The 259461-nt window shown below is 46.3% G+C and overlaps 89 protein-coding genes and 2 non-coding genes across 91 annotated transcripts in view; 48 read left to right on the forward strand and 43 right to left on the reverse strand.

Annotated features, from left to right (window-relative positions):
* Positions 1–4658: 4658 nt before the first annotated feature.
* C8R40DRAFT_1131035 (uncharacterized protein) lies at positions 4659–5184 on the reverse strand. Its single transcript, XM_046229196.1, has 2 exons — positions 5121–5184; positions 4659–5074 (listed from the first exon to the last, which is right to left on the reverse strand). The coding sequence occupies exons 1-2, from the start codon at positions 5157–5159 to the stop codon at positions 4724–4726; spliced, it is 390 nt and encodes a 129-aa protein (XP_046080375.1). The 5' UTR covers positions 5160–5184; the 3' UTR covers positions 4659–4723.
* A 520-nt stretch (positions 5185–5704) lies between these two features.
* C8R40DRAFT_1131042 (uncharacterized protein) lies at positions 5705–10333 on the reverse strand. Its single transcript, XM_046229197.1, has 5 exons — positions 9888–10333; positions 8718–9827; positions 7591–8664; positions 6833–7533; positions 5705–6776 (listed from the first exon to the last, which is right to left on the reverse strand). Exons 1-5 carry the CDS (start codon positions 10272–10274, stop codon positions 5873–5875), a joined length of 4176 nt encoding a protein of 1391 aa, XP_046080376.1. The 5' UTR covers positions 10275–10333; the 3' UTR covers positions 5705–5872.
* A 15-nt stretch (positions 10334–10348) lies between these two features.
* C8R40DRAFT_744199 (P-loop containing nucleoside triphosphate hydrolase protein) lies at positions 10349–14199 on the forward strand. The gene is made up of 17 exons (XM_046236078.1): positions 10349–10546; positions 10603–10667; positions 10731–10978; positions 11028–11396; positions 11446–11534; positions 11585–11635; positions 11692–11781; positions 11833–12003; positions 12053–12153; positions 12207–12308; positions 12363–12721; positions 12777–12858; positions 12911–12977; positions 13029–13080; positions 13138–13273; positions 13325–13440; positions 13501–14199. The coding sequence occupies exons 1-17, from the start codon at positions 10456–10458 to the stop codon at positions 14069–14071; spliced, it is 2760 nt and encodes a 919-aa protein (XP_046080377.1). The 5' UTR covers positions 10349–10455; the 3' UTR covers positions 14072–14199.
* A 469-nt stretch (positions 14200–14668) lies between these two features.
* C8R40DRAFT_1059760 (uncharacterized protein) lies at positions 14669–15533 on the reverse strand (the record flags this gene model as incomplete). Its single annotated transcript, XM_046225295.1, has 3 exons — positions 14669–14773; positions 14831–15050; positions 15094–15533. The coding sequence occupies 3 exons, from the start codon at positions 15531–15533 to the stop codon at positions 14669–14671; spliced, it is 765 nt and encodes a 254-aa protein (XP_046080378.1).
* Positions 15534–16787: 1254 nt separating this feature from the next.
* Positions 16788–19627, forward strand: C8R40DRAFT_1176781 (uncharacterized protein; the record flags this gene model as incomplete). The annotated part of the gene is made up of 6 exons (XM_046232568.1): positions 16788–16980; positions 17034–17164; positions 17221–17281; positions 17341–17452; positions 17508–18555; positions 18611–19627. 6 exons carry the CDS (start codon positions 16788–16790, stop codon positions 19625–19627), a joined length of 2562 nt encoding a protein of 853 aa, XP_046080379.1.
* A 160-nt stretch (positions 19628–19787) lies between these two features.
* C8R40DRAFT_1131070 (uncharacterized protein) lies at positions 19788–22132 on the reverse strand. The gene is made up of 6 exons (XM_046229198.1): positions 21776–22132; positions 21373–21717; positions 21179–21315; positions 21064–21123; positions 20367–21008; positions 19788–20311 (listed from the first exon to the last, which is right to left on the reverse strand). The coding sequence occupies exons 1-6, from the start codon at positions 21915–21917 to the stop codon at positions 20255–20257; spliced, it is 1383 nt and encodes a 460-aa protein (XP_046080380.1). The 5' UTR covers positions 21918–22132; the 3' UTR covers positions 19788–20254.
* Positions 22133–22245: 113 nt separating this feature from the next.
* Positions 22246–25119, reverse strand: C8R40DRAFT_1059781 (major facilitator superfamily domain-containing protein; the record flags this gene model as incomplete). The annotated part of the gene is made up of 9 exons (XM_046225300.1): positions 22246–22554; positions 22651–23171; positions 23229–23352; positions 23414–23473; positions 23510–23797; positions 23917–24208; positions 24475–24935; positions 25002–25035; positions 25085–25119. The coding sequence occupies 9 exons, from the start codon at positions 25117–25119 to the stop codon at positions 22246–22248; spliced, it is 2124 nt and encodes a 707-aa protein (XP_046080381.1).
* An 807-nt stretch (positions 25120–25926) lies between these two features.
* Positions 25927–26482, reverse strand: C8R40DRAFT_1131080 (uncharacterized protein). The gene is made up of 2 exons (XM_046229199.1): positions 26419–26482; positions 25927–26372 (listed from the first exon to the last, which is right to left on the reverse strand). The coding sequence occupies exons 1-2, from the start codon at positions 26455–26457 to the stop codon at positions 26022–26024; spliced, it is 390 nt and encodes a 129-aa protein (XP_046080382.1). The 5' UTR covers positions 26458–26482; the 3' UTR covers positions 25927–26021.
* A 991-nt stretch (positions 26483–27473) lies between these two features.
* Positions 27474–28718, forward strand: C8R40DRAFT_1074117 (uncharacterized protein; the record flags this gene model as incomplete). The annotated part of the gene is made up of 1 exon (XM_046226670.1): positions 27474–28718. The coding sequence occupies one exon, from the start codon at positions 27474–27476 to the stop codon at positions 28716–28718; it is 1245 nt and encodes a 414-aa protein (XP_046080383.1).
* Positions 28719–33773: 5055 nt separating this feature from the next.
* C8R40DRAFT_745162 (uncharacterized protein) lies at positions 33774–34409 on the forward strand. Its single transcript, XM_046236080.1, has 3 exons — positions 33774–33892; positions 33951–33986; positions 34043–34409. Exon 3 carries the CDS (start codon positions 34046–34048, stop codon positions 34226–34228), a length of 183 nt encoding a protein of 60 aa, XP_046080384.1. The 5' UTR covers positions 33774–33892; positions 33951–33986; positions 34043–34045; the 3' UTR covers positions 34229–34409.
* A 435-nt stretch (positions 34410–34844) lies between these two features.
* On the reverse strand, positions 34845–37818 carry C8R40DRAFT_1059732 (protein kinase; the record flags this gene model as incomplete). The annotated part of the gene is made up of 4 exons (XM_046225289.1): positions 34845–35539; positions 35599–36241; positions 36322–36701; positions 37113–37818. 4 exons carry the CDS (start codon positions 37816–37818, stop codon positions 34845–34847), a joined length of 2424 nt encoding a protein of 807 aa, XP_046080385.1.
* Positions 37819–39233: 1415 nt separating this feature from the next.
* C8R40DRAFT_1131098 (uncharacterized protein) lies at positions 39234–39824 on the forward strand. Its single transcript, XM_046229200.1, has one exon. It carries the CDS (start codon positions 39300–39302, stop codon positions 39477–39479), a length of 180 nt encoding a protein of 59 aa, XP_046080386.1. The 5' UTR covers positions 39234–39299; the 3' UTR covers positions 39480–39824.
* Positions 39825–40192: 368 nt separating this feature from the next.
* Positions 40193–41254, forward strand: C8R40DRAFT_1059748 (uncharacterized protein; the record flags this gene model as incomplete). The annotated part of the gene is made up of 3 exons (XM_046225293.1): positions 40193–40458; positions 40513–40702; positions 40754–41254. 3 exons carry the CDS (start codon positions 40193–40195, stop codon positions 41252–41254), a joined length of 957 nt encoding a protein of 318 aa, XP_046080387.1.
* A 1109-nt stretch (positions 41255–42363) lies between these two features.
* On the forward strand, positions 42364–45093 carry C8R40DRAFT_1131102 (OPT oligopeptide transporter protein-domain-containing protein). The gene is made up of 12 exons (XM_046229201.1): positions 42364–42496; positions 42557–42703; positions 42765–43010; positions 43065–43098; positions 43157–43411; positions 43465–43573; positions 43629–43669; positions 43725–43849; positions 43916–44131; positions 44186–44326; positions 44375–44583; positions 44641–45093. The coding sequence occupies exons 1-12, from the start codon at positions 42465–42467 to the stop codon at positions 45027–45029; spliced, it is 1944 nt and encodes a 647-aa protein (XP_046080388.1). The 5' UTR covers positions 42364–42464; the 3' UTR covers positions 45030–45093.
* A 132-nt stretch (positions 45094–45225) lies between these two features.
* C8R40DRAFT_1059739 (uncharacterized protein) lies at positions 45226–46324 on the forward strand (the record flags this gene model as incomplete). The annotated part of the gene is made up of 5 exons (XM_046225291.1): positions 45226–45408; positions 45466–45510; positions 45579–45627; positions 45681–45767; positions 45819–46324. The coding sequence occupies 5 exons, from the start codon at positions 45226–45228 to the stop codon at positions 46322–46324; spliced, it is 870 nt and encodes a 289-aa protein (XP_046080389.1).
* A 729-nt stretch (positions 46325–47053) lies between these two features.
* C8R40DRAFT_1059630 (endoglucanase) lies at positions 47054–49082 on the forward strand (the record flags this gene model as incomplete). Its single annotated transcript, XM_046225280.1, has 15 exons — positions 47054–47149; positions 47212–47275; positions 47334–47568; positions 47630–47639; positions 47695–47814; positions 47876–47921; positions 47978–48026; positions 48094–48104; positions 48158–48183; positions 48237–48261; positions 48317–48366; positions 48422–48491; positions 48546–48563; positions 48619–48687; positions 48748–49082. The coding sequence occupies 15 exons, from the start codon at positions 47054–47056 to the stop codon at positions 49080–49082; spliced, it is 1224 nt and encodes a 407-aa protein (XP_046080390.1).
* A 71-nt stretch (positions 49083–49153) lies between these two features.
* C8R40DRAFT_744511 (major facilitator superfamily domain-containing protein) lies at positions 49154–51539 on the reverse strand. Its single transcript, XM_046236079.1, has 11 exons — positions 51215–51539; positions 51129–51162; positions 50949–51075; positions 50762–50879; positions 50569–50700; positions 50419–50512; positions 50024–50365; positions 49911–49970; positions 49796–49859; positions 49427–49743; positions 49154–49374 (listed from the first exon to the last, which is right to left on the reverse strand). Exons 1-11 carry the CDS (start codon positions 51310–51312, stop codon positions 49225–49227), a joined length of 1536 nt encoding a protein of 511 aa, XP_046080391.1. The 5' UTR covers positions 51313–51539; the 3' UTR covers positions 49154–49224.
* Positions 51540–51940: 401 nt separating this feature from the next.
* Positions 51941–53935, forward strand: C8R40DRAFT_1176793 (uncharacterized protein; the record flags this gene model as incomplete). Its single annotated transcript, XM_046232569.1, has 2 exons — positions 51941–52893; positions 52948–53935. The coding sequence occupies 2 exons, from the start codon at positions 51941–51943 to the stop codon at positions 53933–53935; spliced, it is 1941 nt and encodes a 646-aa protein (XP_046080392.1).
* Positions 53936–54025: 90 nt separating this feature from the next.
* C8R40DRAFT_1176794 (thioredoxin-like protein) lies at positions 54026–54645 on the reverse strand (the record flags this gene model as incomplete). Its single annotated transcript, XM_046232570.1, has 5 exons — positions 54026–54087; positions 54138–54155; positions 54227–54312; positions 54380–54495; positions 54565–54645. The coding sequence occupies 5 exons, from the start codon at positions 54643–54645 to the stop codon at positions 54026–54028; spliced, it is 363 nt and encodes a 120-aa protein (XP_046080393.1).
* A 4220-nt stretch (positions 54646–58865) lies between these two features.
* On the forward strand, positions 58866–62619 carry C8R40DRAFT_1259524 (uncharacterized protein; the record flags this gene model as incomplete). Its single annotated transcript, XM_046233805.1, has 15 exons — positions 58866–59190; positions 59262–59385; positions 59446–59754; positions 59816–59844; positions 59900–59998; positions 60049–60117; positions 60229–60386; positions 60439–60608; positions 60671–61109; positions 61168–61300; positions 61351–61439; positions 61502–61708; positions 61761–61880; positions 61935–62078; positions 62136–62619. The coding sequence occupies 15 exons, from the start codon at positions 58866–58868 to the stop codon at positions 62496–62498; spliced, it is 2778 nt and encodes a 925-aa protein (XP_046080394.1). The 3' UTR covers positions 62499–62619.
* A 555-nt stretch (positions 62620–63174) lies between these two features.
* Positions 63175–69732, forward strand: C8R40DRAFT_1074128 (uncharacterized protein; the record flags this gene model as incomplete). Its single annotated transcript, XM_046226671.1, has 10 exons — positions 63175–63417; positions 63474–63533; positions 63593–65980; positions 66035–67149; positions 67202–67638; positions 67708–67750; positions 67805–69207; positions 69419–69438; positions 69546–69554; positions 69601–69732. The coding sequence occupies 10 exons, from the start codon at positions 63175–63177 to the stop codon at positions 69730–69732; spliced, it is 5850 nt and encodes a 1949-aa protein (XP_046080395.1).
* On the forward strand, positions 69717–71109 carry C8R40DRAFT_745464 (uncharacterized protein). The gene is made up of 9 exons (XM_046236081.1): positions 69717–69984; positions 70050–70139; positions 70203–70361; positions 70419–70514; positions 70571–70596; positions 70657–70749; positions 70810–70827; positions 70883–70959; positions 71012–71109. Exons 2-9 carry the CDS (start codon positions 70064–70066, stop codon positions 71028–71030), a joined length of 564 nt encoding a protein of 187 aa, XP_046080396.1. The 5' UTR covers positions 69717–69984; positions 70050–70063; the 3' UTR covers positions 71031–71109.
* Positions 71110–71187: 78 nt separating this feature from the next.
* C8R40DRAFT_1059767 (glycosyl hydrolases family 31-domain-containing protein) lies at positions 71188–75157 on the reverse strand (the record flags this gene model as incomplete). The annotated part of the gene is made up of 21 exons (XM_046225297.1): positions 71188–71702; positions 71755–71920; positions 71970–72145; positions 72199–72287; positions 72338–72357; positions 72410–72612; positions 72664–72821; positions 72872–72958; positions 73024–73160; positions 73220–73283; positions 73339–73367; positions 73417–73469; positions 73534–73552; positions 73606–73706; positions 73753–73826; positions 73873–74070; positions 74126–74209; positions 74262–74410; positions 74459–74753; positions 74810–74945; positions 74995–75157. The coding sequence occupies 21 exons, from the start codon at positions 75155–75157 to the stop codon at positions 71188–71190; spliced, it is 2916 nt and encodes a 971-aa protein (XP_046080397.1).
* A 1173-nt stretch (positions 75158–76330) lies between these two features.
* C8R40DRAFT_745482 (uncharacterized protein) lies at positions 76331–77566 on the reverse strand. The gene is made up of 8 exons (XM_046236082.1): positions 77397–77566; positions 77187–77333; positions 77039–77134; positions 76943–76968; positions 76793–76885; positions 76724–76741; positions 76593–76669; positions 76331–76534 (listed from the first exon to the last, which is right to left on the reverse strand). Exons 1-8 carry the CDS (start codon positions 77464–77466, stop codon positions 76519–76521), a joined length of 543 nt encoding a protein of 180 aa, XP_046080398.1. The 5' UTR covers positions 77467–77566; the 3' UTR covers positions 76331–76518.
* A 3715-nt stretch (positions 77567–81281) lies between these two features.
* C8R40DRAFT_1176798 (uncharacterized protein) lies at positions 81282–82776 on the forward strand (the record flags this gene model as incomplete). The annotated part of the gene is made up of 3 exons (XM_046232571.1): positions 81282–81833; positions 81884–82458; positions 82518–82776. The coding sequence occupies 3 exons, from the start codon at positions 81282–81284 to the stop codon at positions 82774–82776; spliced, it is 1386 nt and encodes a 461-aa protein (XP_046080399.1).
* A 1300-nt stretch (positions 82777–84076) lies between these two features.
* Positions 84077–86579, forward strand: C8R40DRAFT_1059754 (alcohol oxidase; the record flags this gene model as incomplete). The annotated part of the gene is made up of 12 exons (XM_046225294.1): positions 84077–84402; positions 84461–84611; positions 84667–84891; positions 84954–85058; positions 85109–85249; positions 85303–85413; positions 85478–85727; positions 85790–85829; positions 85890–85950; positions 86000–86121; positions 86196–86365; positions 86428–86579. 12 exons carry the CDS (start codon positions 84077–84079, stop codon positions 86577–86579), a joined length of 1854 nt encoding a protein of 617 aa, XP_046080400.1.
* Positions 86580–87020: 441 nt separating this feature from the next.
* Positions 87021–88855, reverse strand: C8R40DRAFT_1155482 (uncharacterized protein; the record flags this gene model as incomplete). Its single annotated transcript, XM_046229600.1, has 6 exons — positions 87021–87431; positions 87495–87875; positions 87926–88088; positions 88138–88222; positions 88276–88498; positions 88559–88855. 6 exons carry the CDS (start codon positions 88850–88852, stop codon positions 87324–87326), a joined length of 1254 nt encoding a protein of 417 aa, XP_046080401.1. The 3' UTR covers positions 87021–87323.
* Positions 88856–89395: 540 nt separating this feature from the next.
* Positions 89396–90778, reverse strand: C8R40DRAFT_1131130 (uncharacterized protein). The gene is made up of 5 exons (XM_046229202.1): positions 90252–90778; positions 90086–90185; positions 89936–90028; positions 89610–89870; positions 89396–89574 (listed from the first exon to the last, which is right to left on the reverse strand). Exons 1-5 carry the CDS (start codon positions 90491–90493, stop codon positions 89506–89508), a joined length of 765 nt encoding a protein of 254 aa, XP_046080402.1. The 5' UTR covers positions 90494–90778; the 3' UTR covers positions 89396–89505.
* A 1306-nt stretch (positions 90779–92084) lies between these two features.
* C8R40DRAFT_1131131 (uncharacterized protein) lies at positions 92085–93399 on the forward strand. Its single transcript, XM_046229203.1, has 3 exons — positions 92085–92205; positions 92257–92521; positions 92578–93399. The coding sequence occupies exons 2-3, from the start codon at positions 92353–92355 to the stop codon at positions 93318–93320; spliced, it is 912 nt and encodes a 303-aa protein (XP_046080403.1). The 5' UTR covers positions 92085–92205; positions 92257–92352; the 3' UTR covers positions 93321–93399.
* Positions 93400–93461: 62 nt separating this feature from the next.
* On the forward strand, positions 93462–94288 carry C8R40DRAFT_1059673 (cytidine deaminase-like protein; the record flags this gene model as incomplete). The annotated part of the gene is made up of 2 exons (XM_046225282.1): positions 93462–93692; positions 93797–94288. The coding sequence occupies 2 exons, from the start codon at positions 93462–93464 to the stop codon at positions 94286–94288; spliced, it is 723 nt and encodes a 240-aa protein (XP_046080404.1).
* Positions 94289–94503: 215 nt separating this feature from the next.
* C8R40DRAFT_1155492 (von Willebrand factor type A domain-containing protein) lies at positions 94504–97951 on the forward strand. Its single transcript, XM_046229601.1, has 3 exons — positions 94504–94864; positions 94921–95650; positions 95707–97951. The coding sequence occupies exons 1-3, from the start codon at positions 94510–94512 to the stop codon at positions 97775–97777; spliced, it is 3156 nt and encodes a 1051-aa protein (XP_046080405.1). The 5' UTR covers positions 94504–94509; the 3' UTR covers positions 97778–97951.
* A 93-nt stretch (positions 97952–98044) lies between these two features.
* On the reverse strand, positions 98045–100384 carry C8R40DRAFT_1176805 (cytochrome P450; the record flags this gene model as incomplete). The annotated part of the gene is made up of 12 exons (XM_046232572.1): positions 98045–98235; positions 98290–98400; positions 98461–98583; positions 98635–98698; positions 98766–98884; positions 98940–98976; positions 99050–99254; positions 99316–99533; positions 99599–99857; positions 99925–100075; positions 100130–100253; positions 100304–100384. The coding sequence occupies 12 exons, from the start codon at positions 100382–100384 to the stop codon at positions 98045–98047; spliced, it is 1683 nt and encodes a 560-aa protein (XP_046080406.1).
* Positions 100385–102161: 1777 nt separating this feature from the next.
* C8R40DRAFT_1059701 (uncharacterized protein) lies at positions 102162–104894 on the reverse strand (the record flags this gene model as incomplete). The annotated part of the gene is made up of 9 exons (XM_046225285.1): positions 102162–102492; positions 102829–103033; positions 103104–103270; positions 103353–103420; positions 103480–103754; positions 103837–103994; positions 104087–104274; positions 104368–104556; positions 104727–104894. The coding sequence occupies 9 exons, from the start codon at positions 104892–104894 to the stop codon at positions 102162–102164; spliced, it is 1749 nt and encodes a 582-aa protein (XP_046080407.1).
* A 1753-nt stretch (positions 104895–106647) lies between these two features.
* On the forward strand, positions 106648–107417 carry C8R40DRAFT_1241121 (uncharacterized protein; the record flags this gene model as incomplete). Its single annotated transcript, XM_046233536.1, has 2 exons — positions 106648–107249; positions 107313–107417. The coding sequence occupies exons 1-2, from the start codon at positions 106671–106673 to the stop codon at positions 107415–107417; spliced, it is 684 nt and encodes a 227-aa protein (XP_046080408.1). The 5' UTR covers positions 106648–106670.
* A 645-nt stretch (positions 107418–108062) lies between these two features.
* Positions 108063–108783, reverse strand: C8R40DRAFT_1176808 (uncharacterized protein; the record flags this gene model as incomplete). The annotated part of the gene is made up of 2 exons (XM_046232573.1): positions 108063–108161; positions 108220–108783. The coding sequence occupies 2 exons, from the start codon at positions 108781–108783 to the stop codon at positions 108063–108065; spliced, it is 663 nt and encodes a 220-aa protein (XP_046080409.1).
* A 656-nt stretch (positions 108784–109439) lies between these two features.
* C8R40DRAFT_1241123 (uncharacterized protein) lies at positions 109440–111222 on the forward strand. Its single transcript, XM_046233537.1, has 7 exons — positions 109440–109632; positions 109692–109806; positions 109855–110043; positions 110091–110368; positions 110424–110496; positions 110547–110726; positions 110778–111222. The coding sequence occupies exons 1-7, from the start codon at positions 109473–109475 to the stop codon at positions 111133–111135; spliced, it is 1353 nt and encodes a 450-aa protein (XP_046080410.1). The 5' UTR covers positions 109440–109472; the 3' UTR covers positions 111136–111222.
* Positions 111223–111895: 673 nt separating this feature from the next.
* Positions 111896–113917, forward strand: C8R40DRAFT_745647 (kinase-like domain-containing protein). Its single transcript, XM_046236083.1, has 9 exons — positions 111896–112061; positions 112115–112261; positions 112316–112499; positions 112549–112627; positions 112679–112965; positions 113023–113194; positions 113248–113538; positions 113591–113642; positions 113697–113917. Exons 1-9 carry the CDS (start codon positions 112045–112047, stop codon positions 113833–113835), a joined length of 1368 nt encoding a protein of 455 aa, XP_046080411.1. The 5' UTR covers positions 111896–112044; the 3' UTR covers positions 113836–113917.
* Positions 113918–114061: 144 nt separating this feature from the next.
* C8R40DRAFT_1176811 (uncharacterized protein) lies at positions 114062–114841 on the reverse strand (the record flags this gene model as incomplete). The annotated part of the gene is made up of 2 exons (XM_046232574.1): positions 114062–114532; positions 114740–114841. The coding sequence occupies 2 exons, from the start codon at positions 114839–114841 to the stop codon at positions 114062–114064; spliced, it is 573 nt and encodes a 190-aa protein (XP_046080412.1).
* A 257-nt stretch (positions 114842–115098) lies between these two features.
* Positions 115099–118140, forward strand: C8R40DRAFT_1131144 (cytochrome P450). The gene is made up of 16 exons (XM_046229204.1): positions 115099–115257; positions 115305–115613; positions 115670–115789; positions 115841–115898; positions 115968–116111; positions 116180–116441; positions 116496–116599; positions 116664–116863; positions 116918–116926; positions 116982–117063; positions 117123–117150; positions 117205–117300; positions 117415–117443; positions 117516–117538; positions 117598–117724; positions 117789–118140. Exons 2-16 carry the CDS (start codon positions 115406–115408, stop codon positions 117880–117882), a joined length of 1584 nt encoding a protein of 527 aa, XP_046080413.1. The 5' UTR covers positions 115099–115257; positions 115305–115405; the 3' UTR covers positions 117883–118140.
* C8R40DRAFT_1131154 (Aldo/keto reductase) lies at positions 118141–121010 on the reverse strand. The gene is made up of 14 exons (XM_046229205.1): positions 120682–121010; positions 120440–120544; positions 120209–120316; positions 120036–120095; positions 119875–119921; positions 119735–119773; positions 119576–119662; positions 119209–119366; positions 119053–119144; positions 118800–118988; positions 118701–118731; positions 118373–118643; positions 118238–118306; positions 118141–118188 (listed from the first exon to the last, which is right to left on the reverse strand). The coding sequence occupies exons 1-12, from the start codon at positions 120715–120717 to the stop codon at positions 118570–118572; spliced, it is 1026 nt and encodes a 341-aa protein (XP_046080414.1). The 5' UTR covers positions 120718–121010; the 3' UTR covers positions 118141–118188; positions 118238–118306; positions 118373–118569.
* A 620-nt stretch (positions 121011–121630) lies between these two features.
* On the forward strand, positions 121631–122559 carry C8R40DRAFT_745704 (uncharacterized protein). Its single transcript, XM_046236084.1, has 2 exons — positions 121631–122354; positions 122440–122559. Exon 1 carries the CDS (start codon positions 121910–121912, stop codon positions 122348–122350), a length of 441 nt encoding a protein of 146 aa, XP_046080415.1. The 5' UTR covers positions 121631–121909; the 3' UTR covers positions 122351–122354; positions 122440–122559.
* Positions 122560–149273: 26714 nt separating this feature from the next.
* Positions 149274–150518, forward strand: C8R40DRAFT_1059708 (pheromone receptor; the record flags this gene model as incomplete). The annotated part of the gene is made up of 5 exons (XM_046225287.1): positions 149274–149490; positions 149543–149655; positions 149710–149776; positions 149834–149971; positions 150031–150518. 5 exons carry the CDS (start codon positions 149274–149276, stop codon positions 150516–150518), a joined length of 1023 nt encoding a protein of 340 aa, XP_046080416.1.
* An 868-nt stretch (positions 150519–151386) lies between these two features.
* On the forward strand, positions 151387–151852 carry C8R40DRAFT_745730 (uncharacterized protein). The gene has a single exon (XM_046236085.1). The coding sequence runs from the start codon at positions 151510–151512 to the stop codon at positions 151807–151809; it is 300 nt and encodes a 99-aa protein (XP_046080417.1). The 5' UTR covers positions 151387–151509; the 3' UTR covers positions 151810–151852.
* A 3567-nt stretch (positions 151853–155419) lies between these two features.
* On the reverse strand, positions 155420–156445 carry C8R40DRAFT_745852 (uncharacterized protein). Its single transcript, XM_046236086.1, has 7 exons — positions 156322–156445; positions 156206–156271; positions 156089–156135; positions 155954–156029; positions 155819–155889; positions 155670–155771; positions 155420–155615 (listed from the first exon to the last, which is right to left on the reverse strand). Exons 2-7 carry the CDS (start codon positions 156206–156208, stop codon positions 155543–155545), a joined length of 372 nt encoding a protein of 123 aa, XP_046080418.1. The 5' UTR covers positions 156209–156271; positions 156322–156445; the 3' UTR covers positions 155420–155542.
* A 1310-nt stretch (positions 156446–157755) lies between these two features.
* C8R40DRAFT_1131181 (uncharacterized protein) lies at positions 157756–159289 on the forward strand. Its single transcript, XM_046229206.1, has 2 exons — positions 157756–158942; positions 159013–159289. The coding sequence occupies exon 1, from the start codon at positions 158167–158169 to the stop codon at positions 158929–158931; it is 765 nt and encodes a 254-aa protein (XP_046080419.1). The 5' UTR covers positions 157756–158166; the 3' UTR covers positions 158932–158942; positions 159013–159289.
* Positions 159290–160430: 1141 nt separating this feature from the next.
* C8R40DRAFT_1176824 (uncharacterized protein) lies at positions 160431–160898 on the reverse strand (the record flags this gene model as incomplete). The annotated part of the gene is made up of 1 exon (XM_046232575.1): positions 160431–160898. One exon carries the CDS (start codon positions 160896–160898, stop codon positions 160431–160433), a length of 468 nt encoding a protein of 155 aa, XP_046080420.1.
* Positions 160899–161143: 245 nt separating this feature from the next.
* On the reverse strand, positions 161144–161991 carry C8R40DRAFT_745946 (uncharacterized protein). Its single transcript, XM_046236088.1, has 2 exons — positions 161319–161991; positions 161144–161184 (listed from the first exon to the last, which is right to left on the reverse strand). The coding sequence occupies exon 1, from the start codon at positions 161890–161892 to the stop codon at positions 161524–161526; it is 369 nt and encodes a 122-aa protein (XP_046080421.1). The 5' UTR covers positions 161893–161991; the 3' UTR covers positions 161144–161184; positions 161319–161523.
* A 371-nt stretch (positions 161992–162362) lies between these two features.
* C8R40DRAFT_745944 (calcium-dependent phosphotriesterase) lies at positions 162363–164446 on the reverse strand. The gene is made up of 7 exons (XM_046236087.1): positions 164003–164446; positions 163464–163939; positions 163156–163384; positions 163030–163083; positions 162832–162965; positions 162606–162687; positions 162363–162505 (listed from the first exon to the last, which is right to left on the reverse strand). Exons 1-7 carry the CDS (start codon positions 164172–164174, stop codon positions 162462–162464), a joined length of 1191 nt encoding a protein of 396 aa, XP_046080422.1. The 5' UTR covers positions 164175–164446; the 3' UTR covers positions 162363–162461.
* Positions 164447–164639: 193 nt separating this feature from the next.
* C8R40DRAFT_1059638 (MFS general substrate transporter) lies at positions 164640–167147 on the forward strand (the record flags this gene model as incomplete). Its single annotated transcript, XM_046225281.1, has 13 exons — positions 164640–164911; positions 164978–165000; positions 165062–165123; positions 165201–165231; positions 165308–165339; positions 165400–165547; positions 165624–165700; positions 165765–165823; positions 165911–165967; positions 166026–166533; positions 166602–166719; positions 166811–166899; positions 166953–167147. The coding sequence occupies 13 exons, from the start codon at positions 164640–164642 to the stop codon at positions 167145–167147; spliced, it is 1671 nt and encodes a 556-aa protein (XP_046080423.1).
* Positions 167148–167268: 121 nt separating this feature from the next.
* Positions 167269–168036, reverse strand: C8R40DRAFT_1176828 (uncharacterized protein; the record flags this gene model as incomplete). Its single annotated transcript, XM_046232576.1, has 2 exons — positions 167269–167810; positions 167886–168036. The coding sequence occupies 2 exons, from the start codon at positions 168034–168036 to the stop codon at positions 167269–167271; spliced, it is 693 nt and encodes a 230-aa protein (XP_046080424.1).
* A 389-nt stretch (positions 168037–168425) lies between these two features.
* On the reverse strand, positions 168426–169467 carry C8R40DRAFT_745964 (uncharacterized protein). Its single transcript, XM_046236089.1, has 2 exons — positions 168722–169467; positions 168426–168652 (listed from the first exon to the last, which is right to left on the reverse strand). Exon 1 carries the CDS (start codon positions 169345–169347, stop codon positions 168748–168750), a length of 600 nt encoding a protein of 199 aa, XP_046080425.1. The 5' UTR covers positions 169348–169467; the 3' UTR covers positions 168426–168652; positions 168722–168747.
* Positions 169468–170522: 1055 nt separating this feature from the next.
* C8R40DRAFT_1176829 (uncharacterized protein) lies at positions 170523–171014 on the forward strand (the record flags this gene model as incomplete). Its single annotated transcript, XM_046232577.1, has 1 exon — positions 170523–171014. One exon carries the CDS (start codon positions 170523–170525, stop codon positions 171012–171014), a length of 492 nt encoding a protein of 163 aa, XP_046080426.1.
* Positions 171015–173813: 2799 nt separating this feature from the next.
* On the reverse strand, positions 173814–174329 carry C8R40DRAFT_1020960 (uncharacterized protein; the record flags this gene model as incomplete). Its single annotated transcript, XM_046223005.1, has 1 exon — positions 173814–174329. A coding segment is annotated over one exon (516 nt), but the record flags the coding sequence as incomplete, so codon positions are not given.
* Positions 174330–174680: 351 nt separating this feature from the next.
* C8R40DRAFT_1059791 (uncharacterized protein) lies at positions 174681–175193 on the reverse strand (the record flags this gene model as incomplete). The annotated part of the gene is made up of 1 exon (XM_046225302.1): positions 174681–175193. A coding segment is annotated over one exon (513 nt), but the record flags the coding sequence as incomplete, so codon positions are not given.
* A 169-nt stretch (positions 175194–175362) lies between these two features.
* Positions 175363–176172, reverse strand: C8R40DRAFT_1059629 (uncharacterized protein; the record flags this gene model as incomplete). The annotated part of the gene is made up of 1 exon (XM_046225279.1): positions 175363–176172. A coding segment is annotated over one exon (810 nt), but the record flags the coding sequence as incomplete, so codon positions are not given.
* Positions 176173–178614: 2442 nt separating this feature from the next.
* On the forward strand, positions 178615–180264 carry C8R40DRAFT_1059737 (Indoleamine 2,3-dioxygenase; the record flags this gene model as incomplete). Its single annotated transcript, XM_046225290.1, has 4 exons — positions 178615–178971; positions 179041–179837; positions 179943–180033; positions 180151–180264. The coding sequence occupies 4 exons, from the start codon at positions 178615–178617 to the stop codon at positions 180262–180264; spliced, it is 1359 nt and encodes a 452-aa protein (XP_046080430.1).
* A 219-nt stretch (positions 180265–180483) lies between these two features.
* On the forward strand, positions 180484–180588 carry C8R40DRAFT_t267. The gene has a single exon. It is a non-coding gene; the product is annotated as a tRNA-Gly (tRNA).
* A 542-nt stretch (positions 180589–181130) lies between these two features.
* On the reverse strand, positions 181131–181663 carry C8R40DRAFT_746424 (uncharacterized protein). Its single transcript, XM_046236090.1, has 2 exons — positions 181531–181663; positions 181131–181483 (listed from the first exon to the last, which is right to left on the reverse strand). The coding sequence occupies exons 1-2, from the start codon at positions 181538–181540 to the stop codon at positions 181224–181226; spliced, it is 270 nt and encodes an 89-aa protein (XP_046080431.1). The 5' UTR covers positions 181541–181663; the 3' UTR covers positions 181131–181223.
* On the reverse strand, positions 181604–181929 carry C8R40DRAFT_1059628 (uncharacterized protein; the record flags this gene model as incomplete). Its single annotated transcript, XM_046225278.1, has 3 exons — positions 181604–181692; positions 181754–181787; positions 181846–181929. 3 exons carry the CDS (start codon positions 181927–181929, stop codon positions 181604–181606), a joined length of 207 nt encoding a protein of 68 aa, XP_046080432.1.
* Positions 181930–183506: 1577 nt separating this feature from the next.
* C8R40DRAFT_746456 (major facilitator superfamily domain-containing protein) lies at positions 183507–186636 on the reverse strand. Its single transcript, XM_046236091.1, has 12 exons — positions 186283–186636; positions 186039–186201; positions 185781–185912; positions 185645–185720; positions 185435–185577; positions 184757–185313; positions 184603–184671; positions 184356–184501; positions 184030–184260; positions 183890–183966; positions 183649–183808; positions 183507–183595 (listed from the first exon to the last, which is right to left on the reverse strand). Exons 1-11 carry the CDS (start codon positions 186386–186388, stop codon positions 183664–183666), a joined length of 1845 nt encoding a protein of 614 aa, XP_046080433.1. The 5' UTR covers positions 186389–186636; the 3' UTR covers positions 183507–183595; positions 183649–183663.
* Positions 186637–187655: 1019 nt separating this feature from the next.
* On the reverse strand, positions 187656–188705 carry C8R40DRAFT_1176834 (uncharacterized protein; the record flags this gene model as incomplete). Its single annotated transcript, XM_046232578.1, has 3 exons — positions 187656–188377; positions 188425–188557; positions 188619–188705. 3 exons carry the CDS (start codon positions 188703–188705, stop codon positions 187656–187658), a joined length of 942 nt encoding a protein of 313 aa, XP_046080434.1.
* A 2086-nt stretch (positions 188706–190791) lies between these two features.
* Positions 190792–191794, forward strand: C8R40DRAFT_1217163 (uncharacterized protein; the record flags this gene model as incomplete). The annotated part of the gene is made up of 2 exons (XM_046233234.1): positions 190792–191239; positions 191377–191794. 2 exons carry the CDS (start codon positions 190792–190794, stop codon positions 191766–191768), a joined length of 840 nt encoding a protein of 279 aa, XP_046080435.1. The 3' UTR covers positions 191769–191794.
* Positions 191795–195290: 3496 nt separating this feature from the next.
* C8R40DRAFT_1059626 (pheromone receptor) lies at positions 195291–196540 on the forward strand (the record flags this gene model as incomplete). The annotated part of the gene is made up of 5 exons (XM_046225276.1): positions 195291–195507; positions 195560–195672; positions 195725–195791; positions 195845–195982; positions 196044–196540. 5 exons carry the CDS (start codon positions 195291–195293, stop codon positions 196538–196540), a joined length of 1032 nt encoding a protein of 343 aa, XP_046080436.1.
* A 2670-nt stretch (positions 196541–199210) lies between these two features.
* On the forward strand, positions 199211–200379 carry C8R40DRAFT_1059768 (pheromone receptor; the record flags this gene model as incomplete). The annotated part of the gene is made up of 5 exons (XM_046225298.1): positions 199211–199421; positions 199478–199590; positions 199642–199708; positions 199759–199893; positions 199952–200379. The coding sequence occupies 5 exons, from the start codon at positions 199211–199213 to the stop codon at positions 200377–200379; spliced, it is 954 nt and encodes a 317-aa protein (XP_046080437.1).
* Positions 200380–200882: 503 nt separating this feature from the next.
* C8R40DRAFT_746739 (pheromone precursor) lies at positions 200883–201354 on the forward strand. Its single transcript, XM_046236092.1, has 2 exons — positions 200883–201271; positions 201326–201354. The coding sequence occupies exon 1, from the start codon at positions 201071–201073 to the stop codon at positions 201260–201262; it is 192 nt and encodes a 63-aa protein (XP_046080438.1). The 5' UTR covers positions 200883–201070; the 3' UTR covers positions 201263–201271; positions 201326–201354.
* A 1031-nt stretch (positions 201355–202385) lies between these two features.
* On the forward strand, positions 202386–202541 carry C8R40DRAFT_1059769 (pheromone precursor; the record flags this gene model as incomplete). Its single annotated transcript, XM_046225299.1, has 1 exon — positions 202386–202541. The coding sequence occupies one exon, from the start codon at positions 202386–202388 to the stop codon at positions 202539–202541; it is 156 nt and encodes a 51-aa protein (XP_046080439.1).
* A 1811-nt stretch (positions 202542–204352) lies between these two features.
* C8R40DRAFT_1176839 (uncharacterized protein) lies at positions 204353–206329 on the reverse strand (the record flags this gene model as incomplete). Its single annotated transcript, XM_046232579.1, has 3 exons — positions 204353–206112; positions 206169–206199; positions 206249–206329. The coding sequence occupies 3 exons, from the start codon at positions 206327–206329 to the stop codon at positions 204353–204355; spliced, it is 1872 nt and encodes a 623-aa protein (XP_046080440.1).
* A 960-nt stretch (positions 206330–207289) lies between these two features.
* Positions 207290–208198, forward strand: C8R40DRAFT_1176840 (uncharacterized protein; the record flags this gene model as incomplete). The annotated part of the gene is made up of 1 exon (XM_046232580.1): positions 207290–208198. The coding sequence occupies one exon, from the start codon at positions 207290–207292 to the stop codon at positions 208196–208198; it is 909 nt and encodes a 302-aa protein (XP_046080441.1).
* Positions 208199–208323: 125 nt separating this feature from the next.
* C8R40DRAFT_1217167 (endo-beta-glucanase) lies at positions 208324–210005 on the reverse strand (the record flags this gene model as incomplete). Its single annotated transcript, XM_046233235.1, has 10 exons — positions 208324–208571; positions 208630–208713; positions 208765–208843; positions 208908–209022; positions 209093–209237; positions 209291–209338; positions 209425–209465; positions 209524–209556; positions 209611–209778; positions 209842–210005. The coding sequence occupies 10 exons, from the start codon at positions 210003–210005 to the stop codon at positions 208498–208500; spliced, it is 951 nt and encodes a 316-aa protein (XP_046080442.1). The 3' UTR covers positions 208324–208497.
* A 1013-nt stretch (positions 210006–211018) lies between these two features.
* Positions 211019–212539, forward strand: C8R40DRAFT_1163627 (uncharacterized protein; the record flags this gene model as incomplete). The annotated part of the gene is made up of 2 exons (XM_046230386.1): positions 211019–211472; positions 211527–212539. 2 exons carry the CDS (start codon positions 211019–211021, stop codon positions 212537–212539), a joined length of 1467 nt encoding a protein of 488 aa, XP_046080443.1.
* A 1375-nt stretch (positions 212540–213914) lies between these two features.
* C8R40DRAFT_1059627 (GPCR fungal pheromone mating factor) lies at positions 213915–214620 on the forward strand (the record flags this gene model as incomplete). Its single annotated transcript, XM_046225277.1, has 2 exons — positions 213915–214113; positions 214181–214620. 2 exons carry the CDS (start codon positions 213915–213917, stop codon positions 214618–214620), a joined length of 639 nt encoding a protein of 212 aa, XP_046080444.1.
* Positions 214621–214669: 49 nt separating this feature from the next.
* On the forward strand, positions 214670–215894 carry C8R40DRAFT_1074164 (uncharacterized protein; the record flags this gene model as incomplete). The annotated part of the gene is made up of 2 exons (XM_046226672.1): positions 214670–215049; positions 215099–215894. 2 exons carry the CDS (start codon positions 214670–214672, stop codon positions 215892–215894), a joined length of 1176 nt encoding a protein of 391 aa, XP_046080445.1.
* A 1208-nt stretch (positions 215895–217102) lies between these two features.
* Positions 217103–218322, forward strand: C8R40DRAFT_1059784 (pheromone receptor; the record flags this gene model as incomplete). Its single annotated transcript, XM_046225301.1, has 5 exons — positions 217103–217208; positions 217263–217385; positions 217446–217625; positions 217679–217816; positions 217871–218322. 5 exons carry the CDS (start codon positions 217103–217105, stop codon positions 218320–218322), a joined length of 999 nt encoding a protein of 332 aa, XP_046080446.1.
* A 701-nt stretch (positions 218323–219023) lies between these two features.
* C8R40DRAFT_1241145 (major facilitator superfamily domain-containing protein) lies at positions 219024–221058 on the reverse strand (the record flags this gene model as incomplete). The annotated part of the gene is made up of 8 exons (XM_046233538.1): positions 220782–221058; positions 220656–220725; positions 220328–220593; positions 220229–220277; positions 219787–220158; positions 219664–219726; positions 219392–219613; positions 219024–219325 (listed from the first exon to the last, which is right to left on the reverse strand). Exons 1-8 carry the CDS (start codon positions 220989–220991, stop codon positions 219024–219026), a joined length of 1554 nt encoding a protein of 517 aa, XP_046080447.1. The 5' UTR covers positions 220992–221058.
* Positions 221059–221280: 222 nt separating this feature from the next.
* Positions 221281–223388, reverse strand: C8R40DRAFT_1163630 (MFS general substrate transporter; the record flags this gene model as incomplete). The annotated part of the gene is made up of 10 exons (XM_046230387.1): positions 221281–221412; positions 221462–221569; positions 221623–221714; positions 221775–221877; positions 221929–222501; positions 222554–222633; positions 222686–222834; positions 222883–223019; positions 223079–223094; positions 223150–223388. 10 exons carry the CDS (start codon positions 223386–223388, stop codon positions 221281–221283), a joined length of 1629 nt encoding a protein of 542 aa, XP_046080448.1.
* A 423-nt stretch (positions 223389–223811) lies between these two features.
* Positions 223812–226075, reverse strand: C8R40DRAFT_1176848 (uncharacterized protein; the record flags this gene model as incomplete). Its single annotated transcript, XM_046232581.1, has 9 exons — positions 223812–224117; positions 224175–224268; positions 224318–224840; positions 224902–224964; positions 225020–225050; positions 225106–225423; positions 225489–225632; positions 225683–225697; positions 225761–226075. The coding sequence occupies 9 exons, from the start codon at positions 226073–226075 to the stop codon at positions 223812–223814; spliced, it is 1809 nt and encodes a 602-aa protein (XP_046080449.1).
* A 183-nt stretch (positions 226076–226258) lies between these two features.
* On the reverse strand, positions 226259–227404 carry C8R40DRAFT_1274945 (Prefoldin subunit 3). Its single transcript, XM_046234108.1, has 5 exons — positions 227286–227404; positions 227157–227233; positions 226977–227088; positions 226754–226915; positions 226259–226687 (listed from the first exon to the last, which is right to left on the reverse strand). The coding sequence occupies exons 1-5, from the start codon at positions 227349–227351 to the stop codon at positions 226448–226450; spliced, it is 657 nt and encodes a 218-aa protein (XP_046080450.1). The 5' UTR covers positions 227352–227404; the 3' UTR covers positions 226259–226447.
* A 53-nt stretch (positions 227405–227457) lies between these two features.
* C8R40DRAFT_1163632 (RNA-binding domain-containing protein) lies at positions 227458–230513 on the forward strand (the record flags this gene model as incomplete). Its single annotated transcript, XM_046230388.1, has 6 exons — positions 227458–227703; positions 227766–228116; positions 228185–228334; positions 228893–229165; positions 229218–230155; positions 230213–230513. 6 exons carry the CDS (start codon positions 227458–227460, stop codon positions 230511–230513), a joined length of 2259 nt encoding a protein of 752 aa, XP_046080451.1.
* Positions 230514–230706: 193 nt separating this feature from the next.
* Positions 230707–232071, reverse strand: C8R40DRAFT_1059621 (P-loop containing nucleoside triphosphate hydrolase protein; the record flags this gene model as incomplete). Its single annotated transcript, XM_046225275.1, has 5 exons — positions 230707–231107; positions 231219–231530; positions 231580–231711; positions 231767–231920; positions 232000–232071. The coding sequence occupies 5 exons, from the start codon at positions 232069–232071 to the stop codon at positions 230707–230709; spliced, it is 1071 nt and encodes a 356-aa protein (XP_046080452.1).
* Positions 232072–232111: 40 nt separating this feature from the next.
* On the forward strand, positions 232112–238486 carry C8R40DRAFT_1131296 (SNF2 family N-terminal domain-containing protein). The gene is made up of 23 exons (XM_046229207.1): positions 232112–233589; positions 233651–234162; positions 234212–234304; positions 234355–234453; positions 234506–234596; positions 234646–234789; positions 234840–234914; positions 234966–235016; positions 235071–235587; positions 235648–235784; positions 235840–236099; positions 236150–236318; positions 236377–236485; positions 236537–236852; positions 236908–236982; positions 237039–237169; positions 237228–237380; positions 237433–237459; positions 237516–237612; positions 237669–237757; positions 237810–237854; positions 237915–237935; positions 237997–238486. The coding sequence occupies exons 1-23, from the start codon at positions 232198–232200 to the stop codon at positions 238170–238172; spliced, it is 4779 nt and encodes a 1592-aa protein (XP_046080453.1). The 5' UTR covers positions 232112–232197; the 3' UTR covers positions 238173–238486.
* Positions 238487–238686: 200 nt separating this feature from the next.
* C8R40DRAFT_1059747 (D-lactaldehyde dehydrogenase) lies at positions 238687–240010 on the forward strand (the record flags this gene model as incomplete). Its single annotated transcript, XM_046225292.1, has 6 exons — positions 238687–238890; positions 238939–239026; positions 239075–239317; positions 239375–239445; positions 239498–239747; positions 239802–240010. The coding sequence occupies 6 exons, from the start codon at positions 238687–238689 to the stop codon at positions 240008–240010; spliced, it is 1065 nt and encodes a 354-aa protein (XP_046080454.1).
* Positions 240011–240670: 660 nt separating this feature from the next.
* On the forward strand, positions 240671–241840 carry C8R40DRAFT_747712 (uncharacterized protein). Its single transcript, XM_046236093.1, has 3 exons — positions 240671–240751; positions 240828–241016; positions 241088–241840. Exons 2-3 carry the CDS (start codon positions 240913–240915, stop codon positions 241548–241550), a joined length of 567 nt encoding a protein of 188 aa, XP_046080455.1. The 5' UTR covers positions 240671–240751; positions 240828–240912; the 3' UTR covers positions 241551–241840.
* C8R40DRAFT_747733 (uncharacterized protein) lies at positions 241216–243139 on the forward strand. Its single transcript, XM_046236094.1, has 5 exons — positions 241216–241810; positions 242208–242331; positions 242397–242648; positions 242706–242946; positions 243005–243139. Exons 1-5 carry the CDS (start codon positions 241551–241553, stop codon positions 243088–243090), a joined length of 963 nt encoding a protein of 320 aa, XP_046080456.1. The 5' UTR covers positions 241216–241550; the 3' UTR covers positions 243091–243139.
* Positions 243140–243188: 49 nt separating this feature from the next.
* Positions 243189–244976, reverse strand: C8R40DRAFT_1059692 (Alpha/Beta hydrolase protein; the record flags this gene model as incomplete). The annotated part of the gene is made up of 4 exons (XM_046225283.1): positions 243189–243568; positions 243626–244046; positions 244107–244709; positions 244767–244976. The coding sequence occupies 4 exons, from the start codon at positions 244974–244976 to the stop codon at positions 243189–243191; spliced, it is 1614 nt and encodes a 537-aa protein (XP_046080457.1).
* Positions 244977–245186: 210 nt separating this feature from the next.
* C8R40DRAFT_1059714 (glycoside hydrolase family 5 protein) lies at positions 245187–247050 on the reverse strand (the record flags this gene model as incomplete). The annotated part of the gene is made up of 8 exons (XM_046225288.1): positions 245187–245621; positions 245674–246114; positions 246180–246321; positions 246373–246490; positions 246552–246648; positions 246718–246800; positions 246869–246888; positions 246959–247050. The coding sequence occupies 8 exons, from the start codon at positions 247048–247050 to the stop codon at positions 245187–245189; spliced, it is 1428 nt and encodes a 475-aa protein (XP_046080458.1).
* Positions 247051–247550: 500 nt separating this feature from the next.
* Positions 247551–251027, reverse strand: C8R40DRAFT_1176855 (uncharacterized protein; the record flags this gene model as incomplete). The annotated part of the gene is made up of 3 exons (XM_046232582.1): positions 247551–250485; positions 250535–250617; positions 250671–251027. The coding sequence occupies 3 exons, from the start codon at positions 251025–251027 to the stop codon at positions 247551–247553; spliced, it is 3375 nt and encodes a 1124-aa protein (XP_046080459.1).
* An 881-nt stretch (positions 251028–251908) lies between these two features.
* C8R40DRAFT_1059765 (uncharacterized protein) lies at positions 251909–253526 on the forward strand (the record flags this gene model as incomplete). Its single annotated transcript, XM_046225296.1, has 7 exons — positions 251909–252036; positions 252095–252258; positions 252313–252548; positions 252620–252778; positions 252834–252959; positions 253083–253255; positions 253346–253526. The coding sequence occupies 7 exons, from the start codon at positions 251909–251911 to the stop codon at positions 253524–253526; spliced, it is 1167 nt and encodes a 388-aa protein (XP_046080460.1).
* Positions 253527–253684: 158 nt separating this feature from the next.
* On the reverse strand, positions 253685–253773 carry C8R40DRAFT_t268. The gene has a single exon. It is a non-coding gene; the product is annotated as a tRNA-Pro (tRNA).
* A 233-nt stretch (positions 253774–254006) lies between these two features.
* Positions 254007–255081, forward strand: C8R40DRAFT_1074174 (uncharacterized protein; the record flags this gene model as incomplete). The annotated part of the gene is made up of 8 exons (XM_046226673.1): positions 254007–254032; positions 254096–254210; positions 254319–254352; positions 254439–254527; positions 254588–254618; positions 254675–254751; positions 254808–254928; positions 254984–255081. The coding sequence occupies 8 exons, from the start codon at positions 254007–254009 to the stop codon at positions 255079–255081; spliced, it is 591 nt and encodes a 196-aa protein (XP_046080461.1).
* Positions 255082–255858: 777 nt separating this feature from the next.
* C8R40DRAFT_748178 (glycoside hydrolase) lies at positions 255859–257740 on the forward strand. The gene is made up of 8 exons (XM_046236096.1): positions 255859–256232; positions 256294–256397; positions 256462–256617; positions 256680–256891; positions 256955–257028; positions 257079–257209; positions 257281–257496; positions 257554–257740. The coding sequence occupies exons 1-7, from the start codon at positions 256101–256103 to the stop codon at positions 257396–257398; spliced, it is 927 nt and encodes a 308-aa protein (XP_046080462.1). The 5' UTR covers positions 255859–256100; the 3' UTR covers positions 257399–257496; positions 257554–257740.
* C8R40DRAFT_1176858 (uncharacterized protein) overlaps positions 257708–259461 on the reverse strand; it is a gene marked incomplete at both ends in the record, with an annotated part of 1993 nt that continues 239 nt past the window's right edge. The window contains 5 exons of the mRNA XM_046232583.1: positions 257708–257909; positions 257981–258212; positions 258260–258428; positions 258468–259154; positions 259213–259461. The exon at positions 259213–259461 is cut by the window's right edge and continues 128 nt beyond it. Coding sequence (XP_046080463.1) covers positions 257708–257909; positions 257981–258212; positions 258260–258428; positions 258468–259154; positions 259213–259461 — 1539 coding nt within the window. The remainder of the gene's footprint in view (positions 257910–257980; positions 258213–258259; positions 258429–258467; positions 259155–259212) is intronic.

Raw genomic sequence — 259461 nt, forward strand, 5'->3', positions numbered from 1 at the left:
TTCCTATCTGTCTTGGAACATCTGCAGCAAACGGTAAATTAATGTGTCCCCTACTAAACGAATTAGGGTTATTAATTGGTGGGCTCGAAGAAGCAATGGAAAGTGTTTGATAGTAGTTATCAAATGAACTCCCAATCATATACTTCTCGGCCGCATTCATTACTTCGTCAATCTTGAAAGGGTCTTCCTTTCGTCTATCTGACATAGAAGTAACTGATACATCTTTCACAACTGTTTCTAGCACGCCTCTCCTTACTTCGGGAGTCATAGGTGCCAAGAACAATCTTACTGCATCACTGTTTGTGATCATTTTCGGTTCATCCATCAGCTTTTTCATTTCAGCATCGAAGAGGAGTCTGAAGATTCTCATCTTCTCCTGTTCACCTGCATCAATTGGATTAAATTGATGGACCAATTGTTCAAGCAATAATCTAGATCCTCTTTCGTCTCCTACAGATTGCGGAAACATATTCTTTAGATCCTTTTTAAATTGATCCCAATTCGGTTTCTTCACCGAATCAAAGACTCTTAATGCTTGTCTCGTTTTATAAGACGTCCATTCTAAAGCTAATCTTACTTTAGCCTCGTCAGATGTAATCCCTCCATGTTCAAATATGCTTTCAGTAGCTTCGAACCATGGTATCATTTGACTTGGATCAGTTATATCAAATAATGGTGCTGTCTTATACTTTCTTGGAAGTTTCGCACTGGCTTTATCAATCTCAGCCTTAGCTTCAGCTGACAACGCAGGCATTCCATAATTATTGGTAGTCATTTTGACTGGTTGAATCGTGTTACTGGTTTGAGAGATAGTCTGATGTAACGTATCTATCAATCTAGTTGATTCAATCGACGTAGAAGATGTTGAAATTGACTCTGGAGCAATCAATTCAATTATATCTTCTTCAATATCAATCGGATTAATTTCTTTTCTCTTTCTTTTCGGATCGAGATTAGATTTCTTCAAATTCCTCGGCAAAGATGTAAGTCTTCCTCGAGATATAGATGATCCTGTTCCTCTAGAAACAGAACTTCCACGCGATTCTTCTGTCGGTATTTGAGAAGAGGATGGACGACTGGATTCGTTCGTAGGATTTAATAGGGATGTTCGAGCTGATGTGCCGAACGTAGATCTCCCAAATACAACTCCTGCTTTACGATATTCTTCCGGTGTCAATACTCCTGCTTTCTCCGAATTCTTCGAAGTACGCGGTTTTCCTGATGAACTAATGTTGACAGTTCACAGAAATGGTATCACAAAGATCAACACACTTCTACCAAATAATCGAATATAATCCAAACAAACGTTCGATTTAATTTATCAAGCTAATTGTAGCTTCAAAACCACCCCTCGCGGTGGGCTCCAGATAACGAGCTTGCCTCGTTTTTGTGTGAAAGAGAAAGGAAGGAATCTAATGGGCACTCCAACCAACCAATCTAATACACAATATGCGAGTTCACTGCTATCAAATTTATTTAATAGCAAGGGGTAGCGTTGGCAAAGGTTCCGCAAAGCTTTGAGAGCTAAGTACGAAGCTTCGATCAATCAATTTGAATCGTTCTAAGGATTCGATGTATTCCTTTGATCAAGGTAGATTCAGCACGATTTGTGCTTTGGTTTGTATTGATTTGGGTATATCAAGAATTGGGGGTTTGAATCAAAGTAAATTAAAACCGAAACACACAGACCCCTACGAGGGCTAGAACTATGTGCTGGCACAACCACACAGCGTGATTTGCCCTTAAGACCAACGACTGATCCTAAGTTCGAAGAATACCCAACAACTGGATATACTTCTCGCAGTCACAAGGAGCAGAACACAACGTTCCTATACTCACAAGTGCCGGGCCCGAATGGCTGCTAGCGAAGAGGTTTCAGTCTGGCGGGAGTGTGTCTTTCCTTTTTACGGATTAGCACTGCAACGTCGTCCCAAAATCACTCTTCTATTCCAGATACATCGGATCGCTATTTATACATACAGAATATAGAGGCGCATAGTACAATCAATTTAATACAATAAACGTTCGGAACCGCAAGGAAACTTCTACACTCAGTCAGATACCATTTAATTTGAATCTACATGTCCTTATTTGGTCCATATTGGTTCCAAGATTCTAGTATACCTCCAAACATAGGTAGGTACTTCAATATTCATTTAATTTAATTGTTTTTAGAGAATGACTCGAATGGTGTTCAACTGTCATTGCGGTTCAACACTTACTTCGATCGTTTGTCATCTCGTCCGGAGGCAAATCAGCTCTCCTCGATTCTAATCCTATCAATCTGATTCATCTGGATTAAACTAATTGCTTCTCTCTTTCAACAGACACCCATTGTGCCTATACTCTATCAAGGGAGTTACGCATAGTATTCATTTAATTGCATTCTTCAATGTTTTCTACGTCAGGTCTCTTTGACATCCATTTGATATGTCTTCGGAGCCTCGCAGTACTTCGATCGTTCTTCTAGTCATTTTCCTTAACCATGCAACTTGATTGGTCTATTAGACTAAATCGCAGTCTTTTAGATTAATGCCTGATCTTGTTCTAGAAGGAGTATTTGATAATTCCTGAGTTCTAGAAAGTCATTTCGAGTCAATCCTCGGTTCATGGTCACTTGAGTAAGTTCTTCCAAACTCCTGCCAGTGTAAGGTCCAATAAGAATACCCTTGGTATGTCATACGTGAATGGTCATCCTTCGGATGTAGTCCGAGTCTGGTATAATCCTGCTTGACAAACAGGTAGACTGCTATCCGTAGGTAGTATCGGGGATGGGTAAACTGACCAACTTGTGGTAGTATGGGTATATGGTCCCTTCAACTTATTAGACTGATTCAGTATCGACTTTGACTGTCAATCTGGGTCTCAATTACAGTCCTCTTGATACAAATCTATACGTGAAAATGTCACAATTCACAGCATAGACGTCTAGCCAAAATTTAGGCGTGTCAGCGTCTAGGGAGGGAGGGGAGGTTTCCATGAGGCAAGAGGGAGGTTCGGGGTGTTACTGGGGATACGAAGGGAGGAGTACTGCGTTGTGGCTTGGAGCCAGCGCATGACACCGAGCGGCGAAATGGAGGCCCGAGGCATGGGCTTGACAAATGCATCCCATAACCGTTCATCCTCTGAAGCCCTCCAAATTGGTAGATACACTGAGCGAATTTGGTTAATACCGACACAACATGAGCGAACATTAAATAAACGGCAACATAGCTCTAACAATCTCATGCGTTCAGACTCGCAGTTGATATCCAGGGGTACTCGAAGGCGCCCGAAAGATCCTTGAATTGTTCGCATACCCCATTCAGCAGTTTGACGGAATGAGAGGAGCTGACGGTTCTTGCTCATTACAAGTGCCTGTGCTTGAGGATCAGCTGGTATCCGCTCGCCACCTTTCATGGGTGCAACAATTTTTCCTTTGATTGAAATTGGGCCTCGAGGAAAGGTGGTATCAGAAACGACGTAGAAATTGTCGGGAATGCGAGTTCGAAGCCGCTCGAATATTGGCTTGGCTACATGTGCATCATGCCAGCTTCCGGGCGCATTCAAGACCGCATCGATGATGATTCCTATTGGAAAGTAAATAACGAGACTCATAGACTCAATTTAACAAGCGACGTACCTTTTGGTGAAAACATTAGAACATTATTGATTCGATGGTCCGTTTTCCAGCCATTATACGTCGCATTCTCAAGTTCGGGATCATCAGATACTTCAGCAACTAAGGAGAGACCATCTATAGATCCAAAGGCACCCTCGAGAAGGGAATGACGAGCTGTTATCATAGAAGAGAGTTCCTCAAACTCATGAATAGAGCTTGGAAGCACAATTTGGGCCTCTCTCATCTTCCGAAGTGTTGAAAGGAGAATGTGGAGTGAGAATGAAAGATAACGTGAGAGGACAGATGGAACGATGGCAAAGATCTGCTGAAGCTGGATTTCATGGATAGCTGAGCCTAGATAGTGTAGAGCAAGTCCTAATACTCCAGCAGCATCCAGGGAACGCCGCTCGACACGTGGAACACTGGACAAGGAGACATCATTCCGAGGAATTGGTGTACTGTTCCAAACATCCGCAAAATGACCTGGACCTTCTAACATAAAGCGGAAAGTTGCTACATCGAAGCCCATGGTGGTTATGAAGGCACGGTTTTCTTGCCCTTTCCACAAGCGGATCCATGGTGACTCTATTCGGGGATTTGGTAATAGCTGAGGACGAGTGAGGTAGAGGCGAGATGGATTGCGGCGTCGAACACGTTCTGCCTCGTGGTCAAATACACCTGAAACAAGTGTTGCCAGAAGGAGAAGCCTCAGCTTGTCTTCGTCTTCTTCGTCATTTTCCTGTTGTTGCTGAAGTACCAGAGGAAGCAACTCGTTTCGCATGAAGGCAGAAGGAAAAGGTGACATGTCAGCGCGGCAGCTCCTTATCAAAATCATCAGGTGTCTGATGGCCTACGGGATGGATAAGGCGAATAATTTGACAAATAACTTAATTTCAAATCTCTCTCATAATTTCAGAAAACTGTTATATACTGGATTAATTGCAGCGGGAAGTCATCCATTGTCGACCTATCATTTCAAAACTGAGGAAAATGGTCCGATGCTGTCAAAAAGCCACGTTATTCTTGTCAAAACCACGTTTTTCCTGTCAGAACCACGTTTCTCATGTCAACATCACGTTTACCGTTATCCATTATCGATCCACTAAGTACATTGGCAGTTGTCTAGGTTCTCTTCACACTATCATCACTAGGCTCCACTGTCATGGACCACACCTTGCTGGGTACATTGTTTGTCTTTGGTGGCAATGAAGACAGACTCGTTGTGTTTATTTGTGTGACCGTAGAGCACGACGGTGTTGATACACAAGCAAGAGAATATGGGTATGCACTAGGCAAATTATCAACACAAGGAGGTCCCGACTGGGGTGTAGCAGGTGGTGGACCTTCGGTCAATGTAGCTTGGGTCATATCACTGACTGAAGCAGGATTTATGGAAAGGTAAGGTAGGAATGAACAGCAGATACAACGAACCAGAGGTGGTCTCTGAAACCACACGAGATGATAACACAGGATCTATGGAAGTCTGAGAAAGGAAACAGGATAATGTTCGACGACTAACCAAAGGATCCCTGAGACGGAAGAGGAGGCAATGGAACATTGAGTACTGATACTGCACTGCAGTCTGTACTGGACATCCTGGAAGTTCAGTGAATGCAACAATAAGCGAGACTAGACTCGAACCAGTCTGCTGCTGAGAAGCAATATGCGGAATCACTTTCTTGGCAGAGACTGACACCTTTGAGCGCCAGTTTCCAAAGTGTCAACATCCGAAGCTACTGGCTCGAGTCTAAAGCAAGACCTGCATTATATGTTGATAACATTGCATCAGCCCCTGGGTCAGTGGGCGGTAACTCAGCATTGAGAATGTAACAAATAAGGATGCAGTGGCCCTCAATTGTTCCCACTTCCATTAAAGAACAATGTATCAAGAATTTCTTGGATCTAATGTCCACTGAAAAGTTGAAAACTTTCACCTGCACATCTTGTTCCGTGGATGAATTTATTTTGCAGTCGCACGAGCTCAATGTTGAGTCTGTTGATATGACATCAACTACATACTAGTGTACCCCTCTCCCTCTGGGGCCCTACTTACACCTTGCTTGGCTTTGTGTTTAGGGTTACTGTATCACAGTCATAACAATCATTTCCTAACATTAATCCTAAGTACGGGTAGCGGGCTATGCCGCTGGCCGGCGCTACTCGGTTATGTATATACAGAAAAAAAACATATGTCTCAAGTACTAGCAGATCTAAAAGTCTGGCGTAATTCGATTGTACCGCGCAATATTGATCCTATCTGTATCTAACGAACTATGGCTTCCAGAGCGGTTTACTGCAGCTCTTCTCACTACCAGGCAAGCCTTTCTTCCAATTCCCGATGTTCCTGACACTTGCCGTATGCTGAGCGTTATCATCAAATGATTCGAATGTCTTGATAAGATCTTTGACACTGCCCCCGCTGCTTCTCCTAGGCCTTACAATTGGTTCCTGACGTTCTTTAGGCAATCCAACCTGGTTCAGCTGCACCATCCTCTGTGGAACCTTCCTGGGTATCTTCGATGTTTCCTTCTTGTCCGGCACAGGTTGGTGATGCAAGTTCACCAATTCTTTCGGAGGTTTGGACTTCGGAGCTGGCGGACGTGCAGGAGTGACAATCGGACCTCGATGTTTGTCTATAATCTCAGCAGGAGGAAGGGGAAGGCCGGGTTTGGAGTCGTGTGCTTTGCGAGTGGAAGTAGCCGGAGTTTTCAAAAAACCGGGAATGTAAGAGAACAAACGTCCAAGACCAGCTTTGGGTAGGGAAGAAGTCTTGACAGTCGGAAACGACAGATAATTGAGAGTACCCATTTCTGAATTTGTCAAAGAAGGTTCTTCACTTGCCAATTCTCGGCTGATAGCGACTGCTTCATGTAAGAGATGTGAATATCGAGGAGCTAACAATGTTGATGGGACTTTGTGCCGTCGAGGCTCCTCCACTACGTCATCAGGTATACTACTGAAAGGTGCGGTAGATCCACCAGGCGGAGGCAACAATACAGGGTTCCTCAGAGGAAAAGGTCGTCGATTTAGGGGTGTGAAGTCGGGAACTTCCATAGAAGACGATGGCTCGCGACTCTTGGATATTGTACGGGGAGTGTAAGGAGTTGTAGGTGGTGCGACGTGTCCTGCACGCTGTTTCTTCTGAATTGCTTTAGCTCTAGCACGAAGACTATCTCTATCCGAGGTCATACAAATTAGTGGCTGAGAAAAATATTGTGAACCAAATCTTACCTTGACCAACCACGAGCATTAGTGATATCGTCCCCGCCCATTTCGACTATGAATCTTTGAACCACAACGTCAACGTCGACGAAGTCAACTTCTGCCAATGGAACATCTTCATGTCCGTCATTCAGGGGAGATGAGATCGAGTTGGATGACGATCGGGATGCAAGATCTATTCTCTCATCTGTAAAACAGGCATCAAGGATTCTCCATTCTTCCTTTGTCCATTCTTTGTAAGCCAACTGTTGATCATTCTGGTGATCATCTTCTACATCCCTGATTTCATGCACGAGTGTACTCTGCGGTCGGATTGCGAGCCCATATTTCGCAGGCAAAGGAGTACGGTACGATGCACGTTCACCAAGCCCCATTCCGACGAGTGCATTATCTTCGGGCATCAGAGAACCAGACTTGGAGATGCGGGGCGAAACGGCTCTAAACTGCTCCTCTTGGACTTCCTTCTCGGCTTCCTTTAGTAGTCCCCCTAGAGTTGTCACCGGACTGCCAGGTATATAGACCATGTCACCCACAACGGTACCCAGCGAGCGTCTCGGCGTCGAGCGAAGTTTGCCCTTAGAGATTCCCGCACCGGACAGCGTCTTACGACGACTGTCCCGTTTCAACTTCTCGACAGTGTAATGCGAGATTTCTCGAGTGTGTTGTTGCTGTTGCCTCAGAACAATCTTGGTGAAGCAATCGTAGTCGTGCTGGGGACTTTTGATGAGGATCATTGAAAGTATAGATCAGCAGAAGAAATATGTCACCTGTTTTAAGATAGCAGCAGCTCTAGCAGCAGCTTTGGGATCAGAGCTAGTGATTTGAACCAAGCCAGGATCTTGGGACATAGGATCAGACTCATCTCCACTGCTCATTTCGGCGGCATCTTCTGCAGCGTCCATTTTCAACTCCTCCTCTTCCTCTTCAAATACCTTATCAACGGTGATAGGCCTCTCATTTACTTGATGAGATGAATGAGCTGCCTCGGCGTCCTGCTCATCGTCGTCGAAAATCTGTGCCAGACCCGATAATGGTTTCACGGGACTCGAACGTGTACCAAATAGTTCCTTGGCTCGTTCCAATGCGGAAAGGCGCGTATTACCACGCCTCTTGTCAGAAAGGAAAGCTAGATCTCTAAGCGGAGCAGGCGAAGAGCACGCCTGAGACTCTGCCGAGTGAACACGACGAGGAGTATGTGCTGTTGCCGTGACGCCAGACGGTTCTGCGATATGGTCACCGACTATCATATCAAAAGAAGCACTACTAAGGTTCAGATCCTCGACTTCCGATTCTTCCTGTTCAAAATCCGGATCTTTTTGCTCAAATTGTTGCTCTGGTCCTAAACTCAATCGCCTGACTTCTTCTTCATCCGCGCTATCCTCGCCTTCGTCATCTGCAGAAATACTGAGTGCTCGAACTTCTTGTTCCTCTTGCTCCTCTGCATCCTCAATATTTTTATGTTCATGATAGGAACGAGTTTCTGCTTCTTGAGCACTTGGAGGCTCTGACAATGGGGGATGCAAGGTGATTGTGTGGTCTTCGTCAGCGAGTGGTACACTTCTGTCCGCCTCCTCTACGTCAGCAGTAGCAGAAGCATTCACACGAGATTTAGGATGAGACGGTGACGGACTGGTGCTTCCAACGCGCGGAAGGCTGGAGCTTGAAGAGGGTCGTCTGTATGGATATGGACTCTTCGGTCTGCCCCATTCATCCATCCGAGTTCTTGTTGTGCTACTCGGTGGATCTGCTTTGGTGGGAACTTGGGTCATGCGCCAATGTCCAGTAAATTCACCAATGCCTTCATCGATTACGCCGGTTTCGCGCATAGGAGTATGTGGACCCTGCATTAAGAGAAAAAATTGGCACGAACGTCATAAGATAGTTCGAGGCTCACCTCCTCATCGCTATCACTCCAAGCTCCAGCCGAAGCCACAGCAAAGCCTTCTAGGCCAAATCCAAAGTAAGGGATACCCTCCATCTCCGCATATTCATGTGGTTGCATGTCGAGCTCCATGCTGTCAGTTGACCGGTCGTCCTCCTGTACCACTCCGGTATTCGGCCAATGGTAAGTAGCTTGTGAGGGCGAAGAAGAAGAATCGTCCTGCGCAGGAGGGGAAGAAGGAGGCAGACTCTCTTTTTCAAGTGCAAAGGATGGTTGCTTTCGTATATTCTGAGCAAAGTCCGCGGAAACAGACGCATCGCGCATGGTTCGACTTCGTGAAGGTGTACAACTTCCCTCGGGTGGCCCACTCAATAAAAGCGGGTCATCAGTAGGACTCGGAGGCGGCATGGGCGCGTTTAAATAGTCAATATCAGGCGGTTCACTTTTGATTTGGAGATCCAATTTCAACCCTTTGGATTTTCCTGCTTTGCGTTTCGACTTAGTTGTCGATGTCACAGGGCTGTGAACAACTTCCCTAGGAGGCGTGAACATAACGGGTGGGGGTTCATACGGAGGTATGGTAGCAGGGGTTACACTGCGGCGCCCCATCCGCACGGTTTTTTTCGTATACGGCCACCGCGATTGATTATTTTCAACGTTGGTCGATTCTTCGTCAGAATCTGTTCTGAAGGTAGGAATGTAGTCGGCATTCGGATTAAAGGTACGAGGGGACCGCATCAGCTTAGATTGTCTCCGTTTGCGACTAGGTGTAGCCTGGACGCTGTGACCCGTTAAAGAGGAAGGTAGAGGCAAGAGTTCCTGCTCTGTCAAAGTAGACGTTGCAATCCCCGAACCTCGGGTTGGCGAAGGGGTGGTTTGTATGGATGTGTCGGACTGATTCGAGACTGTTCGTACATGGGCGCGATTAAACTTCCTTGACTGTTTGCGAGGCTTGGGATTAGGCGTAGCCTGAGCGTCAGTGGCAAGATCGCCGTTATGGATGGTAGTGTAAGACGAGCCGACAAAGGAGTGTGTAGCAGCCATTGACCGTTTCCGTTTAGAATGAGATGGTGCAATAGAAGATGTTGGAATTGATTTCGTAGAATCATTTAGATGAGACGTCTGGAAAGCAGTAGTGTCTGGCGTTCAAGTTGTGACCCGTAGGAATTATTGTACACTTACAGATGGTTTATGAAAGCTAGATCTCTGACTGATATTGATTTGCTGAAGTTCCTCTTCCGGGGGTGGACTAATTAAAAGTCTCGCAGGGTCCTCGTCCTTTTCGCGCGGCTCATAATCAGAATGGCGGTCTGAGTTTCGTTCGGAATTTGGTTCGCCCGAGAGAACATTTATTTGACTGGAGGGGGGAGAAAGTAATCCTAAGGGTTTAGCATGGCCAGACAACCTGTTCAAATTGCCCATAGGTTTCCGAGATGAGCTGGAGGGTGTGGAGTTCTGATTCCTGTTCTTCTTGGTACCAGTAGTGTTGAATGTCTTCGATAGATCAATGTGAGGTACCGAGTTGCGCTCAAGGGGACTTGCTGGAAGCGCATTCTCAGTGATGGCCATAGGGTCAGGATGTTGAAGGAATAGTCGACGTCGTTTCTAGATTCTTATTTCTGTCGAACAATAGTCCAACCTGTTGCACGTGTTTGGTGGCTAACCCGGCCCGGGTATACGTGATCGCGTCACGGCGCGGTGATTCAACGCGTGTCTATTCTTCCTCATCTCCCTCGAACTTCCTGAGCTCATGAATGCTGAATCGACTGGATTATCTCCATTATTATCCGAGAGCTCTGCGACCTCTTACCTGAACTCTCTCAATGCTGCCCAACTCAAAGGTGGAACAGTTGTCTGTCGAAAAGAGACCTCCAATTATTGACGCGAAAGTATTCAGCTGTGCAACACTCCCCTCGAACCCCTCTACAAATACTTGCTGGTCCTGGTAGCGGAAAAACTAAGGCCAGTGATATCTGTTCTGCCCTTCTTCGCTTCATTTCCCTATCCATCTTATACATTCTACAGGTCTTAACCTCTCGCATTGCCCATCTAATTCTCCATCATCACCTCCCCGCGTCGTCGATATGTGCAGTCACGTTCACGAACAAGGCCGCAAATGAAATGAGGGTGCGCCTTACGAAGGTAATCGGGAAGGAAAAGACATCGGAAGTGCGAATGGGAACTTTCCACGCACTTTGTGCACTGTTCTTGAGAAAATATGCAAGGAGTATCCGTTTGGATGGAAACTTCACCATCTGCGATGCGGAGGAAAGGTGTGTTACTTGCATATGAAAACGAACGAACTTTATCAAAGCTTCCTAGCAAGAAGATTGTTGCACCGTTGTTGAAGATATACAAAGACGACCTAGCCGCCAAGGATATCAGCCTTAAAGAAGGAACAGTCCTTGCTCTCATCTCCAAAGCCAAAGCCAGAGGCCTTTCCTCGAGAGACTTTCTCCGGGAAGTTCAGGCCAGAAACCATGGGCCAAAAGATTCGAACGGGCTGTTGACCTCGTCAACCACCGTGAATGACATCGATTTTGTGGTAGCCGAAATATATGACGCCTATGAAAAGACGCTGCGGAAGAACAATAGCTTGGACTTTGACGATCTACTTCTCTTTGGAGTGAAACTCTTTACCACAAACTTGGACTCAGTCAAATGGTGTCAGCATGTGTTAGTAGACGAATTGTGAGCCGAAGGTTCCCTTCCTTATGCAACTTCATTCATTGGTTTTCAGCCAGGATACGAACCTCACACAATATGATCTTATGAAAGCTATTGCCTATGCGCGTTGCGTTACCGTTGTTGGTGATCCTGATCAATCCAGTTCGTATTTGCTTCGCGTATATGCCTGTTCGATGCTCATCCGATTTTAGTTTATGGCTGGCGATCGGCTGAGGTTGGAAATCTGGCGAGAATGCGAAAAGGTGCCTGCTTTTTCCCTTCAGTTGCAATAGCATCCTTTGAAAATATTTGTGCGAAGATTTCTCCTCCACAGAGCAGATATTTTTAGAAGAAAACTATCGTTCAACTGCTTCTATTCTTAGAGCCAGTTTGGCGATTGTAGCCGAAGGTAACCTCATTCACTCTTCCAATATTCTACACTGTGACTAATTCTTCGCAGATAAAACTCGTATCCAGAAATCGCTACATACGTCGCATCCTGTGGGACTAATTCCTGTCCTAAGGTCCTCCTCCTCCGAACAAATGGAAGCTGCATTTTTTGCAGGAGAAATCAAACAGATTGTGGCGCATATGGGAGGCGTTTTGAACTGGGGAGATTTCGTTATTTTACGTATGTGTAATCCAAAAGGATTTGACGGAACCAACCTGACCACTTGCAGTGCGATTCAATGCTCTTTCCCGTACTATTGAAAGCGCTCTACAAAAAGAAGGAATCCCGAGTCGTATTCTGGGTGGGCATAAATTCTTTGAACGTGTCGAAGTCAGTGTTGTATGATTGCGATTAGTCACGACATTGACTCCGTAGAATTACAGATCAAGGATCTGCTTGCATACCTTCAACTTGTAGATAACCCCCAATTCGTCCCTGCTTTCGTGCGCGCCATTAACACTCCCGCTCGAGGGATGGGTGAAAAGGTAAGCAGTTTTTATACCCTCAGTTCCTTTTCTCTGACTAAACATTCGACTCAGAGTGTGGCCGAGCTTCTAGCACGAGCCGATGCGTCAAACCTAACACTTGTGGACCTCGCAGAGAAAATACACAGTGGTACAACGTCTGACATCAAGCCTGCTGTCAAGCGCAAAATAGGCCCCTTCGTTTCTTCTATCCGCATTCTCAAACAAATGGCATCCGAGAACGCTCGTCCATCGGACCTGATTCGTCGTCTCGTCGAGCTGATCAGCTATGAAGATCATTTAAGAAAAACACAGCCCGACTGGGAGAGCAGGTGGGAAAACGTACAGGAGCTCATCACGTTCGCCAGCGACGTTCAGTCTGACTGGCAAGACGGCCCTACTGTTGCAGCTTCGGAAGACGCCCAAACATCACGGTTGCACTTTTCTTGTCTAAGCTATTCCATACAACACTGACTTACAACCAATCAGAGATACTCCCCTTCGTCTTTTCCTGCAGGCTTCGATGCTATCCTCGGAAGGAGATCAACAAAGCAAAGAGGGTGAAAATGAGGTGAATCCACAGACTATCCATTTATTCATTGCGATGCTCAACGAACTCCTAGAAAGTGACGATTTCTACATGTCATGCTGCTAAAGGTCTTGAATGGCCTGTCGTTATGGTACCTGCAGGTGATGAGTTCCATGTTTACTTACTTTTGGTTGCTGACTCGTTAACCCAAGTGGAACAGGGAACTTTCCCTTTTTATCGAACTGACGATGTCGAAGAAGAAAGGTAAGTTCTGGCCTTTTCTCTCTTGTCCGACGTCTGACGCTCAAGTCCCTTACGTAGACGACTACTTTACGTAGCTTGTACTCGTGCTCAGTCTCTGTTGTATTTATCATATGCCACGCAACGGAAAGTCTCCGGGGAGACCAAGACTAGAGACCTATCACCATTTGTGTCGTCTGTGATCAGACGGATTCCGGTCATTGGCATTTTTTTTCACCGTTTCTCTTGCTCATTCTATTGTTTTCAGTCATTATTCGCGGAAAGCTCGTCAATGCTATCTGACCTGGATCGGAAAGTCATCTGTCAAGTTCTGAATCGACCGCAACCGAACTCAGCACAAGTCACACAACACATTGCAGAGTAGTATGTCCCTTCTGTCAGCGGCAGCGTGTTTGACGTCCATCTTAACCGATTCTCTTCCAGTAACAAGTCAGCTAGAAGTCGTTTTCCAGAATACCCAACTCACAACAATAATGCCACTGTCTTGAATGTGCAGTCATATATCGCACCATCAACTGACTACAATGATACAGATACGCCGCCCTTCGTGAACTTTACTTCTGCAGGATCCTCGAATTTACACCCGACACCAGTGCCCTCGCACATGACCTATCGAGGCTCATCATTATCTTCCTCGATCGCAGCTTCCCAAAAGCCTATTTACAACGCATCTTCCGCGTTTCCACCATCATCTGCAAGATCCGTGCTTCCAAATTTGCTCCCACATCGTACATCCCTACTCCGCGGAATACAATATACTCTGAAACCTGCGATAACTCCTGAGGCCTTAGAGGAAGCTGCACCTGTGATTCCTATAGTTCCTGTGGCCCCGGCCTCGTTGGAAGCACAAACTGTAGTGCGGCCTCTCAGGTCTTCTTCTAATACCACTACTCCCCCTAATGGACCCGAGCCTACGACCGGCTTTAAACGGAGGTTAGGAATGGGTCGACTTACCACAGGTTATGCCAATAAAAAGTTCAAGCCACCAACATAATCCTTAGTCTCGCAAACTCGCAAACCTCCTACCTAGTTTTACTTGCACTGCATTTGTTTGAACTTTCGCCGCTTGCGCAGGCAAGCTATTGTATCCATAGTTTGTAAAGATGGACTTGCTTGCACCTGGCTTGTACTCTACTTGTCTAGCTTCTATGCTCATGTGTTTGTGCTTCGATACATTCTCTTACTAGGCTTTCGAATTTCATTTCAAAGCTCATGGTACCTCTGTGGTACTTACTATATCATTCTCGTTTCTACTTCCGTTTTCCCAGCCTGGTTAGTTTTGAAGTTCTGGACGAAGATAAGTGCTACCATATAGATTATAGATTTCTCCGGACCTGTTCGTAGGTATGGACGCTGCTCCTAAATGAATCCTATTTGGAACAAAAGTGTTCATAACGGTTTCCGGAGAAATGAAAAAGAGGGTAAAAGGGAGAAGCACTGAGTACCGAATCTTGGAGTTCGAAGTCTTGATCATTATTGTATCGAACGTGTACTGACACAAATTATAACATTGAATAGTAAGGACGGTGATCATATGAGTATGTACAATCTGAAATTACCAGTAAAGCTCGAAAAAGTAGAGAGGGATGTATCATGAGATGACTGAACTTGGAATGTTCTCAACTCTGAAAGATCTGCTGTTCGGGTAACGTAGTACCAAAAATCTACCATTCATCACTCCACTGATTTCTTCAAACTGGAAATGACAGTAAATCAATTGTGTCACCGTTACTTGAACGAACGTCAAACGCACCCTGGTGCCCTCTGGGAGAGGATGAACTCTTTGAAAGTCACGCTCGAGTCTTTCTCGAATGACACGACCGTTCTCTTCATACTCTGATATCTCCACGGATTTCCATGAGATGACCAGACGATTGCGCGAATAGCTGACGTGGACGTCTTGTTTCTGCACGCCTCGCATCTCAATGAAGGCAGCGATGATTCTGCCATCAGGCGACTCGCGGAATGAAGTTCTAGAAAGAAATCAGACGTTAGTTCACCAGGTTCCATCCCGACTGGTGCACGCACATCGATTTCTGTCTTCTGAGCGTCTCCGATCTCTGAGTACCCACCGGTACGTCGAGGTCTGGAGCCTCTATATGAGAGAACTCCTCTTCAACCGGTTGCTCCTGAAGAGACCGCACTTTCGGTGTTTCCTTCGCCATCTTCAGCTCCTTCTTCTGTCTCAACGTCTCCCAAAGGTCATCTAAACCTTCGTCCACAGGCGGTACATATGATTCTTCTAGCAAGGCTTCGTCGACATCCTGCGAATTAGAGGATGAAGAATAGTTTGCCGCTGGTAACCGTTCTATCTCGGCAGCCTGATCAAACACACTGGAAGGGGGTATCGTAATGCGAGTTGGGGTATTTGGGGAAGAACCTTTGTCTAATGGAGATTTTACATCTGGAATTCGAGAAGGATTTCGAAGGTAGCCGGGGTAGGTAGGGTTAGGCATGAAGGAGCGTATTGGAGAAAGAAAGAATAAGGGTCGCCGGTAAAAGTAGGAGAATTGAAAGGCGAAGATCAGTTAAGATGGATCAAGATAGGAAAGAGCTGGCCAGCGACTACGCGATTGCGTTAGCGAGCGGCCTTGCGCTGTCGGTGAGGATCTCGGAAAAGATACAAGGAGCTCAGCGATCGAATTGCAGGAAATGAGAAAGAAGAGGACTTAGAGCAAGTGCTCTGTAATAAAGTAAAAGCGCGTTGAAGGCGGGGAGAAGTCCACGCTGAAGTCGAGAGATCGATTGGCCATTTGGACGTGATATATTCGCCTTGCTGTCAGCACGAGGCATGTCGATGGCTTGAAGATCATCGATGGATAAAACTTTGCTTCCCGTACTCGTTTAATTCCCACGCAGACCATCATTTTTTTTTGCTTCCCTCTTCTGAACCACAACATTCAAGCCGGTCAATATCACTTTTGGGTTTCATTCGAGTGAGTCTTTTTCTAATTTTCCTAATCCATATGATGGGCTTCACAGCCATGTCAAGCGCATGTTAGACTACCTATCACACGTTGAGGAAAAAAATCCATTGACTACTGATACATTTCGTCTTCATACTATCCTATGTCGTCTCGTGCTGACTGGCTATCATACTTCACAGATTTTCAATTAAAACAATCCAAAGCCATGACTCTCAATGCTCCTTGTTCCTCTGAAACGTATGCGTGTACAGATACTGGCCTCAATGTGACAATGTTTTTCCCTATCCTTCCCCGTGAGGATAACTTGAACCAAAACTTCAGGTGACATGGAGTTTAGATGATTCCGCAATACGATGGGTGTGGACATTCCATACATACGCAGGACTGCACTTGGCTCATTCGTAATATGTACACCCCGCGCGTTCATTTGATCACTCCTTGAGTCTTTCCTCGGTTTGCCTCAGTATCCAAGTTTGGGACCGATGATTTTCCTGGACATTATGTGTATATCCCTGATGCTCGCTAGGTAGAGCTGAGAGCTGGAGCAAATCACAAGTGCACGGTATTTCTCTAGCGTTCGTGGGTCCATCTAAATGAAGATTGGGATGTAGCCGTTGTGCGTCTGGGGATGATAAGATAATTTGTTGTCCTCAGGACAGTTAGCAAGGGAATTGAAATTGAAGACGTTTCCTGTTTAGGGTTGCTTTATCTAGCTTTGACCAATTCTCACGGCACCTCTTCTTAACGATTCTCAGGCACTCCCTGGGCACTCCAGCCATTCCAATGGCTACCCCTGCCGTACAGCCTCCACTTGCTGAACGAATTGACATTCACAAATCGTGCAAATCCTTCGAAACATTACTCAGTGTCTTCAATGATTACTGTGAAGCTGCGAGCGCTGTAGTGACTTTACAAAAGAAGATGGCCAAGGCATTGAGGGAAACAGCGGGTATGAAAGTAACAGGAGAGATCGCAGGTGTGTCGTTGACTGATTCGTTACAAGCTCTCAATTAATGTTATTCTGTTTAGCCAATGCTCTGAATACTTCTGCTACCATCTTTGAAGCTCTCTCTGAAGTCGATAGTAAGTTTGCAAAATTAGCCGACAAGGAATATGACGGGGTGAGCGGTGATGTGAAGAAATGGTTCCGGAAGTTGGCGGTGCGTCCGTATATGTATTGCCCCAGATCGACTTAGCACTGATCCAGACTTCTTAGAAAGAAGAGAAGGCCCATGATGAACGCATAGCAATCGCGAATGCAAAGATCAAACAAGCTGGTACGGTAAACTTCTCAATAAGTCACGACGCTCTGCAGTACAATCTACACTCATAACAGGTCTCATGTATGAAAAGAAATCAAAGAAGAGTGCTCGAGATGCTAGCGAAGAACACGCTCGCTATATCAACCTAATATCTGCTATGGGGCCTGAAATTTCTCAGGAGAAATAGTAAGCCTCCTGTATATATCTGCACTATATCATACAACAATGACACTATCCCCAGCAATCACTGCTTACAAGTAACTGAGAGGCATACAGCTACGACCTTTAACGTTGCTGCAAGTGTGTCTAGACTAGCCGACGCTGAATGGCTACGGTCTTGCGAAAGCGTTCGACGTTTCGCACCTTCTGTCGGCAAATTGATTGAATGGCGTACATACTGCGAAGGCGGTTGGACCGGCCCTATTCCAACAGACTTGAGGGATGTCGACGTTCTTCGACCTCCCTCGCCAGCTGATCAGACGCCAAGGGGATCCGACTACGAAGACGACATCGAGCACCGTGCCATTTCAACACCAACTAGGAAAGCAGAAATAATGACCCCGAACGATATGGCAGCCATAGCTCAAGTCGCCAAGTTCCCTCCACCAAGTCTCACATCAAACGACCCCCAAACCCAAACCCAACCTCAACCCCAACCCCTCCCATCTCCAGCACTGACCCAGGCCGGATCACAGTATCAGAGCAAGCAGGACCAGACTAATCAGCAATCCGCACCCCCGTCTTCGTTCGAACCTCCGCGAAAGTTCACAGACAGTGACAACACTGGTTCTGTTCGATCATTATCCCAATTCCCAGCGCCTCCTACACATTTCCCACTACCTCCCCCTTTGACCCAGCGCCGATCAACCGGGTCTTCTTCTCCCGTCACCAGTTTCCCTTCACTCAATGCGAACCGGTTCGAACGCCAGTCTCCTGGGTCTGAAGATGTGCTGGATAACACTACGACTGATTCTTCAAGTAATCCGTTGAAATTGGTGTCTTTTGAGAGGCCGGCTTTGAATGAGACTATCGTCCAGTCAAAACAAGCACAGTCCCCACAACAGTCCCAGCTCGATGAAGCTACTTCGGAACGTAAAGTCTCGACAAATTATACAGCCCGTGATCAACCTTCCGCTTCACCAACCCAGTCTTCTTCTACGCATTCCTACTCCTCGAAATCAGGTCCAGATTCAAAGGAGGAACGAACTGGTTCCGCAGGTCAGGAAGTTGCAAAAGCAGGTAGCAACGGGAGTATTGTTGCCACGATGAGAAATCGGTACTCCTATACGGTCAGTAAAGTTCTGATTACTTTGCGACTGGCATTAACCTATCAGTTTTGATCAGCCTGGAAATACATCACCGCCTCCAAAGGATATTCCTCGCTTACCGTTAAGCGTGAATGACCTCGCCACCCGTTATCAATCTCCTGCTAGTCCTTCCTCACCCCGGCCTCGACCTTTATCCCCCAACGGAACGCGGACGTCACATTCTCTCGATACATTGCGACAAGGCGAAGTACTCAGAGACCAGTCGTCTCCCTCATCGCCAACTAACCGCCCTAGCGAATCAGAATCTCTCGAAGATGAACGCCGGCGCCACCAGCAGCGATTAAATCAGCTTGCAGAGCTCGAGATCCAGGACAAAGAAAGGGAACTACGGCTTAGGGAACAAGAGATTAAGTTGCGCAGTCAAGAGCTTGAGAGAGAGAAAGCGATGTTGATTTCCAGAAACGAGGTTGTTTTTACAAGAGAACCTTCTGATTTGGAATCAATAGCCCGTAACCCGCAACCTCCTTTGCGCCTTCGAGATCGTCAACTATCCTTTCAGCAGCCCCACACAAATGCTGCTTCTAGTTCCTTCCCTAGCCGTCCTTTGTCGCAGTATTCCTCTGCCAGCACTACCAACCTCGTCCCTCCCCGGCCTTCTTCATACGGTGCCAGCGACGCTGGAAGTGCGTATACACGTCGGGATAGTAGTCAAAACAGCTCTACAAGCACGTCAAACCATGCTCCGTATTGCGGCTGCGAAAACTGTTCAGCATCGAAATATAAAACGTCTTCACCTCTAGCTTCGCCTGTTCGCCCTGAGAAGGAAAAGCCCAAAGGGTGGATGCGACGATTGAGTATGCCGATAGTCGGTGGAAATGCGTTTTTGGATTCGAAGAAAAACAAAGACAGTGGGTACGGGACGGGGAAGGGGGTGCGCTCTTTGGATTCCAAGAAGAACGCTAGTACTACTGGATTGATAACTAGCATCACGGAGGAGGGGAGATTTGGTGCTGTTTCTGGGAGAAGGAGCTACGATTCTGGCGGCATCAGCAATCGTAGCACGACGAATCTAGGTTTGAACACAAGACAATAAACATTATACCCTTTTCTATTCCACGAACCGTTGGTATTGGTGTACTTATGCTTGCTTTTTTATGATAATTTACTAGAGTAATTTATATACTCATTGTTTGTAATAAGTATCTTTTGGTAGAATTTTATCACGTCCTTTATGAACTATATATGTAGAACCTCAGTTTTTTTCTCTGACTTCCAAGGCAAACCACATACATAATCATGCGGTAAGTATGTGATACAGGAGCGATTACGGATATAAATGAAGTATGGGGAGATACATCAGGCAGTAACGTATGGAATTTATGAGCACGAGGAGAGCCATGAAGGTGAGCTTGAATCTAGAAGAATATCCAAACTTCGAAGTACGCGTCGCGTACACAGCCACGGTGTGTGCATTCGCGACACAATCAAAGGACCATATTTAACAAGGATACAGACTTCTGGTCTCCATGCTTGTACGAACTGCAAACGTCTTGGGTCATGGACGGCGCAGTCACAACTAAATCGTTGCAGTATATTACTATATATGCGTAAAACGACCGAAACAACTTCCCAACATCGTGCTTGGGAATTGCTTTATTCGTGGGACCTGTGCAGGACCTGGGTCCGTTAGTCGTTTATGGGATGATGGCGTTGAAATGTTCTAGACAGGCGTATGCTGTTGTACAGGTGCAGTACTGCGCCCAACCCCATGCGAGTCCTATAATGAGAAATCGTTTGATTCATCGCAGCACGAGGGAGCCCAAAAAACATACGATTCTTTGTTTCTTCATCGGAGGAGGGATTGGTCGAGGTCTCACGCCATTGTTCCCAGCTCGTGCTCCGATGATCGCCTTGGGAATGGTATTTGGTGTTGCCCCGATGTTGGCAGAATTGCCGTTGAAATTGACTTGAGCTACCCCGTTGCCATTAGCAGGTGCGGGCATAGATTCGTCACGTTCTCTCTTCTTCCCTCGAGGGGGAACAACAGCATTCAACGCATTTGAAGGAGGTTGTGGGGCACTGAACGAGCCTGGTGGAGATACAAAACTTGCACTTAATGGTGGAGCACTGAGTGGATGAGGACCAGTAGGAGTCGCCGTCCGAAGCGGAGTAGTCACTCGGATGCCGGGTCCGGGTATTTGCACTGGTTGTAAACCAGGTTTCGCACTACCAGGCCTGATCGTGGGAGGAGCAGCGGCCGTAGGATGAGGACGAGGTGTACCCGAGCCTGCAGGTCTTGGAGTTGAGGATAAATTGGACGGTCGGGGAGTAGAAGCGAGATTAGGGAATGCAGATGCTGTAGCCGATGTAGGTACTGGAGCAGGGATGGGAGTTGAAGCAACCGGTGAAGATTGGTGTGTTGAGGCTTGTGATTGAGCTTGCATCTGAGCCTTAGCAAGCCGTTTAAGCTCTTTCTATATCACCATGCGTTATAGGATATCGATTCTAGAAGGGAGATAGAGACCCTACCCGTTTCTTTCGATCTTCCCGGGCTTGAGCCGATTCGAGAACCAGTGTACTAGGATTCCACTGCAAAGGAAATATGGAGCCACTCAGATAAACGCAGTCTGAGGTCAAGACTTACACCTTTCAGTCCTTCTAAACTGACGGTGAATGCATCCCTCTGGGTACGAGAGTCAAATTCTGATATTCGTACGCGCTGTTTTGGGGGAGCTAGCATAAGGTTTGTCAAGTAGTCGTCTTTCTTCAAAGAATGTTTTCCTGGATAACCGGATAAGGATCGAGAAAAAAAAGAAAAAATAAATTTCATGAGCGCACCAGGGACACCCTTGATCAGATGCTTATAGCTATTCTTTTTCTTCTTTTCCCCCTTGCCGCCTGGTCCGTCGTCATCATCACCATCCTGACCATCTGCAGCTGGAGTTTGGGCAATTGGCGCAGGCGCTACCTCTTTCCCTTTCCCTTTGTCTGAGGCTCCCATCAACCCATTTTGCCCTGCGGTTGGTGGGGAGGCTGATACTGCTTCATTTCTATCATTTGGAATCGGGGCATCCTCAGACGATGCGTTGAAAAATCGCACGTATTTGTCGTAAGCGTCGTGAAGATGAAACTTGCCCAGTAGATCCTGCGTGCTTTGTATATACGCCGGTAATTGCTGGGGACCTTTGGTTACATGATCTGAGTTAGTTCATGGTTGTAATATTGATATGAAGAAGAGGACCTGGTGTCGGGAGAAAGAGTTGTGAAGGTTGGTCGGCATGAGAGTGTGGCGTGTTAGAAGGGTTAGCGGAAGACGTAGGGTGAGATGGGGAACTGCGTGGATTTGAAGGGCCTGCGACAGCGTTTGGGCTGGTACTTTCCATGAGATAGGACTCGCCGTTGTCGCCGTTCAGGGCAAAAGATATTATTGACTAACCGTGACAGGATGTCCTTTGTTCTTGTTTGAAGCCAATGCGGTCCGGAAATTCCGAAAATGATCTGGTTCTGCAGTTCAACCACAGTTGATCAACGTTTAGTTCTTCACAGCACTTGATCAAAAGAGTATATGTTACATGCATACGGTATAGTAAGATACGATACAATGAAATAAGTATGGGAATAATACAAGTTATTATCCTTAATATTCTAACCAATTCGCCCCCCCCCCTCACGAAATCACACTAGAACTCATAAGTAGTATGAGGAAATCGGTCAAGCTTCCACCACCGGAACTGTAGCGTCAGAGCTACCGCTGCTCGAGCCCGAATCCGAGCCTGAACTTGATTCCAAACTCGTACCCCCAAATAAGTCTTTGCTAGCCCTCGACCTGCCCCTCTCACGCTCAACTCTTTTCTTCCCTTTCATCTTTTGAGCCCTATGAATCAGAAGCTCTCGTTCCACGGGACTCCGTATCATGAAGGCACAAACCAACGCGGCAGTCAATATTGCACAACCGCAAACGAAAATAGCTTTCGGGAAGAAAGCTACGGTGTTTCCGTAAAGCAAACCGAAGAATAGAGGCTGTATATCGTACGAAACGATAGGAGAAGATCGCATTCGGAGGAATGGTAAAGTTTGGTCAAACAGTGTGGCAAGTGAAAAGAAAATCCGACTCACCCCAAGGATCATCTGTCCAACGGCCTGTAACATTGACAGCGCTCCGAAGAGTTTTCCAATTCCAGTATCTGCTTGAGGTTTGATTCCTCCTCCTCCTCCAAACTCTTCTTCTTCTTGCTGTTGTTCCTCTATTGTCCGATCTGGATCTGCCTGTCCTTCCAGTAGCTGTCTTGCCTGAACAATACACAATGCCAGACTTTGGCATGCCGGGATGAAGCCTGAGCCGATACTGCTTAGACCACTGGCGACCACGAAGAAGACCGTGCTTCGCGTGTTTGGGTCGTGAATCCAATTAGGACTACCAAGGCTACCAGGACCGATATCAGCAGTAGTATGCATTTGATGCGCGATACGAGGTGTTGGAATGACAGTGACCAGGAATTGTGAAAAGATATCAATGAGGATTGAGCATCGAGTTAAGAGAAGGTCAAAGTTTATCTCTACTGCAAGACGACTCTTAGTCGGCTTTGCTTGTTTCCCTTGACCGGGAGGAGGTTTCGGCTTAAAAGTTGAGATAATGCCTTGATTTATTTAGTTAAGAAGCCGAAAATACCTTGAACGAGAAAGGAAAAGCTTACTGGGTAACAAGAACAACAACCCAAGTGCTCTTAAACCACCGAGATACGAAATGTAGTAGCTAAGCTGGTCGGCGGCCCAGTTATACGTGTGAACGACATAGAGATACTTTATCTGGTAAACACCCTTTGAAGAAAACACGGTATCAGCTTTTTATCTGAATATTAAGTTATCGATGAACCCATACCGTGGAAAGCATATACAAAAACATTGCCATAGCAAGGAAAGTTAAACTCCAATCTTTCCTCTTCCGGATTCCAGTATTCGTAGTTTCCGTGATAACAACGGGAAGGAAGAGTGCCAAGGGACTGAATACACGCCCCAGAGTACTGCTCTTTCGCGGTGCCGCTCTAGGTTCATCGGGTCCATGAGTGGGACTTGCATTTGCACTCATAGAGTCGTTATCAGATCGTGATCTGCCTTTGGCGTCCGGACCGTCACCATCATGCGCCAACTTTGCCTTGTCCTGCTGTTCCTTTGACAAAGATTCGGGGAACAAAAAGGTCGTCAGGAGGAAATTCATAAACGATAAACATATCGCTAGCCAGAAAACTTCTGTCACGCTTTTGCCCTGGATTACACGAAACCGGAGAAAAAGTAAGTCAGTAAAAATAGCGATGAGAATGCGAGATTGCAAAATATACGAGTAACCGTATGCTCTAGTAAACTAGTGAGCGCTTAGTAACTCACTTGCTTATTGATAGTTCCAATCCTGTCAATCCCTGGAATACCATTCCTAATGATCCACCCACCAATCACCGGCCCAATACTAAACCCAAGGAAGAAAACCCCATTGAACCTCGAAAAAATAGTCGCACGAGAGCCTGGACTAGTACAGTCCGAGACATACGCCGATGTGGCTGACTGGAGTGTAGACCAGCCTCCGAGTAAGCCTTCGATTATCGGTGCGATGACGAGTAATTTATGACCGTGAGCGGCTAGAGGTGAACCGGGGGTCGCGACTAGAATGAATGTAAGGTCCCTAAAGGAGCAAAGAAACAATGCGTTAGCACACGGCAGACTCGATTTATAAGAAACGATAGTCAAAAGCGTCAACAGCATCATACCGCCTTGGTAATAGTCATGATGCTCGCTGTGATGGCATGCGGCATCAATCGCACGGGCTCAATGAAGAGCCTAGCACGCTCCGTATGAGTGTATGTACAGGCAGTGCCTCCAATGATTCCCAGAACGGACATGGGAACGGAAATGATAAATGAACGATCATGAACGCAAACCCGGACGTACGTTAGAAACAACCCCAAAGTTGCCATAGCCAAAACCCTAGTCCTCCCATGACGTTCGCTGAAGTGGCCCCACCAGCCAGTACTGAACGCCGATAATAGACCCATCGTAGTAGTCAATATTGTTTGAATACGTGCAGCTTCTTTCTGGACTTGAGGATCTCTGATACATTGTGGGGATGGTAATTTCCGAGGGTCGTCGTCGGGATCGGGTTCGTCGTCGTCTGGAGGGTCAACAGGCGAGGTATGTTCTGTGGATGTTGGAATTGTAGGAATTGAAAGGTGTTCGGGTAGATGAGGTCCCAGAGGGTCGAGTGTGTAATATAAGGAAAGAGTGTGTGAGTCAAGAAGGTTCAGGCTAGCATTATCTAGCGTATGGTTGTATGTACGCTGAGTGTGGTGGTGTGTAGATGCACAAGCCAGCTGAGTGAAGACTTCGACGCGAGGTGCCATAGTCATACCACGCTATAATAGTACAAGTCGTCGTCAATCGTGAATTGAAGTGAAGGAAAGATGATGTGAGAAACTCACAACGAGAGACGCGGTAATCGCGAACGGAACCAGCCTGTTTGTCGCGTGAGCTAGTCAAAAAACGCCCTAAGAAAGAAGCGCACCATAGAGGTCTTGCTCTATAGAAAGGCTTTCTCATCCGAGCCTCATTTCGAGGCTGACTGGTACTCGTTCCTAGTAACGGAACCCGCTCACTAGCTGCACTAGTGGCTTGTTGGCCCGCCGCCATTGTAGATAAAGTTAATGGAATGTTCAAGAGATATTGACCTTCTCAGGTGATAGTACGAAAGACAGAAAAACAGGAGGGAGAGGATAGCCAGTTACGGAAAGAAGGAGAGAAGATAAGGTCAAATATATATGAGAGGTTACAGACCGTGAACACATGTTGAGATGATTATGAACAAATTATTGACGCCCCCAAAGTTATCCTTTCGGCGTTTGCCTTCCCCGCGAATCCGGAACCCGGATCCGCGTCTTGCCACTAGTACCAACAGTTATTAGCACAATGTTTACTCGTGTAAAGCGACTGTTGAACCGCCTTTCATTGACTTTCTGACTCTCTGAATGAAACTCATAGATAACATGAACCCAATATACGCTACTATCAGAAAGAACCTCAAAGGAAACGCATGTTCAAAACGTTCAACATCAAGCAGCACCGTGGACCCTGCCTTCTTCAACTCAATTCCCTTCTTAAACTCAGACCATTCGGAACGCACAAACCGTTTACCTAGGTTATCCATTCAATCTACTTCTTCCCTCTTGCCCGCGATCTTAGCCACCATAGAAGTGCTTGGCTTATATGGGCAGACGGACCTCCGCCAGCAGAGTCTGGAAAAAAGTCTAAATATGTATAGCGGAAAGCCTAGTTTATACAGGTTTCTACAATATGTAGGTCCAATTTTTTTTTAAGTTAAAATTTCTAACGTGGTTATGCACTGTTGGATATTTGTAAACCATCATGGTCATACTCAAATTTCTCATGTCAACATCACGTTTACCGTTATCCATTATCGATCCACTAAGTACATTGGCGGTTGTCTAGGTTCTCTTCACACTATCATCACTAGGCTCCACTGTCATGGACCACACCTTGCTGGGTACATTGTTTGTCTTTGGTGGCAATGAAGACAGACTCGTTGTGTTTATTTGTGTGACCGTAGAGCACGAGGGTGTTGATACACAAGCAAGAGAATATGGGTATGCACTAGGCAAATTATCAACACAAGAAGGTCCCGACTGGGGTGTAGCAGGTGGTGGACCTTCGGTCAATGTAGCTTGGGTCATATCACTGACTGAAGCAGGATCTATGGAAAGGTAAGGTAGGAATGAACAGCAGATACAACGAACCAGAGGTGGTCTCTGAAACCACACGAGATGATAACACAGGATCTATGGAAGTCTGAGAAAGGAAACAGGATAATGTTCGACGACTAACCAAAGGATCCCTGAGACGGAAGAGGAGGCAATGGAACATTGAGTACTGATACTGCGCTGCGGTCTGTACTGGACATCCTGGAAGTTCAGTGAATGCAACAATAAGCGAGACTAGACTCGAACCAGTCTGCTGCTGAGAAGCAATATGCGGAATCACTTTCTTGGCAGAGACTGACACCTTTGAGCACCAGTTTCCAAAGTGTCAACATCCGAAGCTACTGGCTCGAGTCTAAAGCAAGACCTGCATTATATGTTGATAACATTGCATCAGCCCCTGGGTCAGTGGGCGGTAACTCAGCATTGAGAATGTAACAAATAAGGATGCAGTGGCCCTCAATTGTTCCCACTTCCATTAAAGAACAATGTATCAAGAATTTCTTGGATCTAATGTCCACTGAAAAGTTGAAAACTTTCACCTGCACATCTTCAAGTTCCGTGGATGAATTTATTTTGCAGTCGCACGAGCTCAATGTTGAGTCTGTTGATATGACATCAACTACATACTAGTGTACCCCTCTCCCTCTGGGGCCCTACTTACACCTTGCTTGGCTTTGTGTTTAGGGTTACTGTATCACAGTCATAACAATCATTTCCTAACATTAATCCTAAGTACGGGTAGCGGGCTATGCCGCTGGCCGGCGCTAGGACGTCTTTTCCACAGAACCACCATCATCTATTGAGCGCTTAACTCTCGAAATCGCCCGCCCTCTCTAAAACACACATAATAACATCCTAAAACGTCGCTAAACGACGCCAGCAATCGCTCCCAGCCACTGCGTTCCCAGCAGGCGAAGAACTAAGGACCCTCGACGCCGTGTCTAACAAGAAACAAGAACAAGCCGAAAACCCCGAAGGGCAACCACTCGCCTATCTCTCACACGGCGTTCCTTGCCCAGCCCATTCATCCTTGCGCTTGCGAACGGTCCATACAGCGGAGAGCTGGACCTTCCCTCTTAAACATTACATTCCCCAATCTTCGCCTTTCCCATCCTCCCGAACGTAAACCCCTATTTGTTCTACCCCCTTCTTCCTTCCCCAACCCCATATAATTCCATCATGTCCAACAATGACAGCCAGGACTACCCTGTGGACTACGAAGACGATTACTTTAGCGAAATGGAGTTAGAAAATGCGGAAGATCAATCCTCTCAGCAATTGGACCAGGAGCAGGACCATCAAACTGCGGAATGGAGGGACCTCGCTAACATCGCTATTGCCGACTCCCTTTCGCCAACGCCTGCACCCATCTCTTCCGCCACTTTCTCCCTCGATACACGCTTTCGCGACCTAGGCCGGGAGCTCCGTGCTCGGATGATCACTGCCTCTTCATCGAAGGAACGTACTCACCGTCAATCCGCCAATCAGTCGGCAGAAGCCTTTGCTGCTGCTGGCGGGATTGTCGCCACCCCTTCTCCCACTCGCCTACAACCACCAAGCCGTCGTGGCCACAAACTGGGAGGCACCTCGAAGCCTCGCAAACCAAAGAACTCTGATTCAACTCTACATCCAATCGCCTACCCTCAGTCTTCGCTGCTCGACCAGGGCTCCAATAAGGAGACAAAAGCGCAGCAGATGCACCGACTCGAATGCAACGTTGTCCGCTTAGAGGCGCTCATTAATCGTCGGACGGAGGAGATCCAGACCTCGACTGCCTCCGCCATTACCTCGCTTCGAGAACAAATTACACATGACATTCAAGTGGAGATGTCTCGAAGTGAGGAACACTCTGCTTTGAACCTTGCTCCCCACCTCCAGGAGCTCAAGAGTCTTATCCATCAGGAGCTCAAAGTGCTGGAAGGACAACTCAAGACTCTCATATCTTCGTCAATACCCCTGGAAGCTATGAATGAGCTTTTACTCACAATGGAGACCCTCCTCAATCATTCACCTTCCTCCTCTGTATCTACAACTACATCTCCCCTTGTCCAGCCCTCTTCCCCTCCTGCCTCGTTAATCAATCGCATAACAGACTCTCCATTGCCAAGATCCGCAATCAAGCGCCAAGAGCCTCTGGCAGATGATGGTGAGCACAGACAAAAACGTCTTTGCAGCGATCCTCGCTTTGCCCACTCTGCTACGGTGATTCTTCCCCCAAATGCCCCAGCCCTCCCAGCGATGGTGAACCCTCACATTTTCGACATGTACCGCCAATGGTCATTAGCGCTGAGTTCCGCCCGAGGCGTTACACTACCAAATGTGGGCTTCATCGAACGCCTCGGTCCTCGCAACGTTCGACTCTGTTTCTCACCTTTCGGCCTCGAGGCTTTCCTGTCCACCACCACATGGAGGTGCCAACTTTAGCACACATCATGGTCTTCCGGGACAGCGCGGAGTAACGCTTACAACTGAAGGCGGTTGCAGACAGTGACCAGTCTCTGTCATACACCCCTTCATTGCCGACACCTCGTGTCCCCGGCCGCTACATTGCCTTACAGTCTTCACAATCCTCTCTCCACTCCTCTGTACACATAGATAGCTCTGTCTCCCTAGACACTCTTACACTTGAGGGTCCCTCAAGGGTCTCTACTCTTAGCTCTGTAATTAATAATAATCGACGTATCCCTCTCTCTTCTTCCTCTACTCACAACATCCCACCCCCTCACTCTCTCCCTCCCCCTCTCTCTAATCCCACATTGATCAATAATGGCAGTAAAATTCATATCTTGTCCTGGAATATCAACGGCCGCTACTTGTTAAATTACCTCTGCTCAGATTTTGTGAAGATCATCACAAGCTATGACATTATAATGCTCCAAGAAACTCGCATTCAAGCGGGTACTACAATATGCCCTCCAACTGGCTTTACAGTCTACACCCGAAATCGTCGACGAATTGCAGATGATATTGAAAACCCTTGGGGGGTGTGGCTACCATTGTTCGCGACAGCCTTCGGAGCTCTGTCAGACTAGACCTGAGTAGTCCGGATATATTAGCAGTCCAGGTAAACGGTATTGTACTTTTCAACTCTTACATCATCCCCGAATCTTCCCGCACCGATTGGACCCAATGGGCTGACCTACATCCTTGGGATGCCCTTGCCCAAAGCATTCGTCTCGCTACCTCCCTGGATCTCCCTTTCATTATAAGTGGCGACATCAATGCCCGAACGGGGTCCTCTTCTCCCTATCCAGAGCACGCACCTCGCCAATCTGCTGACTCAGTCATCTCCACCCGTGGCCGCCGCCTTCTTGAACTATGCGCAGATCTTCACCTGACAATCATGAATGGCTGTTCCACCATCCCCGGCAACCACAGCAGCTGGACCTCCTTCCAACACCGATGAAGCACTGATGGGACACCAGCTACTCACCCCTCCGTAATTGACTATGTCTTGGCCTCACCGCTCTCCTCATACTTTATCTCTAAGTTAGCAGTAAGCCCGGAAACAGAATGGTCTGACCATGCTTACCTATCATGGGATCTATTTGTACTGGGCACTGAAATTACACGTTGCCCTCCTGTACGACGCCCAAGGCCTCATATTGCTATCCCATTACTCTCCGATATTGATCACCTTCAACATGAACTGCTGCACTCTCGGAACAAGTCGCACCACGAACGCTTACTCAAGGTCTATGGCCATGCCAGCTGCCATCCCCAGTCTACACCTCTAAAAATTTTCACCGATGGTTCTTGCCTCAAGAATAACACTGCCGCTGCATGTGCCGGTCTCGGAATCTATGTGGGACCTAACCACCACTTAAACCTTTCTGCGCGTATATTAGGTCCTCAGCGAAACAACCGCGCTGAACTCTATGCCATCCTCGCCACCATTCAGCGCACCTCATTAAGTCGTACACTTGAGATCTACACTGACTCTACCTACGCTATCCAGTCCATTGTATATAACGCACCTGACAATGCTCAATGCTGCTGGAATTGTCCTAACGGGGACCTTCTTCAAGTAATCGCTCAGTGGATCTTGGCTAGGGCCTCCACAATTGCATTTACTCATGTCCATGCCCACATCGGCATCACTCAGAATGAGCAGGCAGACCAACTCGCAAAAGCTGGTGCCAATCTCCCTCTACCTCAACAACACTCCAACCTCGACTTTCTTTCCTTACCTACCCCACCTCCATTTATCCCTCAATCACATACGTGCATTGCCAAAGTCTCTACCACGTTACCGGACCCTCGTTCATCTGTGTCCACTATGGCTCGCTGTATCCCTGCTACCTCTTCTACAGTTGACCACCGTGGTCGCTCTCACCGACGGAAGATGGAGGATGCAAACTTATCACGCCTGCGGCTCGCTGCTGACACTGGTGGTGCTGCCTTCTGGAAGTTTTACAAATCCCTACGCAACCCTGACAAGCCCCTACCTAAGGTTACACTGGAGCAACTGACGAGCTGTTTCATTCCTCGCATGAACCCTCCCGATCCTCATACTACCTCCTTCGATCCCCGATCCCCCCAACACGAAAGCTCCCGAGCTGAGGCTATCCTGAACCCTTCACCTCCTTCACCAATTCCCTCATTTAACTCTTCAATATCTGAAGACGACATCGGCACCATCAAGAGCTACCTTAAACGCACCACCCATTCAAACTCGGCTGGTGTTGATCTTGTCACATATTCAACTATCGTGGACATTGATAATGACCGCTTGGCCTCCTTCTTTGACCGCGCATTCACGCACAATGAATGTCCTACATCGTGGCTCACATCTCTGATTGTGGCAGTACCTAAGCCAGGAAAGGACGCAACTGACCCAAACAACTACCGAGCGATCGCCTTGGAAAGCTGTATCCTCAAATTTGCCTCACTCCTACTACATCTCAAGCTGAGCCAGGCGCTGGAAGAGGCTAACGTTCTACCTGCCTCACAGAACGGATTTAGGGCAGGATACCGGACAAACAACAACGCATTCATCCTCCGCACCCTCATCGAAAAGGCTAAATCTCAGGATGACACCCTTTACGTGGCTTTTGTAGACATCTCGAATGCTTTTCCATCAACAAACCAGAGCAGCTTATGGAACAAGCTGGCTGACTACAACTTGACAGGCAAATACTTCGACTGGTTACGCTCCCTTTACAACCAGATGACCTATGTCATCGCCCACAATGGTGACATCTCTGATCGTTTCCGAGCTATGTGTGGGGTTTTGATGGGCGACCCCTCCTCTCCAACTCTCTGGAACATCTTCTTGTCCACCTTCAATCTCATCCACGACCCCAATGACCTCGACCTACTCGGCATTGTCATATCTCATCTCGAACACGCTGATGACATTGCCCTGATCTCACGCTCTTCACATGGCTTGCAGTCCCATCTCAAGGCCTTCGAAACTTACTGCCATACAAACAACCTCTCCATCAGTGCTGGGAAATCCTGGGTTATGGTCTTCGGCCGCCTACCCTCACCCCTGCCCACCTTATACCTTGCAGGCGAAGTACTATCCTACCGAGACTCTGTACGCTATGTCGGACTCCACCTCCAATCCACACACCGACATCTATTTGCTGCGCATTATACGGTGAAGCGTGACTCTGCAATCACTGCTGCTGGCGGCATCGCTGGCTGCGACCTCATCATTGGACACCGTCGTCTTGACCCGCTGATTGCAAAGCAACTCTACTCGGCACTCATTGACTGTCACCTCATCAATGGCTGTGAAATCGCGATTGACACCGACAAACACTTACTGTCCATGCTCGAACAGGTGCAGCTTCTCTTCCTCCGGCGGATGCTAGGTCTCTCTCGTCGCTCTATGGTCGCTCCTCTCTTCACTGAGACTGGCATCATGCCCATCCGCATTCGTCGAGTTATTCTTGCTCTCCGATACCTCATTTACCTTCTGAAACTCCCACCTGACCATTACGCCTATCTCGCGCTCCAGGAAAACAACAATCTTCGAACTCAGGGCAGGAAATGTTGGCTCTCGGACCTCGATTGGGCCATCACCCACCTTCCATCCTCAACACTCTCCCTTCCCCCACTGGCTCAGCTCTCGGAGCAATCCGTTCTCCAACTAATCAAATCTATCTCTCACGAGTCGGACGCCCACCTCCAGTCAGAAGTTGACAACAGCCATCGCTTAGCATTGCTACACAACCGCCGGGAACCACAGAAAGAAGGACCAGCCAAGTACATCGCTCGAACGCTGCGCCACTACCTCATACTAATCCAAAATCATGACCATCGGCGGACTCTCACCAGATTAATATGTGGTGACATGGTCCCTCTCACATTCCGCGCTTCTCCGGCGAGAACGGACCCCATATCTGAGGCAGAACAACACACAAAGGGATGTCGGTCATGCCAATCACCATTTCATCCAGAATCTCCCCAGCATATCCTCCTTCAATGTGTAGCTGACGATACCACCACTGACCTACGAACCGCCTTCCTCCTCGACATATCACCATTCATCCCTCTTCCCCGAAGCCGACAATTTTCTAATGCCGAGGCTCTTCATTACCTCAAACTCTTCATCTTCAACACCACGTTCATCACTCGCACAGCACGTTTCATCCACGCTACTGTCGTGCATTGGAATTCACTACACCAACTTCACATGGCCTGTGAAGAGGAGTGCGAGGAAGACGAAGGTTAGACAATCATCGTTCATCATCTACCCTTTCCTCTCTTTCTTGTCAAGGCAATGGCATTCTTCCTCTCTCTTCTTCCTTGTGTTCCACTTCACTCTCGACACGATTTTCCTCCAATCCCTTCAACTTCTCCTTTCGTACTCTCTTGCGTCCCTTTCGTACTCTCTTGCGTCCCTTTCGTGCTCTCTTGCGTCGTCGTATCTTCATCGCTCGTACCATTTCGTATCTCTTCTTGTCGCTCGTACTCTTCCGTTTACTCTTACTCATCTATTTCTCTTGCACTCTCACATCTCTTGCACTCTCAATCTCTCGCACTCGCTCTTTCTCGTACATTATTCTTACTCGTATGCGGTACATCAGCAGTAGTCTACCCTTCCCTCTGCGGACTGAGCTCGCTATTGTTCATGTACTGTAACCGGCTGTTCCGATGCGGGACCCCGTCTCTAGGGACGGAGCCGAGTATCAATCTATCTATCTATCTCAAAAGTGTTCAGCGCTCGTTAACGCTTACATGACATCTGCTATTCAATCCGTCACTTGCATCCGGTCAAGCCAGGAATCTCAGTGTGTTAGTACTTTGCAGTTATCGTCACATATCCTTGATCAATCCTGCTCCAGAAACTTTATGGAAACATTCTGATTCATTCCTACAACCTCTTATCCTGTTTTCGCGTTCAATTTCGATGATGTTCAGCAGTGGAACCTTCACCTTCTGCTTTCGAGGAGTTGTCACTCATCCACGAACGAGAATTGTCCTGGGAGGTATACATATTGATAATATATGTAACCTTTGGCCTGCCGTGAAGCAGCAGGGAACAACTTGCCAACCTCTGCCAACGGATCCGGGAGATTGAGTCAAGAAACACTCTAGCGAACAACTTAGTATTGGTATCGACTTCGCATGACTCGGTAGTAGAAGTCAGTCTTTGAACTGTAGCAATCAGTATATAAGGATTGACCTGTGTAGCATCTAAAGGATAAGTCTCAGGTGTATTTTTTTTGATTCATTCAAGTTGAGTGATCTCCCTGATCCTTACATCCTAACTCCCTCCATAAGGAGCCAAATAGACCATGCTAGAAATGCGTTACATCGCAGCCTATCTCCTCCTTCAGTTGGGTGGAAACTCCTCCCCTTCCGCCTCCGAAATCAAGCAGCTCCTCTCCGTGGTTGGCATCGAGGCAGAGCACGACCCCTTTCCGGGGTTCAAGGGAAAGATCTTCAAGAACTCATTGCTGAGGTCTCCACTAAGTTGAGTTGGGTTGCTTCTGGAGCAGGAGGTGCTGGCGCTGCTTTTGCAGCAAGTAATGCAATTAATGGTACGCAGGAGGAAGGAGAGGTAGAGGTGTTTGATGAAGAGATGCCAATTTGTCTCTTCGATTAGTACTAAATTGGGGTTGTACTATTGGTCGCGATAATGATATGTTGCTCCTCTATGATTCTTTTATCCACCGGAAACATGCTGAATTTGACGAGATGACAAGATATTCGCCGAGGAAAGGGAAGGGGAGGCACTTGAGCGATGGTGATGGGACTTGATGGGACATTGAGGGTCATGTAACCGTATACGACCGTGCGTAATGTATTATGTCGTTGTCCTTAGATTGTGCATACTAGTCTATACTAGTAGGGTGGTTTCCAAAAGAAAGGAGATGGTAATGCTTGGTGTACCAGGATTTACAGACGTAGTATCCCCTTTGCTATATATAATTGGTTTTGTTTGATTAGTTACAGCGATCATTGTACATTGACAAAGTAGTATCGAAGTGATGAATCGTTGAAGGAAGATGTAGTAAGTATATGGATACATGTTTCTGAAGTTCCAAAATTAGATATGCTACACAGGGTTATACAAGACGTGATATAAATGAGTTACTGGCGTAGATTCCCACTTAACCAACGAGTTTCGAGAGGTTGAGCTTGGAAGGAAGACATAATCCTTCTGAATGTGAGGTATGTAACGCGTCCATTGAGGGTACTCCAATCAAACTCTTCGAGTTCAGGATCCTGCAAGGAGTCCCTCAAAGCAAGCAGGGTGGCCGGGTCATAATTTGCGATTTCAGACTCAACTTCGAGGGACGGTCGCGCTTTATATCCGGCGGAGACGAAACGGTAGATAAGATGCAGCCATGTCCTGAAGTGAGTGAAATAAGGTTGAACGGGTAGCCCTCCAGGAAGAAATTCGGAAAGGAAAGTGGATTTGTCGTTGAAGACGTCCTGGTCCGTTCCACGAAACCAAGAGGCATAAGGTCGTGGTTCAGGAACAGGCACATTTGGTCTCTCGTAGCGGCAGGCGAGACAGAGTATGATATAAAACAATGACTCTAAATCATGGCGGTAGAGATGGCCGCCATTCCAAGTTGGGCATAACAGATCGCGAGACATGAAAGGCCGGGTACCAGTACGCTGGTTCGACGTTGGGCCCTTGTCCATATCGGCGACACGGGATGAAAGGTCGAAATCATTCAACACTCCATAAATCTTGTCATCCTTGCGTCTGAACATGATGTTGCCGGAGCTGAGGTCGCGATGCAGAATTCCAACACATTCATAAAGCCATTGATGAACTAGAAGCAGAAGGATATCATTATAGAGTGAACAAGCAGAGAGGTGGATAACAGCGCACTTTGAAGAACATCGTAAAACACTTGCGCGAACTCCCTCGGGTCCTCTAACTCCGAAAGTGGCTGTAGTTTCTCCAAAATTGTGACACGCATTACTCGTTCCTCGTACTTGTCTTTCAGATGCGTCTTCAAGCGACCTTGAACCGTTTCCTTTTCATGGTAGGGTAACGTGATGGAGTCGATAACTTTCGGAAGATGGTTGAGCGCCCAGTGCTCGCTAGACGATTCTGCCTTAGATCGAGCATCATATATAAGTCCTTCTTCTGAGGGTCGAGATTTACTTGGAAAGCTGATCTTCATGATCTTCCTTTCCCCATTCCATTTGCAACCAGAGTCCTGACAGATACATGTCACCTCGACGACGACCGAGCATCGACCAATGATGCCCTCGGCACGATAGAGAACTTGTTCTATGACGACTATATGCACAACGCCGTCAGATCCTTTGAAAGAATAGTGGGCACCAACCAGGCCTTGCGGATCGTTTGCAAACTGTTGTGAAAACTGTTCTGGGTCCCGAAGGTGATCGTATTTATCCAAATGTAGATTTGGGATAAATCCAAGCTTCTCTGAAGACAGCTTATTCAGCTGGCAGACCATAGCCATGAAGAGTTTCTTCCACTCGTCGTCTAAAATGTTGAAGGCCTGGGATGTGGATGTAAAAGGTTAAGTTGTGATTGTGAGAAAATAATCAAAAAGGCCGGGTCGGGCCGCGACAAACTTACCTCGCTTTCAACAACCTTAGAACGATCATAATAATGAAAACGGAACCCGTCATCGTCCGCTAGGATTCCAATAGCGTGGTTCCGAATAAACCCATTCGAAAGCATCTCCTTCGCATAGCTCGCGCATTGTATTCTTGTACGGTGCTGCCCTTGCGTCGGAGTCAACAATCTTTCTTCTTTCAGCTCTTCTTCCGCTCTCAGTGCATACTCCTGCGATGAGCCCACTTCCAACAACTTTTCTTTGCCCCCGCTCTGGTGAATGGTTACCCGAGGCCTATTTTCGTCTCCAAAACTGGTAGTTGCTGAAGCGGGAGGCGTAGAAGCAGATCCCGAATGTCTGATGGACGGCAAGGGCCCCGATTGAACGCGGTACGAAGAACCTGGAGGCGCGCTTCAGCGATGGCCTTTTTATCGGGAATATTGTCTCACCTGTGCTCCTCGCTAATCTTTGGGATCTTCTCAATGTTAGTGACTCCGACTGGGCGGTTGAATGAGATTTGACCCTCTTGGTTACTCGGAATACTGTGGATTTATTTCAGCGACAAACCTTTACATAGTAAGCAATGGCCCACGTACTATCTGTTCCGAGTTCTTCAACTGGTCTCGGCCGTTTAATGGATCTGGAATTTGAGGGATTCAGCTGTGAAGAGCCTGGTGCTGTTTTCGAAGCCTGAGTTGATTCATGCTTCGATGTTTTGGATATAAATGATCCGGATGAAACATCCTTGGGCGTTCCAGTCTCTGAATGTATGTCAATATTTATGGGAAGGAACACACTTCTGCATGCGTACCTTCTTTGGTTATGTTCAGGCCTATGAAACGTCCTTTCTCGTGCTTGACTTCCACGAAGAATAGTAGCAGTCCCCAAAAAACGCCGGCGATTTTGTTTTTCCCGAGGTATTTGGACAGTTTTGCGTTCTTGGTGAGTTCTAATAGCTGAATGTAAATTGCACCTAGGTCTGGCTTCCTCTCCAATAGTGATCCCAGAAGCGGACGAGGATCCTGCACATAGAAAATCTTCTCATCAATGTCCTTTTTCATATGCCGTCCTTTTCCGTCTCTCAAACTATTCAATAGATTCGCAAGGGGCTGGTACAGTTCCTTCTCGCGCACTGCAGCAGCCTTTCCCTTCTTCTTCCCCTTTCCTTCGCCCTCCGTCGCCCCTATTGCAGCTGTCAGGTATGCCTCAAAAGTCTCCCTCACGACTTCGCTTTCCGGCAGCAGGCTAAAATCTTCCTTGATTCTCCAATCTGGAGGAAGATCGAGGATCAAGGTTGCAAAGTCGTCGAGAGATAATACGGCTCTATCGCTGATATCATCTTGGAGAAACTTGTTGAGAACAGAGGCGCGCTGGGGAACCTTGTCTTTGGCATGAGCGGTATAGTTGTGACTCCCAGGAGTGTTCTTGACAACTGGTGGACCACCGGCCTGTTTCTGTTTAGGAGTGTGAGTAAGGGGAGCTTGGGCTAAGAGGTTATTCTGTGGTGAAGCTTCCATGATTCAGTGGGAAATGTTTATGGTGGTGTAGGAGTGAGTTTGACAGTGGAAAATGCTTGGACTACTGTCGAGACGCACTTAAGTGGCTGCGATGTAACGATCACATGATATCAAAGTAGTGGCAAAGCTCTTCATCTATTGTTCTTCGATTCCATGTTTGGTAAGTCTGTCATTGTCCGCATTCTTCCTTGTATGTACTCCGGGGGCATCAGATCACCTCAACTTTCTTCCTCAATGGGAAAGTGTAGGTCAATCTACCTACATCCTTCCTTTTGACCAACCTGCGTTCACCATGCTATCCATGTCTGGACGCATTATACATTCTGTCTCTACAACGACGTGTTGTTTCATATAGGATTCCAATGTCTATCGAAGGAATACTTGTCTCAAGGTAATCCAGACTTGCTCCCTGAGTGCCCGTTCACTTCTTTCTATTGATGGTCATATTATTATTGCTGGGAAAGGATGGAGCAAATTCTTGGTCGCGTATCAAGATAGATACCAACGTTGTATGCAGAGCAGCTTGCGGACCTGAGCCTAATCGCGTCGATTTGAGTGCCAATGACATTACTCAAGCGCTCACCACGAAGTCATAATCAATCGATAACGCTGAAGCGTTGACTGTAACCTCCCCGTTGATTCATTTGCTCTAACCTTCACAAGGCCTTTTCATGTCTCAGAAAATACGGTCAGCGGACGGTATTCTACAAGTTATTCCTCTACCAGGACACCCTGCGATGTATTGCTTTTCCTCTCTGATCTTTTCCATTTCTCCGAATTTCTATCTTGCATAATCTGACGATGTTCGTTTACCCAAAGAAGACGAAACAAATATTTTGATTACGTCTGCCTTGCCTTATTGTAATAATGTACCACATTTAGGTACGCGTTGAAATGCGTATCATTCAAAGTCATTAGTCCCGAACTGACTACATATGCATGATTATGTAGGGAATATAATCAGGAGCTCTCTGAGTGCAGATGTATTTAATCGGTGAGTCTTTTTTCTGTTATTTTTCATTCTGCACCTCCCTTCCCTCTCTGCAGATTTCCGCTCAACCCCAACTTTGCAGGTGTGATCGTAAGTTTGATCTTTGACCCTCAAATTTCGCAGAATATAGCTTGAGATACATATACAGGAACCTGCAATATCCACTTTCGGAGTTAGAGGACCGGAAGGAGTTTGCGCAAGTGTTTTACGATGTTCTTCAAAAGTCTTCAAAGTGCACTGTCATTCATCTCTCTGTTTGTTCACTTTATGATGTTATCCTTCTGCTTCTAGTTCATCAATGGCTCTATGAATGTGTTGGAATTCTGCATCGCGACCTCAGCTCCGGCAACATCATGTTCAGACGCAAGGATGACAAGATATATGGAGTTTTGAATGATTCCAACCTTTCATCCCATGTCGCCGATATGGACAAGGGCCCAACGTCGAACCAGCGTACTGGTACCCGGCCTTTCATGTCTCGCGATCTGTTATGCCCAACCTGGACGAGCCCCATGACTTAGAGTCATTGTTTTATATCATGCTCTGCCTTGCCTGTCGCTACAAGAAACCCGGACTTCCCACTGCGGAAGCACGAGCGTACTCGAAATGGTTCAGCGGGACTGATGAAGAAGTCTTTGTAAGAACTCCTTCCTTACCACATCCCCCCTGAGCATCTTCCCATTCAACCTTAGCGTACTTCACTCACTTCCGAACGTGGTTGCATCTAAACTGCTTGCTTCAATGAGTTCTGCACCTCAAAAATTTGATTGGAATACTTTATCCTCGACAGACATGTTACATATCACACGTTCAGGACAATCATGTCTACTTTCGAGGACGAACCCCTTGAGACTCGCTGGTCAGATAGGAAAGAGTGACGTTGAACATCTTTCATTCTATCATTTCTCTTAGCTCTATGCTTTCTCTCATGATTTGCTTTGTATGACCCCATTTAGCATACCTATAATCGGAATTTTGGAAATACTGTATTCATAATATTATGATCACTGCTTCATCTGTTGGCAAAATTAATTTCCATGCTTGAACAAATCAGGAGAGTCATCGCTACTCTAGTCTACTCTAGTCCTCGTACAGTAACTCGCTGACTCCACCCCTCTCCACCCCCCTTTCACTTTTGTTTGTACAAGTGAAGGATAAAGCGTCAGATGCGTGCCCAAGTTTGAAGTCTGCCAAACACTGTATATCTGTAGTTATCGAAGTTCGGAACAGAATGGGCGGTACATACTGACACACGTGCTCAAAATCGACTCGGAGTCGCTGGAAAAGGAAATAATAAACACCTTTAAGGTATATACAACCTCAGACAGGGTGTTCACGTAGGCTTATTCGTCTTTACTTTCTCTTTCTTTCTATACAACAACCATGGACACTTCGTCAACTCCATTCACCACTTCTACGAAGTCTCCACAAATCGTATCAGACCTCTGGTTCTCGGACGGCAATCTAATACTCGAAACCGAGAATTCTTTATTCAAAGTATACAGCGGCCTGTTAGTTCGCAAGAGTAGCGTCTTTCGTGATATGTTCACTTTCCCGCAACCAAACGATCATAAAGATGTTCCAACTGTACGACTATATGACTCGACGGAGGAGTTGACCTGGTTTCTGAAAGCCATATTGGATCCAGAGTATGTGCTGCCTGTATTTAGTTGAATACATACACTTACTCGTTCTTTGCGCAGATTCTTTGAGCCACCTCCATCAACAACTGACCTCAGCATCGTTGGTGCGATACTAAGGTTAAGCAGCAAATACGACGTACAATTCCTGCGTAGACGTGCACTGCTTCATGTTCAAACCACATATCCGAGTACGTTACGAGCATGGAAGCGTCGTGATACTCATCGAAGTATCCCTCCTATTGACAATTCGGTAAGAGTCTACATGACTTCATCGCATTGGGTTACTTATCGAACGCCCCAGCCATTTGCCATCCTTCCACTGGTACGAGAGTTTGAATTAGATTGGGCTCTTCCCGCTGTTCTGTACTGCCTCTGCTCCTATAATGTTTCTCAAATCATCGACGGAGTTACTTTCAGAACACGACATCTCACTCTCAACGAAGATGATAGACGGAAAGTTCTCGTGGGCAGGGCAGAACTTGTGCACCTCCAAACCAATCTGTCATTTCGATGCCTCCGTTCAACTCCCCATACAGATTGCTCTTCACCAGCGGATTGTGTGGAGCAGCTCAGGAAGTGGCTTAACCATGCTTCGTCGTGGAATATAGCCGATCCGCTAGACTATCTTGATGAGAATTGGGATGCATTGGAGGGTGATCTGTGTCTGGCTTGTTTCACACAATCAAAGTTAGATACCGAAGCAACGCAGCGCGAGATCTGGGCAAAGCTGCCGCTGATTTTTGAATTACCATCATGGTCAGAGTTGAAAGATTTAGAGGAGAAGGCTATGGATGGAATGTGAAATGGCTCTTTCTGTGTCTACTCAGCCATTCCACGAGATTCGCGTTCTGCAGCATTTACTTTTCACATGTATATGGAAAGACACTTCCCTCCGTAGGATCTATGTAGCATATTTTGTAACACAAACATTTACCAACGAATAATTTACGCCGATGGAATTGTTCATGTAGCAAGCAACGTCAACACTGCAAGTTCCTGAATATGGGAACATTTGGATAGGCCTTTGTACAAAGCCAAATTATTGTGAACAACGATACTGAAATGTTCTAAATCATGAGGATCTGCAGCGTTTCACTAATCATCATCGAAGGACATCCAAGTTCACTCCGCAGTCGGTTTCAACTCTGTTCAGCAAACTATCAGGGGAAGCATAATCCACAAGCTGATACCTGTGCAACGAAAATACCCTACGAGCATACCTACAGAATCTCGAGTGTGAAGTACAGCACCTGCCGTACCAGCCGCTTCAAGCAGCTCCTCTTGAACACAGTACTCCTTCACAAAGTAAGGAACTTCTTCTTGTTCACACTCGCGATCACCAGCCGGGACAGCAGAATCGGGAAGGCCGAAGAAGCCTTTGAGTGGATCGATTTTTCCCGACGTCGAATACCCCATGGCCATACATGAAGTTGTCCTAACACGCTGAGCAGGACAAAGATCTTAAACTGAAGTAAAACGTTGGTAGCGCTTGTATGGACCGTTCGCAGCGAAAGAATCTTCTGTAATTTTGATGAGTGAGACATCACAGAAATCGTTATATGAAGGCGGGTAAGGAGCTGCGGGCCCCATCTGAAAATTTGAGATGGAATGATAACCAACTAGGGCGTTGACCACTTACTTTCTCAACATTATCGAGATCAACCTTGTTGAATGTTCGGTGTCGAAGTTGGAAAACAGCTTTGTCGATTCTTCCAGGGACAATGTAGACGAGGCGGCCATTATGTGACTGACTGAAGTGTGAGTAGAGATGAATTAGAAAGGTTTGTAGGGAGGTGTTCGCTTGTTTATATCACTGCGACATCTGAGAAATTGCGAAGTCCGAGAACCAGAGAGTGCCCCTTTGGCTCTGGTGATTTGAATATCTTAAGAACAGGTAAAAGAGCTTGAGATTTGGCGCTTATTCAGCACGCGTTTAGTCGGCTTCTCACTTCCGATTCCGCCAAGTACCCACTTAAAGACTCGTGGCCGGTCTACGAGGCTCTCTCATCGCCATGATACCCTCAAGCCTCAGGCATTGGATACAGTGAGCACATACTTTGAAATCTTGAACGCGATAACGGCACTGAATTGCAAATGATTTCAGAGAGCACAAGATTAAATGGCTACCCTCTTCTCGAGATTCAGCTCTTGTCGAATTTTCATTCCCCGCAATAATCATTGGCTTGTTGATCGGATGTCTTCTATGCTTTACCAATCTATACTTTGGTCTACAAACTGGGTTCATTAGCATGTGTGTACATGCCATACTTGATTCCCTTATTCAAACGATGCTTAAACTTTGCATTTGATAGGATGTCTCTTCAATCTGCTTTGATAGGATTTCTCGTCAGCAAAATGCTACCTATTCCGCTAACTCCTCAAGAAATCATATTGGTCCAGACGACTGCGACAGCTACAGGAACAATGCCTCTAGCAGCTGGATTCGTCGGAATCATCCCGGCCCTGGGTTTAATCGACGAAGAGCGAGATGGGTCACCTCCGATTCATTTGACGTGGGTTGCAGGAATTGGATGGTCGTGTGCAGTTGCGTTCTTTGGGTGAGTACTCTGTGTATGTGTGGCGTACACGCCATGACTGAACTTTCACTCTAGTGTCTTTCTGTCACCTCCCATTCGCAAGCAAGTAGTATGTGCCAATTGTCTATAGCAGATGATTCACTGTTACAATGGCATCTTACATGTAGATTATTGAAGAAGAGCTTGCGTTTCCCTCCGGAACAGCTACAGCGCAATTAATATCCGTTCTTCACAAACTTCCACCTCCCGACACCAGTTTGCGGCGACGAAACGGGTATCAATCAGTTGAGGATCAAGAATTCGATGAAGAGACAGACGTTCGACCCGTCCGAGAGACTACGCCGCTTAGGCACCCAGAAAATACCCCTACCGCGGGTTGGCATGAGCTCTTGTGGAGCTTTGTCATCTCTAGTCTACTGACGGTATGTGATCAGCAGAGTTTCCCTTGGAATACCGTACCTCTAATCGTCTCCAGCTAGCTGCGTACTTCTTCCCCGTCATCTTTGCTATTCCTCTTTTTGGAAACTATCTTGCTCGAGAGTGGGCGTGGTCATTCACCCCTAGTCTTTCGTATGTAGGCCAAGGTACAGTGCGCAATCGTATTCTATCGATTTACACTGACGACGCGTTGAGCAATAGGAATTATCATGGGATTTCCGACTACGCTTAGCATGAACATGGTCAGTAACCTCTTCATAATTCTTATTGTAGCCCGTTCCTACTTCTTTTGCGCAGGGGATGCTTGTTGGATGGGGAATTCTTTCTCCAATAGCCAAGTTTTCCGGATGGGCTCCTGGTCCTGTCGGTGATATGACTTCAGGATCAAGAGGCTGGATCCTTTGGGTTTCATTGGCCATCATGTGCGCTGACAGTCTTGTCTCATTGCTACCTGTGGCATGGGAGTTTATCGTGGACGCGTTCCGCAGAATGAAGTATGGGTCTTCATCGCAAATAGAGGGAAAGAATGACGGCGAAATAGAAAGCGCAGATCGTCTTGTACCTGGTCGATGGGTAATTGTCGGCTGGTGCGCAAGTGTGTTGGTTGGTATAGTCTTGGTTTGGATTGTCTTCGGGCATGAAGGAATCAAGCCAGCTGCAACGTTCGCTGGGTATGTCATAGGAGGTCTTCTCAGCGTTCTCGCGTAAGCTGTTCATCATTGTCAATGCCATATCCGTTGGTCTCATATCAGAAATAGTGTTCGCGCGTTGGGAGAAACAGATATTAACCCCGTATCAGGATTAGGAAAGATCTCACAGTTGTTTTTCGCCTGGATCCAGCCTGGCAATATTGTAGCAAACATTATCGCAGGAGGTGTAGCAGAAGCTGGCGCGCAACAGTAAGATACTTCCTAGGTTCTATTAAATTGTCATAACAGTGCTTCCAGGGCTGGAGATCTAATGCAAGACCTGAAAACTGGCCATTTGTGCGGGGCATCCCCTCGAGCTCAGTTTTACGGACAACTTATTGGGTCCGTTGTATCAATATTTGTCACAACCACTGCCTATTCCCTTTACACCCGAGTATACCCCATCCCCGGACCATCTTTTCCTGCCCCTACGGCATATGTATGGCTAAGTTTTGCGAGGCTTTTGCGTGAGTTGTATACCATTGAGGACTCCTCATTATTATCAAACTGACGGGATTCACCAGGTGATGGTCAGTTGCCAGAAAAGAGTGATGTTTTCATGGTTGGCTTCGCTATCATCTTTGCGCTTATTGCTGCAGTCAAGTTTTACGCCGCCAACAAACAGGTATGGTGGGCAAAGTGGGTACCTTCAGGCGTGGCTTTTGCAATCGGCTTCTTGAATACGCCTTCCTTCTCTATCGCTCGTCTTATTGGGGGTATTCTTGAATACATCTTCCGTACAAGATATGCCAGGAGCGGAGGGGACATTCGGCTTATAGTAATCGCCAGCGGGTTTGTACTTGGTGAGGGGGTGACAAGTGTTATATCACTGATACTGAAGACATGCGGCGTTGGTGTCGCGAGTTGTTGGGGATGTGGACAGAGCGGGGTTTGTGGGGGTTGCTCAGTATAGATTTACTTTACTTGATAGCTATGGATGGAACACTATGTACATTGTAATGAACACATTATTTGCAAACGTGTTCCGCAGACTTGCTACGTGTCTGCGCGCTTACCTTTTTGATGCCCTCCATGATATCCCTCACTGAATGTCATATCCCTCAAATTAGCCTCAAATATCTCTTGCTCTCATCGTTCATCTAATAAACATGTCTCGCGTCGCACTAGCAGGCATCAAGGCTCTGACCTTTTACAAAGACGATCTCACGAATGCACGACGAACTAGTCCCATTCCCCAGCTGATGTGCGTCGGAAACCCTTGTAAAGCGTACCAACCAGAGGTCGTGCGTTGTAAGAACATTGGCGGAGCAGGATTGGATGTCGACTGGAAGGTACGCCGTATCATCGGATGGTAGAAAGTAATTCCAATGAAATGGGATCCGGTGTAGTGCGAGGCTGATTTGCCTGAGGCGTTGCGTTTTGGGAAAGTCATGGTATGTTTCGCATTGAAGTCTAATCATACAGTAGTCATACAATGAATTTCTCTGATCACTTGCTTTAGGTTTCCTGTGAAGGCTGGTCAGGACCCGGAGATCCTTATGTTCTCAAAGGTAACTAACACAGGGTGGCTACCACTATGCAATCCTCATCTGATTACGTTCAGATTCTTGTTCTCTGGAATACAGACTTGTCGAAATCCCAAGGGACTTGAGGAATCATTCAGATCCACATCATAGTTCAAGCAAGAAAGGTAAGGCTCACAATGCCTGGTGATATATTCGAACTAAAGACAGACAAGCAGTAGACATCGCAAATATTATATTCACCATGGCTTGGGTTTCCGTTCTCTTATTCATCTGCTACAGTTTTCTCAGGTCTTGCCTCAGCACACGCAACGCGCCGTCTTCCAGTACCTCGCGTAGTGGAAACCAATCAGGAGCACCACCCAGACCAGGTGGTGGTGGAGGCAATGGCAGATTTCCAGGTTATTACGACGACAATACAGGGAGAGACTCTCCCCCTCCATACTCCAAAACTCAAAATGAACCATGGAGGCCAGGGTTTTGGACTGGTGCTGTAGCTGGTGGATTGGCTGACCGATTCCTCTTCCGCAATAACGAGGCTGGTGGTGGACAGCGAAGGCAATGGGATTGGGAGCAAAGTAGACGACCGACTTCGTTTTTCGGTGGGGGTGGTACTCGTCGTACTTGGTCTTCTTCAACAAACTCTGAAGATCGAGGAGAAGGGTCTTCTAATTTGGGCAATGTGAGACGAAGTACCGGATTCGGAGGCTCCAATGTTCGGTGATTCGGAATATGTAGTACGTCTATATTCAATCCTTTGACTACAGACATCTCATCTGCTTTCTTGTCTGCTAGTACCAAATTAGGTCCCCGATCTTATGGGTTGCTATATCTTGTATACATATCCCCAGACTCAGATTGTACGTGAAAATTTGAAGCCTTTGTTACATTTTTGGTTGTGGTGTTGCAGAATTGTCCGAAAAGAGCAAACTCATCTGTATACATAGTACACAAGCGTTTTCATGCCTCTCTCGTGAACTCGGTATGGGATGATTTTCGGAAACAATGCCCTAATCGAAATTTCAAATATCAGAGAGAGCTGGTTTATTTGGTTTGCGGGAAATAAAAAAATAGATTTCCCGACCGTTACAGTTATAGCCACCGATACATCTCCGCGCCGCGAAGACGTCCTAGTCTGGTCCCAGCTATTCTCTATATTTTCAATGATACATATCAAGTACATTTCCCCGTGAAGAGGCCGTTCCGACATCATAGAGACCGTCTTTATCGTTGTACGGTCCATTCGATTCATACTCCCTCAGCTGGGTCAGCCAAGGTCTCGTATCGGATATACCTCGACCTTTCAGGTCCAATGCATACGATAAATACCGCATGTGATGGTCGGTATGGGTTTCTTTTCGGCAAAACAGCGGATAATGGATGTATATTGTTGTCAAGCCCATGTTTATAAGGGCATACATCCTCACCTCCTAGAATTCAGCATTTGCCAACCATGAGATTCTTGTCTGCGAAGTTCGTCTCTTTGGCTGTCTCTGTGGTTCTATCCGTCTCCGTTCGAGGCCAGTCACCCATCTGGGGACAGTGTGGAGTAGACAATCTTTTTCTCATTTGATTGCAATTTCGAGCTAATTTTGGATTGTGATACCCCAGGGCATTGGCTGGACTGGATCGACCACCTGCGCTTCTGGTTCTAGTTGTGTGGTATCAAACGCATGTAAGTTGTGATCTTCCTCCTATACCTATAATCATGACCGAGTCGTTTTGTCTACAAGACTATTCACAATGTCTTCCTGGAGCCGTCACCACCACAGCACCCGCCAGCTCAACCACCGGAAGCACAACGCCCACGTCTACGTCTTCAGGATCTGCCCCTTCCTCTGCAGCAGGAACATGCTCCGGTCCCACGACGAAGTTCACCTACTTCGGCGTAAACGAATCTGGTGCAGAATTCGGAAACACGGTTATTCCAGGTGTACTTGGTACCGACTACACCTGGCCAGCACCTAGGTAAAATCGTCATGACATTTCCCGGTCACCCAACTCACTCACTCATCGCAATTCTGTACAGTTCAATTGATGTAATTCCCCCTATTCCTGTCTATTTCTTGCAGTCCTTGCTAACAGCTCGGACAGTATTTCGTTGGACAAGGATTCAATTTCTTCCGGCTTCCTTTCTTGCTGGAGAGGCTTACCCCTCCTGCTACGGGTATAACGGGTCCTTTCGATCCCAACTACTTCGGCAACCTTTCAGCTGTAAGTCGTTTTAGTTTCCTGTTCTTGTGAATTCTCTGATTGATCACGGTCTGACTTTCAGACCGTCACCGAGATAACAAGCCAGGGAGCTTTCGTTGCCATTGAACGTAAATACTTCTGCTGGCATACACCGCGTCAGGCCAGATCGCTTACTTTGTCATAGCTCACAACTACTTAATATACAACGGAGCTACCCTCAGCAGTACATCCGAGTAAGTTATACCATTGCATACATGTATTGTTCCGATATACTGACAACATATATCGTACACCAATTAGTTTCCAGACATGTATGTGCTCAATCAAGCTTATGTGGGCTTGAACTGATTCTAAACCCTGATAGTCTGGACAAACCTTGCTGGCAAATTTGTAAGTCTCTACATACATCATCCGAATGGAAACTTGGTCTTAATCCACCACAGAAAGATAATGACCATGTCATCTTCGGTGAGTTATCGCGACATTTGAAGCTCATTGAAAATAGCGCTTAAACATACGGAAGATCTCATGAACGAACCCTACCAACCCACTGCACAAGTTGTCTACGAAATGGTGATCCCATTACTACTTCTATCTGTATCTGCCCTCATATATTGGTACGACTCAGATGCAAGCGGGTGTCAACGGAGTAAGAGCAAGTGGTGCGACCTCGCAGCTCATTTTGGTTGAAGGAACCTGTGAGCGCAGGATTATTCAATCCTTGATTCTAAACTCATTTTCTCCTCAATCAGCATGGACAGGAGCCTGGAGTGAGTTTTCAATGTTAGTCTGTCATTATTAAGCACTAACATGATATATTTTCAGCTTGGATTACAAGCGGTAATGCTGCTGCATTCGAGGCACTCACAGACCCCAATGACAACGTAGCCATTGGTTCGTATTTTGATTTATGACATTGAAAAATGACCGATTGATTTCGTTCCTTATCACTAGAGATGCACCAGTACCTTGATTCTGACGGTTCCGGAACAAGCGGCACCTGTGTTTCCAACTCAATTGGTGCATCCCGTCTGGCTGACGCAACTTCGTGGCTGCAATCTACAGGCATTAAGGGATTCCTAGGTGAGATCGGGGCTGGATCAAATACCGACTGCATTCAGGCCGTCTTCGGAGCACTTTGCTCTATGCAGGAGGCTGGCGGTGTCTGGATAGGGCTTTCCTGGTGGGCGGCTGGACCTTGGTGGGCAGATTACTTTACATCTATTGAGCCCCCCGCTGGTGCGGCTGTTCCAAGTATCCTTCCTCAAGCATTACTGCCTTTCCTGTAACCTGTCGGTGAATTTTTGGGTCCTTTTTTCGATTACAATCAGGCAGTTATATATTTCACTGTTCCACAACATACAAAATACAATGTACATGTCGAATTCTGGTCAATGTACAGTGTCTGTGGCACATTGCGAAGCATATGATCTACACACGGGTGGCCAACGTAACACGATTCCTGATACGAATGAAAGCCAGCAAGACAACTGCAGTACCAAGTAGAGACGCAGCAAGGACAAAAATCGCTTTGGGAAACGTAGCCACAGTCGTTCCATAAGTGACAGCGTATAGGGTGGGCTGCAGACCTTGTTAAGCACCAGGTAAAATCATCTACATTGGAAATACTCACTGAGATGACGTGGGCGATAGCAGAAAGGACTGCTAACGCTCCAAATAAGGACCCCACCTCGGAACTACGCCCGCTAGCGTGCAAGCATACAGCACCGAGCGAATGCAGAGTAGGGTTTCCACCAGAAGTGAAGGATGATAGGGTAGAGAAAGCAACAAAGGCGGGCTGTGAGGATGATGGCACGATCGCGACAAGTGCGTCTGCAGATGCATCGACGAATAGTGAAGCTTGAGCTAAAAGTTTATCGAAGCGTAACTCAGACCAAATAGAGAGCGGATCAGTTGGTCGGTGTTTAGGTTTGAGATAGTTTACAATGACTATTCCCTTTCGTTTAGAGTTTGTTGACGATGAGATGAAGTGTGAGCTCACGAGGGAGGACGACCAAGAGGTTGATTGCCCGAGTAGTCCATAACAGCGACATGTAGTAACCCAACTGCAGGTAATTTAGACGTTCGATCATGATAAACATAAACTAGGTGCGTGCCTCATTTGAAGTCCACGAATAGATATGTTTCGCATACAAGTACTTGATTGAGAATACTCCCTGACAATGACACCTCGTGAGCGAGAATTAGAGTTCGAGAGACGCCAACTCACAATGGAAATCAAGTACAAAAACAATGCACCTCCAGCAAATGACAAGTTCCAATCTCTCTTCCTGGACCCTTCATAATTGGTGATGATTCTAGGAAAGAAGATAGAGATAGGAGAAAGAAGCCCGGCGAGCAGCTCTGCAAGACCCGACTTTATGGATGCCTTTAGGGGTTTCCTTCTCCAACCGATAGTGGCCTCCAAGGGTTCGTACTTCTTTTCGATCGATTCAGGCAGGACCAAAGCAACGAAGCAAAGTAAAAGCGCATTCATTGTGGAGCTAACGTAGAAGAGAGTATAGGGATTTAGAGGTTCGGGACCTGTGGATGAAGTAATCAAGCCACCGAGCTGTTGCCTTCGATATTAATGACGCGATGGCGCTAGGAGCATAATATACGCACCCAAGGCCCGATGGCAAGTCCTACGAAGACCATTCCTTGGAGAGTAGAAAATATCTTCGCTCGAGAGCCAGGCGCTGTGCAATCCGACGTATACCTAAGCAACACATATCGATCGAGATCATAGTCGGCGTTTGGGAAACGTGCACTCACGCATGAACAACACCGTTGAAGGCTGAAAGCCCGCCGACAAATCCATCCAATACAGGTCCGACCATAATAAACTGTTCGGCGTAGCTATAAAAAGGTGTGTTCTCGCGAGTAACCAAGAGGTAGACTAGCTCCCTGTCAATATGCCAAATAAAGTGATGAGGGCGATGCGAATAGGATATAAATGATGGCTGACATAGAGAAGGCGCCAGAAAGTGTGAAGAAGAGAAGGGGCTTGCGGCCATGAAAGTCTCCCCAGCGGCTCCATGGTCCCGTTGCTAATGCGCTCAGCACACTCATGACGGTAGTAATGGCTTGATATTAGTTAAAAAATTCGTTTCATAAATATAAAAAGCCGCAGCACAGTCAAGCATAAGTCATACAGGCCTGGATTCTTGCAGCTCTTCCTTGTACATCTGAGGAAGATTTACAGGCGTCCAATTCGATACCCAACGCCCTGCAAGCGATATCGTTGTATACTTGGATCCGAGGGGCCATAGAGACTCCCCGCTGAGAGAGTAGATGAGTTCAGGAAGCGTTTGGCGTAGTCATAGAAGACCTACAGCCATTGAGGCGACTATCACAACTGGGACTAGCCTGGATGAGGATATTCAGAGGATATCCTGGCACGAACCAGCAATAAACGTACCAGTAGGGACTAGGTCTAGAACTTGAAGACCCGCCAACGCTCTGAATATTTCCTGTGAGCAAGGGTTCCTCCTCTGACTGACTATGTGAGCGAGACATGAAGAAATAGCTGTGAAAGTGGGAGCAGTTGAAGGTGTAGATAAAGGAGGGCCCGGCCAGTCAACTCGACGCTTCTTAACGAAACGATACCCAGATAAGTCACCTCGGCAACGCTGCGATTGGTCATTAAGATCATTTCTCATACTTATTTTTTTTTGGAGCACTTCATCTGTGCATATATAGATGGTGGCGGAAAGAACTAAGAGCTGATCAAAATCGTAATCGTCTCAACGATTTGAATCGCTTAAACTTATCAGATAGTAAGGAAATGCCTTCGACATTATCAGATAGCAGAGGACGTGACCCTCTTTTGCCCGAGCCTTCGCCGAAGTTCCGATAGCACTTAAGGCTAGATATAACGTATAGGTCCATGCTCTACTTTCGAAGTATTTAGGAATCCCTGCGCTATTTTTGATGAGTAAAAAGAGGTCCTAAAATCCTGTGAAATGCTGGTTTGATTCCAAACGACCTTGTTTTCGTACCATCATCTCCGTTACTCCATACTTCATACTTTGAACGACATGGATTGCAACAGATTTGAACGCACCGTAATTACAATCAGGACCTCATTCCATACTCATTTGTCTGATTCAAGGTTACTCTACCATCACAGACCAAACGAAGACGGATGCGCCATGATGCGATAGACCCCTGCCTTGGATTCTATCCCTCCGTTTTAGCGCATGTGGCTGCTAATGCTGCAGCCGCAGCTGTTTCTCAAACTACTCCAGGCGTGTATACAAATACATCGAACGATTTAACTCCATCGCAAAACAGAAAACGAAAGACTGAAGAAGAATTGCCCCGGATCGACGCGACTCCGACCGGTCAAACAAAGCCGGAGCCTGCTACTATCATACATAAGAAGAGACCAAATCCGGAGTCTAATAAGAGGAGAGATGTGAAGAGGCCTAGGAAATATGCAAAACAACGGCAAAAACAGCCTAAAAACGACGTTGATACGGGCTCTGAGCAAGAAACCTCAGAGTCACTGTCACCGTCTCCGATCAAGGGGACATTCAAACATAATCCCATGCGCATCCATTCACCTGCCGACAAGACTGACGTTCATTCTCGAGTCAAACGAAAGCGACGACGGCCTCTTGCAGATTGCTTGCTTCAAGCTGCTGTGTTGTCCGGTGTAAACCCTGTGGACAGCCTTATCGAACCTGATCCAAGCGCACCTCCACCTACTCGAAAGCCTCTTCAGTTCGAAATACCTGATTTTCTTCGTCATACTCCCGAGTCTCAACTCAAACGTCGCCCGTCATGGACTCTCGTCGATCCTCATCGGACAACCTCTATTCGTACTGCTTCGTTCGCTTCCGTTCGAGAGAAGCAGACGTTGGCTCCTTCAAGCTTAAACCCGACACTCAAGCCGTTAACAGGATGGTCTACTAGTACCTTCTCGCGTCCATCAAAGGAGAAGAAAAACGAGGCTGCTTTCAAGCACGCGAAAATCAGGGCCTCTAGTTCCAAAGTAAATACAGAAGTGCGGTATGGCTCACGACGGCCGTTGACGTTGGTTCCCATTGAGCAATCAGAACTGCTCGAGAACAAAATTACTCCTCGTGTCTCTAGGTCAGTACTCTATCCGCTTATACCTTCACAATAGTTGATATGAATTGATTGCAGCCTTCCTAAGGAATCTTTGAAGTTGACCTCTCATGTAATTGGTACCAGTATCGCTACGAAGACATCACCGCCTCCGCTGACTTTGATCAATGTGCTAACCAAGGATACGCCAGTCATCAAATCCACCAATCAAGCGAGTTCGCCATCGCATCTGCCTCAAGTCTCTCATCTTGACCTGGCCAGTGAAATTGATAACATTGGATTTAACACTGACCCAGATCGTGAACTCAAACCCTCTGCTGCTGTCGCTCCTCTTGCATATGTTTCCATACCCCCTTCACCAAAGCTGATTGAAGAGCTTCAAGTTTCACCCCTTCTTCAAAATTTACCTGCGCTCATTCTGAATCCTACTACTTCCGTTCCCCTTCTTGCATCTCTGGCTTCCGCTTTCAATACTCTCGGAGAAGTTCAACATTCTAGTTCCAATAGTTTTTCCAGTCCAATCTCGTCAACAAGTACCAAATCTCACTCTGTCAACACTCCGTCTCGTCCTGACACTATCAGTGTCGACTCGTCAAAAAAGCCCGCCAAACCGCTCTCATCGTTCTTCGACGAATTTCTCGAAACTGTTCGTGTAGCGACCTCGGCAAGTCAACGTCACCAGAAAGTCAATGTCCAACCATCAATTCGTCGAGAACGACTTGTTAGCTCTCGCAAGACGGAACAAGGGATAAATCTTTCTGATGCGCCGCAACCTCACGTCTCTGCTGGAATACAAGTCCAGAGTCATCCTCGAGATGAAGCTGGTGACTACATATTCGATGAATGGGCTTTGCGCACCACGTCAAAGGTAGAAAGTGAACATGCCGAACTCAAGAATGATAGTCAAGAAATGCACAACGGTCCATCAATGACCACTCGAGATCTTTTGGCCGTATTGCAGCCTTCCCAATTCCAGATAATACTGCCTCCACTTAGCCCAACCCCTGCATCACAGACGAACCCTATACGGAGCAGCATGTCAGGTTTGCGTGCTTTCTACATGTGATGTTTAATGATAAAGGTGTTCTGCACGTAGTAGTACTTATTGAATTCTAGTATTCATGATGGACTCTAATGTTATGGTGGTATACATTGGTCATGTTTGAAGCATGGTCGAAAGTTTTCCATTATGGTACGCAGCTTGCGTGGTGTCGTTACCTGATAGATGTGAGGATGCATGCCAGGCTGAGCATGGAAAACCAACATACCTCCGATGTGCTGAGAGTCTGTATATCGTTGACGAAGCCATTACACTTAGCATAATAACTCATCTTGTGCAAAAGACAGAGTTACTTACTGACAAAAACATTAGGAACTGTGCGCTGTCCCGTTTTCTGAGCAAGATAAGCCTGGATTGCTGGTCCTTCTTCTAATAGATCGAGTCTGTTTGGCAAGAGACAAGAACGAGCTTCAACCAGGATTTAAAGCGAGGATGTAAAGGGCTACGTACTCTAATATTTTGACTGGTACGTCGGGAAACTTGTCAGAAAACAGTCTCTTTGTCGCGGTACAAAAAGGACAGGTGGTTTTCGAAAAGACGGTGATCTGGTTGTGCGAAATTGCAGACTAAGCAGGTGATAAGATACAATTTAGTGTTAGGTACTGGCATATTGTTGAGATCTTCGTGAGACACACCTCGACGAGCTTCATGCTTGGGGATGAGGTCGCAGATACCGTGAACATACGGTAGGCAGGGGAAAATATGCGGGAAAACATGGACCAGATGTAAGATGGTGCTTTGGAAGCAGAAGTAATTAGACGCGCATGATGTGCTAAAAATCACGGGATGATGTACTCTCTCCTTAACGCACCTAATATCTAACACAGCTATCACAATCTACTACTGACTTAGACTAAGCCTTCTGGTCTACAATGTCTATGAAAGCTTACTTGGCCAACATATACATGTCCGGGTCCAAAGCAGACGCATCCCTGTTGGCAATCCCCTCAAGAAGAAAAGAAAGGCAAAAGACAAAGAAAGGACCCCGGAAGCTCCTACCAGACCCCATCCGAATTAGCGTACTTTAGGACCCAATTTTGCCATTTTCCTTGGCCGAAATTAGTGTACTTTAGGCCTCAGAAGGTTCAATCCCTGTCCGAGATAGTGTACTTTGGGTATCTATTGGTTGACTTGGTGGCCCAATGGATGTAGGTGGAGCTCTGGCACCGGAGTTTGGGCAAAGAAGCTCAGAAGAGCTCCGGATGCAGCGATAATAGTCAAAAAAACGTACAGAAAGATGATTCCAGGCTTGGGGAAGAAAATTCGGTATTTTCAGAGCAATTTTTATGATTTCACGTGACATTCCTTATCCGAATTAGCGTACTTGAGGCCTGCTTGAGGCCAAAATCGTAGCGTACTTGAGGCCGCCTGGGCGGGTGGGGTTTGGCAGGAGCTTCCAGGGTCCTACGAAGAATTCGCAGTACAAAGAGCTCTTGTAAAGGACAATCATACAGGCTAGGGTCACGAGCCCAACAACAAGGATGAGCATATGGCTGATGATCTCTGATGAACAAACCCATCCGCCGTATATGGAGAGCAGGTGTGGGACTAGTGGCCTATCAGAATAATATAGAAATGTTCAGCCGAAGCATTGGGCTGGGCTTTCATGCAGAAGCATATGATGGGGTGATTGTTGCACTCAGCTATGCCGCGGGCCTTGCAGCAAATATGTCCTCCCAAGATGACTCTATCACTCACTGGCAATTCTTCACAGATAGCGCTTCAAGCATCAACTCAATATTCGACACCTCTCCCAAGCCAGGCCAAGTGTATTGCTCTAACTTCTACCAAAAAGTAGTGGAGTTTCTGGACTCTGACCCACTACATTCAGTTGAAGTGGCATGGGTGCCGAGCCACATAGGTATAATTGGCAATGAACATGCTGACTTCCTAGCCAAAATGGGAACAGAACAGAAAAATGAGGCAATGTGGGGGAGGTCACGATCAAATGCTCTGCGGTTAAATAAGGTGCGGGCAGAGAGAGAATGGAAGAAGAAATGGGAATCACGGTCAACCTATGGGCGTTTCGCAATTGCCAACCAGCTCCCACCCTCCCTAAAACCAACAAAGCGGCTGAAGGAAACACCAAGGGAAGTGTTCGGATGACTAACACAATGTCGGACAGGCCATGCCTTCCTAGGCGAGTACTATGCTCAGTTTGTACCTGGTGAGAACATTAACTGCCCTTGTGGCGAAGATCTGCAGACCTGCGAACACATATTACGTGCCTGCCCTTGATATGACAACTTTCAGCATATACTCAGGAAAGCATTGGATGATATCTGCTTGAAAGAGATACTTGGAACGGAGGAAGGAATTGAGGCCCTCACAGAGTTCCTGGAAGAAAGTGGGGCATTCACTAAAACAGGAAAACAGCGCCCAATCGCTGAAGCACCAATGTACACACCACTGGGCATCAGGGAGGAACTTGAAGTCATGTTCCATGGCCCAACCGGGGAAGAAATGACTCCGGAAGCTGATTGGAGGGAGGAGGTCATAGACTCTGACAACTCCGATACCGAGATATAACAAACACAACCTATACCATACCACCACCTACTAGCCGAAACACAAAACCCGAGACCGTTGGTGTGGCAAGCTCACAACTTGCTAGCGTGGGTTTTGGCTTTCCTGTTGCAGGAGATGTAACAGGTTAGCTGCCCAAGTCCAGCAAGAGCCAGATAGGCCACAGAGCAGATATGCCTGCAATGTGGACTTGTGTAAGACCTGGGCCAAAATAGGTCTTAGGGTAGGTTTTGGTATGTGGAGGTTTATGTTGTAGCGTGCTAGGAGCAGGCTGGAGCTCGAAGGGAGCTACGAGAACCGCGACCGAGGACGGGAATGACCTAGTAGTAGTTGGAACGACGAGATGGTGACCCTTGAGGGGTTCCTAGGAGGTCCAGGGGGGTCCCTAATGCGTAGGGAGGTTCAGGACGAGTGCGGGGCCGTAAGATATTGCGTAGTAGGAGTTGTACTCGCTAGAACGTCAATATAGAGTCGAGTAGGTAGTTTATGCAACGGGGTCTCGAGGGTGTAAGCTCCCGAGAAGGGATATGCCAGGGAGGGTAGGTCCCTGGGGACTAGGTTTGAGGATGGTCGTCCTCGAGTGTGGGAGGTGGTAACGGAGAAGCAATACATAGTTCGACGTGAGGGGTAGCTTCGACGTTACCTAGATCGAGGTCCCGAAGCTTACGAAGTAGCTAGGGAGCTCTGGGAGGTTTGGGGAAGGGTAGCTCACCAAGCGGGTAGGCGTGGGGAGCTTTAGTAATGTTCGAGGGAGCTCGGGGACTCACTCAGAAGGCTTAGACTTGAAGTGAAAGCGTATATTCGATCGTATAGACGATCAGAGAGACAATAGACAGAAGTAGAGAGAAACAGAGGTAGAGAAACAGAGAGTAAAGAGAAATCCGTATGGTTAGCAGGTACAAAGGGACAGGGACTGGACCTATGCAAAAGGGTGTGTGTTCAAAATATACCAAGCTGGGGCTTGGGGACGTTACGGAGCTACTTAAATAGGTATGGGAAGTGAACAAGGGAACATCAGGGACCATGAGGCATGTAATCGAGATTAGTACCTTAATGGGGTAGGTGTAGGAGGGCTTCTTACGCGTGTCGGGGGAGGTTTTAGGGGTTACTTGTGTCGAGGGATCTGAAGATGGTAACTGGTATGTTTTGGGGAGGTACGGAGGTGGTTCTGTGCGGGTTGTGAGAGCGTATGGCTGATACTGGGGCTGTCCTGGTAGTCACCAGGCATGAAGACGGGAGAAAGGGAGCTGTGGTTAACGGTCGAGGCATGACAATATGATTGGGGTTAGATTTGGTTCAAAGTGCGTATCACTGGAAGTATCAGTATCTGATGTATTCGTGCGTTCTCAGTCTCTCTCAGTCTATGCTTTGTTTAAGTGCAGGTTTCTTCTTGTCTTCTCTTGCCATCGGTGCTCAATCGAGTTCAATGCTTGTCACGGTTCTCCATCCGGTGTTCAATGCAGCGAGCATTGTTCTAGAAGGAACTTTCATTGACTCAGTGCCAACTTGAATGCTTCCGAGCTCTACGCTACCAGGTAGAGTCTACACTCCTAAACTACCTTCCGTTACCTCGAAATACCATTTACAACATACGTCTTAGTGCCTCTTGGTTTTGGATGTTCCCCCGCCGTTCCCTTTCACTTTCCAATAATTCAGTATTGAGATATTTGATTTATTTTCTGCTGTGAGCGAGTGCATTTTCTGGCAGAGGTCTATTTTCATCGGGATCTGTCTGCACGGTATCAAGACTCGTTATTATTCCTCATCCCATTAGGGTGTCGATATTACTGTATAATAAAGAATGATGGAGTCACGATTATAGTAAATCAGGTTTATACTGAGTTTAACATCGTGGGCCATGCTTTCCGCGTCATCGTTCCTCCCATTGGGTATTGAGACCAACGAAAAGCTTTCACCTCAGTGACGGTTTCGGAGGGTTGATATCTAATCTGGGGTATGCCGAATATTTTATACTCCGCCGGCATGCAATCAAATTGATTTGTGCTTCGCTCGTTCCTCTCTCTGACCTTGTTCTTCTCAATTATTCATTGCATTCCTGTTCAAACGTAGGTAATTTGTCCTTCATAAAGTAATTCTTTTAGCTGAAATTACCATCACAGCCTTTATTTTATCTTTTGATTTCTTCTCATCTTCCCTGTCAACTTGCCAACAAACATGGCGTCTGCCTCTGCAGAGTCTTCGTCCCCGAATAATCAGACTAGACACACTGTCCTGCTCAAAGGCGGCGTAGAAATTAAAGTGAATGGTAATTACATTTTTACTGCTTCAAATTTATGTCTTCGATTTTCTCCCCTCATCCGCCTGTTCTCATTCTTTAATTATAGACCACGTCTATGTTTCGCCCAGCTGGTCGACCCGCGAAGGGACACCATATTCCATAGGTCGTATAATGGAATTCCTCAAGCCCGAAGGAACCTCTTCTTCTGCAGACTTTGACTCTCTACCATACTCCCGCGTTCGCCTAGCATGGTATTACCGCCCCCGCGACGTTTCCGACCGCCCCGGTGGTGACTCCCGCTTGTTACTTGCAGCGATCTACTCCGAAATATGTGATATCAATCAAGTTAGGGCGAAATGTTTTGTAGTTCATCGAGACAAGATTAGTGATTTAGCGGGGTGGAAGAAGCGGCCGGATAGGTTCTATTTTATGAGGCTATTTGATCCATATCTCAAAAAGGAATTCGAGATTATCCAGGCGTCGGACGTGAAAAACGGTGAGTATTGTAGATCCTTGGAGTGTAAATCTTCTGTGAAGATCAACCTGACTCATTGAATCCCGAATCAGTACCGGAAGACGTTAGGAACACGCTGGTTGAGCGATACGAATATGTTGCTGCAGAGAAAGAAGTTGTCCCGGATCTCACTGACGCGCTCCGTCTGTGTGATACATGTACAGTCTGGTGTGCAAGGTACGTGCTAGTATCTTTAATTCAAGCATATCACATAAATCTCACTCATCAAGCGTTTAGCTTGGAATCTGTTCAATGCGACCGGTGCAAGAAATATTTCCATATGCACTGCGTTCAACCTCCTCTACAAGCAAAGCCTTCTCGCGGCTATGGATGGACCTGCGCACCATGCTCCCGCCGACATGAGGAGGAAGTTGATTCACGCGCCGCCGTACGCCATGCGACGCCAGTCCCCATCAAACCCCCGCTCAAGTCCAATGCTCCTGCCCCTCGTGGTCGTGGTCGTCCTCGAAAAGACCGTACTCAGGCAGAGAAGGAAGAGAATTTTCCTGTGAAACACTTTAGGTTATGGCCGTTTAGATATTTCGGGTGAGTGTCCATTTTTCCCCCCTCCAAATAGCAGATATTGAACAATTTAATGGTTTTATAGGCAATATACCCTTGTTGAAGACACTCTTGGTACGTTCTATTCACTTGGCCCAGACCTCGTGTCAATTGAACATCTTGGCTCCAGATCCAGAAGACCTGATTTTTCCTCGAGCCGCTACACGGGTTGGCCCGAAATACCAGCTTACTGCTTTTCCTGACAATGGCGGCCCACATCTTGGTCCTGGTGCGCTTGGTCATCTCCTAAACTTTCATAACAATCACACCATTTCATAGACGAAGAACGTGGGACCGACAAGACTGTTGAGGTTCTGGGAGCAGTAAATGACTTCACTCCTTCTGAAAGTAAGATTCCTCCCCTAAGTTTATCTGTTACCTGGCTGATCAATATTGTGCAGTGAGCGAGAGTATGTTTACTTCTATTCTTCAGCGAAAAACTTATTCAAGTGTGTACAGTGGAAGCGTGTCTTCGAAGCATAACCAACGACGGGAAGACTCGCAGCTCTGTCGACTTCCTTACTGAAGTTGTACGCCAATTCTCTGACGCCACACTGAATGGCAAATCGCTTTCCTCTGTAACACCGAAGACGCTGAACATGCCAAGGATCGAAAAAGTAAGAAGTTTATCGGACAAGGAATGGATCAAAACTGAAAATTAGCTATTAGTGGAAAGTCCAGCCTACGAGGCGCTATACTGATAAAGATTGGTCTCGGGAAGAGATTGTAGCATTTGAGGATGCTATCGCGGTACACGGAGCTGAATTACGCGCAGTGAGAGATGAAGTAGTAGTCAGGTCGATATATGAGGTGGTGAGATTCTACGGACATTGGAAAAAGTACGTTCCCGTGACTCTTCGATAAACGAAACCTCGCCCTCACATATATATATATACGACAGTACCAAACTCGGTGAAGAGAACGAGAGGATTCGTACATATGGCTCTATGCCAACACCTATTCCTTCAACGCAATTAAGCCTTGGTGGTTTACATCGTTCCCAAACCATTGGCCTCTCTGACGACGAATCTTCCATCATTGTCCCTCCTTCCAAAGTACCATCCTGTGGTGCATGTCGGACTCGAGATAGTAAGATATGGTGGAAGGCACCGAAAGGACTCCAATCGAATGTCTTGTGTGACAGTTGCGGCGTTAATTATAGGAAATATGCCGACCTGAATATGAGGCCGACGAGGGATGAGTCTACCCCGGCTCCAGTAGTGCCATCAGGCCTAGGGCAGGGAAGCTCTACAAGGGGAAGACCGAGTGGAAGTAGCAGTAGCTCGGCGGAGAAGAGGGAGGGGACGCCAGTTGTGGGTCCTGCATCGAAAAGATCGAAGGTATGCTTTGTGTATACTAGTGTCGACCAGCAATTGTTCTTATTCGCATTACTCGTAGACCGCATCATCTATACCATCGACCCCCCCACCTCCATCCAATGTTCCTCAACTCCGCTGTTGCGCATGCTCGAAGAATGGGCCCGTTGGGAAAGTAATAAAGTGCAAAAAGTGCGGTTTTTCAGTTCATGCCGGTAAGAGTGCCTTCCCTTCGAGTCGCGCACCGTCACAACCATAATTATAGCATCTGTCGGGATTACTCTGAGCGCCGACAAGCTAGATGACTGGCGATGTGATCTATGCGAGAACGAGGAAGAACAAGAAGCTTCTATTGTAAGCGTACATACTGTAACCATTTACGGGCGACTCTGAACTGATTGTTGTTGAATCATCAGTACCATGACTGCTTACTATGCCCTCGCCCGCGTGGTCCTGTACAATCCCGTCCCGGATCATATCTTCAAGCTTGTAAAGTGACAGAGAGTCATGGTTGGGCGCATGTTCTATGTTCTGTGTTCATTCCGGAAATCAACTTTACGAATACATCGACGATGAGATCTGTAGAAGGAATTACTGGTATTCCCAATCGTAGATGGATGGCAGTGAGTCGTTACATCTTTTTATTTTAACCTCTGAACGCTAATCTTGTTGTAGCAATGTGGTATATGTCAGCAAAGGGGTGGTGCTGTAGTCAAATGTAGCGACTGTTCGAAGGAATACCATGTGTCCTGTGCGTGGAACCAGGGTCATACGTTTGGCTTCGAGATCCAGCCCGTAAGGCATTGAACTATTGCTTACTCTAGGAATTTTTGTTAAGTTCAATTTCAGGTCAAAGGAACCCGGAGAGAAACGCACGTCACAACGATGTTCAGGGGAGAACCTGGTTGTATGAATGCTATTATCTCTTGCAAGGAGCACGACCACAGTCGGCGGCAGATATACGAGATTTGTGAAACTGATGACGGAGGAGAGGTGAGTTATCGTTGCACATATTCTGATTTTTTTAAAATGCTAACCTCTTTTCTCCAGAGTGCTCTCCAAGTATATTGTCGAGCATACAAACAAGTACCCCAAGTATCCCAAACACATGCACTCCTCCGGAAAGCTCGACGGCTTGACCAACTTATCACTGTCCGGCCCGAATCCTCCGGCCCGGTGGCTGATTTCCCATCTGAAGACCTCCAGTGTGTGAAATGCTCGACGCACTTTACGCCAAAGTTTTACCAGACGGAGAGCGGATGGTTGTGTCATGCCTGTAATTTCAAACCACTTCCCATCGCGACAGCGAACCATGACATGAGTGGTGGCATTGTCAATACTCTCAAACTGCGGTCGCCAACTTTGCAGCCGGAGTCGCTCTCTGTGTCAGGGTCTGAGGTATTGGTGAATTGAAGTAAACTGAGGCTTGGGTAAGTGTTGCTGGAGGATAATCTCATCTTAATATCTTTATTATTTGCTATCGTGCTTTGAACGTGTTGTACTTTAATAGTCATTTATCATTGTAGGGTTTTGGAGGTAAAAGCATGTAATCACGGACTCATACAACAAGCAATCATTTGTAATATAAGGTGAAGAACTACCAGGTATACTAAACAAATTAAATTTCAAGAGAGGTTTCTCTAGAGTCTGATTGTTGGTTGATATTGTACCCTTTCTTTTCGTTTTTCACTCGAAGTTTGGTTGGGTACTGTACTGTGCTAGTAGCATTTCGCCTCCACATGATAGTGAGATAGGAAGATTGGTCTGACGGACAACATCAGGCTTGCGGTTTATTTTGCACACTTACCTGACCTTAAGCATTTCAATGTGCAATCGCCCGCTAGGTTACGATATTCATGATCAGTCGAAGAGAAGGCAGGATTCAATACAATGAATGATCAGACGGAGGTGGATTTTAAGCGCCCACGAGTCATTGGGTTGTGAGAATATTGATACGCGCTACGCCAAACAAGCTCATCAAGCTCGACGCCCTTTCCCAATTCTAGCCCCGTCAACCTCGCTCCTTTCGTTTTATAACTAGTCTAGTACGCTAACGGACTACTAGATCTGGCGCCTCCCATTCGTGGCCATGAACTTTACTAGCTACAGTAGCCTCAGTAACTGGGATGGCGACGAGAGCTTATTTCAACCAAAATCGACATTGACATCCAAAACGTCTTCCACGAGAGATTCACCTCAATCTGTGCCCCAGAATGAATCTACCTCTGAATGCACGCCTTTAGAGGTCGCCGCTTTGAAGCAGCTTCTAATTCATCAGGATGTATCGTCGTCTGAGCCGTTTTCAGCGTTAGAAAAATGTGCAAATATTCCGGTATGACTTCCATATATCATTGTGAGTGTCTGAGTAGATAATCTCATTTGTTTTAGAATCTCGATGCGATTGATAAAGAGGCCGAAAGTGTAGACACCGATACCGAGACGGCTGTAGTGAGTTCTACCACTGTCATGACCTTTATGATCCGTTGAATCATTCATCCTACATCTAGGCTACGAATATGTCTGAAACCATCAACAGTAGTCTCTTTACTCCTCCTCGTCGGGAGTCCATCTCTCCCCTTTCGCCGTCATCTTCATTGGATGGTGCTTCTCTTTTCTCCCCTAGGGAGTCTCCTAAATCATCAACTAGCACGCTCTCGCCCCTGCGACAGCAGACAGAGAACTCTCATCAACAAGAACCAGGCGAAAAATTTGATCCCGAATCCTACCATGGTCATGGTACCGGCACACTCATCTTTCTCTCCCATATCCAAGCCCCTCTTCTTCCTAGAGACACTACTCATGCCCATTATTTGAAACCCCATCCGAAAGTCCTGGAAAAAATTACTAAGTTCAGCTCTCCATCTGTCCTATTCCAGGATTCCCCGTCGCCTCCACCATTCGGGTTGCATCACAAGAAAGCACCTCCTAGACCAAACGTTTATGCTCCCTCTACTTCTGCGCTTCCATTATCATCATCATTAAAACAGCATACCCCAATGAAGTACACAAATCTTCAGGATGCTTTGAACGCTTCCACGATACATAACGCAGAGGATGACTACATTGGGGCATTCATAGACAAAACTCGACCTGTCGTTCGTCGTAAACAGAAACAAAGTCCATTTGACGGTGTTCACCTGCCTCGCAAAAAGGCCAGGTTGAACCCATCTATCGTCGCGGCGCCATCGTCTGGCAACAGTTCTGTCTCCGTAGTGGTCAGTCAAAACTTGACGACGACGAAGAGTTCCTATATCCCAGGTGATATTATGCTGACTGACAAGACGCGCGGGGACGGTGATGGTTACGTGCGGCTCTTCGTAGGCAAGCACATGGATTTCATTTCTGGGGCGAGTTGGTTGAAGAATGCGCACGAGTCCACCATACCCAATTCCTCCTCCAAACAGAAAAGGCGTGACCATCGGATGTTGCTGGTCAAGAATTCTAATACGCGTCATATTGGAGTGAAGAACCATCGACAAGGCGAAGTCCAAAATCTTGGGACGAAGCGTGGCTTACCCCCTGGATTGAATAGCTGTAGTACCGGATTAATGAATTGGAAGGGGAAGGATAGGATGTTGTCCTCTTCGAAAAGAAATTCAGGGTCGGTAGAGCGTATGTTTGCCTCCATTTTTGCTCCCGAGACGGCGGCAGGGTATTGGATTGTTCAAAACTCGGACGAAGAGTTTCCTGGAGATGAGACAGACGATGAAGATGATCTTCCGTACCTGGACCTGTCAGAAGTTCACAAAGTGCGAGCGTCGTCGTCATATTCTTCGGTCAATACTGCTGGGACTGCTGGAACGGCCTCTAGGACTACCGGGAAGATGACCATGCCTCTTCCAAACCCAAATCCGAAACCAAAAACTCAACCACATGGAACTCCCCAGAGCGCGCCCTCGTCAGTTCCTGGAGGACCTTCGAAGTCCTCTTCTCTCAAAGGTATTAAGTTTCGGAAAAAACCTTCCAGCCCCACGACTCAAAATCCTGTAGCTCAATATCCTGACCCTGGAAACTCGTACGAATCCTTTTCCATGTCGTCTGCGTCTTACTCGTCAGTTTCGGCGTCAACTTCTTTCTCCTTACCAATCTCGACCCCGTCATGGTCCGCCTCATTGTTGTCGGCTCAGCCTTTGCGAAAAAGCTATTCTCAAACAGAACCTCATAAATATACTGATTATCAGCCGCTTTCACCCCCAGTAAAGGCTCAGCAGTTCCCAATTCAACGTGATGCAATATCGCTGAACCTCCCTGGTCCATCGGAGAAGGCGCTCGGGAAACGAAAGGCTTTCGATGATGGAGTTAAACCTCACATTAAACGGGGTCGTCCTGGGAAACATCGTCCTCCCACTGTACTCGCTAATTCCAGTATGAGTCAGTATCATGGACATGTTTCGCATACTCCTCACGACCCGTGCCATGCTCAAAATTTGTATGAAGCTCAGGACAGTCACCTTATCCCAGATAGTGTTGGGCAACATGAATTGTTTTCGCGTACGTCGGCTGTTTCAGCCTCAGGTCCTAGTGAGATATTAGGAGGTCCTCGGATCACTGATAACCTCGTCAAGATCCCAAGTTCACAAGGGAATCAAAACGGACATATTTACCAGTTCTACTCTCCTCACGCTCACGTTCGGACTTCTACACGAACTAATGCGTACATACCTGGATTGACTTCCCTTCCACCTATTGCGATTGTCGGTAATCCTTTTTCTGGAGATGGCGCAGAATCGGGAGTAGAAGCAGAGGCCACCATCGGACAAACAGGTCACGACGAACCAGATACCCATTGTGATGACCTGAAATGGGCTGCCGAGAAATTTTTGGTGTTATTGCAGAACGATCCTCAGCAAGCGAAAGACGTCATTGAAATGTTGCAGCTGCAGCGTCCTGGTCAGGTATGTCATCGTTTCCTTTGACTTTTTGACTCCAGTCTTCTTACTGCTACATAGACCATTGCTACGGGTAATACTTTACCTCAACCTCAGTCGAACGGATCTTTGGATGGTTTCCTGAACATGCCAGGGCATGACGTAGGGATTGGTCAAGAAATAACCAAGCGCAATTTCAGTGTCCATGGCGATCATAGAGGAGTTGACGTTGGAGAGTGGTTAATTCCTAGCTTCGGTATGGGAAGGATCCTAGAGGCCGGTGATCAAGCGAATACTGAAATTGAGCCTGGCCTCTATTCTGGGCTTAGTCGTAGTTCCAGAGCAGGGATCGAAGTTTCTACTCCCGACCACCCTGTAAAACATACGTCCATGTCCCCAGACGCAAGTAGCAACGCCACCATCAATCCCTCTATCTTGTTCTCTGTCGAGGACGAGCATGTTACCTCTGATGGTTTAGATATACTCAATTCTTCCGAGAGAGTTTATTACTCTGGTGATCCACTTCCTCCTCGAGGTAAACAGAGAATGATTAGCGTTCAGCCAAAGGCTCGAAAGCAGCGTAATACGGACTCTCAGTCCTCTGCGACTTCACCCGTACCACAACCCCCTCCGCCTCTTCTCCAGAGTAACGCGTTAAGTCTTGTGTTGGATTATGGTTCCAACTCGGATTCTGAAGAAAAAGATAATCTACATGAAGACAGCTTGGACTTCGATGTTCATCTTCACACCATTGTATCCGCTCTTTCCGCCACACCAGCTACCCTGGCATCTCCGTCTACAGTCTCATCGTCCCTAACAGAATCGCAGGCAACGATAAATAATGGAGTCGATGTTATATCTATCGAGAGTGGGTCTGGATTGCAGAAGGGCGGCGAACGCAGTCCGACGTCGAGATTAACAATACCTTCTCCAAACAAACAACCTTCTCCCAAATTACGCCTGTCTGATCCGGCCGCACTCGAGGTACCGAGATCGGCTGATCTTTCTCAAAAAGCAACAGGGAGAGAAAAAGAGAAGAAGAAGAAGAAGCAAGCTCCCGCAAACAGACGTAATTGGCCACTGGGTTCATCTGAGTATTTCTGCCACCAGTGTCGCTCTAGATCCTTCAAGTTGCACATGGCTTGTGCATTCGATAACTGTAACCTCAAATACTGTATAAAATGCATCACTGTTCGGTGTGTATTGTCGTCTTTGGCTTTCTTTTCTGGTTCTTATTTTCTTATGTAGATATGCCGACCTTCTCGCTTTTGACGCCAAGCGAAAAGACTTTTCGTGTTTTCGATGTACAAACAATTGCCGTTGCGATTTGTGCTGTCGCAAGCGCGGTGAGATCTACATTCCTCCTAAGAGGAATGTCCAACTTGCTTCAGACAATGAACCTCCTGAACTAATGACCCTCACTCAAAGAAGGCAGAGAAGGAAGAATGCGAACCGGAAGGAGATGGATCTGGAATTGGAGACAAAGGAGATTGAAGACAGAACCCTTTCTGAGTCGGCTGGTCCCTCCGGAGAGAATACGATCGCGGAGAAAAGGGAAAAGAGAGACAAAGTTAAAGGGAAAGCAAAGATGGAACCAGAGATAATCGCATCTACGGAAAAGGACACGGCCTATGAGAAGGAAACCGGGGAGAAGGCTGCGTTAACAAAAAGCAATTGGCCAGAAGGTCCGCTGGAATATTATTGCCACCAATGTCGACACAAGTCGTTTAGGTTATACATGGAATGTGCGTCAGAGGGCTGCAACGCCAAATATTGCATAAGATGTGTCACCTCCCGGTGCGTAAATTTTCCTGCTTCTTTTTTGTTACTCTTATGACACGTATTCCCTAGTTATGCCAGCACTATCTCATTTGACTCAACTCGCGATGACTTTTTCTGTTTCCGTTGCAAGGACACCTGCCTCTGCGATATATGTTGTCGTAAACGTGGTGAAACTTACATCTCTTTCAGAAGGCCTCCCGCAAGGCCAACCACGTTCAAGCCTGCACATCTCCGTCCTCGCCAATCAGAAGAAAGACCTTACCCAAAACTAGCGCCAATAACTGTTGACACCCAGGTTTTGCATCCTGTGGTGTATTGGGGTGCAGTTTACAACTGGACAGGCGAGGTAATTGCTTCGGCGTATGTGGCTTCTGTTGAAAACGATGGGATTATCTTTGCTCGGCCGCTCCAAAAACGCAGAGTTTTCATCGGCGATGTTCAGCCCGATTGGGAACTGGGAAGCAACTTTAAAATTCGCTACTTAGGAGAGTCCAGGGAAAACGTAGCTCAGGAGCCTGTCATCACAAACGATGATACATCAATAGGACCAAGTCCAACAACGAGAAAAAGGAAGATCCTCTACGTTGGGAAGCCTCCCCTTCCTTCGACAGTCATCTCCGCTTCGCCTTCAGGGCCCATGGTTTCTAGTATGGGCAATAGCGCTGCTTGTCCAGTGGATGTCGACGAATTTGAATCTCAGGCTGAATCTATGTCAATTGATATTATTGCCGACCAGTCTGTTATTGCCCATAGTCTCGGTGCATCCTCCAGCGAGACTAGAGATTCCGAGCGAAAGGAAGTCCTTGCTTCTGGTAACTTGCGAACATTTATGGGTGTACGACCTTCTTCCCATTCTTCCGAGCGCGACGCCTACAAGCCTCGTTCCACTCATAATCCGGAGGGACGATTCAGGAGTCCAGAAACTAAAGGAATAAAGATCGATGTTAAGGGCGACATGGACGTTCAGCTCTCTTCCGCCGTAGTTGAGGGCGAGATCGGTAAGCCTCTTTCGGCTTCTGTTTTCGAAGCACCTCTCGACAATCCCGCAGACGTTCAAGGAATGTATGATGTCTGCGGCGACTCCGAAACAGATATGGTCATTCAGATCTCGCCCACTACAGATGAAGGCGAGGTTGCAATAGGCACGGACTTGGAATCAGGAGCTGTGACCATGAATTGTTGTGAGACGGAAGCGGAAAGTCTGGATTCACAAATGGATTACGACACCACTGAAAACTTCCATGTGCCTTCTGATAATATTTCTCCAACATCCGCCACCGAATTCGATATCGCGGTTCTCGTGGAAGATGATATGTTCCCCACAAATCATCTCTCAGAACTGTCAGTTGTACAAGATCATGCATCTCACTCCGATTCTCTCTCCGATGCACGATTAAATGACGAAGCCATTTCGGAAGACCAGGAATACCCCTTGGACATAGGTAGTCCGTTGACTGATCTGGATGACGACGGTGAGTTGGATTTACTCTGTTTCCTAGTTGAGCTAATGAATTGACGAGTAGATTGAATGGATATCGAGTGTCAGGGACTCAAAGAGAGTAAAGCTTGCCGTATGTTATACCTGGTATCTATTCTACGTTACTCTACCTCCAATTTTGCAGAAGGAGCCGTCATGCAATGATTGTTTATTCTGACATCATCAACTTGTACCATTATCGTCAGTCTCAGCAATTAATCATAATGTACTATCATTGTAGAAATGAATATCTGCTCGCACAAACTCTAAGCAAGCAAGAACGACTGGGTGATTTTTTGGTAGTTTTAAATTAGCCAGTACTTGTTTTTCTAGAGCTCTTGTGTAAGTAACGCCCACTCCTCTCACCTATTACTTAAGTACTTTGTAGCTGGTTCGTTACGCAGCAAGTCCTCTGAAACCCGAGTCGTCAAGCCAAGCTTCAAATTCTGCAGGGCTACTGGTTCTCAAGAAACAAACATCTGTCAGGTTCAGGAAAAAGATGAACAAGCTTGAAGTTTGAAATTAAATTGAATGTTGAATGAACAAGGTTCACGTGCCTGACCCTCTCTTCAAAGTAAAGTTCTGCATCCGGTCCAGTGAATTCTTGAAGCCGTTTAATGGAAGGGAGGCGGATCCAGAGGTCCTATGACCATCAGCTACATATTATACCCAACAAAATCAGATGGAGCGGGCAGCTTTCCCCGCACTGTATTGCCTTCATAGTTCCAGCTTGACGACGGAGCATCTTCAGATCGCGAGGAAATCAGTCATGGTTAGTTTTCGCAACTGTATATAAACTCAGGCCCAAGACCTTATTCTATCATCTTTCTTCCTTAGTCCCTCGAAAAATCATGAAGGTCTCCAATATTGTTCTTGGTGCGACTTCGCTCTTCCTCGTGAAAGCGACACCTACTATCATCACGAAGCGTGGTCAGTATCACACCTTGGATGTTCCTTTCGTTTTCAGTTCCTGAATTGAATACTCTTCAGAGCAAATAGTATGCCCCGGTCAAGTCACGGTCTCCGAGACCTTCATTGGTGCAAACAGCAATGTCAAACTTGCCCAGGTTTACTGCCCAGAGAACACAGTACCGACTCTGACTCCTCGTCAGGATAATGGTACGGCCATTGATGTCTGTGGAAACACCTGTAGGTCTTCTGGATTTTGACTATCTTAATGCATGTGTCCTGAATGTGGAACTCCAGGCGGCACCAACTGCTTCACTCCCAGTGGTGGGGGCCCTGACCCCAATGACTGCACCGTCATCGCAGATGCGATGAGGTTCTATAGCCAGAACGTTAGTGAGTAATGTTTTCTCAAGAATCTGAGAGGATAGCTTTACCTCTTCATGTCAAAGACGATACCTTCTTGATCGGTACCGGAGTGAGTTGATTACCTTCGCTCGTGATGTTCATTGTCTAATTTTTTGACTATTCATCCTAGACAAATAACACTGTGGTTTTAACCTACTCGACTTGCGAGACTTTCTATGTCAATCAGGACCCCGTCGAACAGAGCTACTGCTATAGTGACTGGGTGAGTTATGTAAATTACGAAGTTTTTTCGGTTTCCCTGCTGATGAAGTTATTTTCTTAGGCCTCTATCGTCGATTATGTATGTGTACATTCATGTTCAGAGCTAGTGGTCAGGCTACATAACAGATCAATAGATTGCTCCCAACTGCCAGTCTACTCAGAACGCTCACGGAGGGAACTGTATAGCTGATGATCAGCAATGGTTCATCCAGTAAGTGGCATGCCTGCACCCCGCATTTTTATTGTCTCTGATACCTGTTCAGGGTTCAAACCAACATCTGAACACCTTGCCTTCTCGCGTTACTGCTTATAACAATTCTACACTCATTTTCCACTTCCCATCTTTTTCTTCAAATCTGAAATGTGCCTATTATAACCTAGACCAACTTTGAGTCTTCATTCATTCGATTCATTGCATGTACAGGAATAATGCGCATTTCTACCACGATACAGTTTGAGCACCGTTCAAGTCCAGGGCTAAATTGTAAATAACTAGCTTCTGAAGTTCGGGTATGAACTGCCAGTTTTCAGCAGTTATCCCGCTCACAGAGACGTCAGTGGGATCCGCTGTGACTCCCAAAATCGTTATTTGCTGCAATTTTTGTTCGACAGCAAAATTCCCATTACTTGAGATGGCAAGGTGGCCAGCAGTCGCCGAGAACGTCAGATTTCGGCTTTCAGTGGGTGGATTGGTGACCCCATCATCGATATAGGCTGTTCCAAAGGCATGTTCGTTGGATTCAAGGGAAACCAAGAGAGAGAACGGTCCTCCTCTAGTTTCGGTGGTCGTGTAGCCAGGATTCGCGTGCAAAAGAAGAGCGGAGCCGCCACGAATATGAACATTGATGTGTCCGAGGGGGGCAGAGAGCGTTGCAGTGCCATTAGATGATACATCAACCACCTTATGCGTATAGTAGTCTCGCCAAGTGACTTGGCCACGACCCGGGAAAATACCTGGCGGCAAATAGTAAGAATCACGCCGAAGGCGAGGCGAGCAACAAGTCACCTTCCACAGTGGAGACGTTGGGAGTCAATACTGGCGTTACCAATATGTCTGCACCAACCAAGAACTGCTTGTCCACGGAGAAGAGTTCGGCTTCTGTAGGGAACTCGTACCAGAGTGCTCGAACTGGCGGAGTCCCACGCAAGGAAGCATTCGCAAAGAGGGAAGTCTATTAAATGATTAGCCATCGGATCTACTCGCACAAAGCACCTACTTACCCAATACGGGAGCAAGGTATACCGAGTGGCAATAGCAGTTCGAGAAGCATTCGCTACGCTATCCCAACGGTAAGGCTCTTGACTGAGCGCTCCCCGCTCGTTGTGATTCCGATAGAAGGGTACAAATGCGGATAGTTGCATCCACCGGTTACACAATTCCTCATCGGTGTTGCCATCTACGTGATTTATCGGACCAGTTTCATGCTAGACATGACTTTGAAACGCTTACTGAATCCGCAGGTGTCCGCACCGACAAAAGGTATTTGGAATATCTGGAACTGGAGGATGCCTTGAATATTGTAATAAAGATACTCCCATCTATTAAAAGAAGTAAAAACTTTGTTGGTTACACTGCCCGATCGACCTACTTGGAGAAATTATCACCGAGCTATATAAACTTGTCAGAGAAATCGAAGAATGAAATATAGCACCGGGCTCACCCAATGTCCGGCCCATTTACCTGATGATGGGAACGTGGAACGCGCAATGATCACAGGTCGTTTCCCAGGTTGAAGTTGTTGAAGGGCAAGGTGTGTCGCCTTTTCTTCCATCATACCCCACATATTATGTACATCCAGCTCCGCAAAACCCCCGGCATGGGTAGCGTTTGTGGCAAGGGTGTTGATAGAAAGATCGCCAATGCCTGAGGATAACGTATCAATATATCGTAGCAAATGGCTGGAAAGTAAAGCACCGTTGTGGATCGCATACGGAGGTGCGTTAAGGCTGACTCCCTGTTCCCCGCCCGCTCCTTCTCCCCTTTTCAACAGGGCTTGAATGTTACTATCGGTACACGTCAAAGCTCCATTCACAGTAAAATTTCCACTGGGGCCAGACACAGAAGAATCATAACTACGGATGATGTTGTAGGCAATATTGCACGTTGACGATAGTGCACGCACCATTCTGGATAATCAGTGACGAGAGCTCCTGGCGATCCAGGGAGTGGGAAAGGTACAGAAGTATCACTTAGATCGGCACCCGTGCCGCTGTAATAAGGAAAGGAAATTTGGTAAGGGATTCAAAGAGCTGGAATCAAAGACAAACTGCGTACCAGGATCCCTGACAAAAGGAGCTGATTTCGTTCATGTCGAGCCAGATGCCTGAATATTCAACACCCTCGTCGCTCCAGTTCTTCAGTGATTCCGTCCACCATTGTTGCGTGTCATCTGCGAACCAGTCCGGAAAAACCTGCAGTCGACGTGGTGAGAATCGCGAGTTCTTTGAAAACAACCGAACAAAGTGCTCACAGTGTATCCTGGCCAAACCTTACCGATGTATTCAGAGCCGTCTGGATTCTTGACAAAAGTATCACTACAAAGGTATAACGCTGAAGACATACGTAGCTGTGACGACTATATAAACGTACAGTTCGTGGCCCCTGATATACGGATCATACTATTCAAAGGTGATTTTCAAAGAGAAGATCAGGTACGAAGGGACGTACGACATCTGTGGCATTGGTGGGATGGGGAACCGCAGCGTCCAGTATAGGGATGTCTGACAACAAGCAGCCGAAGGTCAATCGGGAAACACATTGGAGACATCACTACGGATAGCTTACAATGTTGGTTATTGGAGGCCTGAGAAAGGTGAGCTAGATATCTTCACCTCAGATCGTACTCTAGAAGCTCACCAACTCCTGGATGAAAGCCCGCATCGCATCCCCAGGAAAACTGACAGGATCAGAAGTAAAGTCGCGGAAAGCATGATACAGGTCGATATCGTTCCACATTACTGCAATGCTTTCAATAGGCGGTCGATAGAGAAGACAGTTGCTCACCTTCTAAAGGGATATTGGCAGCTCGCATGGCTTGGACTTGATCCATTGTTTCATTGATCGATATATAACCCCATCTGAAAGGCATCAAGATGATTTTCATAAATTTTGACCTAAGCTGACCTGCATAGATGGAAACCGAACGCCCATGAAGGTATCCAACTCGGCAGTCCCACAAGAGCACCGTATTGCTCAATGACCGCATGAGGAGTGGGACCAGAAAAGAAATAAAAGTCGAACACGCCGCCTATCATTCGATACTGAACGAGGGACTGCGAGGCGCCGGGAGGAGTCAGGAGCAAAATATCGGCTCCAGACGAACTACAGGATGAGAGCGATAAGCGTATGAATTCATGAAAGTGAAGGGAAGAAAGACCTAAATAAGAAGACGCCGTGACTCTGTGCCTCGTTCGTGGTTTCATTGAACCTATGCTCGACGTAAACGGGATGGTTTCCATACCTGAGGTGAATCACATTCAGAAATTGTGACTGAATAATGTAATGAACCTCACATGTTCTGATCAATGGGGTCGGCAATATCGCGAGCCCATAGGGTTTGGATGGACCCTCCGTTGGAAGCAACATTGCGTCTAAAGCCTGAGCTTGCAATGACTTCACCCAATCCATAGATATTTGCGTCCAGTGGTAACGAGGAAGTTAGCTATGGAAATTTTTAATTATTGGTGCTGTAGCATGACACTGTGCTCACTTGAAGATACTGGTCTTCGAACACAAGAGAAAATCCATCTAAAGCGGTAGAATTGTCATCGGGAATGACGGGCGCCAAGGGAGGTTTCGGGAGTGATGAAAACCGTGTATCGAATAAGGGAGTGGCATCGGGATTAGAACGTCGCGTGATCCAGAACGAAAAAGGGGAAGGTTCGTAGTTAAATACTAAATCGGACGAGTGAGTGAACGAGGTGGTAGGCGGTGGGGGACGAGCGATGACAGATTCTGGGATAGTGAACTGTTTGTTTCCGCTGTCTGCAATGCGTACCCGAAGTCTGGAAAGGTGTTCAATCAGATAGACGAACCGTAGATCGTGATAATAAGAACGTACCGAGAGTCAGTTTCGTACGTGACCTGAATTGTGAGATCTTCGAAATCCGTTCCGAAGGCGTTGCAAGGAGCTCCTGCTAGGGAAAGTTGTGCAACAAGTCCAAATCTGCTTTCTTGGAGGAAGTTTAATAAGTAGCCTGAGTATTGGTCGGTAAGCTTAGTACATAGAAATTCTAGATAACGCACCCGGACAGCTGGACACATTCTTTGAAAAATGTGTGGCATCGCTTTCCGCTATAGGATCAGCCTCAGAGACTAACACGTCTTGAGAATGAAAAGGACGAATACCAAGGACTCTAGAGAAGAGCCTTGCTACCACAAAACACAGTCCAAGACTAAACCAAACCATAGTGGAGTGGAGAAAAACTTCAAATATGACCGGGGACCATGGAACACATTATATAGGGAAACCAAGGCGGCAAGTTTATCGAGGTCAGGAGGTCAGCTGTGGTCAGGGCGTGTAGAATGAAGTAATCGTGTCAAGGAAAAGCCGTGGTGTATAGAGTTATAACTCTGTAGGTAAAGGAACAACGAGTTCGAAAGCAGAGAGGGCTGGATCTGAATGTATTCTTCAAGCGAGTTGGTCGCCCAGAAAATCGTTTAATCGCTGATCTAATTTCCCCACGTGTCAGAGTCGACTTTTATAGAATGGCCAAAGCAAAGAAATACCAAACTTCTCAGTCTGTTCTCAGTTATGCCAGGATCAAGAATAATCGATACAATTGCTCCAGCGTGCCCAGAAGACACACAAAGGCAGATTCAACAGAGAAACTTCAAAGAACTTCAATCATAAAACTGGAAACGTTGAACCCGGTTACAGTGAGTCGGATCAGCGTTATGAACGTCCAAATATTCAGAAGGAGACAAGGAAGAGCAAGGAAGGAATAACTGTGGTTTAGGGTAAGGAGCTTCTTTTTTCTTGCAGGGTGAGGATATTGGAGTGGATAATAGACAACTTCGATAGCTTTCGATAGGCAGTGGAAAATCTGGGAATGCAACCAACATCACTCTCCCAACAGTGTCATTGATGAAGATAGTCTTTCGCTAAGTCGTCCTTCGACAGCATTAATACACATTGAACTTCCATTGAGTTCACAGAGTACCTACACGGAAGGTCTGGATCGATAACATACACAGAGATACACAGAGACAAAGAATACGTACCTGTAGATCGATACAAACAGGAAGACTCGGGACCTATTTTTAGCTGTAGTATGATCATTTAGATAGATTACCACACTCTTGAAAGCCAAGGATAGCGTGACGGTCCTTTGAAATCTTCGTAAATATCAAAGAGGCCGTAGAGAAGTCTTCTGGCAGTCAAATCTCGACAAATCGGGTGAAGGTCGTATTGGAACCCCAAAGTGAATGATTGAAAGATAAGAGACTGTGGGCCTAGGACCTCCTAAGTAGGACGCGGACTGGAGCCCGTAGGCGTAAATTCTTCACGTGGCTATCTGACTTTTACGGAAGGTCAAAGCGAGCAATATTCAACAGGCTAACGAGAGATACAACTACAACTGAGCCATGTCTTGCTTGCATAAGCTGTTCAATACATTAGTCCTCGTCTTAAAAACAACCACAGTGATTAAGCTATTCCCACAAATCTGATTACGGAAGCTTAGGGAACTGGACAGAAAAAAGGTCCTCAAAGGATAAGAAATACAGGGAGTTTGGTTTTGAGAACGGCGAAGGTGGCTGATGGTTCATTCAGGAATGTTGAACCCTGTAGTGCACGATAGGTTAGCGTTCCAAACCATGAAAGCAGGTGAGTGAATACGTACTGGATGAAGAATTGTTGATCAGTCGCAACACAATTACCGCCGTGCGCGTTTTGCGTCGATTGGCAATTGGGAGCAACCTGTGCAAACGAAGATCAGCGAAATCTTCAGCCAGGTTCACATGAAATACTGACCCAGTCAATGACTGCCGCCTATATGATGATTAGTCGATATCAATAACATTCAGGAGAAAAACGACGTACCCAGTCAGTACGACAGTAAATTTGGGTGGTAGGATCCTGGTTGACGTAGAAGGATTCGCAGGTAGCGTAGGTGAGCGCGATGGTGTTGTTGATCTAAATAGAGGATTTCTGTCATAGAGTGAACCCTCGGCAGTTAAACAATGGACATACCCCAGTACCAATCTCAAACAAAGCGCCTATGCAGATGCAAACGTGTGAGTGAGTAACTGGATAAAAATTATATAGTGCCTGTATGATTATACATACCTACGTTCTCACTGTCAAACCGTAAAGCATCTGCAATTACATGACAGTCATCCGGGACAGGTCCTCCACCGCTAGGCACGAAGCAATTGGTAATACCTGCACTAGAATATCAGTGCTTTTAAATGATCAATTACTGCGATATCCGTACAAGTATTTCCACAAACATTCGTTTGACGCGGAGCAAGAGCCCTCTTTGAGGGCGTCGGTGGACACGTAATGTGCTGAAGCTTCACATTCTTCTCTTCACCAACGTATGTTTCCGAAAGAATTTCTTCGCCGGCACATATACTGGTATCTAAGAAACGTTCCATTTCCGGGTCCGAAGCATTGAATGGTACTACAATCGAAAAGACATTACCTCGCCTGGTGGGAGAAGCAGCAACAGAAAGTGCAAAGGCGAACGCGATGAGTGTGATTGAGAGTTTCATCTTTTGCTACAAGAGCGATGATGCATGAGCTTGTAATGCAGTTTTTATAGGCAGCAGAAGGCAGAAGATCCGAAGAGGCATCATCATTTGACTAGCCTAGTTCACGTCTCTGGCTTTTTTCGAAATTCGTGAAGCTGCCTAAGTTCGTCAGACTCTACTCGGCGATCAGTTGAGGCTCCTCGATGACTTTGTCACCATGACATGTGCGGAAGAAGTGATATAGTCCTGGACATTTACGAATACCGACGGTTCCTAGCCGACCTGCACTTGACGTGGACCAGACAGTCTCATATTCTACAGAGTACGGAAAGAGTTCGCCTACGCGGGAGGTCAGAATAGATGCAATATAGAGACAGCGGAGACATACCCCGTCGATGAAGCCAAGTACGGAACTTTAGAAAGCACCTCCCTCAACTAGGTATGTAGACGAAACGATCCGATATCTGCTGTATTGATACCAGTCGAGGTCGGCCGTAGCTCCAGGGGAGGCTGAACAGTAACCTCGTGGACGGTGCCCGATAGAATACGAAGAACGAGAATCTCAATAGGCGCTGGTGTCTAGTTCGAACTCTGGTCGGACCGTCCTCCAATTAGTCTTTCTCTTTCATTGTTCAATCACTTGCAACGATTTTTTTCTTGAACCTTTTTTGGCCATCGATTCGAAATATTATCAGCAGAACCACGACTGCGTCGTGGTTCTGTCTTCGACCGATTACTAGAGAAATTGCCTGGAACATCCCGTTTACACCGTTATGATTCAAACGTTACAGAAAACGGGAACCAACATCAACTCAATACCCGGATTATTCGAGGAGCGTGGCTCGCTGCGTATATAGGGGCAAGGAGCAATTCTGACTTTAAGCTCAGGTCGTTTCTTCTAACCGATTCTAGAAATTCATTGTTCCTGATGCTAGTTCTTGCACATGCCGCAGATTTCCTTTAGAAGATCATCTAGAGCGTTTTTGGACGTTACTTAACATGAAGACGCGGAGACTCTAAAGACTCTGCCCTGAGAGCCATAGTGAAGCTTTACCTCGATGCAGAAGAGCAATGACTACACGACGCATCTCATCGCGTGCATAGGCCTTGCAGAATTATCTTCTGTGATTGGATTACATGGTTTCTAAGAGTGTAAGGTAAATAAGGTGTGTGCATCCATTTCAAAACAATTGCAATACTTTATAGAATCGAGCATTCTTAGCTTTTGATTTTGAAGCCGCATTTCCAGTCAAGGAGCGATTTTCACGCTATTTTCAAAAACAGAGTGCTAACATTTGCATACAAGTAGTCGATCCTTTCGTCCAGGTTTGTACCCCAAAAAACGAGGCGGCGAGCTTCAGTGAATGAAGGATAAAAACGGTGTCTTTCCAATGAATAGGGCACATTCTACAAGACCGTTCTTATCGTCAAATCTTCAAATGAAATTCGTCAATTGCAGTCATTCTTACAGGTAACATAAATCAGTTTCACTCTTCACTGCGATTCTTCTTTTGTACTGCATTCCACTGTGGCGGCGAATGCGGTGCGATGCTAAAGTCCGCTGGCCCACCAGGCCCACTTGCAGGACTGGCGTCAATCTTTTTTTCGTTCCTTATCGGCGCAACAGGTAACTCCAGCGCTTCCAGCTTAATATGCATGTTGAATGATCCTTCCCAAACGATTGGTACTGTGTTAATAGCACTCACTGAAGACAAACAAGTATAATCCTCAGTTCAATCAAACTGTGAGTCTAACGTATAAGCTGAAAGGCTCTGAAAGGCTGGTTGTACTGAGAAATGTGTGGGCCGTTCATTACAGCCAATTATCTGGCCCGCTGTTTGAAACTTTCAGGTAGTGCAATGCCTGGTACCACTCACGAAGTAGGTCTCCGGATTTGATTAGGCTCACATCGTACGACTGTCCCAATACGGCTCGTATCTTACTTATTCTAGGCATTCAAGATGCATAGCTTAACTTTTACAGTCTGGCCCAATGTAACTACATACTGAAGTCATTTTCATGGTTGATGAAGGAGGCATACGGTGTTTATGTACGTTTGTCTGCGCAAATGAATACAGGTACCATGTAGGTTATTTTCGTCCCAACGATCGTATTCCCGAGCAGTTGCATCGCGAACCTTCGTCTCATTTCATGATATACTAATAGCCGTACCGGTGTCTCAACCATGGGCTACTGTGGGAGATATCCATTTTTGGATCTGTTTAGTCGAGTCCGGTTGTCATTACAGACGTTCGAAGCAAGATGGAGGTTTCTTCCGAAATTCTATACGCACGACTGTCCTAGTTATCCCGAGAGCCACCAAAATGTACTTTTCACAGGTACTTTTCGATCTTCTTCAGACCGTCCTACCACTTCCACCTCTTTCTCACATTCTGGGTGGAAATTCTTCTTGTAAGTTAGGAAGTCGATTTCCATCTGTCTTCAACTTTCAGCAAACCGGTGATTTTCCTGTTTCCGGTGTTCAAACTCTAACCTACATATTGGGTGGGGAGCTCCCGCGAACGAGCAGATAAATGTTGATCTTTTTTGAACTTAGGTTAAGCTCATCTTCACGATGCCCAGTCCTCAGAAGGCTCTATTTGAATAAAGTTACCGCAGATACATATTCCGGTGAGTGAAAAAAAATTCAAATCTATATACGTTATCCTTTGTGTATAAAACTTATAAGGGCTGTTTCAGGAAGTCGATTCAAGCTCCGAAACCATGCTTCTTGATACCGGGGGTTGAGGCGAGCACTGGTAACTGCTCTGTGGAAATGATACACAAGCGTCAAAAATTCGTATGTAGTAGCCCCAAAACGGGGAAAAGTCGGTATACAGGAGACGAAGGACAGAAAGAAAAGGCGTGATCCAATTTCTATGGGACAAAGATGCAGTGTGAATGCGATCAGACAGGTGCATGAAGCAGGTCCAACTTACAGGCACTCGATGCAGGGACAGTGTAGTACGTCAACTTCTGGTCAAAGTTAATTCAACACGGTGTGCTCCATAACTCGGGTTGCAGATGTTGCAGGTGGCAGGGATAAAGGCCATTTTGAAAACTTGCGGTCCAAGAAATAATGAGAGTAGGTGATCAACAACACTCATACAATATATACATGTAAGAGAAATTTCAGTTTCCATCACGAGAAAACTTGCTCATGCAGCGGCGATGTGTCCCTATTTTTATCTCCTGAACAGGCAAAGAATCATTAAGTATTGAGAAGTAACAGAGTCATCAGGTGCCACTGTTCGCGTATGATTTGAGTTATCCCCTCATGTTTATATGCCAAAGTAATTCTAACAAGACAGGAAAGGTCTGACAACACTGCTTGTTACTGTTGGTTTGGAGCTGCAACGTACTTCCTCACTGTTATCTCGTACAGTTGGCGTTACACTAAATATATCGCGAGACGCGTTTCGGCGCGATAAACCGGTACGATTGGTGCACGAGGGAAAAATGAAAAACTGAGATGGGGGAGCTCGCTGTCCCCGCGGATCTCAAGATTTGGATACTGGCGTCTTTGTTCGATCAAGTTATAGGTAGGGCGACCCGAACTCTCAAGATTCTTCTTTTCTGTATATCATCTTGGCTTTAGTTGTTCAATTTCTGCATTGCAACAAACTTCGACGTATGAAGGCCAGAGAATTTGAATAACCATGCTGAAGTGGCTTGCTTTACATACTGTGGCTTAACCGGATAACTTTACAAAGGTAAATAAAAACTTCTCTTTCTACTTCGTCCTACGTATCGACTCAGAGGATCGGCATTCAGCTTCATTTATATTGTGCAACTTTTTCCATACTCATCCTTCTCTCTTTCATTGTCCCGCCAGAATGTCTTTTGTAAAAACCCCGAAGCGCTTATACGACGACTTCACGGACATGCAGCATCTTCGGCAATATAGTCACAATGCTCCAGACGTTCGTTTCGTCAATCACAATCAAAGCTCGTATACTGGCTACGGGCAAAACTATGACGAACAAAATCCCCTGCATCTTCCGCATGCAAGCACCAACCCCCAGACACACAACTTATATTCCACTGAGTTTCATCGTGAAGCTTTACCATCGTCGATATTGCACCACCCTAATGTAAACGAGCCATGGGTCTCATACCCTCAAAACTATCATGTTGATTCTACAGGAAATTATCGCTTCCCCGACTATCCATATCCTTCTCATCACCTTGTTCCGCCTGTAGATCCAGCAGCGTCACGATCTAATTTCCGAAATGCTGGGCCTGTGGATTTGGATTTGTACTCTGGCATGCAACGTACCCTTGCTGGATCATTGGATCCCTCCACCGGGGTATTTTATCGCATGCCTGAGCACCCACGTCTTCGAACAGCTCAAGCATGCGAAAAGTGCCGTACTAGGAAGGCAAAGGTACTTTTTGATAACATCCCTGATTCCCGAATACTAAAATGTTCTTGTAGTGTAGCGGCGAGCATCCGTCGTGTAAGCGATGCTCGAATCGAGGTCTTGTATGCGAGTATGCCAAGGAAGGACGCGTTCGTGGTCCTAACAAACCCAAGCCAAAACTTCCTGTTGTACAAGAAATGACTTCTCCCCTCGTCCTTCAAAACCCGTCTCCCCTTACGTCGGAAATTCCGATTCCAATCTCCACCCCTGTTGGAGTATGTCCAACTCGCAGATATGTCTCACCATCTATTCTACCTCCTTCCATGTCGGCATCCTTGTCGTCACCATCATCACCTTGTTCTATTGGCTGCAACGCGCTCTATTCACCTATCTCTTCTTCCACAAGTTCACCCGATCCTACGGTCGGGTCGCATTATCACGCCGATCCAAAGTCATTTAGTGGTAGCCGAGGCGATACACGTAGACTCTCCAATTTACGGTTATATAGGGGTAGATATGGTTCAGACTCTGCTGCCTCTGATCTGCCCTCCGCGTGCTTTCAGTCGATGGCGCACCCTGTCGGATATCGACCTTACTCTCGGGTGCCTGAATCGTTGGTACAGTCGCATATAAATACAGAAAAAACGATGTAGGCTTCCTCGATCCGTTCTATAGTTAGTGCTGGGTTGCTGACAGTTCATATTATAGATCAACGTCTGAATCCTTTGCACTCGATCACGCCGGGGATTCCGCGCGGGAAATTGCGACCATTGGGGACGTTTCGTTAGCAGGATACTCGCAGGCGGACGTTGCATGTGTGCCATACTATACACATGTATCCGAAGACTCAGTCTTTGCAGAAACCGGAGTCCAACGATCCCGATCCTACAATTTCATGTCCCACACGGACTTCCGCCCAGAGGAGGGTTTGCGGCTGGAATGTATCAATCTAAACACACGCCAGTAAATTTCCTCCATCTGTTCTGTATTGTATCCAAGTTTGTGCAACAAATTTCGTCGCCTTATTGATATATTCACAATTTACTACACATGATATACCCCTACGGGCTGTTTCCATATCCTCTATCACTTTGCTCCTTCTAAGTTACCTGTTGGCGTCGGATATAGAGAAAACACGCCAGTATGATCATCGACGGTGCTCCTACAAGGGTATCAAATATTCAATTTGTCCTCCTAGCCTTTCCTGGCACGGATGACCTGTTGAAGGATTTTCTGCTATTTACGCCTATGATCGCGCTCCTCGTTGTGAGTCTTGCTTGATTCGAACATGGACGACTTTAGTATATCCCATTATAATAGGGAGGGACCTCCTTGAGGGTCCCCCAGAAATCATTTTACGTCTAGACTTCATCATTGTGAGGAGCAGGAAGCAGCAACAATTTCGAAAAATGTGAAAACTTGAAGCGAGCATTTGTGGCATTCGAATAGAAACAGAAAGGGGCCAATCAATGGTTCGGAGAATAACAATGATGACGACAAGAATATCCTGTTTGCTTGGAATGTGTACGTTCAAACTCATTCAATGGTTGCCGAATCACAAGGTCGGGTCAGTGTACAAAAGCATTTCTCTCCATGACTTTCACGTACTATGAAGTTTGGCTGATCAGGATATCATATCAAGACAATCTTGACAGACCCCGCTGGCTCCATATGCACAAAGAGATGACTGTGTGGTTACTAGACTGATTCTTCCTGGAACTTCCTGGAAGATTTGACGACGTCAATTCTATGTAATTGCCCAATAAGAGATGCGGCGGTGTGCCGTGAAATACAGTGTGATTGCTTGCGAGGTTCAAGTTGGACCTACCGCGGCCGTACAGTTTTGAGTACTGAACGGAGGTGTATGAGGTTGTCCGTGTCGGGAAAGGTCGGGAACACTTCGGGAACGAATTCGAACGATCATGGCGATGATGTCGGGATAGCTCTCGACAGTCACACACTACACTACGTACGAGTCCTCGAGACATCACCTGAATATATATGCTATTTGTTTCTACCAACTGGGATGGATAATACGCGTGGTAGCGCGTGGTACAGCAACAAATGTAGTACTTACCGCATTAGTCAAACAATGCCGGATAGCACGTGGTTTTATTTCAGTCTTTTATTATTCGACCTTTTGGCACGGGCTGTGAGGGGTTCACAGCAATTAATATTTGTACGAGTCGTACATATCGTATATATGTATGAGGGTATAAAATTTTCCAGGAATTTCGGGGGGTATGTTTCTATCCCGTTATTCTACCATGTCATTCGGCAAGATTCTGACTGTCTTTGCCTTCGCCGCTTCAAAGTTTCAAACGGTTCAGTCTTTGAGCGCATATGGCGTCAACACGGACCCGATTTTGGCCAATGGACAATCCTTTGATTACATCGTCGTGGGTGGAGGCTTAGCAGGAACCACGGTAGCTGCCAGGCTTGCGGAGAACTCTGAAGTCACGGTATTACTCGTTGAAGCAGGCTCTGACAATCGAACGGATGAAATTGTATATGATATTTACGCGTACAGCCAAGCATTTGGGACAGACTTAGACTGGGCATGGCCAACAGACCAAGGCAAGACTATGAGAGGGTATGTTGTGGTATTTTTTTGCATGTAATCTCCTGGCCTCTGCTGATCTAAGTTTCAGTGGAAAAACACTCGGGGGGAGCACTTCCATCAACGGTGCACACTACACTCGGGGTATGCAGGCTCAATATGATGCTTGGACAACACTTCTGGAAACATCCGACGTTGACGCTGGTTGGAACTGGGAAGGAATTTTTGGGTACATGCAAAAGGTACGTTGGTCTAGTTTGAGGTTACAGTTTTTTCCTTATATGATATTCCTTTCAGTCTGAGGCATTTTCCTCGCCTAACAGTCAGCAAGCTGCAAAGGGCGCCGAAAGCGTTGCGGATTATCATGGACTTTCCGGACCTGTGCAAGTCACTTATCCCGATGCTATGTATGGTGGTCCCGAGCAACCTGATTTCATTAATTCCATCGTCAATCTTACAGGCATCGAACATTGCCCCGACGTGAATGGTGGTGCAAGCAATTGCGTCTCGATGACACCCCTGGTAGGTTTCTTCTGCCTCCACCCTTCGCAAAACACTGATTTCTCTTCTTTTTCATTTTCAAGACCATCGACTGGCATGATAGTGATCACCGTTCATCTTCGTGTCAAGCATATCTTACTCCCGTGGAGAGTCAGCGCACAAACTGGTTAACGTTGACTGAGCATCTTGTGCGTATCTTAGTGTCTCAATAGGTGCCAATCTCACTGGTTATTACCAGGTAACTCGAATTATTTGGTCGAACACAGAAAACGTACCTCTCACCGCCTCGGGCATCGAATTTGCACCATCTAGTGGTGGAAGTACGCGGTATGCTGCTACAGCTCTCAAGGAAATAATCGTCGCAGCCGGTGCAATCCAGGTAACTCTAATTTGTATCTGATCTCTTCTTCGCTCAAAGAATTCCGGCCCTAGTCACCCGCCTTACTCCAATTATCCGGAATTGGGGATTCGAGTTTACTTAACTCGCTGGACATTGGTACCAATTTGGATATGAAAGGTGTCGGCCGAAACCTCCAAGAACAGGTGAGATTTCGTGTATGTTAGGCTACCTAGTACCCACTTTTGATTAATCATCAAATGTTCGCAGACAATGAATTCCCTCGGCGCTGGCGGCAATTTTGACTACGGTGGTGAAGGGCCCTCGGATTGCATTGCCTATCCCAATATCTACCAAGTCTTTGGATGGAATGAAACCGCGCTGCAGGTAGCCGTGGATCAGTTGAACGATAGCAGTGTTAGGAGCAGTTGGGCGGCGAGTCAATCTGCATCGGCGGATAGTCAAGCGGCGCTAGAAAAAATTTATGAGGTGCAAGCTGGGTTGATCCTGAATGGGAATGGTTCGTAAACTTGTCCGACTGGTTACGATTGACGGCTAACAGCGAGTTTGAAATCTTTTCAGCACCCATTGTGGAACTTTTCTATGATACAGGTTTTCCCGAGTGTGTATTTTATTGAGACATACTTCAACTTGAAATCAAAGCAACTGATGGGCTTCTTAGTGACATTGGTATCGACTTGTGGCAGTTGCTTCCTTTCAGTCGAGGGAACGTCAGCATTACCGTCAATGTCCTTCTTCCTCGTCCAAGAATTAATCGCACAGACCATCTAGACTACCGATCCGTTCACCAGACCAGCAGTGAACGTAAATTACTTTGGGGTTGGCTGGGACCTGGATGTACAAATTGCTAGTGCGAGGTTAGCACGTAGAATCATTGCTAGTCCGCCACTAAGGTCAGTTTATCTAATCGCGCTCGTTCTCTATCGTCTCACCCTTCTCAATGATCTCCCTCGATCCTTTCTCACAGCTCCCTTTCCACCGGCGAAACCGTTCCCGGAACTCGAGTTGTTCCTAACACCAATGGCAATTTTGGTTCAGACCAAGATTGGAAATCATGGATTTTGGATCCTAGTGCTGGCTTCGCGGCAGTAAATCATGCGATAGGCACTGCGCCAATGATGAGGCAGGAACTGGGTGGTAAGTGATTTGTGTCTCTCAGATTTGTGAGATTTGTGAGATTCATGAATTAGCATCAAAAGGTGTCGTTGACGCACAGTTAAAAATTTATAACACGACCAATGTTCGTGTCGTTGATGCATCAATTTTGCCGATGCAAATAAGTGCGCATCTGAGTGCAACTTTGTACGGTGTTGCCGAGAAGGCTGCGGATATCATCAAAGCATCGAATTGAGGAGAGAGGCTAGGAAGGTTACAGTATATGCTAGTATTTGGGCTGGGTAGTCGAGGAAAACTCAGGTTCTTTGCTTAGTCGGATCTACGACTTGATAGGTAGCTGATATAAATAGCAAGGTAGAATGTAATCTCTCCAATTGCGTCAATACTTGCGTGTTCTCACTAGATAAACCTGACGAACATACAATGTCATGAAAAGCTAGCTATAGGCTCGACAACTGTAATCTGAGGGGCTGAAGACAGGATAAGATGCCCTCGCTAGTTCCGAGGAACGAGAAGGATTTTTTAGATTTCCGAGTGCTCACGTAGGCGATAACATTAACAGCCTAGCATATTCTATGCAAGCTGAAGAAAGCTTGGTAGATATATACCCATTTACCCATTTACGTATACATATGAACCTGGTACTTATGTATATCGAACTCTATCAATGTATTAAGACGATTCATAGCCAGGATAAATATTGAGTAAACTTGGTAGACAATTATGTTTCGTATTAGTATCAGCATAAACTGTAGAGCTGTACCATGGTATGTGAAACAATGAAAAATAAGTACTTCGAGATAGACGGCAAGCGTTGCTGCCAAATTTTGATCCGACAGGTTATCAGAATAAGCAAGTCTCGATATTTGTGAGATAAATGGATGGGGAAGAAACCGAACGAAAACTCTGCGAAAAGTAGGAGCTAAGTTAAGCGATGAAGAGCACTAGGAGAAAGAGAGACGGGGCAATCAATGATAGGCTAATGCTCGACCCAGGTATCAGTGACGAGCAAAATGGGTACTATCATTCGGAGAGAGTTGAATGCTCCCATGGTGGGCTTCGGGACGACTGAAAACACCAAAAAGTCCTGGCAACGAAAATGATTATTAGCACCTTGCATGTCGATCATATACGGGATTAGTACACGTACCGACATCGCGATTTTACCCGCATCGAAGTGTCCTACACGAATATCATCGCGGCATCGTATTTCACCCTCCCAATCAAGAGCCATCTCATGCGCCGAGTGGCTAAGACGTGGGTCAAGCTCAACGGAAGGAGGCAGTGCAGTGAGTGTGCCGCTCCCGATGATGGAGCTCTTCCATACCGCCTGACCTTTCACTTCTACCCGCACCTGTCGACAAAGTGAAACGCTCATTGTCAAGGTCGACTGACTACGTGGAGAAGGGGGCTCGGGCTCATACTGCACGCAGGAGTAGAATTTTTTGAGGGATGATATCGGTCCACTAAGTTGGATATGATATGGAATGGTATCTCGGAGCCCAAAACTTCGCACAGCAGGGAGGAATATCTATTATTACGCATGAGAAATTGTCCTCCTAGGGTTGGATTCGGACTCACGCTAACGTTTATAGGCTCGAGTTTGGTACTCGGTCTCGCTTGGAGCACAGACGTGGTTTGGAACCACTCCTCAGGCGACACCTTAATCGACGAGAAGAATTCCGACGCTACAGTAGGTTGAGGAGGCCGCTTTCGTGGTCGGTATATAAACGGCGTGGAAACCCTGAACAATAGTATAAGCAACGTCCAGGAACACATCCGTATAGACGTACGTTTGCTTGTGGTCCCAGAACGACCCATGCGTTTTTACAATCGCACGGATGGTGTATGTGCATTTAGCATACAGGCCGGGAATGCCTACAGATATACTGTCATTTAACGCGTAATAACGAGAATATGCCTCGACGTACCTGTGAAGTTTACCTCATATGAAGGTGGTAAAGGATATTCGTGATTTCCGTCTTTGAAAGTTGGAGGCAAGATTGTCGAGAAAGGAATCAATCTGGGGCAGGTAGAAGAGATGCTTGAATTAGGAGTTTGGCAAGACCACAGTTCGTATTGCTCGTCGACAGTTTTAACGGTTTTTGACGCTGCATTGGCACCCGATATGTTAAGCTTGATCCTTCCCTCAACCTGTTATGTTTCAGGCCCGTCAATACACAACAAAAAATCAATAACCCATTTTGAACCTACTTTGAGAACAACTGCCACAATATCTTCTATTTTTAATGAAGAGTCGAGTATAATACTTCCGGCGAGAAGCCCGTGACGACCATACGACGGAACATCTACGTCTTCGTCCTGTTCTGAGAGAACGACAGTAACATCGCCGTGGTGCTTTGTGAACGTCCCTGTCGCATGCGACGATGAATGAAAACGACAAGTTTGAGCAAGTGTCTCCTCCCCGTCGCGACTATGTGGCGAGTAAGAGGGAGGAGAACGCGATGGAGAATATGAAGGTAATTGTTGGTCGAGAGGTTCCGACATTAGTCAAAAAATTAACGATTGTGTAAACTTAGACCTACTTGTGTTTTATATCCCGCCATTGGAAAAATGAGAACCGCTTTGATCCTCAAAATGAAGTCACCGAAAACCCTAGAAATTTTTTTGCCTGCCGAAAAAGCGCACGGAACTCATCCGGCGCTTAAAAATATCTTCATTAATTTGCTTGAACTTTCCGTCCCCACGTTCGTTCTGGCCAAACAAGCCAGCCCTGCGACAATCAAAAATGAAGATTCTAGGTCCTTCCATTGCGTTGTGTTGTAGAAAGTCAGTGAAAACGCGTAAACGCGTCCAGAATCACCTACTCAGTTGTACTCTGACAATTTCAAACATACAAAGGCGATGATGACCTTTGACTCAATCGCTGTGTTCGGAGTCTCCCACGAAAATCTGAAACCGGCGATGTGCTTTGCAACAAGCTCCGGGACTTGAATTTCAACATACCTGAAGCGAACAAATCCAACGTGCATCCCGCAACCATGCGCAATTCGTTGCAAGTTGACGGGACAGGCACGCCATAACAGAAGAAATAACCCCAAATCACTTTTTCATTGACGCATAAAAGTACAATCACTAGGATCTTACGACGTGAGAGAAAACACTTTTTTCAGTTCCGAACCACACTCGTTTCTTCGAGTTTAAGCCCAAACCCAACTTAAAACACCACGTTTGACGACGTGAAGGGCTTCCTCGCCACGAGACTCAATCTCAGCAAGGAGAGCTCGGGGGCCCGTGTGCCTACTTTGTTGACTTTAGCCTGGGCAGCAGCAGCCTTGTGGTGATGATGCTTTGTAGTAGTGGTAGTTGCTGCTGTGGTACCGTTCGCTGCGGTTGTTGCATCGGTGGTACCGTTAGTGGCCGTTGTAGTGCCATTAGTGGCTGTGGTCCCGGCGGTGGTCGTACCGTTGGTAGCAGCCGCGGTCGTGTTAGCAGCAGCAGCCCCAGTGGCAGCACCCTGGGCTACCACTACGCAGTTTCCGAAACCCGCCGTGGTGGTAAATTGCTGTGTAAAATGTGTAAAATGTGAACAAAGATTTTCGAAAGAAAACAAACCGAGAAGGTACTCACGACTAAGCAAAGGTTTCCAGCAGTTCCACCGGAGCAGGTGGTTCCTGCAGGAAGAGCAGCAACAATTTGGTCCGAGCCGACTGTTGTAGGGGCCTGAAGTGTGTGTGAATTAACAACAAGGCATGAGTGAATCAAGAAAAGAAAACATACAGCATCTCCGTTCTGAGAAACAGTCACAGCAGTGCTAAATGTTTTTCCTTGAGCAGTAGGATCAACCTTAGCAGTGACGGACCGCGATCCGTCAGCACCACTGGAAAAAAAAGGTGATATTGTCAGCTCAATATGATCAGGGTACACTGGTGAGGAGCTAACATACGCATTGAAGTCAGTAGCGGTGGCAGTAAAAGTCCCGTCCGCTGCAGCTTGAACAGGAGTAGATGTGTCAAGGGTTGAAGCCACATTCACAGTACCACATGGGCTAGCAGTCGAAGGTCTCTGAACGTCCGCGCGAACAGGGGTTCCATCGACGCCAAGAGCAGGGGCAATGGCGGCATGCGCATTGACCTGGACGGAAATAGCCAAAAGCACGGAGAGAGAGGCGAAAACTTTGGAGAACATGACTGGCAGTTCTAGGGTGGTTTCGAGAAGAAATGGGAGAAAAAGAGTGCTTTGGATAAGACTAGTGAAGGAAAGAGCGTGCTACAAAAACTGCTTCTTTCGCGGAAAGAAAGGAGACCAGTCCAAGGAAGGATTACAGTTGACAATGAAAAAGTGAATGGGGGGAAAGGAGGAGAAAAACCTGAGAGGGAAGCTGAAAACCTGGCACGCGTCAGAAGCTCTTTTTATACCTTTCATCATTCATGGTCGGCAGAATAGGCCTGCTGTTTCTTTGTTCTGTCAATTGATCATGTCCGAAACCATGGTATCAGATGTGATGAATCCTGACGTGCTGATTGGCTTGCGGGTAACGAATCATATATGCTCCACCAAGGGACGAGAAATATCATTTCACAGGCCTTTGAAGGATCCCAAGCTGGTTGGTCCGAGAGACGACTGCGGGATCGAGCATCGATGCCTAGAAATTACCAGAATAAATGTAAGCTCGAATCGAATACATGTCTTCAACGAGCTGATAGGAGCTGACTGGGAGCTGATTCGTCGTTCCAACCATGAGAAATGTTCCATGTGTACTTGTCCTGTAACCTGTCCCGTGGACGAGGTAACGATCTTGTATCAATAATAATGTTGAGCCAATGACAACACGAGGGATTTTGAAGATGATTGTACCTGAAAACCTCCATCATGAATCGTGATGGTTTTCTGTTTTCTGTGTAGAGAAGGAAAGGGTTGCTGGTTGTTACTGGCTATTGCTGGTCGCGACGGGTCGTGCGTTTTGAGGCGCTACAGCTAGACTCTGGTTTATTTCTCAATTTCTTCAAACAGCGTACTTCACCGTTTACATTCGGAAAAAACAATCATCGAGATGGCACAACATATTCTCAAGCTACAAGCCTAATGTGTATATATATGTTGGGGGAAATGTCGACTATTTTGAACAAAGGACTCGGAAGGTCGGACAATTTTTTTCGGAAAAACATCACAGTCGGTGAAGACCTTGTCGGAAATAATAAGACTGGAGGTGTCGATCTATGTTGACGCGGAGAGATTCTAGAAGTTCTAGTTGTTTTTGAAGTAATCAAGAAAGTGTACCAGATCTACCTTCATGTAGATGTTTCAACAGGACGCGAATGCTCTTAGATAGCTTTGTTTTCTTGTCTTCGTTGATTAGAATGTAATCGGACCCGTTTCCAAATGCAGTGACGAGGATCTGTCAGAAGATCCTGATTCACGAAAGGATCTTCTACCACTTCGCTGGATGAGTACTGTGGCCCACGTACCAGTTCCAAGGACATGGTTTGAATTACTGATGAGTATTGAAAAGGCCCAAAAACTGGAATCATGAATGTCGAAATCTGAATACAACTCCGGATCCGTATAATTTCGAACATCGACAATGACAGAATGCGCCAACAGCAAGCAGGTATCAAGCTTCCAGCAACTCACGGAATCGCGGCGAGATCAGTTAAAGGAGCGCCTAAATAGTTCTCACATATGATGCATATCACGCCCTTTTCCAGTTATGGGAAATCAGCGGGGAATCGCGCATCAATAAATTGACCGATGGGTTACCGTTTGAAAGCCCCAGGCACGGTTACTCATTATCTGGTACTGGGGCTTGCGAGTCTTTCCCCCCAGTTCATCACGGACTATCTGCTGGTCAGATTTCCACTGCAAGCTGCAGTGCACACGCTGATATAGAGCTCGAAAAGGCTCGTAACTTTTTATCATACGGAATATCCTGATGATTATTTATTCGACAGAGCCACGATATTTACTCATTCTGTGTCGTCGTTCAAGGATCCCTTCAATCCGCCACACGCCAAAAATTCTCTCTCGGACTCTTGTCTTCGAAAATCATGCGCGAGAAAAGCATGCGTCGTCACTTTTCGCATGGGCTGTTCGTTGTAGGCATCTTCCTACTCCTGACTCTTCCCCAGGTGACGGCATCGCCTTTGACCATCCGCGCTGCTGGACCTTCGGCAGCAAACAATATTGATCCTACTGCCAGTTCCGAAATACCTCCACGTAAGCGTTTCTCTTCCGAGTCGATGAACAAGTATCTGACCATCATCTGTCCCCAGTCCCGGACGAAATCTGGCCAGTCGAATTCTTCCAGAGCAAAGACAACAGCTTAGCAATTGTCATCGATCGTTTCTATGGTTTCAAAGCACAGCACGAAGATGGAAAAGTGATAGAATTCCGATACCCAGAGACGAACGGCGTCCCACTCATGGATTTTGGGTATTCAATGCATCCTTGGACCGGACACGACTTTGATAACTGGTATCAAGCGCATGGGATGATTATAATGTTTGATTCGCCACACAATGGATTTGATTTTCCGACAAAGATACTGTCACGTTTGGTCTTCGACGATGATGGCAGAGTCGATGGCATCCCTTGTTTGATCAAGTTCCGACAAGGTGCCCGAAAGAAATTGAATGGATGGATAAAGGGAGCGACAAAGGGAAAAGGAAAGGAGACGGAGGTAAAGGGGGAGGAAGAGGTAAAGAGGGACAAGGAACGAGAGGCGAATCGGAGGAAGAAAGAACAAGAAGGGAGGTCGAGGATAATACAGGCGAACATAACTCGGAAAGAGAGGCTGTTGGAAAATTCTGTGAGGGATGCAAGGGACGCGGTTCAGCAGGCAGAAGGAGATATTCGGAATAACCGGGACCCATTGACTACCATACAGAGGAAGAGGAGGTTGAAGCAGTTGAAGAAAGAGTTGAAGCAAAAAGAGTTCGCGCTGCAGTCTTTGAAGGATTCAGAAACGAAAACTTTGGAAAATTGTCGCAAGGTGCTAAGCTGCGCTGTGATGTAGTTTTTTGTGACTTTGATATTCAATTAGAACTAGAGTTCAAAACGTTCAAACGTTGAGCCTTTCATTGACATTAGCTTAGCTTAGCTTGTGCTGGGTGAAGATGAATCGTGGGAAAATATTCTACTTCCCTTTTTAGTCGCTATGTCCTCAATTGACCAAGTCGGAATACAAATTGCCCTCACTCAAGCGCGAAAAAGCTTCAACGAAGGCGGAATTCCAATCGGATGCTCACTGCTCAGCGTTAATGGTGCGATTCTGGGTGCAGGCCACAATCAAAGGATACAGAAATCATCTCCGACTCTTCATGGGGAGATCGCTGCACTCGAAGATGCTGGAAGGTTGAAGGCGGGGGTGTACAGAGACGCCACGATTGTAAGCTGCTTGCTTTATGTTCAAGATTATTGAAGGTGATTATGATTATGGACAGTATACAACGCTCAGGTCAGTTAAGACGAAGGCATCATTTACGCGACGAGACTAAGAAATCATCTAGTCCTTGCAGCATGTGCACCGGTGCGATTTTGCTGTACAAGATCCCGCGTGTGGTCATTGGAGAAAACAAGACATTTTCAATGGGAGGAGAGGATCTGCTGAGAAGCCACGGCGTAGAAGTTGTGGTCCTCGATAATGAGGAATGTAAGGAACTAATGGCAAAATTCATTAGTGAAAAACCAGAGGTATGTCGCAAGTTGGATCAATACAAATCAGCATCTGACTTTTTTATTTTCAGGAATGGAATGAAGATATCGGAGAAGAATAAATGCTACTACTTTTTTTTTTCTGTGCATCCTCGCAAACCCGGGTACACATTATACCTCCAGGGTCAGCACTCCGACTTCGAAATTGACGCGTTGAACCAGCGCTTTCGACAGGCCTGTTTTAGTCGTTTTCTCGCTTCATCCACGCTCAAGCATGTATACCCTATAGCCCGCCTATACATCCTACCAGCTTATCGATTATCTCTCTAATCGCATCTACCTAGTTTCCCCTGTCGTCGATGGAACCATCGCAAAAATTTTAGAATTCTGTACAGCATTCCCTTCCCCTCCAAGTCATACTACAGCAATTACCCACAGAGTCATATGCCATGTATTGAAAATAGCAACATGTGTTATCTTTTCTTTCGGTTCCGCGCTGCCAACAAGGTATATAAAGGTTTTTTTCGCTTCATTTCAAACCAAACAAAATCATGGCCAGAACCAAGATTCGTTCCCCCACTCTGGGCGATTGTCGCCTATATGACGCCGCTACCGGACAAGATCTCATTCTAGATGGCTCCTCGGCGCAGGTACTCATCGCGGACATTCATGCCTCGGTAAATCTATCGCAGCGTTTCACGAATACATCGTACACGACTATCTCGAGTGCGGTGTATACCTTCGGCCTGATGGCTGGTGCCGCTGTCTGCGGGTTTGAGATGATTAAGCAAGATGGGACGCGGGTGGAGGGTGTTGTGAAGGAGAATGAGGCTGCGAAGAAGGAATACGAGCAGGCTATCCAGGCCGGAAAGACTGCTAGCCTGGGTCAACAAGAAACAGAAGACGGTGAGTATCTCGTTTTTCAACGCTGATAAAAAATTGCTGACGAGTTTCCCAAACAGTGTTCTCTATCACGGTCGGCAATGTTCTTCCTTCAGAGACTGTAGAGATCAACTTACACTACATTCAACCACTTACGGATGACGAGAAGAAAGATCAAGTCAAATTCATCTTTCCTCGTACATATGCACAACGATATGGCCAGGCACCGACAGACAATAGTGCCCGCGGAACGACGGTGCACCAACCGTTCAACATGAAAGTCATCGTACAGCAATCCGGCGTTATAAAGAGCATCTCCTGTCCCTCCGCACATCCAATCCAGCTTGAGCTCGGACTTCCTGACGGCCTTGTATCTCCGGAGAAAGACGAATCGGAAGATAAATCACCTTCTTTCGCCTTAGTCACCCTTACAGATACCTCAGGCTTCCTCACGCAGGATGTCGTCCTGGTGATAAACGCCGGCGGTCTTGACTCTCCTCGATGTTTCATCGAACAGCATCCTAGTCCGAATCATGAGACGACTGCGATGGCTTTAACCTTCGTCCCAAGGTTCACGCTCCCTGATATAAAAAGTGGGGTGGAGTACGTGTTTGTTGTTGATCGTAGCGGGAGTATGAAAGGAGAGAGGATTAGATTGGTGCAGGAGGCCCTTGTCATTTTACTCCGTGGCCTTCCGACGTCTGGGACCACGTTCAACATCGTCTCATTCGGTGCGAAGGCAACAAAGCTGTGGGACGTTAGCAGACAGTATTCTCAAACCAGCTTGGAAGAAGCGACAAATCATGTTGAGTAAGTCTCTTCTATGCTTGAACTTAATTGTCTCTATATAATATGACATTCTATAGCTCGATGCAAGCTGATTATGGCGGTACCGAAATTGCTTCAGCTTTATCCCTCGTCTATTCTTCCCTACCCAAACCTCTCGCCCGTCCTGTTGCAGTCATCCTACTCACAGACGGCAGCGCCTGGGATGTTCCCACCTGTGTCTCACACACTCAGAACGCGATCTCTACCCTTCCAATTTCTAAACCCGACTCCAACGATCCGGTGTCCTTTATCCGTGTTTTCACCGTTGGCATCGGCGACGGAGCTTCTTCAGATACATGTGATAGTATCGCTCGTGCGGGGAATGGATTCGCCGTGTATGTTAAACAGGGAGAACCTGTCGCTGGGAAGTGTGCCAGAGTGGTCAGGGCGGCGAGAACACCGATGGTGGTGGATGTTATGGTAGACTGGACTGGAGATCAGGGCGCGGATCATGGAGAACAGGATGGAATCGAGGGTGTTAGTAACGACGATTTTGAGATTGTGGACAATCCGGGGAAGGGTATCCAGGCCACGACTGAGAGTCTTGTGCCTGTGTCTGCAGTCAGCCTGTTCAACAATGATGATGATGGTGATGACAAAGTGATGAGTGAAGCCACTGGTCCTCCTCCAGCACCGGACCCTCAACTTCCACCTCCTCCTAAAATTCAACAATCTCCTCTAATCCTGAGGAATATTTTTCCTGGTACGAGGACTCAGGTGTACGCCATTGTCCGCACTCCTCAGAACGAGAGCGGGACAAAAGGTGAGGAGCTTCCAGTGACTGTCAAAATCAAAGGCGTTGTGAGTACGACCCGAGCTCCTGTTGAGCTCGTCGTGCCTGTATCGCGAATCTTGCGTTCTCCGTTCAAACCAAGAACTCAACCCCAATCCGGAGATGATACTGGCTTGAACAGCGGTCTCGGCAATGTCAACTCGCAGCCTTTCCTTCACGTCATCGCTGCTAAAGCTCTCATAATCGACCGTCAGGACGGTAAGCATGCGTTCCCTGATTCCATTGCTGGCCAGTTCCAGAACGATCAAGAGTTAAAGGAGGCTTACTTGAATAAAGAGATTGTTCGTCTTGGGACAACATATAGTCTTGCCAGCAAACTTACGAGTTTCGTTGCCGTGGACCACCGATCTCATGAGGGTAGTAGTGGTAATCCCACTGCTGAGTCAGTATTCTCCTCGACAAGTAATGTCATTCCGATTTCTGGTTTCTTGGCTTCACAGAGACGGATGGCTGTTCAAAGTCAACGGGCGGGAAGTGGTAAGGCTGCGAGGAAACAATTGGCTCCCAGAGCTGCGAGGAAGGCCGCTGCTTCCATCTCGTCATCCTCTTTCGCTGTTGAGCTTCTGGAACCAAGACCGTTGTATTCCGGGAAACCACCACCACCCCCTGCGTGGGGTCCACCTCAATCATGGAATGCAGAGTCCAGTGTCGACGTGTCAGAATTTCAACGTATCAGTGACTCGGATGGTAACGATCGGCCGGTTAAGAGGATGAACTTGAACGGGGCATCATCACCATCATCGTTTTCAGATCCAACGGCGACTGCTTCAGGCCCTTCTTCATCATCGACTTATACGCCATCTATGCAGACACGACAGCAAGCACGGGGGCGGGTAGTGGAACGGGAAAGGGAACGAACGGGACAACTACGGACTGCTGGTTTTGCCCGTACTGCTCCTGCCACTACCCCTCTCACCACTCCTACTACTGCCTTTGTTGCTTCTCTTTCTCCTGTTTCTACCTCTCCCGCATCAAAATCATCAACAGACATAACTACTAGTGATCGTCTCACCGCCATCGCTCGTTTACAGAAATTCAACGGTCAGCTCTCCTTGACCTCACCACTCCTGGTTCTTCTAGAGATCAACGAGTCCGTGCAGGAAGTTGAGAGGAAATTGGCTGCTGTGGATGTGAGTGGAAATGTTGGTGCGACAGTTTTAACGTGGGCCTGGATGGAGAAAATGCGTATCGGAGGCGTTGGTGTCGGGGAGGAGATACTGGGCCTGATAGAGAAGGCGAGAGAATGGGTCGAAAGTGAGCTTGCGGGACTGTTGACTTTTGAAGATGTGAAGCAGAAGGTCCTCAGCAAGTTCTGAGTGTGATTAGCATAGCCTTGCTCTCACAAGAACTCCGAATTGTTCAACATGCTAGGTTCGATGACCCATGTACCATAGTCTCGTATATGTGGCTCGGCTGTATTTACAACAGTAGAATCACAGTATTCATTATTAGCTTTTGACGAGCTCGTTTCTCCTTGTGCAATATATTCCTCAGTTTATTCAAGGGTACCTAGATATTCATAACACATTCCGCAGGAGGAGGAAAAGCAATAGAAGATATGATTTCTCGGGCGCTCCTAGCTCTCAGAAACGTCTGATCAACCTTAGTGGAACGCTCCTCAATCCAAATGCCGTGCCAACTTGTCCCGCATCATCCAGTACGCGTTCCTTGTACATCTCCCGATTCTCGTCAGGCCTAGTAAGAATATCAATCTTCCAACTGGTCAATATAATCGAGAGTATATGAAGTGCTTCCACTTGAGCGAATTTGCGACCTAAATTAAGAATGACGGATGATTACTACATGGTGGAATGTCCAATCCACATACCGATACAGGCTCTAGGACCTACTCCAAACATCCCCACTTCATGTTCGGCTATTCCATTCCAGCGCTCTGGTTTAAAATCATTTGGTTGAGGAAAAGTATGTGGGTTGCGGACTGGAACATTTATCTAAAAGGTCAGTGGATCAACTATAGGAAAGCGGGAAACCAACTTACATATGCTGATAAGATCAAACATGATCCAACTTCCTTTATGCAATATCACCTTCTGTGGGCCAGGCATTTGAACATCCACCGTCATATCTTGTGTGAGTTCCCGAGGTAAGAAATTCGCGCTGGCTACAAGTCATAAACATTCAAGGGAGATAAACGACGAGAAACGGGACTCACGATAAAGTCTTAATGCTTCCCACAGACAAAACTTTGTGAAAGTCATTTTATTGACGTCGATATTCTTTTTGCGATTATTTGTTAGTCATAATTAACTAAGTAGGATTTGGAAGGAGGAATTTCAAACTCACTTTCGATTCGAAAGTCGGTGCAGCCTGTACAACAGTGATCTCGTTGAAGGCCTTCTCCTGAATGTCCTGGTGAATGGCTAGAAGCGCAAAGACCGAGACGAGTGCACTGGCAGTTGTTTCTGATATAGATATTGTAGGTGGCACATGATATTAAGAGTACCTCTCAAAACTCACCATGACCTGCAAACATAAGGGTGTACATGTTGCCAATCTATAGAGGTATATATGCAACGCAATCAGACTGTGGGGGAAGGTTACAATGACGGAAAAGGAAAATCACGCACAACTTCATTCTCGGACAAGCTATACTTTTCAGACTTGGAGAGAGTCCACGATGTAACCAATCGTGTAAGAAGGTTATCTTTGTTACATTCCCGGGGGTCTTGAGTATCTCCATCTTTAAAAACATGATTCACAAGGTCCTTGTCGTTTATAGCGGTCCTGATGTATAATGAGAGATCATTCCATGATTCACCCATTCTTTGCAGTCTAACAATATAGGATAGAATGTCGGTCAGTAAGGAGATCCAGGCACGACGAGAAAACTTACCCTTCGATAGGCACAGCATAGACCCAGTTTGGGAGAATGATCCGGGGTATGAGGGTTTGAGATACAATTCGCAAAGCTTCTGGAAGAGTGAAACCTTTCTGACGATAATGTTGAGCTTGAAGGTGATTCAGGTGTGTTTCTAGTTTCTCCGAACTTGAAATAGCATTCCAGGAAGCGTCAATCCCGAAACCACATTTTGAGATGATACAAAGTGTGAACTACATAAACGAATGATGACGGAATCGAAATTGAGCCTTGAGCTTGAAGGGACAACGCTACTTACCTTCAACATGAAATTATGAGATTCCAGAAAGTCTATTTGCTTGCAATCCCGCCAATCCTCTGATTCCATCATCGACTGGTAAATTTTGGCGACTTCGTTCCCGATACTTTCATAACTGTAAAAGGTCACACTGGATGAGAAATTATCAGACAAAGATTGGTTTTGGACTCGCAGTTTATTACTGAAAGCAGGATGTACCACTCGACGGTGCCGGCGCCATGATTCACCATTAACGGACGCTAGACTTGGACCAAACAGCCTATGATTATCATAAATTCAACGAACCGAATCAGAATCTCTCCGAAGTTTATGAAAAATTCGAAGACCTTTCCAGTGTCATGTCATACGGCTTTTCGATTTGAAGTCTGATATCCGCACTGAGAATTTGCTTCATGACATCGAATGAGCAGGTGTAATAGCTGACAGATCCCAGGAGAGGGACGATTGAGATTATATCATGTGTCTTATTGAGATACGCTGCTTGTTACAGTTAGTGAAGAAAATACTTTCGTTTAAAGAGCCTTGGCTTACACGAGTTCCTCGCGCTCCAATACCACGTTGATCCAGGATTCAGTAAATTGTGATTAGGCAGCAGCATGCCAAATGGGCTGAGAGGCGATAGGAGAGGCCGTAGGCCAGGCATAAAATGTACAAACTAATGAGTCGTGTGAGGACAATTCTTGACTAAGACCTCTGCACATTTACCTGTAAACTTCTCCAATACTGGTAGGCTATCAAGCTGGTTATCAAAGCGCATACCAGAGGAAAGAGAGAGAAGTAATCCATTGAATTCCAGAGATGGAAACGCGGGAGAAAAGGCCGGTGCAAAATTTGGAGATATGGTAGTCTGTGGTTCGAGACGGAAAAGATACGGGAGGAGGTAGGTGTATCGGATGTGTTTTTGTGTGTGGACGGGTGCAGATTGTTCTATATAATGGTGCCCGAGCTTGCCGATTAAAGTTAATCAGCATCTGAAGATGGACCCACTCAAGATCATACGCCCAATCTCGTACCAGGCAAGATGTAAAACACAGGTGCTTCCTAAGGTAATGTCTACCATTCAATTAGAAAGATTTCCTCCTGTAGTGGTCGTAAACCGTTATATACGTGCGGAGATATTTGATGTTGTGTTTGGTTCAAAAGGTAAGCAGGAAAAAATCATAAGAATAGATTACGTGCGCACACTATCAGCGATGAAGACGGGGTTGGCATTATGGTTGAAATGCAAGGGTCCGAGGGAGGAAAGAAACCAATGAAAGGATTTGTCGACGAGCTGCACATTCAAAATTTGCACGTTCACAGCTCTGAGTTTTGCTTTTTTGACTGGCTTTCCCTCAGTCCAATTGTTGTCACATTATCCTGCATTGATATCCCGTGAGCCGAGTACGATTATTGCTTAATGCGACGTGAAGAGCATTTATCTCGAGGTTCCCAGAAGGTTCCTCAGGCGCACGGACCAGTTTTCGGGCGCTCCGAGTCCCATTCCGATTCACTCAGTCCCGAACTTCTTCTTTATGTTGCTTGAAATGAAGAATGGTGAGGCTACGGATACTCAGGAATATCCGAACTAAGAATAAATCGAAGACGCCCACCTGCCACCGCTGCTTACGACGCTTTTACTCTGAACGTCCTTCTCAACAATCCCGCTAGTAGTCTTCCTTCTTCACGCCCTAGGAAAAACTTCGACCTCCCGCAGCTCTTCGGAAAATCCGTTTTCGTTACATTATTCAAGCTGAAGCATATTGTACCTCATGCTTTTTCACAGCAGTACCAAGGGATCTTCCACTGAACTATACCTACGCCACAGCCTTGGGTTCCTTGTCTTTCGTGCACTCTATTTCCCCGTTCCCGCTGATCCATTGGAGCTCCTCCTCATAGGTCAAGAAAGTAGTATATCAGATAAGAACTCTTCCTTGGGGCGTCATCTATGAGGGGTGAAAGCTCATCTTATACTCTAGCCTGGGGTGGGCTCACGAAGCGAAGGATGTTATACCTCCATGTCCAAAACCCCATCCACGGGCTTCGCACATCCTATCCCAACTCTCTCGCTATTTTCTGTCTTCTTGGTGGCTTAGGGTGATGCCGTCAATCTCGCATTGCGAAACCGGGATCCAGGCTTTCAGTCTTGACGCATCAGGGCTGATTGAAGAAGAGAACGAGACTGTCAGCATAAGCTCGAGCTCTTCATTGCGTTCCTATGTACATTACACAATCCTACGCCAAAAACGAGTCAGAAAAGACAGTCCGATATATCCTCATCTGTACGGTATAATCAAAACAAACCCTCACACATTCTCTGCCTCTTCTTCCACCCTACAGTCAGTTTTCCGATAATTGTGACGGTGGTCAAGCTGGCTTTATTGTAACCCTAGGAAGAGTCAAATTCATCAAAACGAAGGTGCGTTGAAGGAACAGCAGAAAACGCACGTAGCACCACCAATTTGAATAGTCCCTGTTATCGGTTGAGGAGAAACTGCAGAGCTAGCTAGACATGCCAAACTGGAGGATGCGGTCGAGTTGGCGGCGACTGGAGCTGCTGCTGCTGCACGGTTGCTCAACCGAGTCAACTGGTGAGGAAGAGATGAGAAGGATGAGGAGGGAGACCGCCGTCTTCGCGTGCCAGAACCTGTAGCGTTTCCATTCCCAAAGCATTTCTAGATAGACAACAACACAAACTCATAAATTTACTTTGAAATATGATAAACATTAACTCAGTATTTACCTTGAACAACACAAATTCCTTACTGAACAACGGGACCTGCGTACTAGCGTCGAAGAGATCGAAGAATTTGGCGTCTGCGCCTGCGTTTACAGCTAGTCCGGTGTCGATCTCGACGCATCCGCCGAATTGCAGACCGGTTGAAGATGTGGTAGTGGTAGTACTTGAGCTCGAGCTATTCCCGGTACTAGCAGATGTGGAATTGCCAGCGGAAGAAGTCGAGTTACTAACGCTACTGCTCGTCGTCTTCGAAGCGGACGCGGAAGCAGAAGAAGCAGCTAGCTTCGCAGATGATATAGCCTGAGGAATGGATGTTGGTTTCGTTGTGGTTGGAGCAGCCGATGCGCTTCTTCTGAAAAAGTTGTAATAGTAGATATTTGCGTTGCTAGAGTCAATAGAAGATGAGGCGGAGGAGTTCGAGCCAGAGGACACGGAGTAGTAAGCAGAGACGGCACTGTTAGTAGAGCTCGCAGTACTTGTAGAATTTGATGTGGATGTAGTGGAATTCGACGAAGACTCTCCATTATCGACGCTGACACTTGCACTATCCACAGCATCCAAAGAGAGCTGCATGGTAGCACTAGCGTCGAGATCTAAAAACACCGTTGCCGAAGCAATGTTATCTAGAGCTTGTATGCCAAGGTTGAGACTTGGGATCAAGTGTGCGGTAAGGGATCCGGTAGATTTGACGGAAGGGGTTACGGAGAGAGTTAGAGCTGGTGGGAAAGGGAAAGCACAATGAAAAATGGATGAGGTGGCCAATAGTAAATAAACGCGACAACGTACGAGTATCGCCAACACCGAAATTTCCTCCACTCTGATTATTCTTATCTGGGAACACTAGCTGGGCATTTGAGATATTATACACAATTCCAACTTTCAAGTCTGCTGCTATGTCGAGTTTTGCGGTAGCTTCGGCTTGAACGTCGAAGCTAGGTCCGATGGTGAGGATACTAGAGGGAGCGAGGGAGTGCCAGTGGATAACATAAAATTGTGAGCGGGGGTAGAGAATACGAATATCAGGGCTAAACGTACCCAGGAAAATCTAACCCCGGAATCCCAAGGGGCGGCACAACTTGAATCTTGCCAGTGTCAAATGTAGTCTACACATTGAAGCATCAGTCAGTTGTTTACCGTTGGGCCTTAAAATAACAAAATTCACCGAAACTCCCGCACTCAAATCCACGGTTCCATCAATAACCGCATCCATCCCAACCGTTACCGCAAAATCATTCAAGTCTGGAGGCACAATTGTCCCTTGCGCAGCCACACCCAGGCTTATTTGCGCCTGAGCTTTGCCGTCTACACCCAAGTCCACGTTGATATCGACATTCCCGCATTTGATGTCTTTATTGAGGAGAGTTGCCGATTTATCGACGCTAACAGGGGGAAGAGAGATGGTTTTTGTGGTGTTGAATGAAGAGAGGGACTTGATGGCTGGATATTGAGGAGAGCGACAAGAAATATGATAAGCAGAGGATAAGATAACTTTTATGTAATATCGTTCATGAACACTTACAATCAATAGCATTTCCAACGAAATCCGATAAATCTCGAGCACTGACATTATAGCTCAATCCACTCCTTCTTTTTGCGGTAGCAGTGGACACTAAGGTCCCATTAACATCTGCACCAGCAAAGTTGGCTCCTTGGACAGCGATATTAATGTTTCCGTATCTATTCAATAACGACAGGACACCACAAAAGTCAAGTCAGCGATTTGGAGATTGAATATTGATCACATATACAGTAAGTAATAGTCGACCCACCTAGACGGATCAACCGCACTGAAATTCGTATCCAGCGATAAACCTTGGACTTGAGGTAAGGAACTATTACCACTGCCAGTCCCATTTTCCCCATCTCTTCTGACGAACCGTGCAGAAATGCCCGCAGGAATCGACTGATCACCAGATACATAAGACTGAGCAACTCGCGCAAACGGACTCATTCCACACTACGAAAACGAATTCACATTCGAGTCGATATTTTGAGGATTTCATGAGATCACGAAAAGGAAAGCAAGGTAAGAGAGGGAAAGAGAACATACATCTTCCGGTAACCTAACCAACTTTCCCTCCGCCCCACCAGCTTGAAATAAATGATCGCATCCAGTTCCCTCCGTATCACTGCTCATACACACTAGACGGATATCCTGAGCCATCGCGGTAGCTGAGCAATTGAGAATTTCCCATCCTGCAGCGGTGGTTATATCGGAGATCGCGTTGGATGAGCCCCACTAGGGATAAGGTGAGTGGGTGAATGAGAGGCAAGGTTGTTTGAAGGAGGTTAGTGACAAGAGTTCGGTCGAGCCGGGAGGAAAAAAAGCAAGAGTGAGAAGGAAGATACGGGAATTCAGAGATCCACTCTAGGTAAACATGTTACATGATACTTTGAAATTCTACTCACAATCTGCATAGTCCCCGACCCGTTCTGACCAGGCAAAGCGGTGAGAGAATATTGACAGGTCCCATCGAAACAGGGTGTGTTCCAGTCATTCACCGCGGACACGGAAGTGATGATGGTTGAACCAGCAAGGAGTATGGATAACGTGGATCCTGAGAAGAGGAAAGCCATGGGATTGGGTGTCCAGTCAGAGACCAAAAAATAAAGAGATTGTTGATGTCGAGGATAAGGAACGAAGAGGTGTGTTTGAAAATTCAGTAAGATCAAGCCAGCCGGGGCGAAAGAAAACGAACAAATGAATGGAAAGAACGGAAGAATGGAGGTAGGGAAACGAAAGAAAAGAAAACGAGACGAGACGAAACGAACAAAAGAAAAAAAAACGAAAATCAGTCAATCGTCTGAAGGATGAAGAAGGTGGGGGTTATTCAACAACTTGACCTACTATATATACTCGCGACATGCTCGTATGCTCGTTGTCAGTTGCCCGGCGTCTATGAGTCTATGCCAAGAGGGCGAACAAGAACTTCGTCTGATTAACTTACGATGATGATCTCTGGATGACAATGAATTCGATTTCCAGTAACAACTCGGTGAGGCTTCAGAAAGAATGTGATTTTGCGGGTGTGCATCATCGCAGGAGCTTGCAAACCTTCCCTGTTCGTACTTTGTGGTCGACACGCATGGCACCCGTAGCAATCCATCAATGATCTACAACGGTTTCCACCAGTACATACATCCAAAAATTCACCCGTGAATTCGGAACGGTATAGGAAAAGATTGTAAGGAAAAATCAAATGCAGTCTGCACTGCAGAGGAATATAATTTTCATGATATGATCATCCCGCGCTATGTATGTAGTCGTCCCGCGTCGTTCCAAAAGTTCAACTAGGGATGTACTTGCATATATTGAGGACAGAAACTATCAAAATCGATTCCGAACGCTGAAATGCCCCAACATGAGATATTGAAAGAGGCAAGGTGCTGCAGGGGGTTACCAGTGACCAGCATCTCCAAATTTGAAAGGAATGCTAGCCTGAATTGGCACCTATTGGCACTGATAGACACCAGGACGCAGAACTCTAAACTGTCTGGCAACGTGGAGAGGAAGCGCCCAAACTTGCGCAATTGCTGGGAATCCGTGCTACATAGGACGTAGATCAGTCCTTTTCTTTACCCACTCGCCCGGTCCACGTCCAGGAGCAAGTTTTCAGGTGTTCGGTAATCGGTGGTTCTAACTTCTGGGCGTGTTTCTTCAGCGGGGTTTTTGTCCACCGGTTCCGATCCTGCCCTACGGTGCCACATTTCACTCTACCCCTTTCGGGGTCCATCCCCAGAACTATCGGGCTTCATTTGCCATTTCGGTACTGATCACGCATCATACGTTGTTGCAGTCTTGGAATTCCTCTGCAAACATCGCCCGGATGCAGAGAAACGACGATGGCTACTAAATCGACACCGAGATAAGTCTCTTCGTTATAAGCCCTTTCAGAAGCAGAATATGACCTGCCCTATTTCGATACTAATCATGCATCGCCATCAGCCTCTGATAGCCTCTGATTGGGAACTGTGATCCCCGCTTTTTACCATTGACGTCGTCCTATCTCGTCCTATTCCTAATCCTTGTACTATGTACCTCTGCCTCGTTGACCTGGCGGTAGTCTACCTTCTCCTTGCGGGTTGAGCTCGCTGCCGCCAGTACCTCGAGACCGGCTGTTCCGCGTTTGGGACCACATCCTTGGATGGCGCCGTGTATCTATCTATCTATCTATTCCGACGGGTTTCGTCAGAACGATAGCTTTGATAAAAATCGTAAACCTACGAAGTATATGAACCCAACGCTTGCATTTTCTCTTCAGACTTCCTTCCTCTCATCTTCTCTTCGTCTCCGGCTGGACCGGCGATAATTGTTTAATTTCCACTACCTGTGAAACCCAGATATCCCTCCTTATGCGTTTCTTAACCACGCTACTTCCCTTGTTCACTCTCGCCGTGCACGTCGCTGCGACTAGTCATGACTCAATTCCGCTTCACGATCTTCCTCCTCCAACTTACCCTGAAGCTGTACATCCAGTGCATCAGGGCCATGATGAGCCTCCCCCTTATACCGAGGCTCCTGGAAGCAATAATCCCATGCCTCCTGCTTATCTGCCTCCTATCTCGACATCCTTTCACAGTCACGGCCCCCAACCTCCAGTGCGGATGCCTCCCGGCTGTGAAGACGCCTTGAGACGACAGGCCTTCGCAAGAGCGATACAATTGACTCCGGAGCACCAATCAAATTTGGAGGTGGTGGTCGACTATGCGAAAAATTTATCTGATCATGGAATGGCATATTTGTTATGTGCTGCTGTGATAGTGACCGGCGCAGTAGTAGTCGCAGCTGTAGTCTTAGCCCACTATCCAGGGTCAGGCTGTCATTCTAAAACCTGTACCTCTTCGCATCGGAGGAATCTTGATAAAACCTTGCAACCTCAGAAGTGCGAGCGTTGGGATATAAAAGCTTGTAAGAGCGATACATCTCTAACGGTGAGTTTGTGTGTGATCAATTACTGTAACGTCCACTTCAATGAAATTTTAATTCGAAATCAGGCTAAACATCCTTCTCAATCTGTCGTGTCCAAGGTGGCTTCACGAGGACCTGGAAAGAGGGATGCTGGGAGGATGTCCTATCGCCGTCGTCTCGAGCTGGTGTGATCAGAAGGATGTGGAATGGAATGGAATCAGGGTGACTCGCGGAGGATGAGGCGGTGGCAGTGGTAGCGAACTTGAATGGCAGTGCAGAAGGGAGCATTGAACGTTGAACGTCGATGCATGCACCTTACCTTCTCTCTCATAGTGCTGAGCTATGTATTTGTGATGGAGGGATGTTAACGATGAATGAAGGACGCCGGAATAATTGTCTGGCCTACATACACCCGTCTGCATCCCAAGATCTTTTTGTTCGTCGCTTGTCAATACGTTCCCCTCCCTCTTCGTTGTCCTCAAATGTGGGTTGTCAGCCTGAGTGTCTAGAAATTGAAGATACCGCTCGTACGAGAAGATACCAATTGTAAATTTTCTCCCCATAATGGAGACAGTCATGAGCACAGTATTCTAGGCCAAAGTTGTAGTCATTTTCACAAGAAAAGTGTAGTTACTTATGATGGAACATAGAGTATAGAGGATCGAGGGATTGAGCTAAGAGGTTTGTGAGAAACACCCGAAAAACGCCTCTGTCACCGCAAATTCACATTTCACCACAAACTCGACACTACAAGCAAAGATTAAGTGCACCAACCCTCGTCTTCTTCGCCGCAATTACTAGCACCTCCCTCTCCATCAGCCATCCTCCCCGTCTGATCACTCCAACTCAAGACGGCGGCGATATGACATTCTCGCAGCATCCCTCTTTCCGTGTCCTCCAGGAGCCTTGGAAGCAACGGGTGAAAGATGCGTGTCCTAAGTTGAGAATTCAATGTTGAGCGAGTATCGACAATGCTTCGAAGCATTAACTTACCGTTCGGGATGGATTGCTACAAGCATTTATCTCTATCGGCAAACGCTCGCACTGTTCAATTTTATGACCATCCCCAAGTTCATTCCGACGCCGACGCCGACAGTGTATAGCCTCATCCGCCCAGTGACACCCTGTTCCCGCATAGATTAGCAGAACAACGAGGCCGGCAGCAACTACGGCGATCTTGCACTCAGGCTTATTGAGAAACTTGTCCAACCTGTCCTTTGCCTCTGCAGCTCGTCCGACAAACACCTCCAGATTCGTTGCATGAGGCACCCGTTGAGTCACCTCCTCCAGGCAACGATGAGACACTGACTGTTGTGCATTATTGCCATAATGTATAGTAGGGATTGTAGGATCTGCTCCGAGTGCCTCCCTGTAGGTTGGAGGAGGGCCAGAGGGGATGATAGGATTTGCTCGGAGGGCCTCCCTGTAGGTTGGAGGAGAGAGATGTACATTTGCAGGGTGAGAAACACTGCCTAGCGGTATGCCTTGTTCAAGATCAGCCGCAGCGACTCGCAAGGCGAGGGTGATTAAAGGAAGGAGTGTGGTAAGGAAAAGCATAGGTGCGGCAGGAAATTTTGATTTCGTGCTCGTTCTGAAAGTAGCAAAAATGAAGAGCGTCACCGGTCCAGCCGGAGACGAGGTACAAGTGAGGTCAGAAGAAGACGTTGACAATAGGAGACTTCTTCCGTCTGTTCTTATACACTTCTTTTTCCGGTTTTCTTTCAGGAATCCAGGTAAGCGAAGGATAGGTGACCTATCAGCAGATCAAAGATATCAATGAAACCCGTCGGTATAGATGAGTTGTGAGCGCTGCCCACCCCTACCACTCTTCCTTACTTTACCGTTACTATAATGTATATTCTCGCAGCATGCCTCTTTCCATGTCCTCCTGCAGCCTTGGAAGTGACGGTGTAGAATGTGTGTGCTAGGTTGAGTTGAAAAACGAATGTTGAGCGAATAACGACATTTGGATCGGAACAATGAAGACTCCTGAATATACAGGACGTTGCGAGTTGGATGTACATAACACTGAGTCTTTACACATTTTGAGATATCTGATTGAGTTTTAGCGGAAAGGCGACTAAAGTACGGTTCCCCAGCAGGCTCAGGCCGGAAATCCTCTCCTAACTCTGTTGTTCCGACGGGCACTGTGACAATGGTGACTATAGAGTAGAGCGCTTAGATTATCATAGTGGCTATGTTTCTTAAGGAGTCATCGTATCGATCTTGTGCTTTGACGTTGACCGATGTCTGATTCTGAGGCTGAGATTGCCTCAATGCTCGACCCCACCGATGTTCGAGATCCAGATGAGAACAGTCAGGACATGCCCGCTGCAGGCTCTTCAACTCAAATCCCTAGGAATGGCAATAACAATTGGCGAGGTACGAATCAGTACAAGCATCGCCGTTAGTTTTTAATAATTCGTTTTGAATGATGGCCGAGTCTTATAACTGCACTGTTGTAGCACCAATAGGAGATGAAACTGTGCACCAAGCATTGCTTGACTATCATCGTAGAAATATCACGGATAAGAGAACCATATCGGAATTGCTAAAATCTGACTACGGTATTACACTCAGGTAAGTTTCAATTACAATTCATTGGCTATCCTAAATAATTCACCGTAGTGCATCTTCTGTAACACGCCATAAATCTCATTGGAGAATCAAAGCCAGTCGAGTCACAACTGCAACCATGCCTGAGATTGACAAAAGGCAGGCAGTATTTGATGAGATGGCCAAGGATCCAAATGGCCAGCGCGGGCCTCGTATAATCAAGGAGCGGATAGCGTTAGACCAGGGAATACACTTAACCAGGTGCGAGCTAATGGTACTTTTCATAAAATCTCTAAATCAAATTCCAGACTGTATGTGGAAAATACTATGCGCGCTCAGGATCCCGAGGGTTTTCAGTCGCGTGAACCAGCATCCAAAAAAATTTCCCGCAGCGTTCTCATCTGTATCGGCCCTCATCAAGAATGGAGTGGTGATGGTCATGATAAACTTGCTGGAATCGGCTTTCCTATATGGGGTGTTCGAGATGTATGGAGCGGGAAGTGGCTAGGTTTATGGGTGGTCCCAAATAACCGCCTAAAAGATTCCATTGCATATCTATTTCTAAAACTTGTGCATGAGTATGGAGGTTAGTATACATATATCCGCTTGATTGCCTCACCAACTATCTTTTTGTTTGATAGGTATACCGGTACAGATGACAACTGATTGTGGATCGGAACTAGTATCAGTTTACGGATTTGCAAATGCATTGAGGTATGTCTCTTTTTCTGGCAATTGCGTTTGAGATTATTCACCGAATGCAGAGAGGCATTTGTGAGCGACCTTCCAATCGAGGAGCTTGCTGCACACCGATTTCTCCAGAGCATTCACAATATTACGATTGAGCGAGGATGGTTGCGGTTGAGGCTGGAGTGGGGAGAAAATGTCAAAATATTCTGGGACGCTGGTAGCACAGTGTACAATTCTGAAGACTCAAAGCATTAGTATGTTTCAGAGCTCCGATCGGGATTACCTTACCAACTTATTTTTTTTAGTGACCTGGCACGTTGGCTGTGGTCAACACTCATACAGACCGAATTGGACCACCTACGAGATGCGTTCAACAACCATCGTGTTCGCAAAGATCGCGGCAAAGCTTTACCAAGCGGTTTAGCACCAAATGTCTCATTTTCATTGTATGAAAAATATGGTGGTGAAAATGGACTCCTACCAGTTGATTGTACCATAGTCAAACAGCTCATGGAGAACATTGGGGGTGAGGATCTCATAAGATTTGTGAGTCGGGATTATGCTGCCAAAGCACAAGCAGTGTTCGTGGACCAGCTAGGTAATCCGAAGCTTACCATGACAAATGTTTGGGATATTTTCCAGGAAATGCTTCCATGTATATGATATTGTACCAATTATTTTATTGTTAGTTAATGTATATAAAAGAGCGATAAATAAAAGTAGAGACAACACACAAATGAACCCTCGAAACACTGAAGCTAAGTCGGGAAAATATAGATAAGTACCAAACAAGGAACTCCGAGGCACACAAACAAATAAATATACTCTAAATGTCTAATATCTGAGGGAATACTGCTGAATCTGAGACAATGAGTCCAGGCACCAGTTCCGTGTGCAGATGCACATGGAGCTCGACAATGCTCAAGTCTGACGGACTGAACAAGAAACAAACCTGCCCTGAATGCTCGATGTATAAAAAGATCGTGGTTTGATCATATGAGAGCCACACACTAGCCCATGGTTATTTGCACTGGCTGTGGAATAGAGTTCAAGGGACTTCTGAGTGGTATTACTTGTGGTAAATGTAAAAAGCTTGCCGCCCCTAGTCTGTCTCATGTTGAGACCAAGAGTCTTCAGGTACGTCCCATGGTGCTTGTCTTCTCTCATCAACTAATTTAATTCCCAGAATGAGCCCCAATGTCAACATTGTGGTGCTCATTATCGATTTCTCCGAGGAAAATTCTGCGGCCCTTGTGAAAAAAATCTGAGCAAAGTCGAAAGCAGTGCAACTGACAGCAATTCAGCTTCAGGTATTTTTTATATACCCTGTTACACACAAGGGAATAATGCAACTTTATGATCTAGACACTGCGACTACAAGGATTCTTGAGCGTGCAGAGTCCTGGTCCCGATCTGCCTCTGAGCACCGGCTCAACCAGCCTTCTTCGAAACAAAATGATAATCTCACTCGAGCTCAGGGAATAAAAAACAAAAAAGCTGACCTCAAACGATTATCAAAAGCACAGAAAGTCCAGGTGGAAGTTTCACTCCATCTTCTCTCATACTTGCAAGATGTTAAACAAATCAAGGTGTGACTTTACATGATAATGGTATTTGATGATCAACCTGCAATTTAATAGAGTGAAATACCGGCCATTACAGAGTCGTTCCCAGCAAATGATCTTGTTCTGGATGTTCTCACTCAGCTGACAGGCCAACTGAATCATGCTTTTGTGACTGGCCCATATGCAGCTAAATTGCCAGAAGGATCTGAGGCTAATTTTTCTTCGTCAGTTTCATTCATATAATCATTTATTTTTGAGCACTAATTTGGTATTTTTAGAGAGGGCATTGCTTTCCACTCTACTTGTGGAAAATCCAAGTATATACTCTCAGCTCATGAGTTGAAACCCAGTACTTCTCTGGAGAGCTTTTTGAGTTATCTTGACTTGCATGGCAAAATTGCAAAGTCAAATGTTGAGGATCGCCGGATCACCCTCCAGCTGGTTGTGCCAGTCAAATATGTGGTATGTGATCCTCTACCCAATGTCTATGTACATCACTTATTTTTGCAAGGGCAATACACCATCATTGCTGGGTTCAGCTTCAATGCCCTCCAATAGACGTAAAAGAAAAACTGTAGTTGGGCATGCTGGTGAGTGTGTAATACTATCTCTCATTCAATGCTAATCAACTCTACATTCAGTCTCTCGTGCATTGCCGAATCCTCCGCCGTCTCAGCCTCAACCCCGCAGCCGTTACCAAAGTCGATGGTCGAAGAATGCCAGTGCTACGCCTCTTCAAGTAATTGAATATGAAACTCACAGCTTCAAAAAAACCATTTGCCGTCTCTCGCAAGATGGTAACACAACACTGGAACAACTCTCGGAACTCGAAACAATTGAAATTGCGAAGAATTGGCTTTCCTACTCAAAGCAAGGTTTTCCGGGTGGTGGTTATCTTGGGAAAGGATATTATAAGTATGCAATCAGGGTGATTTTCAATTGAGCCTACATTTCGATATTTTTCCGGCTCATAGGCATATGTTAGGCAAAATACGAAGGCAATGATGTTGCACTTCTTCAGTATATCCCCCAGGGTTCAACATCAGAAACTAATCATCAAAATCTTCTTGCTGAACTGGATGTCTTAACTCAAGCATCTGGATTTGCAGCATCATTCAAGGAGCGCACACAAATGACTTTAAGCACGACTCTCCCCAGTGAGTGTCAATAACAGTGAATTGTGAAATATCTAACTATGTTTGAGCTATAGACATCTCATATAACTCGGATGGAGCTTTCATTGGGATGACTACTTCTTTCATCCCAGCAGGTCCTTTACCAGTCAACAGCTCCGATGTGAGTGATGAGCGGAGCCTATTGTATAATACCTTCCTTGTTGTTCCTCTGCTTCCCACTGGGGGTTTTTGTAAAGAGCGAAGATTTTCTGGTAATTCCGAAATCGGCCAGAATGATGAGGATTATGCGGGAATGATGATCGATGCTTTCGCGCACCATGTTGTGGAAGATGCAAACGGTGAGTATATGTTAGCTGACATACAAGGTATGTGCTGTCTTTATGCTCCTGTGGCTGGATTTATTCAAATAGGTTGTAGGAATTGTTCAGTTTGACAAGTCAATCATTTTATTTGATCCTCAAGCACATACGTATGTCATAAGTTTGCTATTGCTCTATGTAGTCAACTGATTTCATACATCCAGAAAAGCCGGAATGTCGGGTAGCTGGGATCGAGGAAGTGAAGAGATTGACAAGTTCTGCAAGGAACATAAATGCAATGTTATTTGCAAGCAACTGGAGCTTCGAGATCTCTTACAACCGTTCCCACATCGGCCTTGGTGATATCACAATATAGTATCATGGGCTCTGGGTGTTTAACTCCTGCACTCGGTGTTCTATCGTATCTTCTCTCTTATCTCAAATACCATCAGTCACTTGGTCACAAATAACATAACTATTTGTTGCCCCGTCGGAACAACAGAGTCAGGAGAGGATTTCCGGCCTGAGCCTGCTGGGGAACCGTACTAAAGGCGACGAAAAGTCCGCTAAGAGTGAAAAGGAGATGATGCTAAGATGTGGGGAACATCAAGATGGGAGTGAGCGTATGGCTCAAGTGATTGCTCAAGGATGATTCTGTTGGCGGTTTGTCAACATTGCTTGGAGGAGAATCGGGTTTTTCCGAATCAGCGAGAGCGGTGGCACCTCTAGCTCGTAAGAACTGACCAGAGATATGAGCATCAGAGATGAACCGACGTAACCGGCGGAGGAACCAGTCAGAACCAGTTGCGAGTCGGTAGAGTGGGTGAATTGGGAAAAGGGTATCTTGGCTAGTGGTGGAAAAACTGGATGACTTGGGGGAATAAAGTTCTGTTTCCTTCAGAGGTGGGATCGGCCTTGTGCGAAGGAAGCCAGAAAGAGAATGAATCTTCCGCCCATTCAACCCATTCAACAGATGACCTCCTTGAGTACTTGCTAGGGTTCCGAAGACAAGGGTTCGAATGCATTGTGAGCTTGGCGAGGCGAAGCAGGCCGCAGAAGCCTACTACATAGAAGCATGATTGTGAAGAGGATGTCATGGCGTGTTGGTGAGGGAGGCAAGAGTCGGATGGCATGTTCGATGTGACAATGGTGATTTTCGTTTGACAGCACAGCCGTATAGCCGAGTGTACGTTTGACGAGTGGATGTTGCCGAATTTGTCGTACGTTGGGGACAAAAGTTCTATGTAGCTCAGAACAGATGCCTGACAGTGAGAAGTTGAACCATGAAATCTCCAAGCTCGAATTTGTGTGTATCTTCAACAACCCATGGAACGATGAACAACATAACATTTACAACAATTGCACTCATCGTGGTATTTCTCATCATTGTCTTTACTCCTTTGGCTTGGATTACACGCAGTTACACGCTGAATTGTGAGATTGTAATGTTTGCATTAGCTTCCGAGGTTTATTGTATGTACAACAGTCTGAATGGTTGTCTTCCATTTCACCTGTTTTTATAGACCAGAGTGCCCACTTTTTCTATACACCACTGGTTCTCATGTGCGGAGGCCCCTGCGAGGCTGCCTATCCGCTTGGGCATTACGCTTCAAGTTCATTCGATTGAAATGTAATGAAAACGTCAGACGGTGATTCCAGCACCCTTAAATTCTTAGCTTAGAAGTCAGAAACATACAACGTCTTCCTTTCCTTCTTCATCCCCTCAGATCACTCCACCCAGACAATTTTTAAGCATTAGAGCCACTGAGACTTGAGTGTGCAAAGGTGCGTGAAGATTGAATATCTGCTTTCAGTCTGTCACAGTACGTCAGGTCCACTAATTCACTATTTCGACGTCTACAAGAAGAACCAAACAATATACGCACCCATAACATTCATAGCAAGGGACCATTTAGCTCAGACTAAATCCGCGATGTACATTGCAGAAAGATTTCTCTTTCATGACTCGAAATGGACATTGCTCGCCATCTTTGTAGCTTTTATGTACCTAGCTCACCGAGCTTCCGCCCTTCGTAAAGGTCGCTTACCTCCGGGACCGCGTGGACTGCCTCTTTTTGGAAATCTTTTCCAACTAAACATCGATGCTTGGCTCACTTTTGCAGAATGGAAAGAGCAATATGGTGAGTGGGCTCGTGAATCACCTCTTTGGTTTGTTTGACGTCCATGCGGTTTCCAGGTCCTCTCGTTCAAATAAATGTTGCTGGACAAAGAATTGTGATCATGAACACTCATAAAGTCGCCTCTGATTTGCTGGACCGCAGAGGTCCAATCTATAGCGACCGACCAAGATTCATTGGTAAGTGGTGAGTTTGTTCGACAAATCCATCTGACGAGGAAAATTTTGTAGTTGCTTCCGAAATTCTAACGGGAGGACTACTGATGCCCTTTGCCCAATACAACGACGTGTAAGTACTTGCATATTTTTTATGTGAGTCAATTTCGAGAAAGCGATTGAATGGCTATATTTTTTTCAGTTGGCGTAGAATGCGCCGTGCAGGTCATGAAGGTTTAAATAAAACAGTTTCGAGAGATTTTTTTGGTCCACAATACAGAGAAGCTGTATTACTTGCCGATGGAATGCTCAAACACCCAGAACTCTGGAATGAGGAAATTCGGCGGTCAGTGTATTGATTCCTTCTGGATTTCCTAGCTTGTGGGAATATCCCATTGACTATATTTACTTCAGCGCGACAGCGTCAATGATTTGGGATGTAATTTATGACAAGCCCCCCATTACAGACGTGGAAGATCCTGAGATCACTCGGATCAACGACTTCACCACTCGTCTCGTTCGTGCTGCTTTCCCAGGGGCTCATTATGTAGAATTCTTCACGTGGATGAAGTATCTTCCGAGGTCTGTAGCCAGGTGGAAGCGGGATGCAGAAGAGTGGTTCCGCAAGGACTCACAATTCTTCGAAGGTCTTTTCCTTGAGGCTCAACACCACGTGGTGTGTGCATTTGTTCAATACCACCATATTGCAATCATGATCTATTATCCACAGGAAAATGGGGAGGCACGACCGAGCTTTGCTACTAATCTCATTCGTGACAAAGAACGATACGGCATACCTGACAGAGAGTCGGCTTGGCTTGCAGCTACATTATAGTAAGTCTTGATCTCCATTTTAGAATAAACGTATTCAAGTGGTCTAATAACTGTACACACGTAGTGCTGCTGGAGCTGAAACAACTGCGGGAGTGCTCTCTTGGTTCATGCTTGCCATGATATTGTATCCAGATGTCCAGACGAAGGTTCAGGAAGAGCTGGATGCTGTTGTCGGTCGGGATCGCTTGCCCACATTTGCCGACCAAGAAAGCCTTCCATATCTCCAAGCCACTGTTCGAGAAGCACTCAGATGGCACCCTGTGGGTAAGTATATGCGCAATTTCTCGCAAATGAAGTCAATTGATCTTATCCCAATAGATCCTGTTGGTGAGAGCCTTCTGACAACTTTACAAGAAGTGCTCAGACAGATTTTTCTGTCAAGGTGTACCACATCAGTCTAACCAAGATGATTGGTATGAGGGCTACTTTATCCCCAAAGGTACTATCTGCATTGCTAATGTCTGGTAAGAGCTTGTTAAAATAACCCTGAAAATCTCACATAATAAATCCACTTCGCATATAGGTCACTGAACAGAGACATTGGGGCTTATGTATGATTGACTTAGAATTCTCAGTATTCCCTATCGCTAATTTTTTCCCTTGAGATCCAGGGACCAGATGCTGCAGACTTCAATCCGAGACGCTTCCTCGATAAAAATGGTCAATTGAAACCTGCATTGGCTGATACAAAAGAAGGTGAGTTTTGCTTCGAGCTCTATACTGGTGATGATTTAAGTTTAATTTACAGAGGGTGTGTAATACATCTATTTTTTCAAGTTACGAGCAGACTTGAAATTCGCTCTTTGCCTTATCAAGGACATGTCAGTTATGGATTTGGAAGGCGGTAATGGAAGAATTTCACCGGATTTGACTTCATCAGATCCAACTGATTGATATTTTTGCTCTCTGTACACAGGCTCTGCATAGGTCGACACGTCGGTAAGTTTCTTGATTACAATGGAAGCAAGAGAAAGAAACTAGCTTACAGTCTTCAAAAGCCAACAACTCTTTGTTCATTGACATCGCTTGTCTCCTCTGGGCGGTTAGCATTGGTCCAGTTCATGACTCTCAAGGGAAGGCTATCATGCCCGTCGAATCAAAAAGCATCAATGATGGATTAGTTGTGTGGGTTAATCTGCCACTTGAATCTGTATGCATATTCTGATCAGCTCATCTGTATTATGCATAGTCGCCCGATTCCGTTTCGCTGTTCAATCACTCCTCGATTCCCAGAAGTCAATACCATTCTTGCTCAAAGCAAGGATGTAGTTGGGAATAATTAATCAGGAACACCAGCAGTTGAACTCGAAGATCCACCGAATAGTTCAAAAGTTAAACCGAACTCAATATTACCGATTTACCATTCACGTCCTTCATATTCCCAGTCCTTCCCAGTCCTGTTATGTATTGCAGACTAGTGATACCATGTTGAATAGTTCTCCTTGAACAAGCTTTAAGAAAGTCGCGAGAAATACTTACTCTGTACTTACTCTCAGGCTACTTACTTGACTGAATGCAATATATTTGGTTTATTTCAAACTGCAGTTGTGTTCACTGTGCTCTTTGCGCCTAGTTTCACATATTCTATTCTTCTAATTTATCGTTCCTTGCAACAACTATGTCATTAATAGTGCACACCTTTCTGAAGGGCCTGGATCACAGTTGCGGCTCCCTGAGTTCCCTAGGAGCGAGGCGGGAGGTTCAAGTCTGAAATTACACGACATGAACATCAGTCAACATTTCTCAAAGTCACCAATTGGTTTTAGTACTTACAGTCAAATGCATAGCAAGGCCTGGCTGGCTTGGAGATTTCTCAACGTCACCCAAAACCGTGTCGGTTCCAGACCAAGTGACAAGTCAGCGAGGATGTAGATCGGTGCAGTTTGATAATCATGAGTTTCGAACACTGTACATATGATTCACATTCAAATTCGATACTGATTACATTGACTCTTCGTCCCACTGTGAAATTAGTGGTGATATTTCGACGCGTATGGCTTGACTGATTCCCATGCTTTATCAAGAGCTGTAACGACTTCTTCGGCTATTAAGAAAGATCAGAGGAAGTATGATAAACGGTTGAATTTGGTTTACTACTCACGAAGTGGCCCTTTTTCCAAATCGATCAGATTCTACAAGTCAAACGAGGAACCACGAGCTGTTGGGCCTTCGGGGATATAACTTTCGACCATTTACTCACCTGTCTGATATGTTCCAAACTCGACGCTCCAATAAGAATTGTATCCCCGTATTCGCGCTTCATCAAACTATGGTGAGATACCCATCGTAACGCAATTTCAGCCATCGTTAACTTGTGCTGATCGGCAACAGCTTGGATGGACGCGACGGCTTTGAAGTAGGGTTCTTTCCAGTATCGGTTGCGGTAGTTCTACGGGTAGGTCAGTATGATGGTGTCGTTGGGTTATGATATGGAAGAGTGTGTTGGGATTCACCTTTCCTTGGGCCTTGTTAGGGTCAAATCGAGACCCAGGCTCGACCTGATCATCCACCGATGTGTATCGTCCTGTGAAGAAACCCCCACCAACTACATATACATACCTCATCATAAGTGAATATTCGGAAGATCCAACAAGTACGTCAAAACTCACGAGGATTGAACTCGTAAAAACTAATCCCAAACTTCCTCAAACATGGGAACAACTCCGGTTCGGCCGCACGATGGACCGCGTTGTATATTCCTTGGTACGCGGAGGGAAGGATATACCCGTTTGCTTTGCAGATTCCGACGATTTCAGCTACCTCCCAGCTGTGAAGGCAGATGTGCGAGACGGGGTTCATCGCCAGATTCGTGTTCAAGGTTGCAGGGTGCGATGGAGATTCGATGATTGAGGCAAGGGCATGACGTAACAACCAGGGGAAGAAGAGCGGAGTAGGCAGGAGAGGGGTAGGGAGAAGGGAGAAGAACACAGATAATTTAACAGGCGAGGTTAAAAGAACGTGGGAAGAACGACTCACGCCATATAGTTACTGATAGCGAATTTCTTGAAATACCCCTCTTTGTAAAGATCATTGACGGCCTTCATCGTGACTTCGTAGGGTGTTCTGTTAATTACAGAGAAGTAAGGTGAACAATTGAGTAAGAACATAGAATATTTGACTTGGGATGTCACTCACAATCGATCGGGCGAATGGAGATACCACATTTCTAATTGTCTGTGGACGAATGAGTGACGGGAAGGAAAGAAGGACACGAAGAAAATGAACAAAAAGATAAGCAGGAAGATAGAAGTAGGAAGATAGAAAAAGAAACGTACTCGGTATTGAGAGCCTTCAACGACCTCAGAAGGTGTTTCTTTAGATCCTACGTACACGAATGAGATTTTCCGTTCGCTGTTATCATTCCAGTCAAGGAGGAAGAAGATCGGAGGATGTGGGATTGCTGAAAACAGAGGAATTTGCACAGACGACAACGTACCTCGTAAGTATGATATATCTCTTCCACGGGAGTCTGATTCGGTGTCGCATTTGGATCCGGCTTTGAAATGGGATTACGTCGTACGACGAGATAGTGAATGTGTGTGTGTTGGAGAGGGAGAGCGAAAATTTAGCGAATTCGGTCTCGGAATATGTATGATATGAGAAACTCACATGCCTCGCAACAAGTTTCGTCTCCAACTTCAACCCCTTGGCTTTCCAATCGATTTGTCCTAGGATCTCTTCGCTCGTCCCGGCACAATAAACGCGAGCCGTGTCGATCTACGAGAATGAGAAGGAAATATAGCGAGCAAGATGAGTGGCAATAGGAGGAATAGGGAGCGCTTCAATACGAGGATAGTTCTAGGATCATAAATGAGGGCAAACGAAAAAGATGGTGCCCACCTCGGTGTGCCCACGCTTCAAGAATTCATCCAAGATCGCCTCCACATCTTTTACATCGTGGACCCTAGCGCCATTCGTGCCTTCTTTGCCAAAGGTCATCGCGCCCTGTGAAAATAGCCTTGATCAGAATAACTCGGGAACGTGTGGGTCAGAATGAGCGGAAAGGGAGAAATGAGGCCCGTTCGAAATCTCCATGTTGCGGTACTATTGGCCCAATTAAGATAACGAGTCGGAGAGCGCACCATTACGATGTTCAATTGGCTTTTCTGAGTCGCCATCGTTGCAGACGTCTTTGAAGGAGTAATGGCTGGGAGAATGAGGGGAAAGGATCTTTGAGTATTTATATCTTGTTAATGCGAAGATATACTTGGCGACCAATTAAAACGTAACCGGAAGGTCAACAGCTGACTAGGACTCATGAGAGAGTAAGTAAGAAGTGTCGTTCTAACTCTGAAAATAAGCAGATTCGGCTTGTTTCTCATATATGCGGTAGTATTGAGACCTGAGGTTGGAATTCGCACTGACTCTCAAGTTTGGAGAGCATTTCGAGTTTCGTAGAATCGGGCCGCTTGATTCAGAGTAGCGTCACGCTCGGGCCACTTGACTCATGATTATCCTTTTTGTCCGTCAACTTCCCTGCTTCGTCTCTATGCTCAGCGTAATGCAATAATGATAGTTGAAAAGCACCCCTTCAAATCTCCGAATCTACCGAGGTTACGACTACTGTCCTGCCCTGGTCCTGCCCAGTCTCCAGGAACAATATTCGCACATTGTGTCTTTTTTGCGAGCGCAACACCTCGCAACACACACAAAAGAACTCATGATGATATTCTCGGAAGATATTGGCAGAGGGTGATCAGGCCTGATCAGGCCCGTTTCAAGTTTTAGAGGAGGCTGTACGCGCGTCTTACTACCAGGGTTAACTTCGGTTTCATCTCTCTTGTCGGCTGATTTTTCTCACATTTTCTCGCAGCTTCCTGCAGTATCTCGATTTTTTTCTTGTCTATTAGACATCCTACAATAGTGCTACAAGGTCTTCACTCAGATATATGTCCAAGTCATGTTGAAGAATCTTCAAAATGCGGAGATTTAACCTGTAGCACCTTATTCCGAGCTAAGGAACAACAAGCACCTTGACCACCCTACCCTATGTACCTGGGCTTCCTCTCCAGTAACCATCAGATGAAGTTTTTTTGTAGGGTCGAAAATCTGTCTCAATTTTGCGCTAATTTTGCCTCCGCCGTTAAGTTCCATCCGACTATGCGTGTCATCAATGAGTGCGTTGTCCTGCAAATTTGTATCCAAGAATCCGGGTTGAGTAGGGGTCGAGGAGAGCATAAATACTGGTCGCCTTCGTTCGACTTATTCCTCCATCGAGCCCGGTCTTCGACATACCCCTCATTCCCTTCCAACTTGTCAACCTTTCTACCCTGAGCTGGCCTCAGTTCACGTAACCACAACATCAAAAAAATGCGAGCTAGCACTGTCCTATTCCCTTCCATCTCCCTCGCTGTCTTCCTCGCTATCACTAGTCTCATCCTTCCCGCAGCAGCCATTCTCATTCCATTCAAAAAGAGTCCTAAATTACCCGACATACCATCGTTGTCATCAGGAATATTCCAGATCTTGGCTTACAAGGATGAACAGTGTAGTACTCGTAAATCCCCACTCATAACTGTGCAACACCATTTCTCTGAAGCACAGGTGTACGAGGTGGAATACCCTACTCCAAAGGCAAAATGTGCTTTGGTCCAGGCGTTACCTGCGAATTGTGTTCTGATCCTGTACGGGAAGGAAGACAATAATGAGAGGTTTATTCCTGACAGAATTTTCCCTGGGCCCATTGGACCAGGAAAAATATTGAATGAGCACCCTTTTGATTCTATGGGTATATCTTGCAAAACATCCTAAGCAAGTGAGTTCTGGTTTTATCATTCATTTGATTAATTTTCTCCCAAATTGTTATGCTGATGTACTCTGACAATCTCGTCTTACTCTAGGAATTGTTTGTTTGCCCTCGGAACACCCCCTGCGGCATTTGTGCAGAACTTGGAATGCGGGAATGCGTTGGGAAGTCAGAGGATGATTATAGGGGAGGTCAAATGTTAGTTTCATTTCGAAGCTTATGAGGTCTAGTAAAAGTTCGACTGCCAAAATTGAATGTTGAATGGCTCTTTTTTACGTAGTTAGTTTAGCAATGGGGATGTATCTTTTCAACAGTGTTTCGTATTAAGTTGGACATGTTAATGTAGGTTAAACTCAGGTGACAGTAAGACAACTGTATTAGGGTCCCCTTGCTTGGCTAGGTTTCTCGGACTGGGATAATTGAAGCAGTTTTCGTTCCATATCGCAAATATGCCACAACACTGGTACCTTTTGGTCTGTTTAAGCTGTGCTGTTGTACGTTCTCTGTTAAGATCATGTACACCGTGTAACCGTGCCAAAGCTACAAGGTGTCTAAGTGCGGAAGACGAATGGGACAGTAGTGAAGTTATTAACAACACCGCCGTTACGCCGTTAGTCCCCGGAGAGCGAGAGTAGAGAGAGAGGAGCTAAGTAGCAGCCAGGTCGGAGCGGCGGTATCGCCGATGACGAGGAGCGGACCAGAGAACGTTCAAGTCCTAAGGTCGAGGGGAACGTACTTCAAGGCGTTGAGCCTGAAGACTTAGAGAAGAGTTAAGTTGAGAAGGGAGATCTAAGTTGATAATTAAACTGAGGAACTACAGTAGCGTACAGGCAGTATTTATATCTACAGAACGGCGCATCGGTGCGGAGCGCCAGACTAACTACTAGGAGCTATACGAGTAGTACCTGCAGGGTAGAGTAAAAGACAATAAGGAGGAACTAGAACGAAAGGGTATGTGTAGCGAGAAAGAACAATAAGAGAGAGATTACAATAAAAGGTAGATCTTCGGAGTACCGAGCGGCGGAATGGAGGCCCGAGGCATGGACTTGACATTCTCTCACTTTGCTATATGTTTCTTGTTTTATACCCAACACTGTCTGTAATACAGTCAATCTATACACATTCCAATTTCTCCGTCATTTTCTTCCACCACTCTGCAGTCTGTGTGTTGAGTTTCTCTAACCTGTCATCTTCCGCTATAAGCTCTATATCATGGCCTTTTGTCAAACACCCCACATCAAAGTCTTGAAGAAGACATATTGTCGATCTGCCTGAACTCCAAGATAATGCCACCTACAGATTGAACAAACTGAGTGTTCCTGTTGGTGGCTTCCCTATATCCACTAGTCCTTGAGCCTGGTAATCTGTGAATGCATATGCTGCTGTCATTGGGAATTGCTTATGATGAACTGTGCATTTGATGTGTTTTTTCCTTCCCGCCTGAACCTGTATGTTGACTGTTTGACTGTGTGGCTCCATAGGTATAACCTGCTCTTCTAGTCCATCAAGCTTCTGCGCTCTTGTGCAATCCATCTTTACCAACATATACAAGGGCATGTACTCCAGCTCCACCACTGAACAGTTCTCCTCAAATTCTGGCTCTCTAGGATCAAACACTATTTCCACTATCTTTCCTCTCGCACCATTGGAAAAATCCAGATCAGTTTCAATATTTTGTGTCACCAATACCTTTTCTCCTATGGCTAATTTGACATGATCCGGTAAGCTCTTCTTCCTACAACTTGAGGATGTGTTAAGATCATGTACACTGGGAAGCTGTGCAAGAGGCTACAAGGTGTTTAAGAGTGGAGGGTCGAATGGGACAGTAGCAAAGTTATTAACCACACCACCATTATGCTGCTAGTCCCTGTCATAAAGTACGCAGCCCCTATCATTTTCCTTTTCTCACCGTCTCGATGCCTTTACTTGTACAATACATCATCCCATCACTGTCAATCCCCCATCGATTACTGATTCACCTGACCCATCTTCTCTTTCTACCGGCTTCCGCCACCTTCCTTGTCCCTGAACTGTGCAGTATTACATCATTGTTTCTCGCAGACCGGATTATGTATATATAGCCAATCCTCCACAGCCTGGTCCCTTATCTTGACCTCTCTGTCATTATCTGGGACCAGGTATGTGCATACTTATTACTACCTATGACTACGATACTCAATATATCTCTGTCATTATCTGGGACCAGTTTGCCTCTGCTCCGCTTAGTCACTCCGCCTCACTGACCTGCTTAGTCACTCCGCTTTCCTGCTCCACTAGTCACTCCGCCTCTGCTGCTTCGTGACATTAGGTCAAGATCCATTACTGCACTGACAGCCTACCAATAAGGTTGTCCTTGCAGGATCCATAGACACCACGTCTTCCCCAGTTCCGCCCGATTCTGAAACACCTGCTGCCAGTATAGACTGCTCCGCGCTCCCACATGCACTTGGCCCCAGAAACCAAGCTCACGCCCACAACAACGATGATAGTTGGCGCGATTGCCAGTCTCAACCTTGCCCCAACGCCCTTCCCAACTCAATCCGAGAGCCACTCACTGTGAGCAATATAACCTTCCTGCCAATTCCCCAACCCCGATTGCCTACTCCCATTATGTCGACTCCTGTCCCGCCTGCCCCGAATACCTCTGTTGAGGATCTCATGGCTCAGCTCATCAGACAAGTAGCTAACCTTGCTACTGCTATGGAGGAACGCTCATCCTCCAAGTCAAGCATGAACAAACCCAAGGTTTTCAAGGGTAAAGATGGCACTGAAGCTCGTTGCTTCATGGCTCAGTTCCAAAATTGGGTGTCAGAACAACCTGATCTTGCCAAAAGCCAAGTGAAACTTATCAAGTCTGTCTTGGGCTTCTTCACAGAAAGTGCCGGAGATTGGGCAACTCCCCATCTGCTACATTTCAGTGCAGAAAATCCCCCTTTCGGAGGAAATTGGGATATGTTCTTGAAGGAATTTAGCCAATGGTTTGAACCAATGGACCCAGGTATGGAAGCCCGTAGCGAGATCAAGAATCTCAGGCAAAGTAAAGAGCAGACAGTTGCAGAATTCGCTCAGAAGTTCAAGGATATCGGAGATCGGACTGAAATGTCTGATATTGACTTGCGGGAACGTTTCTTCACTGCATTACTCCCAAAGATCCGACAACATCTCATCACCGTAAACATTGCCCAAGGAATTTCTCCGACTCTGAAGGAGGCAATCAAACGGGCCATATCGGTGGATGTCTACCTGCACGATCCCACCATGACTGGCCGAAACTCTGGATACCCTCCCACACATACCGCTCACACTACCCCTGCTGACCCCCACGCTATGGACATTGATGCAACCCACACTAGTAATGGGAATACTAGGGAGGCATTCCTAGCTCGCATGCGAGGACGATGCTTCGGCTGTGGTGCCTAAGGTCATGTCAAGCAAAACTGCCCACACCAAGAAACTACCTGCTGTTACTGTGGACGCCAAGGACATCTGGAAGCAGTCTGCCAAGCCAAGTTCATGGGACTTGGACGAGACCGAGGCCGATGCCAGCAACCTCGCCGCCAACAGATATCCGCTATGGTGTAAGACCTGGGTTAAAATGGGTCTTAGGGTAGGTTTGGTATATGAAGTTTTATGTTGTAGCGTGCTAGGAGCAGGCTGGAGCTCGAAGGGAGCTACGAGAACCGCGACCGAGGACGAGAACGACCTAGTAGTGTCTGGAACGACGAGATGATGACCCTTGAGGGGGTCCCTAGGAGGTCCAGGGAGGTCCCTAAGGCGTAGGGAGGTTAAGGAAGAGTGCGGGACCGTACAGTATTGCGTAGTAGGAGTTGTACTCGCTAGAACGTCAATATAGGATCGAGTAGGTCGTATATGCAACTGGGTCTCGAGAGTGTAAGCTCCCGAGAAGGGATATGTCAGGAAGGGTAGGTCCCTGGGGGCTGAGCTTGAGGATGGACGTCCTCGAGTGTGGGAGGTGGTAACGGAGAAGCAATACGTAGTCCGACGTGAGGGGTAGCTTCGACGTTACCTAGATCGAGGTCCCGAAGCTTACGAAGTAGCTAGGGAGCTCTGGGAAGTTTGGGGAAGGGTAGCTCACCAAGGCGGGTAGGCGTTGGGGAGCTTTAGTAATGTTCGAGGGAGCTCGGGGACTCACTCGGAAGGCTTAGACTTGAAGTGAAAGCGTATATTCGATCGTATAGATGATCAGAGAGACAATAGACAGAGGTAGAGAGAAACAGAAGTAGAGAAACAGAGAGTAAAGAGAAATCCGTATGGTTAGCAGGTACAAAGGGACAGGGACTGGACCTATGCAAAAGGGTGTGTGTTCAAAATATACCAAGCTGGGGCTTCGGGACATTGCGGCGTTACTTAAATAGGTACGGGAAGTGAACAAGAGAACATCTGGAGGCATGAGGTAGCTAATCGGAGGGAGGGAGGTAATCGAGATTAATACTTAAAGGGGTTATTGGCTAGAGGGCTTTCGTACGCGTGTCGGGGGAGGTTTAGGAGCTGTCTTGGATAGGTACAGGCGTGGATCTGGGGAGGTACGGGCGTGGCGTATCGGTACTGAGGGGTGAGAGTGTTTGGCTGATACTGGGGCTGTCCTGGTCGTCACCATTAAGAGGGCTGTGGATAATGGTCGAGGCATGACACAACGTTACCAGATGAATTTAGAATTGAAAGACATATTCATGGTGATCCGTTGTTGGAACTACCTGAATTGTCGAAACATCCTAAACCGTTTGTTCCTACGGGAAGATATACAGAAGAAAGGAAAGAGATAATAGACAAGAATCATCCTGAAGGATTTTTGTGGGAACAAGAGAGAGATCTTATGCACGAAATGATGTGTAAACAGGAAGCAGGCTTTGCTTGGCAACCAAGTGAAGCTGGACCTTTAAAAATGAATTCTTTCCACCTGTGAAAGTACCTGTAATTCCACATGAACCGTGGGTTGAAAGGAATATACCAATTCCGCCAGGTATCTTCAAGGATGTGTGCAAAATAATTAAAAGTAAAAATTGACTCAGGATATACGAACCATTGAATGCTAGTTATCGTTCGAAATGTTCTGTGTCATTAAGAAAGATAGCAAGAGTCTACGATTAGTACATAGTTTGGAACCTTTGAATAAGGTTACCATCCAACACTCAGGCGTACCTCCTGCAACTGCAGATCTAGCAAGATCCTTCAGTGGAAGATCTTGTGGAGGAACCTTAGATTTATACGTTGGATATGATGAACGAGAATTAGATCAATTGTCTAGAAACATGACGACGTTTCAAATGCCGTATGGACCACATAGGTTAGTAAAACTACCTATGGGGTGGACGAATTCAGTGCCTATATTTCACGATGATGTGACATATATTCTACGAGATGAAATACCACACGTAACAATTCCTTACATTGATGATGTGCCTGTAAAAGGACCATCAACTCGATATGAATTACCAGAAGGAGGTTACGAAACAATTCCAGAGAATCCTGGAATTAGACAATTTGTTTGGGAACATTTCCAAAACATGAATAGAGTAATACAATGAATGAAATATGCAGGAGGAACCTTCAGTGGAACCAAAGCATTCCTTTGTTGTGAGGAAACAATTGTCATAGGACATAGATGTACCTATGAAGGCAGTATGCCAGAAGAACATATTGCTCAAGTAGTCCTAGAATGGCCTTCATGTTGTGATAAGACCGAGGTTCGAGCATTCTTAGGAACTGCAAGTCAATTGAGAATGTTCATTGCAAACTTTGCTAAGAAAGCAGCTCCTTTGACTAAGTCGACGAGTAATGTTCCATTTGAATGGAATGAAAATGTGACAAAGCAATGGACGAATTAAAGGATGGAATCCAAGACTGTCCAGCTTTGAGACCAATTAATTTTGATTAGGGATGTTTACTTAGCGGTGGATACCTCTTACAAGGCTGTGGGATGGTATATCTATCAAATTGATCCATCTGAGAAGAAGTTCTTCAATTACTTTGGATCAATGACTTTGAACGAACGTGAAGCACGGTTCTCGCAATCTAAGAGAGAATTGTATGGCTTGAAATTGGCATTGGAAGCTAGTTATTATCATGTCTATGGATGTAGACGTTTAACAGTTGAAACCGATGCGAGTTATATTAAAGGCATGCTAGATAATCCTAGTTGTGGTCCTAATGCAACCATAAACCGTTGGATTGAGCCTGTACGCAACTATCACTTTACATTAATCCATGTAAAAGGTGCAACCCATGGTCCTGATGGATTATCACGAATCACACCTGGTGGATGGCAAACAAAGCATCCAGAAGTAAATCCAGAAGATTACGTTGATGAGGATGGTGGGGAACCAATTAATTTTATTATGGGAGATGGGGAAACGGAAGAGCCGTATCAATTTGATGACTTCAAAGATCAAATTGACCCTAGAAGTGGTTACTTATACGAAGCAGCTCAAGAAGCTGATAATATTGAATTAGATGTACAAGAAGCTCTGGATGAAGAGCGCGGCTACGAGATTCGTAGGAACCACATGTTAGAATCCAAAAACGCGACATGTGAAGTCTTCAGTAGGAATTTATTCCCTACTTTTGATAAGAATTTGTACAAAACAATCCGTACCCAGAAGCACATAGATCTTCTGAGGGTAATAGATTGGACGACTTAATCCCTATGATTGGGAAGTACTTGTCAAACCCATCAGATGAATTCCTGGGTGAAATGTCGAAAGAAGAACGGATTAAATTTATTAGATTGATTAAGAAATTTCAAATGGACGACCAGGGAAGGTTGTACCATAGGAATACTGATCAACCTGACCAACCACAATTAGTGGTGGAAAAAGAGAAGTGTATGCACATGTTGAATAGTGCACATGATTGTTGGGACACAAAGGAGTCTTTGCAACGAATGATTTCTTGCAGAAACAATTCTGGTGGCCTGACATATATAAAGACGTGGAATGGTATGTGAGATCATGTCAGGAGTGTCAAAATAGACAAATGAAGCTGTTGAAAGCACTGTTAAGATCATGTACACCGTGTAACCGTGCCAAAGCCACAAGGTGCCTAAGTGCGGAAGACGAATGGGACAGTAGTGAAGTTATTAACAACACCGCCGTTACGCCGTTAGTCCCCGGAGATCGAGAGTAGAGAAAGGAGGAACTGAGGAGCAGCCAAGCCGGATCGGCGGTATCGCCGATGACAAGGAGCGGACCAGAGAACGTTCAAGTCCTAAGGTCGAGTGGAACATACTTCAAGGCGTTGAGCCTGAAGACTTAGAGAAGAGTTAAGTTGGGAAGGGAGATCTAAGTTGATAATTAAACTGAGGACTACAGTAGGCGTACAGGCAGTATTTATATGTATGGATCGGCGCAGCGGTGCGGAGCGCCAGACTAACTACTAGGAGCTATACGAGTAGTACCTGCAGGGTAGAGTAAAAGACAATAAGGAGAGACTAGAACGAAAGGGTATGTGTAGCGAGAAAGAACAATAAGAGTAAGATTACAATAAGAGTGGATCTTCGGAGTACCGAGCGGCGGAATGGAGGCCTGAGGCATGGTCTTGACAGTATCCCCCTCTTAGGCTTGAGCCCTCGAAAGCCATCATACCGGGAGTTGGTTAGTCACCAAAGAAAATTTTTAAAGGCTGTCAGCATCGGGAATTTGGCCTATCAGTCAGCAGGGAAATTTTCAAAAGCCGTTGGTACCCGGGAATTGGCGTTAGTCATCAGTGAAAATTTCGGTCACCGTAAACCAAACACAATTCGAAGGAAAATTTTCGTTGGTCCGTGCGCCGTTTTTTCCCTATAAAAGGCCCAGGGTTTTGCCGCTAAGGCCCTAACTTTTCCAAAAACTCTAAGTCCACCAGTATGTCGACCAGCCAAACTGTCACCGCTACCAGCACTAAGTCCTCCACCGCCGGACCTTCGAGGTCACGACCCGCTCCCCTCCGCCGATCGACCTTACCGCCCACAACGAGCCTGGTGAAGACGACGACGACAACTTGGAGGAAGATGACGACGAGGCCATCGGCGGGTGGAAGAAAAGGTCCACCAGATGAAGGCACGGAAAGCGGCGGCGGTAGCCAAGAAGAAGGCTGAGGAAGAGGCGGCTAGGAAAGCTGTCGATGAGGCACAGAGGCAGAAGGAGGCGGCAGCGCGGGAGTTAGAGGAGCGTCGGAGGGTAATGGCGGCGGTGGCCACCACTCGAAGTCAGCGGGTTCCTCCCCAGGTGAGACTTCGGCCTCCATCCGGCGTCCCGTGGTGCAGATTAAGCAGAGGAAGGACAAGGCGAAGGCCAAGACCAGGCCCAGGTGAGTACTGAAAACCCTGGTTACCACTTATCTGCTAACCTTTCCGTTTATAGCCTGTTGGTGAGGACCCGATGACAGCGGCGACGGGGATGACGACGACGACGATGAGGATGACAGGGCTCCCTGCGAACGATGCAGGAGCAAAAAGATCTCTTGCCAGATGCAGGCTGGCAAGAGGAGTTCTGTCATTTGCAAACCCTGCCATGACGCAAAGGTGCGGTGCTCGTATTCCGGGCGGCCCTCGACGGTGAAGCGAGAGGGAGGAGGGAATCTGTCCAACGAGCGCCTGGCGGTTCTGGAGAGCCAGGTGGCTCAATTGCTCGCCGATAACCGACAACTTCGAGATGGCCAGGTGAAGGTGAACACCTACCATCGCACATGAACCGGAAGTTGGACTGGTTGGTCACGGAGGCTTCAAGAAGGAGGAGGACACCACCAGAACTGCCGGAGGCCGGGCCTTCGGTTTTGCCAAAAAACGAAGAAGACTAGCAGATAGCGACGAGGAAGAGGAACAGGGAAGGGTAGAGGAGGATGGAGAAGGAGACGAGGAGGTAGAGGAAGAGGAAGGGGGAGAACCGGCGCCGAGGAAGGTCCGGTCGGAGAAAGGAAAGGAGAGGGCGGAGTAGTTTACCTACGGACATCGGACCTCGGCCCTTCGGCCTTTCCTGAACACTTCTTGTAGTCCTCTGCCTCTGTACATAATTTTTTGTCTTCTTGCTTTTTGTATATAAAAAATGTTAACTCGATTTTGAAATCGGAAGACGAATGGGCTGCGAAGCGGCGGTAGAATTAATTAGTTTCGAAGTATATGTAGTTTTAAGTGAAATGAAATATAAGTAAAACAGTAAACTGAAGAAGAATGTAAGCAATTAAGAGAATAGATAAACAATTAAGAGAAGGGGATAACACTCAATTTGCTATCATCGTGTTTATCCTCTAAACGCACAAAGTAAACTTCAGCGGAGCGCGGCGGAAAAGGGGAAAAGGAATAAATGTTTTTGTGTGATCAAGGTCCAGGCTTGTGAGGGTATCGGGCATGGAACGCCGGTACAAGTTCGTCAGCATGTAATTCATCAGCAGCAACCCAGGAGAACTCATCGTCGGTACCTTCATAACCGGCCCACCGAATATAATAACGTAGAGGACAACGTTTATACCTTCTGTCCAACTTGGAGTCCAGAATTTCGGCAATGTTGTACTCCTCTTCACCATCAACTTCAATTGGAGGTGGAGGAGATTGAGTACGATTCGGGAATGGATTCGGCGTAACCGGCTCCAGCTGTGAGACGTGGAAAACCGGGTGAATGCGGCGAAGATAGTCCGGGAGCTTGAGCTCGTAAGACAGAGTACCAGGTCGACTGATGACCTTGAAAGGACCAAGATATTTTTCAGAGAATTTTTCAGTAGGACGAGTAGAGTGAATATGCTTAGCAAGAACAAATACTTCGGAGCCGATCGGGAACTCCGGATGTGAGATTCTTTTCCTGTCAGCTTGTTCCTTGTAACGAGACTGAGCTAAAAGGATTTCTGTAAGACCTGGGTCAAAATAGGTCTTAGGGTAGGTTTTGGTATGTGGAGGTTTATGTTGTAGCGTGCTAGGAGCAGGCTGGAGCTCGAAGGGAGCTACGAGAACCGCGACCGAGGACAGGAATGACCTAGTAGTGGTTGGAACGACGGGATGGTGACCCTTGAGGGGTTCCTAGGAGGTCCAGAGAGGTCCCTAAGGCGTAGGGAGGTTAAGGAAGAGTGCGGGACCGTACGATATTGCGTAGTAGGAGTTGTACTCGCTAGAACGTCAATATAGGATCGAGTAGGTCGTATGTGTAAATGGGTCTCAAGGGTGTAAGCTCCCGAGAAGGGATGTGCCAGGGAGGGCAGGTCCCTGGGGCTAGGCTTGAGGATGGACATCCTCAGTGTGGGAGGTGGTAACGGAGAAGCAGTACGTAGTTCGACGTGAGGGGTAGCTTCGACGTTACCTAGATCGAGGTCCTGAAGCCTATAGAATAGCTAGGGAGCTCGAGGAGGTTTGGGGAGGTTAGCTCACCAAGGCGGTAGGCGTTGGGGAGCTTTAGTATTGTTCGAGGGAGCTCGGGAACTCACTCGGATTGCTTAGACGTGAAGTAAAAGCGTGTATTGGATCGTATAGACGATCACAGAGACGATAGACAAGAGTTGAGAGAAACAGAGGTAATGAAACAGAGAGTAAAGAGAAATCCGTATGGTTAGCAGGTACAAAGGGACAGGGACTGGACCTATGCAAAGGGTGTGTGTTCAAAATATACCAAGCTGGGGCTTCAGGACATTGCGGCGTTACTTAAATAGGTACGGGAAGTGAACAAGGGAACATCTGGAGGCATGAGGTAGCTAATTGGAGGGAGGGAGGTAATCGAGATTAATACTTAAAGGGGTTATCGGCTAGAGGGTTTTCGTACGCGTGTCGGGGTGAAGGACGTTTGGGTAGCTGCGTCAGAAATACTTGGGGAGGTGTCTGGTGGTACTTGGGGAGGTGCAGAGGACATACGGGGCAACGTGTGGTGGGTACTGGGACTGGTCTGGTTGTAGCCAGGGCATGACAATTTCCTCTCGAAGGAAAGCGTGGAGTTCATTGAGGTTAACGACGAAGTCTCTAGCTAGGTCAGACTTCATGTCGACCTCAGGCCGAACGGTGATATTGGGATGGTATCACTCGGCGATCAGAAGTAAAGGCAACCAGTCATCTTGTTGGTAGGAGCAGTAGATCCTGATGTACTGTTCAAGAGTTTGGTTGACACGCTCGGTTTGCCCATCGGCTTCCGGATGATATCCAGAGGTATAATGAAGTTCCATGGAGAGCGCTTTACCGAGAGCCCGGAAGAACGCCAAAACAAATTCGGAACCACGATCGGAAGTAACATGATTAGGAACACCATGCTTAGAGAAGACGGAATAACAAAAAGCTCAGCTAGCTGTTCGGAAGTAATGGTGTCGTGAGTTGGAATAAATATAGCTTGCTTGGAAGATCGATCCACGACGACGAGGATAGCTGTGTAGCCATTCGACATTGGCAGTTGCTCAATGAAGTCCATAGAGATGGAGTCCCATGGTCGGACCGGAACCGGCAAAGGTTTCAACAAGCCGTAAGGCCAATGACGGCGGGGCTTATTGCGACCACAGATAGTGCAGGAGGTAACGTAGTCACGAACAAAGTCTCTGACCTTGGGCCAGGTGTATTGACGACGTACCGCTTCTAGAGTGCGGTTCTGGCCGAAATGGCCAGAAAGTGGATGATCATGGAAATAGCGGAGGACTTGAAGGCGAAGATCGCCATGATTAGGAACATAAATACGGTCGTCAAGGCGTAGTAGCTTGTCACTACCTAAGCTCCAACGTTCATTGGAAGGATCTTTTGCAAGTTCCAAACCAGCAACGGAGCTCGGATCGGCGGGAAGAGCGAGAATGATAGCCTGGTGTAGGGCTTCGATATCCATGATAATCGAGGCTCGTAAAGCCGGACCTTCCAGGAAGGTAGCTCGAAGAGACGCAGTGAGTTGTTCGTTAGTAAAGATAGGACAAAAGTTATGAGGGTTCACTTGGGCGTAGCCGATATCCCCCTCTTCAGGGTAGACGTCCCAGCGTCTAGTTATCGAATCGGGTTTCTCGCCGAGTTTCCCCGGTCGGAAGCGAATGACCATATTAAATTGATGTAAAAATTCAGACCATCGTACCTGTCGGTGTGTAAGAACCTTGGTAGTAGAGAAATACTCAAGATTCTTGTGATCGGTGACGACGTCCACCGGATCACCCGAACCTTCCAGATAATGACGCCAAGCTTTAAAGGCCTCGAAGATGGCCAGTAGCTCTTTGTCGTGGGTATCATAGTTGAGTTCTGCCGCATGAAGTGTTCTGGAAAGAAAGGCTAGAGGATGAATTTCACCGTCAGCATATTGGATGGAAAGAATAGCCACAATGGCGTAATCAGAAGCGTCGGTCTCCACGATAAGTGGGCGATTCGGCTCCCAATGGGCCAGTATCGGCGCAGAAGTAAAAGCAGTCTTGAGATTTTCGAAGGCCTCTTGACAGCTGCTGTCCCAGATCCAGGAAGCGCCTTTTCGGGTAAGCCGAGTCATCGGCACAACGATATCACTATAATTGTAAATAAAACGACGATAGAAATTTGCAAAACCCAGGAAGGACTGAATGTCCTTAACCTTCCTCGGAACCGGCGACTCTAGAACCGTCTGAACTTTCTCCTTGGACATAGTCAATCCGTCGGGAGAAAGAATATAACCCAAATACTCAACAGTATCCATATTGAATTCGCACTTCTCGGGGTTGGCGTAAAGCCGATGTTTCCGTAACCGCCAAAGAACCTCCTTGACGTGTTCTCGGTGTTCTTCTGGCGTATCAGAGTAGATTAGAATATTGTCAAGATAGACGATGACACACACATCGAGCATGTCAGAGAAGATGTCATTAACAAACCGCTGGAAAGCCGCAGGGGCGTTCATAAGGCCGAACGGCATAACCTTCCATTCGTAAGAGCCGTAACGGGTCCGAAAGGTGGTTTTCCATTCATCACCTTCAGCGATTCTGACCAGATGATAAGCGTGAGCGAGATCCAGTTTGGTGTATATTTTAGCTCTTTTCGGAGCGTCGAGAAGATCTGAAATGAGTGGGAGTGGGTAACAATCCTTTTTGGTAATACGATTGAGTCCACGGAAATCGACGCAAAGGCGAAGTTTGCCGTCTTTCTTCGGGACAAAAAGGACCGGAGCGCCGTGAGGGGAGGATGATGGGGTGATGGCACCAGTGGCCAGCTGTTTGTCAATAAAGTCTTTAAGGGCGACTAGCTCCTTTTCAGACAAAGGATAAATACGGCCGAGAGGCGGCGAAGCGCCTTCTTCCAAGTCAATCTTCAAGTCATAAGGTCTGTGTTCAGGGAGTGAATCTGCAGCAATCTCGTCGAAAACGTCTGCAAACTCGGCGTACTCTTCTGGAATAGAGTGATGAAGTGGAGGGACAGTAGGAGCAGTGGAGGAGCGGTCGGCGGCGCGGGCCGCGACCTCTGAGTGGATAGCACGAAGGAGAATGGGTTCCATACCAGCGTCCTTGCAAGCCCTGTTAAAGACTGCAGCACTGACAAGTGCAATGTCTACCTCGGGAGTTTCCAGTTGGGCAGCGAATTGAGAGACCGTAGGGTAAGAATAGATGGGTTCAAAGGGGAATTTAGACGAGAGGGGCTTGGCCCGTAACGTCCGGGAGCGGGAGCGAGAGCGAGAGCAAGGTGAGTCTGAAGGAGGGGTCTCCAGAATTGTCGGTGAAACCGACAGCAAAGGTTCCGGTAGCAGAACAGCAACCTTTGCAACAACGGGGTTGATAGCAGAAGGCACAGACGTCTGTGGAGAAACAAGATGTGAAGTGTTACGGAACGTAATGTTTCGAGATGCCCAGTCAATCAACGGATTGTAGCGGGATAAGAAACTGTAACCTAATACTGCTTTGCAAGATGAATCTAAATGTGTAACATAAAATGGTAATAGGAGCAGCTCGCCAGAAGGAAACCAAACAGCGATATTCGCCATATCGGTAATGGGTTTAGAAGATAGTGAACCATCAAAGAGACGAAGATTAACAGGAGGAATTTTGGTCGTAGGAATAGAATTTTGAGAAACATAACGAGTATCGATGAAAGAGTCAGTAGAACCAGAATCAACAAGAGTAGGAAATTTAAGAAGAGCAGAAATAGGTTCAGTCGGCGCGGCCGAATCGGATAAAGGAAATTCAGTAGTTAATGATATTACAAGAGATCGTTCAATGGAAGAAACAGCGGACGCGTTGAGATATAACTCCCCTGGTGAGGTACAAACTTGATCAACGCAGCTCCCGTTTCGTACCGGGGAACAAGAGCTGCGGACTAGTTTTCCGATTCCTCTTCAACAACCTCAATGGTTGCTTCGGGGGTTTCTTCAACCTCGGCAGCACGGCCCTTCGACTCTCGGGCCTTTCGCTTATTGCAGTCAGCAATCTGATGCTTACCACCGCAGAAGAGACAAAGGTTGTTCTTCATCCTTCTTTCCTTCTCGGAGGGAAGAACTTTCCCATCTGCACCAAGATGGTTGAACGCGGGGCGCTGACCGCCGGATTGGCCGGAATTCGAAGAGTTCTGGGGCTTACCATTGTTGTTAGGCTTACCACCAGAGAAGGGTTTAGGCTTCGGCGTGAACGGCGCCGAAGAGCCAGATGGCTGAGAGTTGTTTTGCTGGTTAGTAGAACCAGTCTTAAAGTCCGAGGAACCCTTCCTCGGGTTCCGAGCAATGAAAGGCTTACCAGCCTCCCGCTTTCTAGTTTCCTCGCGTTTCCAATAGCGATTGTCAATACGAAGAACCTCTTGATGGTAATCGGCGAGCGTCGCCGGCTCGGGCAAACGCGCCATTTCGTCCTTGATGCGTTCAGCTAAACCTCGTCCATAAGCCCATTTCAGGGCAGCAGAATCCCTGTTGGTACTAGCAGCTAGGGTGTTGAACCGGATGTTGTATTTCCGGATGTTCTCAGTTTCCTTCATCTTCAGATTACCGAGAGAATCTTCGGCCTCGCCTTGGGCGTCATAAATGCCGAAGTTGTCCTGAAGCTCCTTTACAAGGGCCTTGAAGGAGGACGTCCAGGCCGGCAGCGAGTCGAGATCCGGGTCTAGGATATCGGGGACAAACCATTCTTTGGCTGACCCACTAAGATAGGAAAGGGTGTAGTTCACCTTCCATTGGTCGGTGAAGTACTTGGGACGGTCATTAAAGACCAGGGCGAGATTAACGAAGAACGTCTTGAGTTTTCGGGGGTCCGAACCGTCGAATACCTCTGGCTCGTCACCAGTATACAGAGTACTGTATTCGAATTGTTGTTCTTCTTCCATAGCCTCAGGAAGAGTCGACGTAGTAGGAACTGTGGCTGGACCGAAACCGTGATTACGGCGACGTGGTTGACCGATGGCAGAGATAGATTCGGAGAATGGGGCGAAGGATTGGGCTGTAGTGAAGAAAGTGTTTTCTTCGGAGTTAGCTCTGGATTGAGCTCGAGTTTTCGGAGGCATAAAAAATGATAGGTCAGTATGACGTTAACGGATTGAGTTTAATTATACTGTTAAGATCATGTACACTGTGTAACCGTGCCAAAGCCACAAGGTGCCTAAGTGCGGAAGACGAATGGGACAGTAGTGAAGTTATTAACAACACCGCCGTTACGCCGTTAGTCCCTGGAGATCGAGAGTAGAGAAAGGAGGAACTGAGGAGCAGCCAAGTCGGATCAGCGGTATCGCCGATGACAAGGAGCGGACCAGAGAACGTTCAAGTCCTAAGGTCGAGTGGAACATACTTCAAGGCGTTGAGCCTGAAGACTTAGAGAAGAGTTAAGTTGGGAAGGGAGATCTAAGTTGATAATTAAACTGAGGAACTACAGTAGGCGTACAGGCCGTATTTATATCTACAGATCGGCGCAGCGGTGCGGAGCGCCAGACTAACTACTAGGAGCTATACGAGTAGTACCTGCAGGGTAGAGTAAAAGACAATAAGGAGAGACTAGAACGAAAGGGTATGTGTAGCGAGAAAGAACAATAAGAAGAGATTACAATAACGAGTGGATCTTTGGAATACCAAGCGGCGGAATGGAGGCCCGAGGCATGGACTTGACATATTCATTCATTCCATGCCCACTGTCTTTACGCCATCACAGCTGTATAGTAGATGCATCATCTTACCATCACCATTCATTTTATGATGTCCGTTTGTAACAGTATATCATCTAGAGTTTCAATCTAATTGTTGATCCTCTTCCTCACTGAGTTCTTCATCAGAGTTGGTATCTGAGAGTCTCAGATGCGGTATGGCATCGAATATGTAATCATTTTCTGGTGTCATCCAATATTCATCTTCGTCTTCTACCATTAAATCTAATTGTTCAGCAGTTAAGTCAATAAGCTCGTGAATATTGTTTGGCAATTCAATTGGTTCATTTCGTGTAAAATGCGGCAATACTCTGAAGGCTCCAACCTTCTCTTTGAGTACTGTGCCATCCATTTCAGCAATAATATAAGAGCCACCCTTAGTTCATCTAATTACGACCATAGGTCCTCTATATCTTGGATGCATCTTTCTATCCAAACTCTTTTCAATTCCAGAATTCCTAACCTGGACCAATTGACCTGGTTTGAAATTCCAATCTTTAATTGTATGTCTATATTTTCGTTCAAATCTTCGTAGCTCTGCAACTTTGTTTGCATCTACTCTACATCGTACTTTCTTAATGAATGAGTTATGTTTCGACAGAGCTTGAGTACAATATCCAATTAATTCATCTCTAGTTAAGATTCTATTAGGTGGATTCACCAACCAAGTTGATTCCACAATATCAAAGGGAAGCAACGGTTCAGCACCTGTTACCAGGAAATATGGAGAACAACCTAGACCACGTCTCGGTGTTACTCTATCTGCCCATAGTATCATTTTCAAAAAATAGAACCACTTAGATACATCTCCACCAGTTGCTTTGATTAAAGCCTGGCATATGTCCAAATGCGCTCTTTCAATCTTTCCATTAGCTTGAGAGTTGTAGGCGGAAATTCTTATTCCTTTAATTCCATACTTCTCTTCTAACCAGGCTAGCATGTTTTTCATTTGACCTGCATTATCGGTCACCACTTCTTCAGGACATCCCCAATGACAAATTATATCGTTAAAGAACCATTCTCCTAAAGTTCTAGCATTCTCATGTTTTACTGCTCGGGCCTCAGACCACGAAGACAGTGAATCCCTTCCATGGATGATGTATTTACATCCATTAGATGTAATCGACATTATCATTGTATCGACATGTACCTTCTGAAACAATGAAGGTGTATGCATCAAAGTAGGAGGTGCTTGTCAAGACCATGCCTCGGGCCTCCATTCCGCCGCTCGGTACTCCGAAGATCCACTCTTATTGTAATCTTACTCTTATTGTTCTTTCTCGCTACACATACCCTTTCGTTCTAGTCTCTCCTTATTGTCTTTTACTCTACCCTGCAGGTACTACTCGTATAGCTCCTAGTAGTTAGTCTGGCGCTCCGCACCGCTGCGCCGTTCCGTAGATATAAATACTGCCTGTACGCTACTGTAGTTCCTCAATTTAATTATCGACTTAGATTCCCTCCTTAACTCTGTGCTCCTCTAAGTCTTCAGGCTCATCGCCTTGAAGTACTCACTACTATAACCTTAGGACTTAGACGTCCTCTGGTTCGCTCCTCGTCACCGGCGCTACCACCGCTCCGACTTGGCTGCTACTTAGCTCCTCCCTCTATACTCTCAATCTCCGGGGACTAACGGCGTAACGGCGGTGTTGTTAATAACTTCACTACTGTCCCACTCGCCTTCCGCACTTCGACACCTTGTGGCTTTGGCACGGTTACATGGTGTACCTGATCTTATCAGAATAAGAATAGATGAAACCATGTAAAGACAGTGAATCAACAAGAAGAACTGTTTTTATAAATATTTATGGGTTTTAAACGAATGCATCTAAATGATGGTGTATCAGTTTAAATGGAAATCAATTAGATGGATTGCAGACCTAGGCAGAGACATGTCCTTTGTCTTCCATCATAGGAGTAACACCACGAGTGAATGGAGTGGTAGCTCGTTCGACGGTCTTAAGGACTGGAACAGCAATCTCTGTAGGAGTGACAATGGTGTCCTCGGAACCAGTGGTGGGAAATCTCTGAGCAGTAGCGAAACTTGCCTCAGAAGCAGAAGAGTCTGAGCCAGAATCTTGGCGACTTTTCAAGATGCTGCAAGCTTCGTCCGCAATTACCTTGGCAATACGTGCACGAGTTGCATAAGTCTTGACCAAGTTTGCGTTAAATTCGAATTCAGCTGCCTGAAAGTTGAGTGTAGCAGCAATGAATTTCGTACTTTGCGACTCAAGAGGAGCTGGCGGAGTATTGAGATTGGAAGATACGACTTGAGCAAGAGCATGATTGATATGCTTGCTATGGGTCACTAAAACACAAAATAAGAATCCATTTAAAATGGATTTGAATTAAATTGAATCACCTTTATCTTCAGCAAGACACGACATACAGTTAGAAGAAACATGACTGTCAGCGTGGCAATGAACCTTGCTGAGACGAGGAGAAGCATCGTTCACAGCAGACTTTTCATCCTTATTGGATCCTTTGTTGGAACCACTAGTTGGATAGGGAGTGCTGCAACGATTCTACAACATAGAATGAGCCGTGGTTACAGAACATGATACCATTTTAACTCAGCTTGATAAAAGAGAGAGTAGGCTTCTGTTTGAAACTGTGTTCAGTTCCAGACACCAACTCGTCCTCGGAGCCTGAGTTCATCTGAATGAAATTGATAAATCAAATTAATTGAGATTAGATCTGAAGATTTACCTCGACATCAGAGTTGAAACGAACAGATCTAAGTTCACGTTTGACATCACGAGAGGAAGCAAATCTTGTAGCTTTCTTCTTGGACTTCCTGGTAAAACAAGAATTATCGGAACGAGTAGACGCCTCGTGATCCGAATGAACAGAACGAGCACGATCGAGGAGACGATTCCTAACGAAAGTGTTCTGAAAAGACTATTAAGGAGAATGGTCACGAATAAAATTGATACATACACGAGCATCATTGGCAAAAGCCATGAACTTAAGATGTTGCTCGAAGTGAGAATCACTGACGATGTCAGGAAATAGTTTGTGCCCGAGACACAAAGTATCGATAATGCTCTGACAAGCAGTCAAGTTAGAAATCTGTCTAACATGACTACGAAGTGTAACAGGCTTTTCCTGATAATAAACGCTTTAAATTAATGCATATCAATTAAATTGAATGAAGAATACATACCAAGAGATCATGAAGATACTCGGTAGACCGATGTAGGACTGAAATTGTTGCCTTGTCGGGATTGTTTGTCTTCTTGCCTTTGTACGAAGCAAGTAGCTGCTGCAAAGCGCCCAAATGGGGCTCTGCAACTCGAGCAATGTCGAGATCCTTCTTGTGATGGACAGGCATGCTAGGATGAACAATGATAGATGTGGTTGGAACTTTGTATGGAATGAGAGCTCGACTGAGTTTGACTAATGCCAGTCGACTTGGAACGAATGGCATGTTGAAAGCCAATTGGCCTGAGCCTTTATACCAAATTAGTGAAGTCAAGCTCCTGACCAAATTAGGACAACTGAGGACAGTTGGATTCTTTAGTTTGGGGGAGGAGTATATCAATTTGATTGAAAATTTACAAATTTTCAATTAGACTAATAGTTTTGCAATTAGATTGAATGGTATTGCAAACGCAGCGACCCAGAATTGATCAAAGTGATCATACAAAAGGTCAAAATATGCGGAATGAGTAAAGAAACTGCGCTCAGAACCTGAAAGTGGAGTTGAGAATACCTCCCGACGTCGTTATGATCAATGGCGAACAGAGATCAACTTGAGCACTCAGGACAATGAAGACAGTAAAGTCTTGCGGACCTGATCTCGCGTGAAAATTCATGCCAGGATCCGGAATGGAGTCTTACTTTGAACCCCTATTCATAGGTGGAGCTCAGTGCTGGCTCGATAACTTACAATCACTCGTTCAAATTAAAACATGAATTGAGTTGAACAGTGTATTGAGAGAACAGAAAATATATCTACTCATTCAAGTTAATAAGAATGAGCAAGAGTAGCTCTTCAATGAATTTAAATGGGATAAACAAAGTCTTTGTCCTAGGACTTAAGTTCGCTCATTCAAATTAATATAAACATGAGCATAAGAGCTCGTAAATTGGTATATACAGGACAGCTATAAGCTATCCACAACGAATAATAGGTAATCTACCTATAAGAAAGATACAAAAAGATATTAGACTAATAAATCTAATAAAACAAAATGGTCTCGATTGACCTGTGGTCCTGAAAAGGTCCATAATGAGATTTTTGGGCTTAAGAACCTAGATGATACGACTGCGAGTGGTCAGCTATGATGAAATATTCGGGTTAAAAACCCGTCTGTCCATGTATGACAAAATATAAAATGAAATAAAAGAAAACGATGCCCCGACGCCCAAGGAACCAGCTATGATTCAAGAGTCTGCGCTTGCTCTGCCCCCTTTTCAGGAGACAGAGCTGGCTCGGCCAAACTCTCAATCATAAGGAGATCCAATTCCAATGGAATGGATCCCCCTACTTGGCTACTGGTGCCCTCGTCCGCAGACCCCTCTCGACTTCCTTGAGGCCTTCCAAAGCCTCGGTAGCAGAATCCGGAGGTGGGGAGGACTCGACCAGGTGTACGTGTTCGTTGATGTGCGCCGTTGACTCTCCAGAACGGATGCTGCGTAGCAGTTTGATCCATTCACCAGGAGTCCGATTATCGAAGTCTAGCCCACTCAAATTGAATGGACTAGGCCAACGGAACAGAGTGGCCATAAGGGTCCACTCGTTCAAAGTGATTGCCCGACGATTGGGCTCGGCGGCCTTGAGTGCCTCCAACACAACGACGGGGTCCTCTCCTGCATTCTGCAAGTCCAAAATGGACCGCAGAAAGAGCTCCTGCGCCGTGTTGAACAAGGACCCGATCTGCTTCATTTGGTCGTTAAGGTCCATGGCTCGTCGTAATGAGTTTGCTAGATCTAAAACAATCAAATAAATTGGAATTAAATTGAATAAAGGGAACTTACTATGCATACTGCTAGTTGAGGCCTTATGAAGCGCATTGAGCGCATCCATAGCCAGTTCCACATCCAAGGAACCCAAGCACTTCAGACTCCGTGAGGAGCAGGCTTGACACTTATATCCTGGAAGAGGAGCCAAATTGGCTTCCAAATCCCCTCGAGCGAGCGCCGAAACGCAAGCCTGACTGGGGAGGGAAGGCTACATAAATTGAAACATGTTAGCAATTAAATTAATTAAAATGTCAGAATAAAACCTACATCGCAAATCACCCGGTTCACCTGCATTAGATCCTGCATAGTAAAACGAGCATTTTGGGTCTCCAAGATGGAGCCCAGCTCAAGAAACTCAGGATTAATGGCAAGAAGGGGATTCTTGCAATTCAAGGCAGCGCTATTCTATTAAATTAATAGAATTAGTATTAACTAAATTAAATTGAATCACTGTGACTTACCCTGGCATGTGCAAACTTTGGAAAGGGTGTGAAGGCACCAGTTGACTGCTCTGGAAGCCGTAGGCGTCCTTGAGCATCCGCCAAAAGTACCGGTTGGAAGGTACTCTCTGGGGAATGCTCGGGAGCGGACTTTGTGGCAACCTTTGTAACTCGTTTGGGGACGGTCACCCGTTTAACTGAACAACGAGGCAGTGAAGCTACAATCAAATTGAATTAATAAAACAAGACGAAAAATGAAGAATAAAGTTTTACCAGAAATGGAAGATGTCATTTTGAGGCGTTTTGGAGGAGGAGCAAATTCCTCATCCTCATCCTCATCTTCAGATTCCACTTCATTAGAAGCCGAATCCTTGTCAGTGACAATAATTTGCCATGCCTTTCCTTTTGAGGCAATCAAAGTGTTTTTCCTCGAACGAGGAGGAAGTCAAACCCTTTTATAAACCATAGCAGGCGTAGGGGGGTCGGAGGCTTTGAAACCTTCAACTACCTTGACAGTAGTTGAAGGTCTAGGCTCCTTCCTGCCCACGGAAGTCTTGGTAGACGAAGAGGCTCAGGGAGCTGAATCTACAGAAGGAAACCCACTCAAGAGCTCGTTATCCGAGTCTCTTGAACGAGTGGAACATGGCAAGGAAACTGAATCAAAAACAAAAGAATGGATAAATAAAACAAAAATCTATGAATTAAATTTATAACTCACGAAACGAGGAAGCATCGGCCTTGAGGTTCTCTAACTCCCGATTCCTTCTGATTAATCGAGGGGGAGCTACAAGCGCCTTGGTAACAGAGGTCGAAGACGTGATCTCCAAAGGAGGTGCAAGAGGATTAAGCTTCGATGCGCCCGCCAAAGACCCTTTACCGCGTAACGAGGCAAAGGCATCTAGATCTTTAGAAGGAACTGAGCGCATCATTGCGCTTCCCTCACGAAAGCATAGACAAAACGGAATCGGAATGGCAGGGAATTGTTCGAATTTGTGAACACCCTGTAAATTAAATTAAATGTGAATAAAAGAGAATTCAATAGAAAGGAACACTTACTTCAGTTGAAGAACAATGTTCAGGGGAAATGCCCCATTGCTGCGTCAAATCGTCGCAAAGAAAAGCGGGTAGGCTGAGTGAAAGGGATTCTGCCGACAATAGAACTTGCTCCGCAAATAAAGGGCAATTGGCCCAACCGATCCAGAAGTCCCGAATATAAACCTAGTGAAAACCATTAATATAAACGATGTAGGAAGGGTTTTCAGTTACGCACCAAAAATGGTGCAGCCTCCTCAAAAACATCATAAACTTCCAGTGACTCCGTAGAAGGAGAATCATCCGTCAAGACTTGTAATGTTCTAACTGCCATTTGGGCAGAACAAAACAGGTCCAAGCCTGATGCTACTGACAAAGGGCGCAAAGTCTCGGAAGGAAAGCAGTATGGAAGTAAAGGGCGAGGGTATGAGAATGCCGGAAAGGAACCACATCCATCATAATTCGGGGAATGTTGAGAATCAAGTAAAGGAGGAGAATAATCTCCCGCCTGAAGGCGTTGGAAAACTGCGCTTTCGAAAAATAAAGGAAGTGTCGATTTAGATTGAATACCTGCAAGTATCACCTGGGCCTCCATTAGAGAGCATGGGAGAAGAGTAGTTGAGGCGACAGCACGAGTTTGACTCGAGGTTGAAGCCATTTTGAATTGACAACATGAAAGAAAGAAATGATGAGGGGAGAAAAATGGACTTCAACGAAAAATTTGTTGAACCCTGTGCCCTGAACCAAATAAACGTACACACTGAATCAGCGTGTACGTCAGAGCAGCTCTCCATGAAATGGAAGCTCGTTCTGTGACTAGATGATAAGAAGATTGTGAATTAAAATTTCGAAATGTGATAGGAATACCGAAAAAGTATTCAATTCAAATTGAGCGCTAAACTGCTACGATTCGTAGAAGGCGTGGGAATAAATTGATAAGATGAGCGCTAGAAACCCATTTGAGGGCATCCAAATTGATTGGAAAGCACGGAGAAGTAGAGATCCAAACCCAGTGATTTACATTAAAAGGAGATATAGTCTGGTTGAATCAATCTAATAACAGATTGGGTATCCTTTTCCTGTACAAAACTACGAATGACCGAGGACGGTCAAATTCTTTAGTTTGGGGGGGATGACACGCCTAAATTTTGGCTAGACGTCTATGCTGTGAATTGTGACATTTTCACGTATAGATTTGTATCGAGAGGATTGTAATTGAGACCCAGATTGACAGTCAAAGTCAATACTGAATCAGTCTAATAAGTTGAAGGGACCATATACCCATACTACCACAAGTTGGTTAGTTTACCCATCCCCGATACTACCTTCGGATAGCAGTCTACCTATTTGTCAAGCAGGATTATACCAGACTCGGACTACATCCGAAGGATGACCATTCATGTATGACATACCAAGGGTATTCTTATTGGACCTTACACTGGCAGGAGTTTGGAAGAACTTACTCAAGTGACCATGAGCCGAGGATTGACTCAAAATGACTTTCTAGAACTCAGGAATTATCAAATACTCCTTCTAGAATGAGATCATGCATTAATCTAAAAAACTGCGATTTAGTCTAATAGACCAATCAGGTTGTATGGTTGAGGAAAATGACTAGAAGAACGATCGAAGTACTGCGAGGCTCCGAAGACATATCAAATGAATGTCAAAGAGTCCTGACGTAGAAAATATTGAAGAATGCAATTAAATGAATACTATGCGTAACTCCCTTGATAGAGTATAGGCACAATGGGTGTCTATTCAAAGAGAGAAGCAATTAGTTTAATCCAGATGAATCAGATTAATAGGATTAGAATTGAGGAGAGCTGATTTGCCTCTGGATGAGGTGACAAACGATCGAAGTAAGTGTTGAACAGCAATGACAGTTGAACACCATTCGAGTCATTCTCCAAAACAATTAAATTAAATGAATATCGAAGTGCCTACCTATGTTTGGAGGTATACTAGAATCTTGGAACCATTATGGACCAAATAAGAACATGTAAATTCAAATTAAATGGTATCTGACCAATTGTAGAGGTTTCCTCGCAGTTCCAAACATTTATTTTATTGAATTAATTGTACTGTGCAACTCTATATCCTGTATGTATAAATAGCGATCCAATGTATCTGGAATACAAGTGATTTTGGGACGACGTTGCAGTGCTAATCCGTAAAATGGAAAGACACACTCCCACCAGCAGCCATTCGGGCCCGGCACTTGTGAGTATAGGAATGTCGTGTTCTGCTCCTTGTGACTGTGAGAAGTATATCCAGTTGTTGGGTATTCTTCGAACTTAGGATCAGTTGTTGGTTTTAAGGGCAAATCATGCTGTGTGGTTGTGCCAGCACATAGTTCTAGCCCTGTTGAGCAGGCAAGGAGTGCATAGTGGGAACACTCTCCAGCACCATACCTGGTAGTAGAGCTTAGTGTCTCAGTGAGGCAATAAAAGTAAGAGAGAAGCGAGTTGGATTCCAGTACAGGATATGGCCTGTTTATATACATAAATGTATGACAGTATTACATAAGGAAGTACAGAGGAATCCGCATATAGTAAATGACTAAATATGACTACATATGACATATCATAACACATGATCATATTAGTGGCATGTGAACAGCATAGCCGCGTTCAACAAGCCCTCTGTGGGGGTCTGTGTGTTTTGGTTTTAATTTACTTTGATTCAAACCCCCATACCCATATCAATACAATCAAAGCACAAATCGTGCTGAATCTACCTTGATCAAAGGAATATACCAAATCCTTAGAACGATTCAAATTGATTGATCAAAGCTTCTTACCTAACTCTCAAAGCTTTGCGGAACCTTTGCCAATGCTACCCCTTGCTATTAAATAAATTTGATAGCAGAGAACTTGCATATTGTGTATTAGATTGGTTGGTTGGAGTGCCCATTTGATTCCTTCCTTTCTCTTTCACACAAAAACGAGGCAAGCTCGTTACTGACTTGGCTATTGCAGGGATCCTATCACAGTTGGATCCAGAAACAGGGGAGATATACCCCATCGCCTTCCATGCACAATCCATGATCTCCACAGAACTGAACTACGACATCTACGATATGGAGCTCTTAGCCATTGTGGATTGCTTCAAACAATGGAGGGCATATTGCGAAGGATCCTGACACCAGATCCAAGTATACTCAGACCACAACAATCTCCAGTATTTCTCCACTACGAAGCAACTAACAGCATGACAAGCCCGGTGGGCAGAGCTTCTTTCAGGATACGATTTCATCATCAATGGGCAGACTCGGATTGTATGATTCTTTAATCCTTGAAAGGATCAAGCACTCAAAAAAAACAGGTAGCGTGAAGAACCGTGGTCGGGCGAGCAGAAAGATGACACTACTGTGGCCAGAGGGGATGGAGAATAATCTAACTATTGATATTGGCACAGGAGCACGGTTGTAAGCACTTCCTCAACCAAAGATAGACCGACCACTATGTCGCATAAAGCAGGAGTGAAGAGAATGATGGATTGAGCATAGTACTGGGAGCATACAACGAAGAGGACATAGAAGCTACATAACTGGTACAAATTGGATGCATGTGAGAGGAAAGAGGAATAAGAGAAACAAGTGACGAAATCGAATAATGATAGAATGCAGCGTTAAATCCATAACTGTCAAAGTATTGGAGTAGCATGCATTAAGGGTTAAATAATCCATCTAAGTCACCAAAGCGTAAGTGACAATGAGTATGACGGGGGAAAAGCTGCACTTGCCGTCGTGATCGTCGGGGTAAGTGTTGGATACACCAGCGAACGCGGTTATGCGATTACGCAGAAGCCAGTATCGGCGGTCGCCTCGGTGTCATGTTCGAGATTGACTGGGAGAACATCGTCGACGTGGGGCTGATTGCATCCTGCTTCCTCCGGAAAAGCAGTGTCAAAGAGGGAGAGATCGAGGAGGTCGAATGAGGTCATGGCAAGATGTGTTTTAACTTTTGAGCGGGTTTCGAGCAAGGATCGGTTGAATTCTCCTCAGATGTGTGCCAGAGGTGGAAATTGGTACGAAAGATTATGTTGAAGAAACCGACATAGATAGGCTTTATACCCAGGACCTTTATTGTTCCGACATTGACAGGATGTACATACATTGTCCAGTAGCGAAGGACATTGTTCGTCTGAATAAGGTAATTGGCAACGAGGCCAACTTCCGAACCTTTCCTTTCCGAAGGCTCGTCTTTGAAGCAAAACTTTTCCTCTTCTCAATCTGAGATATGCCAAAGCGAAGCCGATATCTATTACACTGCTGAGGAGGGCGAACTGAAGGCAGGCTGAAGGCCAAGAAAGATGAAGAGAACTTGAGTGCGGCCACAACAACGGCAGACTAAATAAAGTTCTCACGGTCGACAAAGGGCCTCATTGTCCTTGAACAATGGTGCCACCCATTTTGAGCGAACAAAGGGAGGTCTCTAGAAAAGGTGTGGCCATGGCCTGTCATGCATCCCCATCTCCCCTTGGACTATGCTCGCTTCGGATCCCACTTTTCCTCTTTTCCCAATCTTCGCTTTTCTTGGTTTCGTGCTCAGCGTCCTACCGTTATCGTGGCATCTTCAAGCATGGAACTCCGGGACCTGCGCCTTCATGATATGGACTGGGCTCGCTTGCCTCGTCACTGGAATCAACTCCCTCATATGGGCTGATAATGCTCTCAATGTTGCTCCTGTCTGGTGCGATATCTGTGAGTATCCTATACCTCCAAATCACCACTGTATTGATGCGTTCGTTCATAGCTTGCCAGATAATTCTTGGTGCTAGCCTTGGTATACCAGCTTCAACGCTATGTATCAGTCGACGGCTGTACCGTATCACTTCGACCCACACAGTTTCAATCACTCGTGACGACGTACGCTTATCATCTATCCATAATTTCTCCAGATTTACCAAAGGGTTTATACAGAAATTACGCGCCATCTACAGTGACCTAGCTATTGCTCTCGGGGTCCCCGTATTGTTTCTAATCCTACGTCCGTGCCATCTTGTCGAATTCGTTGAACCAGACTGATCATTGCTCGATTTCACAGACATCATAGTTCAACCGCACAGATTCGACATTTTCGAGGAGTATGGCTGTTCTAGCGTCACTTTCGATACGCTGGCGGCGTATTTCCTTTACTATTTGTGGCCTGTGGCCATTGGACTCGCTTCCTTGGTCTATTCGAGTTCGTAATGATTCCCTTGTTCATCTTGTGTATTAATTTCAACCTTTGATTGACTCCAGGTTTGATATTGCGTACTTTCTACATGCGGCGTATTCAATTCAACCAAATTCTTTCCTCCAACGGAATGATCAACCCGAGCAGATATTTTCGACTCATGCTTCTCGCCTTAATCGACATCATGTGTACTGTGCCTATTGGGACATTTACAATCTATGTTAGTTTGAAGGGTGTAACGTTGAATCCATGGATTTCCTGGGACGATACGCACTTCGACTTTGGTCGTGTCGTCTTAATTCCAGCTGTTATCTGGCGCAGTGATTTCAGGACATATACTTCCCTTCAAATCACACGTTGGGTTCCTATCATATGTGCATTCCTCTTCTTTGCGTTGTTTGGCTTCGCTCAGGAGGCCACGAAAAGTTATAAGCGTGCATTCTGGTTCATCACCGGAAAATTGGGCTTCCATGGTGGCAAGGGAAAGGGCGGTGCGCTTTCTGGGTACGTCGACCACCCATCTTTTTTCGATCTGATGTTTATTTTGTTCTGATTTAGGCTCAAAAACTTGAAGCTTCAAACAAAGCTTAATAGTCCCGATACTCTTCCTGTTTATGTGGTCTCGTCGGCTCCTCCAATCCCTTCAGCGCGACGAGAGATCAGGAAAAGTATCTTAGAAGCCGACTCCCGCTCAACTATCTGTTTTCCGGATGACAGTGATGTCGAACTCGGACCCTACCGCAAATCCCTTTCTCGTATGGACTTGGATAACGTCCCGTCTTCTATCTGCTCATTAGACACCACTTGTGCGCCGGTTACCCCAACATCTGCTCCGCCGTCATACGCTGATTCCGCGCCTGTTCACGCTTCCGCTTCTGCTTCGAGTAAAGCGGTCAGCAATTTGGATCTCATGTCCCCCGAATCACCCCTGTCGTCGTCGGCTTTGAATTATCCAGAAACCAATATCCGACGTTCTTCTATCTCTCCGTCTGTGGATCCTTGCTGGCAACGGAATGGTGACACTGATGGGTACGAGGAAGACGACATATACATATCTGACGCTTTTGTCGACTCCCGGCCGACATCTCCTGTTCATTCGCTGCCCCCGCGTGTACCTACCCCGATGCCATTGCTTCCCTCAGAATTCCCCACTCCTCCGCCTCTTGTGTATAGGCCGTTCTCTCCTCCGAGTGTTTATCCTGTAATGCAGCCTACGGTTAGTACCAATGATGGAATATTCATCACGGTGCAAACACAGTTCTCGCGAGAGGCTTCAACTCCGCCAGCCCCTTCATGATCACGCTACTCACCATCGATGTTAGAATCGCAACGAGTGTCATCCTTCGCTCGTCCAAAACAAATTTCAAGAACGGTTCTCACTACGAAACCCCACATCTACACCGCCGCTCATTTCCTGCATTATTGAATGTCGATATATGTCACTGCGCAAGCCAATCTTGCCTCAACTCATGAACTTTCACAACTCTTTCTCTTCTGATCCGATCGTTTCTTTGTATTTCTAATCACTCATTTGATGCGCTTGCATGTCTTCGCATCCTCCCCCATACATATTTACCGTGACTCTGTTATACCTATACAGTACTCCCGCAGTTCTCTCTTGCTTCTGCTGTATTTTCGGCATCGATCCTGGTGATATCGTGCTACGCTACATTACCCTTTTGTATCTATACGCTGCTGCATTGTACATATGTATAATGTCACCAATCGAACAACGCATTGGTCCGAGAATAAGTCGTCCCAACACGCCAGCTTCTAGCCCTAGTATGAATCATGTTACAATCAGCAGCAAGTCGATCGCTCACACAGGGTGCAAATTATCATAAGTTTTTGTGGCTTATGAGAAACTTACGGTGAATTAACATGAAATGGCTAAAGCATAAGATTGTCTACTTATCTTGTTGTTTATGATGAACTTATGCAAATCAATTTCCTTTTATGGAAATTTTATTCCATAAGTTCTACGTAATACTTTCTATAAGTCACAAATCTTATCTTATCGGAAATTTACATCAATTTTCCAAAAGTCTTCAGTAAGTGGCAGCAACTTATGGAGATTTGCACCGGACCACGCTCACAGGCGCAGGAGGTTGGAAATCGAAAGAGTCGTGAGTCGTTAGTCATAGAAAAATGCATCTTGTGCACCGAAGGAAGCTTGACTATCCTTTTGAAATCAGTTTGTTTCTGAACATGGCAAGACTATCGAGAAGCTTAAGATGAGAAAGGATGGGAGATCGGATATACATACTCTAAACTATTTTCCGACGATCGAGTCAAACAGCAGACAGAGAAGTGACAATGAATTTGGAAGTAGTGGTACACACGACAAAAGTACGATTCTACTATAAATCGCTGCAAATGATACATGTGCGATGTACATTACCCCAGCAGTTCACCTACCTCGTTAACTTTTAAAAATACGCCTAAGTAAAATACAACAAAGATTATGATAACAAATCAAGCGGAAACAAGGACAAGGAAGGAGGCTGAATTGAACGGCGTGGTCCAAAATTTGAACGCCGAATGTGGTGTGAATGAACGTGAACCGTTTGCAGTAATCATATTCTGCGTACGGAGTGTTAATGCGAGACTCGAATCAGTACCTGCTGTTTAGGGCCACTTTCAAAGTTTCACAGTCGGAACTGCTCGTGCAAGTCTACACAATGCGAGCTGGCCCTGTTCAACAGAGGCACATGGAAAGAACTGGTCGGGCTACATTAGTACGACGACATCACGAAATCTTTCTGGTAGGACTTACTTGCTTAGCAGGAATTAGGCGATTACACAGTATCCGGTGTCTGCGACACCTTCTCCATCGTGTTCTGAGTCCAACGGTAGAGTGGAGAGTTCTAATATCGAGTCGGAAGAGCTGGTGTTTGTGGTCATTTCGAAGGAATTATCGAAAGCCAAGATCGAGTTTATCGGGGCGTATGAATCCATTCAGGTCAGAGAGGATCAGGAGAGGATACAGTGATATTGGGAGGAACGATTATTGAGTACGTCGGGTGATTGGGCGCGAATCACAAGCGCCTTTAAGTTTTTGTAAGGAACGGGTGCTTCTGAATTATGGGGCCTGCTAGTTCGTACGATCGATCTCTTATACGTTTACGTGGAATAGCGAAGTGCGGCGAGCTATAGGAGGCGAAACTAGAGGACAAAGCAAGGCCTCAAATATGGTAATTTTCAGGGCTCAATGATTATCTTCATTGTTCGACTTCTTTTGTTCTCGCCTTTTCCTGTCCATGTGTTACACAGCCACTGGCCACTGTCCATTGTCCTGAGCTTTTCGACCGTGTGCATCTGAAAGTTATCGGGAAAGTTAAGCTGTAATAGAATGCGAGACCCTGAACCTGTCTTGAACGCAAAATTTTGACGGTGGATTTCGCGGTGGGGAAATGTCTTCTGGTGAATGAACTTCGTCCAGCGGTTACTGTAAACTTTTAGTACGCCAGAGCTTGATGCTGTTGATTTCTTGGTCTGCCTGTATTGATTCTTGAGACGGTCGGCCTTCGAAGCTTCAAAGCTTCATGATTCCGGACGATGACATGGAAGGATATTTTCGTAACATTCGGCCCGAAGTGGACTATGCAAAAGCAGACAAAAAACACAGTGCCGACATTCAAATATTCATTGTCCTCTCTTTTTTGGCACTATGGCCGGTATGCGTATAAAACGTCTTTTCAAAGCTTCAAGCTTCAACTTAAAGCCCACTAGCAGACAAACTCACAAGCACAAGCTAAACGTTTCGCTCGCGCTGCTCTTCTAGTTGTTCCGCTCCGCCTTCGAATTCGTACTTGAAAATTTGAAAGCTCGTTCTACACTACCTTTGAACCCACACCTTGAACATTCACCACATCATCCGAAACTCTCATGGACTCATTTATCTCCTTCGACGCAGCGCTCGCTTCAAATGCTTCCACTTCGCCACTGGAACCAAGCAGCGTTCACCGCATTCCTCTCTCGCCAGATTCTGGCTCAGACTCATCTGCAAATGTTCTGCCATTTGACGCTGAGCATGACGGTGAAAGCACCGTATACACTGGATTCTGCGTTGTTGCCTGATCCTTTACGCTATCACGCCTTTTGCGAACATAACTTAGGTGAGCTGAATGATCGTTTATTCCTCGTTATTTCCTCGTCTGAATGACACTATTTAGCTAGTTCGCCTTCGGCAACCTTTCCTTTCCCTCCGCGCACCCCCTCACCCTATACTCCGTCGTTATTGCGGTCCCGCTCCCCCCAGCTTCTTCCTGCTCTCCGCCCTGTGCACCGCTTGAGCTTTTCGCTCTCTTGGTCCCTGCATTATCACTTATTGCCTACTTATTTTTCCTCTCAACCTGTCTTTGTCGATCAGAGATGAGCCTATCCTCTTCACGATTTCAATCCCCACTTTCAGGAATGCCATCCAAGACAACGGAGTCGGCTTCTTACACTCGCTCCTTGATTCTTCATATTCCCGTTCTGCCCCCTCATCAATTCCTGCACTCCTATTTTGCATTCACGTTGTCGCTTTATCTTACTCACTCTCGTTCATTTCCTATCTCCCCTTTTTTTCTCAGGTCTACAATAGTCTATCAGTTGTTGTATTCCGTATCTCCCTGCATTTAGCCTATGTATGTACTAGCCGTAGCATACTGTGAATACTTATTTTCTTTGGCTTGATTTATTGTGGTACGCTTCGTTGCTTGTACTATGCTTTCGATCTTTCGGAATTCTCATTTCTTTTCTACATCCTTGAAATGCATGCAATTGTTCAAATTTTAAGCGGCTACAGTTTCCTCAATGCTGGTTCTCTCGCCTAAAATACGCTTCGATTTGGCACTCCGAACAAAAAAAAATCCAAATTTTGACGGTCTCGGCCAACAAAAGGTCATAAGGCAAATACGATTGTTCATTTTAGCCAAAACTTGAATCGGCTCAAACAAAAACAGATCCAAGTATTCCTCTCGCTTACCTGGCAATTCTGAGGGGATGCATATTACTGGGATGACCAGGGCAAGGCTGCGTAGAGCTTATATACACATACCGTCCAGATTCCCCACACCTAAGGAAACGCGATTGCGATTCCCATATGTTGAGGCAAAAGATACATTGTTTACAAGTTTACATGATGATGTTCATCGTCCTAGAAAGACTAAGGCTACGTGTAACCCCCGGTGGACCAGACTGTGAATCAGTATGGCCATAAATATGTAAGTGAACGCAACTCCTTTAGAAGTACGAACGTTACAAGTCGAACATACTCAGCAATGAGCCCTCCATCCCTCCGTCACAAAGAACTCAGTATCGGGCTTTTTCCAATTCATTCTTCCACTTCGAGGGAACAGGCTTAAAGGACAAATCATCCAAGATATTTTAGGTTTTCGGACACACCTCCAATAGCAGAGTTTGAGTGAACTGGACACCGAGTACTTGAGGGATGCAGACTGTCCAAGTCAATACTTGGTGAGAAGGAAATTTTGAGAGCACGTAGAGGTGATGTATCTTCTTTCGATAGGTAAGGAAAGAAGAGCTGTCCATATAAAATGTCGGGAGGTTGCAGGGAGGTTGCGCGGGGGATCAGATTTCCAGTGAATGTGACCAACCAGCCCTTGTCCATGACTGATGTAGAAGGCCCGTCTGACGACCCAACCTGCGGTAAGAAAGAGACTAAATTGAATATCATAAAATTCGTAGGCATTCGCACCGGGACGTTCGTCTCAGCCCCCAAAAATGACCGGGTTGACGATAGATCCCAGCAAGTAATGCTGATACCGAATAATGGACCGCAATATCAATGGGTTGCTCGCTGTTACACGTCAGGTACTTGCAGGGCAGGTCGAAAACGAAGCTTGCGGTATATTCAGTTGTTTGATGAAACAAGCAGGCTCTGTGAAACAGTCGGCGCGTAAGAAGGATAGTGATCCCTTAAGAGATTGCGTTGTATTCATAACAAAACAATAGTACAGAGAATGAAGGACATTGTCTTACATTCATAGCATAACAGTGCGACAAGATAATCCAGAAGAATGAAGAGAAAACAAAGATGCCCGACGATACAATGTATCTGTAGGAGAGACATGCATCAGTATCATGACAACGGATGAAAGTGGTGAACGAATTAACCTTAAAGACGATATTCCCATGGATACAACTCTTGAAACCAACACAATCTATAGTCCTCTCCCGTGAGCCTCAGACGCTCTCTGATCTGTTGAATCTGTTCCTTTGTGGGTAACGAACCATTCTCAGGACGAGTATTATCAGCGAATCCTAAAGCATAACAAGAACCATCTTCAAACGTCGGATCTACAAGACATCCAAAAGTGTTTGGCCAAATCTTCCGAGATTCGTCGCACATGTTTTCGAGCGAAATCTCAATTGCGTTGCGTTGTTTCCTCAACTTGGCAAGATCGACGTTCTCAATGATATCTGGGTCAGTCTCGGCTAGTCGGGGAAGCATTGCTCTCCTAGGAAGTATGATTGCATAGGCAAGAGGACCGTAATCCTTTTCTGTGGGTATTTTCCGAGAGGGACGAGAGGGTTTGACAACGCCTGACGCGAGTCCTGGAGCAAATGTGACTTTAGGTTCCATAACGAACTATAGTGATGTGATTAGTGCAGAATCGCTGTTTATCTAGCGCACTCTTACTTCTGAACTTTACGAGGATAGGCAGATGGGGGTTTAGAGGCAAGTCAAGGGCCCAATCTCTAGAGCAGGTTTATATCGAAAACAATTCACACGACTGTAATGCAATTGTGGTGCACCCTTCACAAAACAACGAGAGAATTGATGAATCACGTTGACAAGGCCCCCAGAATCTCCTGCAGAACCCCACCCGGCCTGACGCCCTAATTGACGCTATGATTTTGCCATGATTGACGCTATTTCGGACCAGGATCGTCACGTGAAATCGAAAAATTTTCCAAAAATTTCTTCAAAATTCAAATGTTGGTGTTCTTTTTCCATTTTTTTCCGGTGCTTAAAATTTTTTTGGTTTGGTGCTGGTGCGCCGACTCCTGCCGACTCAAATGACGCTATAAACGGACAAGGACTAAGGATTTTGACTGAAAATGACGCTATTTTAGGACCAGGAAATCGTCAAAATCGGGCCCAAAATGACGCTATTTCGGGTGAGGTTCTGCAGGAGATTCTGGGGGCCTCGTTGACACCGCCAATTCTGTGATCTTCTGTGATTATTTGACTGACATGTTGTCTGGCCTTGTGCTCTTACACACTGTATATGTGAACTGTGGCGCACTCAGGATCAGACTGGCTTTGTTCTCTTTTGTTCTACCTACACGAGATTGTTGTGAACCTTGTTCAAACCTTCAGTGTTCTTTGCTATGAACAGTACTAGTTCTTAGATTCTGAACAATTTGCCACAAGTTCGGAGTTGTTTCATATCAAACTACGAACAGTATTTTCTTCAATTTCCCCTAACTTCGTGTCGGATACAAAAGCGTCGTACAATTCTATTTGCTCCCCAGTCCCATTCCATTCGACTACATCGAAATTATAGACAATGGCGCCTAAACCCATTCTCGACTTCATTTCATCTCCTCCACCACCCCCTACAGTTGCGCTGGAGCCCTATGTCACCAGCCACGACATCCTACAGTACAAATCGCATGCGTGGTCCTTCCTGTCAAATCCCCGTGCCCTTGAAAACCATTACTTGATCGTGTATGAAGATACGTTGCGGGACCTTCTCAGCCCTATCCAGGGAGGTCCCTACCATATTGTCGCTGGTCAGCAGCATCTCTGGGTAGGGAATGTTAGGCCGGTGCAGAAAAAAGGTCTGCCGCGGAAGACCAAGAAATCTAAATCGACCGGGGACTCTGCTCATGCTCCTATTGTGCATGACCAAGGTTCTGCAACTTCCATCACTGTGTCAGAGGAATCTCATGTCCACATAAGTGGCGATTCTGGCACGGAGACCGATGTGACAGTCGACGTAGTTGAGGACGACGACCACGATGTTACCGATCTAGGACCACTGATTCTCGGTATTGAGGATGAGGGCGAAACTGTCCCCAGCGCAGGCATTCCTCCCAACGTGGAGGTGAAATCTCCACAGGAAGAAGACGATAAAGCAGAGACTGGATCTCTAACTGATTCAGTTGCTACAGTGGATGCAATTCGTAGACAGTATTCCAGCGGAGTCCCCGACAACACAGTGATCGCTCTAAAATTATCTAAGATGGAACTTCCCCCGAGTCTTTTACCCACTACCGCTCCATTTGACGACTATACTCTAGATGAGAGGCGAGCTCATTGCAACCATGTTCAGTTCGGGGGATGGACGGTGGAAGGTTACGTTCCTGAGTCTTATACTGAGCTGAAACGTGCTCCTAGGCGTCACCTAGCGAAAAGAAAGTTAGACGACCTGCAGGCGTATCTGGCTTTTTTTTCAGATATGGAAATCCACATGACAATTGCTATGAACCAAATGATCAACTATACCATCATCCATTTTAAAAAGTACCCAAACAGCAGCCAATTTCTTGCTTTCATAGGCGCCGGTCCCTTTTGGCGATATGCACCTATATCTCGGGAGGACTGCCCTTGGCCTGAACCCGGTAAACAGCCTCACAACCACCGCGCCCTGCGACACGAATTCTATGACCTATTCAGTGACATATACTTTGAGATAGGGACTGTCCGTTCTGATAACGAACTAACCAAGATCAGACAGATATACTTTATGAAGGCGACAGGGACATTAGGTTATCGACCGAAGGCTGAGGCGGAAGTAAAGGATGCTGGTTCGAGTAGTAAATCGGGGAGTAGTCAATCAAGGGGTAGCCAATCAGAGGGTACTCGAACAGGAGGTAGGCGAGCAGGAGGTGGTCAGGTCGAGAATAATAAAGCAGAGGACAGTAAAGGGTTGGATGGTCAAGCGGGGACGATTCAATTGAAGGGCAGTTCGACACGCATGAGTACGCGTTCAAAAGGACAGAAATAAACGATACAGTACTGTAAAGATGCAACACATATGATGGTTAGCTAGACACGAGCAGTCACGGTGCTGGTCAGAGAGACCTACTGAGGCCTTGAAGGGCAGTGTTACCATGCATCATGTAGTGAACTTGGCGTTCCTGTTGTCCTTTTCGACCGTCATTCACTGTTAGAAGATTAGAAGACGCGGAACAGAAATTGAAAGCTTTTCACCCTTAAGGCCTCATTAACATTGCTTTTATTCAAGTCCCCCAAACCTTCCTCCTCTCCCCCGTATCCCAGCTCTCCTCGCCCTCTGCACCGGCACAATTCTCATGACCACATACACAATAGCAAAAATCCCTCCCGAAAAGACGGATGTACACCTGGGACCATCAAGTGCATTAGCGATGAGGTTGATTCTAACAAGAGGAGTACACCGAGTGTGCCTCGGAAAATTTTATTGTGTCTCGATAGAATGGAGTTAGCGAAAGAGTTTGACAACAGAGTAACGAAATGGAAAATGACGTGTAACTTGAACTCACGCAAGCAGACACGGAAGAACTCTGTCTAGGCATCAACAAACGTCGCATCTGCGTTCATCACGATGAATCCCACTAGAGAAAAAGCAAATTCAAGATAGTCGACGTACCCGACATCGCTCGTTCGATCTCCTCAGCTCCCTCTGACAAAACCACCTCTTATCAATCAATTGCAATGTCAGCGGAACACTAGTGACAGAGTTGGAAATGTTTGCGAGGAAAGGGGAAATCGAGCTGCAGCAAAGCCGTATGAGTATACGAAAGCAATAAAGTGGCTTATCCTGATCTTACAAACGTTCACAGAGGGTTGATTGGACTAGAAATCGTGTGCGAGCTTCTTTCTTGTTGTACTGGACTAGTTGAAGCAGGGCTACCCCAGTTACACCAGTATTCCATTCTTCAGAGGAAGGATCGCGCATATGCGAGTGGCCCGAAGTCTCAACGTTGGGGATTCAAGGTGGTCTTCCGTCTGAAATGAGATGGTTTGAGCACGTCCGGGGCAAGTCCTTGTAGCGGAAGTGACTTCGACGCTCAATATCAGCTGCTGTAAGATAGAGAAAATATCGAGCATCAGAAATTTCATAGGCATTCGCACCGGAACGTTCGTTTGCAAAGCCGCAGAAAGTTTACAAGTTGACAATACATTGTGCATCCCCGCTAGTAATACCAGAGCGATCCTGATACCGAATAACCCGCCCGCAGTTACACGACAGAAACTTCAACTTGCGGGTCGAAAACGAAGCTTGCGGTCTGGAATGTGTATACAGCCGTTCAATAAAAACAAACAGGCTCGTTAAAACAGTCGGCGCGCAGGAATGCGCAAGAAGGATAGTGATCCTCTAAGGACATTGTGTTGCATTTATAGCATAACAGTGCGACAAGACGAAGAATGAAGAGAAAGCAAAAATGACGATGCAATGTATCTGTAGGAGAGACATGCATCAGTACAATGACAACGGATGATAGTGGTAGGTGAACGCTGACCTTAAAGACGATATTCCCATGGATATAACTCTTCGAACCAACACAATCTATAGTCCTCTCCCGTGAGCCTCAGACGCTCTCTGATCTGCTGAATCTGAACCTTTGTGGGTAACGAATCATTCTCAGGACGAGTATTATCAGCGAATCCTAAAGCGTAACATGAACCATCTTCAAACGTGGGATCCACAATGCATCCAAAAGTGTCGGGCCATATCTTCCGAGCTTCGTCGCACATGTTTTCGAGTGAAGCCTCGATTGCGTTGCTTTGTGCCCACACCTTGGCTAAATCGACGTTCTCAATGATGTCTGGGTCCGATTCGGCTAGTCGGGGAAGCATTACTCTCCTGGGAAGTATGATTGCATAGGCAAGAGGACCGTAGTCCTTTTCTGTGGGTATTTTCCGAGAGGGACGAGAAGGTTTGACAACGTCTGAGGCGAGTCCTGGAGCAAACGTGACTCTGGGTTCCATAAGGTTCCATAACGATGCAACTATATGATGACTTTTGGAAATTCAGGGATGGGGTTTAGAGGCAAGTTTTCTCGCTTTTATGTATAGGCGCCGGTATCGCTTTCCGAAAGGACTGTCCTTGGCATGTACCTGTAAACAGCCTCACGAACCTGCGGCGCAAATCCCACGAACTGCTTAGTCATATGTAATTCGAAATCGGGAATGTCTACTCTGGCAACCAACCAACCAAAATCGGAGAAATCGGGTGCGGGTCTGTCTGGGCTGTAGGCCCGAATTTGTCCATACTCTAGATTAATATTCGTACCGACGAAAAAGATCATGAAAAATGGGATGAGACGAAGGCGAGCGTGTAGGAAGAAAGGAATAAAGAAAGAAGGAGAGGGTGTGAGGTTTTAAAATAGCTTCTTGGAAGCTACGTACCTTCTTGATCGGGAAATCCTCACTGTACCTTCCCGATTTCCTTTGTTCCTCTTCTCTCTCCAGACCCTTCCCTCTTCCTTTTTCTCCTCCTTCTTGATCTTTCCAAACTCCCAATCCAACACCTTCCCACTCTTCAAGCTCCCTAGAAACTCCCTCCCCCTATCGCCAGAAAACACAACCCGACTTCCGTTTCACCCGATTGCGGTTACGCCGAAGCGAACAGGGATGAGATTATGGCGTAGTATACTGTGTTGACAGTTCCGTTGAAGAAAAGGATAAGGGTGACGTCGGGTTTTCGGAGGAGGATTTGGGAGGAATTCTTGAAAGGTTTTGATTTGAGAGACAGTTGTGACCACCCTCTGGTGCGACCTCGGCTGACAATTCGGTTGAGTAGTTGGTGGAGAATGGATGAGTTTATGGGAAGACTTTCGTTTCCGACCAGTTTCCGACTACGGATCTGAGTTTCCGGGAGAAATACTGACCTCCATCCCAGTGTTCCAACTAATGCGCTTCCGACGACCGGTCCGATGACTATATCAAGCTGGGTTTTGGATAAAAAGCAATACATAATCATCGTGGAACAGTTCGAGTGTCCATATCAGGGTTTTCAAAGAACGGACTGCTGAACAGAGTAATCCCACCAAAGGCCCACTTTGATACACCCCTACCGGGGCCTACTAGTCAAAAAACCCCTTTGCATTTTTGTCGTATTTCAGATAACGCCCCCGTTTGAATCAGAAATCGTTATTTTGGATACATCAGTTAAACACAAATGATATATGCGAGCAAAGATACTGCACAACCCACCTCACGCAATCGTGCTAGAGACAGACCCGTTGACTGCATACCCGAGCAAGAGAGTAAGAGAAGAAGCCGATACGCCGGTGTTAGGATCAGGGTACGTAGCCCGACGCAGATGAGGGATAGAATAAGGAGATATGTTTAAAGGAAAGGTTTGACCCTACCAGAGCAAGGGGTAGCCCTCCACGGTCGTGATTCGTTTGGAATAACAATCGGCTCTGCGATTTTATATACACCCTTTACATCGATCATCGATTCCCATATGATGTGTCGTACAATTCTTGAATTCTGGGAAAAAAATGCAAAACATACATACGCATATGCCAATATGTTAATTATAATCTAATACTGTACACGACACACAACAAGTTGATGAGCAGCCACACCTAACATAAACAATGCAATATTGCTCTCATCAGAGTCTGGGTTGAAGAAGAAGGAAAAGAAGGGGCAGTCGAGGGTCTGGAGATTGAAGGTAAAACTCACCATGCATGAAAAGCATCCCTCGTTCAGAGTCATGTACGACCGAAGTAGATCCTGAGACAATCGTTCCGTCGTTTTCGAATATCTGAGGGTGGAGGTAAGAGGTAGTCAGTTCTATTGAACAGTATGTGTGTATGGGTGTGTCCGAGAGACATCTTATGGCCATGTAGTAGCTCTACTGCCAACGAGGAACGAGACCACCACCAAGCGCAATGAAAAAAAAACCAACCTTCTCGACCGCGTATTTCTCACCGTAAAAGGAGCCTGGACCAGTATTTACGGAGATCTTGAATGCCGCAACGGGTGAGAGGTGCAGTGGGTTTTTGGTTAGGTGTTCAACCATATCTTGGGCTTTGGGGAATGCTGATGAGACATGGCCCGAAATACGATTAGCATGCGGGGGGTTACTCGGCGAGGACCGACGAACCTGCAACCCATAAATGACCGTTATTATCCAAGGAAAGATTATCCAGAGCCTGTCCTACGTAAAATGGGTTTTTCAATAACCCTGACTCTCGAAGGGTGTCTGTGAGGCACCTACTATTGTACGTACCTATGTGTATAACGTCCATTAATATCAAAGAATCATCCACCGCCTGTCTTTCAAAAACAGATATCTTTCCGCCCATATTGCTCGCGACGTATACACTGGCATTCAGTGCCGGGGCTTTGACGATTCCGTTGTTGGTGTATAATCCAGATGCCACGATTTTACAACCGTGGTCTAGATGACAGTACCCGACAGAGGTTGTTGAGGAAAAGACGTTGCGGAGTGTTCGGACCTTTCAAGGACAGAGGGTTAGACGGTTTTTTTGAGATGAGGGATGAGTTCGTATTGGGATAAGATGACGACTAGCGTACATGTGAAACCTTGAAACCATGATCATTGGTGAAATAAAACCCTTTCCCATCAGCGTCCCCGGCGACATCATTTGGTGTTGATATAACGTTTGGATCTCTGACTGTCTTGATATGGACCAATTGGTCCCCGGATACTGTGGTCTTGAATACCTCGATAACAGAATCCGCTCCTACAGTTTCCGGATCTTGCTCACGTGGAGGTGCACGGTGGTTGACCAGATACACGAAAAGCTCGTTTGGGTTAGTGTTAGAAGGAACGACGTCCATGCCGTGTACGGATATTGGCTGGTCGCTATGATAGTTTTGGAGTTCAAGCCGAGTGATCTTTGAGGTGGTTGGATCGAATGTAGCGATGTAGTCCTCGACGGATCTGTTTTGAGCGTTGAGTTGACCCATTGCGGGGGTCCACGCGAGTCGACTTTCTGGGGTTGAACAGGCGAGGTAAAGGATTCCAGTGGGTTGGTGGAGGACGATTTCTATCAATCGGACTCAGTGCTCAGCATCCAACCAGCGATGTTAACAGATATGAGTACACATACTCTCACAAGCCTGAAACTCTGGTAAACCTCTACAAGCAGCAGGGTCCAACCCGAAATTCTCTACAGTGCGGAATACACCCAAAACTTGCAATAAGGGGCTGAGGTAAATTTGGTATAGGGCTGCGAGGAAGGCAACGAGGAGACCCAGGATAGTAAACAAGAGGCGTGCCATGTATGGGGAAAGGGGGTGAGGGGAACTTGATCAAGTGTGATGTGAATTGCGATGAATGGAAACAGTTGAAGAAAGGAGAAGTCTTGTGATCGATGAGCCTTGTTAAGTTGAGAGAATTTTGATCTAATATAACTTTACACGTTCGACGATGATCGGAGGACGGGAAAAAAGACCCAATTCACCTTCGTCGCCGCCAAAGATAACGTTATCATTGTCAGATAAGATTATCCACCCATCTTATCTCTAATCCTGAATCAACGGTAAACTTCCGAAGTCCTTTTCCATACTTAAACCACGACCTGCACAGATTCCTTTCGATGCATCACCCTTCCTTCCTTCCCTTCTTCAAATTCATTATTTGGACACAAAACTCACCCATTTATACTATCTGTTTAGCACGACGAAGGAACTTATACGAGACCGCCGGCCCAAGTATACTTTCGATACATTGAATCAAATTGAACGATGTCAATAAGCCGCAACGACTTGTCAGCGTCGGGTTCATCTTCGTCTTCGTCTTCACCTACTGCTACTGGCGCTCCTCTTCTTCGAAAGCAAGAACCTTCGTCGGAGTCGAAGAATTTAGGCCAGCAGTCACTTCACGCCGACAAAATAGCTCAAGAGCCATTGACAGATGAGAAGACTAATGATCAGAGAGTTAAAGAACCCTATAGCATCTACACGAGAAACGAAAAGTGGTTCTTGGTTTTGTTAATTGCGATCTCTGGGCTGTTTAGGTGGGTTGAAATTCGATCTCTCAATTAGTAATGGTTGGTTTATTCTCGGTGCCAATCAACGCGTAGTCCGCTCACTGCGAATGTTTATTGTACGTCGGATTCCAATTATTTAATTTGTAGTGGTTGATATCACTTGTTACACTCCTCTAGTCCCCGCTATACCTGCCATCGCAGGAGCATTCCACAAGTCCACGGAGCTCATCAATCTCACAGTTGAGTATTTCGAGTAACAATTATCCTATAAGACACTATCCGACACTTTGATTAACATTTTTTCTCCTGCGCGTAGATCACGATGTATATGATCTTTCAAGGAATTTGTTCGTATAAACATTTCTTGTCATTTTTCAAACCAAATCCTCAGTTGTTGCGATTATTGTTTTCTTTCACTCGCAGCTCCAATGCTATTCGGGACTTTGGCTGATAATGTATGTATCACCATATGTCATCTCCTTTCGGGGCTTCTTCAAACTGAGTCTATCATGTAGGTCGGAAGACGAATTATTTACGCATCATGTCTCCTTATCCTATCGCTCACCTGCGTCGGACTAGCTCTGATCCCAACATCGGCGTATTGGCTTCTTCTCTTGCTCAGGTGCTTGCAGTCTACGGGTTCGGCTAGCACGATTGCGCTAGGTGAGTTATCGTAGACTATCTCTAAATGGTGTCAAATGCACACACACACACCCTCATTTGTTCATGGAAATCCCAGGCGCAGGTGTAATCGGGGATATCGCGGAAGCACATGAGAGAGGTGGTTTTTTTGGAGTGTATCAGAGTGGGCCTTTGGTAAGTGTTCCTTGGTTTGATACTTCTATCTCTTGACCGTTCGTTATAACGCTCTCAAAACTAGCTCGCTCCAGCCATTGGACCAGTCATTGGAGGTGCGTTAGCTGGTACGCTGGGATGGAGGTCAGTATATTTCAGCTTTGGTATTCAATACTTTGGTTGCATAAATTCCTCGAATGAAAACTCGAAATTCAATTTCCAAATCCTCAGGTCAATCTTCTGGTTCCTATGTATCTCTTCCGGAGTCGCCTTTCTGGTTGTAATTATGTGGGTTTTTATTGAGACACATTGGTATTTTTGACTAACCATGTCAAATGACACATAGATTTCTCCCGGAAACTCTTAGATCCATAGTCGGAAACGGGAGTCTTCCCACAAAGTCATCCATCCTCCACCAACCACTCATCCGAATTGTCGGTCGAGGTCGCGCAGGAGGGTCATCCAAACCCAAATCAAACCAACCTCAACCTTCTCGCAAAAGAAAACCATTCAAGAACCCCTTCGGAATTCTCCTCCACAACCCCGACATCACCCTTATTCTTTTCTTCAACGGGACGGTCAACGCAGTCTACTACGCCGTTACTGCAACCATCTCAACCCTCTTCGCTTCGGCGTATCCGCAATTAGGCGAGACAGAAGTCGGGTTGTGTTTTCTGGCGATCGGGGGAGGAATGTTTCTGGGGAGTTTGACAAGTGGGAAGGTGTTGGATTGGGAGTTTGGGAGGATACAGAAGGAAGTGAAGGAAAGGGGAAGAGAGAAGGGTACAGAGAGAGGAGAAGGAGAAGAACAAAAGAAAACAGGAAGGTACGATGAGGATTTCCCGATCGAGAAGGTACGTAGCCTACAAGAACTCTGTTCTTGCCCCTCACATCCTCCCTTTTTGTTCCTTTCTTCCTACAGGCTCGACTCCGTCTCATTCCGTTCTTCATGATCTTTTTCGTCGGTGCGAATCTAGGATACGGATGGTCCATACAGCGACAGGTACATATCAGTGTTCCGTTGATATTGCAGTTTATTGGTGAGTCTTTTCGCTGATGGCGGAGCTGTGAAAATCGGACGAGCGAGGTTGAGTATGTTGACTGTGCTAATCTTGTTCATTTTCTATATAGTGGGATTCATAGCTATCATCGTGATGAACGCAGATGCGACGTTCGTTATTGACTTGATGCCTGAACAGAGTTCTTCCGTTTCTGCTTGCGTGAGTTCAAGTCTCAAGTGTTGTCAAACACTCTCGCTAACTCATCGAGACAGAATAATCTTTTCCGCGGCACATCCGGTGCACTCCTCGTCTCAGTCATCGACCTCATCGCAAACGCACTCGACGGTCCTGGGTGGACGTTCATTCTTCTGGGAGGGGTATGTGCGGTTATGACGCCGATGGTGTATGTGGTGATGCAGATTGGGCCGGGGTGGCGAATCAGGAGGGCAATAAGAGCTGGGAAGTAGGAGGGTAGGAATGTTGTGGGACTTGTAAAAACGAAGATTCTTGTACATACATACGACTCTACTCATCGACAATTTCTACAGCAACTGGACAAAGAGTAAGATTAACAGCCTATCATAAGAATCATACGGGTCGATTTTGAGCCTGTGCCTGTTTTTCGTCCCATTGCTCCACGTAACTTTGCTTGTATTTTGCTACCTCTTTAGCAATCTCCGTATGTTCCACCTTCTCCTCCTCCTCTAGCATTTTCTCAAGTACACTCACCAGATGCTCCGGTATTGATGGCACTGGAAGGCCGTGCTCGGACAAGTATTTAAGCAACTCTTTGCGTACAGCATCAATAAAACCAAATCTCCCCTGGAACAGAAAGTCAGGCTTCTTCAAGTGTCCAATGAAAGATGCCATTTGATCTTTGGTCCCAAAATCGACAAAAAAGGTTGGTTTTGTGCGACGATCAAGCCCCGCGGAAGTCCTGCTGATAACCCAAGGCCAATTCGATGCGTGGGGATCAGACTGCCAGTCAAGGTGACCAACGAACCCTGGAATGAGATAACCAAAAAAGATTTCCCAAGCTTCTTTCGGGTTACCTGGTTTCGTTGGTTGAACTGTAACTTCGCCAATGCGGCGGCGAATTATGACAGGTATGGATTTGTACATATTTTCATCTACAAGATGTGTGTAATGTAAAAGGATTTTAGTATGGTACCCCCCGAGAAATCAAACTTTGAACTTGGACTTACCCCGTGCTTCAAGCGGCCTATCGGAGCCGCTGGCGATGGTCGTAGTAGTACTTTGGAGAGCCAAGGGACTGGCAAGCACTGGGGCAACGAAGAGCGTGGACAGAAAGATCGAAAGTAAACACCATGAACGGAACGGAATGAAGAATATCATGCTGTGTGTTTTTGGATTAGAAAGAGTATATGTGACGAGGATGGTCGACGACTGGGGGGGCAAGAAGAGACTTTGGAATTAGTCAATGATACCTTGTGCAGGCAGATTGTAGTACATACCGTGGATGTGAAGATTTCGCAAACGGTAGATCAAGGAAACGGAAATAACAGAAAAGCGTCTGTAATATGTAAATTGAGACAGGTGTAGGGTGGGGGATAAATCGAGCGAAAGATGGGGTTGTCAACGCGGCGCGGTAACAAACAATAATTTTGCATTTTACCTATGTATGAATTCGCCTGCGAACCCACTCTTAGTACTGCCTGTGTTTTGAGTTGAACACAAAAATATTGTCAGATGATGGTAGAACCAAACAGAAGAGGGAGGTGGCTGACGAACCGAACCAGGGCTATGACGGACAAAGAGTAATAAAGAGAAATTTCTTCTACGAACGTCTCACTATTATATCTCTTCCACGGGGCCCTTTCAGGACTCAGGCGCGAAAATTTTTCATGAGCTTATCGGATAAAAGGTACGCGAGGCTACGCGTCGTCCTACGATTTTCCCAAATCGGAATGCAAAACTTGAAGATGCTCATGAAGGTTCTTGAAACAAGCCCCTAGAATGACCTCATATGTGAATTTCCAGAAGTACATATGGGGATACATCCACATGAAATGGGACCGACCGGTGTAACCTTTGCTTTCCTCCGACTTACATGAAACAGCATGAAACACGATCAATGCGTGGTAGCATTAGAACGTACGGTGATCGATTCTGCTTGACTCCGTAGGTGATACCAGGTGATACCGGACAGGCAGGAGAATAAGGGACACTGACGGCGGACGCAGCGCCTGAAGATGGATAGGATAGGAGGATGGTAACAGTCGATATCATTGATCCGGAGCCTCTTTTTTCCTCGAACCACCAACTTCCGAAGCTACGGGGAATACTGCTGGCCAGTTCACCCTCAAAGTACCACACATCTATAACTTGAAGAAAACACGTACAATAGTGCTTAGTATATATACTACCCCAGATGATGATCTTGAGTCGTCTTTCCCTTTTCCTTGGACTCCTCGCCGGCCTTGTCTCTGTGACACATGCAGTGCCTGTGGATGTGAGTTGAGCCGTCGTTAAAAACTTTTTATGAGAACCTGATCTCTGTGGCGTCCAGCATACAACTAACACCAGTGGCAGCCACAGCCACACACCAGCAGAGAGTCCCCACCCCCCAGCATCACCCGGACGATCACAAATGACCACGACGACCAGCTCCACCGCAGAAAAGGCTAAAGTCACCGTCTTTTTCATGTACGACTCCGAGTACGGTGGAACCGGCACCGCCCGCTAGCCGTTCTACTAGCAAGGAGGTCAAAGCAATACTAAAAGAATGGAGAAAACACAAACACCTCACGAACGAGGAGATGTCACGTATACTACTCGGTACGAATTATGCTCCGCTTTGGAACCATCATCATTTTTATTTTTGGGGTCCCAGAGCGGGTGAGGAATGTGTTGAGGTGGATGTGTGTTCTGTACAATTCGTAGGGGATGAGGCTCCGCATCCGATTACGCCGCCAGTCACGGTTGTGCCTCTGCATTCGAGGATTGTGCATCATGAGGATAATCCGGAGTCAATTATGGCGGTGGTGTGAAGGAATGAACGAAGGGAGGAGTTGCTTGAGGTGCCGTATAGGATACGCCATGATGTTGAGGATGGGGTATATAGAGAGATAGATATTCCTTGATTGTCGAGTGTTATAATTATTTATCGAAAGTGGAAGATTAGTGCATCAAGGTAACAATGGTCCAGTCTGGTCCAGTGGAAGGTAACCTCTCTATACGCTGACCCCATCGAAGTCCCAGATCGGTAAGTACATCCATCATCTTCCTGGTTTTGCAGTATTAAATCTAGATCTCTATAAAACATATCTCAAAGCTATCAACCATTTAAGGAGGTTTCGAAATAAAGCTCTTTGCATCCTTTTCGTCGGGCATTCACCTGGAGAACGCGGTTTATATATGTTTCTGGTAAAGTTTCTTCCGTTTAATAAATTGCAATTGGTAAGAAGAGCGATACTCACAAGAGTTTTCTGCATGTCTCGCTCATGCGATGTTCATGCTATCTTAGAACCTCTGGTCATCCAAATCGTGCGCTCGATTTCCGTGAATGTGAGAAAAGAGCGAAGAAAGGACTGCGTGAGGGCTTAAGGGGTGGAACGACTGCTCCAGTTTCCGTTTGCTTTCATTCTCAACTACATAAGTCGGCTATCATATCAGTGAACTTATGCATATGTGGATATTGGATTTTTTTCTTTGAAGCAAGCATGGGGGAGTCGATGGGAAGTCGGGACGATAACGTGACGTGGGAATTGTTTTTGATCTCCAATATAAACCTGACCCTACCTCTAAACCCCATCCTTGAATTTTCAAAAGTAAGAGAGAACTCGATAAACCACCTTCAAAGGTCCATACGTTGCATCGTTATGCAACCCAAAGTCACATTCGCTCCAGGACTCTCATCAGACGTTATCAAACCTTCTCGTCCCTCTCGGAAAACAACAGCAGTAGTAGTACCCACAGAAAAGGACTACGGCCCTCTCGCATACGCAATCATACTCCCCAGGAGACTAATGCTTCCCCGCCTAGCCGAAGCCGACCCAGATATCATCGGCAACCCGGACATCATCGATACTGCAAAATTAAGAGCACAACGCGACGCAATCGAGATTTCACTGGAAAACATGTGTGATGAAGCGCGGAAGATATGGCCGAATACTTTTGGGTGTCTCGTGGATCCTTCGTTCGAAGACGGTTCGTGCTATGCTTTGGGGTTCGCTGATAATACTCGTCCTGAGAATGGTTCGTTACCCACAAAGGAGCAGATGCAGCAGATCAGAGAGCGTCTGAGGCTCACGGGAGAGGACTATAGACTGTGTTGGTTTCAAGAGTTGTATCCATGGGAATATCGTCTTTAAGGTCAGCGTTCAAACGTTCACCTACCACTATCATCCGTTGTCGTTATACTGATGCATGCTTCGCCTACAGATACATTGCATCGTCATTTTTGCTTCAGAGAGGAGTATAGATTGTGTTGGTTTGTAGAGTTGTATCCATGGGAATATCGTATTTAGGTGAGCGTTCATCGACATCCCACCACTTTTCTTCCGTTGTTGGTATACTGATGCGTTGTTTCTCTTACAGATACATATATTAGGTCGTTGTTTATCTTTGCTTTCGTACTCCTGGACTATCTCATCACGCTGTTATGCTTTGAATAAAACAACAATCGAATATCCGTTTTTCGACCCGCAACTTCCTGTCATATAACAGCGACGAGAAACCCAATGGACCAAGACCCGCTGGTATCTGTTACTCCATACACGATCTTATATTCCCATCTGGAACACTGCTGCTTGTGCTCATACGACTGAACCCCAGAAACCTATTCTTGTTTTGAAGAAGGTCACTGTAAAATGTAGGTTTACAATGGTCATTCGATTGGAACTCGTGTACTAGCGTTTTGCTGGGCTTGTTTTGGGTGCTAACCATTTGTTAGGATAGGATAGGATAGTAATAGTACAAATTGCTTCAGATAGATAGATAGTCAGTGTTTTGCTCTCACTTTTCACTTTGAATTACTGCTTGTTCAATTACTACCTACTGTATCTATCTATCCAAGGTTTTATAGGTTTCTAGAGTATAGATAAGTAGGATTGTTTGACAGGCTTGACAGGCTTTGCTGTTATTTTGAATTACTACTTGTTCAATTACTACTCTATCTATTTATTGAATTATCTATCCACTCTCTTAGAGGTCAAGTATCTGTACGTAGAGCGATAAGAATAAAGTCCTCAGTATGGAACCAATGAAGTAGTAACAGCTGATGAATATACCTGTACGTAGAGCGATAAGAATAAAGTCCTCAGTATGGAACCAACAAAGTAGTAACAGCTGAGGGTGGTGAACGTGTGAAAAAGACTATAAGTAAACGGAGTCACGTGAACCCGGAATGAATCGGTAACTAAAAGGGAATCTATCTCCCAACACACTCATCCCGTAAGAACACCAAAACTACATACTATCCAATCGCTCCGGTTCGACCCGCGGACAGGTGTTTAGCCAGTGAAACCGACCCAAAAAAGGCCGTTTTTGTATTAGGTTGAGATATCGTACGAGGGTGCAAGGGGGAAGCAGTGTCGTACGAGGGTGCAAGAAGGGAAATAGCAAGAGAATACCAAAAAATGAGGCTATAGGGCTATAGGTGATTCATGAGATGTTGGTTTTTTGGTTACGTGCGACGAGTGGCTAGCATAGCATTCAGGACAAAAGGATTCTTTCGGATATAGATTTGAAAAGTTTCGGATGCCCACCGTCCGGCCGCTTGAATGGCTTGTGGGGGAGCACCGTCTTCAGCCATGGCGGTGGCACCTCCTGCACGCATTGACTGGCCAGCCCAGCGGGTATCAGGTTCAAGGACGCGAAGATGACGCATGAACCAGGAACGAGTTGGCACAGAACCTGCTGAGCAGACCCACAAATGCGGGTGGAAAGGGAAGCGTTTGTCACGGAGTCGAAGGTATCGTTGAAGGATGTGGATGGGGTGGAGGTTCCATTTCGGGAGGATGACAATCCGATTGCCCTCAAATAATCAGTCGGCTTTGTGGTAAGGGAGCCAAAAGGAGAAACCAGTATCGCCCACTAGTTCCAGTGAAGTGCGCAGTGTGACCTTCCTGAAGTTGCGGAGCGCCGGGTTGTCTGGGAGTGTGAGTTCACCTAGTCGCAGCAGCCCGCATGTCCCGGTGATGAGCATGATGGTGAAAAGGCAATGGTCATAGGGCGAGAGGTCAGAGAGGGAGTGTTCGGCATCCAGCAAATGTTTACGAGTGAGTGGTTGTTTCCTTTGGATGGGTTTACTGCGAAGTTTTTTCATGCCTGCCAAGGTTTTCTTCACCAGGGGTGAGTTTCGGTTCTGGCGAGCGTCCGGGAAGTAAACTTCCAGTCTGTCACATATGCCCGATAGGTATGAGCCGACTGAGTGCGGTTCGATGTGATGTGACATGTATACAACAAAGAAGGATAGGGTGTCAGGGGTGGGGTCAAGTGGGAATGAGTGCATAGTGCAGAAGGCAATATAGGAGTTGAGGTGAGAATTGTAGGTGTTTTGCGAAGAGACATCAGTCGCGAGTCCGAGTGCGATGTTACGGCCTCGCACTAGTTCTTCTATGGACCAGGGCCTCCGAGTAGGTTGCCTGGCCAATGAAGGTTCTAAGTTCATTTTTTCACCTCCCCCAGCGCCAAACGAGGGGTTTCCAATTGTAATATTGTGATGTTTGGTTGGAGCTCACGGACTCTGTCGAAATCAAAACGTGATAAGGATGTTTGGTTGGAGCTCACGGACTCTGTCGAAATCAAAACGTGATAAGGAGTTCTGGCTGCCCGATATATGGACAACGCGCAAGTCCACATGTGAATCAATTAAGAGGTCGACAATGGCAATGAGTATAGGGTTGTATTTTGGTTGCGCGCGAAGAGAGTTGAACATGTCGACTGTATTCGAACTATCTGACCTGAAGGTGAAACGGAAAGGTCGTCCCAGTGCCTCAGTAATCAGGTGAAGAAATGAGCCATTGAAGAGCAGAGAGAACTGTCAGTGCTTCCCAGTAGAATATAAGGTGAGCAAAGGGGGATGAGGCATCCGTCTTCCCTGCGAATCCTAAATCCCGGCAGGGAACCCAAAAACCCATGCCTTGAAGGCATGCATCTCCATATACTATGATGTCGAACTCTTCCAGAGGGTCCCAATCGATATTTGCAAAGAGATACACACCAGACGAGGTCTCGGCGTGTTCTGCGAACCATGTGAGGTCATCACGTACGGCCTTATTCACAAAAATCTGAGCGGATTGGTTGGATTTTCCCTTCATCTTATCATATACATTTGATAGTGCAGGACGCAATAGCGGGAAGACATTCAGTGACCAATTGATCCACCCGGTCAATTGTTGCCACTCCTGCAGGGTCCTTTGGCATGACATGGCAAACTTTCTGACTTGAACCACTAGTTTGTCTTTTCTATCGGCTGGTAAGGTGACAGTCAACTCATTGGGGTCTACCATGAAGCCGATAATAGTCAAAGTTTCGCCCCACACTTGTTTCGATTGTTTGTGTGGGATCCCAAGAAAGTCCCAGAGTCGTAGTAGACGAGCTTGCTCTCTAGGGAGTGTCAGGCCATATGGTTCGTATATTTCCATGTCCCCTTCCAGAGCTATGCTGAAACAGTCGTCCATGAAGCAGCAGAGTAACAAGATTAGTAGGATGTGTATTGCTATCCAAACTACAAGGCCCATGAGGGAATTCCAGGCTCGAGGTGAACCACTGTTCCCGAAGCAGGCACACCAGTCGACAAATCTTTTCCTCCCGCTCTCACATAGATTTCCTTCCCTGACCTCCTCTCTTGTGGGCATCCCAGTCGTGACAACCTGTTTTATCTGCCAAAGTGGGTGCATAGGCAGTAGTCGGAATGCGCTCGAGACATCAGATTTCCATAGAACGAATTTCTTCCCTGGGTTATTTCTTACAAACGCAAGTAGGAGAGGTAGGAAGACAAGAAGTGAGTCCAAGTGATTGCCTTTCGTCTGGCTCTTGTCAACCATGTTGTTCTGGCAGAATTCTCCAGCAGATTGGTGTGCGACGAGGTGTAAATCCTCTGAGTGTGGTTTCGGAACAGCAATGACAGGCGTTGAGTACATTCCGGGGAGCAGGTCAGGTCCGAATGGCTGTGAGTGTCGCCCCAACTCCGCTTCGAGCTCACTTTGGGAGTTAACAAAATTTCGTTCCTTTTCAGATGGTAGAGGCGCCCATGAGTTGTCCCAAGTTATTGGGAACTCGTCTCGAGGCCAAAAGCCCTCCTTCAAACTAAGGACTACCGATTTCACAAATGCTTGGTTGGGGTGAGTGTTGAGCAGTGCTTCCAGACGGTCTGCATTGATAGGTGTTTGCACTCGAAACAGATGCGGATTCTGCTGAATGGTATTCCATGCAGGGCCTTCAAATTCTCTTGGCGCAGGTCTTGGAAGTGGGTCGTCGGACTCTGTATAGCTTGCAGTGCGACTGTGTGGTGCCAATGCATTGTCCCTGAATCCAAGACCTCGCATGAAGCGGGAGAGATGTGAACTATTCCCCTCGCTTGCACTCTCCTCCCCCACCTTGCTTTTCTCTTCAACCTCGTTATGCTCATCATGTACACCTGACACAAACTCAACTGCTGCTTTCCAGAAGTGGGCGAGGGATGATAGGCTAGTCAAGGACTCAGCCGGTTCCCAGTCACTTCCTGGCTGCCTTCCTGCAGTTGTGTGCTCCATGACCGGACTCATTGCACGTAGCACAGAGGTGCTTCCATTCACAGCCATCGCAGTCCCCCCGATTGAACTTCCTGCATATCTCTCTTGATCTGTTGCGAGGACGTGAGCCAGCTTGGTCTGCTCTGGGTGTGGAGAAGCTTGGGGCTGAGAAATGTGTTCCAGTAGGGAGGAGGTACATGATGCGGAATCTGGCAACTTCGGCATGATCAAATTTGTCGAAGAGGATGTCGCGACGGGACCCAATGAGCTGTCGTACGGCTTTGTCATAGTTGATGATGTTGCGGTGGAAGCTGGCAAGATTGTCGTCAAAGAGGCGACCAATGTGTTCTTCATAAGCGGTGAGTTCGGTACGACGGTCGGCAAATGCGAAGGAAATTGCATCTGTGGTGGCCCTCCAGGCTCGACGCCATGTGTTCTGGTCAGTAATGGCTTTGGTAGGTGCTGGTTTTGCGAATGTGGAGGACTCGAGAGCTTCTGCAAACTTGTTGGAGGCCAGTCGAGGTGCTTCCGGGTTGTGGTAGGCTGCGACCAATGCATGTACTTCTGAGAGTTCGATGTACTCATCGCGGAGGACAGACTTCCAGAGCTTCTTCGGGAAGATGGGGTTAATTCCGCTTTGCTCAATGCTCTCGATGGCATCATCGAGGTCGAGCTTGAAGTTCTCAGTTTCCTTGATGATCCTTCTGTGTCTAGGTGAGAGTATGGACTGCTTGATAAACGCATTAGCAGTCCAATTGAAGAGGCCTCTGTCCTGCTTGGCACGTTTTGCAGGTTTCCCTCGGGGGGTCCCGTCATCACTCTCATTCTCTTCATCGGACGAGTCCCTGTAGTTCCTTCTCGTTGAGTTGGCTCGAGTCTCTCTTCGAGTGTCTTCCTCTTCGAACCTCTCCCTGTCACCGTGGCCTCCTCGCCTAGGTTGAGTCTCGTTATCAGCGATGTCCTCAGGCCTTTCTTGCCTGGTATCCTCGCCTCTAGACTGCCTGGATGTTGGGGGAGGTATGATACCTCTTGCAAGTGACTGTTGGCCTGGTAGGTCCCCTCCTTGAGGTCCTCCTGGGGCTGCACCGTGAGGCGGTCCAGCAAGGAGTTGTAAGACCTGGGTCAAAATAGGTTTTAGGGTAGGCTTTGGTATATGGAGGTTTATGTTGTAGCGTGTTAGGAGCAGGCTAGAGCTCGAAGGGAGCTACGAGAACCGCGACCGAGGACAGGAATGACCTAGTAGTGGCTGGAACGACGGGATGGTGACCCTTGAGAGGTTCCTAGGAGGTCCAGGGAGGTCCCTAAGGCGTAGGGAGGTTAAGGAAGGGTGCGGGACCGTACGATATTGCGTAGTAGGAGTTGTACTCGCTAGAACGTCAATATAGGATTGAGTAGGTCGTATGTATAGGTGGGTCTCGAGGTTGTAAGCTCCCGAGAAGGGACGTGCCAGGGAGGGTAGGTCCCTGGGGGCTAGGCTTGAGGATGGACGTCCTCGAGTGTGGGAGGTGGTAACGGAGAAGCAGTACGTAGTTCGACGTTACCTAGATCGAGGTCCTGAAGCCTATAGAATAGCTAGGGAGCTCGAGGAGGTTTGGGGAGGTTAGCTCGCCAAGGCGGTAGGCGTTGGGGAGCTTTAGTATTGTTTGAGGGAGCTTGGGAACTCACTCGGATTGCTTAGACGTGAAGTAAAAGCGTGTATTGGATCGTATAGACGATCACAGAGACGATAGACAAGAGTTGAGAGAAACAGAGGTAATGAAACAGAGAGTAAAGAGAAATCCGTATGGTTAGCAGGTACAAAGGGACAGGGACTGGACCTATGCAAAAGGGTGTGTGTTCAAAATATACCAAGCTGGGGCTTCAGGACATTGCGGCGTTACTTAAATAGGTACGGGAAGTGAACAAGGGAACATCTGGAGGCATGAGGTAGCTAATCGGAGGGAGGGAGGTAATCGAGATTAATACTTAAAGGGGTTATCGGCTAGAGGGTTTTCGTATGCGTGTCGGGGTGAAGGACGTTTGGGTAGCTGCGTCAGAAATACTTGGGGAGGTGTCTGGTGGTACTTGGGGAGGTGCAGAGGACATACGGGAGGTGGGTAGGATATATGGTAACGTGTGGTGGGTACTGGGACTGGTCTGGTTGTAGCCAGGGCATGACAGGAGTTCATTGATGCCGGGTAGCTGTACTCGGGACCTGTTTGGTTGTGCGCTCCCTGCCTGTTGATTTTGCCCCCGACGGCCTTCACGCTCGGCGTGTGTGAGGCGCTGGGCATGGTTGTCGACAATCTCAAACCAGGGTCGGAGACTGTCGCCGAGACTGTACCCTGCATGGAGTTGGAAGGTGTCAAACACTGTCTCGAGGTACGTTCGCATGATGTTGCGGCTGGCGTCTGCTGTAATACGTCCATCGATGACCCTGTCGGCAATGGTTTGCAAAGCCCGAGCAGCAAGTTCGGCTGCTCGTTCGGTACTCGATCCCATTGGGGGAAGTGCAGGGGAAAAAGATGTTCCCTCTCCCTGTTGCTGTTGGACATCGGACATGTAGTTTGATTTTTTTTTTTTTTTTTTCTTTTTTTTTTGATTCGATAGATGGCACTTTGTGCGACGCGACGAAAAACAATGTACTACGGCTAGTACAATCGGTTAGTACAATCGGTGAGGGAAGAAAAGAGAGAGGCGAGAAAAAGAAGCGCAATGTAAGTACTTATATTCGGTAGAGCACGACAGCGAATACTACATAGGTGTCAAAAATCTGAGTAATGAATTCTCCTACCGGTTGGGATGTAGCACTGCTAAGTGGCCATCTCACTTGTAGACCTCAGGAGGGCGGGCCCATGCAAGCCTGTAGGTAGAGATGGCCTTAGCGAGGTGCGAACGATGAGCACTGAGAGCTAAACTCACCTGCTATTAGCCTTGCGTGAACTTCCGTTTAAGCTCGAGTAATCATCGATATTTCCCGATCCGTTCGTGGTATCAACATTCCCACACAAGTTACAAATCAACAATAGAACATTACAAACCAAAAAACCTCGGATCGGAATCGGAACGGGATCGCAGTATGATAAGAGATCTAAAAAAGAGGAAAAAAAGATAAGGGGTTGGAAGAGTACCACTACGAGGTACGATGGATTGGACTTTTACACCAACGCCAACGCCAACGATGGACGCGATGGATACGATGAATACGACGGACGAGATGGACTCGTTCACTGATAACACACCAACGACATCTTCAATGAATAGCACCAACACCCTCTTCCCCCTCCCCTCCACACACTTCCTCTCCCAACCACGACCTTCTGGAATCGCGTCTCCGAGTAGCAGTAATAGCAGTAATAGTAATCGTGTGGTGGTGGACACCACCACCCTCGCTGCACACGACTTTGATGTGGATCCACGGACGGGGTTTATGCCCCCGCATCCGCCGATAGCGAGATTGGGGGGAGTGGGAGGGGAGAATGGGAAGTATGGGATGTACGAAGCCTGGGAAGGGATATTAGACGAAGCCTGTGCCGGGGCGTTTCGATTAGGGAGAGATATCGGTACGGAGACGGGGGGTAGGGAGGAGAGGTGGAGGGGTCGAGTACGGGAGGTAGGTTATGTCATTCCCTTTACGTCTCAAGTGTAAGGTGTACTAAGGTGTAATGTGGTGACGTCGTAGCTCCCGATCCTGTCTATAACCCCTCTCTTGGACTCTGAACCCCATCTCCGCCGTGCCCATCACGTGTTAGCGTGGATACTGCATTTCTACATCCACACCCACGAGAGTGGTACTGAGGAAGTGCGGATCCCTCCCCCAATCACATTACCCCTCCTCCGCGTCTCGCGGGAGATGCACCTCCCACCTCTACTCACCTACTCCGACGATGTCCTATACAACTGGGGGTTAAACCCCCAAAACTCCTCCCTCCGTGTCCTGACGTCGTTCACCTCCACCGCCTCTGAATCGCATTTCTACCTCACCTCTGCCAGGATTGAGTTGATCGGCGTTAGAGCCTTGGGGTTGATGCAGGATTCCCTGGATGAGTTGTTCGTCGGGGACGATATCGCGCGGACTCGGATTACGGGGTTCTTAGGGGAGTTGGCGGGGGTGGTTGGGGAGATGGAGGAGGAGTTGGGGAGGATGTATGGGGGGTGCGATGTGGCGGTGTTCTACGATGAAATTCGACCGTGGTTTCAAGGTGAGAGTGAAGAGAAAAGATGGGTGTTTGAAGGGATCGAGATGGATCCGGAGTTGGACTCGTTGGAATACCCAAAGGAATTGGGCGGTCCGTCTGCGGGGCAGAGTTCTTTGATCCATGCGTTGGATATTTTCTTGGGTGTTGAGCATCAACACCATACCTCCGATACCGACCCTGATTCGACGTTTTTATCGAGGATGCAGCTATACATGCCCCGCCACCATCGTAACTTTCTTTCTCATCTCAGGGAACAGAGTCGGAGGAGGTCTTTGAGGGCGTGGGTCCTCGAGTCCGTGGCGGAGGCGGTGGCGGAGGCGGAGGCGAATACACCCCTTCTCAACGCAAATACACCCCTCCTCAACGCGAATACACCCCTTCTTAGTGCATACAACTCCGCTGTAACCGCACTCAAGAAATTCCGTGATGCGCATATTGTTCTTGTTGCGAGGTATATTATCGGCCCTGCTGCGCGGGTGAAAACGAGGGGCGATAGCCAGAGCAGCGATGGCAGGACAAAACGCGAGGGCGAGATGAAGGGCGAGGGCGAGACGGAGGAAAAGGAGGAGGGCGAGGGCGAGGGCGAGGATGAGGCAAAGGGGAATGGGGAGAAGGACAGGGAGGCACTAAAAGGAACCGGCGGAACACACCTCGCGCGGTTCTTGAAGAGTGTCAGGGATAATACTCGGGATGCTGTTATCCAGTAATTTTCGAGTCGGTGGTAAAGATTTAATTTAGCACGCGTGTGCTAGCTACTTATGAGGGTGCTATGTAGATAATGTTTAATGTTTAATGTTTAATGTTCAATGTTTTATGTTTATGGTTATACATATCCTTCACATACCTCTCTTCCTACTCTTCCTCTCTTCCTACTCTTCCTCTCTTTCTACTCTTCCTCCTATTTCTACTCTTACTCAATCAACCACGCATTAATGGGGTAGTGGTAACCTGGGTCGTTGCCATCTAGGAATTGTCGATAGGATTTCACACACATCCTCGACCCGCCGGGGGTTCGATTCCCTCTTAATGCATGCCATTGTTGTTCTGTAAAGTTTTTTTGTGTTTTTGTTTTTCTTTGTTTTTCTTGGTTGGTTTGGTTGCTTGGTTTTTTTTGGTTTTTGTTTTGGTTTGTGAGGGTTTGTTTTTTTGGTTTCTTGGGTTTTTTGGTTGAGTTTCTTGGTTTTTTCATTCTTTCTTCCTTCCTTCCTCCTTTTCTTTCTTCCTTTCTTCCCTCCCCTTCCTTCCTTCCTTCCTTGCTTTCCTTGCTTCCTTCCTTCCCCTTCATCAGGAAAACTGTCCCCTTGAAATAGACAACAATTAGGTATTACATGCGAGAAAGTTCAATGAAAATGCTGAATGTACTAAAATATTATATAGTTGCAATATGTGTGAAAGTTTGAAAATTTGGCGGCCCAGTTTGAGATTTCAAAATCTTTCAAGAACATTTCAAATCTTTTCAAATATTCTTCAAGTATTTTGAGCAACTTGTCAGTTGGTTTCACTCATAATTCTAGTCCTTTTGCATGAGTGGCTGATATTTTGAGCATGATTCAATGTAACTTTCCTCATATTTCACAAAAACAAACATAATAGAGCATCGAAATAGAGCAGGAAGGATGTATTGATTGGCAGAGGAATATATACTCTATCTATATTTATCTATATATCATAGTGAAATTAACTGAGAATGGATTGGATACGTCGCTGAAGCGTAGGACTTCTCAAGTTGTTCGGCATTGGGTTTATTCCATCGAACGAGCAACAGGAGAAGAGTAGCGTGACAAAGGTGGTGCATCATAATCGGTGTAATGTTGCTGGTCAAACTGAGGACAGAACCTCCTTCGAAGATGTTGATCGCGTGGTAGTAGTTGGCATATATAAGTGCAGCACCAATGAATCCACCTAGTAGCTGGGAGAATATATATCCTGTATCAAATTAGCCAACCATTACACGGTGACGTGATGGACAATACCTGGTACCATTCTCCAAGGAAATTTGCGAAATGTGGCAAGGGCGATGGTGACCTTTGATAAGGATTGTGACCGTTAGAATGTGAATTTGATGTCTCGCCTTATCGCTGGATTAATACGACGCCCAGACCTGCTTACACTGACCCACACACCGAGACTAATGCCTACCATGGAACACTGGTCAATAACAAGGTGATGAACTTGAATGAGATTGGGCACTCTTACCAACGGCGAAACCAAATCCGACCGAGGTATAACTCTGCATGCGTCATGCGGATTCATTGAAGCAGAATGATTAAGAAATTGAGACAAAGTACACCTTTTGGGGCTGCAGACACATTTTGATTGTTCGAAAGCGAGACTTGGCAATTCGCCCCAATCCCGAAAACCACTAGTAGCATTGTATGAACTTTTAAGTAAAACAAAATGTGCCATGTGAGAACTGAACGTACCGAACAACCTCTGCATGAATTGGAGGTCATCAAACAGAGGTATTTTTCTTCACCCTCTCCTTCAATCTTTATACAATCCTATGTTGATGTATTTTCTGACACGTCACTGTCGTCGTTGTCCTCTTGTTCCGATTCCGGCCCTGACGTCTTTTCAACACATCTGTGCTTCTTTGGTGGAGGATGTTCTTTTGATGTAAGTCAATGGTCACTGTCATTGGAGGTAGAATGAAAATCGAGCGATGACATCGAGAGGCGACGAGGAACCATTATTTTTGTTAAGTTCCGCGTTTTGAATATACTGCTGCTTACATAACCCAAACTCCGTATGCTCTCCGCGGGCAGCAACAGTCATTGCATTTTACCATTACTTGTACTTCTACAAAAATTGTAATTCTAAAAGGCTTGGCCAGCCCTGTCACTTCATATTTAACTGGTAGTTACCATAGTATATTGTTTAGGAGGCCAGAAATATGATTCCGGGCAACCTACATCAGTACTGATTACATGATTGCAGAGGAATTGTTCGACCATTTATGGCCAGTAGCCAAGTCGAAGCCACAATTCAGGAAAAAGAAGTTGTCCGCTACTTCATCCTCCATAGCGATAGCTAACTATGAATTTTAGTACCAATTATGATTATTATTCCTACATAGTTTGGAGATTCATCAAACCAATTCTAACTAAATCAAATTGCATGATATTTTGTAAATATCGGAATTTTTGAAAATGTAGTACTAGTTTACAAAAAATTTCATAATTTTCTTGAAATTGTCTCATATTTCAAGGGGACGGTTTTCCTGATGGCCTTCCTCATTCCTTCCCCTTCCTTCCTTACACCTGTACTGCCTTCCTCCACATATATATATATATATATCACACATCATCTCCAACCCTCTTATAAAAAATATTAGTTATTCCAACTCCTTGCAGAATGGCTTAGTTCACCTATTGCAGAATGGCTTATTTCACCTATTGCAGAATTCCTTAGTTCACCTATTGCAACAAAATCTTTGTTGACGAACAAAAACAAGAGTGTCCGAGATGAACCTTCACAAATGTAGTGAACTTGAAGGGGTACTCATATGGTGATCCGGGATCTTTCATTCTTCAAGGGGTCTATGTGTGGGGTCTGCCAATGTGTGGGGTCTGCCGAATCTGTGGAATCTACGGAATGTACTACTAAAACACTCTTGTTAAAATCCTGAATCCACCAAACCAACCAACCAATCAACCTCACTAATCACCCCCACTCACTGTTCACAATGTTCAACAACTGATAACTGAGCAAAACCATATTTTTTTTTCCTTCTTTTGCAGCAAAATGAAAACTTTATTCATCAAAACAAGTTATTTACGACGGTACTATCCGCTAAATTAAGGTAGTTCGTTATTTCCATAAAATATCCCATCGTACCATGAATCGTGATGAGTCAGTGATGAACACCCCGGCGCTGTTTCTCTTCTACCCCACTGCACACCCTCCCCCGGGGTCCCGACCCCCGCCCTCCCCCTCCCCCTCCTTCCTCCTACAGCCTAGTAATACACTATATACCCTATATACTTTATATACTTTATATACTCTACCCTATATATACCGCCCCGAGAGCTCTTTCTTCTACCGCGCAAAGCGATAAGCGATATGTAGTAGTACTGTGTACACACTCATACTCATGTAATAGTTCATCAACTTGAACTCTTCTCAGAGTCGTTTCTATTCTTCATATCACCACCATCTTCAAGATCCGGAGAAGAAAGGATTTGATTTCGACGGCGCCGCTCGGTAGGAGATAAATCGAATAACAAGCTTACTTGTTCGATGGTGCGGCCTCTGTATAGGTAGGTAGACCAAGAAAAGAATTTAATTGATTTAATGACATCGGTTGGGAGAGGCCAAAGAAAAAGGACTTGCCTTGTCTCGATGAACAAAAACCATATCGCGACCAAAAGCGCTGAAAGGACCGCAACGAATACAAGAAAATATCTCCACTGGAATAAATAAATCAATGCCTCAGTAACCCACTGCCCAAAATTACATTACCAAACACGTACCCCAAGATGCTGGAACGCAACCGGATGCAGCCACAGATTGAACGCCAACACCGACGTTTCGAGGAACGTGAAATACGAGAGCGCGCGGGCTCGGATAGAGTACGGGAGGATTTCCGCGGGGTAATTATGTGTTAACGGGGACCAACCCATTCCGTTGAAGACGCGGAGGATGAAGAGGACGACGATGAATGCGTAGGCGGCGGGCATGGAGGCACTTTGCGCGAAAACAGCCTAAAAGGGGATGAAACAGACCCATTGGGTAGGTTAGTGGGTGATATATAATTCGGTGGAGAAAGAATAAGGCTATCGTGGCCCCGGTACTGAACTGCGAGAGCGGTCATGACCGCGAAACATACAAGCAAACCAGCGGTTGAGATAATCCATAGAGGTCTTCGGCCGACGGAATTAACGCATAGAGCACCGGCAATAGCAGAGATGAAATCGCAAGTTGTCAAACAAGCATTGATGATGGCTGGTGGGGGGAAGGGACAGAATTTAAGGTTTTTTTGAGTAAATCGAATTTTAGAGTATAAAAAAAAGTTGGGCAAAGTTTCGATGAAGGATAAGACATACCTATTTTGTCTGGATTTACAAATCCAACGAGGTTGAGGATCGGGGTGATGTAGCTTGCTATGGCAGAGGCTGGGAATTCAATCAAATCACAATGATTGTTTTAGACCTCAGACTCGGATCCGTTTGAACAGGAAGGGGGACAAATACCACTCACTTCCCTTCAATTGCGATCCAGCACCGATAATCGTCACAACCAGCATCCGTCTTCTCAACCCCTCAGTCCTCCATAAATCTTTCCACCCCTCCCACATGCCCTTTCCAACAGCTTCTTCCCTCTCTTTCACCAAACAATCTTGGATCTCGCCCAATTCACCTAGAACCAACTCGTCTTGCATGTCCCCATTAGCATGAGCTTGAGCTAACACCGAATGGGCTTCGTGTATGTACCCATGTGCTACAAGCCACCGAGGGGATTCCGGGACGGCGAATGCTGAACGTGGGCGTACACGGGTTTGGGTTCCTTTGCTGTTGTGTAGTAAAGATAAGAGAGGACCGGGAAGAAGGGACGCAGAGGTGAAGCATAGGAGGATCGTAGGTCCGAGTGCTTGTAAGAGTATAGGCAGGCGCCAAGCCCATTGATCTCCTGAATAGGCGGAGGTATTATTCTCGCTAGCCGATATAGACTGATCCCAATGAAGAGTCCCGAAAGTGAGCCACGAGACGACGATGACACCGCCGAAATACATCGAGCTGTTGATTGTGGCGCATATCCTAATCAAAACGATCCCATGTGAGTGGAAGAGTTGTTTTGAGTTAAGCCTCGGTGATGAAGCGGAGAAAAAGATCGACCAATTGAAAGGGTAAAAACTACATAGAGTGCAAATGTGCTTACCCACGAAGTCGGGGATGCGCGAGTTCATTGACGAGACAGACACACGCCACGGACATAAAGGGTAGTGCAAGACCGACAATGACGCGACTTGCTATGAGCATTGCCGTAGTTCTCGAAAGTGTTCCGAGGATAGTTCCTGATATCTGAGCAAAAAGTAGGGTGATGATGATGAATATCCCAATCTCGTCGGGAATTTCTGAGGACCCTTACCACTATCAAACTCCCAATCGAAATCGTTCGTTTTCGGCCTAGGAAATCATTCGACCACGGAATTGCTGGAGCGAGTCTGGAAAATTGATGATGAGTTGAGTTGAGTTGAAGAAGATTGTCTATTTGACCAACTGACATCACTGTCGGTAAGGACTGGCTGGCATATATTATACCCAGTCTTCCGCCGGAGGGATTATGGAAATATTCATTGAACTGCGGCAGGGGTTGAAGGCAATTGAGCAAGGCCGTACTATATCCCCAGGTGAAGCTTTAACAATATGAAAAAAAAAGTCAATTGAAATGTCAGGTTCAGAAGCAACGATAAGTGGGAATTGAGGATTCAGCACGAGATATCTAGGATTGGAACAAACAACCAAGACTGAGATGGACTTACAACCCGAAGTAGAGCACGGCAATCCAAAATACGTTACGACGTAGACCAGGATCTCGCCACCACTGCGGATGGGTATTGTTCTTCCATGTGGTCGGGTTTCCTAGCCTTGCATTCGGAGAGATAGCTTGTAGTTGGTGGGGCGGGACTTTCTCCGACTCGGAACCTGGGGGCCGGACGTATACGAGAGAGAGAGATTCAATCTTCAAATTTCAAAGCCAGTTTCGCAGGCAGTAGGAAGACTGACCTGAATCGTCGTGCTTGAAGTCGAGGGCGGATGAACTTGATGTCTTCAATAATCCAGGATCGAGCTCATTATTCCGAATAGTGTTTTCTGATTTCGTGCAGTCCATATTCGTAACAATGGAATGTAGGGATGGGAGGGCAAAGGATTAACAATGGGGGAGGGGAGGAGGGGATGTCAATATTTCCCATCTCGATTTGACTCACATTATATAGTGTTCGAGAATAAGCACCTGGCAGCCATCTGAAGTGGCGATAGCTAAAATGACGGAAGTTTGCGATCGTTGATGTGTTGAGAACAATTCCAGGACCAGACAACAGGCTTCCAGCTTCAAGGTCCGTGGTACCGCTTACTTCAATAGTGTAGTCGCCGGTCAATGCCATATCTGGGATTATGTACAACCCAAGTACAACGCTGCTTCGATTCAGTCAGCAGTGACAGTGTTGTGCCGGAGTGAAATTCATACGAATTCATACTCAGACTGCTAACGCAATGAGTCCTTGAATTCTCTTGAAGCACGATGAATGGTCAAATCCATCGTACATTCCCTATAAGCACCCGCACTAACGAGCGCGACCCAAGCATTTCCAGTGGTATGAACGGTAAGCTTGAGTCTTGAAATATACAATCTACGTAGATAGTTTAATCAGCGTTGAAAATTCTTTAACAAAAAAACCGAAACATACTGTACTAATGTCACACTAAAAGAAAAGAATGAAGACATCAAGATCATGCTTCGAGGGGAGCCCGGGACCTGAGAAACCGCCAATTCCGTTTGACACGACACATATGCACATTCTCCATACAGGCAGCGGCGCTTCGGAATCAAAGCTTCATGAATCTGCTAAATCCGGAAAAGAGCTATTAACTGTTACGGTTAGCGATGATTTGGATTATATGAATCTTTATATGAGTAACATCAGGATTCATAACCATATACAATCCTTATTCGGGTTTGTGGGCGCCGCGTAGTGTACCATAACGAGGCAAGTTTGAAATGATATGAATGTCCTCTTTCACGAGCATGCGTCACACCTTGTAAAACATGCTTTAAAGGAAGATGAAAACCCATGCGATGAACGGCAATTTTAAATGAGAAGAACTTGGGAAGGTATGTGAGGTATTCGACGTCTGGATTCGCCAACAGTGAATCATCTGAAGACAGCAGATCGAAGGAAAGAGATAGAACCAGGAAGTCGAGAACAAGCAGTCTTCACGATCAAGGAAGTCATTTTGATGAGTAATCAGGACCGAGGTCCACGCGCGTCTACCGCAAAGAGACATCGAATCCAGATAGAATTCCTATAGCACAGACACAAGTACAGCAAGCGATAGAATAATGGTTACCTCTATTATCGTTATCACCAAGATTGTTCTTAATCGACCTTTCTCTCCCATTTTCTACTCGAACCCTCGGCATGATCGACCCTTTGCATGGGCTTCGAACGTCTCTGACGCCCATTGGACAGGAAATAATCCTGTGAAAGGGTTTCGTCTAAAAGTTCTACTTCAGCCGGGGCTACTTTTTTCTTTTCTACAGCGACCTTCTTCTTGGTTGCTGGCGGAATATTGCCCCAGTACGACATCATTTGAATCCCAAGAATGACATTAAGGAACAAAGCCAAGCCAAAGCCAGCTTGAACGACGGGATCGCCAACTTCTGTGGACGTCGTGTAAACTCGAACGGCACATCCGATAATCTGTGAAAGGACGGCAAATGCGGAAAGCTGGCCCGTCGATTTGGCTTTATAGTTGGCGGTGATTTGGGGAATCTTGGAAAACAACGAGAGCGGGAGCGTGGCAAGCTGCAAGTAACCCAAATTTTCGAGAGACATGGAGTATAATGCGGAAATACTGGCGACGAAGAATCCGGTCAAGATACCAAGATTTCCAGTTCGCCGGGAGGGATTAGGTGCATCGCCGTGTAAAATGATCAACAGCGAAACAATCGTATTTTGAACACCGAGGAAAAGGTTCTCTCCGTAGGTGGAAAACGGAAATGAGCTTCGGTAGGAGTAGAAAAGGGTTATGAGGTAAGATAGCGTCTCAAGAACGTAGGATGAGATGGAAAGGCCAGCAGAGTCTTGGGTCCGGAGGACTGCCAAACATTAGGTCCTTCGAGAAAGCGTGTATGAAGAGACTCACTAAGGGCAATCTGTGGGACTTTCACTATTGACCCCCCAATAACAATACCGATGCCTAGTCCTTTGCTTAGAGCAAGCTTGAGGCATTCGATATCAGAAAAGTCAAGCTGTTCAATGAGCTTGACATAACATTTCTGGGGGCATTACTCGGTAAGTACAAAGCCTCATAAATACCGTGTCATTATACTAACTCACCTCGTCAATGAGAGAGACGCCTAATTCCCGTATGGGAGCAGGAAAATTTCGGGTAATCAGTGTGAGCTTTTCGGTGAATGCGTCCATATCCAGTGCGATAATAAGTCGTCAGAAAGCGACGGATAGTGCAACAAGTGCTATCTGGCGTGTAGTAGATGAAAGCACGAAGGAAAGCAGGAAAACGCGTCTTGAACGACCTGCACTGCTTACCTGGGGCCGAGCCGAACTTATCTAATCTCTGGCAAGAAGCCCTAAAATAAGGTCAGCCATTAGAATTCTGAATATTAGCTTTCAACACGTCTGAACAGATTCATCTCCTTGACTAAACTTTTTACTCGGGCCCCGGGGACAAGGGTTGCAAGAAGTTTCTGTCAAGAATGCCCACACAAAGTACCCCAGCAATGCTCTGAAAACGCGTACAGAGACGCTTGAATCTCGCTTCACGTTCGACCATGTTGAAGTCAGCGAAGCCGAGCAGCCAAACTTCAAAAACATTTAATGCCTCAAACACGATGTGCAGGCGAAGACAGCATCAAAACTCAAGCTTGAAAGGAACACCTCTGACACGCTGGTCGCGTATTATGGAAATTGCTTGTATACGGTATGTATAAGTATGTGAAGCATGTGCGTCTGCTCAGTCGTTTTCATTCTCAGAGAGTTATCGTTAACATCTACCTCCTAAATGTTACACCAGATACTTGCCGATACACGGAGATCCTCTATTCCGCGTGCCCTCAAATTCATGGAAGTTCGCGTACGAAATCACTGTAACTGTAAAAATCACAAACATCGATCTCCTCGCCTTCACGCTTTCGATGGATCACCATAATGCATGCTTGAGCCCCGTGTTCTCTGCGCCACTCCAAGATCACTGAAGTTTCAAGCTCAGTCGGCAACAAACAGTGAAACGACAGTCCTAGGACGGAAAAGCTATGCCTGGTATCCGCGGGGAGTGCATGTATGTGACTGTCTACCCACAGTCCCCTCCGACTCCTTCCATCGTGCTTGCTTCCCTTTTTCCTGACTTCCCATCTTTCACTCTTCTGCTTCTTACCAAATCAATGGTGCTGCACTTTGGCATGCACCTCTTGAAGTCTCTTCACGGAAAAGTGGAAGAGACTCAATCCTACTCTCCTTTACTCGCCGCTTCTCTTTAGGCAACTTGATCAGGAAGCTGTAACATGGGTGTCAATGATGGAGACAAGCTCACAAGATACTTACTAATTCTCTACTCTTATCCACTGGCATCCCACAGATTTGATTCATACTACCTTCATAAACAATGTGGATACACCTACTAAAACTAGACTTCCTCGTATCAGCAGATCCCAATTTAGAGCAATTTACATTGGTCGTTATCTCCTGCAATTCCCTTACCGTTGGGATTTTTTTTTCATGAAGGCGTTGATTCTCTCCACCATCTTATAGTCAGGTGTGTAACTATTGTCGTTGGTGAAGACGAAGACGAAGTGGAGATAGAATGTACATACGTATCAAAGGCCGATACAATAACTTGATATGACTTGAAACTTCGAACACACGGGCGCTTGACCGGTAGTTCAGGTCTATGAAACTCGAAAAAACAAAAAAAATTGTCGGAGACAAGGAGCAAGGAGCCATGAAAGTTTTGGCTTAACAGGTCCGACGCGCCGGCGTTAGAAGATTACGAAACCGAGTTCTTCTCTTTTTAATGTATGCCTGCAGGAGTCCGGCTTTCGCCCCACGTCAAGGTAAAGATCTGGTATTTCAGGATTTAGTGATACTGAAAACAGTACAGAGGTTACTTCTTCAGGCCCGGAATGGTTCTGTCGAGGCGTTGCAGAGTCTGGCGCCAGAGGTACAGGAGGATGTCGACCTTCTGATCGAGTTAATGCCCATGATTCTGTTAAACATCCCGAATAAAACCCATCCATTGCTCTCCTCCACTCCGGATCCAGACCAAGCGCCAGACAAAACTACTAGGCTTGGTTACACTGCTCTCCACGTCTTGTTACGTGGACTGAACGGATATCGATTCGCAGATGGAGACGCTAGCGAGCTCAAATTCATGCAATGATGGCCGGACATATTCGCATGGTGCTCTTTTCTGGCGGTTAATTACCTAGAACGACCTAGTACCTACTTCCTAGATCAAGGTGACGATTTCAAGGAAGAACTACAATTGACTATCACGATGCTCTTTTGGCTCCTCACCCTTCCTGCTTCCGGCGTCGTTTCAATTGTTACCACAACTCCAGGATACATATCCCTTATTGCACGTCTCTACCTTCTCGCTGCGCGCATGAGTCTTACCACAGAAGAATCACTCCTTTTCGCTGGACGCGCCTTGCAAAATCTTCTCCAACTCCCCCAATCTGCTTGGGCACCCGAATTCACTAACGAGTTGGATAAAACCCATCCAAGTGTCGTGAATGACATTCTTTATCGCGTCATTAAGGATACAGAAAGACGTCCCATGAATTGTCCAGCTTTGAAAGGCGGATTCATAATCCTCTCAAATATATGTCGTGCTCCAGTGCTTAACAGAATGTTGATACGGGAGGATGCCGTATATTGGATCTGTCGAGCGATTCATAACTTATCGTTAGAGATATGCCGTGGTCACTCTGAAGATAATAATCGTAATGTCCATGTTTGAAGTTCCCGAGCCCGGAGACACCTGAAGGAAAACTGGGGCGAAAATTACATGTATAAACACGGAAAGGAAAGTGGTTATTTTCAAAACAAAAGGATACTTATATTCTCACCGCCAAATTAGTAAGTATACAATCGAGCAGCACTTGGTTCAAGGATCCAGGGAAAAAATTGTTAGGGGGACTGCGATACGATACAAATCTATTTGCCAGTGATAAATACAACAATAAAAAGTGGGAGAACCACGAGAAGATAATGCTAGGGAACGACGTTCGAAAGAAAAAGGAGGGTGAGATGATGGAGGAAAACCTCGCGATCACTGATACAGACGGCTTCGAATTACAATGCGGTAAAGATGCGGGAGAGGAGATGCGAGCCGGAGGAATACATGCTCGAATCAATAGAGCACAGGGGCAGACGGAGAAAATTTCACGAAGTATTCGAAGGATTTTCCTGAGCAAATCAAGATATCGAAAGTTAGCGGCGTCAAATCAATTCCGAACAGGAACACCGTGATTCTCACATAGAATGATGACCGAATGCAGACGTCGAATGACAGCGATGGGGATTAAGCAATAATGCAGTATCCGAAATCTGCCACTGCACCGCTATCACTGGGGTGTTCCAAATCGAACGGCAGATCAGCAGTCGAGGAAATTTCCGACGTGGGGAAAGAGGGAGTAGGGTTTTTAGTGCTTTGCAAGGGGTCGGAGGAAGCCAGAGCACAGATGGCATTGATCGAGGAAGAAGTGAATGAGTCCATTATCTCGAAATGAGGATAGAGGCGTGATAGATGTTCAAGCACGAAGGCAGCGCAAAATAGCAGCAGATGTCGCGACAAAGGCAATAGAATAAGAGGCTATCTGTCTCTCTCGAGGGGCTTAAAATTGGTGGGTGTTTAGAATGAATTTAGGAACCTCTCTTATATGCGTACTAGCCACAATGTCGAAAATAGAACAATGAACAAGTCAACCGCGAGCGTTACGGCTTGGTCGGCATTCCTTCCATTGTTTACATTTACCTCTTTTGTCTCTCCTCATCTGATCGTCATTGTCTCCAAATTCGCTTGACATAAGTAAGGCATTCAATGTTTGGCCCAGTGAAAACTCACACGTCCATGGATGAGCCGGAACAGGCCGGAACGAGCCAAATCTGAATGATCCATTGCCAGAACGAGCCGTTTTCTTCTCTACTTTACTTCATTAATCAAGGCTCACGCTTACAAGACTTACATAGAGACTGTTTGAAACTGGGGAAACAGGTTGAGGAAGTAGGAATCGGCAAACGCAAGTCATAAGAAGTCATACCCAACTCCAGTGAGTATAACTCTGTATGGATGTGATGGTTCAGGGCAGATTTACATTCGCTTGTGGACCCAATAATGAGCTCTGACATTCCAGGAGCGTCTTTGCTCGACTAGTATCGGAAAACCCCAAACCAAAAAAGGCCTTAGATGACGGGATTCTTAATTAGAACCCGCGGCCGCAGAAATTCAAGCTAGTCGCTTCATGCGAGCAACGTGGGAACTTAGGCGCTTAAGTTCTTGTTTTGGCTGATATTGACTTATTGTTCTTCCCTCTTTGTTCATCCGGCTGCTAGTTCTTTGTTCGTTGATGCCGCCATCAGCGACGCGATTCATGATTCAGGATATTCGGGTAACAGGGAACAATGATAAATGGAATTCGAACTCCGACTCTAGGTGTCTATAAGAACATTTTCCCGAGCTAAATGAACAACACCCCAACAGTTTTTACGAGCAACCTCACATATTCGATAATCTCGCTCTCGCCGTACATATCCCTTATCGCCCTCCGTAACATTCATTACACCCAATGGACTCATTCACCAGTCTCGACGTTGTCCTTGCGGGCTCCTCCTCCCTAACGCATGACTCGGGCATAATAGTCGAAAAGCTGCAGATTCTCTCCAACGAGCCATCATCCACCACATGTGTAGCTGCCCCAGTCGACTCAGAACATGCAGATGAAAGTGGTTCTGTTGCTCTGCTCGGTGGTTACTGTATTATTGCGTGATCTTATCACGAAGATCAACAGTGGTTGCGAGCGTCCTCCCCCTTTGTACGTTTTTTTCTCCCAAGCCCCCTCGCATATCAGTTCATACTAACAGTGATCTCTTGATTGATTGTCTACAGTGGCGGATCTTATCGCTCGTCGAAACCACAATTTAAAATCGTACTCCTCTGTTGACCAGAACGTACATTTTCCAATGATCTTATCTTATGTAGTACTAGCTTGTGGTATTGCTTCGCACCCTCCTTTCGCATTATTATACTCGGCATACTCCGACGAAGCCATCTTTGTATAGCTTTGTATTTGTATTAGTAGCAGTTTCCCTTGTAACAAGCGGCTTTCCAATCATACGTCAACCATCTAGACTGTTCGCGAATTGTGAGCGACTTTTAATGCAAGATGCTAGTGCTGGACGGAATCCATCTTTTCTTGTGCTTCGTAAAGTCCTTCAGAAGTTCCTCATGAGCATGAGTTGAAGACATAATAGTGCGGTTTTCAGTGAGGTGCCGGTTAGCCTTTCCTCCCCTTTCCTGCTAATGGGACGATTTCATCAACTTGCATGTTCTAAGGAGTAAACGACGGGTCGATGCGGGGTCCTGTCTACAGGCTGTATATGATATAGATTTCTTAGGAAGGGAGGACCGGCTTGATCCACTTACAGGGTTTTGCATAATTTCGTGAACAACCGAGTTTTTTCTTTTTGCGGTCCGAATATATCCTATCTTATCAGCCACGTGATGTGACGCGATTCTCACTACGCACATATCCCTACATATCCTAGCATATCCTAGGCCTCACATATTATCAGGCCTGTAACAGTTCTGCCCTATATCTCCTTGATATCTTGTGACCTTGTATTCAAAACATCCTTTATACAAGCCTCAAGTTCTTTGTTGGAACAGTGTTAAGCTTATATGGTGCAGTTGGCTTAGTCACCACCTATTTGGGACAGGCGCCATTCGGGGTTTGGAAAAATTTTTGAAAATTATAGATGCGATTTAGGTGTTTTTATGTGCATTTCCGAGAGGAATAAAGCTTATTGATGTATTCTAGGGTCCCTGGCACCCCGATGCAATGTATAGATGATATATCCTGTTATCAGAATGGACAAAAGGGAGCATTGAGCTGACATTGAGACACCCTTAGCTGACCCTTAGTGCAGTAGAGTGTGGTAACCCTAACCCTAATCACTTCCCAATTGGGAAGTGCGCCATTCATGTGTAGCTTACTTTGGCAATTTTTACTTTGAGAGAAATTGCTCTTACAGTTCTCTTTCTGTATCTATTATAAGCCTTTCTGTAAGAGAGATAAGAAAAATACTGAAATTTGAGTGTGTCAGTCCGCTTGTTCAAAACTAGTGGTGACTAAGCCAACTGCACCATAGAAGGCAAGGTATCCAGAATTTTTGTTTGAATGAAGTGATTTTCCTCATTCTTTTTGTAGTTAACACCTCATTGCAGTATTTTCTGAGTCTCTCTTACTACATCCCATCATCCCAGTAGTGTCTTCAGTATACCACCAAAAGATGCATTTTTTGAGGAGGGATGGGGTCACATCACGTTTAGATATTCCGAATTGGGAACGGATATATACGGACCGCAAAAAGAAAAAAACTCGATTGTTCACGAAATTATGCAAAACCCTGTAAGTGGACCAAGCCGGTCCTCCCTTCCTAAGAAATCTATATCATATACAGCCTGTAGACAGGACCCCGCATCGACCCGTCGTTTACTCCTTAGAACATGCAAGTTGATGAAATCGTCCCATTAGCAGGAAAGGGGAGGAAAGGCTAACCGGCACCTCAGTAATATTCGATCTCCGACAGATGGAAGCTCGGCAAACTCGCCGAAGCTACCACCTTCTCACGTTACAATAGCTCATTGTTCCTCATCAACATTCCCCATTGTTTGTGCACAATGCCTTCACCTAAACGGGCGAACAAAGGGACTTTGAACTTGAAAAGTGGCTATATGATGCTGGCCCGTTGGATTTGACTTACATCCACGCCATGCAAACTTCCGATCCAACGTTTCCTCTCTTTCCTATTCTCTCTTTCCTCGGTTTCGCACTCAGTGTAATCCCATTACCGTGGCATTTTCAAGCATGGAACTCCGGCACTTGTGCCTTCATGCTCTGGGTTGGATGCTTTTGCTTGATACTTTTCATCGACTCCTTGATTTGGGCCGACAATGCAATAAATAGTATCCCCGTGTGGTGCGATATCAGTGCGTTACTCGTCTATATTCAGATTTGTACCCATCGCTGAGTGCGCTTCAGCGTCCCAAATCATAGCTGGTGCTGGCGTCGGTATTCCGGCGTCCACCCTCTGCATCAGTCGACGGTTATACCGTCTCACTTCCACCCGAACTGTATCAATCACGCGTGATGATGTATGTGCTTTTGTTTCCGATCTACTTCCATTTACCGATCATGCACGAGTAGAAACGGCGAGCAATCTATGAGGATGTAGCTATCGCGGTCGGACTGCCTATCTTGGTGCTTCTTTTGCGTATGTCGCGTCGCAGTCCCTTTTTTCCCGCGCTCAACAAACCCATCCTTCAGATATGATTGTTCAAGGTCACCGTTTCGATATAATTGAGGAATATGGGTGTTCACCTACTACGTACAATACTCTTCCGGCATACTTCTTGTACTATATGTGGCCTGTGCTCATTGGTCTGGTCTCGTTTGTATACTCAAGTGCGCCTTTTCTCTCTCCCGTTATTCGCAGAAGAATACTCAACAATTGTCAACCCATTAGGCCTCACGCTTCGAACTTTCTACATACGACGTCTCCAGTTCACTCAGATCGTTTCCGCCAACAGTACCATTAGTCCAAGTCGCTATCTTCGACTAATGCTCCTCGCCCTGATCGACATTATGTGTACTATACCTGTAGGCATCTATATCATCTTCATTGGGTTAGATGGAGTGCCATTAGCGCCTTGGATATCCTGGAACGATACACACTTCGATTTCAATCGAGTGGTCTTAATCCCCTCTGCTGTTTGGCGTAGCAACACGTCAAATTACACTGCTGTCCAAATTAATCGATGGCTCCCCATTGTTTGCGCCTTCATCTTCTTCGCGCTATTTGGATTCGCAGAAGAAGCGATGAAAAACTACCGCCGCGCATTCTGGTTTTTCGCCATGCCGCTGGGTTTCCGTCCTTCGTCAGAGGGAAGATCAAAAAACGGGAAAGGTAGCATGCTTGCTGGGTACGTGTTTTCATTTCTTTTTGTGCCTCTCCACATTTGACCTCCTCGATTCAGACTAAACAAGTTCAAAATCAATTCAAACGACGAAGATACGCTTCCTGTCTACGTACCACCAGCAACTCCCGTTATGCCTTCCGCGCGCGAAAAGGCCAGAAAGAGTTTCACCGAAGCCGATTCCCGCTCAACTATCTGCTTTCCTGATGATGACGATGTCGAATTAGGTCCATACCGCAAATCGTTCTCTACTCGGACTTCACACGATGTTCCTTGTTCACCATCGTCGTCAACGTCTACTTATGCCCCAGCCACCCCACGTACGCCTATGGCTTCAAGTACCGCCCCTCCATCCTACGTCGATTCTGAACATCTTGATGCTGCTGCTGTTGCCCTGAACAAATGCGAAGATGAGACCCGCTTACACTCTTCCAGAGAAGCTTCGTGGGTGACACTCCCAGATATGATTGTGGAGGAGATCAGCCGGCCATCGTCATATTCTCATTCTTCTATGATTTCACACCGGGAAGCTCGGGAGGACGAGGATGATATCTCGATAACTGATGCGTATATGGACTCTCGTCCAACGTCTCCCGTCATGCATCACGTCTATACACGGGCACCGACCCCAGTCCCTTTCGTTCCCTCGCAGCTTCCAGTTCCTCCGCCCCCCGCTCTATCGTTCCACAGACCATTCTCCCCACCCAGCGTGTATCCAATCGCTCATCCCCATATCACTAGCCACGCGAACGATTCCACTGGGATAATAGTTACTGTCCACACGCAGTCGTCTCGAGAGTCCCTATGAGATTGAATCTCACGACGGAATTTCAATGTTTGTATTATCACATTATTGTTGGTCTTCTTCATTCCTGGAAGACCTAAGCGACGTATTCAAAAAACGAAAAGCCCTCAAAGCTCAAAATAGATCAGATCGGTTCGTTTGATTCTATGTTTGGCATGCATGTCTTGCCTTGCCTTGCCTTGCCTTCCGCCACCGCCATAACGACGAGGACGAAACCCGCACATCTTTACTCTGCCACTCATTTACCAGCATTATTCCACGACACCAATCACCGATGACTGGTCTTTCTAGGCCTCACGACCGGCCACTATTTGACGATTCATGTTTGATCTATCTATATCTTCCACGTTGCGTCCTCTCGCACCGCTTGTATCACTAGCTGTAATCTCCTCGTCATCCTCTTCCTCCTATTTTTCGCCCCCCTCGCGTAGTTCGCATTCTCATCATCTATCATCTGCTTATTCGTAGTTTCACCTTGCAACTTGATCATGCTCATCATCTCATACCATTTCAAAAACTCATACCGTACTATACCACACTATACAGTCTTTATCTTAGTCACAGTTCCCAGTTTCCTCACGGTTGCTTATTAGTTCTACTACATACATGTTCGACGAACGTTCGGTATAGATCCTGGTGACGCCGCACTTGCTACATACTTCACGACTGTGTTTTGCATTGATTGATTGCTTGTCTTCAGATCTTCTTCGCATACCTCCTCAGATTTCCCGTACCTCCGATTCCACATATCTTGTCCTGTATTTATAATGCAATGCATATATCATATGTACCTCTGTATGAACCTTCAGTTAGCGAATGTCCTGGACTCTCGCAGAGTATGAACTCTTGATGAATACTAGGTGTATTGTGCTGCTATTGACGGCTGTCCCATCGAATTTGAGCCTGATTTGAAGCTTGTACATTACGACGGGTGTATTTGAAGACTAGGGAGTTCAAGTAGGGTAGTCTTTGTGGGTCGTTGACTTGATATTTCCACGTTGAAGATGGTCTAAGATAGTTCATGGACTGAAAAACGAAACTAACGCGGCCGCTGTTGCCTCTCTAGGAACGGCGGAATCTCGTAGGTATCTCTGCACTTGTACAGCCAGAAGGGACTATTAGCTTCGGACGAGGTAAAAGGTCGGAGACTATCATGGAGCTTATGAAGATCGATGCAATCTTGATCAACGCTAAACCCATAATCCAACTTTGTAGGCTTGTGTTGAGAATGTATTACTAATGGTGGACCCGATATTCCGAATGGAATTTTTTTGCTGAAGTCTTCGAATCCACCATTGCCTTGGAGGAATAGTTCATGGGGCGTGTATGTAAAATTTTGCAAGATTTTCGGTAGATTTTCGGTAGAGGCGAAGATGCATGACGATTATTTAAGCCCAAGAAGAAGCTCACATCGTATCGGGCTACTACAAATTGAAGTAAGTGCAGGATATGGTTACCATCTCATTCAGTTGTGTCTTAGCATTGAGCAAGTATTATTCAGGCTCCGATATTTAGACAGTTTGTAGAGGTTGGTGAGAAAGAGGATAGATATTGGGGATTACCAGGGCGCAACAGATACTCATGGACGCGATAGATAGCGATCGCGCTTACTTCGTTGAGTAAAATAAAAGCTACGGATAGGCATGATCATGAGCGCACGAGCAAAGATTCCACTGGTATCTCTTCTGCTGAGGGCGTCTATTTCTCTAGGCGCCTAATTTGTGCCGATCTATTGAAACTCCGACCATTGTCCTCCCTTGATCAATAAACCATTGTTCGACCACAAAGGGACGCATCTCATACTTATACTAGACCACAATGGACTTTGACCAACCCACATTTGTCTCTCGCCACCTCTTTCCTGGCTATTGTGGTCTCGCGTCGCGTTGAGTCAAACATTTCGATTTCGCCATGGCCAATCTCGACTATCCCCTCTTTCCAATTTTCGCTTTCTTTGGCTTCGTCCTTCCTTTGATTCCCCTCCCTTGGCATTTTCAGGCATGGAACTCGGGGACGTGCTTTTACATTTTTTGGGCATCTATATCGTGCCTCAATCAATTCGTGAACTCTTTGATATGGAAGGGCAACGTGATAAACTCTGCACCTGTGTGGTGTGAGATATGTACGAGCATTGTGCTCATACTCCCCCTTCACCTACTGATCGTTATTGTCTTTCAGCAATACGCATTACGATGGCTACAACTGTAGCCCTTCCGGCAGCGTCGTTCTGTATCGTCAGACGGTTGTATAGTATAGCTGCTATTCGAAGTGCTTCGATTACCTACGCAGAGGTTCGATATGTTTTGACATCCTTTCCTCTTCTTTGACATTCCGTCTTCTAGAAACGTCGAGCTGTCGTTATCGACGGCTTTTTCTGTGGTTTATGGCCCCTGGTATATGTAGCATTGCGTGAGTCACAGTTCTAGTTTCAAGTTTGACTTAATTAAACCTATCCTCAGAGTATATCGTTCAAGGACATCGCTTCAACATTTACGAAGACATTGGCTGCATGCCCGCATTATATAACACCATACCAACGTACTTCATCACCTTTTCGTGGACAATTCTTCTCGGTATTGCCTCTGCTGTCTATTGTGGCAAGTGTCTGAAATCGATACTCTGCTTACTACTAACATTAACAATGTCTGACAGTCCTTTCATTACGTGCCTTCGCCATGCGACGACTGGAATTCGCACAGTTCATGTCAAGCAACAAAACCCTCTCCTTTGGCCGATATTTCAGACTGATGGCTCTTGCTATGACGGAAATGATCTGCACTCTTCCCCTTACTATTCTACTCATCTGGCTCAGCGCTACGCAATCTCCGGTTCAGCCCTGGATCAGCCTCGCCAATACGCATATCGACTTCTCCCGAGTGGCCCAATACCCTTCCGTTCTCTACGACGCTGACCCACTATTTGTTATGGGAATACTATTTACTCGTTGGGCTTCCGTCGCTTGCGCGCTCATCTTCTTTGCGTTCTTTGGTTTTGCAGAAGAGGCCCGGCGACATTATGTTCTGTGGTACCGTGCACTTCTTCGTTTTGCAGGCATTAAATCTTCCGATGTACAAACGTGAGTATACGCACCTCGGCCTTCATTCCTATTTTCCTCCTGACTGACCTTCCGTCTAGATATTCTCGGCAAAAGTCAAAGCACATGTTGAAGTTGCCCTCTACTCCGTCACTCTCTAAAAACGGTTGTAATACTATCGAGCTACACCGCCCGCCACCAGCATACACTACAACTCTTTCGTCACCTGTATCTCCCGCTAAATATTCCGTTTCTGATTCTTCGTCTACTTTATGCCCTAGTCCTTTGACGCAACACTACCCTCCTGAATTGCTACCAGATGCTTTCTACGAGCATGTACATTGTGCTATTGCTGTATGAATATCCTATGTATTTTCTGTACTCTTAACGTGAAACGACTATCTATTGTTCCTGTAAAAATCGTCGAAGGTGTGAGTATTACTGTGTGATTCTCGAGGGTAGGATGGGGAGGATGGGGATATTTAACGGAGGACAATGATCATGACAGACAATGAAGTCAGATGAACCCCTGAATGAACCGCTTGGAAAATTTTGAACAATGAGCGGCCTTCATGTTCCTTTATTCCTCTCCATTGTCTAAAATACAACGCATGATATATAAGCTTTGCGATGTTTCGAACAAACCCCTGCATTCGCACAGTAGTTTAACCTAGTTCAACACCGAAAGCCTCCCCAGCTACTCACAACAACCCACCGTCTTCTCAAACTTGCTCCCGATGGACTCCTTTAGTACCCTCATTGAATCCTCCTCTCTTGTGCCGATTGACACCGAGCTAGACGTCCTCCGCGCCCTGCGTATTGGCAACGCGTCTTTACCAGAGGCCCAACACGAGTCTACTTCGCCGGTTCCAGTCAACTCTGAAGCAATAGGTGCCGGCGACGCCACTGCCTTCTGCGTGATATCCTAATGAACCTTAGTCAGTATTTTGCTGTCTTTAGCCATTTAGAAAACCAACTGACAGCTGACTCAGTGTTCGATTCCTTCATATACTCCGTCTGTGCGCCCTGTTCCCCCTTTGGTTAATCAACGTTCAACCGTTAGGTGAGTCTGTATGCAAAACAGATTGTTTGAGGCTAACAATCTGTTCGATAGCACCCAGGGTCGCTGTGCATTTCTTTATCTGGGTCACTTTGATAGTCGACTCTGTCCGTCGTTCCTTGCTTGATTTTATTTTTACTGTATCCGGCACTCGATCCTACGCTCCTTGATAGCATTAATTCTTCTCTACCCTTCTTCGTTTTCATCAGTAGATTGCCCATTGGTTTAAATTTGTATGCTCTATATGTTGCCACAGTTAGTTTTTTTGTAGCCTGTACATCTTTTCTATCCAACCAATTTTCATACCTCTCAAATGAATAAGAATAAGTGAGAGGCTTTAGTAGAGAAACTAGCTGGAAAGTAGTACTAAGACTTCGGGCGTCTTCCTTCAACGCACGCGACTCGGCCCGACTTTCTCGCTGTCACTTGTGCCAGGTTGGAGCGGCAGGCTGGTCTCAATTGCGCATGCCCTTCTGTTTCTCTTTTCCGCGATGTGTGGCATCTAGGCCTACAATTTCCGATTCGCACATAAAATCGAAGTCATTTTTCAGTGTTAAAACTCTAAGAAATTGCTAAGGTGAAGAGAACATAATGGGTCAAGTCGAGCGCTTGTTCAATGAGGCTTCCCGCTCAAGCGTTCATGCTCATGGGCGACTCTTCAACGAACTCTCAATATCGCTCTACCCTCCCCCAATCCCTTCTTCGTTTAGGCTAGATGTATATGATCATGAAAAGCACGATGGGACAAGATTTGAAAACAAAAGATTGGTTCTTGCGATTTTTGGACAATGGCCGCTTGGGGGCCATTCATTGTTGTCAAAATCGAGGTACAATGGGACTTTGAGGCTATAAAACGCTACGATTAATAGGAGTCAAGACACGAACTAGCCTTCTTGCTTTTGAAGTCGAAATCTTTCAATCAACTCATTGAAATATCAAACTCCTAGCCTAGATCGCACTTTTACTATCTAAGTCTTTTCCGATCTTCCTCAATGGACTCGTTCACTTCATTCGACGCTCTCCTCTCAACTTCAACCTCCTCCGACGATGGCTCTCTCGCCCTCAACGATGTCGAACATCATGCTTCTGTACCTGTGAACTCAGAGGCAGGTGGTGGAGACGCCATCGCCTTCTGCGTTATTTCATAGTGTGTGTGTACGTTCGTTCTGTGCAAGCTACCACTGTTTTAACCGCTGATTATCTTTCTGTTAGGCAAACAAACTTCTTCAAACGGGCACTCCCACATGTATCTCTTTTCACATTTATCATCGTGACTCCCGCCGTCCTCAAAACTTCTTCGGATTCTCATTGACTCGGTGAGTAATTACAGGACCTTGGCTCCCCCACAACGTATTGACGAACTTTCAGTATTCCTACCCAATTATATGGTCACTTTGACAGTTGACCACATCTGCCTCTGTGTACTACCCGCCGCTCTTTCTTTCTGTTATTTCTCTCCTACTTTCACCACTCCTTGCTTGCATTATGTATCCTTGCGCTACCAGTTCCCGTTTCTCCTTCCATTTCGCCTTCATTGGTGACTAGCGCTTTCTATTTATCTCTATTATCTTTGCACAGTCTGTATGTAGCCTGTAGCGCATTTGATGTATCAATCAGAAAAGGTTTCAATGAAGTATTCCTGAAGTTGACCCGTGTTTCGCATGAATAAACGCATTTAGTCGAACGAGCATGCAGGTAGAGACGTTTGATAAAAGGAGGGAAAAATACAAGGGAAGATTGAATTGAATAAATCCCAAAATCCTGCCCAAAACGATATTCTAGGCCACGAGTGACCGTGTTTCATAAGAGAAAAATCGCCGGAACAACATGGGAGATGGACGACGACTACATTTTTCACACTCAAGGACCTAATCGAGCGCGATCCTCTGCATGGATAGCATCGCATCTGTCCGATGATATCAATATCAGTGATGCCACGACGAGAGGGAGAAGCCAAAGCCAAACCGAGGACAACCAACTAATCCAAATCTTTCATTTGCATTTACTGAGAGCGAATGATAGAAAGTGAAACGTCGGCCATAAGATTTTTCGATCCCTGGCCACGGAGGAGGCGATACTGAAATCTTTCCACCAACCATCATTATCGGGAAGAAGGACCAAGCAGCCTATGAGCGCTACTCTGGGCCAAATTCGATTGTCTCAGCCTTCGTAGCATTCGAATTGAGCAACACGTGTTAAGTTATGCGCCTAAAGTACCACAATGAAAAGCGATACGTTCCATCCACATCCAATACCCTGAGGGCCGCAGAATACGACAGCAGAGAACAAGGAGAGCCAACGTAAAGGACAACAGAAAGGACGTTCTTGGGGATTCGGAGCACAAATGATAGCGAGGAGAGTAGGACGCGGAACTGGTTTGATATGGCTGGCCAGCCAGCTTGACAATGATATGGTTCGGAACCTAAATTACATCCTCATGTTCGAAAAGCAGCCGTCCTTAACTTCGCGTCAAGGATCAATCAAGAACAGATTTGGATCCTAAGACGCAGCATCGTGCAGAGTTTGTGGACCTGAATTTCGAATGCATGGAGGGTGATGCGGCTATGAACATCAGGACAAAGTAATCTAGGAAAGTGAATCGGAATACGCAGCTGCCAGGATGACACTTGTCCACACTAAAGCATCTATAGCCTAGCTTGGTCTCAACAGCTTTGGATCAAGTCTACGTCTTGACATGATTGAGTGCGCCAATAAGCAAACCGTCTACTATGTGGGTAGTATTGATCAGCAGACGTTCCGTGGGAATTGGTGCGTTCGCATTAGCCTTGCCGAAGAACTTCAAGACTTTGACTCGTCGACGGTCATATTTCAGAGGCAAAAAGCATCTCTTGACACTAATATAATTATAACAAATCATTAACTCGTACATAGAATACATATGGATAATACAGAGCGGGAAACGCGACAAATTCAACGCACCGTTAATTTATAGGAAACATTATTCACGCTTGATACTAGGGGGTATATGGGGATTAATACAGATGTTTATAAAACCAACATAGATAGCTGCACAACCGACCGCAAGGAACACTCCTCCGATCCATGATCCCCGCATTGATTCGAGGTCCTCTGGAGTAAACTGTATGACGTTGAATGCCTTTGCAGCTCCAAGACCTAGCGCACTACTGTCGCAGTAGCATCGGTCAAAAAAGGCGCTAAATTGGAAGATACAAGTCGCCAGAATCCAGGTAGCATTCACTGCTGCAACAGTTTTCCCGACTCGACGTGTGAATATGGACATCGTGCCAGCGAGGTTGGCACGGACATGATGCTTTTCTATTTCTCGAGGGTCGCGGGATTCATAGTCAAATGTGGAGTAACGCGCGAGGACACTTGAAAGAAGAAGTAAAGCCCAGACGACGGTGGAGAGGAAAGCATAGATGAGATAACTCCCAGACCGGCATCCAAGGCCACGAGTGGGTGTTTCCCATACAACAAAAATTGCAGCCCCAGTAGTACCCCACTGCAGAATAAGAGCTAGGATAGAGGCAACGATAATTCTACCCCATACTCCGGACCCCCACTGATACCGTCGGGGAAAGAATGGTAGGCAGTAGGAAATGACTTCGGTTGCATTACCGATACGGTTTTCGTCTCGCATTACACCATTGCGGTCGCTGGGCAACCATTCCATTTCCGAAGCAACAGGCTGTAAGAGGTGAGAACGCCTGGTCGCTTCGTAAAAGTATCCTGAAATCTCTTCCACAACGGCGGTCCAGGAGAATATTCGGGCATAGTTGTATATGGGAGATGTGCACCGTTCGTCATTGTACAAAGGATCATAATCCTCTCGAAGAGAAATTGCATGATGATTACCTAGTTGACTAGCCCTCCTTCGGATTCCAGTATGTGTTGCAACGTATGCGATATTGTTTGCTCGTCGAAGAGCATCTGCTACCCGAATACTATCGCACTTTGGCGATATTTGCAACCATGCGATAACGACAGGGAGGAGCCAAAGCCAAACCGAGCCCACTGCCTGTCCATTGACTTCTACTCCTTGTAGGACATCAGAAAGTGATTGGATCACTGTGAACAGATAGGCAATGAAAACCCAAGCGATAGACGTGGCAGCGGATATTGACCAGGTATGGGTATAATTCAAGTGCTCGAGTAGGTCTTTCCACCAATAATCGTTTTCAGGAAGGACGATCAACGAAGGTAGAAGCACCTCCCGATCAAAGTCAAGTTGGATGGGTGCTTGTTGCAAGCTGCTTAATGTGCGAATTGCACGATATGTGTTGGGATACGTAGAGCCTGAGAAGCGACGAACAATCCATCGACCATTCAGGACCGTCAGCGCCGCAGAGTATGCTGCGAGGACTGGTGAACCAATTGTAAGGACGACGACAAGGAAGTTCTCCAGCTTGTCGTTCGCCCCAAAAGGAAGTTGTGAGAGTAGAGCAAGCCAGGGAAGTAACCATGCGCTGAATTGATTTGAGAAATCTGACCAAGTGAATGCTTCGGACCCCCCTCCACACGCGGTTACACACATCTCATAGGGAATAGCAGTCGCCAGGGAAATATCTGAAACTGAGCGGCCATAATTGTCAACGCCGGCGTTAGGCCCAAACTTTCCTTGTTGAATATCCTGCAAGCATTGAGCGAAATTCGTGGAAGCCGATGTGGAATGAAGTAGGCTAGAAAATAGCAGTAGAACGATGATGGAAGGATTTGGAACACGATAGAGCGTTCTCCCTGGTACAACGCACTTTCAGCATGTAAAAACGAAATAAAGCTGAGGAGAAACATACACATTATAATGTGGGGAGCAAAAGCTCCCGGCTCGATTTATACGTGAATTTCTTGCTGGACAGATCAGCCATTACTTTACGAGCTCCCAGGTACCGAGCTGTACAGCTCTGGAGGGAACAAACGGGTTGACGTTGACATGTGCTAGGGATTTTATATACATGATAGAGTTCGTTAACGGGAAAGTAGCTGAAAGTAAGCAGCTGCGGTGCCAAGTATTAGCATAGTCTATAAATGTATAGACTGAGAAGATCAAGATTCACAACACCTTTCTGTATCTTCAGATTGTTTGTTTTTTGGAGTCTCAAGTTCAAGTAAAGCTGTTCCAGAATATGAATGTGGCGCACTACGTATCGAAATGATTCATTTGATCTTTTCAAGTTTCGGAACGAAACCTCGAGTATAGTTATTTGAATACACACAGGAATAACAGATCCAGAATACTAACAGTTTGCTAGCGTTGATAAATACCGGGGCTGCACGGAAGGACAGGAACTGACAGTGAGAAAGAAACGTCGCAAGAGACTCGGTCCGGGAGTCAAATCCGACCGAAAGCGGATCCGTTGCAAAATTGGCGCCAGCTGTAGTTCAAGTATTCCGCGTTATTCTGCGACATCCTCATGATCAGGCTTGTTCTATTCATCTATCTTGGGGCTGCATAATGCTACATTATCCTCCAAGTAGTACAGCTAATACTGGTTTCGGCCTGAAGCTGATTTTCGTCCAGAATGATTTTCTCGGATCTTCTTGGGCTCTACTAACTCAAGCATAACCTCGACTTGACGACTACATATTATCATAAGGAACACTGTTGATCTCTTCGTCGACCAAACACCAGCCTTTTCAATGTTCCAACCAATATTCACATTTCGCAGACTTTTGTTAGACGTCAATTGATGACTTGTCTACCTCTATGGTTTGGTTTTTCCAGATTGTCAATGTGCTCGCTGCCACAATCGGGTGGCCAATTCTACGGACAATGAATCAAGAAGGAACACAGTTTGAACCTCGCGTGGCTTTGCCATTTTCTCCATTGTTCGCTGCAAGCCTATTTAGGAATTAGCGACACTTCTATATATTATGAGGCTCCTGCTCATCATAGGATCAGATATTGCCATCTACCATGTCGGTGCATTTTCCCTCTTCATCTGAGTCTATTTCCAGAAGGCGCTTCACTCATGCCCGTCGCGTTCCCAGCGACAGGTCCTTGAACCGGCACATGGCTTGTGTTGGAGAAGACTTCTCCTCCGACGCGGTCACATTTTGCTCGTCTGTAACCAGCACCTATACCACCGTTACATTTACTCCACCCGCGCGCAAAGTACGACATTCAGATGCGGCCGACTTCTTTCCCGCGTCGGCGCGAATCGATCGGATAGCTGAGCATGAGGAGGTCAAGGCCGCCGCAGGGGTGGACAAGAAACCGAAGAAGAGTTTCTCAAAGACACTGCTGAAGAAGGTGCGAAGTCTTGTGCATAATCGCACTTCGCGGAATAATGCGAAGGAATTTTTGGGACTGGACAAAGAGGTCGAACGCCCTTCATTTTTGGCCTCAACTGAAAATTCCTCAAATCCTACCGCCACTGCTTCACTTCATCGATCCCGACGCACGATCAGACCCATTCCGAGTGTCGCTACGATTGCTGCCCCCCGCTTTGCACACTCGCTCCACAATACCGCCAACACAAGCATTCCTGGGGCTCGTGAACCTCGTGCCCGAGTCGTACGCCGTTCCCGATCCTTCAACGATGCGGAGTGTTCTTCCCTTGCAGCTTGCATTGCTTTGGATGAAGCCGTCCGCGACCTGATGGCCCGTGAGATGGCTGAAAATCAGCAACACCGGAATAGTAACGGCGTTGATGATCTGGCAAGCCCTGGTCTAAGTAGCCTGAGCGAGTATGTGACTGACGATGAAGAGACACTGCAGAATCACGAGGGTCCGGAAGATGGTGCTTGGATCTTGGAGAATCTAATGGACCTTTTGAAGATGGAAAACGACGAGATAGCGGCGTTAGTAGCAGAAGATGATTAGTGATATCTGGAGCTCCCGACTCGGATCGTCGACATCACTCTACCTTATTCATATGTTTTCGTATGCTTGTTTTCATATGCTTGAATATGCTGGGTCCTTGTTTTATTTATCCATACACTTTCGTCAACAGGTAATTCGCCGGCCCATACTTAATCGGTGGTAGTTTGGTTTTTTGTATACATACGTAGCTATCAATTACACACATTTATAAATTTACAACATCAGCACCCGGCTGAACGATTTGTACGAGTCACGATGAGCTCCAATCTAACGATGAAGGACCACACTGCATGAGCTGCTCATTCGTAGATTCTAACAGAATTAATCTCGAAATATGCATTGCTGAAAGCGGAGGGGTTTGCATTGACGTAGTCTGACCAACAAATATTAATATCAGTCAATGGAATGAGATCTGCGAAGTGATAACCCACCATTGCAATCAGAGACTCCCGTACTCGCAGCGCAAGCAAGATCCCAAACGCTAGTGATTCCTGCCCAATCACCACAGAACGTTACTGGGGCAGAACTGTCAGCCGAGCACGAAATTTACAGGTAAAAAGCCATACGGTTTATTACAAAATTGTGGGCCTCAAATTCAGATGCAATGTCACAATCGGTGTTGGGGAAATAAGCCACGGGAGTACCCTGACAAAAATAACACATGCGTGAGTTATACCGCGTACACCGGAGCCAATATTCCTCTGCTCACCCAGTTGTCGGTAACGACTTCAGTGTCTCCTTCTGATACACCGGCGGGGACCGTAGTGGAGCCACGCGGCCAGAACCAGATACTGATAAAGGTAGATGTCCTCTCCATTCCGAACCTACATGATGATGGTAACGAGAAATTAATTCCATAGCGCGATAGAACGGGGGGAAATGACGGTGACACACCATCCTCCTCCAGCAGCGTTAAAACTAGGTCCGAATGTGTTGGCAGCAAACTCAACACCACATCCATCGTTTCCATCATCTGCAGCAGCGCAGTCGTCGTTCAGCACAGTACCGGTTTGGGTGCGACTGGCGGGCATAGTGCAGGCTATACGTTCTGTCTGAGGTTCCAGAATATCCTCTTTGATAAAAGTCACTTACATGGGCCTGTGTGTAAAGTACCTTGATTATTATTTTGGTTGTTCACGCCTGAATATGATTTCTCAAATCAGTCCCGCAATCATTATTGAGATAAGAGTTGAACGTTCCTTCCATGATGTCTATCTCGCCTGTACTTGGCCAGTTGGGGCCATATGTCCAAAGGGCTGGCCAGGTGCTTGAAATATTGCAATCAGAACTTCAGCATGGACGGCAATAATCACAGAAAAACATACCCGCATCCTTCAGGCATGTGTGCGATATCGAGTCTGTATCTCATCTTAGCGCGGGTATCATTCAGTAATTTATTGATCTGCACATACACCATAGCTGATGGGCTCCCGAACGTAAGCACAGATTCAAGTCGAACAGACTTTCTGCCGGGATCGCTTGCAGAGAGGACTGTAGTATCGTCCGCACGAAGGACAAAAACATCGTCTGTGGCAAAGGTCAAGTTGGCAGCAGCTGCAGTTGCTTGGTCCACATAAGTTCTATATTTTTTTTCGTCTGATTCAGTGGACGAAGACGGTGATAGGTAGATAAATAGAACATACACCCGTCCTGCTGTGGGATCAGCGGCCGTGAAGAAATTAAAATCGCCACTGATAAAGTCATTTCCTATATATGATGTTGATTGGGTGTAGGTAGCTGCATGGACCCGAAGAAGGCCAGTAGCGATTACGATAGAGGAAAGGAGATGAATGAATGTCGAGTGCATGTCGGACCAAGGGAGGAGAGAATACCAGAGAGGGTGTATAAATTGTTCTTCTTCCGCAGGGCTTGAAGCTTTTATACATTTTTCTTTACCTCCGAGTCGACCTCGAACCCGTAATTTGTTAAACCGGAAAAGATGTCTCAACGCAAACCAAAATCATCGAGCGGTTGCATCCGCGCAGTAGAAAGAATCACAAGAGATGCTAGAAATAGATTGTCCATAAGTTCTGGCCAGTGGTTGTGATGCAGCTTTGGAATTAGTATCATTATACTTGTGTACGGACTTGTGTTGTGGCACGAGATACCTGGCAACAGACAGCAACGCGAGAAATTTGGTCGTCAGACAACGGAAGCAATATATACACCGGAACGGGATCGACCTACTGCGCAATTCTCAACGAGGTGGCTGCATGCGAGTGGGGGAGAACGGTATGCTGCATAGAGTATTCTTCAAACTAACATGTGATTGAGTAGCTGTAAATTTGACGAAAACCATTGAGAATTAATCCGAAGTATACAACTAGGTTCGAAAACCTCATGGTAAGACAAACGAGAGAAAAGAAGCACGAACCTGTGATACAAGCTGCGCGCGGCCGTAGCGCAGTGGATTGGAAAGCAATCGTGTGTCTTGGACGAATCGTTCCCGCCGCCGCATGGATGCGAGGGATCAAAAAATTAGGAGGAAATCGATACGCCTACGTCTTTGTCAGATTCAACGGGCCCCGACTGTTCTTTGATTTACCTTCCTTTCCTTTCTTCTCTCAGATAAGATTCTCAACTAGTCTCGAGCCTTGATGTGGAATTGAGGTCGACTAGCGCCTGTGATGCCCGGCCCCATAGGCGCTGGAGGAAACACAACACGCCACTGATAGCCACTGATTCTCCGCCTTGTATAATTGTCAAACTGGATTTTGGTCTTTCCTTCCTCTCTTTTACCTTTTTCCTGTTAGTGATTTTTTCATGGAGGACGTTAATTCGATTTCAATACCCAACACCGGTTCGACTCTTCGGCGTCGAATGAACATTCTCGAGCGTGCTCATTCCCTGTCAAACCTGAATCATAATTCTTCCATTGAAAAGGGCAAGGGCTCGCCAGTGGCAACAAAGACACCTCAGGATATCCATGGCAGTGATGATGATGAGGTGGAGGTGGCAGGTCCAACAGATGGGGAATATGAAACTGAGTCGGAATCCAGCAGGACTGAAGGGAATGGCAGCCCCAGGCGGTCTGCATTCACTCCTCGTGCTAATGACGATGATGGAGGGCAAAACCCTGGTCTCAATTCTGACTATGCCGAACGCAGACCTTTGGCTCATCATCCCGCCAAAGCTCGTTCTTGGTACGAATTCGATTTGGCTGTTGTTGCAGCACTGGTATCGCCTGTGGGGCAGTGGCTCACCGGTGGCGATCACATAAAGAACCTCCTTTTTGTCCTGCTCTTAGTCTTTTACTTACACCAAATCATCGAAAGTATGTGTATAGCATCATCACACAAATTTGCATCTGTTCATCCTTTTTCTTCAGTTCCTTGGACTTTATATTACAATGCTCGACCACGAGTTCGGCCGCATTCAACTAGTCTGCCTGCTGCGGAAGATTTCTATACAAGGCGCGCTTCGTCCGAGCTTCGTTTCCTCGAGTTCCTCTTCTTTTCCTTCGCGGTCGTCTCTCCCTTCCTCGGTGCCTATCTCCTCCGTTATGTTACTTTTTCTGTTACTGGCCAGGACATCCATTCCTGGTTTAGTATCGGCTTGTTCATTCTCGCCACCGGGGTTCGACCATGGTCCCATCTCATTCAACGATTCAATCAGCGCGTCACTGACTTGCACGACATCGTACACTATCATTCCTCAGTGAAGGAAGGAAGTTCAGAAGGTATTGTGGAAATGAAACAGCAGCTGGAGCGGCTTCATGAACAAATGCAGGATATGGAAAAGTTGATAACAAAGTTGAAGAAGAAACTAGCGAAGGAGACGAACGAGGTGTATGATTACGTTGACGAGCAGGTAGACTCAGTCGAAAAGATAGTCAAAAGGCACGAGAAGGCTTTGGAGTATGTCCTGCAACTACCAGCATCCCTCCTAGGTTCACACCCCTCTAAATCTTCTATAAAATCATTATCTCCAAATGGATCTCCGTCGCCAGCGACATACAAGCATCTGCTCCGTTCTCCCAGTCATCCCGGCGCTTCATCTCCCGTCCTGACAAAATTGGAGACCATTCCCGAACTAATGGAGATCCATACTGACCGCCAGAAGAGCAACAATACCCTTATCCGCCCCAAAACCGTCGTCGTGAAGTCTCCTCCTACCTCTCCCGGATCTACAGTGCAACCAATAATTTCCCGGCCATTCTTCGTGATGGTCTCAATCATGACTCTACCCATTCTCCTCTTTGTGCACGTTTTGTATGCAACGACTTTACCTTTCCGGTGGTGTCTTCGAGTGTTTCTGCGTCTCGTGGGCCTCGAGAAGATCGTCTTCCGACTATATGATGAATATTCGTCGTCCTTCCGTGTATACTTAAAGCTCGATTGAAACTTGGCCGGAACGTCAGTCGCTGTGTTTGCTGTCGTTGTTAATTTATCAGTTTCTTTCTAATATCGATTGTATTGTCTGGATTATTCCCGCATTGTATATCACCATCAAGGACTTGCAAGTCTCTTGTCCTTTCCTTTTTACTTTCTTAATTGCATCAACTACCATGTTGGATAACAGATTGTAGCTCACTATAATTTCTATTCTTATACCTGGGACCGGACAACCTTGTAAGCTAGCTTAAGAACAAGAATAAGAAAGCAACGAAATATACTAGGTGGCAGAAGAATCGGTCAGCTACCGGCACGATCCCATCACCAGAGAAGAAGCCGGCGGCAAGTCTCTCGTCGTTCTCTTTCTCTCAATGATGACTGGAATCTTATCTTGACCATTCATAATTCCTTACCGCCTGGAATGATTAAGAGGGTCGGCTACACATCTCTACACATTCATGTGATGAAGGGAAAAATTTATAATGGTTTCGACGTATGCAAGATATACATGTTCGCGAGGGGTGCTCAGTGCAGAGTTGAGAATGATTTTGGGAGGTAGCCTAGTGAGTAGTTCTGCTTTTTTATCACGATGTTTTTGACGCTCTTTGTTTCTTGGTTCGGTCTTGCAACGAAGATATCGATCGTATATGCTGAGAACCCTTTGGCGATCATCAAGTACTCTCCAAGTACCCTCTTATCTTACATTCCTACATTCAAGTTTTGCAAGATGTCAATCATGACCTCGTTATAGCACATTAATTGGTAGCTATTGGCACTAGCACTCTGGCAGCGCTTGCTAGCGCCAGGTTCAGAGCTGTTCAGAGTCATGCGACGGCGTTTCTCCGTCATGAATTTTTTCAACGTCGGGACAACTCTTTGGCAAGTGATCATTGCCATGAATGGAAGTTGCGTTTGAAGTTTCGTCCTTCCCTGCAAAGTTTTCGCACAGCCACTATCTGCGTCTGTTCCGAAAGAAGTGTTTCCTTTCTACTTTCCATTTTGGGGTACGCTACGCTGGTGGTATTTAGATAGGGTCCAGGGAATACCTAATTTGAACACTAGCTTGTGTAAAAACAATGCACAAATGTATTCCCCTCAATAAATGAATTTGAACGGTAAGTGGTCATTAACGCCTTGTTCTCGAAAATAGGCCTTAACTTGTATCTCTGGTAGATGAGAAACCAGAGTTACGCCTTCCATGCTACTGTAATTAACTGGAGGTAAAGAGTACAAGGACTACAGTCCTTCTACTGTTATGCTATAAGAATTGTGCCCATCAAGTCATTCCTCGTCTACCAATTTCCATCTCTGTTGAATGATATCAGAGAGGTTTCTCCACCTTGAATCCGACCTTTCCTAATCATTCATTTTCGTTCATCATAATGCTCGTTGCTTTACCCATTGTATCTTTCTTTTGCGTCGTCATTCTCGGCGTCTTTGCCGCCGGTCCTCGAATTCGAACTGATGTCGCACAACTTGCACTCGTTCTTTGGCTTCTGGTGTGCAACCTCATTCAGGGAATCAATAGTTTGGTTTGGGCTGGAAATACCGATATTCATGTTCCTCGCTGGTGTGATCTGGGTAAGAAACTCTGCGTTGGGCTTCCGAACTCGCACAAATCTGATATGTTTAAATTTCTTTTCGATAGTGACCAAAGTACTGTTAGGATTAGTGGTTGCTATTCCGGGTGCATGTATCTGTATATCGACTAGGCTCGCGCGCATCCACGATGACCAGAAGAAGAAACCCTCTTCGAAACGTTTGCAATACATTCTCGACGGTTTATTCTGTTTTGTTATTCCTGTGTTATATATGTGTCTCCGTAAGTTTTTCTACATCCTCGTGTATCGAAGAGTTTATTTACGTGCACTGGGTACAGATTTCATCGTTCAAGATCACAGATTCAATATATTGGAAAACTTTGGCTGTAGCGCCTCTGTTTACCCAGCAAATCAAGCTATAGTTCTAATGTTACTTCCTCCTATGCTGCTCGGCGGCGTCGCTTTCTTTTCTACGAGTCAGTCCTCTTTTTCGAATCTCGAATGCGTATTCCTAATGCAGACCACTCCTAGCTCGAGCCTTTCATAAATTTTCCCGTGGCTTCAAGAGTTTCGATGCCCACACTTCAGCGAGCACCATGTCATCATTTCCTGATTTCTCTCGTCGTGCATCAACAGTGATGATCCTCGGAAGCGCAACAACGATCATAACTCTATTTGGAAACTTTATACGCTCCAATATCATACCTTGGGTCTCGTTGGCCGCGGTTCATAGAGATTTCACTGTAATCGCGATAGTCAAATCTGATGTGGACATTGTCCCCATCGAATTTGCGTGGTGGAGCGTCTCTTCGATTTCGTGGCTCTATATCGGGTTGTCCATTGTGCTGGGCGAAGATATTCGAGATGCAGTGAGGTCATCGCCAAAGGTTTATGCATCAATAACGAAATGGCTCAAGGCTTTCGAGCCTCGTTTACCTCGTTTACACATCTCTAGTAGGCCTCTGCTACCATTACAGTGAGCTGGATCGAATTTCAATACCGTTTGAATTTTAATCCTTTCACAGTATTAGAAGACGCGCTGCAGATCCTTCGTCGACGATGGTTGAGCCAGGAGAAAACTTCGTTTCCGGTTGGGACGATATGATTGATTTGAAGTCGAAGTCTCCAACCCCTCGCTCCCCAACGTCCACTGCCAGCATGCGCTCAGGAACTTCGCCTGTGAACTATCCCTCGTCACCAACTCCTCCGCCCCATTCTCCTCCACCAATCCCTGATAAGACTTTACGATCCCTCGTGCCATCCTCGAATCCGGTTCGAACTTCTACGACGTCAGAAGATGTCGCCTTTTCTGCATATACAGCGGAATATTTGCACTCGCCTACAGCTCATTCCCTTGGACTTCAGTCACCTCTTATTCCCCCACCACATGTTTACAAGCCTCTACCGAGAAGCGTTGGCGATAAAGCTCTGAGGGAAACTCCGCAGGTACCAGTCAAACTTAACGCTCCTCAAAGTGTTCCAGACGACGTACAATCCACCATTTCTTCCATTTTTGATGCTGCGTGGCCTCAACCTCCATGTTCACCACCGCCGTTCACTCCCCGCGTCGGCCATCAATCCCCTGCGTATTCGGACACAGTGTTTGGTGAACATGATGGTCCGTTTGACCGAGTCAGGAACTATGCACGCCCTTTTCGAGGGCCCGGTGTCCGTCCTGTCCCGGATAGTGTGAAGCATCTGGATGCTACGAGCAGGGCGGCTTCTCCCACGTTGAACAAGGCTAGGAAATATTTGCGAGCAGGAAGTCATCCACCCTCGAACGAAGCTATCTTTATGACCGTAGTCCAAGAGACTACCTGACCACGTTCTTCCTACTATACATTTTAATCTTAAACTCAGCATTGCTCTTCTTTTCCATGCGTTTATGTATTTCGACGATCGCTTATATCCCCTTTCCTTCTCATTTGTAGCCCTACTCTTTTCTGTACATGTATCATATCGATCCGTACTTACGCTATGAATATCAATTGCTGTAATCGTAATCGCACTCTGGGATTGGCCAGAGGGGAACAATAAAGCAAACGAAAAGGCGCCCCTCCCACGCGAAAAGACAAAAGAGTTCGGCTAATTCCGTCGCGTTTATAATGGGGCGCGCTACGCCCACTTCTCTTCTTGCTCTTCCTCAATTCGTTGCTCAAAACCACCTATCTATCACTTTCTTCAATCGACTACACATATGAATCGTGCTATGGACCCCGCGAACAAATGTCAGCGTATTTGGCAGATGCCAAAGTGTACATATGTGGCAACATTCTTAGCTGCTCCTGTTGCATCGAAATTTGGTTCAGAGTTCAGATATTCAATACATGGACGGAGCTAAATATTATAACACCCTCAACCAAGTATCAGCAAGTATCGTTCCGGTATCGTTCAAGGTGAGCATTCTCGTTGCGACGTTTACGTCTCGAAGACTAGAAGAAACTGTACTTTTTGCAGAACAAGGACACCTAAACATTGTTTCCCGATCAGCTGTTTTTATCCCTGCCGTCATTCTTTCTATTCCCACCTCCTCCTCGACCCCCGATGGTTATCTTATCTCCGTCTATCGCACCTGTTTTTGGATGCTCCGGTTTGGAAGAGTCGCTCGACAAACTCAAGTCTAGCCGATAATGGAGGGTGCCCTGGATTTTTAGTTCGAGTCAACGTGCTTTTTTATTCCAAAGACTTTCTATCGGATATTCCACTAAAATCATGCCACCCCTTGTCATTTCCATTTTCGGCCCAGAACAAGCTTACGTCCAAACTAGGATATGCTCAATATAGTATCATCAAATGAACATCCCAATCTGGAGTAATCATGAATGGTCTATGAACGGTTCATCGTACCGTCAGTCGTAGCCGAGTACAAGGGGACGTCCAAAAATTGTACAACGAGGGAAATTTGGAGTTTTTGCTCTTAAAGCGGGTTGTGATTCTTGAATTGTCGATCCCCCGCTAAATTCCACTTTTTCAAAACCTCGCGGACGCTCTTCCAATACTGCTCTCCTCAGGCGCTTTGGACTATCAATATGTCGGCCGACTCGGAAGTCCTCACTTATCCTAACTGGGTGTTTTCTATGTTTGCTTTCATTGGCTTCTTGCTGTCCATCATCCCCCTGCCGTGGCACTTGGAAGGTAATGTTTTCCTCCGCTCTCCTGGTTGCCCCGTGCTAATTTCGACTCGTCCAGCTTGGAACACAGGAACTTGTCTTTTTATGATTTGGACTGGTTTAGCCTGTCTCAACCAATTCATTAACTCGATCATTTGGAATGGCAATGTTATCAACTGGGCCCCCGTTTGGTGCGACATCTGTGAGTTTTCTTGTCAGATTCAATGCAAGAAAAACTTTATGCTCATTCGCCCTCTCAAAGCTACTCGCTTCATGATTGGCTCCGCTGTAGCTATTCCTGCTGCGTCGCTTTGCATCAATCGTCGTTTGTACTACATTGCAACGGCGAATGCAGTCACAATCACCAAGTCGGAGAGGCGTCGCGCTGTTTTGGTTGATTTGGGCATTGGTATCGGGATACCTGTCCTTGAAATGGTTTTGCGTATGTCAATTAGTTGCTTCAGTCTCTTCCTGGCATCTAACCCTTTCGTGAAGAATACATCGATCAGGGTCATCGTTTCAATATCTTCGAAGATATTGGTTGCTATCCTTTCACTTACAACACCTGGGTTGCATATGTTGTTGATGTCACTTGGCCCCTCGCAATCGGATGTGTTTCAGCGGTCTACTGTTGTAAGTATTCACTTTTTGAGCTTGTTCCGGACCTGTCCGCTCACTGCGCTCCAGTGTTGAGTATCAGATCATTCAACAAGCGTCGAGCGCAGTTCAAGGAACTGCTGTCCGCAAACAATAATCTCAACTCGAACAGATACTTCCGTTTGATGTGTCTGGCTGCCACCGAAATCCTCTGCACTATCCCGCTCAGCTGTTGGTCTATTTACCTGAATGTCACGTCGCAACCCATCCAGCCCTGGAAGGGATGGGACGATACTCATTCCGATTTTTCCAGGGTCGGCCAGTACCCCTCAGTCATCTGGCATCTGGACAAGGGAACCGCGATTTCTCTGGAGACCAGTCGATGGTTCGTCATCTTCTGCTCGATGGTTTTTTTCGCCTACTTCGGCTTCGCCGATGAAGCGAGGAAAAATTATCGTGCTGCGATCGATTCCGTCGCTAAGCGCGTTGGGTTATCGACTGGCGGTTCGTTCGGTTCAACTCTCTGGAGTTCAACAGGGTAAGTCGAAAATTTTAATCATTTGGCTTCAACGTTAACCGAGCTTTAGATCAAAATCCTCTGCTGCGCCAAGTGGATCACTCCCAGTGTTTGTACACAGAAAGGTTTCTCGGCAGCGCGACTCTTTGGATTCCTTCACTGATGTCTCTGGTGTCGGAACGAGTTTCAAGGAAAAGTCGTTCAACGGCGCATCGTCATATGGTGCGATGTCGCTAGCCGACGTTGGAGGTGCGCTCTCTGACTTAGAACCGTCCCCCACCGACACTATCGCCCCGACGCTCCCCCCGCGTGCTGTAACCCGCGACGAAGATGATCATGACCTTCGTATCGAGATATCCTCTATCCGTCATCTTTCTGTCATGTCTATTCCTGCGGTGGAATCGACTGCTTCAGATATTCCTCAACATCACATCGAAGCGCCCTCCACTGTACACCAAGACTCTGTTGATATGGTTTAAAACTGTTTGCGACCCTCAGATCTCACCACATACCCATAACTGTATCATTAGCTCATGTTCTTATACGCTTACCTTACGACGCTCTTTAACTTTTGTTATTGCTATGTATTGCTACATTGAACCTGTCTCGAACTTTGTGTGTCTTCGTGTTTGATTAGAACGAGGAATAAAACTGGAATTGATCTTGATCACCCTCAAGAATTTCGCTTTGTGAATTGTTTCCTGGTTGTTATGTAAATCAACTAGTTCAACTTTGTTGCTCTTGCCTTCCAAATGATCTACGTCGTATCGCTGCATCCATTACCCAACCCACCAATGCGATCAAAGCAGCGCCAGCGAAACACATTCCTACATACACAATCATTTTCTCAAACTTTCCCCCGCCGACGTCAAAGCCAAGGTGGTTGGAAGTATGTGTGAAAGATGAAGTTGTAGAGTTAGAGTGCAAGCTTGTCAACGCAGAAGAAATGGGTGTGGAGAATATATTTCCTATACCACGAGAGAAAAGTAGGACTCCGAAAAGAGTGGTGGAGAGATTCGGATCGTTGGCTAGTGGATTGAGAGAATTAACAAAATTGGAATACTGCCAGCGGATGAGAGCATACATATACTTACGACTCAGAGGCTTTGTAAACCCGTTCCATGTGCTCGTCCAGCCGCTAGCAAGAATTCCATAAGCTAGACTGAACGATAGCAATCCAGCCAAATCATATGATAGAACACCCCAAAGTATGAACGTGGCCGCAGAGGTGGAAGCTAATATTGAGAGTCCTAAGAACCAGGGATTGATCTTATCTGAAAGGTATCCTGTAGCTAGTCGACCTATAACAGAACCACCTACGAAGGGGATCAGATCATTAAAAAGTTTCGTTTTGAAGGAGTCTCACAGTTGAGTAGTGCCAAAGCAATTGACGAAGTTGAACTGTTGAGATTCAAATCACTGGCAAACGCTAAGTAAAATATTAGTTTCGAAATTCTTTCATCCTCTAACAGTGTATGACATAGCTCACTAGGAAGCCAAACAATCGGCACGAAGTACCCAAATCCTTGGAAAGTATTTGCAAGCACTAAAATCCAGAACGATATGCTCTTCGTCCACTCTGCGTTTCCTCGTCCCCGTGGTGTTGGTCCCATGGCTCGAATGCGGGATTCAGGCAAACGGCCCTTAATCAGGGGAAGTAGTGGTACAATAAGAAGAGCTATTGCGATGGATAGAATTCGCAATGTTTTTGGAGGACCATAGGAGGATATTAACGGGGGTAAGATGAGGGGGAGGAGGATGCCTCCTACTGCTGTTCCGGCAAAAACCACGCCATTGGCGAATCCGCGTTTATGATGAAACCACTCGGATAAATAGGAAATGCAGGGAATGTAGAGTAATGCTATGAGGGGAAGGAAGAGAAAATTTGTTAAATGGATAAGTTTGTAGCATTATATTCGTATGATATTCACATCCTCCGATTGCATACAAGGCACCTTGTAATGCAACCAGCTTTATGACCTGTGTAGAAATGTGAGAGTTGAGGTGAATAGTACATGATATGATTTTACCTGAGTGGTGTAGCTGGCCGCAAATAGAGATACCCAGCAGAGTATTGTGCCAACGTACATGGAAGTACGTTTATGATATGGATATCTAGTTATTACAGGAGTGATGAAAGGCCCTAATCCAAAGGAATTAGAAGCGGCGATAGGACTCGGAGCAGACTTCGAACTCTGACCAGAGCAGTAAATGATACCAGTTGAGACGGGACCAATCAGAGGAAGTAAGCTCGATGCCTTTGGTTGAGAGGCGTATTTCGTATCATTCAGGTAGGCTATGAAAAAGGTCATCTCAAGTTTCAACAAACATCATAAACTCAATTGATTCGACACACACCATCTAGGAAAACACCGAATGAAGTCGGAAAACCCCAAACGATAGCTTCCACGAAAAAGGCTGCAGTCAGCTGAAAAAGGAAGACGGAGTCAAGTCATAATGCATCCCGTGAGATAGAATGCGCACAAAAGACCAAGCACCAAAACCTCTATCTACTGGAGGTAAGGAAGATTGGTTTCTGTGAATAGATGCTACGTTGTCGACGCTAGGGATATCAGACTGAAGTGCAACAGAGACGGAACTAGAGTTGATGTCAAGTGTAGAACTCGAGTTAGGTAGTGGAATCTGCATAGCTAGCTCTACGCTCTCTAGATTGTTGTCTGAAGCGCAGGCCATGATGGTTGCGAACCCAATAGGAGGTGGTCGAGTCACAATATTTGAATGTTGAGTCTGTATATATTTTGAGATCAAGAATCTATCTATGACACACGGTCTTGTACTGACTTTGGAGCGGTACATACAAAGGCGGGGTTGTTACAACCCTTTGCATAATTCCGCACACTGAAGAAATTTTTTACGGTCCGCCCATAAACGACTTCAGGTAGGCAATAATCAAAAAAAACTATGTATATCATCAAAAACTACCTATAGCAAGAGATACATACCTTAGTTGTCTACAAAATACTCATATCGAGGCCTTTCCTCTAGGCTCATAGGGAAGTAGCAAGGCCAAGAACCCAGCAAAGATAATGAGTGCGCCAGAAATGTACACTGGGGTTGCTGTCTCGAGGTTAGCATAGAGTGCGATAATAGGTGCCTGCGATATGGTGAGATAGGTGAAACGAAATGAAGGATCGAGAACATACTAGGATACTGAATACGCGCGTTGCTGAGAACACCAAACCATTTCCGGTGCCACGGTCTTTGGCAGGGAACACTTCCGGGGATATGGCGTACAGTACGCCATACATGATCTATAGGAAGAATAGTCAAGCGTCTAGAATTGCCCCAGTAAGTATCAGCTCACATTACTAAAGAAAGTGTATCCGCAATTCCATCCGAGCAAAGCATTAGAGCTCCGCGCGGTGGTAGTCGCAAAAAGAAATGCACCAGTGAGCCCTGTCTTTCGCGAAGGGTCGTTGAATAAAGAAAAACCAACAGAGAAAGTCTACTACTCGCCCGATGATATTGCCAACGTGCCTTTGCGGCCGATATAGGGAAGTTCAACGGCCCATCCTGCAAGGAAAGCTCCAGGTACACCGATCACGCTGAGAATGAAAGTCTTATAACTTGAATTAGTTTAAAGGGATCGATGACAGCTATTGGCACTCACGTTTCGGTATGTGATGTACAGAGAACCATCACCATAAGCGTTGCCGCGACTTTCGAGCAAGAACGGCAGGAAGCTGTTGTATAAAGTCGAGGCCAATCCAATGATACCTGTGTAAAGTGAACTGACGCGCATAATCAACCAACGGAAAGGCTTACCCCATAGAAAGATCAAGAGAGACGTTGAAAAACCAAGCTTTCTGGTTTTGAAAAGGGCCTTGACATGATCCCATCCAAGTGATGAACTTGCACTCAAAACTCTCCGCTCGTTCTGGGCAACGCGTGCCTTTTCTGGATTCATTCCACCCGCATTAACTAATTGATCCACAGTCAAATTTGAAGTCTTGGAGTTGTATTCAGCGAGCATGCGAATAACTTCGACCGCCTCGGCGTCTTTTCCGATGCCGACGAGAAATCGGGGGCTTTCAAACAACTTGAACACGAAAAAGCGGATGCCCCATAGTAGAAGGGTTAAAGCACCAAGTATGAACAAAAGATAACGCCATCCCATGTTCTCGGAGCGAGTGCAATTTGTTGAGGAGGCACAAGAAAAATTAGCTATCAGAGGCCATGCAAGCTGTAAAAATAACGGGTCAGGTAGGGCGGAGATAACCTGAACCGCAACTCACCAAGCTGACGACGAGTTGCCCCAAGCACCACCATACCGACATCACGGTAAGAAGATATTGGTGGGTCCCGGGTACAAGATCTGTGAGGGTCAATTAGTTTGGAAGATGCCATACAGACAGCAGCATACGCACCAAGGAATACAGCGGAGTCGACGGGCAAATTTCCACCTACGCCGACACCGAGGGTAGCGATTAATGAGGCCAGAGTGACGAAATTCTGTGAACCACCGGCAGCCAGACCGAAAACCCCCGCGATGAGAAGTGTCAAATTGAATGACCACCTGGATGTCTGTGAGGATAAGTTTGCACACGGAAGGGAAACAACATACCGTCTACCCCAAATGTCGCAACCGAAACTCCAGATGACAGCACCCACGAAAAGACCGATGTTTGCTGCAAGGGAGAGGAAGGGGCCATCGAACTTGAATTCGTTGATCACCGGGGTAAGAATGAGTCCAGTGATCAGCTTTAAGAGTTTGAGCGTTCATAATCATCGTGGATTTTGAGGCAAAACTTTATTCTCACCGGCCAAACGCTGTCGCTGAAATTGGGGGAAATTCAACACCTGAAACCTTTGACTCGATCTGAGCACTTACGCGAACCATCCAAATCCAGCGCAACAGAACAAGTATATTTGATACTTCCCCATGCCAATTTCTTGGATGGAATTGTTCAGTATCCGAGCTTTTGCTTGATATACCTGATCTACAGTCCCATCCTCGTAGAGATCGTCTAAAGTCAACTTCTGACCATGGCCAACAGAAAGATTAGTGACACTCAGGTCGCGAGATGGGGAAGAGTCCTTCGATGTGATGTCTACTTCGTAGCTTGCCATTTTATTCGGGAAGAAGCGGGATGTTCTTAGGAAGCTTATGAGTCAAGAAAAAGCTAAGCCTTTTTGCAAGGCTTTTGCTCGTAAACGAGAAGACGTGGGGTTCGAGGGGATAGGAACTGAAGGAAGCAAGCAATCCAACTGCCAATTCATAGAGATTTAATAGTCCAGTTCGGGAACCGATATCCCCGATAATCAGACGATAAGCAGTCACCGTCTGAAAAGACACGTCAAAGGATCGTATGGCAGGAATAATTATGATCTATGTATGTAGCTGAGAATACTTTCACTTGTACTGTAGGAACTCCTACGGGATTTGATAATCCTGAGAGAAAAGTATGCGGATGCGATATGAAAAGATCGGGATCGAAGAAAAGTACCAGAGTCAAGTCCGTTCATTGCAAAAGAATCACTGCCTCATGCATTTCAAGCCAATCTACAAAATCCAGCCTCATCCCACCGCTCACTCCCCACTCCGGCAGTGACAAGGAATAGGTCTTCAGGATCATATGCACTCTTGACCTGTTCCAATTTTTCGTAGTTCTCTGTGGATCCATAGAACGTCACTTGCAAATTTGGCTCAAAACGATCCCCTTCATTCGTATAGGACCCACTGTCCTCCCCTGCTAGACCAACCAATGCAGCTCGTTCATATCCGCTGCTAAAAGCGTGCTGGGTGGCAATTACATCAGGTATGGTGGCAGAATCGGCCCATTCATGGGCTAAGAATACCTTTGAACCAAAGTGAAATAATAAGATATGATAGAGCTTATACAGCCGGAAACGTACATGTGTCTTAGCTGTTCTCCAAGCTGGATTGAGTGCCATACTGATGTTTGCATTTTCTGCTACTTTACCACCCGCAACCAGGTTGCCGAAAATTCTTCGCAACATGAACATTTCGGAATCGTTGAAAGCATAGGGAGACTCACCCGAGAGTTCCATTCTCTAGTAAGCCGACATACATGTCCCCAATGGCTTCCGGTGATGTTTCGTATAGACTCTCAGAGAACAATCTTGATCCCAGGATTATATTAGTTCCGACAGAATCATCGGCTGCAAACAACATATCATTGATAAGTTGTTCCTCGCAAGCAGTCTCAACCTGTACATCCGTGATATTCGATGCATCGTCGATGAACGGCTGCAATGCAGCTTCAGCAGCCTCCACTGATGCATTGTTGGGAAATATTGTCTGGATCTGCATAGCAAGTAGCGAGGAATTCGATCCAGTACCATCAACGGGTACAACCCAAAAGTATTGACCAGCTCTAAGGGGGTCAAGGTCAAAGATGTGTCGGGCATGCACTGTGGCGACGGATCCCATGATGGAGGGAGTGGAAGTCGTAACATTGGTGTCGCAATAGACCGCATTGAAGGTGGGGTACACTCGGAAAGTGGCTGAAATGATGACACCCCAGCTTCCAGCACCTCCGCCTCGCATGGCCCAAAAAACTATGAAGGAGATATGAATGAGACTTGGAAGGAGGAATGAAGGGGAGCAAACACCACTCACGATCGGAATTTTCAGCATCATTCACTGTCAAAATATCACCACTCGCAATCACCACGGTGAATTCTATTATGCGAAAAATTCAGACAAGGACCAAAAATACAAAAAATTAGACTGTCACCTATAACATTATCAACAGCCAGCCCATACGACTGCAGCACATTTTGAGTCTGATTCAAGCGCACGCACGAAAGTTGCATAGCTTACCGGACTAAGGGCCGAATGGCCAGCCCCTTGCACAAATCCTCCGGCAGGGGCCAGTGTAGCCACAGAGCTGGCCACAAAAATCTTTCCTTCTGCTTTCAACGTGGTATACAGCGAATTTAATGGCACCCCGCTCCCTATGGTCACCGCTGGGCCCTGGTCTACACCTCCGACTGTGAAATTATCGACGAGGGATATGTTCTGCAATTTGTGGGTCGAGATCAGAAGTGAATTCCTGGCAGTGGATCGTCCGAGATAGTCATGGCCAGAAGACTTGATGGCGAGGCGAAGATTATAGTCACGGGCAAAATTAACCCCGGCCTTGAGAAACGGAGGTATCGTCATATCAGTACACGACAGGTAGACGAAAGGCGTCACTGCCATACTTGTATATCACTAGCGGATTCCGCTAAAATGGCGAACAAAGGTACGTCGCCGGAACCTTGTCCACAGGATTGCGTCACGTTCGCAGGCGGCTCTGTAGTCGAGGAGTTTCGAAAGCAAACTGAAGGCGGGTCAGAAAAGTAGTCCTAAAAGTGCGCGTCAAACAGAGATGAGATCCAATCAGTAGCTTCCGTACTTGCTCCCATAATGGCTACACGAATATATTAGTAAATCGAGCGATTGGAACGCGATAGTAGGCCCCAGGTAAGCTCACTTGATTCATAGCACCGGGGATGTTGGCTCTAAACGTCGAGCTACTCCATTGTGCATCTGTACACCCGCCCGACACGTCGTTACAAAATGCTGCGGAGGATACCACATTGACTAAGCGTCCTGAAATGCTGCTGTTTAGCTGCGCCCATGTATCAGGCGTAGGAAAGCAATCGTCGCCAGGTGCGCAGCGACAATCTGTGGAATTGGAGGAATTTGACGATGTGTCACGTTGAGTGTTCAGTCTACGTGCATGAACAAACCCGATTGACAGGATAGATGCAATCACAAAACCTCGATGTACAACAAAGGCGACCATGTTCGAGCTGTGTGAGGAAAAGTGAGGAATGCTCTCGATCCCATTCCCAGTAGAATTTATAGAGACTCCTAGCAGTGAGTAAGTACGGAAAGTTACCGAGCTACTTAGAGTTTTCCGCAATTATGTGGTTTCCACAGTTTTTGAATCAGCCGGACGACAAGTAGCGAGTTGTTTCCTTTCAATAGCTGACGAAGTCAGGTAGGGTCAGTCCGCATTTTTAGCAGTCCCGCGCTGATCCCAGTTTTCGACGTTTCACAAAGCAATTAGATAGGTGTGCAGTCATTCCCACGTTTGAATGTTTGAACACCTTTAAACGGCCTCAAGACGCCTTTTGTACACAGGAAAATTGAAAATTGAATGGACTCAATGAATTTAACCTCCCTCTTTTTCAGAAGTACTCTTTCCCCCTTTCTCCTCTGCTATTCTACGCTCTCTTCTTCTCCTGACATCCCAGTTATACACCCTAGCCATATTCACCTCCATCATTGTCAATTGCTCCCTTAGAAACTCGAGATCTTCTGTTAAACTTGCTACATTTGTTTCGGCCGCTTCGAGTTTCGAGCGCAGCAGCTGTATGGCAGCGGGTAGTTTGTATGAAAGCATTACATTGGCCTAGAGATGCACAGATGAAGGATCAGTACGGTAACGAAGTTTTAGCTATTACATATAGACACTTACACCTAGCCACAAATAGACCGTGTCCGTGTCCTCGAGCTCAGCTTCCGCGAACAGCGTGTCGTTGAGTTCAAATGTGGTTTTGAGAGGCTTGGATGATGAAGTTGGTTCTTCGTCTTCAAGATCGTCTTCAAGATCATCTTCCGATTGCGAAGTTTTGCCTTCCTAATCATGGGCACTCATAGTGAGCTGTCTAACAGGATGAAGAGAAAGATGCAGGGCGCACTCGTCTCTCTTGAAGATATTCGACCATACTCAATGTTTTCTGAATATCAGGAATCTTTTCCTCCAAGCTTAGCCGTCGTTGGTTCAAATTGGAATCCATGTAACGATACTTGCTGTGTATTTATCGATGAGAGGCGTCCATGATACGGAAAGCACGATAAGCCGAAAAAAAGACGCGTACGATATCGCATCCTGGATGGCTTTAAGAGGTCCCTCGATCTCTGCATCTGCGCCTCCGAGATACTTTTCTACATCTTCCTAAGTAGTAGTGTATAAGTGAATGCTTGAGGTCTGCAGATCAGATGCATACGATAAAGGGTGCTTTGGGTATTCCCCTTGCGCCTCGTTCTTCGCTGAGAACGGAAGAAGAGGCCATTTTGTAGAGTAGTGGATAACGTCCCGGCTAAAAGAGCTGTTCGGAGGATGCCGAGCGCGCTTTCAAATTGATCGGGTCCACCAATTTTTTTTCTCCTCTTCTTTTCATGTCACGTCTCATAGTAAAGAATCTGCCTCCCTATGTCACTCCCGCCCGCCTGCAGCAACATTTCGAGCAGAAAGGATCTCCAGCAGGCACCCTCACAGACGTCAAAGTTGCTTTTAAAAATGACGGTACCTCTCGCCGATTCGGGTTTGTCGGTTATAAAACCAACGAGGAAGCTCTGACCGCGAAGGAATGGTTTGACAAAACATTCGTGGACTCTTCTAAAATTAGTGTGAACATCGTCGAGGTGAGCTTCTTGCTCGATTTTTTTTTCACTCGGCGTTATTGACTGGACCTTGGAGTTGATAGGGAGTTAAAGACGCCCCGAAGCCTAGACCGAACAAACGACCGCGGATTGACGATACCAGCGTTGAGGATGTACTTGTCAAGTCGACCACGAAAGCTTTGGGATCTACGGCAAAGTCTGAAAAGTCGAAAAAGGATTCTCAGTTGGATGAATTCCTTGAAGTGATGCAAACGAAGAAAGGTCCCTCATGGGCAAATGGAGTTTCACCTGAGGCCTCTACAAGCGCAACAAAACTGGACGACTCGCCGTTACCGGCTGAAGACGAGCCTTCAGCAGAGGAAGGTCTATCCGACATGGAGTGGATGCGGCGAAGAATGACAGAGACAACCGATACGGCTGAACAAGGTATAAAGGTGATTGATCAACCGGCACCCGGTTTCTTTATTTTTTACCTGTCATCTTGCGCTCATTGAGAAATTAGTCAGAGGTGCCAGTGAGGATCGAGGAACCCAGAGAACCCGTTCAAGAAGCCATACTTCAGACTTCCAGATTGTTCGTGCGGAACCTTGCCTTTTCATGTTCGGATTCAGATCTTACAACTCTGTTTGGAAAATTTGGAGAATTATCTCAGGTATGTTCACAATTGTTCTATACTTTCTTGTCAAGGCTAACGTGGCTTTCTTTTGTATAGGTGAACAAACTTTGCATTTTTTTTGCGTGATGATAGTATAGCATAGGGACATCAGACCTGCGGGCATGTTGATCCTCTTGTGGAAATCCGATAGTAGAATATTTTTCTGAACTTCCTCTTTTTTAAATACCGAATTTCGCTGACTCTTACTTTTCTTTCAGGTGATTAAGAGTTCCTCTCGCTCCTTTTGGGATGACAATTTGTATAGGGACATCAGACCTTCGGGCATGTTGATCCTCTTGTGGAAATCCGATAGTAGAAATATCTTCTGAACTTCTTCCTCTCTCTTTCGATAATTTACGAATTTCGCTGACTGTTACTTTTACTTTTCAGGTGATTATGATTTCCTCTCGCTCCTTTTGGGATGACAATCTGTATAGGGACATCAGACCTTCGGGAATGTTGATCCTCTTTTGGAAATCCGATAGTAGAAATATCTTCTGAGCTTTCCCTCCGTCGTCTCACCACTGCAATTTCTTACACATATCACATTACTAGGTCCATATACCTGTTGATCCATCGACTCGACAACCTAAAGGCCTTGCTTATGTGACATTTGCGAAAGCCGCAGATGCCGTAACTGCGTATGAAGTTCTTGACAAAACATCTTTCCAAGGGCGAATAGTGCATATTCTTCCAGCTGTTGACCGGAAGGGCAAGTTCGAAGTCAAAGAAGGAGAGGGTGCAAAACGAAGTGTTAAGGACGAGAATAACGCGCAGCGCAAAGCCACGGCAGGGAAGGAGTTCAATTGGAGTATGTTATACATGAACGTCTGTGATTCAATATCGTTTATCAGCGTCGTTGCTCATCGTCGCATTCCAGAGTGATGCTGTGGCTTCGTCCATTGCTGACCGTATGAACATACCCAAAGCCGACATTCTTAACCCTGATTCTGACGACCCATCTTCGTCTACCAATCCTGCCGTTAAGCTTGCGCTCGCCGAGACGCACATTATCAATGAAACGAAAGCTTATCTTGAATCCAATGGCGTCGTTCTTGCTTCGTTCTCATCCTCTCGAACCGCCCGTGCCGATACTACAATTTTAGTCAAGAACATTCCCTACGGAACGTCCGATACTCAGATACGGGAGCTGTTCGAACCGCATGGAACTGTCTCCCGGGTGCTGGTACCCCCAGCCGGTACCATCGCGGTTGTCGAGTTTGAGAAGCCAGACGAAGCTAGCCGGGGCTTCAGAGCTGTAGCTTATCGACGATTAGGCAATTCCGTGATTTATCTCGAAAAAGCTCCCATCGGCATCTTCACCGATGCTCCTCCTCCTCCTTCTGCATCATACTCCGCAACTCCTGGTGCCATTCCCGCTTATGCTGTCAAAATCCCCGAACAAACTGCTGAAGCGACGAATGAAGGTGAATTAGCCGCTGGGACCACACTATTTGTCAAGAACCTGGCGTTTTCTACTACCACGGAGCGGCTGAATCAGATGTTCCGAAACCTTCCTTCGTTTGCTTTCGCGCGCGTACAAATGAAGCCGGACCCAAAGAAACCTGACGGGAAGTTGAGTATGGGATATGGGTTTATTGGGTTCAAGGATGTTGACGGTGCACGGAAGGCCATGAAAAGTATGCAGGGCTTTGTCCTCGATGGCCACGCATTGCATATCAAATTCGCTGGTCGTGGTGCCGATGAGGATGTTGATAAAAGGAAAGATGGTGTAAGTTCGAAGAGTCGAACGACCAAGATGATTGTCAAGAACGTGCCATTTGAGGCGACCAAGAAAGATATTCGGGATTTATTTGGGTATGTGAACCCCGTTTCGTTCTCTCACTTTCATGAAATCTCACTACTTCGATCAAGATCTCATGGTCAACTGAAATCTGTCCGTCTACCCAAGAAATTTGACTCGCGAACACGTGGATTTGCGTTCCTTGACTTTGTGTCAAGGCAAGAAGCAGAAAATGCTTATGCCGCTCTCCGTCATACACACTTATTAGGAAGGCATTTAGTTCTCGAGTGGGCGGAGGAAGCAGAGCAGGACTTGGAGATGCTTCGCAAAAAGGCTGGCATAGGCTTTGGTGCTGGAAAGGAGATGCCTGGTAAGAAGAGAAAGCTAGATATGAGCATCACTGGCGAGAACGAGGAGGATGAGGAGGAATGAAATCTAATATGTAACCCGTTTATATCATGAACATAAATGCCATATAGTTTCGGTGTTCATCGTCAAAGATTCACGTAGTGCTGGTCGTTGCTTGCGGATACGATTTCTCATGAATTCAATGCTACTACTTATCCAGTCATCACTTGTGATCCTTTGTAGATAATCCAATCTGGATCGTATATTGAGAGACTAACTAGTTTGTGTTAAATTGTATTTCTCCCCAAATCCGTTCCGCAACACTGGTCATCGCTGCTAGCCACACCTTCCCTGGATCATTATCCCCTACGCCCCGCCCACTCAATGCATACGGAATTCCTTTCTCGCCTCCTCTTCCCACATCGACTACTAGTGGAAGCTCCCCAATTATTCTATCACCGTCCATCCCCATTGCTTTGACCCCTTTGGTGAACATGTTTTCTGAGTCGTTTGGGTTGCCACCAAACAGGTAGTGTCGTTCGGTGCAGTTTGGGCAGATAAAGTAGCCATTGTTGATGACGAGCCCGGTGAGAGGTATCTCGAGTTTGCGGAACATGGAAACACCTCTGCGGACATCGGACAGGGACAGTACATCGGGAGTAGTGATTATAATGGTACCTGAAGAGGCAAATCAGTAAGTATAAAGGTCGTATTGCATGAACAATGTTTAGTGTAGAAGGCAAATATGGAGGCAGGAGATTGTCAATTCACAAGTCACAATTCACTTACTATCCACATCAACCAACTGACCAACACTGAGCGGAATATCTCCTGTTCCCGGGGGAAGGTCTACGACAAGGATATCCAAGCCTGAAGAAGCACCCTGAGACACGCCAGCGGACCAGTCGGTTTGGAATAAAAGTTGTTGTACGGCTTTTTGTACCATCAGACCACGCCAAACGACTGGCGTGTCTTCGTTGGTCGGTGGTTCAGAGTCTGGGTTCGTCGATGGCGATGATGAAGAGTGGGACGCTGAAGGTAGGAGATATGCCATCGACATGGTCGGAATACTGTGATTCGTGATTGGGATCAAGGCGCCGTCTGTAGGAATATCAGTAAAAAGTGGGTAAAAATTGATATTTCGGTGGACCTCGTGTCAGACCAGGCTCTTCTACATTTTTCAAACCCATAAGTGTCGGTATAGAAGGACCGAAGACATCTAAGTCTAATATTCCTACCCGTAGCCGTTGCGGAAGCAGTGATAGTGATACAGCCAAGTTAGCTGCGGTGGATGATATTAACGACCTTCAGTCACTTAACCGGATGAGCTCACATACTGGCAATCGTGCTCTTCCCAACACCACCCTTACAGCTGGAAACTAGGACGACGCGCTTGACGTTTGGGATCTTGCGTTTTGGAGGTAACCCTCTACTGATGGGTCCTCTGCGGGGAATTTGGGGAAGGGAACGAGTATTATTCGAAGGAAGGCCCTATTAGAGCTGAATAGTGAGAATTTGAAGGTGAACATCTTCAAAAAGTCAATATTTATAGGACTAAGAAATGACTCACTAAAGGGTTCTCATGTTTCCTGGAACCTGATGCAGTAAATATTCTGCGCCTCCAAAGCCCTGCGGGTAACATCGACGTGAGAATCAGAGTCATAAAATTATAAATTGAACGGTTGATCGTGCCGAATGACTCATCGTGTGAAATTGATCATCCAGACATGCGCGCGCGTAGACTTTTGCGACTTGACTATCTTCTCTCATGCCCAAATCAACCGAATCTCACCATGTCCATAATCTCAAAGCTTTGGAAACGGTTTATAGAACTAGAGACCCATCTCATCACAGCTACAGATCTGCTCTCAACCTACCAGAGATAATACGACTGGTTCACCTTCAAAGGACTCACACAAAGAGCACCGCGACTGCACTCAGAAACGGCAGGAATGGAAAGAAACGCGCTCACTCTCCTTCACCAGACTCATTTACCTCTTCGAACAAGCGCTCGAAAACTTCAGAAGGTGCCATTGCTCATACTGACCCCTGTCCCGCGTTGATGGACTACCCATCGAATCTGGACGGCTTTTCGTTTCACATTTTTCCGGAAGAAAACACAAAACTCGTCCCCGCATTCCATCATATCATGGAGATTGATTTTACCAGTGAAATACCGGTCGATGGGCTCGCGGATCAGTTTTCGTCTTCCAATTCATGGCAGGAAGAAGAAGATTGGTTTCGAAATGAGTTGTCTCGCATTAGCTTGGGACATTCCGAACCGTTTTCTATAGATCTAGGAGAAGTCAAATTAGCAAAAACAAGTGGTGGTCGTTATGTGCTGACTACACCATCTTCGACGACGTCTACATGGTTGGCCCTGGTACCAGTGTGCAATTCTTGGAATTTGGAACAGGAATCCTTCGACTTCGCATATTCAGACACAAAAGACCTCATACACTGTCTTAAGGTGCTTGCACCACACGGAAGAGTCGCGACTTACCTGCGTTCAAAATTCATTATTATCCCAGACGCAAATAACGCACCATCGTTCCGACTTCATATTGAACTCTCTGGGTCGTTTGTTACACCCACCATATTCGAGACCATTGCGAAGAGACCATACATCGAGGATGCGCAGCGTCGCGTGCTTTTATTCGTTTACCCTCCTAGCCCAGCTCCACCGTCGTTCGAAGGTGTTGTTAATATTCCATTTTACTATTCCATTCTAGGTCCTGCTCCACCCCTTGCTTCTACCGTGGCTGAAGAATCCATGCAGCCTGAGCGTCTCGAACCCACACTTCTTCCCTTTCAACGACGCACCGTTGGTTGGCTCCTAGACCGAGAAGGAATGACTGTTTCAAAGGATGGCCAAATAGTTCCTAAAGACAGATCGTCGGGGTTTACATTTTGGCAAGCTGTCGAGATGGATGGCGAAGAATGGTTCTTTCATCGCTTATCGGGCGTTCTTCGTCCGGATTCGCCGTTTACGGATGAAGAAAACGATGCCTATCACGGTGGCATCCTAGCTGAGGAACCAGGACTGGGAAAAACAATCGAAACAATTTCACTTATCCTGCTCAATCCCGCACAACACCGCTTCAAGCCCTCTCTCACACGCTGGGATCCAGAAGCCAATGTGACTGTCAAGGCAATCAAGGTGCGTACATGTTAATTTCTTACTGCAATCGAGATCTCACGAACACATCTCATTGCTCCAGTCCACGCTGATTGTTACACCTGCTAATCTTGCAAGTCAATGGTCCGAAGAACTGAAGGTACATGCCCCTGGCCTAAAGGTGTTGGTGTACAATGGGTGGTCAAGTATCAAGATCCCCATCAGCGATGAGCAAGTAGAGCAAGAACGTCAACAACGGCAGAAGGCTCAGCAGAAGGCCCAAAAGAAATCTGGTAGAGCTAGAACAAAAGCTGAAGCTCAGGCAAATATCAAGAAGAAAGGAAAAGCAACTGCAGTTGATGTTGGTGCTATTGATGTAGATGTCGAAGAAGAGATCGTTGATTGGTGTTCTTACGTGCACGGATTTGACGTGGTGATCACTACGTATACAGTGCTTCAGAACGATTTTAATGTTGCTCGTGTGCCTCCAAAGCGCCCTCGGCGAGATGGTGTCGTATACACTAATATCGCGAGGTCAAGGTCGCCGCTTATCTTAGTCGAATGGGCTCGGGTGGTGATGGACGAAGTTCAAATGGTCGGCGGTGGAAAGACTGAGTAAACTATTTATCCATATCCTTCATGTTGATGCTCATACTAGTACAAGGGACATGGTGTCGCTAATTCCTCGACGCTCATCACTAGCGGTATCCGGAACTCCCGCTCGCGCGCAAGTCTCGGATTTGTCGCATGTCCTCAAGTTTGTAGTTTATCTCTATCTTTTTAGCTTGATCTTTGAGAATATCACAGATTCCTACGATTCGACATTGAACCTCGTCTATGGAAACGGCTCCTCCTCCCAGGTTTCGCTGGCGAATTCTACCGCCTTTTCAAACACTATTCTGTTCGGTCGGTCACTGTTTAACATCAAGGCGCCTATTTTCCTAAAATAGGTTTTTAGAACCATGAAATCCCAAGTCTCGCACGAATTGACCATTCCTCAGCAGACGCGATATCTGGTCAGTATAGACATGGGTAAAGTTGAACGTTTGGTTCGTGATCATACTTGATTCTATGGCCCGTGCTTATTTCCTCTATCAGGTTTACGATCAATCGTTTGAGGCCATTCTCAATGACCTGGGACTTGATGCGAGAGGGGTTGCAGCTTCGGAAGGTTGGGAAGTTGATGGTGCTCTTCTGAGATCATCTATCCGTCGTCTTCGTGGTATCTGTACACATCCTCAGGTTGGTTTCTGTCGCTGTCCTGATTCGGCTGTGTTCTCAACAAGATTCAGGTTGGGCAACTTGTCGGGCAGAACGAGCGCCTTTATAAGCCCGGTGCCCTGAAAACTATGGCAGACGTTTTACAAGTGAACCTCTTGTTTATATTCCTTCCATTGTATCTAACATTGCTATACCAGAATATGAAAGACCAGAATTGGCGTAATCTTGTTGAAGACTGGAAATCTAAGGTCGGCTTTCATCGACATTTTTCGTCTTTGTTGTCCACTAACGGTGCCGTTTAGATTCAAGCTATGATAAAAATTGCGCAACTCAAGCAACTTGATATGAAACTATTGAATCGTTTCCAACCAGTTCTTGAAGTTCTTCTTGCAGTTGAGAAGGAGGCCGAAGGGATGATTGCTGAAATCGAGAGAGTAATTGCCGAACACGATATCAAAGGAGAAGCGCTCAAACGGGAGGCTGCCGAACAACGGGTACTACAAGCATCTAAACATGCAGGAGAATCCTCAAGTAAAGGTAAAGAGAAGCAGAGGGAAAAATCACCGTTTTCTGAAGATGACGAGGATGAAGATGAGGAAGATGACGTAGAGGATAACGATTTACCGAAGACACCGGCTGGAAAGGAACATCGGGACAAACGAAGCGCTCTCATGCATCGTCTTCGTGAAGCCCGCGTCCAATTTCATCGAGTCAAATTTTTGCAAGGCGATGTCTATCATAACCTCGGGGAGATGTACACTGCCCAAGAAAACGGCGCGTACGCCGTTGCTGAAGCTGTTCGTCGGGACCTTTTAAAAAGTATTATACACTAACCCTTCTCTCATATTTTGAACCTCGTTCATTCATTTCTTTATTTAGCGACCGAACAAGATGCCAAGAACGGAATGGCTCAGTTACACCTCGACATCATTGGTGGTAGAGCCGGGGTGAGCAAGACGGACTTACTGATACCTGTACCATATCTTGAGCAAGGGGGAATACGATCCGCCGATACGGCAAGTCAAACATCATGCTCTTTCTCTGTTGCTGATAACTCAGTTTTTTATTTAGATTGAGGAACTTCACGAAATCATCGAAAATGTTTTGAATGAACAAACTGAATTGCTATGGGAATGGCGAAGTAAAATTCACTCGCTTCTCACCCAGAGCTTGAATTCAGGAGAAGATGATGCCGATGGTCAAGAGTATCAGCGTACGCTAGATAATCAGGGAGAGGCCGAAACGTTCTTGCAGGCATACGCCGCACTTCTTGCTGACCGTCGAGAAGCTCTAATTAATGAGCGGACTCTTTTGGCTGCTCACGATGCGCGGTAAGCTTTCAAAATATCGACTTCCAGGTCTGAAATTGAAGATGATCTAGGGAGGTAAAACAACGAAAGACAAAGGCTGCCATGAAAGCCATTGCCCATGCTAAACTGGATGTTCCTGATGATGTCGAAATCCAGCCTGAACACGAAGTCCTATATAAGCAACTCTCCGAAAAGCACAAAAGCTTACTTTTAGATCTCAATGGTCGTGCTGTTAGAAGTGTGAGCGAAATGATACTTCAAATTTACTAAATGGCCTAATGCTGAACATTCTCTCTAGATCCTCGTCGACTTGACTAGCGCTTATGCGCGAGTAGAAAAGGCCGGTCCTGAAAAGGAATTGCTCGCAGCGGCTGTTGCAGACCTGCGCAAACTAATAAGCTCTCAACGTCAGTGGATATCGTTGTTAGTATGATTACTCCCTTAACGTTTGCTTGTAGAAACGCTCATGGACAAGGTTGGCGCCGATCTTGCGCTCTTCCGGAAAGCATTCAATCAGCGTGTTCTATATTTCCGTCAACTGCAAGAAATCTCTGATTCAGTGGCTGAAGTCGAATTCGAAGGAAGAAGAGAGGATGCTTTGGATGACTCGGAGAAAGAAGTCAAGGATTTGGAAGCCAACATGATCACAACCAGGGCTCATCAACGATATCTCGACCATCTTGTGAAAAGTAACGAAGAAAATGAGCTTGATGAGGACGACAAGTGTTGCATTCTGTGCCGCTGCGAATTTGAGAGAGGATTTATAACCACTTGGTAAGTTACTTCACCCATCTCTCGTCGAATCGCCATGGTTATACTGTGTCTCCAGTGCACACATCTTCTGTGAAGGCTGTCTGAAAGAATGGATGGGCAAAAAAGATGGGAAGAATTGTCCTGTCTGTCGGTAAGCTATATTTTTTATGAGATTAGCGTCGGCCTGAGCCTGATAATTCTCACAAGTGTCATGATCGATATGGGAAACTTGCAACGCTTTAAGTTGTACGAGCCACAGCAGCCTGCAGCGCCAAACCCAATTGTAAATGGTGAACTCGTACCCACTTCTAATCGAAAGATAGACTACAACATGATTGGTATGGAGTTTTGCTTTTTCTCGCTTTGTCCTGACGACAGTTTATACCCAATGCATAGATTCCACGATTTTTGAAGACATTCAGTCGATGCAAGCTATTGGCGACTATGGCAGTAAAATACAGACGCTGGTTCGACATCTCATGTACTTGGAACAATCTGATCCAGGTTCAAAAAGTATTGTCTTTTCTGCTTGGGCTGATTCATTGACTAGTACGAACATCTTAGTCTATTTTCAAACCTTGTACTGATATTCCATCTCCAGTTGTCCAAAGTGCTTTGCGCGACAACGGTACTTGAATTTTTCATTCGGTGCTAGAGGGACCGGTCTGAGCTCAAATTCCCTAGGCATACAATCTATCCGAATAGACCGGGGAACGAGAGGAGAAGGTCCAGTAAAGAAATTCAAAGTGAAACCAGAAATTTCCGTGCTTCTTCTTCACGGGTTCGTGTCCAGGTCGTTTTATGGTCGGCACCTCATTACTAAATCCCTTTCCGTAGTGAACGTGAAAACGCTGGTCTCAATGTCACTTGCGCTTCGCGGGTTTTCCTTCTAGAGAGCGTAGTCCACCATGGGTTTGAGATACAAGGTATGTGATTCATCTCGTTTATCGTAACATGGTGTTCACATCCTCATGTTAGCTATTGCTCGGATCGACCGTATGGGTCAAACTCGACCTACAGAAGGTATCTAAATATCTGCCATCATCAGTATACCACCATACTCATGCTCATCCCCTTATCCAGTCTACTGCTACTATGCTGAAGGTACTTTTTCTCCCTTACCTCAGGGATCCCTCATGGGAAGACAATTTCTCTCTCTCTCTAGACACTGTTGAACGAAACATTCTCGACCTTGCCGCTCGCCAAGGGCTTTCTTTATACACCAAGGCAAACTCTGCTGGCACTCTCAACATCTCGTCTTTTGCGAACGAAAAACAAGCTATCGAGTCCCCGGCCAAGAAGAACTCAAAAGCTGTGAAGGGTGACTTCATCTCCAAGTAAGTTAATTTTGTACAGCTATATTCCAACCATTTGATTTTATTCCATGACCTTTAGGATTGACGACATGCTAGCGGTCCTCTTCCCCCATATGTTTGAAGATTTAGAGTATCTTCTGCCGCCCGAGGACTCGGATATTGTGATGTCCGACGTAACCAATACATTCCCCGATGCTCATAGTGCTGTGAGTGAGACGTCTGGCGCAGGGAAAGGGAAAGGTAAGACTCGCGCGGTTCGGGAAAATGCGGTGGCAGGCCCATCTAGACTGAGGCGCTGAGGCTCGAGATATACCGTCACATCTACACTAGTATCCATATAGAATTAAGAATTATCTTCATCTAAATTATGATATCTATTCTTGCTCGTTGCATGTGTAATGTACATAGTGCTGAAGTGGACAATGCAGTCGTGAATCGTGATTCGTTCTTCCGCTGCTCAGCACATGCCGTGTCTTTGCCGAATATCCTCGATTACACCCCGCCATGATAGTCTCACTTAACCTTATATTTTCATAAATATGCCTGTTGTACCACTTGGAAGCACAATACTTGTTACTGGTGCCAATGGATACATTGCTGCCTGGATAGTCCGGACGTTGTTGGATAAGGGGTACATCGTTAAAGGGACTGTTCGATCTGAAGATAAAGGCAAACGATTACAGGAGATCTTTGAAAAATATGGTGAAAAGTTTAAATTCGTGGTAGTGCCGGATATCACCAAGGTCAGTATCCTTCTTCGCAGCAGTGTTCAATACTCATTAGCAAGCTAGGAAGGTGCCTTCGACGACGCTGTAAAAGACGTGGATGCTATTGTACATACAGCTTCGCCAGTCAATTTCAGCGCGGTTGATCCTCAAGGTTCTTTCTTTCGTTATTGTCACTGGAATTTCCTGAATGTATATCCAGAGCTCATACAACCTGCCGTTAGAGGTACCGAGAGCATTCTACGAAGTGCATTGGAAGTGGGATCAAATGTTCGACGAATAATTTACACTTCTTCTGCTGCAGCAGTCCTCCGAGTTGACCCTGAACCAAGAACATTCTCAGAGGACAATTGGAATGATTTATCTGTTGCAGAGGTTGAACGCGATGGCAAGGATGCATTACCGATCACCAAATATCGGGCAAGCAAGACGTTAGCTGAACGAGGTGCGCGGACCTGCATTTAGTGCATTGGCATTGTCCAAACTTCAGATCTTCTTATAGCCGCATGGAAGTTTTTGGAAGATAAAAAAGATGCTATAAAGTGGGATCTGGTGGTTCTCAATCCTCCATTTGTTTGTCCAACTCCTTTCTGCATTTAGCTCCTCTTACACGTTACACATTTAGGTATTCGGCCCCGTTACGCATGACGTTCCTACCTTGTCCGCACTCAACCTGTCGGCTGCCCAATTTCATAGCATAGTCGTGGGCCACTCGGACGCAGGAGGGAAAACCCCCCAAGAGTTGCGAAGCACTGGAAATTGTTGGATCGACGTACGTGATTTAGCAGAGGCTCAATCTTTGGCCCTGCGAAACGAGAATGTGGCAAATCAAAGGATGATCGTCTCTGCGGGGGCATTCGTATGGCAGGAATGGCGTAAGTCCTGAATCCCATATCACAAGGACTGATTGAAACTGATTATACTTGCAGTCGATGTAGCCAACTCCCTCGCACCTATCTATTTACCTTCACATCCTGATCTTCCGAAAGGTGTCCCCATATCCAAATCAGACCCACAAATCATCCATAAAATCCAGTACAATACTTCCAAGGCTGAACGACTTCTTGGTATCAAGTATCGCACAAAGGAAGCAACAGTCCAGGACACATTCGCCGATTATGAGGCTCGTGGATGGTAAGGCAAATATATCAATGTATTACTCCAGTATTACTCTTAGGTTTCCTTGTTGTACGATCCTATATAATGCAGTATAGATAGAGAGATAGATAGATGGAACACGCCCGCTGTATACTATCATTGGATGCTCGATATATGTGCTTCAATCATCGACATTGCCACACCAGACCACACCTTTGTGCCAGGGAACTTCCCCTATCCCAAAGGTTACTCTGACTGGACTGACTGCGAAGGTAAGATTCGACTTCCCTTCCCGTTGTTTGTTGTACAAATATCGGAGCTTGATCCGATTTACGCGTATTTTCCTTTAGCCTTCCAGTCGGCTTCTCTCCATGGTAATTCCACTCCACACACCCATCCCCCCTCCACTTGGACGTTGGCAGTTACAATTGCCCTTTTGAACTTGTGGAGCTTTGAGCGCCTGATGGTTGTATGGCGGGAAGTAACTGGTTGCTATACACAAACCCGATCCAGTTCTGAACAGGTCTGAATCATCTACAAGTCTGCTGAGCTCTGGCTGAGCTTGTAAGTAATCTCAACTGGCTCCAAATGGACCTTCGGACAAGCTGCACGGTTGCTGCAACTGCGCCATATGGCTGTAATTGTGTACGTGAATCAGATATATACACAGATGGAATTTGTGCTACTGCCTATCCACACAGGGGAATATGTACACGATGGGAATATAAGTGGGGTATATATTCCGTGCTCCAACCTTGCTTGACCGTTTACATATATCCTGGTTTCGTTTCTTTCATTCTTTCCTTCATACCACCAGTCCTTATACCCCCACCTTTCACCCTCTTCGGCACCTGAAGAGTTTCTAGAGATTTCATACTCAGCCTCGCAGACTTCTGTTCTTCAGTTCCTTCGCCTAGAAAAAACGATAAGCTGCACAACACGATGATGATTGCTTTCACAAGGTTGCAATTGGCTCTCGCTTTTACTGCTGTATCTCTATCGGCGGCGGCGGCACTCTCACAAAGTAGCTTGGAGTCAGAGTCGACGTAAGTCATTCCGGTTGCTTCCAGACTACGTTTTTTTTTCAGTTCTAAGCACCAGCCTTTACATCTCATAGAACGAGCGCCCCTCTACTCGTACTCGTCACGGCCACCTCCATAGCTGTATCCACTGCGGTACAAACCTCATTCACCATCGTGCCAGGTTCATCTATTACTTCCACCGATTTGGTCACAGCTACTTCGCATCAGAGTGAAGCTTCCAGTTTAGTTAGTGTGGCGACGCCATCCACGTCCATTTCGAGTGCCACCAGATCAATTAGCACCGTAATTGCCTCTACTGTCCAATCTTCAACTGTTTCTCTGTCTGTCGGTTCAGGCGCAGATAAAGGAGCGGTGCCAGCCTCTTCAGGCTTTGCAGTCACCCTCAGCTCGAGCATAACAGGTGCTACCGCACCAACTAGTTCTGGTTCCGCGTTAGGCGCAGCAAGTAATGGTGCAATCGAAGTCCATGGCCTTCCACACTCTAGCGCCGTGATGATCATTGTATGTGTGCTGTGCGGCGCTGTCTTGGGACTGTGAATGGCCCGACCAATGGATATGGATCCATTATGCGGTATACATAATGATGTCGAAAGGCTATCCCGAAATGAGCGACTAGTGGGTAACGGCACTAGATTCTATCTCCTATTGACCAAGGATTACACTACCTTTTTCCACTGGCGATTTCGTTTGCGGGATGAGTACTTTCCCTTCACATCTCTAGCTCTTACCTTATCATCCTCATTGCATTCACTTCGTCTTTCTTTGTTGCTAACGTTTGTAAAGGCTGAAGCATTACTGTACGCTCATTTGTTTGACGTTCTCTCCTATCGTGGTCTCCCTACAACCCTTTATTACTACTAGCAAGGTCCTAGTATCTGTCTACATGTATCCGTCTTTTAGTTCTTCCCAGTACTACTACAACACTTCAACGAAAGGATGAATATGTAGAAAATTCTGTGCTTAGTTGTGGGGGAAGATAGTCATTGGGGTCACTTTATTCTCCGTCGGAGGACCTTGGGTAATAGCGAATTGCAAATTTCGTTTTCCATCTTCTCTCCCAACTTTCCAAAGCAGAGCTGGCCTCTGTCTAGTAGCATCCTCCAACATCTTCATCTTCATGCATATATTATTTGCTTCATTTTTGCTTATTTCAGCTGTCTTTGCTTCTCCAATGAATCTCACGTCTCTGTATAGTCCGAGTCCTCCGCGCAATTTTACGCCAGCGCCTCACGTTGTCACTCGAGATGCTGGAGCCTCTCAGCCCGCCAGAGAGAAATCTTCTAATGCTATTTTGGGGTATATGTACACAGACTATGAAGTAAGTACACCCCAGTCAATTTCCCCAATGCCTCGACGGATCGATTTTGGAATCATCATTGGTAGCCCAGAGCACGGGAGTTCAGCTTGCATGGATTCACCACCTTTCCCATAACCGAAGGAAGCAAGTTCGAGACTGGCGCGGATTTTCCCCTTGGAGGTGGAGCATATCTTGAACCTGTGCCTTGGAAAAAGGAGGTTCCAGGTGTCTGGGAGGTTAGTATTATTTCCGTATTCAATCTCATTCCCATTACTGACGTCCCCGGCTTTCAGTGCGTTGTATCTACTGAAAAGCAAGTAATACTAACGGCAGAGCGGGTACGAGACCCAATTTTACTCATCTCGATTTAAGTTGATTGTCTCCCTTTTGCTTAGGTGTATATTCCTACCGGATTTTTTGCCCGCGTTGGCGAATTTCTCAAGTTGAGAAAAATCCCCTCAGGAGTTTATCTCTTGTTTGGCAGATACTCGAAATCCCGGTTTAAACCACATAATGACGGCAGTCCATTCTTCATGAAAATTTTGAACCGACATCTCCTTCAATCTCCAAATTATCCAGAATTACCACATGCGAAGGAAAATCCCCTCAAACTTCGTGTGGTTTGTGCCGAAATGGGTAAGCAAGATGTTGCCGAAGGCTAACATGCATATCGACCGATTAACTATCTCAAAAGGCACAGTACATGCTAGACTGCCGGTAGCGAAATGGCATACTTGGAAGATTGACAGTTGGCCGCCTGGTATGGTCGTTAACTTCTAGGCGGGTGTTACGGAGAGTGAGAAGCGTAGTCGATCGCTTTGTTGTACAGCATAAGATCGAATGGGAAATATGAAATTTACTGGCATTTGACAAGACGCTCAGATCCCCGCTAACCATTTACCAACAATATCCCACCACTTTTCCGTCTCATCAACCATCGGCAAATGTCCTGCACCTTCTATTACTTCTAATTTGACAGACCCTCCACCTGCTGGTATCCTCTTCGCATTCCACGCATCCCTCAATTTACCCATTCCACTCGACACTTTCCCTCCCCCATCTAAGCTTCCAGCGATAAGTAATACTTTGGGATCGGCAGGGCTGGTAACGTCAAGAAGGGATCGGTTCATGCCTGTGCCGGCGAGAAGATCGTAATCCTGTAATGCAGATGCACCGACAATGAATCCATCCAGCGATGTTGTTACAAGTTGTGCTTGGAGTGCTTCAGAACGTGGTCGACGCCCATATATAGAGCTAACTTCAGGGGAAGAAGGAGGAGACAATATTTGCCCGGGAAGATACATCTCTGTCGAACATCTACTTGGGGCGGGGAACCATCTTGGCACCGTGATAGCCGCCAGCTTTCTCATTCCATCCTCGCCACCTCCGTTTGCTTTCACAAGCTCAATTCTCTCAGTCCAAGCAGCTTTATTTCCTTCCGGCGTTCGTGGACCCGTATCGCACGACACAACCGATTTTGTGAGCAAAGGGTACATTGCTGTGAATGCGAGTGCGGCTGCACCACCTTGAGATACCCCAATCACTGCATGAACCTTGGGCTCAGAGTCGATAGTGCTTCGTACAGATGAAGATGAGGGTAAGATGAGTGTGGATATGAGGTATGCGATGTCAGATGCAAGAATGGGAATTGTGCATTGGAGTCCGTCTGGCTTCGTGTTTGAGGGGAACGACGATTTACCATGGCCTCTCTGATCGTGAAGTAAAACATTGAAAGTCTTGTATTTTCCCAAGAATAAACCATCCGGCAGCATTCCTTCTGTTCCAAGCGTTTCTACTTCCTTCGCTCCATGCGGTTGCGGGGCCAGCATCTTTTCCAAAGCCCATTCCCACATATCAGTGGTGGTGAGGAGGGAATTTGCACATACAATCCAAGGTGCATCGGGATCTGTTACGTGAGTTTCGGCATAAAGGAAATGACCATCTTCCAATACACCGTTGGCCGGGTCTACAGATAAGGGTACCTTGAAAGTGGACTTGGTTGCGGGCCAAGGCGGAGGGAAATCTGACATAGCTGCCACATCGAGGGATACAAGGAAGCGAGAAACCATGTTATAAGAGGCGACGACGGCGGCAGATTCAACGAGAAGGTCTTGTGCCAACGATTCTGTATCATTGGAACCGGAAGCGATAGAGCTACGAAGTGCATCGGCTAAAGACAGTGTTACTTCTGGCGGAACTTTTACAGTGGAAGTAGAGTGATGCGCAAATGCTAGAGCAGCAGATTGCAGAGGAGACAATATTGCATTTCCAGGGGACGGGAGAAAAGATGTATCCCGAATTACATATAATTGTTCTGTGGTCAGTCCAGCGTCTCTAGCGACATGCTCATGGTGGATCCATTCAAATGCAGCGTGGTTTATCGCTGCTACTCGCAATATCTATAACGATGCTTTCATTGAAAAGGATATTGCACGCATGGCACAACTATAACTCACCATCAATTCTCTGATATCAGCGCTCAGCTTTCCTTTTGTCCTAACTGCTCCAAGAAGACTATTCCATCCTTCGGCAACAGGCGGAACGTGCAGCAAAGTTCCATCAAGGGGAGTCAATCCTCTTGCTCCTCGTCGTTCTCTGATTTTATCAGCGATGGGGGATGTGTTTGGTGAGGGATACCGCCCTGGTACAAGACGAGATATTGGCATTGTAGCTCTGCGAAGAGACGTAGTAAGAGAGATGACAGTGAGATGAGAAAACTACATGATATCGTTCGTGTACAAATATCCACACTGGCGTTTCTTTTTTAGGGGAACTGACGTATTTTTCCCACAATTGATAGTGGAAGGTATCTCGTCCTCGTCAGTTCTCGTTGCCTCCAATGCTATGCAGATATAAGAATGCATAGCTGCATAGTACTACATTTCTAGTGCATTGAGCTTCAGAATACTATTCAATTCCTCCCTCTTTTTACACTTTTCGAACGCAAAGCTCTCTGCAAAATCCACCAACTCTTTATCACTTTTCCCGATCAACAACTCCGCCCATTCCTTGACCAGAAACTCGGCCACCAAAATCGTACGTGAAATTCTGGTCACCCTGTTTTCTAAACTCCAGATTGGTGGGTAAAGCTTTTGATTTGGTTCAGCCACTTCCTCCTTGATCAAGTTTACAATAGGTTCATAAATGGGCTTGACATATTTATCGTCTGCTCCCCAAGCATCAACGGCAAGTCGGTGCTTCTTGAGAAGAAACTCCCGAAAGTGCTTCATGTATGGCGTATCCTGGGAAACATATACCATTCCTTGGAAGCCGATATCTTTGTATAACCAGATAGACCAGCTGAGGGAGTCCTGGGATGCAGCACTGAATAAGCATGATTGGAAAAAAACCGAACGTCATTACTTTTCGATATGTCTCCAATTGGTCCTTCAGAACCATATACCGCCTGCGATTAATATCTTCTGTTTGCTCGCCGTCGTACACCTCCCTACCATACACAGGCCCCCATTCTCCGTTCCAGACACACAACCCTCTCTCATCCATCCATTTACGTTTTCTAGCATAAGATGCTTTCATTTTGTCCTTTTGATCATTAGTACCTTCATAAGCCTCTGGCGAATTCGGAAACCCGAAGGTCGAGTAATCGTGAATCGCAAATGCAACATTGGAGCCCCATCTGGTGGCAGAATCTTCGGGGAACTTGGTAAAATCTGTAGCGAAGGTATTTCCATCGAGGAACAAGATGTGATTGGGGTCTGTGTCATGAATAGCAGCGTATGTTCTGTCGTAGATACTGATTAGACCAGTGTGGTGAGGATGGGGGTCAGCAGGTTCGTTCATCAACTACACGAACAGAGAAGAGTCAAGGGACAAACGATTATATTCAAGTGCTCACAACGTAGACTTACATTATATCCCGCTACCCAGATATTATCCTTGTAATGATCAGCGATCTGTGTCCAAAGCCAGACGAAGCGGTCCTGAAAGTCTTTGTGTTTCCAGAAATTACCAAAATGGGTGCCAGCGTCAGCATGCCATCCACCGCTTTGTCTAGCCCGAGATGCTAATGAGCAAGGGCAGAGGGAGTGGGATAAAGCTTACCCTCCCGGTGTTGAATGCAGATCAATGATTGTGTAAATTTCTTCTGCGGCGCACAGCGTGACGACTCGGTCTAATTGTTTGAATGCATCAATTTTGAGAACGCGGGGATTCATATCGTCTGATGAAGCAACATCAGCACCACGAGGTTAATAATCCATCTTCAGCAGTAAAGTATTTACCCTCAAAATGGTGGTAGTTGATAGCTATCCGAACACAATTCAAACTGAGAGATTTGAAAAACTTTGCATCTGCCTCAGCAAAAAAATTGTCCAAGAACTGTAGATGTCAACATTCAGAGGGGGTCTTGAGTGCCAGGGAGTAAGCAATAGGAGATGTGAGATGGACCTTCTCGAAAAACAAAGATGCTTTCTCAACTCCAATAGCTTCAACAAGAGCTTCTCGGATATGAAATTCGCATCCAGGAAACCCTATGCATTACAGTGCAAGAGCGTGTAAGGTCTTTCTAGAATGAAGCTTCATCAGAATAGATACACACCTGATATGAAATTCTCCATCCTACATAATTTATGATTCAGGATATTTAATTGTTGAGCAAGATAGACTTGTATATGCGAACACAACATACATCATCCACCCACCAAGCCCTGCACCGAGCAGAACGACTGGTGCTCCAGCACCATCGACGAATTGAGTCCCAGAGACTTTAAGGTAGGACATATTGACTCTCATAAACAGAGTGACGGAGAGAATGCCGGCCTGAATTCGCCAATATATACACGGACGCTCAATTCTCACTCTGATCAGTACCTGGAATTATCTCTTTCATTCTTGTCATTCTCTCGATGGCACGGACATAGTTCACAGGGTCGGCAATACACAGTGCGTCAACAGTCACAATGAGGTATCAATGCAATAAACAATTTGAAGGATGGTTAGATACAACAAAGTTCATTGTTTCAGGACTTGAAGCAAGTAGAACTGCTGCCTACTAGGATGCAAAGGGAGCAATGATAGACTGATAAATGGTAGTAGTAGTAGTAATGTAGCATAACATGTACATAGAAGAAATGTAACGACGAGAACGAAAATCCTAATAATGGCAAAAAAGCAATGCGAATGATGATCAATGATGAGCCATGCGAGAAGAGTGCAATGATACAGATAACTAAATGAAATAAACACGACTCTACCACCACTATAACCTACCGCTTTCACCATCACGAATTCGCTCCATCCCAGCTCGCCCTCTTCCTCTTGTTCGTCTCGCTCCTCAGAATTAAATCTTGCGGACACACACTCGAGCCAGCATTCATCACGTTCGCTATACTCTGACCTCTTTGATGATGGCCTAAATGTCCTGAATGGCGACTTTTCGTCTGCTGAGAATGCGTATGCGAATGAGAGAGTGAATGAGACCTCATTGGTGGAGGTGGAGAATGTGGAGATTGAGAGAGTGGTACAGCACTGACTCCAGCCTTGGTGACATTGGAATTGCCTTCGATAGTACTACCTTCCTTGTCCAGCATCATCCGCCTCCCAGCCAACGTAAAAGTATTGCCCGTGCCCGTTGTTGCGGACACCGAACGAACGCTTTGTGCCAAATCCAATGCTTGTCGGGACGATCCAGTTTCCGAATCTAGGATTGCAGGCACCATCTCTCCTCCGCTAATGTTCGGACCACTACTTTGATTCCCACCGTAATAATGCAAGTCCAAAAACGGAAGATTGTACAGGTCTTCACCCTGTGTTGCTAGAAACAGGGAAGCGAAAGTTGGTGGGTTGGGTAGAGGAATCTGGGCAGCAGCAGCGGGAGTCGATAGACCACCTATTGTAGAGGCTGGCGTTTCTTGCTGTCGCGTCGATGAGGGAGAGTGATCCATAATATCCATACTAGAAGACGGTCCCAATTGATAGTTCAGCGACGAAGATGAAAGTCTGTTCAGCTCCGGTTGAGAATTTGCATGATGTGGCAAGTCTGGACTATCCGATCCCGGTCGGTCCACTGGCGGAACTGAAACCGAACGGCCGTGAGTGGGAATTGAGTTATATTGGCCTCCCGCTCCTCCCACTCTCCTAGATATCCTCCTCGACCCTCTCAGCGGCCTCGGTCGTGTGATCGGCGTTGCAGGTGGGGTAAGATGCTGTTCGTCGTCATCTGAAGGATATTCCAGATTGTCTTGATCAGTTGTAAGCAGGATTAGGTGATTGTTTTTTCCTTTACCATCTTCATCGTCATTGTGGTTGCGCAAGTTGATATCAACTAAATCCTCGAACGCCAGCGGTCTGAGTAGTCGAGATTCAGACACGACTGATTGTGACCTCGGATGAGGGTTTCGGCGACGAATTGTAGCGTCCGGTATTTGTTGCGACTGCCTCTGCTGTAGAAGCATATCCTGTTGGGTATTTGAAGCCGACGACGGCGGGGACGACATGTCCATGATACCAACATCCAGATCCGGAGAGGATTCAGTCATGACCGAGTCCTCCAATGTGATCCCAGTGAGTTCAATCTCGTCTATGCCAGGTAAAGCAGATAATACGGGGGTATGCGTGTGTAGTTGAAGAGGATGGATACCTGAGCTTTGAGGGATATCTGGCATGCCCATTCCCGAAAGGCCCAAGCCAAGACCCTGTTGTGCGAATGGTTGCACTGGCTGGTGCGTCCTCGCGCTGAAAATCAAATCACCCGCATAATCAGAGTGATGAGTGAACCCTCTTCCGCCGGGACCACCTATTCCTATACCTCCATCCATGCTCATGCTGCTGCTCATTGCACCACCTCCCACACCTGAGGAGGCCCACTCATCTGAGAACGCTGACCGCGAATCGTAGTCGTCTCCGAGACCGATGTCAGAAGAAAACGCGTAAGGGGTATACGATGATGAAGAGGAGAACGAGTTCGTGTGTGAGTGGGAGTAGGAGTGAAAAAGGTTGGAGGCAGTCGGAGGAACGAGATCGTACCGGTCGAATACGCCGTGTCCATTATGCTCGTTAGAATCATTGTTGCCTGCGAAATTGAAATTATGGAGCCCATTGGACATTGGGTTCAATAGATCAGAGTTGAGTGAATTCAGAGTTTGTAAAGAAAATGATGGGGGCGAGCTGAATGTGGAGAAAGGGGACGACGGTGACAAGTTTCCTACTCCGCCCTCCATAAAAGTGGAAGACGAGGAAGTGTTGCCGCCGGTAGGGTGATTGGTACTATTGTCCAATCGAGGATTGGGGGAGAACCAGTCCTGTGTCCCCCAGGCTGACTTGCCAATCATCGTGGTAAGACCGCCATGGCTATTCCCGGGGTCACCGTCGCCATTGCTATTCTGAGGTACGACAAAGTCATAGCCATACTCCCCAAGAGAAGTATCCATCATATCAGTGACTTCGGCAACGTTATCAACTTCGTCGTCCGTAGCTGTTGTTGATGTCACAGGAGAAGAGGAAAATGAAGAAAAAGATGATGGCGAAGGTTTATGACCCCAGCCAAGAAGATTGGAAGAAGAGAGAGAGTTGCTGATAGAGCGTGTTACACGCATGGGTTTGACTACCCCGTCGTCGTCTTCCCCTCCGGAGCTCATTTCATCTTCAGAAGGAGCATTACTCTGCGGTACGCTTTTCGTTCCACCACGGAAGATGCCCTGGGAGGTATTCCGTCGACGACGTCGGGTCTGCATACGGACGGGACCAGTTGTGGACATTGCCAGTTGATCATCGGTCGCTGCACGGATCAGTTGCTTTTTTGGTGAAGTAGCAGGAGTACTGGGACCTGAAGTGAAGACTGGTGTCGAAGCTGCCGTCGCTGCCGTACTACTAACAGTCGGGGCTATCTTCTTTTTCACAGCCGTCCGGGGTTTGTAACCCGCAGCTTGATAAAGTTCGGGGAATGCATTCCTGAAACGATCTCGTAAATCCGTTGAGCGTCGGTTCTGTTCTTGGAATATTGGGTCTTTAACGATCGTTGCCCAGACGGTGCCATGTTTCTCGTAACCAGCTTTTAATGCCCGGTCCTCTTCCTCTGTAAAGGGTCGGCGTTTCTTTGACCGCGTCTTTTCGAATAGAGAGGAACCATCCGGAAGCGTTGAGCGTATCTTAGTGGAAAGGTGTGTGCGGGCATTGGGATAATGCTGTTTGTAGGCATCCGGGAAATATGTACGGAAGCTGTAAATGAGATTAATTATTTGCATAGTGTAGTAAAGCTCGGACATACCGGTCCTTCAGGTCCACAGGAGATCTATTGTCGAATTTCAAGGTGGGATCACTAAGAATAGTCTTCCAATTTCCGACTCCGTGCTAGAGAACAGCCTGTCAATAAACTGAAAATGAAGCAAGATTAATGCGCGCACCCTATTACAGCCATCTACAAGCATTTGAGTCTCTTCCTGGGACCATTTCTTTCTGAGCTTCCTTTCATGAGACTCTTCATCGCCGTCAGTGACGATCTTCCGCAGCTTTCCCTTCTTCTCTTCGAGACCAGTGTCGTCACGGAAAGTCCAGGCGGAGGTTGGAACTACTCGAGGCGAAGATGGCAGAGCAAGAGAGACACGTCTTTGCTTCGAAGAGCCAGCGGCTGCAACGGAAGATGCGGGTAACAAGGGTGCTTTGAATGAGAATGTTTCGACTGAGGGTGCCTTGAATTTGGGCAAAGGGGACGACGTCGAGTCCTGGGTAAGCGTGACTGCCGTCGACGCCGTCGTAGTCATTATCCTCTAATAGTTCTGACGTCGACTAGATAATCACTGTTCACGGCTCGGATTCCACAAAGTCCGAGAAAGATCTGCCAAGTTCGGATAGTTTAATATCGAGTTGCCTAAATTGAATAGTGGTTGCTGAAAATTAGGCTGCTGGACAAGATGAAGAGCTGGGTGAAGGGTAAGTCACTGAGCACGTTGTTTCCGAATTTCCCGTGGATAGTGGTGGTTACCGAAAGAGGTATTTATGGCTATCAAGAAAACGTCTCACACTCGATCATTTCTGAGTATTTATTCATAATGCAAGTAGAACTGTACAGTTTTACAGCTATGCGGAGATACAAATGAGCTCGCGCAGGGCTTGCGGCAGTAGAAATGAACAGAAAAAAAACTCTAACAACAACCTCGTGTATGCAATGTGTACAAGTCGTGTTCAAGGGTCGGAAATCCAAGAGCCCTCGACATGTACCGTGTTAGTTCCAATGGGTGGTCGAATTTTCTTCATTCGTTGCGAATTCTGCCTTGCGAGACTGGGTATATTGCAGTATTAGTCAAGTACGGTAGGGGAAAGCAAATAAACCTTCTATGATTTAGATAACTGACTTTCCCAACTGCACATTCATAAATCCAATTCTGGTCGCAGTCGTAGATGTACTCTCGTGGCGCACAAAGAGTGTTGGTTGTATGCACACAGTGAAAGCTCTAGATCAAGCTTCCAGCTACCATACAAGGCTACCAATGAGTAATAATGAACATACCGATTAGAAAGCTACGCTTTGACCTCAGTCGTTTGGTCTTGTTTACTTACTCAGTGACGCGTCGCGAGTTTTCTATCACATTATTATCTCTCTCATATACTCCGCATTCTCTGGTGGAAAATGTCTACTTCTTCAATGGCCGTGGATGCACACCCACCAGCTCCAAAACTCGTTCTTGATGAATTCATCGGAACCGCAATATCCTCAACACCTCAAGAACTACATCCGTTCTTTGAGTCCTTTAGAACGCTGCATACGCGAAAGTGAGCTTGAATATACGCGATTCACAAACCATAGACTCAACTTCATCCTTACACCTAGGCTATGGCATCAACTAACTCTCAAGCTGTTCGCATTCGTCGAACACCCATTGTCGAAACCATTTCGAGTTGATGTATTCGAGCGGTTCGTTACCGATTTCGAATCGAAGATGAACCAGCTTCGGTTGGTTGAGTTAGGTGTTAAGGTCTCAAAGGAGATTGATAGTGCGTTTTCGTGATAGTGCTATCACGATATTTCTTATGTATCTTCAATTGCAGACCCTCAAACCCACCTAACCTTCCTTACTTCTCTTCTCACTCGGATCAACAAGGAAACCTCCCCAGAAGCATACATTCTCCTTTATGCCAATATTGCTCATGCTAAGTTACTTTATGGAGACCTCGAGGGAACCAAGGCCGACATGGATGAGGCCTGGAAGATCCTCGATAGTGTGGAGAGTGTTGAGAATGGAGTGAATGCGGCGTATTACGGTGTGGCAGCCGACTATTACAAGGTTCATCTCTAGTTTGCCTACGCTCGCTTCTTCACTTCGATCTAAGTACCTAAAATTTTGATACCCCCAAGGCCAAAGCAGAATACGCGCCCTACTATCGCAACTCCCTCCTCTACCTTGCATGTGTGGACCCATCCACGGATATGACAGTAGAGGAGCGATTAGGACGCGCGCACGATCTAGGAATTTCCGCGTTGTTGGGTGATACGATCTATAACTTTGGAGAATTGGTGAGGTCGATCCTTTCGGTACCCTTTTCATGACGTTCAATGAATTGCATTCCAGCTCATGCATCCCATTCTCGACGCTCTGGATGGGACACCGTTTGAATGGATCAAGAGACTGCTCTTTACTTTCAACGAGGGTAGTATTGGCAAGTTTGAGGCCCTCGCGCCGCTGCTTCCTCAAGAGGTAGGTTTTACTTCATTCATTGATTCCCCATTCTCGCGTATGCGAAAGCACCTCTCTTTTCATTCATCCGTGCCAGCATGATTGACATTACTCTTCTCTTCTGCTCCTCCTTCGAACGATCAGCCGATACTTCAAGAAAATTATCCCTTCCTCCGACAAAAAATCTGTCTCATGGCGCTCATCGAGTCTGTATTCAAACGAAGTGCGGATAATCGTACAATGAACTTTACCACTATTGCGGAGGAGACAAGGCTACCAATCGATGAAGTGGAGCATCTGGTTATGAAAGCTCTAAGGTGAGCGCCGTTCCTTGACTCAATCCTTCCTGACCTTCGATCTTGTTTGCCAAAAAACCGAATCGAAACTGAATGTATCTGTTCTCGCAGTTTGAAACTCATTCGCGGTTCCATGGACCAAGTAGACCAGAAAGCTCAAATCACCTGGGTCCAGCCCCGAGTGTTGTCCCGACAGCAAATTGGTGGATTAGCGAAAAGGCTGGAGAGTTGGGTGAACAAGTTGAATTTAGTTGAGCAGAGGATAGCGCCGGAAATGTTAGCTAGTGCATAATGTCATCGGGGCGTTGTGTTCGTTGCTTGTGAACGTAGAAATTAACCGTTGCATAAATAACGCATGCTCCCGTCATTAGAGGATGACTTTTTAATGAGTGGAAAAGCCCGCCCGCAGTGAACGTAAGTAAATCGGGAGCCAGTGGGGGAAAAAAATGTGGGGCGAATCCGGATTCGAACCGAAGACCCCCTGCAAAGGATATAACAATAGACCCAAAGCAGGTATCATACCTCTAGACCATACGCCCATACAAACAAAGGCTGTCAAAGGGATTGTATCCAATTTTTACGCGTAAGGACGAAATGATGCGCACAGACCACTCGTTGGGGCTCCACTTTGCACTTGTATTTACTGAACTTTTCCTGCAGTCAACCACGTAGAGTTTTCCTTGACGTGTTTTTACACTTTTTCTGTCCCGATCCAGAAGTATTCAGAGAATTTATAAAGCTCAGGAATCTCTCGTTCTACTCATCGCGTAAAATGGCATCCATGCTTAGAATGTACAAGTGTGTATATCTTCGTACTTTAACTGTTGACGTTCTCTGATTCCTTGCTTTGGAAATTTGCAGTGTAGCCCTGCAACGTAGGCCGATGTTCACTCAGTGCTGTACCGCCGCGTTCTTGTTTGGTGCTGGTGATATTATTGCACAGCAAGGCGTTGAAGCAAAGGGAAAGAATCACGACGTAAGTTGCCTAGAGCTTCACAATTTATCTTATATCTGTTCTTTGTAAATATTGGGCAAAAATAAATATGTGCATTTCATTTTGATGCTCATTCTGGATGCCTTTTAGTTTGCAAGAACGGCGAGATTGACATTTTACGGTGGTATGTGATATCCCTCATGCCAGTGCACTGCTGCTGCTCCAAGTTTGAATTTTCTCCTTGATATTTACAAAAGATTCTTCCTCCAGGTGCCCTCTTTGGACCGATTATGACAAAATGGTACCAATGGTTGAACACGATAAAATTCTCTAGCCCGACCAAGGCAGTCGTTTACCGGGTGTGTACTCGATGTTCTCGTCGAGTCAACAAAATCGCTCATGCTTTCTGACCTTTTCAGGTGTTCCTCGATCAGGCCGTGCTTACGCCAGGTGAGAACTTATATTCTTTGACTCCCAATCGCCTTTTTATACTTATTGTCCCATAGCGGCGGTCGGATTCTTTTTCGGCTCTATGAGCATCTTGGAGGGTAAACCCAAGGAAGCCATCCCGAGGATCCAGGCTGTGAGTCGTGAACAACCTACGACGTGTCCACCTCATTCATCCTTTCCCATAATTAGGCTTATGTCCCTACCATTATCCGCAACTGGGGCGTATTTGTCCCAACTCAAATTATCAACTTCGCGCTTATACCCCACCACCTCCGATTCGTCGTTGTCAGTGTTATCAGTTTGTTCTGGAGTACGTGTCTCTCGGCTCGTATCCCCTTGCACGTGTAACGTTAGCTTTTCTTCAGATACTTACCTTAGTGTGGCCAACGCTCGTCAGACTAAGACTCAATCGCTGGAGACTGTCGCTGAATTCGGAGCAGAAGTTGGGAAAAAGAGCGCGTGAATGCAACCAATGATTCGTTGTATATACTAAAAGAACACTGTGTGTCGCTGCCTTCCCATTTTCAGATCAGGTTCACTAACGGAGGTTCATCGGTGGTGATTTAGTTCAACTTCCAGAATGCACTTGTTTTCGCCATTATACTACAATTAGACACTACTTTATCCATCATCTATAGAACATCCTTATCTCCATGTGCGTCTCAGAGATAGTCCAGTCCTCCCGCGGAAATTATTCGACAACCTGCTGTTAACAACACATTATCTTCTATCATCTTGTGGCAATATTAATTCAAGAGACAGATCTGAAGACTCAAGACCTGCTCAAGACCGATCTACTTGCCCCGACATGTGGCAGTTGCGGCGCAGGGTCGGCTCCGAGAAGCGTTGCTTTGGGAGCTCCTATGTAGCTGACTCTGGGCTCTGGCTGTTCATTGTGTCGACGAAGGTTACCGTCTGTTACTGTCCCTTTCTTCGACTTCCGACTTCTCCGATTGAAGACGGTAGAAGATCCGATGTCAGTCGTCCCCTCTCCTGACACCCTTCACCTTCCATCCTCAAGCCCCGCTCGTCGTTGTTACCAAGGAGACCTTAACCGGACAGAACCTATATATGTCTCTTCCTCCGACCGCCTCCACCTACCACTGCTGATAATGCAAGGTAGGCATTAGCGTATAGTCATATAGTAACGATACAGGAGCTGCTTGCGCCGCTCAGTGTTACTTGCAAGTCCTATCGGTTATAGTCTTTATTCGAGAACCTCCTTTACGTACTCGTAGCTTCTTTCAAGCTGTTCTTGAGGTGATACTGTAATTTGGATCCTCAGGCTCCTCCACGGACATGATGAAGATGTGGTTCAGGATGGCTTCGTTGATGAATATAAATACATAACAAAAAACTGTAGGCTTATCAGTCTTTCTTCGTTTTCTCCCTCTTACAGTCTTATCCGCCCTTCCAGGCCTGTCCTGCAGCAGAAATTCGCATTATCGATCCCACCAGTTTCTCTGACCTACTACCTCAGACATGGTCATCTTCAGCAACGCTTCTCGCTTCGGCGTACTCACACTGGCGTCAATTCTCGCTGTTCATAAGGTCAATGCACACGGGCAAATTAAAGGTGTACTGGCGAACGGTATTTACAACGACGGTCCTAATGTAGGCTCTTCAGTTCTGATCCATTCCTATATTCTGACGATTGGCAATTTTTTTCTGAAAGATCTACTGGGATGCAGACCCCGTGAACGAACAGACCGCCACTAGAAAAATGTACCAAGCTGCAGGCCCATCTTATGTACTCCCTCAGGACTTCTCTGATAACTCGTACGGTCGAGTCGTCTCTGATTAAGAACTAATCCTTACTATTTTACCCTCATTCTGATGACAGTAAAATGGCTTGCGAAGGTGCTGCAGGTGCACCTAAAATCATCAACGTCTCTGCAGGCAGTGATTTGAGGGTCGACTGGGTTGGAGCGACCAGCGAGCTCGATGGCAAGCCAGGGACTGGGAACGTTCCGGCAGGTCAAAACCCTTGGGTCCACGCGTTAGTATTGAGTTCCCCTGTTCGGTCAATGTGTCTTAACGCCTGTTGTTGGATTCACGAAGGATGGGTACCATGGCGTCCTACATCGCTAAATGCACCAACGATGACTGCACTACCTATGATGCCTCTCAAGGCTCCTGGGTTAAGCTCGCTATGTTCGGGATTGATAAATCGGAAACTATATCAAGTGGTCTACGCGAGACGATGAAGAACAAGCCTGAAGAATACTACCCCACGCCTGGAACCAGTGGTCTTTGGGGCATGGCTCGATTTAGTAGGTTTTGATTCCGTCCTCTAGAGAACATAGAATTTAGTCGCCTTGATTCTCGTATCCTAGTTGAGGCCAGTTCCTCCTGGACTGTCACCATACCGAAAGGTCTTGCCAATGGACAATATATCATTCGCCAAGAAGTAGGTGTCCTTGTAGATGTGGATAAGTCCTCACAACTTTCTTGTACTAGGTGGGAGCGATTCACAATCCTTGGAATGCTCAAGATGATACCTCTGGCACTCAGCTATATATTGGTTGCATTCAGATCAATGTTATAAATGGTGGTAACACGAAACTGCCCGGGGGAACGAGAGCAGGATCGTAAGTCTTCGCTGCTCATTCATATTTAAAAAAATGAATTTTCTGAGCTATTCCTGTTCTTCTTTCGATAGCTTATACGCAACAAATGGTGCTTTCGCTAGATACAACGTCTACGAAGATAATGGCATGACCTTCGTTGACCCTGGTCCAGTTCTCTGGCCTTCCTCTTATGCGAAAAGGGAGGAATAGAGGATGAAGAAGGTGAAGAGGTGTATGAAGCACTAGTAGGAATCAAACCTCTGGTCGACGACCCTTCTCTCACTGGAATTGCTCTATGTATCTTTGCCGTAAGCTCCTCGTGCTCAATCGCTTGTATAGACAAAATAATATTTTTTGCCCAACAGAACAAGTGTTGTTTTTCCATCAATATCGAAACCGTCAACTGGGCCTCCCCTCCCCCTCCTAGTCATTGAAATGTACATTACAGTAATATTGTTGATAGTTTGTTATACATGTTTTACTCGATAAGGATATGTAGTTAAGTCCTCGTTCAAGTACCTAGGCATCAACGCCAAGGTGCACTTGGGAGAACCTATTGGTGGCCTTGATACGCTCAAGGAGCCACCAGAACGGTGTGGCATAAGTCAAGTCAGAGCTATCTGTACTGCCAGCACCCCCAGTGAGCATACCCCCGATTCGGCCACGGACGTCAGCAATTATGGAGCCCGAGTCACCGTCTCTCGAAAAAACTTCAGACTTGCTATCAAAGTTTAAGATCCCCCACTCCATGGAGGTATGATGGGTCGAGATGTCTAAGGTATAAGTACGGACAACCGAAAGAGGGCCGTTTGCGCGGCCCATGGTGGTACCAGTGGCATGTCATGTCCATTCTTGACGACCAACAAGCATGGTTCACGATCCAAGTCCCACATGTCAGGGTCTTGCATCAAGCTGTTAGGAATGACGCCTTGCAGGGGAAGCAGACGCCCTTCAGGATGTCGGAAATGCCAGGTGGCATCTATCCGAGGAAAACAGCGATCCTTAAACTTGCTTGAGTTTGTTCCTAGGTCTGAATTAGTAGATTGCATTAGTCAGATAGTCAAAACACACCGAGATCTATTTTGTTGCCGGAAAATCCGGCGCCAAGCTTGGTACGTTCGATACTGAAAAGTCCCCAGTCCTCCGTGAAGCGATGTTCGCCGACGCCGAAGCGGAGGGCTGGGGAGTAGACGATTTGGCCAAGAACACGACTGTCTAGTGTTCTCCAATTGTTCTTGACCTGATTATTCAATGCTCATTTAGTAAATGCCTTCAACACCTTCTCCGCCTCAGCCAAGGAGCTCCCAACATCTGACTGATTCGCCTTGGTCTCGTCATGAACGGTGTTGGCATCCTTTCCCGACCCTTTGATCGTATTTTTGGAGCACTGAGCCGCGTGGGTATAATTAGAAATACTGGCTTCAGTCGCCTCAATGATGTCTTTATAGGCTGTATTTCCAAGAAAAAGAACATCTTTAGAAGGGCTGCTGGGGTGGTAAATATAATCAACATTGGCCTCCTGGTTTCCAAAGAGGACGTGACGGCAAGACAGACCCAAGAGATCATCGCTACCATCACCCTTGTTAAGGTAAAGAGCCATAGTACCCTGTGAGTCGGGCCTGGCCCTAGTAGAGATACAAAGGCCAAGGAGAGGCGTGAGGGGACTGACAACGTGAACAAGTGGATCTTCGGCATCAACAGCTTTGAAAAGTTGAGGACCGGCATTAGAAACGTGCAGTGATTCGCGGAATTCGATATCGACATCGGCGATTTGGTAGACCTTGAGAAGATCCAGAATTATCTTAGCGACGTCGTGGGCAGCCGTGGCAGTGACAAGCCCCGGGAAGACGCCAACCCAAATAGTGACGGGACTGAGGACTGAGTACCTAGCCTCACCACTGCACTCATCGTCTTCTGAAACTTCATCTGCCCTGAAGCGAACGACATCAATAGTTGTAAAGCGAATCTAAAAAATCCCAGCAATGAGAAAGCCTGCGACACATTGAAATAGCTTTTCTACTCACCTCGTGCACATCCATGACTTTGACAACCTCCCAACCCAGGTCGTCGTTCCACACCTTCGTAATTGGGTGGTTGAAAATTGGAACTAATTCCTTTGAAGGGCGCTGGGCCTCAGGTCCGCGGGGTGGGGACCACTTCTTACCCGTGCGGTAAAGTAATGTTGGTTGAGAATGGAGCCCTGCATAGTAAAATAGAGCCTCCGACTGGGATACAGCGTGTGGATCACTAGTATTGCAAGTGGCGCTCGATGC

This window comes from Lentinula edodes (assembly GCF_021015755.1).
Source record: "Lentinula edodes strain Le(Bin) 0899 ss11 chromosome Unknown C8R40scaffold_56, whole genome shotgun sequence".
NCBI lineage: Eukaryota > Fungi > Basidiomycota > Agaricomycetes > Agaricales > Omphalotaceae > Lentinula > Lentinula edodes.

Bases quoted from the DNA above. Each gene is read 5' to 3' on its own strand.
- C8R40DRAFT_1131035 (XM_046229196.1), bottom strand. From the start codon at position 5,159: ATGTTCCATTGCCTCCTCTTCCGTCTCAGGGATCCTTTG. The intron at 5,075-5,120 runs GTTAGTCGTCGA...AGACTTCCATAG, and splicing joins TCCGTCTCAGGGATCCTTTG to ATCCTGTGTTATCATCTCGT.
- C8R40DRAFT_1131042 (XM_046229197.1), bottom strand. From the start codon at position 10,274: ATGGCCATCACTGAGAATGCGCTTCCAGCAAGTCCCCTTGAGCGCAAC. The intron at 9,828-9,887 runs GTAAGTGTACAA...ACTGCTTTCCAG, and splicing joins CTAGCTTTCATAAACCATCT to ACGTCTCATCTAAATGATTC. The intron at 8,665-8,717 runs GTGAGCCTCGAA...CTCTTAATGCAG, and splicing joins GGAGTGATAGCGATGAGGAG to GGTCCACATACTCCTATGCG.
- C8R40DRAFT_744199 (XM_046236078.1), top strand. From the start codon at position 10,456: ATGAATGCTGAATCGACTGGATTATCTCCATTATTATCCGAGAGCTCT. The intron at 10,668-10,730 runs GCCAGTGATATC...TACATTCTACAG, and splicing joins CTGGTAGCGGAAAAACTAAG to GTCTTAACCTCTCGCATTGC. The intron at 12,004-12,052 runs GTATGTGTAATC...GACCACTTGCAG, and splicing joins GGGAGATTTCGTTATTTTAC to TGCGATTCAATGCTCTTTCC.
- C8R40DRAFT_1131070 (XM_046229198.1), bottom strand. From the start codon at position 21,917: ATGGAAAGTACCAGCCCAAACGCTGTCGCAGGCCCTTCAAATCCACGC. The intron at 21,316-21,372 runs GTGCGCTCATGA...CCGGTTATCCAG, and splicing joins TCTGATCAAGGGTGTCCCTG to GAAAACATTCTTTGAAGAAA. The intron at 20,312-20,366 runs GTATGTTTTTTG...TTCTCATTATAG, and splicing joins CGATGAAGAAACAAAGAATC to GACTCGCATGGGGTTGGGCG.
- C8R40DRAFT_1131080 (XM_046229199.1), bottom strand. From the start codon at position 26,457: ATGTTCCATTGCCTCCTCTTCCGTCTCAGGGATCCTTTG. The intron at 26,373-26,418 runs GTTAGTCGTCGA...AGACTTCCATAG, and splicing joins TCCGTCTCAGGGATCCTTTG to ATCCTGTGTTATCATCTCGT.
- C8R40DRAFT_745162 (XM_046236080.1), top strand. From the start codon at position 34,046: ATGCTAGAAATGCGTTACATCGCAGCCTATCTCCTCCTTCAGTTGGGT.
- C8R40DRAFT_1131098 (XM_046229200.1), top strand. From the start codon at position 39,300: ATGCCCAACCTGGACGAGCCCCATGACTTAGAGTCATTGTTTTATATC.
- C8R40DRAFT_1131102 (XM_046229201.1), top strand. From the start codon at position 42,465: ATGATACCCTCAAGCCTCAGGCATTGGATACA. The intron at 42,497-42,556 runs GTGAGCACATAC...AAATGATTTCAG, and splicing joins AGCCTCAGGCATTGGATACA to AGAGCACAAGATTAAATGGC. The intron at 43,850-43,915 runs GTGCGCTGACAG...CGCGTTCCGCAG, and splicing joins TGGGTTTCATTGGCCATCAT to AATGAAGTATGGGTCTTCAT.
- C8R40DRAFT_744511 (XM_046236079.1), bottom strand. From the start codon at position 51,312: ATGTCTCGCTCACATAGTCAGTCAGAGGAGGAACCCTTGCTCACAGGA. The intron at 51,163-51,214 runs GTACGTTTATTG...ATCCTCATCCAG, and splicing joins TCTAGACCTAGTCCCTACTG to GCTAGTCCCAGTTGTGATAG. The intron at 50,513-50,568 runs GTGAGTGCACGT...TGTGTTGCTTAG, and splicing joins TTCAACGGTGTTGTTCATGC to GTATACGTCGGATTGCACAG.
- C8R40DRAFT_745464 (XM_046236081.1), top strand. From the start codon at position 70,064: ATGAAGGTCTCCAATATTGTTCTTGGTGCGACTTCGCTCTTCCTCGTG. The intron at 70,362-70,418 runs GTAGGTCTTCTG...GTGGAACTCCAG, and splicing joins TGATGTCTGTGGAAACACCT to GCGGCACCAACTGCTTCACT. The intron at 70,515-70,570 runs GTGAGTAATGTT...TTCATGTCAAAG, and splicing joins GTTCTATAGCCAGAACGTTA to ACGATACCTTCTTGATCGGT.
- C8R40DRAFT_745482 (XM_046236082.1), bottom strand. From the start codon at position 77,466: ATGAAACTCTCAATCACACTCATCGCGTTCGCCTTTGCACTTTCTGTT. The intron at 77,135-77,186 runs GTACGGATATCG...ATTCTAGTGCAG, and splicing joins GAATGTTTGTGGAAATACTT to GTATTACCAATTGCTTCGTG. The intron at 76,886-76,942 runs GTATGTCCATTG...TCCTCTATTTAG, and splicing joins TGTTTGAGATTGGTACTGGG to ATCAACAACACCATCGCGCT.
- C8R40DRAFT_1131130 (XM_046229202.1), bottom strand. From the start codon at position 90,493: ATGTTCTCCAAAGTTTTCGCCTCTCTCTCCGTGCTTTTGGCTATTTCC. The intron at 90,186-90,251 runs GTATGTTAGCTC...TTTTTTTTCCAG, and splicing joins ACCGCTACTGACTTCAATGC to TGGTGCTGACGGATCGCGGT. The intron at 89,575-89,609 runs GTAGGCACACGG...CTCCTTGCTGAG, and splicing joins CCCAGGCTAAAGTCAACAAA to ATTGAGTCTCGTGGCGAGGA.
- C8R40DRAFT_1131131 (XM_046229203.1), top strand. From the start codon at position 92,353: ATGCGCGAGAAAAGCATGCGTCGTCACTTTTCGCATGGGCTGTTCGTT. The intron at 92,522-92,577 runs GTAAGCGTTTCT...ATCTGTCCCCAG, and splicing joins CAGTTCCGAAATACCTCCAC to TCCCGGACGAAATCTGGCCA.
- C8R40DRAFT_1155492 (XM_046229601.1), top strand. From the start codon at position 94,510: ATGGCCAGAACCAAGATTCGTTCCCCCACTCTGGGCGATTGTCGCCTA. The intron at 94,865-94,920 runs GTGAGTATCTCG...TTTCCCAAACAG, and splicing joins TCAACAAGAAACAGAAGACG to TGTTCTCTATCACGGTCGGC. The intron at 95,651-95,706 runs GTAAGTCTCTTC...GACATTCTATAG, and splicing joins GAAGCGACAAATCATGTTGA to CTCGATGCAAGCTGATTATG.
- C8R40DRAFT_1241123 (XM_046233537.1), top strand. From the start codon at position 109,473: ATGTCTGATTCTGAGGCTGAGATTGCCTCAATGCTCGACCCCACCGAT. The intron at 109,633-109,691 runs GTTAGTTTTTAA...GCACTGTTGTAG, and splicing joins GAATCAGTACAAGCATCGCC to CACCAATAGGAGATGAAACT. The intron at 110,044-110,090 runs GTGCGAGCTAAT...ATCAAATTCCAG, and splicing joins CAGGGAATACACTTAACCAG to ACTGTATGTGGAAAATACTA.
- C8R40DRAFT_745647 (XM_046236083.1), top strand. The intron at 112,262-112,315 runs GTCAGTTTCATT...TGGTATTTTTAG, and splicing joins TCTGAGGCTAATTTTTCTTC to AGAGGGCATTGCTTTCCACT. The intron at 113,195-113,247 runs GTGAGTGTCAAT...TTTGAGCTATAG, and splicing joins TTTAAGCACGACTCTCCCCA to ACATCTCATATAACTCGGAT.
- C8R40DRAFT_1131144 (XM_046229204.1), top strand. From the start codon at position 115,406: ATGTACATTGCAGAAAGATTTCTCTTTCATGACTCGAAATGGACATTG. The intron at 117,301-117,414 runs TTTTGCTTCGAG...TTGCCTTATCAA, and splicing joins CTGATACAAAAGAAGGTGAG to GGACATGTCAGTTATGGATT. The intron at 117,444-117,515 runs GTAATGGAAGAA...CTCTGTACACAG, and splicing joins AGTTATGGATTTGGAAGGCG to GCTCTGCATAGGTCGACACG.
- C8R40DRAFT_1131154 (XM_046229205.1), bottom strand. From the start codon at position 120,717: ATGGCGACTCAGAAAAGCCAATTGAACATCGTAATG. The intron at 119,922-120,035 runs GTACGTTGTCGT...TCGTGTACGTAG, and splicing joins AGATATATCATACTTACGAG to GATCTAAAGAAACACCTTCT. The intron at 119,663-119,734 runs GTGAGTGACATC...TGTAATTAACAG, and splicing joins CTCCATTCGCCCGATCGATT to AACACCCTACGAAGTCACGA.
- C8R40DRAFT_745704 (XM_046236084.1), top strand. From the start codon at position 121,910: ATGCGAGCTAGCACTGTCCTATTCCCTTCCATCTCCCTCGCTGTCTTC.
- C8R40DRAFT_745730 (XM_046236085.1), top strand. From the start codon at position 151,510: ATGTCTTCGCATCCTCCCCCATACATATTTACCGTGACTCTGTTATAC.
- C8R40DRAFT_745852 (XM_046236086.1), bottom strand. The intron at 155,890-155,953 runs GTAAGACAATGT...CAATCTCTTAAG, and splicing joins CGCACTGTTATGCTATGAAT to GGATCACTATCCTTCTTACG. The intron at 155,772-155,818 runs GCAAGCTTCGTT...GACGTGTAACAG, and splicing joins ATCAAACAACTGAATATACC to CGAGCAACCCATTGATATTG.
- C8R40DRAFT_1131181 (XM_046229206.1), top strand. From the start codon at position 158,167: ATGGAACTTCCCCCGAGTCTTTTACCCACTACCGCTCCATTTGACGAC.
- C8R40DRAFT_745946 (XM_046236088.1), bottom strand. From the start codon at position 161,892: ATGATTATGTATTGCTTTTTATCCAAAACCCAGCTTGATATAGTCATC.
- C8R40DRAFT_745944 (XM_046236087.1), bottom strand. From the start codon at position 164,174: ATGGCACGCCTCTTGTTTACTATCCTGGGTCTCCTCGTTGCCTTCCTC. The intron at 163,385-163,463 runs GTACGCTAGTCG...TGTCCTTGAAAG, and splicing joins ATGGTTTCAAGGTTTCACAT to GTCCGAACACTCCGCAACGT. The intron at 162,966-163,029 runs GTTCGTCGGTCC...ATGTCTCATCAG, and splicing joins CGGTCATTTATGGGTTGCAG to CATTCCCCAAAGCCCAAGAT.
- C8R40DRAFT_745964 (XM_046236089.1), bottom strand. From the start codon at position 169,347: ATGAAAAAGACGGTGACTTTAGCCTTTTCTGCGGTGGAGCTGGTCGTC.
- C8R40DRAFT_746456 (XM_046236091.1), bottom strand. From the start codon at position 186,388: ATGGACTGCACGAAATCAGAAAACACTATTCGGAATAATGAGCTCGAT. The intron at 185,721-185,780 runs GTCAGTTGGTCA...TCAATTTTCCAG, and splicing joins CAGTCCTTACCGACAGTGAT to ACTCGCTCCAGCAATTCCGT. The intron at 183,809-183,889 runs GCAAGTCCTTTT...CTACCTATACAG, and splicing joins TTTTTGTTCATCGAGACAAG to AGGCCGCACCATCGAACAAG.
- C8R40DRAFT_746739 (XM_046236092.1), top strand. From the start codon at position 201,071: ATGGACTCCTTTAGTACCCTCATTGAATCCTCCTCTCTTGTGCCGATT.
- C8R40DRAFT_1274945 (XM_046234108.1), bottom strand. From the start codon at position 227,351: ATGGCCTCTTCTTCCGTTCTCAGCGAAGAACGAGGCGCAAGGGGAATA. The intron at 226,916-226,976 runs GTGCGCCCTGCA...GCCCATGATTAG, and splicing joins AATATCTTCAAGAGAGACGA to GAAGGCAAAACTTCGCAATC. The intron at 226,688-226,753 runs GTAAGTGTCTAT...GTGCATCTCTAG, and splicing joins CGGTCTATTTGTGGCTAGGT to GCCAATGTAATGCTTTCATA.
- C8R40DRAFT_1131296 (XM_046229207.1), top strand. From the start codon at position 232,198: ATGCCCAAATCAACCGAATCTCACCATGTCCATAATCTCAAAGCTTTG. The intron at 236,853-236,907 runs GTAAGTTACTTC...CTGTGTCTCCAG, and splicing joins AGAGGATTTATAACCACTTG to TGCACACATCTTCTGTGAAG. The intron at 237,381-237,432 runs GTACGAACATCT...TTCCATCTCCAG, and splicing joins TTGGGCTGATTCATTGACTA to TTGTCCAAAGTGCTTTGCGC.
- C8R40DRAFT_747712 (XM_046236093.1), top strand. From the start codon at position 240,913: ATGATGATTGCTTTCACAAGGTTGCAATTGGCTCTCGCTTTTACTGCT. The intron at 241,017-241,087 runs GTAAGTCATTCC...TACATCTCATAG, and splicing joins AGCTTGGAGTCAGAGTCGAC to AACGAGCGCCCCTCTACTCG.
- C8R40DRAFT_747733 (XM_046236094.1), top strand. From the start codon at position 241,551: ATGGCCCGACCAATGGATATGGATCCATTATGCGGTATACATAATGAT. The intron at 242,649-242,705 runs GTACGAGACCCA...CCTTTTGCTTAG, and splicing joins TAATACTAACGGCAGAGCGG to GTGTATATTCCTACCGGATT. The intron at 242,947-243,004 runs GTAAGCAAGATG...CTATCTCAAAAG, and splicing joins TGTGGTTTGTGCCGAAATGG to GCACAGTACATGCTAGACTG.
- C8R40DRAFT_748178 (XM_046236096.1), top strand. From the start codon at position 256,101: ATGGTCATCTTCAGCAACGCTTCTCGCTTCGGCGTACTCACACTGGCG. The intron at 256,892-256,954 runs GTAGGTTTTGAT...CTCGTATCCTAG, and splicing joins TTGGGGCATGGCTCGATTTA to TTGAGGCCAGTTCCTCCTGG. The intron at 257,029-257,078 runs GTAGGTGTCCTT...TTCTTGTACTAG, and splicing joins AATATATCATTCGCCAAGAA to GTGGGAGCGATTCACAATCC.